This window comes from Microtus oregoni, unplaced genomic scaffold (assembly GCF_018167655.1).
Source record: "Microtus oregoni isolate MIOR12 unplaced genomic scaffold, Mior012 000040F_ref0000088, whole genome shotgun sequence".
Taxonomy (NCBI): domain Eukaryota; kingdom Metazoa; phylum Chordata; class Mammalia; order Rodentia; family Cricetidae; genus Microtus; species Microtus oregoni.
Window position 1 is genome coordinate 12,618,773 of NW_024543207.1, and position 288,358 is coordinate 12,907,130.

The 288,358-nt window shown below is 45.4% G+C and overlaps 2 protein-coding genes and 2 pseudogenes across 3 annotated transcripts; 2 read left to right on the plus strand and 2 right to left on the minus strand.

The window, feature by feature from the left end:
• Positions 1–12,556: 12,556 nt before the first annotated feature.
• LOC121433621 lies at positions 12,557–13,941 on the minus strand (annotated as a pseudogene).
• An 815-nt stretch (positions 13,942–14,756) lies between these two features.
• Positions 14,757–16,086, plus strand: LOC121433695 (annotated as a pseudogene).
• Positions 16,087–92,856: 76,770 nt separating this feature from the next.
• Ankh (ANKH inorganic pyrophosphate transport regulator) lies at positions 92,857–229,852 on the plus strand. Its single transcript, XM_041632101.1, has 12 exons — positions 92,857–93,268; positions 172,114–172,330; positions 183,277–183,395; positions 186,703–186,786; positions 194,162–194,332; positions 196,123–196,257; positions 198,525–198,617; positions 202,272–202,367; positions 224,100–224,229; positions 225,671–225,794; positions 226,300–226,399; positions 227,964–229,852. The coding sequence occupies exons 1-12, from the start codon at positions 93,173–93,175 to the stop codon at positions 228,075–228,077; spliced, it is 1,479 nt and encodes a 492-aa protein (XP_041488035.1). The 5' UTR covers positions 92,857–93,172; the 3' UTR covers positions 228,078–229,852.
• Positions 229,853–242,194: 12,342 nt separating this feature from the next.
• On the minus strand, positions 242,195–265,767 carry Otulin (OTU deubiquitinase with linear linkage specificity). 2 transcript variants are annotated; one of them, XM_041632196.1, is made up of 7 exons: positions 265,519–265,767; positions 257,930–258,006; positions 254,485–254,579; positions 251,509–251,652; positions 247,966–248,091; positions 245,172–245,441; positions 242,195–242,731 (listed from the first exon to the last, which is right to left on the minus strand). In XM_041632196.1, the coding sequence occupies exons 1-7, from the start codon at positions 265,668–265,670 to the stop codon at positions 242,537–242,539; spliced, it is 1,059 nt and encodes a 352-aa protein (XP_041488130.1). In that variant the 5' UTR covers positions 265,671–265,767; the 3' UTR covers positions 242,195–242,536. The 2 variants fall into 2 exon arrangements, with proteins under 2 accessions (XP_041488130.1, XP_041488129.1); XM_041632195.1 differs by having other exon boundaries at positions 254,485–254,582.
• Between the last annotated feature and the right edge of the window lie 22,591 nt (positions 265,768–288,358).

The following is a 288,358-nucleotide window of genomic DNA, read 5'->3' on the forward strand; positions in this document are numbered from 1 at the left end:
CTGCTAAGAGTAATCAAGTCTCCATACTTTGTAGTTTCCCTCTAAAGCAATGGTCGTATCATAAAGTCACTTCATAGAGTATCAGAACTGATTGGTGAGTATGACTTAGTGACTGCAGAATAGTCTAGCGTGCTCTTCCATTGGCTACTCATTGTGACCGATGGCCCTCACTGTCCTTCATGTGACTTGCCTTTGCTTCAGATGCCGTGTAACACCAAAAGTCAAGATAGAAAGAGAGTGGTGTGGGAGATCCTTCTATGTGTTGCTTTTATTGATTAATACATAAAGAAACTGACTTGGCCTAATGGGGGTAGAGCAGAACTAGGCAGGGAAAACTAAGCAAAATGCTGGAAGAAAGGAGGCAGAGGCAGAGAGACAGATGCCGAAACTTTACCCGGTAAGCCACAGCCACGTGGCCATATATAGATTAATAGAAATGGGTTAAATTAATATGTAAGAGTTAGCCGATAAGAAGCTAGAACTAATGGGCCAAGCAGTGATTTAATCAATACAGCTTAAGCGGCCGGGAGCCAACAAGCAGCTCTCTCCTCCCTACAAGTCTGTGAACTGCACAATAGCCCTGGCAATGCAAAGGCAAATAGCTCCGCCATCATTTTCTCAACACATACTCCATACCTGCATTAGAACAGAAACTATGTCACAATAAAGAGTCAGCTATGGCTCCACGGTTAAGAGCAAACTGTTTCAGAGGGTACAGGATGGATTCCTAGCACCCACATAGGGTAGCTCACAACTTCCTGTAATACCAGTTTCAGGGGCTGAACACACTCTTCTGGACTCAGGGGTTACCTGAATTCATATGCACATATTAATACATAGACATACAGAGGTAACAAATAAAAAATAAGGGGGCTGATCAGTTGCTCAGTGGTTAAGAACCTGTGTGTGCTTACAGGGGACCTAAGCTTGATTCCCAGCACCCACATCAGGCCGCTCACAATTTTCCATAACTGGATCTTCAAGGGATCCAATACCCTCTAACCATTTTAGGGGGTATGCATATACATGCACAAACACATATGTAAATCATGATAAAGATATCTTTTAAAAATAAATGAATCTTTAATAAAAGAATCTGTTACGACCCTTGCCCTCAAGGCTTAATAAACTTCAAGTGCTAGTGAATGACTACAGAGCTGGGAGAGCATAGAGAAGTGCCTCTCCCTATACAGAGAAGACCAGATCAAGAGAGTCAAGGCAACTTCAAAGAGAAGAGCCAGCATTTACTGCTTTTAACAGACTACCCCAAACTCAGTAGCTTAAGACAATATTGACGTTTATTTTGCTCCTGAGTCTGTAATTCACTGAGAGCTCAACAGGGATGATTTGTCTCTGCCCCCTTTCATTGGCTTCACTGCCTGCTGAAAGGCATGGCACTAGAGCCACTCACTCAGCTGGAGACTGGTGCCCAGTGCCTGCAAGAGAGAAATGTATCTCCACCACAGCTGCATGGCAATCAAAGTCCATAGGATCGTGAACTGTGAATCTCCACTCATTGAAAGAAACGTGTGCTAAGCAGATTTTTACTTATTTCCCTATATGGCAAGATATGAGACTCTAAAAACTATTAGCATATAATCTAGACATAGACTCATTAGTAATTTCCTGTTTGGAAAACAGGTGATGAAAATTAAAGAGTGAATACCCCAGCCAAAAGCATCAGCGCACCAAGATCTTCGCGGATTGTTGAATAAGTGAGAGAACCCATCATTAAGTATTAGTAAGACACATAAAGACATTACAAACATAAATGATATTAAATAAGCCTCACATTTTGATGACATAAATGTGTACACTAGCAAATTTAACCGCTTACATCAGGCTTCCTGTGTCTTACCCAACACATCCCTTCTCCTTCAACAACCAACTCACGACTGCTTCTCAATACACTTTGAATATCAGCCATGTTCCTCTCTTAGGTCCTTATTCTGGTAGGAAGAAAAGCTTGTCAGGCAGAGGTAACAGCTAGAATTTCTTAGTAGAGTTCACAGCACAGGGAGTTTATCTACTCACAAGAACATCTACAGTATGGAGCTGATTTACTTGATTTACAAAATGCAGGACCCAAAACACTGCCCAAGACAAAACAGCAATCTTCATGGGAGAGTGGTGGACCAATAAAGGGCTCTGAACCTAAAATCTTATCAGTAGATGAAATGAATCTCAGTTTTGTTTCCTAACAAAAACAGAATGAGAAACAGCAAGGTAGCTCGATGGGTAAGATGCCTACCTTCAAGACTAACAATCTTGAGTTTGATTCTTAGAACCCACAAGATGGAAGAAGAGAACCCACTCCCACAAGTTAATCTTCTGACCTCCACACATGTGCATGGTTCCTAGGTATACACACTAACATACAAGATAGATGATAGATAGGTGATTAGATAGATAGATAGGTAGATAGATAGATAGATAGATAGATAGATAGATAGATAGATAACAGATAGATAGATGATAGATAGATAGATAGATGATAGGTAACAGATAGGTAGATAGATAACAGATAGATGGATAGATGGATAATTTTTTTATTTTTATTTTTTTATTGAGAAAAGGAAAAAAAGTTTCCCCCTCCTCCCAGCCTCCCATTTCCCTCCCCTAGATAGATAATTTTTGAGGTTTATTTTAGCTTTATGTCTGTGGGTGTCTTACCTGCATGTCTGTCTCTGCACCACAGGTGTACAGTAGCCAAAAGAGGGAGGTGGATTCCCTGGGACTGGAATTGTAGACCATTTTAAGCTATGTTGGTCCTGAGAATTAAACCCAAGTCCTGTGAAAGAGCCATCCATGCTCCGAACTGCTCAGCCAACTCTCCAGACCAAATAAGTATGTTTTTAAAGAAAACACAATGTCTCATTTTATTCTTTTCGTTTTTTTGAGGCAGGGTCTTTCTATGTAGCCCTGGCCGGCCTGGGACCTGCTATGTACATTAGGTTGTCCTTGAACCCATAGACATCTACCTGCCACTGCCTTCTGAACGCTGGGATTCAGCTCACAATGATGTCTTCATAATCCATACATACACAAATGTCCAAGATGAGATTTACCCATCTGTATCCATATCTTTCCTACCCTAACAAGGATGCAGAACAAAACTACAAATATGTATAATCTCTAACTTTGAGTGAGGGGATTATTCACCAGTAAACATAGGAAGTACTGAGAGGACCTCAGCTCTGCTGAATAAGGATGCTCAGGGCAGAGGTGGAACTTGCTGGGTGTGGTGGTTTGGATAGAAATTGCCCCATAGACTCATATGTTTGAATGCTTGGCCCATAGGGAATGGCACTATTGGAGGTGTGGTCTTGTTGAGTCAGTGTGGTCTTATTGGAGGAAGTGTGTCACTGTAAGGATGGACCTTCGAGGTCTCATAAGCTCAAACTATGCCCAGTGTGACAACATTTAAGTCTCTTCTGCTGCCTGCAGATCAAGATATAGAACTTTCAGTTCCTTCTCCAGCACCATATCTGCCTGCATGCTCCCTGCCATGACAATAATGGACGGAACTCTGAAACTGTAGGCCAGCCTCAATTAAATGTTTTCCTTTATAAGAGTTATCGTGAGCATGGTGTCTCTTCATGACAATAGAAACCCTGACTAAGACACTGGTTAAGTCCTTAAGAACTTACGGACTAGCCCCACACTGAGTAAAACAAGCTTCCACTGGCGAACAAGGCTTTCCTTTCTGAAAACTTCTAACCTTTCCCCTCCTGAAGGAGACTGCCATGGCCTAAAGGTTTATATCCCTCTAAACCCATAGGCTAAAGCCCTAATGCCCAGTGCAATGACATATGAAAGCGAAACTTTCAGAGACTGTAAAACTTGGAGTGTGGGGCCCTAGTGAACGGCATTAGAACCCTTACAAAATGAAGCTTGAAAGGCCTCCTCTCTGTCATGTAAAGGCAGGTCAAGACGCTATCTGTGGGCTGGACATGTGTCTCACGAAGAGTGCTTCCTCAGCACAGATGAGGTCCTGGGTTTGAGCTCTAGGAAAGAGGAGAAGGAGGAAGAGGAAGGGAAAGCAGAGGTGAGATGATTTGAAAAGCAAGCGAGCCTTTGCTGAAAAATGAATCAGCCTGTGCTATGATCTTGGGCTTACCAGCTTCTATACCTATGGGGAATAAACGTCATGGAAGCATTGGTGGTTCCAGAATGACTAAAGGACTAAAACCAGTGTCATTCAAAAGCTCAAAGTAGAGGCTCAGCTCCTAAGAACTTTCCCTTAGCTCTGAGGCATTTGCGCCTCTCATTTACCTGTGTTTAGAAACCCAGTTGTTTAGAGCACAGACCAAATCAGCAGAAACAAGAGCAAGGTGTTGGAAGTCTCAAGTACAACCACGCAAGGGCAGAACAGTCCCGAGTTTAGGAACAGACTCATGCTGCCCTCCCTTCCTCCTGACTTACATACAGATCCGGCCCTTAGGCACTTCTTTTGATATCTTTCCCTCCAATAGCTCAACATTAAGGAAACAATCAATTAACTGCAAAGCCCCAGTGAGCTACGCATGTGGAAAAGATCACAAGGAATCCCAAGATTTTTCAAAAACCATTTCAAACATAAATGGAAAATTAAGTTGATTTTTTTGCCAACTTCAGACACAAAAACATAGAAGTAATTTCAACTCTAATCAGCTATTGATTTCTTTTACGCTTTCTTGCCATGATTATATAAAACTATAAAAGGGAAAAAGTGGAAGCTATCAAAATATTCAAAAACGAAATTTATCTCAGAAAATTATAATGAATGCCATCATAATAACTAACGACTGTCGAGAATGTATTTGCACCTAGAGCTACTCCGTGCGATTTGTATGCATGGCCTCAGTTTGTCTTCATAAATACCTTCATTTCACATGTGGCTGACTCATGGCATTAAGATGCGAAGTAACTTCCCTGAGACCAGGGCTCCAAACAGTCATATTTTTAAAATTACACCATGTGACACATGAACAGAATAGTCCCCTCCAGAGGGGTGTTCATAGTTCCTAGTGGTGGCAGATTTGAAAGCCATCTTTGTCTGTTGTGTTGAGGTATCAGCCTGGGTAGGGCAGACCAGGAAGTAAAGAATGAGGGGTAAAAGCGGCACTAGTTCCCTAAGAAGAAAGAGTTTCACCGTGGGTAGAAGAGGTTCCAGAAGAGAAACTCCAAAGAACCAACAAGCAAGGAAGGGCACAGCTGGAGAGACAGCGCTGTCCCAGAAGCCAAAGGGAATAGAGAGGGTGTGGTCCGGTGACCCAAAGGCTCAGGTAAGATGGAGCTCAAAGCTCCCATGGAAGTTGACATGTGGAAGTCAAAAGTAGGGGGAAACAATGTGCAAGTGGGGACAGGTCAGGCCATGAGGGAACGAGTAAGTGAAGCCACTGGATGCTTTCTTCTGATTGGTGGTTCTTACTCTGGGTCCCTGACCAGCAGCAGCACCTGGGGACTTGACAGACCTGCAAAACAAAGTCTGGGGACAAGGCCCAGCAATTTGTATTGCTAACACATTTGTAGGTGAGGTGCTACTGGAATGCCCTAAAGGCTGAAACACAGCTCTAGAGGCCGTCAGGCCTGGAAAGGACAGCTGGAGGTGGGGGCAAGTTTCCACACGCTGGCATGCATGGCAGGGGACAGAAAGCATTTTAAGAGTCTACATGTAGAGAAAAGAGGAGATCCGCAGGGCTGACTCTCGGGAAGACGAGAGAGCAGGTGATGGCCATTTGGAGACACAAAGCCAGAGAAGCAGTCCACCCATACCATGACTGGACCATCTAAGACCAGTTGCCAGCTCCTTCAAGAATTTCTGTATTTTCTTTCGTTGCATGACTAACATCTGTAGGCTTTAGGAGCATTTCAGAGGATCTGATGTCTGAAATCTAGACAGCCCCACGGCACTTCCCATTCATCGGGTCTCTTGGGAGCCCACGGAGTAACCCCTCTGTACCGTTCTGGGTATAGCACCTGTTTCCATACAGGGGAACTGAGAACACACGGGCTCTAACATGCCCTAGAACGGCTGAGAGCTGGATTCTTGGGCTGAGGAAATGACAGGATGTTCAAGGCTTCCCCAGACAACGTAGGTAGCGGACACATGGCTCAAGCAAAACTGAGGTTCCACCTTCTACGATGATTCAAAATGTCTAATACAGACTCGATTTTAATGAGGATAAAAGGCTTGTCTGGTAGGAAAAAAGGAGGCTGCAGGCTGTGACGGCCGCTGCTCATGTTTATTTTGTTTTTCCTCTGGTTGAGCTGGTCTGCAAAGACCTGGCACACCCAGGCAAGAGACAGTTACAAAACAAGTGTCTGTACCGAGACCTACAGGGAGACTCAAAGCCTTTTAACTTTCATTAACCCTGGTTTTGACTTTCTCTTAAAAACATGATGCTAAATCTTTGTGGTCGAAGCCCTCAGTTGACAGCCTCTAATAAAGAAGTCCAGACTCTGGAAACCCCAAAAATAAACAGAACTACAGACCGAGTCACCCCCTCCTTTAAAAGTTGCTTGTGAACACCCAATGGAGCAACATTAAGATGTCAAGAGAAGCCAGCTACTAATTCCTTCTCTGGGTTGTTTAGCATGTCGGCCAGAGCCGACCTGAGCACAAATGGATACCATCTCCTGCCATTACTCCAGATGACTAAGGTCTCCTCTACTGGATGCTGCTGTTTCCTACTGACTTCACTGGGGTATGAGCTCTGAATGAGCAAGTTCCTATGCTCAGAACTTTCCAGTTGTACCTGATAACGACTTCCTTCTTAACCTACCCCACATCTGAAAATTAAAAACATCAACTTTGGCACCAGGCATGCACACAATGTACACACATATTTGTGGGTATACCAGTCAAGGTTCTCTAGAGGGCAGAACTGATAGAATGAACACACACATATGCAAAGAGGATTTATTAGAGTAGCTTACAGGTTGTGGTCCAGCTAGTCCAACCATGACTGTCTGCCAACAGAAAGTCCAAGCCTTCAGTAGCTGTTCAGTCCACAAGACCAGACGTCTCAGCTGATCTCTGGTACATGTCAGAACTCTGGCTCTAACGCCAGTGAAACGATGGGTTAGCAGTGAGACCAGGGGCAAGCAGGCAAAGAGCAAAGCATCCTTCTTCCATGTCTTTTATATAAGCCACCGCTGAAGGTGTGGCTCAAATTAAAGGTGGATGTTCCCACTTTAAATGATTTAACTAAGGAAACTCCCTCTCAGGTGTGCCCAGGCACTTGGATTTTTAGTTAATTCCAGATGCTGCCAAGTTGACTACCATGAATAGCCATCACAGCAGGTAAAACAATCACACATAAAACAAAACTTTTAAATGTCATAAAGACATTATTAGAATTTTAGACAGAGAAAAAAAAATAGGATAAGGAAGGGCCAGGCATGGTGGGACATGCCTTTAATCCCAGCATTTGGAAGACAATATTATGCAGATTTTTGTAAGTCATCCTGGTCTACATAGTGAGTTCCAGGCCAGTCAAGGTTATATCATGAGACCATCTGTCTCTAAATAAAATGTGTGTGTGTGTGTGTGTGTGTGTGTGTGTGTGTGTGTGTGTGTTTCTGTGTCCATGTGTCTGTGTGAATGGAATAATACAAGATTTGATAAGATAAAGTAGCATGGTTAGGAGAGAAGAGTAGAAGATGATGTTGGAAAGGACAGGTTGTTCGGACTAAAATTGGAGAAACCAGAATAGACTAGATAAGATTAGGGAGGACACAGTTGATCCGGCTACTTTGCCTTTCTTTGCACTGGAGAGGCTGGGTTGAAGTAGAGAAGAGATCACTGGTCTGTGATATGATAGGGTTGGGTAGAGTGGAGTGGGGTAGGTTTAAAGGGACTGGACTGCACTAGGCTGAACTAGATCTGATGGGATTGGATTGGTCCCAAGGGACTGGGTAGGATAGAATAAAAAGTATTAAAAGTCATCGAGAGTTGGTTGGTAAAGCTTTTCAGTCCGGCGGGTGCGTACACACACAACTACAGATGGGTTCTAAGCCACAGTGTGAGATGGAGCTTTTATAGCCTGAAAGCTTGATATGGAAGTGAGACAGCGCCACAGGTAACTAGGGACTTCCAGTGTTTGCTCCTAAGTAGAGAACTGCTCCTGCTGGCCAGCCTCCAGGCAGCGTTCATTGAGCAGGGTTTGGAGGGACCAGAGCTTTCTTACCATCGCAGAGTAGGGTCTTCTCTAGAACCCTGAATCCCTGGGTGATGCCTCTCTGAAATATGGAAGCCAGATGACTGGGGTTGAGCACTGAGAACAGAGAAATGGTGGGACTTCTTAAGATTTTACAGAAAGAATACGTCCCAGTCAGAGCACACCTGACTCACTCCCCATGGGCAAATACCACAGCACCCAGCCATATCCCACCCAGGCATACACCAAAGAGCAGATTCCATTTCTCTACTCCAAATGATGCTTTAAGATGTGAACTATCACCCTCTAAAGAAACGGTTACAAGGCGTGCACATTCAAGCACGCCCACTCGTGTTTTTCATCCTTGGTCAAGACACACAGGTCTTGGCTTAAAGTTCTTCCATTCTGGCAGCAGGCTTTCCCATCCCAGGCTGAAAGGCTGCTGTGGTCGACCAGGGAGACACATTCATCACTCTGGAGTGGCGTTCCTTACAGTCCTGACTTAACTCACCAGATGTAACATGTGACTACCTGCTCAGGAACTCCGAGTATGAACAGTATGGGGCTTTTCTTCAGGTCAGAGAACCTCAAAGTCACCTTGTCTTATTCTTGTAGTGATCTCTCAATGTAAATTCATCATGAGAATAAAGACCAAAATGCTTAAACTCCTAGCCTATATAGTGGTCAAGTTTTGGAGACGAAAAAAAAAATGGATTTTTCAAGGAGCAGCTTGCTCAGACCTACAGCACTGGTTTCTTCTGTTGTCGCTTGTTTTTGAAAGTGTTCTGTGTGGCCCAAGCTGGCCTTGAACTAGCCAGCCTCACTGCTTTAGCCTCCCGTAGGTATGCACCACCATGCCAGGCTAAGAACATGCATTTTCAGGATACAGCTGGCAGTATTCACCCACATAAGAGAAGAGAGGTTCAAAATAGGTATGGAAGAGAAGAGTTTCTACAACCTCCTTCGACAAACCACATTCAGCAAATATTGTTCTCTTCCACCTTGTATTTTTGATAGGTCAGTATTTAGTAGCCTAGATATAGAATCTAAGCTTCAGTTCACATTGATTTCCTTTCTTATCCAATGTATATTCCGTTCGCTCGTTGCACTTATTTTATACGTTCTAAGACTATATTCAGTTAGTACTACGAAATTACTAAACAAGAAGAGATGGGAAGAGGGAGGAGGGAGAGAGAAAGAGACTCAGAGACTGGAAGAGGGGAGAGGGAATTACTGAACAAACGGAAGATGGTATATAGAGTCACATTTACTATGACCCTACCTGCAAAAGTTATAAGGCAGTAATGAGAATTTCTATAGAACAAATATTGGTTGGCCTAGTGAACTCTGCTCAGTTTTATGGCTCTATTTTTCATACATTCTCTAAGTAAATGATTCATGTTTGAAAAACTATCATTTACTTTAGTATCTATCAAATTATTCTTCAGAACCAAACCCAGGCCACACATTCCCACAGTTACTTCCTATACCTGCTCCCCAGAAGTAAAGGAAAAGAGGCCAGGCAGTGTTTGACTTGTTATTCATTCTGTGTATCTTCATTAAAAATATAAGGACATTCTACACTTGAGTCTAGTGTCCTGAGATCAGATTGTTACTAAAATATTAAGGACTGGAGAAGTGGGGGGCATCAGGGAATATGTCCTGGACTTTCTTTTGCTTCCCAAGGACCCCGGGATGGAGTGAAAGCAACTATCAGGGCAGGCCAGGCCTTCCAGGCTGAATCCACTGAAGGGCACTGCAGGATGATTTTCTTCCATTCAAATGAAGGTTTTTCCATGACCAGTGATGATGGTTCGTCTTTAGTGTCAACTTGGCAAGGCTCTGGTACCCTGTAATCAGCACCAACTCAAAGGTGTTTCCGAGTGGTTTGTTATCTACAGGCGGTGGCCTCTAGAGAGAAGAGACTATCCCCATCAGCTGGGACTGCTTCATCCGATCCACTGAAGGCCTTAGGCAAAGCTGAAGCCTCGCCAGGGGATAGAGAAATCAAACTGGTGTCTCCATTCTGGCCTGATGTATTTCTGAGGACTCTCTACTTGACACACCCCCATGCCCTGTTCCAGGGAGGACATACAGAGTACCCCCCCCCAGTTGCTGTGTCTAACAAAACAATTTGATCCTGATATTAGACTAAAATCATCTGCACACATAAAGTACCTCCTCACAGACTAAATTTTAGTCAGTTTCTAAGTCTCCAAACAATGGCATTTAATCCTTAGGACACAAAGCAGCACAGCTTTTATTTGACTTATCTCCTTATCCTTAGAGGCCATGTAGTTGGGATCTAGTAAGAATGTACTCTCTATTGTACAGTCGGTTGGCCCTAGTTCCTATTAAATTTAAAATATGCTTGAAATCGACATTTGTGCCATGGGTTTCTCTTGTTAAGTAAATGGCTACTCTTTCAAGGCAAAAAGGAGTACATATGGATTATGGTCTGTGAAATGTCACCAAAACCAAAGCTGTCTAAAATAAGCCCAACCTTTCAAAAGTATAACAAAACATGAAAACAGGTTCACTCCATTCCCAAACTGCAGCTCTTCTGAGAATTCTACCTTCCCTACTTACTCCTGTCAACGGCCTCCTGGAGAGCTTCCCCTGCCTCCATCTAAGAAATTTTCCTCTTAGACTTCGCTCACAAACTATCTCTGATGAGCCTAAACTATCCTTTCCTTACCACGAAAGATGGAGTTTTTCTTCCGGCTACATTCCTTTTTGACCAAAATGGGCCCTTATTGCTGGATGGTTTTATTTTATTCCATCATATTTAATATAAGCTTGTCATGAAAAGAGACAGCAGTGACAGTTAAATGAGAAGTGGTACCAATTAATGTATTTATAGAATGCCATACACAAATAGACAACAGATGGAGAATATTTATACACCAAGCTCCAGCAGTAAGGGATGCTTCGGAAGAGCTGCGCTCTTGAAAGGCTAGGAAGAGACGACCCCAGAGAATAAAGGGGTATAAAATGTAGTCCTTATCCCTACCACCCAACTTCCCCCAATCCAATATTGGTGCCTTGGTGGTGGCGGTGGAGGGAAGAAGTCAATGGAAAACTTTATTGGTTAACACTGTAGTTATCTCTCCATTGACTAACTCTGTAGTTATCTGTTCACACATCTGTACAGACTCCTGCTCCATATGGGGAAAGAGGCCCAGAGAACCTGGGCCCTGCTGCAAAGAAAGCATCAACCGCCCGGACTCTAGACACAGCTGAGGTAAGGTCTTCATGTGGAGAAGAGTACTTTTCCCTTTTCTGCTTCTGTCTTCCTATCATAGCATGCCTCTCCCAGCAAGCCACCTCTGCGCCTATAGATAAACCTAATGTCATTCACCAAAGCCACTGTCACTCGAGGATCTCAGAGTCTTGAAACTTGCAAGCTTCAAGCTGTGGAGATCATTCCTCGGGAAAGAGTTTCTGGCTCGGTATAATGCCGGGAAAGGACACATATATGTCATATGGCTGGAGGCCCCTCCTAGAGTCCTAAACACTCGGTGGTCTCCACCATATTGCTTGCATCAGTCTAGAGCTACAATGGTTGAGATAAAAGCAAACTACGCCCTCTCACACTTTACAACTAACTTAGACAGTCTGAAGTTGGCAGGACCTTCATCCTTCTGCTACTTCTTCCCAGAGATAGACTCCTGCTTAGATGACCGAAGGCTTCCCACATGCCAATGAATATTTGCTGAAACTCATAACTGTGGGACTTTTTGTTCTGGTTATGATGGAATAGTCTTAAAATATGAAAAAGAAATATTAAAGCTTAGAAAGCCTTTAAAAACTCATTATAAGACTCTTTCTAAGATGCGAAAAGATGTGTAGTCACCGACAAGCAGGCACAAACATCAAGAGAAATGATTCTACTCAAGATTAGCTTGGCAAAGCATTGAGTTTATTGAGGTTAGGGAACCACACATGACTCAAAAAGGTAGCAACATCAGGGGAAATCCCAACACGGCAATGCAGCATTGACTCCCAAAGACTGCATGCCTGAAGCCCTTCCCTCAACCTCTTCTCCAGCAACTGATTACCACTTATGCAACCTGTGTTGGTTTGTTTGAGAATGGTCCCCATTGGCTCATATATTGTAATGCTTGGTTCTTAGTTGCTGTGGCTGTTTAAGAAGACTTCCCAATTCTACAACTATGAATAAAAGTTTTTTGATAAGCAAAAAAAAAAAAAAATTAAAAAAAAAAAACTTGATCCTGTCTGGCACAGCTGCTCCGTAAGATCTCGTCCCCTTCACCAACCTGCGGGGTGCACGACCTGACCAGCCATGGTTAATCCCCTGTCCCAACTGAAGGAAAATGTGAAGCAGCTGGAGAAACTTGCCAAGGCAGAAACAAACTCCAAGGCTGAGCAGGCCAAGGTGAAGAAGACCCTTACAGCAGAAAAATCTGGAGCGTGCCCCCGGGTATGCCGAAAACGCAGTCCACAAGAATGAAGGTGTAAACTGGCCCCCTGAGGAATTAGAGGTTGGATGTCAGTTCTGTGAGCTGGGGAAGGGAGCTGAAAGACAGAAAGCCCAGGCCAACTCAGCCAGCGGGCAGTGGCAGCCAAAGAACAAACTCAGCCCTGGGAAGATGGAGGAGAGGAACCACCTTGTAAAGGCCCCAGCCAGTGCTGGTGGCACCGGACATCTCTCGTACACAAAAGTCCACAGGAACCTACTCGAGGCTGTCACACAACAGGATTTCCTGTCTGCAGAGGTCGGGGAGAGGCTCCTAGGGGCTGCCTGGCAAAGTTGTGGCTCTTGCCTTCACTGGCCACAGCAAGCAGCAGGTATGTGTTCACTAGAAATTGAAAGCCCCGAAGCACTGGGCAGAAGTCCACACGGGGTCAAACCCTGTCAACTCCACATCGGCAGAGGACAACACAGAACTTGCCATCTTCCAGCTGTGGCCCACAGAGTCACACGAGTCACCCACACATTTGTGCAAAAGTCAGTATGCAGAACAGAAAGAAACACACACAGCAAATCCAGGTGAAGTATTCAAGCTTGCGTGTAACCCTGCAGGACAGAGGCCCACTGCCCAACCTCACGCTCAGTTTTAAGGCACCCAGCCTGACAGGTAGGAAAAGAGCCAAGGCAGCTATGAGGCTGGACAAAGTTGAGCGCAGAGTGAGACAGAAGCCTCCAGTATGTCATAGAAGGGAGGCAACACCTGCCGAGGACCTGCTCATTCCTCAGGGCCACCAACCTCAGAGACAATCTGGTCGTCCTGGCTGCACACAGAGCTTTTGCCCACAGCACAGGCACCTCTGGAAGCTGGCTGAGCTGGTCTAAGACCTCCAGGCCATTTTCCTCAGCAATCTGCACGGATAAGGTGTCGACCTGCTCCCTGAGGTGTGGTCCGCTTGGTGGCAGAGCTCATGGAACCCTCCGTTACCTGTGTGTGCACTTCCAGGTTCTGCGCCTGCTGCTCAGACCTGTCCATCACTGCAGACACCTTCTGAGGATCCATGGCACTCAGCACCTTGTCCAGAGCTTTGGTCACCTGTGCCATATTCTTGGTCACCCCCTTCATGGTCACAGCTATCTGCACCTTGGAGGATACTGCATCCACACGGGTCGCCATCCGGAGACAGTTTTCATCTTCAATCTTCTCGCCGACGGCGTTTTCAGCATACCCGCGGGCACACGCCACGTTTTCCTGCAGAAGGGCCTTCTTCATCTTGGCCTGCTCAGCCTTGGAGCTTCTCTGCCTTCTTGGCCAGTCTCTCTAGCTTCTTCACTGAACTTCAACTGGAAGAGGGTATGGTCCATAGCCAGCCAGGTAGTGCACCCCTCGAGGCGGCAAAGGGGACGAGATATTACGGACCAGCTGTGCCCAAGAGATGCTTACCCTTCCTCAGCAGCTGCCTCTGGAAGGGCTTAGAGCCACTTGGGCTGCGTGGTCTGCGTGATGGCGCCAGGCCTCCAGTGTTACAGCCTTTCAGGCCTTTTGAAGCGTCTCACTCTTGACTCTTCTGTCCTTTTAGATACAGGCCGCTGCCCTTCTGCCTTCTCCAGGGAAAAGTCAGGGTAGCTATCAAAGGAAACCGGGACAGTCATCTTTGGCTGCGGTCGGCTCTTTTACACCCTTTTGTAGTGGAAAGCTGGCAGGGAGCAGGCAATGAGACTGCCTAAGGTGGCCTGAAGGCTGTGTGTGCAGGATGCTGCTGTATTTTCTGTCCCCTGAAGTTTACTCATGTTCTTAACACTCCTGGTGGTTTTGTTCTTCTGCCTAAGTGGAAAGTACACAGCAGATGAGGGGTGTACCAAGTACACAGCAGATGAGGGGTGTACCAAGTACACAGCAGATGAGGGGTGTACCAAGTACACAGCAGATGAGGGGTGTACCAAGTACACAGCAGATGACGGGTATACCAAGTACACAGCAGATGAGGGGTGTACCAAGCAAAGCAAAACAGGATGATGAGAAAGGATGGCAGCTAGAAAAATCAAACAGCTGCCATCAAAAATGCAAAGAGAAACTCAGCTCCCAGGTCACACGCACGTCTCTCCTGAACGCTCTCCAGGGTGTGTGCAGGAACCTCTGTGCTCTTCCTCTGCGGCACGCCGACTGCCATAAACAAGCCATGTCTATTCTCAAGGTCCACACCCGAGAGATCTTTGACTCCCGTGGGAATCCCACTGTTGAGGTTGATCTCTACACCTCAAAAGGTCTCTTCCGAGCTGCCATGCCTAGCGGTGCCTCCACTGGCATCTCTGAGGCCCTGGAACTCCGTGACAATGATAAGACCCGCTACTTGGGGAAGGGTGTCTCAAAGGCTGTTGAGCACATCAATAAAACTATCGCACCTGCTCTGGTTAGCAAGAAACTGAATGTGGTGGAGCAGGAGAAGATCGACAAGCTGATGATCGAGATGGACGGCACCGAGAATAAATCCAAATTCGGTGCCAATGCCATCCTGGGAGTGTCCCTGGCTGTCTGCAAAGCTGGTGCTGCAGAAAAGGGGGTGCCCCTCTACCGCCACATCGCTGACTTGGCTGGCAACGCTGAAGTCATCCTGCCAGTCCCAGCTTTCAATGTGATCAACGGCGGGTCTCACGCTGGCAACAAGCTCGCCATGCAGGAGTTCATGATCCTCCCTGTGGGGCGTCCAGTTTCCGCGAAGCCATGCACATTGAGACAGAGGTTTATCACAACCTGAAGAATGTCATCAAGGAGAAATATGAGAAGGATGCCACCAATGTGGGTGACGAGGGCGGGTTTGTGCCTAACATCCTGGAGAACAAAGAAGCTCTGGAGCTGCTGAAGAACACAATTGGAAAGGCTGGCTACACTGAACAGGTTGTCAACAGCATGGACGTGGCCGCCTCTGAGTTCTACAGGTCCGGGAAGTACTACCTGGACTTCAAGTCTCCTGATGACGCCAGCAGGTACATCACCCCTGACCAGCTGGCTGACCTGTACAAGTCCTTCATCTGGGAGTATCCAGTGGTGTCCATCGAGGACCCCTTTGACCAGGATGACTGGGAAGCCTGGAAGAAGTTCACAGCTAGCTCAGGCATCCAGGTGGTTGGGGACGATCTCACAGTGACCAACCCTAAGAGGATTGCCAAGGCTGTCAGTGAGAAGGCCTGCAACTGCCTCCTGCTCAAAGTGAACCAGATTGGCTCCGTGACCGAGTCTCTGCAGGCGTGTAAGCTGGCCCAGTCCAATGGTTGGGGCGTCATGATGTCCCATTGCTCTGGGGAGACCTGGTAGTGGGGCTCTGCACTGGGCAGATCAAGACTGGTGCCCCTTGCCGATCCAAGTGCCTGGCCAAGTACAACCAGATTCTTAGAATCGAGGAAGAGCTGGGCAGCAAGGCCAAGTTTGCCGGCAGGTGCTTCAGGAACCCCCTGGCCAAGTAAAGTGGATGCAGATCCCTGGAGCCACCAGCTGCTTACACCCCATCCCTGACGTCGTCAAGGCGACTCAAGGCCGGCCCAATGCTTGCCCCTCCCATGCCACTGCTTCCTTAGATAGATGTCTTCAGTCCGCCCGACCACCTGGAGCCCTGCGGGGAACCCCAGCTTTGTAATCATGTGACTGGTCCGAATCATTGTCACCTCACTTCCAAGCTAGTGTCTGGAGTCCAGTGTAATCTCTAGGGTGGCCACAGGAAAGACCCCTGCCCCGGCGGTTCTACATGCAGAATAAAAGCCTCAGTGACCCGTAAGCACTGCCTGTGAGTGGATGGAGAAAAAAAAAAATGCAATGAGAAACTGAGGCAGGAAAAGAACACCAATGTGGCAACAGGGGAAACAAAGAAATTGACAAGATGGTATTTGATGCTGTTTTTGTTTTTGTTTTTTCCAGATTGGAGAATCCCGTTACACTGTTCTCAGGACTTTCTTTTGAACATGGTTCTCAGATTTGGAACGCTTATGTCTGCCCACAAAGCTGTGTCTGAGAGCAAGGCTAAAAGGGCCGTCTAAAACAAAGGACATCCCTGGAGCAGCCCGATCTGCAGGGCAACAAGAATGAGCACGTTGAGAAGATATCCTTAGAAGCGAAGCATGGGCAGCAGGGTAGACGATGCTCTATGTCCTGGAAACAAGAGACATGAACCATGGTGTAAGTAAAAAAAAAAAATCTCAAGATGGAAGGCTTTCCTACTGAAATAATGAGTTTGCCTCTTCCTGCTGGTGGACTGCAGGTGATAATACTAACCAAAAGCAGGGAAAAGGCAATGTCAGATGTGGAAGGAATAGAACTAAATTTGAAATTCTGAAGTTGCTTCCCCGAATGTGGTGGTGAGCAGGCCCGAGAAAGACACCCTGTCACACAGAATAACGCCTCCCAAGAAGCAGCTAGAAGGTCCCAGGCTGAGGCTGAGTAGAGCCCAGCACTCCTTGCTATGTAACATACACTCAGATACTGTCCTCGGAACTAAGGGCAAGTCAGCTGCCAAAAGCAAGTTGAAGATAAGCTCAGTTAAGTCTACGTTAGAGGGCTCTCATTTAGGTGCACGTCTGTGACGACGGCACCGAGGAGGCAAAGGCAGGCAAGATCCGAGTTCCAAGCCAGTCGGAGCTACAAACTGAGACACCGTCTCAAAAAACAAAAACATTAAAAATTCTTATATGCTCATTGGAGAATTCTTAAAATCGTAATGGCATTAATTGTGGTTTTCTTTTTTTTTTTTTTTTTTTTTTTTTTTTTGGTTTTTTCGAGTCAGGGTTTCTCTGTGGTTTTGGAGCCTGTCCTGGAACTAGCTCTTGTAGACCAGGCTGGTCTCGAACTCACAGAGATCCGCCTGCCTCTGCCTCCCAAGTGCTGGGATTAAAGGCGTGCGCCACCACCGCCCGGCTTTTTTTTTTTTTTAAAGATTTATTTATTTATTTATTTATTATGTATACAACATTCTGCCTCCATGTATGCCCACACACCAGAGGAGGGTGCCAGATCTCATTACAGATGGTTGTGAACCACCATGTGGTTGCTGGGAATTGAACTCAGGACCTCTGGAAGAGCAGACAGTGCTCTTAACCACTGAGCCATCTCTCCAGCCAATTGTGGTTTTCTTGCATTGTGTTTCCCAGACCTTGTGTTGCCCAGGCCTTGTGTTGCCCAGGCTGGTCTCAAACTCATACTTAAGCTGTTCCCATGACTCAGCCTCATGAAGAGCTGGGAACAGTGAGTGCCTTGGCCACCATGGTCTAGTGGTTTGCCAGCAGTAGAGCGTGAGGCCTAGCATGCACAGATCCTGGCCACTCCGATTCCAACACTGCCAGAAGACAAATCACACAGCAAAAATCACCGAATTTTGCATTCAGTATTTGTCTTAGGCAGAAAGCTTTTCCTGGGGTTCAGTCACTTCTGTTAAGACCCCCTGCAACACGTAAGCATCTCAATAAGATTTTCCTGGACTGCTCCAACTAACGTCACTCAATGCCTACTCTTACTGCCGCCTCCCATCTGACATCAATATTTGCTGATTTGCTTTCTCAGCCTTCATGGTTGTATGGATCCCAAAAGCTAGAAATGTGGCAGGGACATGGTAGTGACTCCATCCTGTTAAAGATGTGAGACTTACCTTCGTAACTTGACAAAATGTCACACTGTTTCCCACCTAACATACTTCATCCTATCTCCAAACCTTCATTTGCTGTTGTATTTAGAGGCCCCAGAAATGAATTGCACCCCTACTCTATGCTTCTTTCTGATCTGCCCTAAGTCACCACTACTTTTCCTATCAATAAATCACTATGTTTACACCCAATTTTATGTTTAAAATAGAATTACAAACTTTGAGGAAGAAAAAAGGTACAATGTTATTTTACTAACAATTATGTATACCACAATGATACCTTGATCTGTTCTATCTGATCTTTGGATAAAAAGCCTTTAAACAGTCCAGGAAAGAAAAAAAGATCAAAAAAAAAAAAAAAACACTGGCAAGTTTATTCCATGTCTCAGTTTAAAATTAAAATTCATCCCTAATAATTTATGTCATAAAGATACTTGGTAAGTATTTTTTAGTTCCAGGGTTAAAGAAATTATATCTCTATTTCAAGTTAAAATCTTATGTTCACCATCTCTAGCTTGATAGCTGCACTCCTCTGGTCTGGTGGGGAGGAGGCATGGCAGCTCGGTGCACAGCCATTTGGACGTTCCTGGTTTGGCTTTCTCTCATCCTTTTGATGGGTCAGATTTGCTGTTCTGTTTCTATTCATCACTCAGAGCCGTATTCACTGACCCTAAGAAAAGATGGGTGTCAAAACAGTCTATAAAGGATTCTATACAAAATAATGCATCAAAGTTCTAAAAGCATATTTTTGTCTAACTTCATCTGGTAAGGGTTGCTTTTAATTGTGTATGGTTAATTTCCCAACATAAGTTATTTCAAGCTCTAAGCACTTTGAAAATTGTATTCACTGTGTACGCCTTCCTTTGCTCAATTAAAAAAGAATTGGCATATTGATTACTTCAAGCAGAAATCACTCAAAAAACTTTAGAAAGGGCCATTTGGTCTGCCTTTTTCCGCATTGAACAAGACTTAAGAATTCTTTAGGCATCTTTTGACTTACGCCTATATAGTCTATCACTTGAGAGGCTGAGACAAGAGGAAAGCAGGTTCTTGGCCAGGTTTGGCTATAAGGCAAATGCCAGGACTGACAAGAGCTGTCCTTGAGACCTGGTCTCTTAAAACCAAAAGGTTCTTTGGCGAGTTGGGACTGTAATTCAGTGGTGAAACATTTATTTCACTGTCTAGAGTGACTGAGGTCCTGAGTTCAATCCCCAACACCTTGCAAATTAAGTAATAAAAGCAAAACCATTCTTTTGGGAGGGATGTCTCTCATGTACAAAGCCCAAGATGATAGATAGCCTTCCTCAAGGGGCAGCCAGGATCTGAATAAACCCGCTCTTCCATGAGTTTTACTCCCTAGCTCAGTGTTTTAGTAACATTAGAATAGTAACATCCCTGGGACTTACTATCTTGTTCTGTCCTCCTTCACAAGCTCATTGGTCTTTGGTATGAGAAGTGTTATACCTTGGTCATTTTTTGGATTTCATTGTCTTTATGAAGACATGCCCCTCCATGTCCCTTACTTTTCCGTGAAATGGCTCATGCATTAAGTTAGGTTGTTAGGCTCAGCCTAAGTCCAAATAAGAAGTGGTCCTTCAATGGGCTCTTTTTCTTCTTTCAAGTTTCATTTATTTCTAACCTCCATGTTTTCTATAGCGTAGAAATTACATCTAAGGGTTTTATTAGACTCAAGTTCAATCTTTGAGGCAAGAATGTGTCTTAGATGATACCCCTATTCTCTTTTGAACCCATTCCTATCTGGCTTCCCCCTGCTCCCATTTGTGAGCCAGAGTCTCACTATATAGCCCTGCTGGCCTTGAACATGCCTCAGCAACCTGAGTATTAACTGGGATTAAAGGCATGAGCCACCACATCGGGCCCCTCAGTTATGTTTTTGCCATCTCTCCTTACATTCCTAACAGGCATCATAACTTCAACATGTCCAGCAACACATTGTATTTATGCATATATACACATACAAATAATATATATATATATATGTAACAATAGTAAAAGCAAAAGAGACTATCAAATTGGGAATGGGGTAGGAGGGATTGGAGGGACAGTACCTAAGGGCTAAAGGGAGGGGAAAGTGTAATTATATTTCCATTTAAAATGTAGTTTTAAAAAGAAGGAAAATTAAAATTTAACATAAAAAAGCCACAATGAAATGATATCACATACCTACTAAAACATCAACATCAGGAGAGGCTACCTAGTGATTAGATTTTTCAAAGACTAGTGGTAATATAAATTAGCACAATGCATTGAGAACGGTGTGGCCATATAATTAACACTAACCACGGGCTTCCCCTGTGGTCATCACACTCTACTCCAGACCATATCCACAAAAGCAGGCGAGTCCATACACGGACCAAAAGACATGCCCCAGAGTGCTAAGAGAATCAAGTTTCCCCATAACGAACAACTGAAAGCAAAGGACTAGACTCAGGGGTCCATACGCAGTCCAGGGACAAATAGGGATTCATTGGTTAAGTAGAATTTCCAGGTAACCCTGCGCGCCAACAAGCCAGCGAGCTCCCTGTAACAGCGTACACGAACACATCGGCTGAGCCACATTGCATGCTGACAAGTACGTGGGTGCGGATAGTTCATTTGAACAACATCCGGGTTTACGCGACCAGCAGGGATGTAGTCCGGATACCGCTTTACTCGGGATGCGAGACTGGAGTCACTGAGCAGGTGCCAACTAAAGCGACGTCCCGAGCTCACAGCAGTGCTCTGTGTCTTGGCTTCGGCGGCCTTTATAACTTCATTCATCTTGTGAAACTCCATCACCTGCTTTTCTCTACTTTGTCATGCTGTAATGAATGTTCTGCTAGCTAGTTATCTGTGCTGGAAATTAAATCTAAGGCCTTGTGCATGACGACCACACAGTCTAGTACAAAGCCACATCCCAGCCTCAAAAAGTCAGTTTCTGCTTTTGCTTTTTGTTGCTGCTGTTTCGAGACAGGATCACACTATGTCGCCTAAACAAGCCTTAAGTTTACTGCCTCAGCCTCCTGAGTGCTCGGACTATTGGTCTACACCATCAATGCTTGTCGTGCTTAATTTTAAGTGTCCCCAAAATGTCCGTTAGCTATTGTGTAAAAACAGTTGAGTGTGTAAGGAAAAACGTTCTTTCTTTGGGGATATGTAAATGGGCACCATGAAGGAAGGTGTTGACGTTACCTGGCATTTAAATTAGGAATCTTGGAACTAGTGGGCTCTACAAATGTTCCCACTACCCACAAAGACATAACACACTTCTCTGCATTTATGGAGACCATCACTTGCCTTATTTCTCGTTCCACTCATTTTTTCCTAAATGCCCTAAAGAAATCTCCAGAACACAATAGCCAGCTTGCTCTTGGTTCCTGGCTCACTGGCACTACTTTAAGACCTGAGCAAAGACCTGAGCAAAGATTATTACACTGTTAAACCCAAGTCTCCCTCTCCTGATGGTGCCGGTGATGCCTGAAGCACCACACTGGCCCAGAATGGAAACGTGATTCCTGGCCATTTCTAAGGCTCATGGCAAAGGCTCCCTGTGGGACTGAAAAGGTCAGGTTCTCAGGGCAAAGTTCCTTAGCAGGAAGGATTAAGTCTGTCTTATCCTGGCTGTTCTAACACAGCCTGTGTTGATCCCCCTGTAGATGTGAGCGCTCATTAGTTAACGTCCGGAGAAGAGGGTCATGAAGACATTGGTATTGAGGATCTGAGACAATGCACCGAATTTAAACTCTGGTGGGTTCTCTTGCCGCTGTTTTGTTCTTGTTTCTCCCCTAGCTGGATCAGAGTCTCTGGTCACTTAATGCCTTTACCACCCAAAGGGGACATTTGACTAGAAGGTCACCGAGCTGGAGCTTTGTGTATGGTGAGTCGGTTTTAAATTTTCCTTTAGTACCTGGTAACTAACCACAGTCTCTAAAGCAGATCGAAGGACAGTACCACCTTTGGTAGGACATGGCAATGCTTTGCCACAGTATGTAATCTTAACTAGTTGTGCTGAGGAGTTACCATTCTTCACGTGCTCCCTGCCAGGGATCTTGTGTTTGGAGACCGACCCTCTTATTCCCTTGGTGCTACACTTACTCAACCAGGCAACTGTGCTGCTTAAGCCTAGAATTTCTGGTTTTATTTTTTCACACAGTACTGAATATAGCAGTGCATACTAACAAACAGTATTCTTTCATGGTGCCAAAAAACACCCGAAAAATTCTTTTCATCCAACTGGTCAGATGGTTGTTAAACAGGAAAGAAAATTGTGTCTATTTTCTCAAATGTTTGGACAGGATGTGGTTTCCAATCAGAAGCGTTTTAAAATGTTCTGGGCAGAGTATGAAATCCGTGTCTAATTAACATGATACAAAAATGGAAATCTCCCAGCTTACTTCCTCCTACTATATGGACACATTAGACATCTCCCAACATCAATTGCCCTAAGCGTGATATGACCAATGACAATGAAAGTTCCTAGTCACTCAGAAGCAGGAATAGCTGTGTACTCTGCCCTCCCTGACCTTGCTCCACACTGCATACTTCAAAAACCAATGTTATCAACTTCCTTGAACTTCTTGGAAACAGCCTGAGGGCAAATGGCAGAGTCACTGCGAGCTTTTGTGTGCCAAATGTTATTCTAAGCACAGGATATATAATAGAAAGCTAAGACAGACACAACTGTTGACTTCATGGAAATTACCCTCCAGAAGTAGCTTTAAGAGAACAACAAGAAGTTGACTAAGGCCCTATGTACAGTTTTTTAGAAGACCTCGTTAGTATTGTACATGAAGTTTTATTCTGGTTTGGTTTTTGTTTTATTTTTCTTCAAGGCAGGGTTTCTCTGTATAACAGCTCTGGCTATCCTGGAACTTGCTTTGTAGACTAGACTGACCTTGAACTCAGATGCACCTGCCTCTGCCTCCAGAGTGCTGGGGTGGACACAGAGTTTGAAGAGAGAAAGGCAGTTCTCAAGGTTTTATTTATTAGTATCAGCATTTAATTTTGCTTCTATATTAAGTGTCTTCTGTCCAATGTTTAAAGGATATCGATTTTAAAAAAAGCACATTATGCAAAGGAAACATCTTCAGGCATGAAGAACGGATAACCTCCATTTGGCTGTGACAGAGAAATATCATAAACTTTAATGTCTTTCCTGGAGAAAGCAAAAAGAGATGCAGATAGAAAATAATTCCATGTCACCTCCTTGGGTGAGGGAAACATGAGAAGTGGGGGTGCGGGAAGAAATCTGTGGCAGTTAACAAATCTAAGGCTTTGAGCACAGCAGAATTCAGATTAGACGAGATGGGCTCACTTGAATCTTTTATTTGGTCTTGTTCATAGACAAAGATTAGCTTCATTCAGGAAGCAGCTTGCTATGTTTTGTTTTGCCTATACAGTACAGAGGTGGCCAAAGGTGTCAGTTTGTTCCTGGGCTCATGAGTAGTTAACACAAGTGGTCGAGAATTTAGGGCAAAGCTGAATGAGGCCCAGGTGAGTGAAGATGGAATGAGGAACTGGGTAAGGCAAACAGATGAAAGCCCTCATTACAGAACCGTTGTTCATTCCTTTGTGTGGCAGGAAAACCCTCTGAAGAGAATTCCAAAGATGCTCTAATATTTGAAGTATATAGCCTACTTTGAGGCTGGGGCCTATGTGATAAGAACTTGCTTAAATCCCATAATGTAATCAATAGAGTCTAATAATAAAACATGGGGAGGGGTAGCATAACTGAAAACAGTCAGATACAAATACTGGCTTTGAGTGGGACACAAAGCCTCTCATTGGAGACACGGGATCATCTGCAAGGCTACACACAAAGCCAACCATCATTACGTCCAGCGGAAATGTTTACTGTAGTTTGTCTTATTGGTGAGACAAGATTTTACCATGTAGCCGAAGCTGATCATAAACTCCTAATCCTACTGCTTCAGCCCCCTAATGCTAAGATTACAGGGGCCTGTGTCGTTTGCTTCGGATGAAACAACTGTCTAATAGCAAATCAAAAGAGTCCGTGTGAATCACAGGAAAGTTTTGCATATAGGTTGGCTAATCTTGACTGTCACCTTGACATACCTAGGATGAGGAAACTCAGTGAGAAATTGCTTCCATCAGAGTGGCCTGTGGGTATCAGGGTCCCACATTGGGGCAGCATCGCTCATGGTTCAGCCTCTACAGGTTTGTGTGTTCCAGGGTAGGTGCACATGGATTAGAAAGGTTAGGCAGGAAAAAAAAAAGATACACAAAAGAAATAGAGATACAGAATAGAGTTTGGAGGGCAGCCCAGTGAATACTGAATCTGCCTGCATTTACTTTTCATAAGCTTTATATACACTAATCCAAGGGTGGGGGAGAAGGCAAGACTTCTTTACCATGATACAAACAGTAATTACCTCTTCAATACATGAAACATCAATTAACTATAGCCCGAGTTAAATATTCTGTAGTTTAGGCAGGGCGTGCTGTGACCACACCTTAGGCCAAGAATCCAGTAGGCAGCCACATCCTGGGCCAAACCTCCTGCCATAACCTTGAAGGAGCAATGGGCCTGAACTCTAACCTTTGGTCAAGGTGGAACAAATTACATCCATGGGCTCTGGCACGTGGGCACGCCTATAGGACATTTTCTTAATTACCAATTGATGTAGGAACGCCCAGCCCACTGCAGGTGGCACAATCCCAAGGCAGATGGGCCTGTAGAAGAAAGGCAGCTGACTTGAGCCTGGGGGCAAGCCATTAAACCGTTCCTCTGTGTTTTCTGCTTGAAGCACCTGTCTTGTGCTTCTGCTTTGGCTTTCCTCAACGATGAACAATAAACTGAGGTAAAAAGAAAAACAATGCCTGTCTTCTCCAAATTACTTTTGGTCATGGTGTTTGTCACAGAAGGCAAACAGAGACAGTATGCCATCAAGTCAGAGCTTCCAGCCGCAGCTGCTTGAGAACCCAGGAGCTAAAAAATTTTCCTCAGTAAAGTTCTTTTTACTTGGGCATAGTGGCACTAATCTGTAATCCTAGGACTCTTGCAGGTTTAGGTAGGAAGGTCACAAGTACAAGCCCAGCCTGAGCAACATGGCGTAGCCTTGCCACTTGCTCAAAAAACAAGAGGCAGTGAGAGAAGGGGCAGGGGAAGATAGAGGACAAGATCCTTCATTCTGTCCTGACATAGCTGGTAATTTGGTGCATTGCTGAGATGGGGAGGTAAGAATTTTGAGCCGTGTTTGACTCTGACTCTAAACATTTTATATGATAGGATTTAACCAATGCTTATGTCTAAGGTGGTAATGCTTCTGTTGGGGTGCCATTCAGTTGCTTGAAGGAAGCGTCATTCTTATGACAGTATGACTGTCGTATTTATGGGATCTCTCTCACACCATTATTTCAAAGCACAAGAGACTGAAGGCAAAACCTTTCTTCTTTAAATATGCATTCCCCAGGGGGGAGAGAGAGAGAGAGAGAGAGAGAGAGAGAGAGAGAGAGAGAGAGTTGGTGAATACTCACCCAAGTACTAAACAAAAGTTAGTTATCATCATTCTTACTCAACTTTGGGACAGTATTAACTAATGTGATCTTGTCATCTCTCCCACGCCCTGTATGAGACTTGATAAATGTCACACTGGTGAGCAAGGTGAAGAAAGCAGGCTATATTTAACTTGATAGATGTAAGAAGATGTCAGGCTGGGGACTTGAAGGCAGGTAATTCTTCAGTCACTGCCTCCTTTGAGTACTTACGGATCATACAGTTCTCTGGAGATCACAATATTAGGAAGAAAAGCCTCTGTGTCAGGGCCCTTTGATCTATACTGTCAAACAGATCAGGTCATCAGTTTGACTTAACTGTTATTAGCTTTATATTATTGCCTAATGGAACTAAACCCGAGTAAGGGTATACCAACTGACCTTATTCCCAAATGCTGCTCGCTAAATAAGAGGACGCTAACAAACCCAGAAGGTCATTGTTAAATCAAGCTGATGATGTCATTTCCAACCTGCTGAGGACTCACTGATACTGAGAAATGAAAGATAAGTCGGGAAAATGTCGAAGATAAAAGGTGCATTTGATTTTAGAAGATAGGTTTGTTTTCACAAAGAAAATGAAGGAAGTGCCCTTTGTAACTCTAGGTCCCCTGGTCTCTGAGCACAGGAGGTGGCATTCTGTTAAATGTGGTCTTTTCGTTCATGCAGAGGGCCTGGGGAGACAGAAGGCGAGAGGGTACCTATTCCCGGATATTACAGCAGGTGCTTCACGTCCTCGGACCTTCAAGCCAGAGCACACTGCAACAAATTAATTTTCCCTTGGAAGCTGAATGGAAGCTCAGTGAAAGAAAGGCCTGCTGCTGTTATCTTTTTAAATTCTGAATCATAATCACAGGCTAGTGGCCATCAGAGATCTCCACCTTATCTATATTAAACTGAGAAAGAAGGAGGTGGGTACATGGTGGCACACCTGTCTGGAATCTGAGCGTGCAGAAGGCTGAGGTAGAAGATGGTAAGTTTTAGGCCAGCCTGGGCTACAGTGTAAGACCCAATCTTAAAAACTACATAAATAAAAGTGGAAAGAGAAATGGAAGGGGAAGGAGAAGATAAAAAGAACATTCTTTTTAAAGGTAGGTAGCTGGATTTGTAGCTTGGAAGTGGAGTATTGCCTATACCTGTTGAGGCCCTGAATTCAGTCCCAGCACAAGAACAAAGGAGGGGAAAGTTCCCATCCGTTACTGCTAAGAAATGCTGCGTGCTTATTCCTGTGGTCCTCTCAGTCACTGCCCTTTGTTCCACTTAGATAACTCTCAGTCATGGTTCATGGTTAAATGACCAGTAGATATTTCTCTAGACAATTTTTCTGCTTTGTCATAAGCACAATGAGTTGTTCTTGCCACCACATTAAAGGTTCACTCGGCTGGAAAAACTAGTGAAGCCCAAATCCCTGATTCTAAACTGGACTGAAAAAGCAAATTCCAACTGTGCTCAGAGAGAGGCAAGTTATAGGACAATTTAGACAGGCTGCCCCACACCAGGAACTTTCTAGAAGATTGGCTCAGCAGAAGGAAAAGGCTTGAGGTCTCAAAATACTTTCAGGAGATTGAACACACTGGAAATGCTTCTTCATCCTGGCCTGGCTAAAGCTACGAAGACTGAACAGCTGTGCTGTAACTGAATTTGTAGGTGAAGACACAAACACCGGTCTTCATCAAGAAATCACTTTCGACGGCATCCACACAGACAGCGTCCCACTGGAGCGCTTTTCTATCAGATGAACGTTTCCTTTTTTTTTAATTTAAAAATATTTCTTTATTTATTATGTATATAGTGTTCTTGTTCTGCCTACAAGCCAGAAGAGGGTCCCAGATCTCATCATAGATGGTACACACCAAAAAAAAAAAAAAAAAAAAGAGTAGCAAATGTTCCTAAAAGCTGAGCCAACTGGGGCTGGAGAGATGGCTCAGAGGTTAACAGCACTGGCTGCTCTTTCAGAGGTCCTGAGTTTAATTTCTAACGTTTCCTTTTTTTAAGGAACAGATAGGAAAGCTCCCTGCATGGTCAGGTGTCCTGTGACACTGGGTATCACTGTCCCAGTCTGAAGCTACAAACCGAGTTAAAGCTAAAACCGCCCACAAACACCCACGGAAAGTAGTGTTGCTTCTGAGACAGCGTTTCTTGCTTGTCAAGTTTCCCAGGCGCACTCTTTTCTGCCCGCTTTCTATAAGGTATATCCAGACTGGTCTTGAACACTCCCCCAGGGGGCTACCCACATTCATCAACATCAACTAAACTGAGTCAACAATTTCAGTTGAAAGTCAGAGAATCAGCAAAAGTCTACTACTGTGGATGGCACTTATCCGCACATCAAAACACTGGTTCCACCTTGTTGCCAGTTCCCATTTCCCAGAAAGCTACGGAGAGTTCATGAAAGACCATTAATGGACATATGTTTCCACTCTTTGCCCCTACTACATCACAACATAAAGACTTACGGTATCACACATGCAGCGTTTTTGCTTGGTGCTGTGTTCCCACTGATGCCGGTGATGGTAAGCGTGGTCTTTAAATGACCGCGTTCTATATGCTAGTCACTGATTAAATGCATTGCATGTGTTATCTAAGAATCCTCACCATAACCTAGAGGATGGCATGAGTAGACTGATGCACAGACTCAGGAACTTATGTTCATTCAGCTTACTTGTGAGCAGCAGGACTTTAACTCAGACTATACAGTAGTTCTCAACCTTCCTAAAGCTACACTTTACACAGCTCTCATGTTGTGGGGACCTCAATATTGAAATTTTCATTGCCACTTCATAACCAAGTTTGCTTCGAGGTTCCAGGATGCCAACCTGAACGAGCCCATGCTAATGCCTAGGAATGTGTTAAGAGTTTCTAGTACATTTCCAGAGATGAAGAACCGCCCCAAGAGACCTACCTGGAAACTTAGGTAACAGTGGACAGAAATTAATGAATTTGTATTAGGCTTGGAACTCCAGCTGAAGAAAATGGAGATGACAACCCATCCTTCCTGTCCCTCCCCACAAAAAAATCTACAGTGAAATCTCAAAAATGAGTTTTAAAAAAATCTAGCAGAACAGGAAACAGAATATAAGTTTCTCCGTGTCTATGACTAACCCACCTGAGGGGCAAAAAGTCTGAAATGGCAGGTATACAAAGGGGCATAGAAGCAGCGAGCTTCAGCAGCAGTTCTGTTGCGAGGTTTTGTCTATCCCTCCAGTCTGCTTTACTGGACGAGGCTTTGGTTATCGATTCCTCAAGACACATTCTGCCCTGGGTGGTTAACCATGTTTCCTTATCAGCTTTGTGTGACTGCAAAATACCACAGGAAATTTCCTGTGGAAAGAAGGACCCCTCAAGCTCATAGTCCTGCTGGTTCAAGGTTAACATTAGGCAGCTCACAGTTTGGGGGTTTTGGACATCGGTAAGGACAAGAGACAACAATGACAAGGTACATGTATTCAAGTAAACCACTCACACCTGCAGGGAGCAAAAAGAGAAGTGGATCTGGGGTGGGGGAGGACGGGAGGGAGGGAGGACACACAGGGACTCCCAGTGTCCTGAGGCATGAAAGGAAACCCCTGGCTGAGTGAGGGGACTGTCCTCCTCCTCCTCCCACCATTCGCACTTCTAAGAGCAAGAAGAGACTTCTAAAAAGGCAGAGAAAATCTTTCCTAGAAGACGCAAGTGTACTGAATCTAATAACTTTTCACACTGTAAAAACGTGTGCTCAAAGTGATTTCAGATGCGTCTAATTTCCACCTGCCTCCTGGCGTTCAGCTAGGACCTGTGCGTGCTACAGTCTCAAACAAGCAAATAGACTGAGTCAGAGCGATCACAGGACTTAAGTCCTGTGATTTATGTCTCAATGACCCTCCAGTATCTATAACATTGATGTATTGAGGTCAGTAGAGCAGTGGCAAAGGTACAGCCTTTTAATTCCAGTCCTGCATCCAACTACTGTAGACTAAGCAAGCACATTACCTTAGGTAACTTCTGCTTCGTGTGAGACGGCTGCACAGAGGTGACCTTTGTTGCAATAATTTCCCTTTGCGTAAGGAGAATATGTCTTAGACCCACAGTGGTGCCTGAAATGGCAGGTGGTACCAAAATCCAAGCACATATGTACCCGTGATAAAGGTTAATTTTATATAAAATGCCACTAAAAATAGAACTGTCGTATGACCCAGCTATACCACTCAAGCGTATGCCGTAAAGACTCTTAAGTGATGAAACCGTGTTCCTTGCAGCTGTATTCACAAAAGCCAGCACGTGGGATTAGTCCAAGGGGTCATCAACAGGTGCATGAATTAAGAAATGTGTTACATATATTCAAAGGAATTTTCTCCACTCATAAGAAACGAAGTCACAACATTTTTAGAAAAGTGCATGCAACTGGAAATCACCATGTTGATGAAATAAGGCACTCAGACAAATACCGACATTTCCACTTGTCTATAGGACCTATCTTTAAAATTATAAGTATATGCCAGGAGGCAGTGGCACACACCTTTAATCCCAGCACTCAGGAGGCAAAGCAGGCAGATCTCTGAGTCTGAGGCAAGCCTGATCTACAGAGCAAGTTCCAGGACAGGCTCCAAAGGCTACAGAAAAACCCTGTCTCAAGAAACCAAAAATAAATTAAATCAAATTATAAGGACCTGTATGTACAGAAGATTGTTTATAAAGCAGGCAGGCACAGTAAGAAAAACAAGGAATACAGTGGAACACTCATAATACATAGAATAGACATGAATATGCATGCATACTTCACCACCACCACATTCTCTCTTTCTCTCTCTCTCTCTCTCTCTCTCTCTCTCTCTCTCTCTCTCTCACACACACACACACACACACACACACACACATCTTTGTTTGTCTCATAAAGGAACACTGTACCAGGCTTTTTCTTTTAGGCCACCAACCAGCTCCCAAATCATGACATGGAGACTTATTGGTTTTGAATGCTCGGCTAGCTCTTTTAAGCCATTTCACTTTTCCTTTTGTCTTGGGATTACTACCTTCTTACTTCTGTATATCACTGCTTTTCCACGTCCAGCTGCAGACTGCCTGGTTTCTGGTCACTGGTGTACCCCTTGGTCTCTCTTCTCACTCTTTCCCCTCTCCCGAGCCTAGATTCCTCCCCCTTTTTGTTTTCTCTGCCTAACAGCTGCACCTCTCCTTCTCCTGCCCAGCTATCGGCTGTTCAGCTCTTTATTAGACCAATCAGGTGCCTTAGGCAAGCAAGGTGAAATAAATGCAGCACATCTTTTCATAACTAAACAAATTCAGCATAAAGAAAAGCAACACACCTTTACACAGTTAAATATCCTTCAGTGTAAACAAATGTAACACATCTTTGCCCATTTAATATTCCCCAACAGAACACTTCATGGCAATGGTTCTCAACTGTCATAACACTGCCACTCTTTAATACAGTTCCTTATGTTGTGGTGATCCCAACCATAAAATTATTTCATTGCTACTTCAAACCTGTAATTTGCTGCTGTTATGAATCATAATGTAAATATCTGATATGCAAACCCCAACGTGTTCAAAGCCCACAGGTTGAGAACCACTGCTTTATGGCTTGTCTTCAGTGTATCAAAATTGTCCATATTGCTTTCGTGCTTTGGGGTCATCATGGAAACTCAGGGTTTCTTGAGCACAAGCAAGCCCTGCCATACCTGGACAATTGGTCGGCTAAAGGACTGGCAGATGACATACACAGTGTGGCTGCAGACACCAAATATCAGGGGAGTCAACATATTACCCACGATGACCCACAGTTAAACTTAAAAGAGTTGTTTGTCTCTTTATAGTTTTTCATGCAGTATTTTCAGATCACTGTTGACATCAGTAAATGAAGCCACAGAACCCAAAACTATCTATAAAGAGGACTGTACTTCTGTCATTGTCCCAACAGCCATCCTTAGTCACAGTGGCTTCACTACAGTGATTATCATTCTCCCAGTCTTAGATTGGAAAGTGGTAATTAGCTGGGCGGTGGTGGTGCACGCCTTTAATCCCAGCACTCGGGAGGCAGAGGCAGGCGGATCTCTGTGAGTTCGAGACCAGCCTGGTCTACAGAGCTAGTTCCAGGACAGGCTCCAAAGCCACAGAGAAACCCTGTCTCGAAAAACAAACAAACAAAAAAAAAAGAAAGTGGTAATTAATGAGAAATCAGACAAGGAATCTTTGGGACACTCAACTAAACTAAGTAATATTTCACTTTGAATCATTACCTTTCACTCTTCCATTGATTGTTTAGCTGTGAAATTGAGGTAAGCCATCCTGATGAGAAATATTCTTCCCTGCTCCTCCAAGCCCAGTGACAGGAAGAGCCAGGACTGTCCCGTACTTTGTGAGCTCTGGTGAGGCAGGTGAACCCAGGGAAAATGGAAAAGCAGAGACAGAAGATCCATACAGAAAAACAAATGGCCCTGAATATCCAAAACAACACTGAAAGACGAGAACAGATTTAGAGGATGCATTTCCTAGATTCAAAACTTCATACAAAGGTCACAATAGTACTCAGCTGAGGGGGTAGCTCAGGCGTGGAACGTTTGCCTGAAGTGTGGGAACCTGAATTCAATCGTCAGCACCACAGAAATATTTATTTAAAAGATTATGCTACCAACATACAGGTATCCGAATAAACCAGTAATGCAGAATTAATAGCACAGACATAAACTAAACAATGATCTATAGCCAGTTGCTTTTGGCAAGGTGTGGTGGTTTGAAGGGAAATGATCCCCAAAGGGAGTGGTGCAAACCATGTGTTAAGGGCATAGTATCGAGAAGCTGATACTACGATAATGTGAACAAGGAACATATGCCACAAAACAGGATCAGAAGAGAGAGAGAAGAGAACCAAGCAAATGGGCAAAGGCCCTGAAGATGTGACTCAGGGGCTCGGAACTTCCCAAGCATGTGTAAGACCGTGAGTTCTAGGCCTGAGTATAATCTCTCGGTTGATCAGGGCAAAGAGTTTAAACTGGTCTATAATCTCAGAACTTGAGCGGTGAGTTCAAGAAGATTATGAGATCAAGGCCAACCTATCTACACAGTGAAAATCTGGGAGAAAGGGAGGGAGGGAGGGAACAAATGAATTCATGAACTTAAGTAATCGTTTCTCAAAGATGTACAGAGGACTTAGAGGCTCATAAAAAGGACTTTTCCGTTACTGGTTGTAGCTGAAGGTGCCCTTGAACTTCTGGTCTTCCTGCCTCCATCCCCCACAGGACAGAATTACAGGTGTGTACCACCTGTGGGTTTTAGGCTGTATTAGAAATTGAACTCAGGACTTTAGGCATGCTAGGCCGCTTATTTTCACCCTTTTTAAACTTTTTTCTGCTATCTATTTATTGGTATTTGTTTTCATTTTTTGTTTTGAGACAGGGTCTCATCCTGTATCCCAGTCTGGCCTTGAACCTGCCTTCTTCCCGCCTCACTCTTCCAAGAGCTGGAATTATATGCATGTGCCACTATGTCCAGACTTCAAACAGAACACTTCTTACTGGGATACAATGTATCTAGTGACTATTTCTCAGAAGTAGGTTACCTCAACCTAAGGAAGAAGCAAAATTCCATCCACTCCAAGTCTCACAACATCAATGAAAGATCCTTACATCTCCCTGGAACCCTGTATATGTCAACGGCTGAAACACTCCCGAAATCCCAGCACCTAGGAATCTGGGACAGAAGGATCTGGAGTTCAGACCCAGTTTAGGTTTCAATTAAACAATTAAAATAACAATAACAGTATAAAACACTTTAATAGGGGCTAAAGGTAAAATATTAACTGGAGTTACTTCAAGAAATAACCCCCACAGGCTGGGGAAATAGCTCACTCTTAGGAGCATCTGGTGATCCTGCAGACCTGGGTTCAATTCCCACATAATGGCTACCAATCATTTCTAATCTAGATCACACTTGTGGTACTTGTTGCGCTCTCTTGAAAACATTCATTCACATAAAGTAAAATAAATCTAAAAATATGACTCCAAACATTTTAGTAAGCAAAAAGTGCTTTGATAAATTGGGATTTGAAATTTTTAATATGCAGTTAGAAGGGAGAATGATGTCAGTTGGCCCAATTCTGACATAAGATAAATAATACCAAATAACTAATAAGAAATAATTCACCTAGCCCATTATTACGACACATTCCTATAATCCTAGCACTCAGGTAATGAAGGCAGGAGGATCAGGAGTTCAAGGCTACCCTCGACTACAAGGCAAGCTTGAACCCAGGCTGGGCTGCAGAAAAAACCTCCTCAGCACTGAATTTACCACGTAGCCGACACTGCACTGAGCAGCCTTCCACATCGCCCTCAGAATAATCCTTTGAGGTCTCTGCTCCTGACGGTTTCTCACTGTGTGGATAAGAAATCAAAAGCCCAGAGAGGCTGGATAACTTGTTCAAAGTGAGAGCGCGCAGTTGGGGTTTGACTTTGAACTAATTTTTCACACCGAATCCCAGGATCTCAGAAACCACACAGACTCGAGTTCTCCTTTTGGCTTCATTGCCATGCCTCAGCGTGAGTGCTGTGTCACAACCATGCAGATTCATTAAAAAAAAAAAAAAAACCCAGGCTGTTTAGGAATATAGTACTCAGTCTGAATAAAATTCAGACTGTGGTTAATTAAAGAGTATGATTAATGTTATTTTGAATGGACTCCTATTTGGGATTATTTACTATAGACACAGTCTGGTTGCCACAGTATCTCCCTTTATGTCCAGCCTTCCTGTGTCAGTCTAGATCTTGAAAAGCAGGTTTGTGCTTACTAAGTGGGTGAAATATCATGACTAACATATACTGTAGCAAAGGCCACTGCACAGACCAGTGTTCTTCAAAGAGAAAGAGAGAGAGAGCACTCACGTCAATCTGACAGCAAGATGGTAAAAGCTCTCTTGAGGTTAACGAAGAATGGAGTCTCATATTGTTAAATAGACTTCTCATGTATATTTTTTCCAGAAAGAATTTAGGGTGGAAAAATCCATGAGTAGCATTTTCCTTGTTACAAAATAACTCATAGAACCCAACTCTGATCACCTTAAGTCACCTGAGTGAAGGCTCATTGGAAAGCTGTTCACTAGTCCCTCCAGGAGCAGGTGCCACCAAGAAGCCCTGTTGGGAGCTGTGAACCCCCTGAATTTCTGGTAAACAACTTGTAATGCTTGCAGCTGCTCTGAGCACGAGACCCTCAGGAGTTCCTGATGGCAGGAGGGTGGTTTCTGGTGGTTTAGCTCAGGTGTGGCTATCTCTATATAATCTGCCCCTGGACACAATAAAGGGCGGAGGGGGGGGGGGGCTTTCCGCTTTCCTGTTTCAAGGATGACCCATGTCTCTGTGTGTGTCTTTGTGGATTTTAATCTCCAGCCCCTTGCCTGGTTCACAAACTGCATGGAGTGCAGATGGGCGTGGTGCCCTACAGAGCCCTACTGAGAAGGGAACAAGCGTGCCATCCACAGTGAAGGTCTGCTTCCCTCTTTCTTCCTTTACCTGTGTGGTGCTGGAGATCAAACCTAGGGCCTAACTCAGCAAGCATTGAACCACTGAACTGGAGCCCCAGTTCAGCGTTGTTGACTTTGTTGTTGTTTTTATATCCAACCACAGTTTTTGTTTCCTCTCCCTTCTCCCCCTCCCCAATCCACGCCTCCTCTTGTTTCTCTTCAGAAAAGGGCAGGCCTCCCATGGATATCAACCAGCCATGGTATATCAAGTTGCGATGAGATTAGGCACCTCTCCGATTAAGACTAGATAAGGCAACCCAGTAGGAGGAAAGGGTCCCAAAAGCAGGCAACGGAATCAGAGACAGCCCCTGCTCCCACTCTTAGGGATCTCATAAGGCCAAGCTACAGAACCATAACATAATGCAGAGGGCCCAGGTCATTTCCATGCAGGCTCCCTGGTTGTCAGTTCAGTCTCCGGGAGCCCAGTTAAGTTGGTTCTGTGAGTTTTCTTGTGATATTTTTGAACCCTCCAGCTCTCTCTACAAGCATTCCTGCCCCCCTTCCACAGGAATCCCCAAGCTCCACCTAATGTTTGGCTGTGGGTCTCTTCATCTTTTCCATCAGTTGCTGGTGGAAGCCTCTCTGAGGCCAGTTGGACTAGACACCAATCTATGAGTATAGCAGAATATCATTAGAAATCATTTTACTTTTTTTTTCTTCTATCCTAGGTCTCTGGGTTATCCTGCCTCTGGGTCCCAGCCCTCCAGGCAGTGTCAAATTTGGCTTCCTCCCATGGTATGGGTCTCTAGCTGGACCAGTCATTGGTTGGCCACTCCCAGAAATTCTGCATCACCTTTACCCCTGCACATCTTATAAGCAGGACAAATTGTTGGTTGAAGGTTTTGTGGCTGGGTTGGTGTCCCAATCCATCCAGGGCAAGTCTTTGAAAGAGAGTGTCTCGTGTATCCTGGGCTGGCCTCAAACTCACGAAGTAGTTAATGCTAACCTTGAATACCTGATCCTCCTGCCTCACCTGAGCACTTGAAAACAGTTGTGCACTGCCACACCTGGATCTCCTTTATTTAAACTTAATTTAAAAAAAAAATACATAAGGAAGCCATTTTGTCAGTTCAGAATTTATTTATATGGAGAAATAAATCCTGAAGTTGGCGCATTTTGACATCATCTAGAATTAAAAATTAGCCTTCCTTATTGGGGTAATTAAAATAGTGTGAGAAAGGGAGCTGGCGGGAGCAGAGGAGCAAACACAGCTGGAGGACTCCAGGGCCCAAAAGCACCAATAGTAATATTTTGCCTCCATATGACAAAGAAACCCAAAGCTGGCTGTGGTTACAGACACAACTGTCCCCTAAATGCTCTTGGTATGCACAGAGTAGGACCACAAGCAGTGAGGGGTAATTATGGGAGCCATGGATGGGAAAATTTGGGTAGGAGAGTCACAGAAGGAGCAGTGGTACAGATAAAGGAAACCTTCCACTTTCTCTTTCATTCCTTTCCAGGCTCCCAGTGATCCACCATAGTGGAGCAGGCCAGGACCTCATGCCTAGAGGAAATGTTGTCAGGCCAACTCGATAGCTTGGCAGATAAAGGTATTTACTTGCTAAAGAGCCCAAAACCTGAGTTTTGAGAGAACCAACTCCACAAAACACTTTTTTGACCTCTACATATATGTCGTGGTGTACACACACACACAAAATAATAATGAATGCAAAATTCCAAAAGAACAAACATGTATCTATGTGATCTCTTTCCTACTCCTTCCAATGCTACCAGGATTTGATCCCAGGTCTCCACACTGATTACCTAAGCTAATGATTTTCCCCAGGTGTCTTTTCTAAATACGATAGTGAAATCAAGTTTCTGATCTCGTTATACCGTTAACTTAAGCCCTTGGAGGATGCAATACCGGAACATAAGTGGGGACAATCACATTGAAGCAGGGCAGTGTGTGTCTACTCCCCGTCAATGGGGCTCTGCTTGGATATAATTCCAAGATTCGAAAGGTTTGGCCTCTAGACAGGACAATCACAGACCATCGGTGGGAAGAATCTAGCTGGGTAGAGAGGACACATCTGAAAAACAGGAAATCTATACCCACTTGGACTCGACCACAAGACATTTCTCCCTAGGTCTTAAATGTCATCATCAACCAAGCCCAGGAAGAAGTGGGGGTGGCCAGGAAACTCTCTCCTTCCAGCTCTGGGAGACCCCAAGAAACCTGTGGAGTTTTCCAGTACTGGAGAGGCAGGGGGCTGGTTCTGCCTGTTAAACAAACAGTGCAGAGACAGGGACTATGACTAGGTAGCAAGCACGGGCTGAGTCAGCCGGAGGTTGGGGAGAGCCAGCCGGAACTCAGCCCACACTGGCTAGGGATGAGTGGGTGGAGGAGAGTGTTCCCTCACACCAAACCTCTCGCCACAGCTGTCTGGGCTTCACCTTCCTCGCCGTCCTTAGAGATGAGCTTCCATGAGCAGAAAAACATTCAGAGAGCAAAGGAGGTGACTCAGCGCTGTAATTGCGAAGGGCTGTGTGCCTCTCTCCACACCGTTAGCTTTGCCAGGGCTGCGGAGACTTGCGAGTCTCTTGGCAGCGTGTTAAGAACGGCACGGTTTCTATCCGGAGTTGAATGGCCGCACAGACAGCTGTGGACGGTCTCTGATTTTACTTCCTGCTCTAAAGCAGGTCGATTTCTCTTTTAAATCAGCCTCAACCATCATGCACTACATATTCCTTCACGGCTAAAGAATCCCCTTAACACTAGCAAACCTCTGTGCCCTTGTGCTTGGTTTTTAAACTTCAACTTGGGAGAAAAGTTTTTACTATGTCTTTGTTTCTAACAGCCAAAAGTTCATGAGAGTGGATGAGTGTGTTTCACAGTTTGCAATGGAAGTCACAGTCAGTCATTAAAGCAAATATAACAAGCTAACAGACTTCTTCCTGTGATTAAAATGATAAGGGGAAGTGACTTGTTATCTGTTACCAGATTAGCTCAGCTGAACAAGAAGGACTTTTCTCACGCTTGGCTAGTATGAAAACGTGTGTGTGTGTGTGTGTATTACTACTTTAAAGGGTGTGTGTATATATATATATTTCCTACTTTAAAGTGTGTTGTGTAGATATGTGTGTAGACTGGGGATATGTCTCATTGGTATCACCTGGTATACACTTACACTTTAGGCTGGGGCTACATCTCTTGCAGAGTGCCCACCTTGCTTACCCAAGGTCCTGAGTCCATTCACCGATACTGGAGTGGGGGAGTATTATCTAATTCATTCTCAACCAACAATGTTAAAAAGCCCAAAAGGTTGAAAAAATTAAACGAAAGTTTCAATATGTACACACACACACACACACACACACACACACACATATATATATATATATATATATATATATATATATATATATATCTCACATGTATCTTTTTAAAATTTTGAGTTGAGTTATCTCCGTTAGTGATCAGTGGTCTGGAACTCCTGTCCTTTGGAACAAGCTAATTGTTTAGGAGAATGTGGGGACTCTGATGATAAGATACTAATGCGTTTTATTAACATCTAAAATGTAAATATGGACAAATACAGTACTGTGAAACACTTAATGCAACCACCGCCACAAAAATTTTAATAATACCATAAAATACTATTGCCTTCAGAAGATTAATCCTATCTTCTCACAATTGATTACTTCAAATAGATTTCTCCGTCTTCCTGATTTGGGTCCATTTTTAGCACATCCGTGGAAAACAGTGTAGGTTCTAATAAAGATTTTTATAATGAACCACTAATGTGAAGTTTGTATTTAGTAGACACTCTAAAGTATTTCTTGAATTATTACCCATAATACCATTCACATTAACCAAAAAATATTACCCGTAAGATAAAGAATCAGATTTAAAGTTAGCCCCCAAAATTCTAGCATCTGGAAGGCCAAATATGATGGGGGTTTTTTTTGTTTTTTTGTTTTTGTTTTTTTGTGTTAACTTGGCCCATCCTAGAATCACCTGCAAAGACAGTCTTACTAAGAGATATCCTACATCAGGTTGGTCTGTAGGCATGTCTCAAAGTGGGGAGAAAAGATTTTCTTAATTAAAATAATAATCGGGGCCTGGCACCTTAAATCCCAGCAGTTGGGAGGTAGAGGCAGGTAGATCTCTATGAGTTAAAGGCCAACCTGGTCTACAGAGCAAGTTGAAGGACAGTCAAGACTACACAGAGAAACCCTGTTGTGAAAAAATAATAATGATAATATGTAGGAAGACCTAGTTTATGGTGGGCAGCACCATTCCTTAGACAGGGACCCCGGAGTGGAGAAACAGCTCAGCAGAGGCAGTCTAGTGAGCACACATGTGTGCGCTGCTCTTTGCTGAGTTCCTTCCTTGACTTCCCCACAATGACAGGCAGCAGCTGCAATTATAAGCTGAAAGGAATATTCTCACTCTTAAGTTACTAAGGACTTAGTAACTTACCACACCATCACATGGATACATACACGCGGTCAATTAAAGAAATTCTAATGAGCCAGCAAGGTGGCTCAGAGAATAAAGGTGTGGTGTCGCTGCTGCCCCCCGCTCTGAGAGGGAGCAACCTGCAAGACCACCCCACCTCCAAACTCAAAACATAAGGCTGGGGCCAATGCCCTTGCTCTCAGTACTGTCTACTTCCCAGCATGCTCCCTCCTCCAGATCCTTTCCCAGAGAGATGTCACCAACACCACCCATCCTCCTTCCCTTCATTGGATCTTTCTCTGAGAAATGGGGATGGGTTTGGCAAAATCCTCTCTAGACAAAACTTTGCTTTCATCTTACATCTTGGCAGCACATGCCTGATTTAAATGTCAAACACTCATTTGGCTTTTGGAAAATTTCTTTTGGCATTTCTGTTATGGGGACAGGTTGCCATTCACTTATCGCAAGGCCATACCTCAGATGAAGATAGGCAAGGCGGGAGCCAAAGAACACCAATGCAGAGCACATAAAACATCCTTTTCACAGCCCCTGGTTTTGCAGCTGTTGCTGGCATTAACCTTCTTCAAACCTGCTCATGTTCCTATCATAACCTATCTGTTGATCACGCTGTTCAGTGATTTAAGATGAGAAGTAACCTCTGCCCTACAAATAAAAAAAAAGGAAGAAAGGAGGGAGGTGAAATAGAATTCATAGAAAATGAGAAATGTCTTGCCTATGATGTAAGGCTTAGCCACTCTTTTAGCTCACACAGGCCTATTTGTAGACTGCCAAACACCATGCCACCTCAAGACACAAAGCATCTCAGAGCAGGACCAAAGAGGGAAATATAGACACAATCAGGTCTCAGGTCCCCACACCAGAGAGCACAGAAGAGTTTCCAACTCCTTGGGGTTAGGTGAGAAGATGTCACTCAGGGATGCAGCCTAGGCAGAACATGGGTTTCCTAAGACCAGAAGCCAAGACAGAAGCCCAGGTAAAACAGGAAGGCAAATGAGAAATAAACTCAGCAGGGGCTACTGTGTCCACAGGAAGCAGGTCCTCGGGGAGGGCATGAAATCACTCGCTGGAAGCTGACTGGCAGTTGTCTCCCCTCTGACACATGTCAAGGGTCTTTCTTGGTATGAGCAGACAATATGGCAGATTCAACACCCAGCGCTGGAACAGGCCCTGAGGCTGCTACCCAGGGGAGCCAATATCTAGATGTGCTTCCTGGTTCTAGCAAATGAGGCAGCTGGCGAGGGAAAACTGGGAAGAAGTGGGCATTTGCTTTAGAGCCACTCAGCTCTCTGACACAGGATAATTGCTGTCACCACCAAGGCTGCAGACGCCTGCAATCCTATGGACAAAGTAGGTCATTAATACAGGTTACAAGAGCTTCCAGGCTACTAAAGTCTGCCCTTGCTGGCACTATCATCAAAGTTATAGGGCAGTCAGCTCTTGTAATTCATAGGGCCATTTATAGCTGAGATAGAGGGGAGAGAGAAATAGAGAGAGAGGAGGGTGTTAGAGTTGCTGTAATGCCAGATTGATGGGGAAATGTACAGCGACTTCCTAGAGGCAAAAATCCTGAATTAAACACCATTTCAGTAGGTCTCAGTTAAGTACGGAAAGAAACACACTGTGGAACCAAACAGATGGTGCCGAGAAATTAAAAACAATGAATATAGTGGCCATTCTATAAAAGCCAGTTCCTAGCAATGGCTGGTAGCTGTCCAACATTCTCAGCTGGAAACTATAAACTCACTTTATTTGGGGACAGCTAAGGCCTCGAGGCAGGATATGATGAGTCCAGTAAGTGTTGACATCCTCCCAACAAGTATTTCCAGAACACACCACCTCCAAGCCTCTCTCAGCACCTGCGCTTGTACCAAGCTCCCCCCAGCTCTCACCTGAATCGCTGAAACAATCCTTCCACTTGCAGGGCCAAACTCACTTTTCTGCCCACACCGTGCCCTTCCCGGAAATGAGCTAAGAGCCACTTTGACCCACAGAAGTAGTGTGTGGCTATGCCGAGGGTTCGCTTTGCTTATGTACCATCAAAGCCCTCCTGTGGGTCCTGAATGGGTAGAGACAATGTCCATACATTGGCCCTAGTCTAGCTTCAGGGCCCATAGCCAGTCTCAGGATAAGGGGCGCTTGTGCCCCACTCCTCCATAGACAGAAAGTATCTCCAGGTACACCAGCTGTGTCTTAGAGCTTTTCTTCCCAAGAGTAAGGGGGAAAGCTTCAAACTGGTCCAGGTTTCATTTATACTCTTAGTTCTCTCATTGTTGTGTGCCCTTAGACAAGTAGATCACTCTGAGCCTCTGAAAAGTGAAAATTGTGGGAAGAGTCGTGAACACACGGCCTATGCTGTTCTCTATGCCTTATGAGCATTACCCGATGCAAAGCAAAAGGCTTCCCCAAGCCCTGGGCTTGCTCTTATTATACAAGAAAACTGAGGCACATGCTGGCAAGTTCCAGGGTCAGGCTAGGAACCCAGGCAGCCTCTCTGTAGAACACAGACTCTAACTGCATTCACCTGGCTGGCTTGCCAACAGCAGCCCATAAGGTCAAATGTAAGGAGGTACCCCATCTTCGTCTTTAGGTGCCATCCTCCCCCATGTTCTCCCTAAGGAACTAAATGAATTCTTCGTGACTGGGCCACTGTTGAGGATCTAACAATCACTCAGAAGGATATCTGAGAAGTATTAAATGTTAAAAAAAAAAAACAAGCTTTTGTTTTACCTTCTTGTACAAAAGCTTGTTTTATCCACGGGACATGAAAACACAAGCTGGTCTTCCGCCTGCTGGGAGTATCGATTTGAAAGCAGGTCTTCGAGAGTGGATCAAAGTTTCTGCTTTCATTGTAAGTGGTCCCCGTCTACTCTAGGCTCCATGATCTACCTCATAGCATGGTAGGTGATCTCCTGAAATGATGGTGTCCCGCAACTTCCCCAGGTGGTTCTAGGACTTCGTTCACGGTAACTGCCAGCCATTACCCTTAAGGGATTGCCTCGCTGCCTAATATCAGTGTGCTGTGCCACTGCAGCTGGAATGACACTTGACAATGCCTAAGGGAGTCCCACCTAGGAGGAAGCACAAAAGAGGAGCCCTGGCTGCTGTCACGAGCCAGGATGGACCTCTTGCCGATGGCTCAGGCCATGCCAGGTCAGAACAGGCAACACATTGTGAGTTCTTGGATTCTCTCCCAATGGGACTTGAGACAGCAGGAGTTTATGGACACAGGAAGGACTTCTGAAGTCACCTCCAGTCAGAGTTTTATCCCTTATCAACAGTGTTGGCCCAGTTGTCACCCCCTTATTTAAAAAAGAGATAAAACAAAAGCCCACTCAGTTGGATTGTTCTGAGGCCCAGGGAGGCAAGATTTTGGTCATCCAAAGATGACAGGCAATATGGTAAGCAGACCAGAATAGTGTCTGAACTGCAGAAGATGGCCAACAAATACCTCTGAGTTTATTTTAAAAGTACAAACCTTCCAGGGCCATCAACTTCCGCTGTCTTTTCTTTACTAATGACTTCGTAGCAATCATCACAGTTCACAGAATTTCTGTCCTGACAGGTCGAATACTCTGCTGCTTTCTGGTGTCCCATTCATCAGCCTATCCACACAGCATCACACAGTTATAGTTGTGAGTCACGATCATGACCTGGAGACATGGCTGTCTACCAGAGCGGTCTTCTGACTCACTGGGAAACAGAGTGGTTGGTGTTTTCAATGGCGTGTTTTCAAGAGCGGGCTATCATGCTGTTTGTTGGGTGTCCATTTTCTGGGGAAGAGACTCTTCCTTCTGTTTGAAGATATAGTGAAATGCCCTCCTGCTCTTGTTCATCTCCAATGAGATGGGAATAGGAGGGAATGACTCTAACAAGCATTTACGAACCCACCCTGCTCACTCACTCGCTGAAGGTTAAAGAAAGCACACACCTCCCAAGAAAGCTCTTAACCAGTCAGAGTCCTGGCAAGAAATGGCTGGCACACAGTTCAAGAGTATTATTGCTAAAGTATTGGTAGTACAATCACCCACCCTACAGTCTCCTTTTTATGCCAGACATTGGCTGGGCCCAACAAGAAACCCTACAACAAGTGAGTCTCCATTGATGTAGCCAGACTTGCAGGTCACAGAACATATTGGAAAAGGAGGATGGACCCAGGAGGTCCTAAATTACACAGCATAATCATTTTATAAAACTCCGCAGGAGTTTCCCTCTTGCTGTGGAGAAAGACTGGAGGTGTGGTTCTTTGTGTCCTTGTTTGATCTCCATTACTGTTATAAAACGCCATGACCAAAAGCAGTCTGGTTCACAGGCTGCCGTGGATCACCAGCGGAAGATGCCCTGAGGCAGGAATTGAAGCAGAGACCACGGAAGAGCACTGTTTATTCGTTTGTTTCTCCAGGACTTGTTCAGCTTGCTTTCTTCTACAACGCAAAACCGCTTATCCAGGGGTGGCACTGCCCACGGTGAGCTGGCCCCTCCCACAATCATTAATCAATCATTAACCAAGTAAATACCCCACAGGCTAGTCTTATGGGACATTTTCTCAATTGAAGCTTCATCTTCCAAGGTGACTCTGACTTGTGTCAAGGTGAAAAAAAAAAAAACTAACCAGCACAGTTGGTTTGTTCATTTGGAGTTTTCGTAGAATAGTCTGGACTTCACCTTACCATGTAGCTGACCTTAAACTCCTGGTCTTAGTCAGGGTTTCTACTGCTGTGATGAAACACCATGACCAAAAAGCAAGTTGGGGAGGAAAGGGTTTATTCAGCTTACATTTCCACAGCACTGTTCATCACTGAAGGAACTCAAACAGGGCAGGAACCTGGAGGGAGGAGCTGATGCAGAGGTCATGGGAAGGATGCTGCTTACTGTCTTGCTTCCCATGGCTTGCTCAGCCCACCTTGTAATAGAACATTGGACCATTTGCCCAGGGATGGCACCACCCACCATGGGCTGGGCCTTCCTCCACTGGTCACTAGATGAGAAAATGCAGTCCTGCTGGATGTCATAAAGGCATTTCCTCAACTGGTCCTCCTTCCTCTCTGATGACTCTAGCTGGTATCATAGTGACACCTAAAACCAGCCAGCCAGCACATTCCTGATCCTCCCACAACCATGTCCACATCCCGAGGATTGGGATTACAGGCGTGTCTGTCACACCTGACTTAGAAAGATTGAGTTCTTAAAACCTGATATAAAAAGGTAAACTAATAATCATACAATCATCTGGATGCCATTCTCTGCATCCCTAGAGATATTTTCTGCTGTATCTTTCCTTCCTATGGGGCTCTGTACCGCATCTGCTCAGGATGCTAGCATTTCTGCTACATTACAGCTGTATCCCAAACACACCTGACGTTGTCAAAAATCATGCATGAAAATTACAGTCTTTATGAGAAAAACAATAGAATCCAAACTCATGCAACTTTGTAAGTGGAGTCGTCAAACAGTAATTTGTTCCTGAGAGATAGCTGGAGTGGACCAGCAGGCAATCCAGCCTGACTAGAAGCTTCCGCTGTCCACTGATGATGCACAGAGACAACAGGGTAAAATAGAAACAGCTAGAGTTGGCAGTGGTCAGACAGACGAGGGTGCTCTCGGAGCTGTCCCGAGGCCTCCAATCCGATCTGGACACGGCTCTGACTTCTATGCTTTTACAATGTAGTCAATGGCTCCTGCTGGTGGCTCAGGGCTGAGTGGAAGACTCTGCCCTTTTCTAATAAAGTATTAAGTCTCCCACGAGCCAACTTGACTTCCATGTTTTTATACTGGCATTGCTTCCCTAGAAAACAAGAGCTACAACAAAGCCTACAGGGTATTGGAGCAGTTGCAGAAGTGAGGGGCGAGGTGAACGAAAAAGAAGAGGGGTCAAAGTTAATGTTGTAGGTTGCCAAGAGCTATGGCTTCTTCCCAAATACCCCCAGACTCTGGGTTAAGTGGACCATCTCCAGAAAGGCCACAGGAAGTCACAATTCAGAAAAGGCAGGAGAGGAGAGAAGTGGGCAATCTATCAACCAGTGTCTTGTCTCCTGTCCTACCTGTCCCAAATTCTACCTGTCAGTTATATCGAAGAAGCAGTTGTGGAAACCAGAGGCCCTGAGGATTCAACTAGGCAGACAGTATTCCACCCATCAGTGCCCTTAAGCACTAGACCGTCTCTGTTGTAGCCAGAGGAAACTGAGGCAGCCATCTCTGTGATAGTGGCAGCACTTGCTGTCATGGAGGCCTCTGGGGACAGGGGGTGGAAAAGGGTCTGATTCAGAAAAATGCAAACTGAATTTGACAGTTTGGGAAAGGTTGGGCCCTTAAAGCAAGACATGCTGTGCAGCTCGTGTCTGTGGAACCCTAGAGCTGTGCTCTCTTGTTCAGTGTATGAGACGGGAGGCAAACCTGGACTCCCACACCCTTGGACACAAATCTATGCCTCAGTGGGCATCAGAGTGTTTCAATGCGTAGCCATTCACGCCCCCCCCATCCTAAAAGGCATCAGAACTTCTCCAGATTTCACAGTGGGAGAATGCTATGCAATAAAATTTAGTACTTTCTTAGTTACCTGACAAAGCTGGTTGCTTTTTAAAGAAGAAAATATAATTTCAGATCACAGTCCGTCACTCCAGGGAAATCAAGGCAGGAACTCAAGCAACTGATTATGTCATATCGACAGTCAAAAACAGGGAGGGGGAATACATACTTTCGCTTGCCTACTTGCCTGTGCTAGCTCTCCCTTCTTTGAGTGTTTTGGATATCCTGCCTAGGAAATGTTGCCGCCCACAGTTAATGGGGTCTTCCTTTCTCAGTTATCAATACAGCCCTCCCCAAACTTGCCTATAGGACCCTAGATAGTTCCTCATTAACATACTTCTTCCAGATGATTCTAGCTTGTGTCAAGTTGACAGCTAAAACCAACCAGCATGTGCACACAACTCACCTCCTGAGAGGTGTCCCTTTCAAAGGCATCTTTTCCAAATCAAAACAGTCAGCCGCTGTCAACTCCTTGATTGGCCACTCTCTACTCCTTCTGTTCCCTGCCTACCTGACTCTCTGCAATGCCCACTTCTGTCATCCAAGACCAGGGAAAAGGACTGCGGGGCCTGTGTGGTGGGGGAGGTAGGCCACAGATTGCCCTCGGGAGGAGGCAGCTACTGCTTCAGCAGGATCCTTATCTGTGGGTTGACCGTATGGACTTAGCACTTGTTTGCCGACTGAGCTATGCAACTTTCCATGACTCACCTCACATTGCCACACAGTTGACTATAGGCCTCATCAAGTTTCCATTATGATAAATGAGATGTTTCATTGGGGGGTTTTCTTGCAATAAAAAAAAATATGTATCTGAAGCCTGTGCATGTACAAAAGGAAAAACAGAGGCTGTCTCAATCCGCTTTCTTTTACTATATAGTTAAGTGCATGAATGTGAGGAACTCATAAAGAGCTTTGTTTGGATTCACGGTTCTGGTCCTGAGCTCAAGAGACTGTGTCTGGTTACGGCCTTGTTTTTAGCAGAGTCTCAGGTAGTGTAGAGAGTCACATGAGAGGCAGGATTCTGTGTGTCTGCCTGCCTGTGGGTCTCTGTGTCTGCGTGCTTCTGTGTGAGTTTCTGTGTCTGTGTGATTCTGTGTCTGTATGTCCCTGTGCTTGTGTGTCCCTGTACTTGTATGTCTGTCTGTCTGTGTGTCTCTGGGTTTGTGTGTCTATGTGTCTTGTGTCTGTGTGTCTCTGTGTGATTGTGTGTCTGTGTGTCTGTCTGTATGTCTCTGTGCTTCTGTGTCTACGTGTTAATGTAAAGTTTTCTGGAGACTGCTGTGGGCTCCACACTTGACCCCACCAGCGGCCATCCCATCGGGGACTCTGCAGAGACCAATCCTGTAGCAAATGTCTAGGCTTTCTGGGTTTCCCCTTGAAGTCCAGGTGGAGTTACCATGGCACTAGCTATGTTTACACATTGGAATCACAGCTGCATCCCTAATGCCTCACCCACTGGAGCTGGAGAGAGACGTTCCAAGCCCTTGGACCCTGCCCTGAGCTGGGTCCCTGATATCTCCTTCTTGCAAGTTCTGCAAGCCTGGGGTGGGGGAAGTAAGGTATTTAGAAGCACCCTGGAACACTTTTACCTGTTCTCCCCAAGGCCAACACTTCTATTTATCTCTTAGCAAGTAGCTATGTGACTAGATTTTCCTGTTGTTTTCTTTCACTTCGACGTCTCTCTATGACTCCTCCTGCAAACAGTCAAGGATCCGCTTGTCCCAGACTCAGGACTTTGCTGTTTTGAGATCTCCAGCAGATAAATCAGCCCATCATTGTTAGAGTTAGCCTTCCAGAAAGCCTCAGGACTCTCACATCAACGTACCAAGGCCTCTGTCTTGTAAGACGGACCTTTCCACTTTCCCCCACATTCCTCATTTCCAAGATCAGCCCCTCATCTGGTTTTCCAAATCCTCCCTGTTTCCACTTGTAACCCTTGGCATAGAGCATTCTTGTCTGGTTCTTCCAGAGTCTTCCAACCAATTCCAAAGCTGTTAGCACAATCTGGGACATTTTTTTAAATTAGCAACAGCCCCACTTCTTAGTACCAATTTTCTGTCTTTGTTCATTTTACATCATTATTGTGACATACCTGAGGCTGGGTGTGTTATAAGAAAAGAGGTTTATTTGGGCATGTGGTTCTGGAGGCTCAAGGCTGGTGGTGTAGATCTGTGGATGGCCTTCTCCAAGAGTCCCAAAGTGATTCAGGGCAAGATGATAAGCACACACACACACACACACACACACACACACACACACACACACCTGTCCTGGCTCTCCTCCCTTTCATTGCAGACACCAGGATTCGGTCATAGAAACTCTACCCTAACTTAGTCACCTGTAACAGGACCGACCTCCAAACACTAAGTTCCTCAAAATGGGGACCAGCTGTAAATACATGAACCCTTGGGGAACACGTACTCAGATTATCCTTTCAACTTACGATCTCTTTTTCTCTCCTCTCTCTCTCTCTCTCTCTCTCTCTCTCTCTCTCTCATTATGGGGACTCAGTCTGGGGCTTTGTGCACACCAGGCAATCATGCACAACTGAACTTCACCCCAGTCTATTTCTGTGTCCTGGTCATCTGTTTATTTTGTGTTGGACCCTGAGACCCTGAAGCACCCCTGTGGCTCACACCAGCCTTGCTGAGCATGCACTTCCACCTAGGGGATGATCTACAGGAAATGAAAAGGTGGGGACCACCTTCTCTCTGTTCAACAGGGTTTCTAATCAGGAAATGAGGCCAAAACAGCAACAGGATCACATCCAGCTGTCTTGGGTACTCTCTGTGCATCTTCCTCCATCTCGTCTAGACATGTCTGTGCCGCCCATCCTTTGGCACCAGGCTTTAGCCACCATTAAACGATAAACGGTAAGCATCAAACACACCAAGGAGATGATACCACCTGGGCTTCTAGCTTCTGTTAATCAAGCTGCTATCATCAGTTTCATCTCCAAATTAGTCAGTTGCTTAAATGTGCCTGATTGTACTCTCCTCTCGGCACTGGTATCAGGGAGGAAACCATATTATATTAAGTTTTATCGAGAAGCTTCTATGAGCAAGTAAATTTGTGACAGCCCAGGTTACATACATAGAAAAAGATATCCTCATCACAGAACTTCTCGGGGTCTTTATGTTCGTATATATTAAGATTCACCTCCCACAGAGGAGTATAATATACAGTGTCTCTCTCTACCCTCTTCTTCCTAATGACTAACCAGTTAATTTTATGTGCCAATTTAGCGGGTATTTTGAGTTGAGATGAATATTTAAATCGTTGAACTTTGAGTGAGGCAATTGCACTGCAGGCTGTAAATGACCCCCACACCACAAGCAGCCAATGAATGGAGTGACTGGGCCCTCAACAGAAGGAGTTCTCCGGCAGACTGTGGGCACCATCATTGCCAGTGACTCTTCTGTCTCGATCCCACTGGCACAAAACACAGATTTTGAACGTGACAGGCTCCATAATCATGTGAACTATGTCCCTATAATGAATTTCTTCCTTCATCTGCATATAAAGTCCATAACATACTACAAATTTTGCTTCTTGGAAGAACACGGGCTAATACAGACAGTTCACTGAGTGTGTCCTTTTAGTTCCATGAAAAAAAAACATACTGACATTTTTGATACAATAGAATTCCAAGGAGAAGAACCATCCGAAGGCCTAGCAGGCTAAAAGATCTGTTGTCTTGCAAACACAGAATATTTTTAAGGAAAAGATCTGAAAATAAAAATGCAGATGCCTTAGCAATTATTTATCACCACTGTTCTTAAGCATTAATCTTACTGGTTTCCTTCACAGGAGAGATTTTATAGTACTGGGTAGTCACTATCCCTCACATTTAATTTTTTTTTTTTTTTTTTTTTTTTGATTTTCGAGACAGGGTTTCTCCGTAGCTTTTTGGTCCCTGTCCTGGAACTAGCTCTTGTAGACCAGGCTGGCCTCGAACTCACAGAGATCCGCCTGCCTCTGCCTCCCGAGTGCTGGGATTAAAGGCATGCACCACCACCGCCTGGCCCTCACATTTAATTTAAAAAAAAATGATTACAGATGTTGGCGGAGGTTTTTGTCCTACCCAGTCCCACAGTAAACACATAGAAACTATATTATTTGCAATACAGTTTGGGGAGTAGCTTAAGCATATTTCTGGCTAACTCTTCTAACTCAAATTAACCCATTTCTATTAATTTGTGTATCACCACGTTGCTGTGGCTATCCAGCAAGGTTCTGATGGGTTATGGCAAAAGTGTCTATCCTGCGGGCAGCTACATGGCCTCTCCTAACTCTGTCTTCTTTCTCCCAGAATTCAGTTTAGTTTTTCCACCTAGCTTTACTCTGTTAAGCCATTGGCCAAAAGCAGCTTCTTTATTAACCAATGGCAATAAAACATATTCACAGCATGCAGAGGGGAATCCCATATCATACAGAGGCCAAAGAGGCATCTCAGTCTGTAAATGTTCTCTGTACAAGCCTGACCATCCAAGTTCAGTTCCCAGAACCCATGTAAAAACCCTGGCTATGGTGACACACGGTTGTAGCCCCACCTCTTGGAGAGGTGAAGACCGTGTCTATGATGCATCAGTGCTGACTGATTTTTCCTGCAGGGGCCCGGATCTGTTGTGATTCACCCAGCAACTGGAAACCTCACGCCCACCTCTCCGTGTGCTGAAAGACACTTGCTGAGGAATTGTTAGCCACCTTCCTCCATATCCACTACCAGCACATCAGCCCCTCCTCAGGCTGAAGCACATGTCACCAGCAGCGATACTGAATCAAAAAATCCTTTGCTTGTAAAAGAAAATATGGCACTGTGAGGTGGCCCCAGCACTTAGGAGGTAGAGGTAGGAGAATCAGGGAAACAGGCCAGCCTCCACTAGGATTTCTGGCCTAGCCTAGGCTATATCAAACTGCATAAAGTCCTAAGTTCAAAAACAGAACTTTAAAATAAAAGTGCTGATGAAATCATAAGTTCCCTGAGGGGTTTCCAAGGCAGGGTTTCTCCGTGGCTTTGGAGCTTATGCCGGAGCTAGGTCTTGTAGCCCAGGCTGGCCTCAAACTCACAGAGATCCACCTTCCTCTGCCTCCTGAGTGTGTGCCACCACCACCCAGCTTATACTAGTAATTCTTTATAACTACTTAGCTGACGTTCGCCTACCAGCTTCCTCTCTGTATAGATGACAGTAAAGGATTACCTACTGCATGGCAATGTCAGATACTTCAAGTTGTTCAGGTACGCTTGGGTATTGTTTTGAATGTTGGTCTTTGCATTTTAGCCAGGCTGGAGTGGGATTCAAAGCCAAGGACATCCTAAGCCCTCTAGTCATCACCCAGGGTTAGCAGCTCCAAGACACAGCAGAGATCCTTCAAAGTGGGGCTCTGGCATTGAAAGGAAGAGAGTTCTCAATAGCCAGCATCATTTATGTTTAAAAAAAAAAAAAGAAAGAAACGAAATGAAAAGGCACACGGTAACCGTGGCTTGCCCCACAAAGCCAGCCTGCAGGAGGAGCGCCTTTGAGATCAGAGAGAAAGCTTGCTCATCCTTTCTCAGGGTCATCAGGCAGTGCGAGAAGCTCTTTGAATAATGGTTCTGCTGCTGAGATTCCAGCCAGACCGACCACTCGGCATTTCTAAAAGACACTGGGCTGCTACTGAGACAAAGGATCCTCTTGTCTTCTGAGGGCTGGGTTTGATTAATACACCAGCAAGGTGTAAAAACAGTCTCCATCGCTCTACATGAAAGTCCCGTGGAGAAAAAAAAAATGGTTCTTGAAAGAGAGTTTAGAATATTTTTCAAGTATGTTGGGCTCCCACCATGAAGGCAACAACATAATTGGAAGTGAGTGACTTCAGCTGAGTCTTTTATAGAAAAGCATTGGGTCTGGGGGAAAAACTGAAAGGCAAATAACTTTATTCTGACAAGAATCGTGAGGCTCAGAAAGATCTGAAGAACGAGATTTCTTGCTGAATAAGGTCTGCAAAATCTGGTGAGAGCTCACCACTTGATGGCTTCTATTCGTCTGCTTAAAATAGCACAAGAAAAATTAGACTCTTTGATGAGAGACTTGAAAACCATCTACTGTTCAGTGATGGTTTGAGCCGTGCCAAGCACTTGGGTCACAGGAGAAAGATGACAATGCAATTTGTTCACTGGAAAAAGACATTCGGGGCTACGGATGCAACTCAGCTGGTGGGGTGCTGGATATTCATGAAACCCTACATTCAATGCTCAGGACTCTATTAGCCAAGCCTGGTGGCACCTGATTGTGTTCTCTCGCTTGGGAGGTGGGGGTAGGAGGAGCAGAAGTTCAAGGTCATTCTCTGCTACACTATAGCCTTAGGCCAGCCTGAGTCCTGAGGGACCCAAAAGAACAAAGAAGTGGACAAAAGAGAGGGGTTGGTAGTTAAAAGTACTACCACTCTTGCCGAGGGTGGTGGTTTGGTTCCCAGCCTCCACGTGGCCGCTCACAACCATCTGTAACTCCAGTTCCAGGGGATCTGATGCCCTCTTCCGGCCTCTGTGGGCATCAGACACAAATACGGTGCACACACGTGCCTGCAGACAAGCTCACACAGAAAATAAAAGTAAATCTTAGCAGTGGGAGGGAGAGTTTTGTGGTGGCTAATCATTGCCAGCTTGGTTGGATTAAGGCACACTTTGGTGATTCCATGAGGGTATTTCTAGAGAGAATTAACTAAGGCAGGAGAGCCTGCCTTCAAAGCCCACCCCCAGCGATGTACATCCCACACACAGAGCCCACCCCCAGCGATGTACTTCCCCCACACAAAGCCCACCCCCAGTGATGTCCTTCCCCACAAGACCGTCACACTTCCTAGAGCGCTGAACCACCAGATGAAAACCCAATGTTCTAATGCCCAAATTTACTGGGGACATTTCCCATTCAAACCGTGACAGCTAGGGAACGGAAACAGGGCCTGACTGGGGAGACACTCTATACCAGACAAACTTGGGGAGCTGACAGCCTCGTCTACACGTTGTGAGGACCACAAATTACGCAGCTCCCTACCTTTGACAAAGCACCTGTGCAGAAATCTGGGGAACTGACGTGAGTATTCCAGGAGGGAACCAAATGGCTACAACGTCATAGTCCCTGTTCCTGTGTGTGGCATGGGATTGAATTGGCTCTAGCGGAGAATGTTGGAAGGGACTGAGTTGGGAAGCAATGGCAAAGCAAAAAGTAATGAAGGCCTGGGCCAGGTAATAGCTCTGGAACCGGGAACACCCAGCAGTGGCCTCTTAGGATAAACATGTGCCCATGATAGTCCCTGAAAACACAGAAAGGACAATAACATCCTGACCACAACAGACAAGCAGCGAACATAGGCCCACAAAACAGGGCCTTCTCCACCCTTGAGTGTTTAGCCAAGGAGCCAGGGAGCCCCACCCTGGTCCCCTTCACTGCTACCCTCCCCTGCAGGAGGTGACCCCCTTCCCCCAGCCCCAGCTTTGCTCTTCACAGCTGTGTGTGCTCTGCATTCACCAGATCTTTTGGTTGAGGGTAGAGAACAAACCCATCGAGAAGATGTCAGGCTGGACACAGGCGAACCCTTTCAAAGTGAGGTGGCAGTGTTAACAGTGGTGAAGGTTTGGGGACATCAGACATGTAGTAAACAATCCATGCATGGCTTCGAATATTCAGAGTCATCTTTTATTTACAGTACTGGGGACTAAACCCAGAGCCTCATAACACAGGCAAGTGCTCTTCTGAGCTACACAACCAGCCCTTTTCATTTTTTAAGACAGGGTCTACGAAGCCTAAGTTGACCTTGAACTGGTGATCCTCCTGCCTCAGCTTACAATCTGCTAGGATTCAGTAAGTAAGAAGCTCTTACTTGACTGGGGAAGACAGTTGCTCATAAAACAGTAGTTCTTATGGCTTACTTATAAATCGTCCATCGCAGGCTCTTATCTTTGGTACTTTCTTGCCAGCTAATGGATTTTGGGGAAGTGCTGGATGCTGACAGCTCTCTGATCTAATCTGTGGACTAAGGCATTTAGCAGGCAGTCATGCCCAAGTGAGTGAGAAACAGCAGGCCCTCCCTTGATGGCACTTACACACCAATGAGAGACCAACATCAAACATGAATGGCCCGGATAAACATAGCCTCACAAACTACAGAGTCTCTCAAACCACAAGATACTCTGATAGCATAAATCAGAAGCCACACACCGTCCATCTGGGGCACTGCGGAAAGCCTTTCCCGAAGATGTGACATTTGAGTTCCATTTAACAATCCCAAATAAAACTGGAGGAAAGAGAGAGCTGGCATAGGGGCTGCTGAGACGGGAACCATGTTCAGGAGGAAACAGTCTCTCTTAGGCAAAACTATTAGAATGTGCAAAGGCCCAGACGCCAGGGAGAGTATGCTGGGTTTTTGATCTAGAGAGGGGGTGTCAAGGAGACCTGAAGAAGAGAGATACCTGGAATGAAACCATGGTGAAGAAGTGATTTATCTCGAGAGCCAAGGGAAACTGCTTCTTTGTGAGTTTTAAATGCCTAGTGAAGAGAAATCTAAGGCGACTGTGGGGAGTGTGAGAAACCCCCACTCTAGGTCAGTGTACCCCTAAAAGCATTGCAGGAACACAGCATGCAACGCTCTTTCAGAAGAGTTGGGGCTCAGGCTGGCGGCCAGAGATCTGGAGTTCAGTTCCCAGCAACTACAGCAAACAAATCACCTGCAGCTCAAACTCCAGGGTGTCCGACGCCTCCAGCATCTTTGGGCACCTACCCTCATGTATGCATACATACATGCATGCATGCATACAGAGAGAGACACAGATAGAGAGATACAGGAAGGGGGAGACAATGTTGGGGCTTGTTTCTACCCATACCCTAGAAGTAAATACGTAGACTATAAAGGCTGATTTCAATTGTCACCTCATGGGTGTAGCAGTGAGATGCCTGCTGAGGAGCTTAACTAGAAAGAGAAGACCCCATAGACAACACTGCCCCATGAGCCAAGGTCCTTTATTGAATAAACAGGGGGGAAGGGGAAAGGGGCATTGAGCACTGGCACCCGTCTTGCTCTTAGCACGGTGCCTTCCCTACTGTGATAGACTATACTCCCTCAAGCTGCAAGTCAGCCCAAATAAAACTTTTTGTTGCTGTTGTTGTTGTTGCTGTTGTTGTTGCTTTGTTTGTTTGTTTTTTCAAGACTGAGTTTCTCTGTAGCTTTGGAGCCTGTCCTGGAACTCACTCTGTAGACCAGGCTGGGCTCGAACTCACAGAGATCTGCCTGCCTCTGTTTCCTGAGTGTGGGTTTAAATGCCTGCACCAACACCACCCAGCTCCAAATAAACTTTTCCTTATGTACTTTCTATCAGACATTTCATCACATCGATGGGAAAAGTAACTAAGCCGTGGGCTATAAGCAATATCTGAGCTATAATGAACACCCATCACATGTATACCAATAGGACTGACTGACTATACCATAAGCTCATCACTTAGCCACTGAGACTTCCCACAAAGCCTCTTGAGACTCCCTCGTTGCCCCTTCATCTGAATCAGTTTCAGAGCATGGAAACATGCTCCCTTTAGAAGGGTTTCCGGCTGAGTATAGTGAACCTCGGGGTCACATTCTAGCATTTAAAGGGTGACAGCCACTTAGGATGGATATGTGTTTTTACTGAGAATATTGTTCCTGGCCTCCTATTGCTAGAAGGCAGCCACAGCTACAAAATAACAGGCTGTCCTTTCTCTGTGAATAAAGATTGTGTCCGTGTGTTAGCCTCAGCGTAGGAGGTGCTGAGAAACTCAGACCTTCCTTCCCCTAATGACTGGAAGTGACTGAGTGCAGCCCAGGGAGGGGGCAGGCTCTGTGGTTCCCACAGGAGCAAATATTAGGGAAGTCGCCCACCAAGCCTTCCTCCAACCAAAAAACATTCCTTTCCTAAATTTTGAGCCTGCTAAAGGAAATCCAAAAGAAAACAGGCTCGGAGGACCTGGAGAAACAAATTGTGACAGAAACAGGGTGAATTTAGGAGTCTTGATATCCAATTTAAAACAGGGACAATGCAGCATGCCTGTAACCCTGTGTCTCAGAAGTCTAAGGCAGGAGGACCACAGAGAATTCAAGGCCACTGGTGGGAGTGTCCTGTGGTCTAACCTTTCAGGAAACAATTTAGCAGTCTATAACAATGGGTTTACAGATGTATATACATTTACTATCTATAATTCTCTTCCTAGAAATTCATCATAAGAAATAGTCAGAAACAGACAACACCACAAATCCCATTACACACAGTGACCAAAGCTGGAAAGTTTGTGCAGCCAGCCAGACAACTGAGAGAATGAATGTTAGTGCTGGCAGAAGATGAATTAAAGCCACTGATCACGATCTTTTCTGTTGTTTAAATGTATTTTACTTCAGACAGTCCACCTGAGTTTGTTTTTTCCTTAAGAAATAATGCCTCCATTCCAAATATATTATCAAATTGCACAGAGAGCTCAAAATAACATCAGGGCAACGTGCCTTAAGTCCCAGCATCCTGTGGCTGGCAGGTCACGCCTGGTATGACAACAGGCAATAGATCCAAAGCAAGTGCCAAATTCGTTTATGTGTTTCTATTTCTAACCCATCCTTAAGTGAAACCATAAAGGCCGGTGCCTGGAAAGCTGAGGCAGGAGTACTCTGAGTTCAAAGTCAGCCTAGGATACAGTGTGGGACCCTGTCCTTAAAAACCAAACAAACAGATGAATGAACAAGTGGGGATAGAGAGGGAGAGAGGCGAGTTGGTCCCGCGGACCTCACAGTCATCCGTGGAGCAGATATCATCTGACTTATACTTTCCCCCACAAAGATAATAAAGATGGTAAAGTTTGGTTTTCTTTTCTTTTTTATTGTCTCTTTGCTTGTCTGGGATAGTGTCTGGCTATGTAGCTTGGGATGGCCTTCCCTGTGCGGTCCTTCTGCCTTCCCCCCCCCCCCCCCCCCGGGTTTACAGACGTGCGTCAATACACCCGGCTTAGACCTTGTGGCTTTGTAGATTAGCAAGAACGTACACGGCTCGCCAACAGTTCTTCATAGGACTGCCCTTGCCTTCTTGGTGTACGTTCAGGGGTCTTGCGGGGCACTTGCTGTGTTTCACAGTGCTGGCAGTCAAAAGCAGGAGCTCACAGATGCTAGGCAAATGGTTTGGTGACAATTCAACACTCCAGCTCTCACTTCTCCTCAGAACAATCTTCAGTACAACAAATTCAAGGCCAAACTTGTCTAGCTTCCCTCCAGCTCTAGAACATTAAGAATTTGCATATACAGTTACATCACCCCTCCTCCACTGCCGCCACCCCATCCCACCCCCATCTGAGGTACCCCAGGCTGGCCTTGAACTCCACAAAGTCAAAGATGACCTTGCAAGTTTGATCCTCTTGCCTTTACCTCCTAGATGCTATTATTAAGAGTACTTGCCACTAAATCAAATTTATGAGGTCCTGGGACTTCATGCAAGTATTCTGCCAACTGAGATCCACCCCCTACCCTTGTGTTTTTGGGGTTTTTGGGGGGGGTTGTTTTTGTTTTGTGCTTGGGTTGGTTCATTGGTTTTTGAGGGTCTCATTACTTCATTGGTTGCCCAGGCTGACCTTGAACTCCTGGCTGTCCTACTTCAGCCTCTGTGATAGCTGAGGCTGTGGATGTACACTGCAGCTCCAGGCAGGAATTCAGTTTCACATAAATTCACGACGTGACCGTCTCAATACCAGAGCTGATCACTCTTTGTCTTGGTCCTTCCACTCAGGCACTCCCCCAAAGAGTGAGCCGTGGCCTGCTGGCTGGAGGCCCTGCGGATCCTCTTTCTCTCCTCCTCTAGGCATAGCCTAGGGCAAACATCTCCTGTAAAGTGACGTAAATAAACCCTGGCAGCTTAGTGTCAAGGCAGGAACTACCATGTGAACAGGAAAAAAGATGGTGAGAGATACAGCTTTCCTAGAGAAGGGAACATTTCCCAGGCTGGAGTAAGGGAGGGTATCCACCTGCCTGGGACTCTCGGACGCTCTGCTCTGTTCTGAAGGTTACTGATAGGCACCGTCAGAGTAGAGCCTATACCTTCACGCTGACGATATACCTTCACGCTGACAACTTCAACAGCCGCATAGGTGCTTAGAGGTCGTCCACCTTGCATCTCCTCGAAGCAAGAGCTTGAATACTGTTCGGAACACGACCATGGCATTTGATCTGTTTCATCATCTCGAGCACCTCATGCACCATCACAGTTCCCATTTGTTCAGCTGGGGGATGGGGCACAGAGAGGTTGAAGAAATTGTTCAGAGTCACACAGCTAGTAAGGGATGGAGGCAGATTTAAATCCAGGCAGCATGACTCCAAAGTCCACATTCTTAACATCTGTACTGCCTTCCATAATTTTCCACTGGCCCAATCTTTATCTCATTTCTCTTTTACAGCCTTGCCCCTCCCCTGCTTCAAGGGAAAGGAACGAGGTTGCCCAAGGTCTGAACTCTGCCTGGTAAGTGTAGCTACCCACCACTCTGGACTCTTACCTACCACTACCTACCATCCCCCAAAGGAAGGTTTGTATTTGCAAGCCAAATCTCACAGCAACTGTGTATTCCTGCATACACTCTGATCCCCTCTGTCTGGCCTCTTTCTCCCTCTTAAGATGCAAGTATCATGTCAACAAAAGCAAAAATAGGGAAAATGGGGAGCTTGCAAGTTATGTCTACTGACTCTACAAAAATCCACATAAAATCACTATAAAAAATCTTCTGGAAATAATATGTATAAACCTGCCAACTTTTGGGAAGACTTGGGGTGCCAGGCACATCTGTGGGCCAATAGGATAGCATGATTCTTTTGTAATTGTTGAACTCATTGCTCTCTCTGTGTTGGTGACAATAAATTGGGAAATGGCAGCTGTCAAATCACCTCTCCTATTTTCTATGCCTACTGCGTTTGCTTTGTGGCTGGCTCAATCTGTTCCCTGCTGAGAAAGCTGTGTTGGGAACAGCCGCAGCTCAGGTATGGTTTGCTTATGTCTCCTTGCAGTCATGCCAAGTCTCTTGCCGCGCCGCGTTGTTTAAAGCCGTCTTATCAGCTGTCTACAATTTAGGATTGCCCTGTGATCCTTTCGAATAGCCTTTCTTAACCTGCTTGGCAGGGCTTACTTCAAAGTCTACTCGATCTGGTAGCCATGCAGCCACACAGCCCTGTTCGTTCTCGGTGTGTTTAAAACGTCTCTCACAGACCACACTTGGGTTGCTCCCCCTCCAGCCTGACAAATCTCGTCTCGCACCTGCGTTCTTCACATCTTGAATCCCTGGACTGTTATAGTGAATGACCCCAAACCCAGTGCCGGGAATTGACAGACTCTGTTCCTCAGAGGTCTGGGTGCTCGAAGTACAAAATCAAGGTGCTGTGACCACACGGCTTAAAACCCAGAACCGCACTGCAATTCCTTGGCATCTGTCTCAAATGCTTTCGGAGTTCGTCTCCTCACGGCTCGATGGTCTCCTCCATGGTTTCATAGTACCTAAAAAGAGGAGCGCAGGGTACAGCTCTGCAAATCTCAGGCACTGTGGTCATTTCACAGGGAGAGCAGAAGAAGAAAGGCAGCATTTGGTACAAATCCACTGTGACTTTTTAATGTGTTTGACACATGACATAAAAAAAAAAAAAAAACGGAGGGGAGCAGAGAAAAATGTAGAGCTCAATAAAAAAAAAAAAAAACCTCTCAGGCAGCAGATTAATGAAGATTCCTTGCTTTTGCATATTTTCTTGAGTTGTGAGGCCTTAGCAACTGTGCATAGCACTTTTCCGGCCAAGGAAACATGCCAATTCACACATGAAACAGAAAGCCTGGAACTTAGTGAGAGCTTTCCCGCCAGACAGGCAGAGAGGGCAGAGAAAGAGTCGTTTCTCCTGAGTCTTATTGTTCATTGTCACTCCCATCAGGAAGAGCTCCCAGAGGGCTCTGTCCAGGTTCTTAGCCAGGTGTCCTTAACATGTTTCAAGCACCAGGCCTTTACCAGCCTAACACTTGAGGCACGAGTTTTCTCCTAGGCTCTGGAAGTGCTCCTAAGAGACATCTCATGCTACCTGCTCAGCACCAACCATTAGCTGGATTATGCAGAACTTTCCAGAACACTGCTGCAGAATTAATACTCATCTAACTACATCCACTCTTGCTGTCATTTAAAAAAAGGAAGGAAGAGAGGTCGCTTAGTGGATAAAACACGCTCGCCTGCCATGCAAACCTGATGACCTGAATCTGGATCCCAAGAGCCCATGGGGAAAAGCTGGGCACTGCATGTACAAGCATCTGTGACCTCAGTGCATCCCCATGGAGGCGAGAGGTCACGACAGAAATTTTAGAAGCTCCTGAGTCAGCTAGCGTGAGTTATACAACGATGAAGAGACTTGGTCTTAAGAATAAACTGTAACAGTTACAACTGAACACCCAAAGGTGGTCCTCTAACTTCTACACTCACACACTGTGGGATGCACGAACACAGACACACACATGCACACGAGCATCAAATAGACATGTTATGCGCCTATTCAGTATGGAGTTTCTAAGGGCTTTGTGTTTCTTGGACTGCAACGGACATTGTTACAGATAGAGGAAGCTGCATTTGCAGAGGCCTTGAACTGTGAAAAGGTAAACACAAAAGGTTGGGTTGTAGCCACTGGCAAGCGAAAAAGTCTTTCGTGGGGGTAGCTCAAGCGGGAAAAGAAGAGGAGAAAGCTGTTGGTACAGGGTGAAAAAGGAGCCCTGTGGCGCCCAGCCAGCCAGCAGTGCAACCCAGGCCATAACCGGTGCTTTTTCCCATAAAGGATCCACTCTGGAAGGGCACTGTCACCTAGATACCACCCCCTGAAGGCAGGACCCAGCAACTGGGTGGTCCAGGCTCCCTGTTGTTCACTTGCAGACCCACGTGGACGTAGCAGGTCCCCCAATATCTCATAAATTTAAGTGATGCTTTCATATGTGGAAAAAAGGAAGAGGGGCCTGTGATTGCCTTAGCTCTGTTGCTCCTTCTGCAGACTCACCATGGAACGGTGATGCTATTTGAAGCCCTTGAGTCAGTCACCTTTCTTGTTACAGTGGCATGTATAAGGTTCTAGAAGGATAAATTCTTTAAAAAAAAAAAAAACTGTAGTTAAAAGCTACCTAATGACACTTAAGGAGGGAAAGATTCTCTTGAGCTCACAGTTTGAGGGGCTACGTTGTGTCTATAATGGTAAAAAAAAAAAAAAAAAAAAAGCATCCAGGCAGAAGTTTGCCCACAGGTGGATAGATCAGGAAGTAGATAAAGGAGTATGTTGATGACCCTGCTTTCTCTTTCCCACCTTGGATTCAGTCTGGAACCCCAGACCTTGGGGACAGTCCTGCCCGCGTTGAGAATACAACCTCTACCTCTATTCTCTGTTAACTTGCACATTCACCACAAGGCCAAGGCGAGCTTCACTAAAGCCTTAGGTGTGTCTTAAACCCAAACAAGACCCTGCCACAACCCACTGGCCTCGGCCAGGCGTGCCGAGTGTTGGGGATTTTAGGTGTGTACCACCACGACCCAGTCCTCTGGAATCTTAGCCACCTGATTCCTGAAGGACAAGAAAGGACTTCAACACACAGCTGAGAGTGCTGTGAGCAGCCAGGGGTGATGGCACTGCTGTAAACTTAACACTGAAAGCTGGAGATGAAGGAGCGGCTGCAGCTCCAGGCCAGCCTGGCCTATGCGGCAAAACCCTATCTCCAAAAGTAAAAAGCACCAGAGATATCTCCCTGGGGTTGCTGCAGGAAGTGGGATGATGCTGTAAATGAAAACATCCCAAGTAAATGGCTCCTGGACCTTCTCAGAGCCCAGGGCTGACTGCACCAGCTGCGCAGGTGCACTTAATCCATAATAGCCCTCTATCCAGGGCTGGAAATTCAGCTGCTGCCTGCTTAGCAGGCATGGACAAGGCCTTTGGTTCAATCCACAGCATGAGAGGGAGAGACAGGAGAGAGTGTCGTGAGCTGTCCATCAGAGAAGACTACTTGGGCACAGTTTTAAACGAACAGAAAGTCTTTCTTAGCTGGCTGATAACTACACTGTGTGCTCGGGATCCCACTGAAGCCTTTAGCCTTTCTCAGGTGAATTTTTCATCACAGAAACTACATTCTGGGTTGACACACTTCAGTCAGCAAGAGCAGGTAGCCAGAAATAGAGCCACAGAAGCAATGCCAGTCCATTTAGAGACCTTCCCAGAACTCTGGACCTTGACAGATCAGCTCTGTTTACATGTCGGCAGGTGGTGCTGAGTTCTGTGGTCTGGATGGTAGCTTCCATTATGGCATCAGTTGTGCTAAGGCCTGGAGTCTGTTACAAGAGAAAGAGGAAGGGAGGGAGGCAAACAAGGGCTGAGAAGTAGTACAGTTGATAAAAATACGTGCTATCCATATAAGCATGCAGACCTGAATTTAACCCTCAGAATCCACAGTTAAAAAGCTGGGCACAGTGGCACACGTTTGTAATGTCAGTGCTAGGGAAGCAAAGACAAGCGAATCTCTGGCACTGGCTGACCACCTAGAGACCCTCTCTTAAAAATCAAGGTGGTTGGTACCTGGGGAATGACACCTAAGTTTCTAGACCCTGCCTGTCATACCTGTACCCACAACCCACATATAAACATGCACAGGCGTGTATACACATGTAACTACATCCACACATAAACATGTACAGGCGTGTATACACATGTACCCACATCCACAGATAAACATGCACAGGCGTGTATACACATGTACCCACACATAAACATGCACAGGCGTGGATACACATGTAACTACATCCACACCCACACATAAACATGCACAGGCGTGCATACACATGTAACTACACCCACACATAAACATGCACAGGCATGTATACACATGTAGCCACACATAAACATGCACAGGCATGTATACACATGTAACTACACCCACACATAAACATGCACAGGCGTGTATACACATGTAACTATATCCACATATAAACGTGCACAGGCATGTATACACATGTAACTACATCCACACATAAACATGCACAGGCATGTATACACATGTATCCACATCCACAGATAAACATGCATGAAGTAATAAGGGCGGCGGTGGGGCTGCGTCCCCAACACCCCGGCCGCCTGCCCGGCTAGCTTATGCCCCAAAATAATTACACAGACACTGTATTCTTTTAAGCATTGCTTGGCCCTTTAGCTCTAGCACTTACAGGCTAATTCTCACATCCCGATCAACCCATCTCTAATAATCTGTGGGAACCGGTCTTACCGGGAAGATTCTAGCCTAGTCCATCCTGGGTTGGAGCTTCATGCCGGGAGCGGGGCATGGCTCATCCCTGGAGCAGGTCATGGCGTCTCTCTCAGGCGTCTGCTCCCGAGAGGAGAGCTGTCGAGACTCTGACCTCACTTCCTCTTCCTCCCAGCGTTCTGTCCTGTTTTCTCCTCCCACCTATCCTCTAACCAATAAAATGGGCCAGGGCAGTGCCTTTATTAGCCAATGACCTTTCTCCATCACATGCACAGGCGTGTATACACATGTATCCACATCCACAGATAAACATGCACAGGCATGTATACACATGTACCCACACATAAACATGCACAGGCGTGCATACACATGTAACTACATCCACATCCACAGATAAACATGCACAGGCATGTATACACATGTAACTACACCCACACATAAACATGCACAGGCGTGTATACACATGTACCTACATCCACAGATAAACATGCACAGGCGTGTATACACATGTACCCACATATAAACATGCACAGGCGTGTATACACATGTACCCACATCCACAGATAAACATGCACAGGCGTGTATACACATGTAACTACATCCACACATAAACATGCACAGGTGTGTATACACATGTACCCACATATAAACATGCACAGGCGTGTGTACACATGTAACTACATCCACATCCACAGATAAACATGCACAGGTGTGTATACACATGTAACTACATCCACATATAAACATGCACAGGCGTGTATACACATGTACCCACATCCACATATAAACATGCCCAGGCGTGCATACACATGTAACTACACCCACATATAAACATGCACAGGCGTGTATACACAAGGAAATGTAGCCAAACACTGCTCCCGTTTCCTCATTTCTAATGTTTCTACTATGTATGCGATCAAATGAAGTGTGTAATTATTTTAAGATCCAGGAAGGAAGGTACTTTCCAAATGAAGTATTGTTTTGGATTTTTTTTTTAACCAATAAACTGTTATTTTAACAAAAAGAAAAAATGTCAACAAGGCCACACCTTCCTCCTAGGCCCTAAGGAGGAGCCCATCTTGGCTCTTCCTAGATTCAGATGATCCTGACATTCCTGGGCTTCTTGCATCACAACACTGCCCATTGGCCTGTGGCTGTCTTCCCTCTGCACAGGGTCTAAAATTTCCTTTCTTCTAAGGACCACAGATGTAAGGAACCTACCCTGTTCCAATATGTCTTCATCTGAACTTGAATATATCTGGGAAGGCCTTCTTCCAAAACAGGTCTTACCCAGAGGCACTGAGGGTGACCTCTACAGTCCTGTTACAGACAGCACGACTACAGATGCTGTTGGTGATGAGCTCCTAAGACCGTGGGTGGAGGCACAGTGTACACCTTCAGGTGGTCGTTATGGACAACAGCTATGGAAAAGAAACACCAGCGTTCAATTCTTACTTCAGTAGTTAAGGTAAGCTGTCCATCAGAAAGCATCAAATCCTTTGTTGTCATTTTTTTCTTAATCTTAACCATTTTGTATAGTCTAAATAGTAATCCTTTGTCAGATACTGAGCTGGCAAAGATTTTTTTCCTACTCTTGGGTTTGGTTGCTTTACAGATACTTTTAGTTTGATGAGGCCCCATGTGTTGATTGTTGGTATTGATTTCTAAGCAGGCAGAGTCCTGTTTAGAAGCTCACGTGTGCCTGTGTGGTAAAGTGTGCTATCCGACTCAATGTCAGCGTCTCGGGAATCACATTGAGGTGGCTGGTCTGTTTGGAGGTGATTCTTGTGTGGGAAGAGATAAAGATCCAATTTCAGTCTCTATGCATATATTCTGTTTTCCCGGCACCATTTATTGAAGATGTTGTCTTTTCCTAGAAGTGGTTTTTTTTTTTGTTTTGTTTTGTTTGTTTGTTTGATGGTTTTGGTTTTGGTTTTGGTTTTGGTTTGGCTTGGCTTGGTTTGGTTTTTTTTTTTTTTTGGCATCTTTGTGGAAAACTGGCTATAATTACAGGGATTTGTGTCTGGATCCAGTGATATATATGCCTACTTTTGTTATTTTTATTCCATTGTTCTGTAGTATAACTTGATATCAGGGATGGTAATCCCACCAGCATCATTCTGTTTATTCAGGGTTGCTTGAGCTCTCCACGGTCTTCTCTGCTGCCACATGAATTCTCTTTTCTCTATTTCTGTGAAGAACACATGGGGATTTTGATTGGATTACACTGAATATATATATTCAGTATACTGATACTTTGCTGGAAGTGCTGGAGGTTTTCAGGTGGAAATAATTTGGGATCTCTTATGGATGGTGTCCTATCATCTGCAAATGGATAATTTGACATCTCCCTTTCCTATCTGTATCTTTTTATTTATGCCTTGCCTTGTTGCTCTATATATGGACAGAAGTGGAGGCAGTGGACAGTCTTGTCTTGTCCCCAATTTTTATGGGATTGCTAGCATTCAGGATGATGTGAGCAAATATATATATTTGGTAGGATGGTTATTTTCACAACATTAACATAATCATGGTAGTTCTTTCCATCATTTAGTGATTTTCTTAATTTCTTTGGAGATTTGAAGCTTTTGTTATAGGGAACTTGCTCTGCCTTGGTTGGGTCTTCTTCATCGTTATTTATTTATGAATCTATTGTAAAAGGTATCGTTTCTTTCACTCCTTTCTCAATGCACTTGTTATTGGTATATAGAGAGGGCACTGATTTTTTTTTATAAGTTTTGTATCCTGATACTTTTCTGGAAGTGCTGGAGGTTTTCAGGTGGAAATAATTTGGGATCTCTTATGGATGGTGTCCTATCATCTGCAAATGGATAATTTGAAATCTCCCTTTCCTATCTGTATCTTTTTATTTATGCCTTGCTTGCCTTGTTGCTCTAGCTAGGACTCACAGCCCTGTATTGGACAGGAGTGGAGGCAATGGACAGTCTTGTCTTGTCCCCAATTTTTATGGGATTGCTAGCATTCAGGATGATGTGAGCAATGGACTTGTCATAGTTTCTTTTATGTTGAGGTGTATTCTTTCTAGTCTTATTCTCTATAAGATTTTTATCATGAAGGAATGTTGGGTTTTATCAAGGGTCTATTCTGCCTCTATTGAAATGATTACATGGTTTTTGTATTTAATCCATTTTAAACGATTTATCAAATTGCACATTTTGAACCTTACCTAAATCTCTGGATAAAGCCAACTTGATTGAAGCACGATTAATAAGAACTCAGAGACACCTAAAGATCAGAAAAGCAAAGGAGCCACTGGCTCTTACCTCTACTTCAGACCCCAGTCAGAAAATGGCAATCCTGCCTCCAGGAATCTTTTTTTTTTTTTTTTTGGTTTTTCGAGGCAGGGTTTCTATGTGGTTTTGGAGCCTGTCCTGGAACTAGCTCTTGTAGACCAGGCTGGCCTCGAACTCATAGAGATCTGCCTGCCTCTGCCTCCCGAGTGCTGGGATTAAAGGCGTGTGCCACCACAGCCCGGCTGCCTCCAGGAATCTTGGAATGAGACCGTGTCTGAATCCCATCTCCTCCCATTTTATATTCCTCTCTAAGGCTGGGATTAAAGGCATGCACCACTCGATTTCTATGACAACTAGTGTGGCTACTGGGATTAACGGTGTGTGTTACTGTGCCTGGTCTGTAAGGCTGACCAGTGAAGCTGTTTTACTCTCTGATCTTCAGGCAAGCTTTATTTATTAAAATACAAATGAAATACCATTATACTTGATCATGGTGGAGGATCTTTGTCAGTGTGCAAGTATTTTGTTGGGAAGTTTTAAATCTATGTTCATTAGGAATATTGGTATATAGGTCTTGTCTGAGTTAGGGTTTTCTACTGCTATAAAGAGACACCACAACCACGGCAACTCTTATAAATGGAACATTTAGCTAAGGGGGCTTTCTTACAATTTCAGAGGTTCAGTCCATTATCATGATGGAGAACATGGTGGTGTGCAGGCAGATGTGGCTGAGAGTCCCACATCTTGCAGGCAACAGGAAGTCAACTGTCACACTGAGGGAAGCTTAAGCAAAAGAGATTTCAAAGCCTGCCCCCTCAGTGACGCACTTCCTCCAACAAGGCCACACCTCTTAATAGTGCCACTTGCTTTGGGGGCCATATTCTTTCAAACCACCACAGGTTTCTTTGTTGTTGTACTTTTTATCTTGTTTTTGTCCTAGAGTAACGTTGCAAGGAGTTCAAACTGCTGCTGGCCTGGAAGCTTCCTCCCTGTTAGTGCTAGGAGAGAAGTCACCAATAATTTTACCTAGTTCTGAACCATATCAGCTAGAGTTACAATAGGCCTGGCAAAATGTATTCATTGGTGCTATAGTGGTATAAATGTCATGTCATTAACCAAAGGCTTTCTAACTGAGCTTAGGATCTACTCCATAAAAAATAATCCAGGTTTGGTGCTGTAAACCTTGCAAAAGACCTTGCCTTGAGAGGTCATAGGCCCTAAAGTAGAACCAGCAACTATGAGGAGGAGGAGGAGAAGGAGGAGGAGGAGGAGGAGGAGGAGGAGGAGGAGGGGAGGAGGAGGGAAAAAAGCAGGAGGAAGGAGAAGGAAGGAGGAGGAGGGGGGAGGAGAAGGGGGAGGAGGAGGAGAGGGAGAAGAAGGAGAAAGGAGGAGGAAGAGGAGGAGGAGGAGGAGAAGAAGAAAGGAGAGGAGGAGGAGGAAGAAGGGAGGAAAGTAGAAACAAACTTAAAAAAAGGTGCAGGGAGTGAAGTTCCAGAAAGAACTGGGGGCAGTAGGAAGTGGATACAACCAAAATACATTGTATTTAGGTATGAAATTACCAACGTGGTGGGCAAGTCAGCAGGGAGAAGTGTTTCATACTTGTAATCACAGCACTGGGAAGGTGGAGGAGGCAAGAAGATCAAAAGTTCAAGGTCATTTTTAGCTATACAGTAAGTGAAGAGTCAACACAGGGTGCTAGAGATCCCATATCAAACAGAGAGTGCGAGAGGAGAGAGAGAGAGAGAGAGAGAGAGAGAGAGAGAGAGAGAAACACCAAGGAGTATAAGGCATTAATTCCAGAAGTTCCAGACTAGCCTTTAAGGTTACCTTATAAACTGGAAGCCTTGGAGGCGAATGACAGTTACAGAGTGAAACCTTGTTTCAAGGGAGAAAAAAATTAATGTATGAATCTTATACCCTTCTACTCATCAATCAATAAAAGTATTAGTATAAGGGCTGGAGAGATGGCTCAGTGGTTAAGAGCATTGCCTGCTCTTCCAAAGGTCCTGAGTTCAATTCCCAGCAACCACATGGTGGCTCACAACCATCTGTAATGAGATCTGGCGCCCTCTTCTGGCCTGCAGGCACACATGGAGGCAGAATATTGTATACATAATAAATAAATAAATATTTTTTTAAAAAAAAGTATTAGTATAAGCTTGGACTCACTCCTTAGGTCCCACCGGTCAGAGTAAAGAAATACCCCTGCAGATCCTTGTCTCCTTACTGTGACTGACGACTTGGCTGATGGGAAATGTTACTAGATTTGAGACTGAACCATTGCTAATTTCAACATTATCTGGCTGGGGTGCTATTAAGCAGCAGATGTAATAAATCCATTACCTAGCAAGGTAGTTCTAGTGGCTTTAATCCCACAATCTTTCTCATGTTACCCTGAGGCCTTTGATGGTAATACCTAATGTCAAGAGTTTACTGAATGCAATGACTCACCTGGGGACAATAAAGAGGAGGTCAGTCCCACACAGAGCCCTTCCTAAGGTTCCTGCATCTTTGGTGCTTTCTCTAATAGTCTGCTGCCTTATACAAGGATACAATACAATCCCAAGAATCTGGTTGATTCTGGTGTGCAAAGACCAGGTGTTGACTGAGGGTTTTCTGTGCCACCAGATCCCACATATGTTTAGTCCCAAAGAAACACACAGAGATCTACATTAATTAAAAACTGACTGGTCTGTTAGCTCAGGCTTCTTATTAACTCTTATAACTTATATTAGCCTATAATTCTTGTATGTGTTAGCCATATAACTTGGTGCCTTTTTTGGTGAGGTAGTCACATTTTGTTTCCTCTGTGGCTGGGTGATGACTGTCATGTGGGATTCCCCTGTGTATGCTATGAATATCACTGATTAATTAAGGAACTGCTCTGAGCCTATAGCAGAGCTATAGGGGAACAGAGCTAGGTGGGGAAAACTAAACAGAATTCTGGGAGAAAGGAGGTAGAGTCAGAGAGAAGCCATGTAGCCCCCACAGGAAACAAATGCTGGAACTTTAGCCAGTAAGCCACAGCCATGTGGTGATACACAGATTAATGGAAATGGGTTAAATTAATATGTGGGAGTTAACCAGTGAGAGGCTAGAGCTAATGGGCCAAGAAGTGTCTTGACTGATACAGTTTCTGTGCGATTATTTTGGGGCTAAGGGCCCCGGGAACTAATTAGCAACCTCAAACTAACTAGCGGCCTCCTTACTACAGACTGCAGACTGAAACTTTCCTTTTCCCATAATTCTCATTGCCATGTGTCTACTTCCTGCCTGGTCACCTTCATCCCACCTATAACCAGGAGATGTTTCTTTCACAGGTGTGGAGCCTGATCATGGTGTGAAAGTGTGGAAAAGGAAACGGTTGTGACTTCTGCATGTATTCTGCCAGTCATTCTGATCACATGGTAATCCTATGAGCGTGGTGAGAAAGACAACCCATTTGAGTCTATACTTCCACAATTTGAGAAGGTGAGGACTGCAACAGCTGACCTGCACTCTCAGAACGTGGTCTGTTCCTGATGACATCAGGGGGATTTGGGAGGTGTGTGTGTCTCTGTGTGTATTTTGGTTCATGTTTGTCTGGGTGGATTACTAAGTGGTGTGTTCCTTTCTCTTCCTGCCTTCTCTTTGCTAAGCTCAACTCTAGGCACCTCCACTGGTTCAGACCCGCTCTTGCTGGTCCTGTCGTCTCAGTCACATCCCCTTTGGAAATTCTGACCATCTTGCTCTAAGTCCCTAGGAACCAACGCTTCCTAAGCAGAGAGTCTTGGATGTTTTCAGAAAGAATCCGGTAGTTGTCTGCTATGGCCTGGATGTTTATATTCCCCCAAACTTCTCGTGTAAAAACCCTGACATCCAAAGTAACAGCGTTAGGAAAACGATGGGGTCAGGAGGGCTCCACTCTTGTGAATGGAGTCACGTTCTTAATAAAGAAGCTCCTGAGAGCTAGCTTCATTCCAGCACGTGAGATATCATGAGATATCTCTGCAGAAGAGAAAGACCCTTCACCCAACCTTGACTCTTATCAGGGCCCTGCTCTCAGATTTCTGGGTCTCCAGAACAGTGAGCAAAAAGCTGTCCTGCTCTAAATTCCATTATGACACCAGTCAGGGTGACTGAGGCTGCTGTGCTGGCAGAGAAAGGCAAACACCCAGAGCCCTACCCACTCCCACCCAGCCCCACAGGGTGCCTATTGGAGCAGATTGTTGTTTTTTTCTTTTTTTTTTTAAGAAAAGTCCCTGGTCCATAGATCCAAGTAACATTTCATAAATATGGGGGTCCAGAAAATTTCAGAAAACACTGGGTGTGGTGGGAGGAGCATGGGTTTTTACTGTAGTTTCAGAAACACCCATTAAATTCACCTGTCTACTTGCTGTCAAACAAAAGCTCCCCTATTCATTGCCTTCCGAAGCCTCTAGAGCCGACATGCATTCCTAAGCACTGGTGCTTCAAAGGCCCTTACAAGGAAATGATTCCAATTTAGGATGCTCAGTCTGTTTTGTTAAGGGAAAATGCTAAAAACATCCAATACAATTGCTATTATATGAGTCCGTGAAAGGAAGGTCATAACTGTCAACAAAGACTGGCTAAGGCTAAGGAGAGGGGGCAGTCAGCAAAAGGCTTGCCATAAAAGCATGAGTTCAAATTCCCATCACCCAGGTAAAAACCCAAGTGTGGAAAGCACACCTGTAATCCTAGTGCTGGGAAGTGAGATAGGAGGGTCCCTGGAGATCACTACATCCAGTCTTGAGGAAATGGTGTGCTCACGTTCGCTTGAGTTTCATTGAGCTCAGAAAGAAGGTAAAAAGGGTCAGGGAAATGGCTCCGTAGTTAAGAACACTTACTCTTTTTTCTTTTTTTAAACTTTTTATGGTTTTTCAAGACAGGGTTTCTCAGTAGCTATGGAGTAAATCCTGGAACTAGACCAGGCTGGCCTCAAACTCACAGAGATCCACCTGCCTCTGCCTCCCAAGTGCTAGGATTAAGAACGTGAACCACCACCGCCTAGCAAGAACACTTACTCTTCCTGAGGAGGGCCTAGGTTCAATTCCTAGCAACCACCTGACCGCTCACAACCTTCTGTAACTCCGGCTCCAAAGGATCCTATACCCTCTTCTCTCTTTAATGGGCTTCTGTACACATGCGCTACAGAAAAGAATAAGAAAGTACTCAAGTCCACTTCTGACCTTCACATGTCTGCGCAGGCGGGCACTTGCGTGTGCACACACACACACACAAAAATGACCAGGGCCAAGCATGGTGGCTCACTCATGCAATCTCAGCATGCAGAAGGGTAAGGCAGTGAGTTTACCAAAAACTCAGGGCTAGCCTGGGCTAGTCAGTGAGTTCCAGGTCAGCCTTGATGGTGAGATCCTATCTCAAAAACAGGAAAACTGAATATGTTTATCTTATCAATGGACACTGTTATTCTTTATTAAAAACACAGGGACTCAGCTCCCCTATGTAACAACTCAGTGATTTTGAGCAAGCTCCTTAACCTCTCTGTGTGCTCTTGGGGGCACATCTGCAGAATAAGGAGTCAACAAAACTCGAGTGGTTTTTAAGGATTAAATGGGGATTAGCGATAAATCTTTGCTTCAACTAACCTGTAATTTATTATAGAACTGTTGTTACTTTGGTTACTAGAACTGTAATCTGCAACTGTAACTATTCCTGGGCAAGCTGTATGTGCCCCAGATTTTGTGAGTCCCCCTAACCCCAAGACTGAGTCAAAATCTCCCCATTTTCCTTCAAAGAGAGACATGGGAAGAAAGGGAACTAGGAGGCCCCTCGAGTCTCAGGGGATATGAATGCATATAAGATCTTTGGAAAGGAATAAAGTAGGCTGTTAGATGGGAACTAGACTGTGACAGTTCCGTGTCTAGCACATGCGGGTTAAAGTCTGGAAGCCTGAACCATCACCCCGGTCAGCCTGTTTATTGATTGAAGAGCCGGCTTTCATCAAAGCAGACGGTTCTTTTTGCTGTTCCACCTCCATTAGTAAGGGCAACCCTAGAGAAAAATCTCTCCAAGTGCTGACCCTGACCTGAAGGAGACATGCTTCCGGTGGCAGGGAATGGGGAAGAGACATTGCAGTTGACAGCTTTCGGTAGACCCTGCACAGAGCTGTTGAGGACATCATAGTGTCCATGTGGCAGGGTCCTGGTTGAGCCTCTTATCACTGTGTTAGGTCCTCTGATGAACACCTTGGATCACCAGGAAATCTGGATGCAGCCCAGGGGCTGATGACAGGACTGTATTTTAACAAGTTCCCCCGGGCAGTGGTAAGAAAACACACAAAGATGTGAGAAGCTTTACCTTGATCCAACTCTGTAAATAAAAGACTAGTACACCAGGGATAATGAGCCTCAAAACACTCCACACAGCTGGGCAGTGGGGGTGTGTGCCTTTAATCCCAGCATGTGGGAGGCAGAGGCAGGTGAATGGATCTCTGTGAGTTCAAGGCCAGCCTTGTCTACAAAGAGAGTTCCAGGACAGCCAAGAAGAAACCCTGTCTTGAAAAACCATTAAAAACAAACAAGCCGGGCGATGGTGGCACACGCCTTTAATCCCAGCACTCGGGAGGCAGAGGCAGGCAGATCTCTGTGAGTTTGAGACCAGCCTGGTCTACAGAGCTAGTTCCAGGACAGGCTCCAAAGCCACAGAGAAACCCTGTCTAGAAAAAAACCAAAAAAAAAAAAAAAACCCACCATGATGTCTTGAATTCCTAGCACCCACCTTCATGTGATCACACTTATTGCTCATCTGTGTATCAAGGATAACAGCTGCCCACAGACAGAAGGGCTCTTCCCTAGAGTCTTACAGCTACCCTATGATGTTGCTTGCAAAAGAACCCACTGAGCCACCAAAACTTCTGACTTTTTGCTGTTCATGCTTTTATAGGAGAGCTCAGAGACCTTAGATGGGTTGCCTGGATCACTCAGGTTCAGGTTCAGAACTCCCTTAGAATGTCCCAAAGACCATGTCGTGACCTGCCACATCTGAGGAGAGGATCCCCTATAAGCCATTCAAATTCCTGGTCACCCAGGGTCACCAGATTAACAGGTCACCCAGGAACAGTTCAGCACAAGAGCTGTTTCTCGCTCCAGGGCTTTAATGTCTACCCACAGCTCCTCCAGCCACAACAACCCATTCAGTCCAGAAATTCTACAACAGGTCTACTTTTCACAACCTTCGGTTCTCTGCACCTTAAATCCAGTTTACACACACCAACCGGAAGGCCAGCTCTAGAGTTGATTCATCACCTGGCTCACAGGCATTTAAGTCATTAGCTGGGATATTGTCTTAAGGGTGGGGACTAAGCCTATTCCAGGTCTCCTGGAGCTGAGCGGAGTTGCCAAGGCTGTAAAGTCCCAGAGGTTTCTAACAAGCAGGTGAGGACCGGCACTACCGTGCAAGAGGCACAAGCAGCCAGAGACTGGGTGGAATGAACATGGAAGTATCCTTGGGGAGCAGGGGCTTTGGATGCCTGGCTCCCAGGGGTGAGAAGTAGGAGCAGGGCCAGCTCCTCTGTAGTTGCGGAGATCCCAGGGCAGGCTGTCACTGAAAGCAGGATTGCATCAGAAAGAGAATGTAGGCATCTGGCTCTACCTGGGCAGAAGGGACAGTGACATTTCTCAGATCACCTGATCAGTGTGCTAGAGTCATTATGGTCGGCACCCCATGGTTTCCCAGTGACATTCCCATGTCCGTGTATGCCTCAGAGGCTGCCCATGAAGAGACTGAGGCTGGGCTGGGGAAAATTGTCCAAGCCATAGAGCCAGTTGTTGGCAATCACTTCCCAGCCAAGAATGTCTGATCCCTGGCAAACTTCTCTGCTGGGAGACCCAGAGACCCACAGGGTGGGAGCAAATAGTGAGAGGCATCAGCCACTATATCTGAGATGTTTCTGTAAGCCTCTCCAAATGTTTGTGGTTGGAATCTGAACTCCAACAGTGTGTGCCTGCATCTCTGTATGCATACCATTGCATACTCATAAAGTGTGCCTGTGGAGGATGTTGACATCAGTATTGTCTTCAAGGGATCTCCACTTTATACTTTGAGACAGGGTCTCTCACAGAACCTGAAAGCCACTGATTTGTCTGGATTGACTGGCCAGCAAGCTCCAGGGATCCTGACTCTGCCTTCCCAGGACTGGCATTTTTTATGACTGGCTTCTTTATGTGAGTTCTGGGGACTGAATTTGGGTCCTGGTGTTTGCCCACCAAGCACTTATGAACTGAGCAATTTCCTCAGCCTTCCAGAACCTTCTGAATACTGAGATGATATAACACAGTGCTCAACAAGTTTCTAATTTTGAGCTGAGTGTGTTGGTAACACCTTGTCATCTCAGCATTTGAGGGTGGGGAAGGGGAGGAGAAGCAGAAGGACCAGTAATTCAAGTCCAGCCTCATCTACATAAGTGAGTTTAAAGGCAGCCTGAGCTATACAAGATCCTGGTTTCCTGATTTTTGTTTCCTTTTTTTTTTTTTTAAGTTTTTTAATTTTGGAGTTAAACACAGTGACACACACTTAGAATCCCAGTACTTAGGAGGATAAGACAGAAGGATTACAAGTTTGAGATCATTCTCAACTACATAGTAAGTCTACATAGAAAAAAGGGAAAAAGTGGAGGCAGCAAACTGGAGTAGATTCTACAGGGCTAGGAGTGGAGTTTGGTGGTCCCTCATGCTTCCTGAACTTGAGGTCCAGCACCAAAAAACAACTTTGACTTTAAGGAGCATTTCAGTTTGGGTGTTCAGAAATGCTCAACCGGTAAAATCCATGCAGTTTTCCAAAACCCAGGAAATACACAAATCAGGAACACTCTGATCCCAGGAATTTTGGATTAGGGATGCTCAACATACATGTTTGTGAAGGTGGTGGTATGCACAAACGGGAAGTGGACATCTTAGGACATCAAACTTAAAGCCCCAGTTCCCTCCCCACTGCTTTCCTCTGGACCATAGCACAGTGAAGTGGACCATGGCTCCCCAAATGGGACAATCAAGTCCTCTGCATCCAGCAGTGAGTGCAACCATGATTTTATTTAACTGCAGGATATCTGTGTAGTATTGGTTGTACCAAAGCTTGATATATAGACCACACTGGCTGCAAACTCACAGAGGGCCTCCAGTCTCTGCTGCCCAAGAGCCCGGGGATTAAAGGAGTGAGCTACCACACCCAGCTGTGACCAGTAGAACTAAAAAGAAAGGCTTGCAAACAATGAAGCTAGGCTCTAGAGATAAGAGTATCCAGGAAGCTGGATTTAGGCTGCTTCAAAAGTGTCCTTCCCAGAGAACGGGAGGGTTTAACAGGGAGGATTTAACAGACATCTAGCCAAAGGCCTGTGAAGACAAGCAGAGACTGGTCTCTGCAGCCAACTCTGAGGAGACCTCTGGCCACAGCAAGTTGAAAGAGGCAGGCTACAGTTTTCACGGAAGCCCTCAGAGAGCTTGTGAGTATGTGGCCATTGCTTTATACTTCAGATCTCCCAAACTGTGAGAGAATAAAATCCTGCTGGTTTAAGTCACTGAATTTTCAGTTATTCGTCCTGAAGAAATAAATTTAAACTGAAATAAACTCATTCGTGTTTTAAATATGACCTTAAAAAAATCTATCTGCTGGGCGGTGGTGGCTACCTTTAATCCCAGCACTCGGGAGGCAGAGGCAGGTGGATGTTTATGAGTTAGAGGCCAGTCTGGTCTACAGAGAAAGTTCCAAGACTGACTCCATAGCTACTGAGAAACTCTTGTGTCAAAAAAAAAAAAAAAAAAAAAAAAAGAAAGAAAGAAAAAGAAAACTTTATCTATACTAATTGTAATGATCTGTTCTGTCTCTTTAAGAGACAAGCCATGCCCACTCCCCACCCCTCCTCCACTGAGGCAGGCAGATCTTCCTTCCTGCTTGCAGCCTGCCTCTCTTCCTTTTTCGGCTCCCTCTGGATAGGCAGCTTCTGTCCCCCCACCCCTCTCTCTCTCTGCCTCTCTGTTCTTCTCCCCTGCTCCCTTCCCCCTCCATAACCCACTAAATACAGGTTAAACCTCACTCTGCATGGCATGCCTACCCATGTCTCTGTCTCTCGCCCGCCGGCCACAGTGTGTCTCCCTGCCTGAGAGACCTGCAGCACTGGTTTTGTAGCATGCCCATCCGTCTGTCTCTCCTCGTGGCTGCAGCCACTCGGGGGAACTGTGCTGTCCCTGCCTGGGACTGGCTGCTCTCGGACCCACTGCCTGCTGCCACTCAGGGACCTGCAGCAGTTCTGCAGCTGCATCCGCTGGGGATCCTGCAGCATTTTTTTATTTAATCCATTTCACTAATAGCCTGTACAATTTATTCTACCCACTCAGCTTTGATTTGCAAAACCCCAGATTTGAACATCTATGTTCAGAATTTTGAGTAATTTTAAGAACACACAGCCTAAATATGGTATCTATGAAGCAGGGGCGTGTCTTAGCTACTTTGTTCTCAAGGAAGAAAACACCTCCCATGCAGAATAGTTTATGAGGACTCCATAATGTGCTGTGGGGATTAGGGTTATTTATGTAACCCGAGAGTATTCTAGGCAGTGTTTTTTAAAAACTGTGCACTAAGCATGAAAGAGAAAGGGGGAGAAAGAACTAAACACAAAGAGCTGAGATTTCACCCCCATTCCGTACTGCAGCCTGCAATCTGTGAGAGGGGCCTCAAATTCTAGCCTGCAGTTTCAGGTGTAAATACTTTTATTTTGAGCCATTTCCCTGTCTCATGCTAATGGGAAGGTTTTCAAGCCATCGTGAGCTGAAATGGAATCTAAGTGGTAAAGAAGCCCCAGCTAAGCACAGAGCTTTACGCTTTCCTCGGCTCCGTTCCCAGTCACTCTCAGAACGTTTGCAGAGATTGGCCATCCTCCGAGTGAGGAAATCCTGCCAGTTTTCACAGCAGTTGGGGTAAAGGGCCCTGGACTCACCAACTGGGTCTAGGAAGGGCACTGTGAGCCCAGGGGTCTAGGTCAAACAGCAGGGAGCCTCGGGGGGGGGGCCCACCCCGGAGAACCGCATGTGAGTCCTGGCCACGTCATTCCACATGTGACAAAAGCAAGGAGCACGGTCGGGGGTAAAGCACTTGCTTAGTGTGTGTAAGCCCTGGAGTCCATCCCCAACACTGCAAAAGAAAATTTTGAAATTGTTTCTAAGGGATCAGTGCTAACAGCACTTGCTACCCTTGAGGAGAATCCAGGTTTGATTCCCAACTCCCACCCTGTAACTCTAACCTCAAGGTTTCAACCACCTGTAATGGACGCCCTCTTCTGCCCTCCACAGACAGCTTCATGCATGTAGTAAGCTCACAGACAAGTAGGCACACACATATAAGCATAAATACAAAGTTTTAAGAATGTTCTAAATTCTTTTTTTTTATTGAGAAAAGAAAAAAAAAACAAATTTCCTCCTCCTCCCAGCCTCCCATTTCCCTCCCCCTCCTCCCACCCTTCTCCCCCTCCCCCCACTCCTCTCCCCCTCCCTCTCCAGCCCAAAGAGCAGTCAGATTTCCCTGCCCTGTGGTAAGTCCTAGGTCCTCCCCCCTCCGTGCATTTCTAGGAAGGTGAACATCCAAACTGGCTAGGCTCCCACAAAGCCAGCACATTACGTAGGTTCAAAACCCCATGCCATTGTCCTTGGGTTCTCATCAGCCCTCATTGTTCGCCATGCTCAGAGAGTCCAGTTTTATCCCATGCTTTTTCCGTCACAGTTCAGCTGGCCTTGGTGAGATCCCAATAGATCAGCTCCACTGTCTCAGTGGGTGGGTGCTCCCCTCGTGGTCCCGACTTCTTTGCTCATGTTCTCCCTCCTTCTGCTCCTCATCGGGACCTTGGGAGCTCAGTCCAGTGCTCCAGTGTGGGTCTCTGTCTCTGTCTCCATCCATCACCAGATGAAGGTTCTATGATGATATGCAAGATATTCGTCATTATTGCTCTAGGATAGGGTCAATTCAGGTTCCCCATCCTCAGCTGCCCAAGGAACTAACTGGGGACCTCGGCTTGGGTATCTGGGAGCCACTCTAGGTTCAAGTCTCTTGCCAACCCTAAGGTGGCTCCCTTAACTAAGAATTGTGGTTCCGTGCTCCCCTATCCACCCTTCCTTTATCCCAATCCTCCTATTTCCCCAAGCTCCCCCCATTCTCCCCCTCTCCCCCCTCTCTCCCCATCTCCCCTTACCCCCATCCCACCCCACCCCCAAGATCTCAATTTTCTCCCCGGCAATTTTGTCTACTTCCCATAGCCAAGAGGGCAACTATATGCTTTTCCTTTGGTTCACCTTCTTACTTAGCTTCTTTGGGATCACCAAGTGTAGACTCCGTGACCCTTGTTTATGGCTAGAAACCAATTATGAGTGAGTACATCCCATGTTCATGTTTTTGGGTCTGGGATACCTCACTCAGGATAGTGTTTTCTATTTCCATCCATTTGCATGCAAAATTTGAGAAGTCATTGTTTTTTAACGCAGCATAGTACTCTAATGTGTAGATATTCCACACTTTCTTCATCCATTCTTCCATTGAAGGGCATCTAGGTTGTTTCCAGGTTCTGGCTATTACAAATAATACTGCTATGAACATAGTTGAACAAATGCTCTTGTCATGTGATAGGGCATCTCACTTAAGGTCATGCACAACCTCCTTAGCAATCAGGGAAATGCAAATCAAAACAACTTTGAGATATCATCTTACACCTGTCAGAATGGCTAAAATAAAAAACTCCAATGATAGCCTTTGCTGGAGAGGCTGTGGAGGAAGGGGAACACTCATCCATTGCTGGTGGGAATGCAATCTTGTGCAACCACTTTGGAAATCGGTGTTTCGGTTTCTCAGGAAATTCGGGATCAACTTACCCCTGGACCCAGCAATACCACTCCTGGGAATATACCCAAGAGATGCCCTATCACATGACAAGAATGTTCTAAATTCTGTGTTTAGCTCCTGGCATGGAGCTACATATCTATAATGCCGGCACTTGGGAAGCTGAGTCAGGAGGATTGTTAGCTATTGAAAGGCCAGAACATACAATATTCCATTCTGTTCGTTCACATTTCCCTTAGTCAGGCATCAGCTGATCGATGGCCTGTCCCTTTTGTATCCCTGCTGCTGTGCACAGAGCTGCGGAGAACACAGGAGTGTTCACGTCTCTCCGTCACACTGACTTTACACGCTCTGTACACTGGCCAGTTCTGGCGCTGGAAGCTCATATGACTTTAATTTTTGAGGAACCCCCACACTGATTCCCATCCAGGCAAGTACCTCAGCCTCTTTGAGTCTCAGCTTCCTTATTTCTGAGATGAGAACAACAGCCTTGCTGGCTACGGAAATCCGCATCAACATCAGCTCTCAGTCCTTCCTTCTCTGGCTTGTTAGTGTTTTTAATCACTCCATCTGCTGTCAGAGCAAGCAACCCTAAGCAGGGTGTAGTAGTATACAAACTCAGCCTCAGTGTTGGGGAGGTTGATGAAGGGGGACTGAGAGTTTGAGACATGCCAAGGCTACAAGTTAAACTGTCTCAAGAGAAAGAAGAATTCTCTCTCATTTTTCTCCTACCTTCTTGAACTCCTCAGAGCAGCTGTCCTCTTTCCTATGTTTTTTGGGGCAGAGTATTTGATTCTTGTTCCTTAAACCTCATCACTCTCTTATGACTTTCTTTATCACCTTCCTGCTGAGGACCCCAAAATCAAAGCCCAGTCCTCTTTCACTCTCAGATCCTGAAATGTAGCTTTTCTTTTTTGGGGGGACAGGAGGGTAATGGGGTGGGGCTAGAGTGAGGATAAAAAGTAGAGGCTCATCCATAGGAGGTGAGCACTCTACAGTGAAGCTATGGCTTTATTGTAGCCAACTCTTTATGTATTTAATTTGTTTTTAAGATATTGCTTTGCTATTTAGCCTTGGCTCACCTTGAATTCTCTTGGTAGTCCAGGCTGATTTCAAACTCGAGTTTCGGCCGGGCGGTGGTGGCGCACACCTTTAATCCCAGCACTCGGGAGGCAGAGGCAGGTGAATCTCTGTGAGTTCGAGACCAGCCTGGTCTACAAGAGCTAGTTCCAGGACAGGCTCCAAAACCACAGAGAAACCCTGTCTCGAAAAACAAAAACAAAAAAACAATCAAACTCGAGTTTCCCACCTTGACTGAGATTATAGCCATGAATTCCCATTCTTGACCGAAATGTTGTCTACTATTTGTTTTAGAAAAACATAGTCAACCTTACCTTAAAGATTATTATGTTGATTTGGGAGCTATATAAGCTGCGATGTACAAAATTTTGATAGAGAAAGTTAAGTAAACTCTGGGAAAGCAACAGAAACTGGACTAGAACTCCAGTGACTCGTCTACCCCTTTCTTGTTGTTTTTGTTTTTTTATTTTTTGTTTGGGTTTTTTTGCCACATGATCTGGCAAACACACCTTAAAGTACTTAGCAGAGTCCTTGCCAGACACAGGAGTGAAGCAGCGTTCTTGTCTTTACCTCCTGGCTGGGGCTGTCAGCAGTCAGTTCTCTAGGCAGGTAGGTGACCAGCTGCTGTCAGCAAGTTCACGGGTACCTGCTGCGTGCAAACAGCTCTGACTACTGGGGCTGATCAGTTGAGTGTCAAGTTCAAACTCAATGCCCAACTGTGGACCCAATGCCGGGAAAGACCTGGAAAGTTACTACACCAAGGACCAGAGTAACTGGAACCAATCCAGAGCTAGTGGCAGTCCCATCGTCTCAGAGGGCAGAACACTCTTGGAGACAAATTGGCAGAGCCCTTAGACAGAAGGAGACCAAGTTACTGACTCAGGGAAACCAGCCCCTCTCTGGAGGGGCTGAGTCTTCAGAGCCATGACTGGAACATTCTTGGGTGGGGCATTTCACTGAAAAGCAAACAGCTTGGCACTTCATCTCTCTCCAAAACAAGTCTCCCTTCTCGTGGCCCAGCCATGGCAGCCACCTTGGGTCTGACCACACCTGAAGACTCTTCTGAGGCACTACGCTTTACAGTAGCCATGTGATCTCACTCATGTTTTTCCCAACTCCCAGCCTGCCCTAACCCTTGCCTCATCCTCATCTGGGGTCTTCATGCTGCCCCTTCCTCAGTCTACTGAGGAGTTGCCTTCCTGAGGCAGCTCTGTCTACCTCAGGCCCTGTCTAGTGGTGACCCCAGTCTGTACTCTGCAGGGATATAAGGTCAACCCCCAAGGAGCCAGGGGAACTAGCAGTACAGAGAACCAGCTTTAGGATCAGAGTCTAAAATCTTATTTCTATCAATTGCCATTACATGGACAAGCAGGGCTATCCACTGAAAAACTATGGGTACTCACTCTCCTGTGTTTCTGTATCCTGGCAGCAAGACAGTAGGACCTCATGCCTTTAATCCCAACACTCGGGAAGCAGAGGCAAACAGATCTCTGTGAGTTTTCTATAAGTCTGTTTCCTATTTCTATAATGAAAAGCTTGAGACTAGGTTGATTTCGGCTCAGAGTTCTGGTCCAAGATTGAGGACCTCTGTCTAGTTAAGGTCTTACTGTGGCAGAGTCCCAACTGGGCACATCATTGCAAGAAACAGGGAGACCACAAGGATGCAGTGGGGGCCTAAACTGATGGCCTTGTCTAATCATAATGATTTCTCAAAAGTGTCATCCAGAAACACCAAAGTTGGAGCCGGGATGTGGTGATGCATGCCTTTAATTCCAGCACTCGGGAAGAGACAGAAAGATCTCTCTGAGTTCTAAGCCAGCCTGGTCTACAGAGTGAGTTCCAGGACAGCCAGAGCTACACAGAGAAACCCTGTCTTGAAACACCCCTGCCAAAAACAAAAACAAACCCACAACGTTGGTCTTGTCTTTTCTTTTCTTTTTTTTTATTTTCACAACTGGGATTTAATACTAACATAAGTATCAGGAGAAACAACCTGTATTCAAATCATAACTATTTAAACTGAGTTCTCTTATATATGGTACCAAAAGAACCAACAAAGATACCTTCATGTAGTTTAGGACAGATGAGAACAGTTGCTATAGAGAATACATTTTAGGAGTAGGGCATGGTGGTGGTGCATGCCTTTAAAGTCAGCACTTGGGAAGCAGAGGCAGGTGGATCTCTGTGAGTTCAAGACCAGCCTGGTCTGCAGAGTGAGTTTCAGGACAGCTAGAGCTACTTAGTGAGCTACAAAATAAACAAACAAACCAGCAAATAGATGGAAAATCAAGCAAAAAGAAAAAGAAAGAAAGAAAACTACATTGCAGATTGGGTATGTGGCAATTTTAACACCTGGAAGGTGGAAGCAGAATCAGATGTTCAAGAAAAGAGTCACCTCTGGCTACACAGTAAGTTCAAGGTCAGCCTGGGCTACGAGACCCTGTGTTAAAAAAAAAAAAAAACAAAAAACAAAAAACAAAGACCCAAAATGTTCTAGTCTCCTTTCTGCTGTGATAAAACAGCGACCAAAAGCAACTTAGGGAGAGGAAAGGATTTATTTACTTATACTTCCAGGTCACAGTTCATCACAGAGGGAAATCAGAGCTGGTACTGAAGCAGGAATAAAGCAGAAATCGCGAAGGAGTGAGTGCTGCTTGCTCGCTTGCTGAACAGTTCAGCGTAACTAGCTTTCTTCTGTAGCCCAGGAAACATCTTCCCTTACCTGTGGACTGGGCCCTCCTATGGGAATGAAGACAGTCAAGACAATTGTTCACTGGCTATTCCCACAGACTAACTGGAGAAAGATCATTGTAAAACCAAGGCTCCTTTTTTTATCCCAGGTGATTCTATGTCCGGTTGACCATTCACGATAACAACTATAAAAATCAAACCCCAAATCAAACTGAAGAATCCGTCACCAATGACGCAGCACTGGGAGACGGTGATTGAGCAATCCCTGTTGAAAGCTGTCCCTGAGACCTTCCCTGTGCAATCCCTGTCTCAACTGTCCCAGAGATGGTGGTTGCGCAATCCCTGTCAAAACTCTCCCAGCCTTGTTCCAGCTGGTGGACTCGATGCCTGCAGCTTTGGCACAGTCTGACTTCTGTGTCTTCTCCCAAGACTGCTGTACAGAGCAGTCTGAATCAAACAAAAACAAAGCAAAACAGCCTTTGTAAAGTAATTCCAAACCAGCAGTTATGTATATGTATGGATGGGGTTTTGCCTTTAAGCTCTATGATCCTCAGTTCCCTTATCTGTGCAATGGAGATGATGAATGATCCCCAACCATGGGGACTTGCAAAGATTGCATGTCATTATGCACTGCACTTTTCCCAAGGAAATAAATCCATGAGTTATATCAATGATATCAATAAAACGGGCAGTGAGTAGTTTTGTCCTCGCATCTCTCCCAAGCCTCAGTGATCCTTGGCTTGTTACCGTATGAGCTCTCGATGCCTTTGTTGAGCTCTGGACCTGAGCCCAGGCTCTGCTTGCTTTCTCGCTCACCCATGCTGTTTACACCCACCCTGTGCGGCTGCAGAGCTTTGGTGCTGCAGCAGGCTGTTCCCTGCAGGTCCCTCTCCACAGAGCTGGCCCTCCAGCTCTGCCGTGGGCTTCACAAAGGGCTTAGTTCAGTGGCTCTCAATTCTCCAGACGCTGCCACCCTTCAATACAGTTCCCCATGCTGTGGTGACCCCCAGCCATAAAATTATTTTATTGCTGCTTCATACCTGTAATTTTGCTACTGTTATGAATCATAATGTACATACATCTGTGTTCTCTGATGGTCTAAGGCAACCCTGTAAAAGGGGTGTCCAACCCTGGGGGTTACAACCCACAGGTTGAGAGCCACTGGTTAGCGTTCTCTGCTACCTCTTCCCTCTGGCCTCTTCTAGCATCTCACTACATCTTCTGGTGATTTCACTGCTTTAAAGTTGGGTGTAGAGGCAGGTGATTGCAATCCCAGTAGTACTTGGGAGGCAAAAGCAGGAGGAACTTGACTTTGGGGCCAGCTGGGGTTAGTTATAAGCTTGCTACCTCAAAAACGAGAACAGAGCCAGGCGTGGCAGTTCACACCCAAACCATGGTTGACTGAGGAAGAAGGACTGCCACAAACTCAAGCACAGCCTGGGCTACATAGCAAGTTTCAGGCTACCCTGGACTACACAGTGAAATTTTCTCTCACAAAAGAAAAAGACACTGTATTTATTTTACTTTTATTATAGTTTATCTTTTTGTTTTGTTTTTTGAGACAGGGTTTCTCTGTAGCTTTGGAGCCTGCCCTAGAACTAGTTCTTGTAAATGAGGCTGGCCTCGAACTCACAGAGATCCGCCTGCCTCTGCCTCCTGAGTGCTGAGATGAAAGGCGTGTGCCACCACCACCCAGCACAATTGCTATATTTTTAAATCATGTGTCTCAGGGTTGGGGGACCACCTCACTGCGCGCCAGTTAAAACTTAGGTGTGTTTGGTTCCTCTTTGTATTAGTGCTGCATCCTACACATAAACAGTCTCATTTTCACAAGATTATATTGAGGATTGATATCGTGATGCTGTGTTCTATGGCTTTGATAAGTGCACGCATTAGTCTGACAGCTTCCTTAGAAGTTTTGGGAAATTCTGCATAAATTATCACATCATCTGCAAATAAAGAATTAGGTGTTTATTTTACAGCGGGATCTCACTGTACAACCTCCTACCTCAGTCTCCTGAGTGCCTGCGTGATAGGTATTTGCCTACCTCAAGAATTAGTTTGTTTCTTTTTTTTCCTAAATGAGTTCGTTTTAATTCTTTCACATGCCAATTGCATTGACGAGTACTATCACTGAGTTTTGGTCTGAGGAGAGGTAAGAACAAGTGGCTGGCTGCTCGGCTCCTCTGATCTTTCGGCTTTCACCCCTATATCTGACACTGTGTTTTTATTATTAAAAACAATTAGAGATCGTGTTACATGTCACAGACAGTGATGCCTCTCTGTCCCATTCTGTCCATAAAGAATTGGCAGAGCTGGAGCCAGAAGGAATTACATAAGCCCTTCCGTTTTATTTCTCCAGATGAGCAGAGCAGCAACCTATTAACTAATGGATCTTACCTTCCGTCGAAGACCAGCCTCCATGGAATTCGTACGTTCCAGGGTAAGGGTGTGAGGATTAGAATTATTAAGCAAAAGGAACAGAAATATGAGAGAAATAAGAGACAGACACCTAGAACAGCATCGGGAAGGAAGTTTAGTGAATACCGAATCGCCTGCGGTTGGTCTTCACAAACTTAATACTTCACTCCCAAAGGGGGATGGGGGATGGGGTGCAACAGACTTCATTAACATGATATAAGGAGCAGACTTGAATTCTCTGACCAGGGGGAGCGGGTCCACCTCTATACCCTAAATACTAATTAACCACACCCTAGGTCAGAATCCCCTGTTTGTAGCCACACCTGTTGTCAACAACTTTGCAAGAGCAAAAATAAGTTCCAACTCTCTGACTTTCAGTCAGGAGGGAACAGGCCCACATCTGTGGCCTCCACAACCTCCAAAATTCTCAAAGCCGTTGCCGTTGGTGGTGACATCTTGGAGCTAGAACCCTACCTAGCTCCTAGAATCTACCCCAAACTGACTTCTGCCTTCAGACCACTTTTGAAGGGCAGGAGTGAATTAATAGTCACCAGCATACAAAGCCGACAGATTGAATAACGAATCTAACAAGAGTCGTCCCAAAAGTTTTGCTGGTTAGCAAGCCCAGAGAAATACAAATACAAAAAGCCACACAAGGCAAAGAACTGAGCTTTGATTTGCCTGAAATCATTTCCTCTGGGGGAGGAAAAGAATACAGAATAAACAAGAGAAAACTTGTATGACTTTGCCTTGTATCCGTACTTCTTTTTCTTTCGGTTCTGATTTTTCAGTGTTTAAGATGGGAGGGTTTCCAAAGCCTCCCTGGGACAATATGGTTCACGTAGAGAAGCCCGCCCTCCATTCATTCCACCCTGGTCTCTTTCTTCCCCCACGTACGTTTAAACGATCTTGGGCTTATTCTGCCAGCAACAATTTGCAAATAAAAGCAGGCTCACGTGCACATAAACACTTCCCCAGCCGTAGCTCTCTCTCTTCCAAGCAGCCAAATAACCTGCCATTTTATACTTCTGCACCTTGCTTTTTCACTTAACAAATTATTCTGCAGATCACTGCATATCTGTAGGGAGAAATTGTCCCCGTTCCCTTTAAAATAGCACAGCAGTTTGAAGCATCTCTGCGGTCCCTTACATATATTAAAGAAGTGGCAACTGTAACTCATCAGGCTTCATTTGACTACCTCTGGCTTATCTACTGCAAATTTCAATTTGGGATCATTTATCCCTTACCCCCTCCCTCCATTACCTGGCACACACAGGAAGCACAATACCTACTTTTGATTACCCCCTCGGGTTAACTAGCAGGCTTTGGGCTAGAACAACACAAAGGTGGTGCCTGCGAAACTTCCAGTTGGGAAGGAGCAAACATTCTCCCTTTTGTTTCTGGGCACTAGGACCTGGACAGTCACCTTCATCAGCGGGCTGATGCTTACCTGAACACAGTGTACAGAAATCACCCCTGCTCCCACTTGAAATCAGCTATGGAGCGACTTGGCACCAGGCCCAGCTGCAGAGCTCTGACACTTGAATGTATATTTGGTCTACTCTGTTTTAGGGGGCACATGACTCATTAGAATATCAGGCATCACTCTCCAGACGAAGGCTTCCATCAGAGCAAACTGTTAATTTGGTTATGCTAATCACAGGATGCGATGTAAAGACCATGATCAATGTAGGAAACTCCGTAAGCCAAGCAAGCACAAGTCTTCACGGCATCTGCTGCCTACCCAGCGTCGTCACTACCATCCCGGTCCGATGCCACTGGACCCCTCAAGTCAAGGACATCTCGGTCACATAACCCCCGAACTTAAGCATGATGATTTATTCTGTCATGTGTGGCAAATGTGTTGAGGGACAATTTGAACTTACACATTTAAGATTAATTCAGAGAAGAAAGGTAAGTCAGACATGGATATGACATTTTTTTTTCTTTTGTAGCAAATTTTTATAAAAATTGGTACTAGAGACAGACACAATGGTACTCACAGCTCTTGGGAAAGAAGGGATCATGAGGATGAGCCCACCAAAAGCACGTAGTAAGACTATGGATTAAAAAAAAAAGAAAAGGTGGGGGCTTAATAATACCCTTATGCAACAAAGTAATATGACTAGCCATTTGTGAAACTATTTTCTCAAACAATAACTTTTTCCTCACTCAGAAAGCAATACTGCCTTACTCTTCAATGTTTTACAAAAGCCTTTGTATTTGTTATTTTCTGTTGTTGTTGGAAAACACAGTGATCTAATAAGTTGGAGAAGGAAGAGCTTATTTGGGCTCTTCCTTCCAGAGGGTTAGAGTCCATCATGGTGGGAAGGCACGGCAGCAGGCAGTCATAGTGGCCGAGCAAGAGGGGAGAACCAGGTTGTCAAAGACAACCACGAGGCAAAGAACTAACAGGAAGTGGATGGAGGCTACAAACACTCAAATCCCACCCCCAGTGATTTATCTTCTCCAGCAAAACTCTACCTCCCAACACTAACAACCTCACCAAACGGAACTACCAACTCAGGACCAAGCATTCTAATATCAATGGCACGGGGGACGTTCTCACTCAAACCTTGTATCTTGTAAAACAGTCTCTATAGATTTATGCATGCCTATTTTGTTAAACACAGAGACATGTAAAAGGTAAATAATTCTTGCTCATATTTATGCCAGGCAAATGCAGCCACTGTGGATAACTGAGCATATTCTCTTTCAGGATTTTTTTTTTCTGTTATATGACCAGTGTAGTGTCTGTACACCTTGTAAGAAATGTGGACTAAAAGTGATCAAATCTAAGGCTTTATAAATCAAAAGTAAAGTTGTACCTTTCCAAATACATTATCTTTTAAATCTAACTGATATAATGCTGGCATATTTCAGTTTCTGTGTAAGTTAGAAAACTTCCTACTTATCACCATTGTAGTGGAATATTATTTGAACTAGGTAAAAATGTGTTACATTTGTCTATGCTGCAAAATATTTCTTTAACTGTGTAAAAGTGTGTTATATTTGTTTATGCTGCGTTTGTTTAATGGTGTAAAAATGTGTTACACTTGTTTGTGCTGTGTTTGTTTAATTATGTAAAAGATGTATTTGTTTTGCCTTGTCTGCCTAAGGCACCTCTTTATTGGTCTAATAAAGAGCTGAACAGCCAATAGCTAGGCAGAGAAAGGACAGGCGGGGCTGGTAGGCAGAGAGAACAAATAGGAGGAGAAATCTAGGAAAGGGAGGAGTAAGAGGCCAGAATGAGGGAGGAAGAGAGGGATATGTCCAGGGTAAGAAGCTAGGCAACTGCCAGACAGCCAGCTTGAAAAGTAGTGAAAGTAAGATACACAGAAGTAGAGAAAAGCAAAAAGCCTTAAAGCAAAAAGTAGTTAAAGAGAAACAGGTTAATTTAAGTTAAAAGAGCTAGGCAGAAATGAACCTAAGTTAAGCTGAGCATTCAAAACTAATAATAGGTCTAGGGAGATGGCTCAGAGGTTAAGAGCACTGACAGTTCTTCCAGAGGTCCTGAGTTCAATTCCCAGCAACCACATGGTGACTCACAGCCATCTGCAATAAGATCTGGCCCCTCTTCTGGGTCATATCTTCTGCATGGATACATGTTAGCAGAACACTGTATGTTTAATTAATAAATAAATCTTAAAATAAAAAACAACCTAATAATAAGTCTCTGTGTCATGAGTTGGGAGCCCGTTGGTGCCCCAAAAGAGAAAGTTTGATACATACCATCACTTACATTTTGTGGTTATTATTGACATGACAGCTATATTTACAAGATGGGAGGAGCAAGGCTTCCTTTTAAATCTATTATCTGAATATGATTCTATTTTTTAAAAATATTCATTTTCTTTGTTAATTATGGAGGGTTGTGCACATGAGTGTAGTTGCCTGCAGCGTCCAGAAGAGGGCGCTGAAACCTAGGAAGCCGAAGTTGCAGGCAGTGGCAAGCCATCAGACTTGGTTGCTGAGGACCAAACAGTAAGCATTCTTTATACACACACACACACACACACACACACACACACACACACACACCTTATTGTTTCTAATTGAGCTAACATTTTCCCCACTCCTTTTCCTTCCTCCCATTTCCCTTTCCACCCCACCCCACCCCACCCCTCCCCATGTTCTCAATATACTCAGGAGATCTTGTCTTTTTCTCTTTCCTAGGTGGATCCATATATTTCTCTCTTAGGGTCTTCTTTTGTCTAAGGTTCTCTGAGGTTATGGACTATAGGCTGGTTATTCTTTGTTTTATGTCTAAAAGCCACTGATGACTGAGTATAAATTATATTTGTCTTTCTGGGTCTGGGTTACCTCACTCAGTATGTTTTTTTTTCCCTAGTCCCATCCATTTGCCTGCAAATTTCATGATGTCATTATTTTTTACAGCTGAGTACATGTACCACATTTTCCTTATCCATTCTTCAGTTGAGGGGCATCTAGGTTGTTTCCAAATTCTGGCTATTATAAATAATGCTGCTATGAACATGGTTGAGAAAATGCTCCTGTGGTATGACTGAACATCCTTTGACTATATGTCTAAGAGCAGTATTGCTGGTTCTTGAGGTAGATTGATTCCTAATTTTCTGAGAAATGGTCATACTGATTTCCATAGTAACTGTACAAGTTTGCACTCCCACCAGCAATGAAGGAGTGTTCCCCTTATTCCACATCCTCTCCAGCATAAATTGTCATCAGTGTTTTTGATCTTGGCCATTCTGACAGATGTAAGATGGTATCTCAGAGTTGTTTTGATTTGCATTTTCTTATGGATAAGGATGTTGAGCTTTTCCTTAAGTGTCTTTCAGCATTCTTAACTATTGGGCCATTTCTCGAGCCCTGATTGTGATTCTTTAGCATAAGAAGCAGATTAAATGTCTCGTTCCCTTTTCAAGCTGTCCTGGTGTTACTGGAATTCATATTCACTTAAAGTCCAAGAAAGTGTTCTTTGCCTTAATCAAAGATGACTCTAACTCACTCATTAAAAACACTGGAGGACAATGCCCTTTGACTGATTTCTCTCCCCATCCCCTTCAGACCATCAGTGTGTATTCGCTGCAGCAGCTGAGATGTGGCAGCCCTGGTACAGGGACCAGTGAGAGCAAACTGGCCTTCAGGAGCATCGATCGAGGACCTCATCAATTCACATCCCAGACAAAGGTCAGCACAATTAGATCACTTTAATTGAAATGAGCTTTTGCAATGCTAGACTAACAGAATGGGTAAGCCACCAGACCATATTTGCTTTAGAGCAGAAGTCTTGCTCAGTGAATTCCTTTAAATGACCCGTTCCCTTTTTGTACGGTTAACTTAATAACCGACTACACAGAAACATGCCTGCCATTCAGAAATTGCTCCTGAGGAGAGCCCTTCCTGTTTTGCTGGGAAATCTCTTTAAAGGTAGCTGTTTGACATATCAAATGCAATGAACAATGACCAAAGTTTTGTTTTAATTTTGGGTTGCATGGAGCTGAGGATAAATTGGTTTCCTACCTTTTGCGGGCCTCATTCAGAGTGTATAGAACTGAAGGGGACATAAGGCATCAATATGAAAATATTTAATACCTTTCAATATTGTTGGAAATATCTGCACCAGAAAGTTAATGTCTCAAGCTATTATTTATTTACTTCCTTGTGTATTTAGTTAATTTTCTGAGGCAAGACCTCCCTATATAGTCCTTGCAGGCTTGGAACTTATTATGCCACCCAGACTGGCCTGGTCCTTACAGCAATCCCCCTGCCTCTGCTTCAGCTTCAAGTGCAGAATTAACATGAGCCTTACAGAGAGATAACATGAGGGAATAGCTTTATTCCTAAGCACAAAGTAACTCAGAACCCAAGACCCCTTGTTCAGAAATTAATTTTAAGAGAGCAAGACCAGGGTCTGAAGAAAGAAATGGCTCAGCAGTTAAGAGCACTGGCTGCTCTTTCCGGAGGACCCTGGTTCTGTTCCTACCACCCACATGGCAGCTCACAAACTTCTGTCATCCAGGTGAGCCAACGCCCTCTTCTGGCCTCTGCAGGCACAGAACATCCATATGGGCATAGGCATACATGAAGCAAGAACATCCATGCACAAAAAATAATAAAATGTGTGTGTGTATATATATGAGCAAATTTAAAGCAGGCAAGAGCAGAGTGTCAAAGCAAGCACAGGCCCTGCTGTGAGCTGGGCTTTTTGGTGACTGTACATGTCACATGCGCATGAGGCCAGCTCCGCCCTGCTGCAAATCCTTTTTCTTTCGCTGCCTTGAACTCTTTTTTTCATGCGCTGTGTTGGGATTCCGGCTGATGTTGGCTTTGTCAAGTTGTTCAGTTTTAGGTAAGAGTCTCAGCATAGCAACTAATTTATCAGAGAATCCCTAGGTGCGTATTATAATACAGCCAAACAGATCTTCTTTTCTTTCTTTCTTGTTCTCCCCCACGCCCCGCCTAATTCAAAGGCAAATTTACCGGTTGGCTTTAAATGAATAAATAGTTGCACATTGCTAGCAAAAGCTGGAGGCCAATATGGAGCACCCCAGAACCCTAGCCCAAGAGCCTTCTAGACAGCCAGGCAGTCCCTGCCACTCGGTGCATTTTCCTCAGGGGCCACAGATCTCTGTCGTCCCTGGAAACCCCTAGGGAGATGCTCATTCTGGGAAACCTTCCTTCTGTCCCTCTGAGGCAGCGACATCCCCATCTGAAACAGCTCCCTGCACCTTCCTGACAGTTTTGAGGCCGCCCGGAGACCGGGGCCTTCCCAGCCGGGTTATCCCAGGAGCTCTGCGTCCGGTTCCCAACTCTGGAGAGCGCGCTCACGCCGCCTTCCCGGGTCCTCCAGGGACAGCGTGGGGCCGTCAGTGCCCGGTCACCCAGCCCGTGCAGCCCGGAGTCCGTGCCCTGCTCCACACTCGGCGCTCCCGGCCGTGGCAGCGCCGGCGTCCCACGCGGGCAGGAACACGAGCGTCCTGTGCGAGCGCAGCGCCCCCCGTGGCCGGGCCGCACGCAGCGGAGCTGGGAGGCGGTGCCGGGCCGGCCCCCTCCCGGGTCGCCAGCGGTGTCGCGCCTCCGCCCGCCCCTGATTTCCTCCGCTCGGCGGCGGCGGCGGCGGCGGAGGCGCCTCGTGCGCGCGGTTATTTATTTATTTCCGGGCCCAGAGCGCTTATAATGGAGCCGCTGTCAGCAGAAGCTCCTGCTGCCGCCGCCGCCGCCGCCGTCCCTGTCCCTCCTCTCTTGCTCCTCTGCAGATCTTTGTTGTGTGGGAGGGCAGCGGGGATGGACTTGAGCTTGCGGCTCTCCTGCTAGAGCTGCCGCGCTTGGAGAGGGCGCCGTCGCCGCCAGCAGCCGCCGCCCCAGGCCCCGCCGGCCGCGGCCTCCGTCCCCGCGCCGCGCTCCGTGCGCCTCCCAGCACAGTGCCCTCGCGGCGGCAGATGAGTGTGGGGTCAGCCCACGGCGGGGACTATGGTGAAATTCCCGGCGCTCACGCACTACTGGCCCCTGATCCGGTTCCTGGTGCCCCTCGGCATCACCAACATAGCCATCGACTTCGGGGAGCAGGTAAGCCCGGCCGCGCCCGGTGCGTCCCGCTCGCCCGGCCTCGGCCTTGAACGTCTGACGCTGGGGGATGCGGGAGGAGGGGAGTCACCTGCTCCGAAATCTCCTTTACCCTGGAACATTTGACATGGCTTTGCAGCTTGCCGAGGGTGACTTTTTGCAGCACCCCGCTCCCTACCTCTGCAAATATTGGAGACTTTCCCCAGCTTTCTCTGGAAAATGGCAAGCGACGGGGTGATGGGGACCATCACCTATAGAAGCGGGTTTCGTGCTCGGGATGAGTATTATGTAATTTGTGATTATGTAAACCTCGGGCCCAGAACTCCATGTAGTTTCTAGTACCATTATGAGTGCTGGCTTTTTACTTGCACTCCGTTGGTGGTATTAGTGATGGTGGGAGAATTTGCCTTACAATGTCTCCAAGTTGATTTCCCACATACTTCCAATTTTTTACGTCTTCGCTCATAGCCTAGAATAAGGTTTAGGGCTGTCCTGAAGGTGCCTTGCTTAGCGGACCACTGACTTTAAGATTTCTGTTTCCTTCCTTTCTTTCTTTTTTCTCCCCACCTTCTCGGAGCAGTAAAGAACAGGACCACATTTCTTGTGTTGTCTTCTCCTCCTTGTTCCTTTTTCATATTATCTCTGTGTGGCGTCATTGCCAATCTGGTGCTGCAGACTCTCCAGCGGCTGGGAGGCACGGGTACCCCACACTTTGTCTGTGGGAACTGTTTTTTGCAGGGCTTCCAGGCGGATGAAGTTACATCCTAAAGCCCGGGAGAGCATTTGGGGATGGGAGCTGCATCTTTTTAGAAGTCTAAGATAGACCTACTTTTGCAAATGGGCTCCTTCCCCCCCACCCCTCCACCTTGCTTCAAAGCAGAGGGATAAGCGCTCTTTTGTTGGTGATGGGGATCCCTGTGTTTGGGGATGGAGGCGGGAGAGAGGAATTGTAGACAGTTACTGGGTAGGCAGGTGTTTGTAGTCCACCTCTCTGTGGGGAGTGGTGATTCACGTGCGAAGGTGAATAGGTGATACAGACGCACACGGAAAACCAAGGATCTGCTTCTTATGCCTTGGAGTAGGAAACGCACGACGATCAAAACATGTCATCAAGACCAGGGAAAGCGTTTTAAATATTTCATGGGTAGGTTTTGTTTATAATTATAAACATCAGTGAGCGATTTCCTCAGAGACTGTGGCCAAACTTTCAGGGCAGAAATTTAGACTCCACTGAAGAGTTTGGGCACCGCACATCGCCGATCACATAGAGGACTCACACAAGGGTCTCTGAGCTTGTGTGTTGTAGGGTGCCCAGTAGGAGACCTGTAAATCTCTTCTTAGCTTCCAGATTCTCTACATGAACAGTATAGGCTTCTTTGTCATTTTATAGCTTGTGGGGGAGGCAACACAGTGCCTAATTATAAAAACTGTTCTCAGCTGGGCTTGGAGACTAAGCTGGGCCTCCCAGGACTAATGGGGCAGAGGTAGGTGGATCTCTGACAAGGCCAATCTGGGCTACAAAAAAAGGTCCAAATCAGCCAGGGCTGCAAAGTATGACTCTGTATCAAAAACAAAAATCAAAAACTCACAAACCAATTTATTATCACAGAAAAAAATTCAGTCTTGAGAAATAGAGATGTGTGGAGTTCTTCACTGAGCAAGAAATTTATGTAGAACAAAATCACTGTTTTAAAAATAATATACATAAGCCAGGTGGTAGTGGCATACTCCTTTAATCCCAGCACTTGGGAGGCAGAAACAGGTGGATCTCTGTGGGTTCCAGGCCAGCCTGGTCTACAGAGAGAGTTCCAGGACAGGCTCCAAAGCTACACAGAGAAACCCTGTCTTGAACAAAACAACAATAATTTATATGTATATATATATATGTATATATACATGAACATTATAGCAAAGCATGAAGATATATTTATTTTTACAGAAACTGATATATATATATATATATATATATATATATATATTTGTCCTTTTAGTCCCATGGTTGCTGCTTGATAGTCCGAAACATTAATCACTTTCGTCCATTAATGATCAAGCACGTGCTTAAGCTATCATGTTATATTGATGCATGTTACATTTGAGGGATGGAGGAGAGGTCTAGGTGTGGTAAATCTCATCCTCAAGAAATACACAGATAGTAAATGGTAGACCTAAATTTCAGGTCCACACCCACCTCGGCCCTTATTGGTTCTGATGGTCACCTCCTCCACTCCCGGCCACACAGTGATAATTTCTCAGGTTTCTTGGAAATTTAGAAATAAGTTCTAGCTTTCCAGATCTCGTCCTAGGCCCAGATTTAATCTTAGCTGCCATATTTCGAACCTTTAAAATTCTGTTTATTCATTCATTTATTGGTTTAGTGAGAAACACACAGAGGCACAGACACATGCACATAGAGAGACGACAGAGAAAGTGCTTCACAAAGTACCCTGTCAAAGTCAGAGAGCAACTTGTGGAAGGCTGGGCTCTCACCTTCGTCATGTGGGTTCCAGCGACTGAACTCAGGTCGTCAGGCCCGGCAGCAAGCACCTGTAGCAGCTGGGCCACCTGGCCAGCTCCCATATTTTGAACTTGAAAGTCTCCATAGATAGAGGTAAATTGTGAACAAGTGCTCCCAAGAGAGGGAAACTGCAGTTCAGACACTCACGTTAGAAGAAATGATCCCTCAGGTAATACGGTGGAAACAATATTTAGTTCTGGTAAAGTTGGCTTAGTCTTTGGCTGAGGAGAAAGAATAAGAAACAGCCAGTACCTCATAATAAAGTGATTGAAATCAGCCGTTACCACAGAACAATGTTGATTGCTAAGGAATGAAGCAAAATGCTAGGGTATTTTTAGAGTTTTATTTATTAGTAGGTGTGTGTGTGTGTGTGTGTGCGCGTGTGTGCGCACGTGCGTGCGTGCGCGTGTGTGGATACACATACATGTGAATGTATACCATGGCACACATGTGGAGGTCAAAGGACAGCTTTTGTGGAACCATTTTTCCCCCACCTCTGGGTGGGTTCCTGCTGCCAGACCTGCGAGGCAGGAGCTTCGCCCACTGAGTTGTATTGCTCATCCTAGGGTGTATTTTAAACAGCATTCCTCTTTTATGCTACCTGGGTGTCTATTTGATCATCAGGTACAGAGTCCCTGATTTTCTTGAAGCCAGGTTCACCGAATGTCTTAGTCAGGGTTTCTACTGCTGTGATGAAACACCATGACCAAACACAAGTTGGGGAGGAAAGGGTTTATTTGGCATCCACGTCCATATCATGGTCTGTCATTGAAGGATGTCTGGGCAAGAACTCAAAATGGGCAGGAACCTGGAGACAGGAACTGATGCAGAGGCCATGGAGGGGTGCTGCGCACTGGCTTGCTCATCGTGGCTTGCTCAGGCTGCTCTCTTATAGAACCCAGGACCCCCAGCACAGGGTGGCTTTCTCACAATGGGCTGGCACCTCCCACCTCAATCACTAATTAAGAAAATACCCAACGGTCTGACCTACAGTTAGATCTGATGGAGGTATTTTCTCAGTTGAGGTTCCCTTCTGTCAGATGACTATAGCTGGTGTCAAGGTTACATAAAAATCCGTTGGCACCTCGAGTTATATAGAATAAATAGCTATCTCAATAGGTTATTAATCGTACTTAAAATATTAAGGGTGACTTGAATAAAGAATCTTGCAGTTGTTCCTAAGATGAAATTTGTTCTGCCCAGCATCAGATTGTCCTCATTCTGACACTAGGTAAGATAACCCTCCCCCACCAAAGACAGGAGTTTGCTACACAGCCCAGGCTAGACTTGAACTCTTGATTCTCATGCCTCAGCCTCCTAAACTCCGAAACTAGAGGGATGTGCTCCTAGGCCAAGCAGATATTTCAGAGGGCTCTAAAGGAGTCACTGAGTTTGGTAGAATTCCATGTGGTCATCTCACAGTGTGAGTCGCCCAACATGGGTGTTAGGAACCATCCTCTGGAAGAGCAGTACACATTCTACACTGCCGATCCGTGTCCTCCGCCCCAGCCTAGCCTTTCTGAAGAAAGTCCTTTCTCATATAGAAAGCCTAGAATTGGACGTCCGAGTTAGAGGGGAGAATGAAAGGGCCAGGACAAAGTTAATGTTCTCTCTTCTAAAATATATCTTTCTTTGCAAAACAAAGTTTTCCATAAACCAAGAGGTATAGGGATAGAAAGGGTGAATATCCGTGTGGGGCAGAAGTCTCACTTAGAAAAGACCCTTCATTCAGGGTCACTGAGCCACGCAGGGGCCTCCTAGGAGGATTTCCTGATGTCATAATCAGAGTGTCTGTACCTGTGGGCACACCATCAAAGTGTTGAAAAACCCAAGTGTCCATCCCAAGCGAAGATTCTAAATGCTAGTAGGACAGACGTTCTACCACTTCAGTCTGTTTGGATTGGTGGGATACATTTTAATATGGTTCTTTTTCTAATTATAAAAGTAATATGTGGCCTGGCGCTATAGGACATGACTAGAATCCCAGCACTCAAGAAGCCTGGGCCACCTGAGACTCTGTCTCAATTCTTAAAAAGTAAAATATGCTAGTTGTTAAGTTTGATAAGAACTGAAAAGCAGGGGCTGAGAGGAAGGTATTTTTTAATTCCACTGTGAAGAGAAAATTATAATGATTTGGACATCTCTTGCCTACTAGTTTTTTGAACCTAGTTGAGAGAGAGGAGAGTGTAAGTGTCGTATATATGCATGTATAATGTTTCACTGAGTGTCGTATATATGTGTGTATAATGTTTCAGTGAGTGTCGTATATATGCATGTATAATGTTTCACTGATTGTCATATATATGCATTTATGTTTCACTGAGTGTCGTATATATATGTGTATAATGTTTCAGTGAGTGTCGTATATATGCATGTATAATGTTTCAGTGAGTGTCGTATATATGCGTGTATAATGTTTCATAGGACACAGAAACATTTTCCACAAATAGTTTTAAAGTATTTATGGGACTGGGGATGTATCTTAGGAGTAGACTGCTTGTATAGGATGCTCAAAGACCCTGGCTTCAATCCTTAGCACTACCACCCCTACCGCACCCAAACCAACCAACCAAACAAGCAAACAAATAAATGTAAGGAAACAGAAAACCCCACCCTGCTACACAAACAGAAGCCCTGCAGATGTTTAAGTGTGACTTTAAACAGTGGTGTAGTGATTTCACTTGACCTGTGAGCATGCTTTACGTCTCTTTGTTGTATGTCACCCTGTTGTTTAAACAGTGAGGTTTCTTGTTCGTTCTTTTGCAACACAAAATTTCGATGGACATCTCACTGTTAGCAAGTGCAGACTGTGCTCCGTCTAAGGCCCTGGGCTCTAGGCCTGGCTTTTGTGCCTATTTCAGTTTGTCATTCTTACATAGAAAATGAGGTCATGTGTTTTCTTAAAGTCCATATTTAGTCAAGGACAGTGTGACCTTCATAGGGCTCCCTGTCACTTCTCTCCCTTGCTTCCATTCTCCTCAGTGGTGCATCTGCACTTAAGTCCTTCTCTTTAGGTTACCCGGGAAAGCTGTTGTTTGGGGAGCCGCAAAGGTATAATCCTGTGGTTGGTTGGTCTATTTCCTTATTTACTGAGGTGGCTCAGTGAGCATCTTAAATGGTACTTTTTCACTTTGCTCCTTTCCAAGCCTGTCCCTCATGCATGCAGATCGTCTCTACACCTCTTTCTAGTAACAGAGGAGTTCTTAAAACTGATTTTTGTGGCATAGAGTGTGATGTCATTTCCAGTATGGGAGTACTTGTGAGAAGGGGGTGCACTCAGCGGGATGTTAGTGATAATTTGGTTTTCATTTCTTTCTACTCTTCCTTGTTTGGTTTGGGGTGGTGGAGGTGGTTATGGTGTAGTGGGGGTGTAGAGTGGGGTGACCAAGGTGGTCAGGGTGCAGGGGGGAGGGGAAGAGATCCTGAGTGGATATGTAACTCCTTCACTGTCTTATTAAGCTGGAGACAATAAACCCTGCGATGAGAGACCTAGGGGTATCTTCATGTTTTAAAAAAGATTTGTATTAGGTGTTCTTGTGAGTCCTGTGGCTCTGGTAGTCACCCTGGAGATTAAATAAAGGTTATTTTCTTCAGTTTTATCTGGATACAAGTGGCCCACACCAGTGAGTTTTCATAACAAGTAAAGCTTGTCCTTTTAAGAACAAAATCTTTTCTTTTTTAAATTTAAAAGCTAATCTCATTAAACAATATCTGTCCATATTGTGTATTTCTCTACTTTATGAAATATAGTTTGCAAAACATAGTGCATCATTCTTGGCAGCCGGTGGCTATCTCTGTCTTGTGCTAGGCAATCAGGGTTGGCCATGATAGTGATGTTCAAAATATTCCACAGTGTCACACAAGCCAACAGGAATTGACTTTGCCCAGTCCTGAGCCATTTGTGGCATTATTTCTATGAGCTTTGGAGGTCCTTGGATGTGTGATAGAACTTGAGTTTTTTTTTAAAAAAAAATTAGGTCACCCATCTGATTTCATTATTTTTCACCAGAGAATTGATATCCGACATGTATGTAGCATGTCTACCCATCCTCTTTTTTCATGGTGATAAAAAGCAATTAAAATAAACAGCTTGTTGAGTTTGCCTTTAAATTTCCTGCCTTGGGTCTGGTTGGTGTCCAGGAACCAAAATTCATTATACTGCCAGGTAAAATAAAGAATAAATAACTCTGGTAGCCTCTAGTGACACGTTTTCTTTTGTTCATTTTGCTTCTCTTCTAGAAAGATCTACAGTCATTGTCAGTGACATAATTTATCTTTTTTGTCCTTTATGTTTTTTGGTTCTTTCAGAGTTTCAAACAATATATTTAATCATGCTCAATCCCTCCCTCCATGCCTCTTCCATACATCGTTCCATCTCTACCCAAACTACTTGGTGTCTTTTTTTTTTTTTAAAAAAAAAAAGTGTTTAAACCCACCAAGTGCAATTTGTGCTATTCATATACTCTGGGATGTGTGGCCTTCCACTGAAGAGTGTTCAGACTACCATGGGTCGCATTCTTAAAGAAACAGGTGTTGCGGGAGGTCCTCCCATTCCTCCAGCCTATCACCGCTGAGGTACCAGCCCACTGGGGCGTGGTTTCTCTCCCTTTAAAAAAGCGGCCACTTCCCTCTCCTCGCTCTCTTCACTTCCTGCTCCGCCTGCGACTAGACTCCTTTCCTGGTTGCGTAGAGGGCTGTTGCCTGGGACAGTGATCTGTAAGTTTTTTCCCCTTTAAATAAATACCACCCTAATAATCATAACCCCGAATTGGTGTGGCATTGTTTGTGACTTACGCCTTCAAACAGGACTTTGTCTCTCCCGGCAGCTACCAATTGCTAGTACCTCCCTTCTTCATGCTGGAGTTTTGTCTGTCCTGAGCATCCATAGGTCTTGGGCATACTGCCTTTTAACTACTTTGATAATCTTATGTGCAGTTGCCCGTTGTATCCAGAAAGAATGGCCTTAGACAGCTACACTCTTTTCTGTCCCCTCTACCTGAGCCCTGGGAGAAGGACTGTGGTATAGATACCCCGTTTAGAGCAGAGCACTCCATCTTCTGCACCCGGATCAGTTTGGGGTCTTTGTGTTCATCACCATCTACTGCCAAAGAATGCTTTTCTGATTGGGGTTGAAAGATGCACTGATCTACAGGTATACCAGTAAGTCATTAAGAGTCAGTTTAATATATGACGTAGGTTTAACAGAGTCACAGTAGTAGGTTCTCTCCTGGTGCCTATGACCTAACTCGACATTGGTTCTTAGCCTGATAATGGTGCCAGGTATGGGCTTCATCTTGTGGAATGGGACTTAAATCCAGGCTGAAAGTCACTGGTTACTCCTGTGACATTCATGCCACTCGTGCACCAGTGGGAACATCTTGTCAGGTTGGTCATCGATGCAACTCTTTGGGTTCACAACTAGATATGGTTGGTAACTTGTTTTCTCCCCCAGGATGTGACCAGCACCTTCCAGGACTGTGAAGGCTGGTCGGTAGGAGTAAAGATTCCTGGCGAGAACCAGCTTGAGTTCTCAATGACTCATGTGTCGGGTGTCTTAAGCCGTAGGGTCTTACTGTGAAGTTATGGAGGATAACAGGGGCACTGGCAATAGTCTGTGATGTTTGGGGGTTTGTGAAACCTTCCTGAACAACAACTCCAAAGGAGGCAACCATTCCCAATGCTAGACTTTTTATTTATTATTCTGTGTTGTCTAAAGGAGCACCAGTATAGGATAACGCCATTTAAACTCCACATATGTGTATATATTAGGAAACTTGTATGGTAGGTTAATGTTAGTTATCCCTCCCCGATTGCATCATCTACTCTGCCCTTCTCTCTGCCTCCCCATTAAATCTTTCTTGTACCTTTTAGTCCTTCTCAACCCTTTATACTGCTGTGCTCTATCTCCCCGTCTTGAAATCCCCCGTTGACTCCTTAGATATTTTCTGAACTTTGTGGATATTTTAAATGCTACACATATACCTAAAGATTATGAGAAGGACCCCCAAAGCACAGGTAGTAAGACCAACAGTTAATAGATGGAACCTCGGGTAGCTAAAATGATTACATACGGCAAAGGACACCATGGTTCAAGGGATGAGGCAGCTTCTAGGATGAGAAAAATATCTTTACAAGTTATGCATCTGACAGGGGTTTAGGATCTAGAATATACAAATAACTTAAAACACTGAGTCAAGAAAGCAAGCAACCCAATTTTAAAATAGGTCATAGAACTGAACAGAGTTCTCAAAACAAAATGCAAATGGCTGATAAACTTAAACAAAAAAATTTCACCATCCCTAGCTCTCAGGGAAATGTGATTAGAACTACTTTGAGATTTCATCTTGTTCCAATCAGAATGGCTAGGATCTGTGAAACAAATGGTCACCAAGGCTGGCGTGGATGTGGGAAAAGAACACTTATTCACTGCTGGTGTGGGTGTAAACTGACACAGCCACTGTGGAAATCAGCATGGAGGTTCCTCAAAAAGATAGAAGTAGATCTGTTCCATGATCCAGCTCTGCCCGCCTTGGCCATATACTCCAGAGATAACTGCTCATCCATATTCATTGCTCCACTAATCAAATCGCCATTAAATAGAAATAGCCTAGATGTCCTTCAGCTGACGAATGGATAGTGAAAGTGTGGTACACTCACAAAGCGTAGTCTTATTCGACTGTTAAGGGAACCAAAATTATGCAGTTCTCAGGTAAATGGATGGATCTGGAAGCAGTCATTCCGAGGACGATAGCCCAGACCCAGAAAGACACACATCGTGTTTTCTCTCCTTCGCCGACATCAGTCTTGAATATACACCAAGCGATCTTACAAGATAGCATTGTTTTATTTGATATAGCCCCCACCTTCAAATTGTCTAGGTCCTGTTTAAGAAAATTCAAGAGGAGCATCGAGAAGGCTCATGAGGTAAAGGTGCTGGCCACCAAGTCTGATAACATGAATTTGATCCCCTGGACCTATGGTGGAAGGGGAGAGCCAACTCCTGCAAGTTGTCCTCTGGCCTCCACATGCACAATGTGGTTTGTACACGTGCATGCATGTGTGCATGTGTGGGCATGTGTGCGCGCGCGCACACACACACACACACACACACACAAAAAATAAAATCAGTGAAAGAAAATTCATATGAAACTCCTTAGCAGCTGGAGTAGGTAGGAGAGGCTGTCTCATTGGCCGGTACAGTTTACTTCAGCTCAGGCAGCACTAGCAGCCTGGGTAACAGCAGCTGCGCAATAATCTGGTGCTGACAAAGCAATGTCAGGATGCTTGTATCTAGCTCTCATCAAGATGAGGCATCCCCTTGCCTCTTCTGTCTTCTTTCCTCTTGTCATCAAAGTTGGCAGCTCAGGTCTCCAGAGGTAAACACAGGCGGCCAGATGGGTATAGAGGGGCAGGATTCAAACCCAGCCTTGCAAACTGGTTTGGTTTGATTTGCTTTTGCTACTCCCAATGGCTCTGGGATCCTTCTGTTCCTAGTACAACCACCAAGTTGCACATTGATGCTGTGCATTTAAAAGGACAATGGCAACATTTAGGAGTTAGCTCAGTCAAATAACGCGGTTTCTGCTTTATCACTGGATGGGGTGGCTTTTTTGTGCCAAAGTGGTTTTGAAATCCATCTTGAGAAGAAAAATAACCATTTGTTAGAGCAAAGGGGGTCATTTATTCTGAGACACGGATTTGCCTTAACAACCTGTGTATTTAGATCAGGACTGGTGCAGGGTCCCTAGAGCTAGGTTGACAGTTCTGCCCCTAGAAAGAACTGTGTATCTTACATAATTTAGGTTTTAGGGCTTAGTGGTCTTTACTTGTTTTTAGATTTTTGTTTGTGTACTTTTCATTACTCTTGTTTGTTTTTTGTTTTTCGGGACAGGGTTTCTCTGTAGCTTTGGAGTCCATCCTGGAACTAGCTCTTATAGACCAGGCTGGCCTCGAACTCACAGAGATCCATCTGCCTCTGCCTCCCGAGTGCTGGGATTAAAGGCGTGCGCCACCACCGCCTGGTGACTTTTGTTGATTTGAGATGGGATTTCTGCCGTGCTGTCCTGGAACCCATATACTCCCTTCCTTGGACTCCCTGGTGCCACTACATGCAGCTCTCAGTTTGTTTTTTTTTTTATTTATGATATTTTCACGTGATTAGGTTGGTGAGATTTTCATTGGTCCTGACATCTTGGGCGGATTTCACTGTTCCACAAAGGGTGCAACTCCTTATCATAGAGCTCAGGCAAGTGAGGTTCCATCCACACCTAGCCCTTGGCGCTGCAACCACGCCCTGGCTGAGCTGGGGGGAGGGGGGGTTGGAGGCCTAAGGACGTGTTTGGGGGGTGGGAGATGTTCAGAGTGGGAATCCCGGGTTGGAAGTTCCTAAGGTAACTAGAGAAATAAACCTGGGACACTTGGGGACACTAAGTTGGAACGGCGACCAGAAACAGAAGGTCTAGTGGCAGCAGATTTTCCCTGGAAGCAAGAGGGGACTAGCATGGAGGGTGGAGCGCAGCCGTGTTATTACAGGGTTGAGAATGCGAGGCCTTGCTTATTTTCAGGGACCCTAGGAAGAGTATTTTTGGCCTGTTGTTTCAGGTTCTGGGCTCCGTGGGAGCCATTCCCTGGGAGAGCTGGCATTGGCGAGTCTTCAGCTCAAATGATAGTGCATCTGTAAGTGGCAAGTCCTCTCGAGTCCCCTGCTTTCTTTTCTAAAACAGAACAGGGAGCAGGGAAAACCTGTGAGGCTCTGGCTGGCCTTTTCTGGCTTGCCTTTGGGCTTAGGTGCAGCTGTTTTATATTCCCAAGATAAGAAATTTGCTCTTTGGTGTAAACAAACTTTGCCTGCCGGCCCCTGCAGAGGTCAGGCAGGGTGGAGGCCAATTTACTAGCAAATTGACCAAAAAAAAAAAAAAAAAAAATCTGCCTTAGGGAGTGGCTCAAATAGTTTAACTGGAAACTCACCATGACTAGGTGTGGGCTAAACTTGTCAGCAAACTTGTTACCAAGTAGAGTCCTGTAGCCATGGGCCATGGTTCATAAGAGGTGCCATCCCTCACTTCGTGGTTTCAGCCACTGCCACAGTAATAGCAGTCAGCCTGGTAAGGGCCAAGGCCTTGTTCCCTTCACTTCAGACCTCACTCACTCCACGCTTGCTGCCTTAGGTCCTTCCTTGTTCTTGCACCACCTGATACCTGTCCTTGAGCCTGACTCGCAACCAGGCGCGCCTTGTTTCTGCTCCTGGGCGGAGGTCTGCTGCTCTCCACACCACACCACCCATCAGGCTGGGCAGGTGGTGACAGACAGCGTAGGTGGTTAGCCCACGGTGTCTCTCACAGACCTTCCTAGGCACAGTGGCACTTACACAGGAAAGAGAAAGGAGCCTGGGCTGAAATTTAGGAGCACTAGAGACCCGCCCACGGTCCCCAAGTGAAACGGCAGTGCGCATCAGCAACTGAGCTGCAGAATATACTTTGTCTTTCAGAAATTCTTAGTTTGTGTTTTCTTCTATTTTCTCCTTTAGAAAGTGACACGTAGTTTACACACACATGGAATTTGCAGCTCTTAAGCATACAATTCCATGCAATTGGGCAAAGAGCAAATACATGCTTGTGTGTAATCCAAACCTATCAGGCTGCAAAACCATCCTATCGGATCATGAAATTCCCTGGTGCCCCTGTGACCACCTGTACTGGCCGCAGCTACTATTCTGATTTCAGTATTGGTCTTTGTAACTACTCATGCAAATGGCATATGTATTCAGTCCCTGAATAACTAAATTTGGAGCCACTTGTTTATGAAAGTATTTATTGTGATGCCCCAGATCACGGAGTCCTCCAAAAACCAACTAGGAGACCAAGTCCTGTATGTAAAAGCAAAGAGCCTCTATTTTTATTCAAGTTCGAACTCGGACTCTCCGTATGTCCAATGTATTGGCACAATCGGAGAGTCCCAAGCTCAGTTGGGGTTGAGTTTTTATAACAGCAGAGGTTAGGGTGAGGGATTTCTAAGGTTTGGAACCCCTGATTGGCTGACATTTGTCTAGGGGTGACCTGGTGAAAAGCGATGGGTGTGTGCTGGCAGGTGATCCTGTCTACAATGGTTGGAACATTAGGAATTTCCTTTGGATGGTCTGTTCCTGGGTGGTCCCAGTTTGTGGTCTTTCTTGGAACTAGGTATTTCCTTAGGGTAAACTATTGAGACTTAGGCCTTTATTGAGTTTATCATGGCTGGGTCCTATTTTATCATTATTTGAGTTTGAAATATATTTTAAAAATGAAAATAAAATATGATATACATATGTTTATGCATATATACACACCATAATAGACTTTCAGGCTTAACAATAAAGGAAATTTTGTGTGTTATATTGTGTTAGGTGAAATATGCCAAACAGAAAAATAACTGGATGATTTCACTAATAAAAGATAACTATCTTAGCCACAATCATAGACATAAGTTCTGGCCAGTGGAGGTGGGATTGGAACTGCTTGGTGGGTACAGTGTAGAATTTCAATATGAGGTGTTAAACTTCTGGAAATTGACCTCGGTGGTGACTGTATGATGAATTTATTCAACATCACTGATGTGTATGCTTTAATACCCTTACAAGGATAAACGTTTACATTTTTCTCAATTAAAAAATATAAATGAGCATCATAAGCTAATGGGATTGTGGTTTTTGATCCTCATCTGAAATGAGTGTGCTATTTATATTTGCCTTTCAGACAGCCTTCTTTTTATTATAGAAGAAGGAAAAGACTGGGTGTGGTGGCCGGCAGAGGCAGGGTCTCAGAGTTCTGCCTCCCCACCCTTGCTTCACACACCTCATCTACATAGGGAGTTCCATGTAACCAGGACAACACAGTAAGAACTTGTCCTCAAACCCACAGCAACAGAAGACAAACTTGAAATAGAAAGTGAAGTTTCGTGCCACTTCCCACCTGGATGTGGCCTTACCACGTCCATGTTCCCCCTCCGCTGTTGTCTGTACGTGAGCCTTAGAAAGAGAAAAGAGTTTCCCCATCTTCTATGCTCGGTGACTCCACTTGGATTAAATATTCATTGGAAGTCTGAGGCCTGGTGTTTCTAGAGTTGGGTCACATGGACATGCAGTAGTTTATCTAATCGCTCCTCTGTGGCTAGGTTGAGTCTCCTCCATCCCTGTTACTGCTGATGATATGAAAGCCTTTTTTTTTTTTTTTTAGTATGTAGAAAGCTTTGTATAAGTTGATTATTTTGTTGGTCACATGTATGTGTAATATGTGTGCCAGGACTCTTTAGATACTACACTTACTTGTGGAACATTGCCTCAGTTTCTCTTGGGGCACTGCCTTGTCCCTGGAATAGTGTTTCCTGCCTGGGAGCTGCTTCAGGGCCTGTGACTTCTGCACTGAGGTTCTGCACTTGAGTTATCAAGCCGTATGGTCTTGAATTCTGAGGTTTGTTTCATGAAAAGCACTTTAAAACACTGGTTGATTAAGGGTATCCTGTTCCTTTAAGACCAGTTCTGGATTTTCTTTCCCCATTTTGGACCTTAGGCTAGGTGTAAGTGCAGGAAAGTGGGGATTCTGTTGGTTTTCCTGACAAACTTAGAGGAGTCTGGCCTCCCTTTGGGCACTTTGGTGAGAGGGAAAAATGCAGACAGAGCCTTGGCCCTGAGTAAGGAGCATGGATCAAAGAGCATCACCTTCCCTGCCCTGGAGAGGTGTAGAGGAACAGCTGCAGCCTGTCTGACCTCTGGCTCACCTGCAGCTCCTTGGGAAAGTGCTGCAGGTGATTTTGTAGAGGAATGCAGCTGTGAGGGTCAGAGGAAATGGGAGGGGGCGTGTCCTCTTCCCTGCTGACTGTGGCTTCTTCCCTGGGTCCTGGACGATCCACTTTTGACTTCTTTTTTTTTTTTTTTTTTTTTTTTTTTTTTTTTTTTTTGGATTTTTCGAGGCAGGGTTTCTCTGTAGCTTTTGGTTCCTGTCCTGGAACTAGCTCTTGTAGACCAGGCTGGCCTCGAACTCACAGAGATCCGCCTGCCTCTGCCTCCCGAGTGCTGGGATTAAAGGCGTGCGCCACCATCGCCCGGCCACTTTTGACTTCTATAGGCTGGAAAGGAGAGGAAGGAGAGAGAGAGAGAGAGAGAGAGAGAGAGAGAGAGAGAGAGAGAGAGAACAAAAGGTTTCCAGTTAATGTAGGTTAATGTAGATGTGACTACCATCTGTCCCTGTCCTCCCCTGAGTAGTGGAACAGTCAGATCCAAACAGCAGTTGCATAGGAACAATACAGACTCCTGGGAGTCAGGATACCAGTTTTGGCTTCTGGTTCTGTACTCACTAGGTCTGTGACCTTGAACCATGAACGTAGTTTCTGTGGCTTCACCTTTCCCCACTATCAAGTGGTGGGGACAAAGCGGTGACACGGCTTGCTTTGGGGGAGTGCAGAACAGGCAAATGAATAGAGAACTGCTTCAAAAGTGTGAAGTGTATGCATAGAATACAGCGTGAAAAGTTTGAAGTGCTGTATGCATAGAATGCAACATGATTAAGTGTGAAGCACTGAATGCATAGAATGCAGCGTGAAAAGTATGAAGTGCTGGATGCATAGAAGGCAATCTTGCTGACTCTTGAGCTTCTGCTTCTGCTTATCTTTGCAAGTGATATTTTTGCCTGTGTCCATCCAGTGATTCTCATTAAGGAGATTTCTTAAACTTGATCCAGCTGGGCTGGGATACGTGGAAGCGTGCACATGCAGGTGCTTGGAGATTTGGATATTGCAGCATGGCGGGCTTGCTACTCCAGCCTTGTGGGAAAGACATTTAAGGATGGGTTCTCTCTTCTCTGTGTGCTTTAATTGTGTTACTAGAGTAATGTGATTTTTCGAGAGACTGGTTAAATTTAATTTTCTTTTCATGATAAGCTACTGTTTGACACAGGACTGGGGATGGTGGCTACCATATGCTACCAGTTCCTATTATGATCTATACATATAAATGATATTAAACATTTCTGAATTTTATCAATAATTATGACAGGAACACACCAGAGTGCTTTGAGACAATATATGGCGGCTGCTTAGTGAGCTGGAAGCTGTGATTGGCTTCTCCAGTCATGTGGTGTGTGTGTGTGTGTGTGTTCACTAAAGAACAGGGGCTCAGAAGCATAGAGGCCACGAGTGTTTCTTGGATACTCATGATGTCCCAGGCAAAGAACTAGTTATTGGTAGCAGTGAAACAGCTGCTCTGATGGTCCTAGCTAAAGTGGGGTGGGAGGGGGGGATGGGTCGGGGTGGGGATGGGGGTGGGAGCAGGAGGGAGCCTAGGAGTTCAAGGCCCGCCTGGGGATAGTGTGGATAAGCCTTGCTTCCACTAGGGGAAAAAAATGCAGGAAGAATACTGAAGAAGCCTTTGCCCTCAAGTGCCTCTGTCTAGTAGGACACCTAATCAATTGACAGAATCAGGGTTGAGATGGGCAGGGCATGGTGGGCGTGCCCTGGAACCCTGTAGAAGGAGCCTGGCTCCATCCTCAGCAGCTAGGAGGCCTTCTGTTCCTGCTGAGACCTGAAGGGAGTGGAAATTCTTTTGGAAAGCAACATTCCAACTAAGGAATGACTCCTGTTTACTGACTTTGGAGCTGGGCCTGCAGGAAGTGAGAACGGCTGGCTAAGGAAACATAGCTGGACTGGTCACGGCACGAGTTTGGGCTTCATCCAAGAGTTTGGCCTTGGTCCTGAGCGCTGTAGAACAAAAAAAAAAAAAAAAAAAAAAAAGGTTCTTTGTAGGGTACAGTGTGCTTGGAAGTGCATGTTTGACATTTTGGTTTCTGTGTAGCCAATGGATGGAGGGAACCAATTAAGAAGCCACTGTGGTGCCCACCAATTAGGTGGCTGTAGCCTCTTGGGGATTAGAGTGAGGAAGAGGCGGTACGAGAGCCTAATCTAGTATCAGATGGACTTGACCATGGCTCTCGCTTGGATGGGGTGGCAGATTGGGCCACTAGATTAAAGGGAGCTAGTGAGGGTAAGGGTTTCTGTTCTAGGACTGGTCACACAGCTCAGTGCACAGCCACTTGCTACTAAGTGATGACTCAAGATTTATCCCTGGACCCCATGGTGGAAGGAGAGAACCAACCCCAGAAAGTTATGTTCTGATCTACACGCGCGCGCGCACACACAAATAAAGCTATTTATAAAAAGGTTTCTAGTCTAGTCACAGTTAATTTATTAGATTTTGAAAATATTTTAAACTGCTTGACTGAAAGAATACAAATTATGAGTGAATGGTGGAAGCTATAAAGACGCAGGCTTGATGTCTGAATCTTGGTAGCCCTCCTCCCCCAGCACTGTACCAGATTCTTTGTAAATGGGCTCTTTTTATAATTCCTTTTCGCCTAACTGCAAATGCAATGTAAAAGTGCTTTATCACTACGCAGTCAGTTCTCAGCCGTTTGCCTTAATGAAATCACGATATGGGAGATTTGAAACCGTTGGTGAGTACTTGGCGTTGGGCTGTATCAGGACTCCGGAGCTTGGTAACAGCTGAGAGGTGCCATCTGGAATTAAATTCAGCGTAGCTCCTTATCCATCTTCCTGTACTCTAGATGCTTGTGTAAGCAGCGGCAGGTGGACCAGCCTTGGAGGGTGTCCTTTTATATTTGCACTGGTTGGAATCATGAAAGTCATGCAGACCACATTTTTCCCCCCTGTCAAAAATGACATTATAAATTGTGGCTAGTCTTTGCTTCTTTCTTTTCTTTTGGAAACAGAGCCTCCTTGTGTAGCTTTGCCTGGCCTGGACTCACAGAGTTCCACCTGGGATGAAAGGGGCCTGCCACCATGCCTATCTGTGTGACTGAGTTTCTAAGCCACTCTGCCACTGCTGTGTATTCTGACTGTTACGGTAGCGCGTGTCTGTGATTCCAGCACCAAGGAAGCTGATACGCGAGATTCAAGTGCTAGTCCAGCCTATTGGCCCTGTCTCAGAAATAAATATTTTTGCCATGAGCAACAGTAGTGAAGCCATACTGTCATAATAATTGTTATCAAAGGAAACTGTATTACTGAAAAAGAAATGTTTGTTTTCTCCTTCTGAATCTGAACAACTAGTTTGATCATAGTAAGAGGGTAGTGTGGACAATCTGGGGAACCGGTTGGTGCCCAGGGCCGCAGAGATACTATTAATTTAAAATCAAAAAATGTCTTCTTGATGACGGGCCTCACAGTTGTGACTATAATTGTTTCAAAGACTTAGGAGTGAGACAGTGGAGGCCGCCTGACTTGGAAGCCAGGAGGATTCTGTGAAATGGACCTCCCCTGGGTGGAGCTGAGTAGGAGCCTGGGCTACACTATCCTGGGTGAGCTCTGGCCTCTGCAGAAGGCTGCAGAACTGCTCCCCTGGGCCATCTGGCTTGGGTTGCTGGGGTGAGGAGGGAGTGGGGCCAAAGGAAGGGAATGTGCCCTTTGCTCAGGGGAGGGCGTGGTTTTGGACAGGTCACAACCCACAGCCTATAAAGTCCTCTCAGTGTTTGGACGAACGTATTTTTTGCTGCTGGAGTCAGAATGAAGGCCATTCAAGAGTTTTTAAAATTAGATTTATAGATTTTATTTGATATCAGAGTATATGTCTATATGTGCACCATGTGTGTGCTTTGTGCTTGTGGGGTCAGAAAAGGCCATCGGATCTCCTGGAACTGGAGTTAATGGGTGGCCAAGAACCACCACGTCGTCGCTGAGATAGAAGCCTGGTCCTCTGCAAGAGCAACAAGTGCTCTTACCTCGAGCCACCTCTCTGCCCCACCCCCCCAATCAAAATGTTTTAACCCTGAACTTTAATCTCATTTCGTGTTGTTCTGATGACCTCTGTCAGTAGCTCCCAAGTCTTTGGCATTCATGTTCGCTGCTCTGTAATTCACTGTGACCTAGCCCTGTCCTGCTTGCCCGGCAGCTTTCCAGGACCATGTTGCTTTCATATTGTGCTGTCTTTTCGCTAGTTCGTCCTCAGGGGGCACTTGGTTCTATTTATGTTATTGCTGTGTTTTTACTGAGAGGAAGTTTAAAGTCACCCGTCTGTAACCTTTGATCTAGACTTATCCATACGTTGTGTTGATACTTCCTTGGCAAATAATGCAAATAGCATCAGAGTTATAAGGCGTTAGGAAGCCGAACAAAAGAAAGTATTTTCTGTAATTAGGACATAACCCATTTTATAAAAGAATGGTCTCTAATATATTTGTGCATATGTCTGTGTTTTTGAGAAGCAATCGTGTCTTCTATAATGTTAGACATGGTTTCAATTGCAGGCACAGAAAACAAGTGCTTGTTGCGTGTGTTGGTGAACTCCTATGGTCCCAGCATTCAAAAGGAAGATGAGAATTGCACGTTTGAGGCCAGCTTGGACTTCAGAGTGAGGTCCAGGAGATATAACTGAGATACACCACTCTTTCTGTAAAAGAAAAATAAAAAGCAAATACTTACCCTCCTCCCCGCTTCATTTCAGAAGAAATGGACAGTCTTAATTTCGTTGTTTTGTTTTCCTTGAGACAAGCTCTCACGGAGCCTAGCTAGCCTCGGACCTGCTCTATAGGCCAGGATGATTTTGAAGTCACAGTGATCCTCCTACCTCCACATTCCACGTCCTGGGATTACAGGTGTGTGCCACCACACCCAGTCTGATGATAGACAGCATTATTTCAGGACGTGACGAAACGTGCCTTGCTTCCTTACCTGACACGCACCCCATCTTTTAGACCACTTCCGGTTTGCAAAGTACCTTCTCAGTGGCCTGCGTAGGAGTAGCGTGAGGTCCCTCGCTGATGTCTGCAGAGCATGCGCTCGACCGAATTTCCCTCCTCCAAGACAGGAGTACTTCCTTTCACCCTGCATGGTCCCCCTTTGGGCTGTGGAGGATTCTGGAGACCAGTGTCATGTATGATACAGCGACCTGGCCGAGCGATGGAAGGGTTGCTTGATAGCCTGACTTCAGAGCTAGCCTCCCTTGTTCTGGGTACCTAAGTCTCCTCGTATCCCCTTCCGGGGTCATGTACTATCTATCATAATGAAGGAGGTGAGGGATGCCTCTGTCCCCACGAAGGCATGGCTCACCTGGGAGCCTAGAGGGTTCAGCATCACTGCAGGCTCCACCCCCTCCCTCTCCATCTCTAAGCATTCCCAACATGAGGCGCTGAAACATGCGGCACGGACTTGTGCCCCGTCTCTCTCTCTCCGCTAAACTACATGGGCACAGTTCCCTCTGAAACACAGTGTACCACTTTCCTAAAATGTAATCATATAGTGGGCTCTTTGGACTTTAGTTGGCAGTGCCTTCTGGCACACGGTGCAGTTCCCGCTTTTCATCACCTTTTCATAAGTTAAGTCTGTTCTGAAGATTTTCTTTTTCCCCAGCCAAGCATTCATTAGTTTCAGATTGAGTTGCCCTGGTTGCCACTGTGATGGATTCCTTTCCTCCCCTAGGCAGCCAGCTCCAGAGGAGGCGGAGAAGGAGCCGCATTGATTCGGCCCCACCCTTCTGAGAAGCCCTGCTGGGCAGTGCTGCTGTCTTGTAGGGACCATTTTGCAGTGTTTCTCCTCCATCTTCCCATGATCCCCTACGACAGGGCTGCTGTGTGACATTGCCTCTGTCTCGGTGTCCCCAGAGTTTTTCCAGAATTCTGCACACAGTAGGAGTTTCAGATAGGCTTCCGTAAGTTAAAAATAAAGAAAACTGTGGATGCCTCAGGTCCAGTGAAATTCTGTAGATACAAACATGTCCGTCTCTGTCAGACAGAGCCCACTTTTCTCTGTAAATGGAGGGTCGGTGAACCAAGTGTGTTAGATGCTTCCCTAAACACACACACACACATATACACATGTAACTGTGGTATGCACATAGCTCAGGGTATACATCAGGACAGCTGAGGGTACTTTGAGGTATAAAGCAAACCCATACAAGCAGATGAGCTACATTCAAGGAAGGAAGCCTGGGACTTGCTTGCAGGTTTGGCAGCTGCTTAAATGTACAGTGAAAAGACCGGCTTTCTGCAGCCCTTCTGCAGGATACACAAAACACACACCATCCAACTGCATAGCCCAGGTGGACCTTGAATTTGCCTCCGCCTTTTGAGAGACGGCTGGTTACAAATGAGGACACCGTACTTGGTTTGAAAACGATTTTTTTTTATTGTGTTGAATGAGAAGGTTCTTCTAGGGAGATAAAGAAAGCGTGTGTTTTGTGAGGCAGTTTCTCTTGAGGGAGCAAAGTCAGCACGGGTTGTCAGTCCCAGAGGGTCCACTGGGGAAGCACAGGTAGGAGGGGGAAGGGTATGCAGAAGGCTCACAAAAGCTCAGCTTCTCCCTCCCCCCACTATCTAATATGTCCCTTAAAAACTGCTGCTATTTTTCCATGCAGGTAATGTGAATGAGTGCGGGTCATTTTTGGACAGTCTCTGTGTGGGCGATACTGGAGGAACAAAAACCTTGTGGTGTGAGGGTTCTATTTTCTCACTGTTACACAAAGGGGTGGGGGGTGTCCAGAAATAGAGCCAGAGTGTCCTCCCTCTCCCATCTCCAAATGAGGCAACGGAAGAGAAATGTACCTGGGACTCACCTGTGTGCGGATCTGACGGAGAGGAAATCTGATCTTCTAAACCGCGACTAGGGCGCAGGTGCAAGTCGCTGGGGAAAGGGGCAGAAATAAGTGTGGGGTGTTTATATACATGACTCTGTTTTGTAAACTAATGTGTCGTGTGTCGTTCCCCCCCCCCCCCCCCCCCGCTCTCCTTTCCCCACAAGCACATTTACTACATGTTTGGGACTGTTTTCAAAGCAAATGTTTCCTTACAGAGGTTATTAAGTCATTGGTTACACAACCTTGGCAGCCTTCTGGTGGCTTTCTTTTGTTTGGGGTTGCCATTAGCCTGAACTAAAATATTTACAGGCTGGTTGGAATAGGCTAGATTATGTTAACCGAGGAATGAAGTGTGAAACTAAAACCATAGAGAGCAAAGCCTGGGTTTGCCCTGAAGGTGACAAGATAGTGAGGCTTTTAAATTGACCTATAACCCCTCTGGGAGAGAGGACGGCGGGTTGTCAGCCTTCCTTCCCGGGACTCTGAATTCCACAAAGCTGCGTATCTTTGTGGTTTCCCACACTGAGGAACAGCCCACAGATATGCTGCCCTTTTTCCTGGGAGTAGACAACATGGAGGCATGGAAACGTTTGCATTGCTCCTTCTCCTGTTTGAGGGTCTGGGGATTTGTGCTCCGACCTTCTGTGGAGCAGTGATGGAGAGGCAGGAGGGTGGGGATAAACACAACCAGTCATCCTTCAATGGACTAAAAGTGATTCGTAAGTCAGTCTTCTTCATAATACAGTGTTCTCTTCTTGGTAACTATTCCTGCTTATTACAAAAAGGAACAATAGTGACAACAATTTTCTTCTTTCTAGAACATGGTGATAAGCCCAGAAATTGAATCAAAGTCCTTGCTAGGTTTTCTGCTGTCAATTTCCTAGAGTCTCATAATGAGTGGTGGTTGTCTGAAAGCATATGTTCCTCCCATATTGAGTAGGAGAAAAATCGCTTTATCCTAAGATTGTCAGAGAGTAAAGCAGACTTCTTTTGCTAGCCCACGTGTTTTGTAAGCCCGGGCAGCAGCCTCTTGTCATTCAGCCACCGTGCTTACAGAGTTGCTGGGATCTGAAGGAACAGTTTTGCTCCAAACAAGATCAATGGTTCTGCTGCAAACAAGATCACGGAAGGACCCAGAAAGCCCCTGATGCTTGCGGTGGTCTGCCTTTGTTTGCTTTGCTCCTCTGTGAGCATGCTCCTTGCCTCTGCTTTTTGGTGGCAGGTCCCTGAGGACCCAAGGGTAGCTCCTTTCTTCTGCAGCCAGGTATCAGCTGCACATCGCTGGTCTCCACTACAAAGGAGGCTCTGTCAGAACCAGCCACAGCCTTTTCTTGCCTTATCATGACCGTGCTCTTGTTACTAGCCGCCTCCTCACTCATTTTGGGGGGCTTATGTCTTTTTTTTCCTCGGTGTGGATTCGAGCTCTGCCTTGGGTGGATAATTGGCTTTCTCTCTGTCCCCGAAAATAGCACAGTGCTGCTGAAATAAGACAGCCTGCAAGACAATAGCCAGAACCAAAGGCTTTACTTCATTCTTAGCAGGTCTTCTCATTAGATGTCAGGGTGTGTGTGTGTGTGTTTGTGTTTGCACGTGCTCTAGTGTGTGTGCACATCTGTGCTTTCTCTTTTAAGTTATTAGTGTTAGGTGACACATCTTTTGTAGAAATGCCTCAAAACAATAATCAGTTGGCTACCTGGGCCTTTCTGTTTACCCTTGAGCTGCCATCCCTTTGCCCACATAAGGAACAATAGAAAGGCTGGCTATATTGCCTAGTGGTAAAGTGCCTAGGCCCTAGGCTCATTTTGCTGCAAGGAAGGAGGGAGAGAGGATGGGAGGAAGGAGAAGTCCTTTTAAAAGTTGAGGGACTAAAAATTATATAAAACTATTAAGTCAACCCAGGTCCTTGTTGTGTCACAGTTCATTCTCTCCGTACACACGCACGGAAAGCGTGGTTGTAGAACACGATTGTTTCCCCTCCATCTTTATGGAGAGTCTCACGGCACTACTAGCATGGGAAATTCACATAGAGTTAGAAAAGCTGTCTTACACACTTGACTCAGGAATGATTTTGCACGTGTGTGTGTGTGTTGCTTTTGAGACCAGATTTTATGGCCTTCAATGACCCTGAGCTTGCTCAATAACTGAGACAGACTTGAAACTCAGTCTTCCTTCTTCAGCATGCTGGACTTACTGGAGAGCACCAACAGGCCCAGCAGGGAATAACATTCTTAGGCATTTGTATGACAGACTTTAAACTTTTAAAAAATCATAATCGTCTTCCTTAATGTTTGACATTCTGCCTTAAGCATGATTTACTGAAAGATACTCGGTTACCGTTCAGTTGTATTTAGAAAGCACAAATTTACTAGATGGCCGTAAGGAGCTGCTGTGTAGAAGGGATTCTAAGGACACAGTTGGCAGTATCCTGTAGACCTCTGTCACCTTTGCCATGGTGTAGCTAGTCCCATCTCTCCTGGTCATCCTGGTCTTCTGGTCCCCGACAGTCCTTGGAGCTCACTAGGAAGATCCTGGAGTCAGATTGGCTCCTATCAGGACCTCAGAAGATCTGCAATGTTGTAAGACTGTGTACTGAGGGCGAGTGGGCTAAAACCTCACTTATACACCCTCATGAAAGGCTTTTTCTTAACATACAACCCAAACAAGCCTGTTTTGTTTACTTTTTCCTGTCTTCACTTCATGTCCTTTCTTAGTGTTTACAACGAACCAGTTAGCCAGGTGTGCTGACGTACGTTATTAATCCCAGCACCTGGGAATCAGAGGCAGGAGGATCTCTGTGAGTTCGAGGTCAACCTGGTCCACAGAGTGAATTCCAGGACAGACAGGACTATGTAGAGAGTTCCTGTCTCAGAAAAAAAAAAAAAAATCAACTAAACAGACTGTAGCCAACAATGATGGCTTCTCCTCCTCAGCACCAGGGAGTTTGGGTTCAAGTAGATGGGGAAATAAATCTCCATACGCATTTCTGCATCTGAATTAAACTCTTCCCCATTGGCTAACTAAGTAAAAACAGAACAACACTCATTTCTGTTGGTTACCAAGGTAGCAATTGGGGAAAGTCAATGGGAGACATGTTTCTATCAATACCCTTAATCTGGATGCTAAGTGGTAAAACAGCTTGTTAAAGTATTTGAAAGTTGGGTTGCAGACAAAGGGCTTTCTTTATTGGCTGTCCTCCATCCTCCTTTCCCCTCTTTGTCTGCTTAGGTAAACAGGAGTGGAACTGCATGAAGAAATCAATAATATGATAGAATTTTCTCCTCCCGAGGGAAGTATTTTCGAGGAGAAAATCGGTGCTGAACACTCTGGCTCCCATCTTCCCTAGAATATGCTCCCAGAAACAGCTGAGGCAAAAATGAAGAGCTTGATCTAAACCAAAAAGGAGACGGGGAAGGAAGGGGTACAGCTTTCAGAGTCAGACATAAAAACTCCTTCCAGTCTGAGGCCTGTGTCAACAAACTTCCTGATAGCAAGGCCCTCCTTAAGCCACACCTGTGTCTAGGTGGGACAATTCGCAGTCATGATTGGAAATGGAGGTAACCGAAGGTTGCCTTTGAGTTCTGTTGTTTCTCGGGATCTCTGAGCTTACCCAAGACCGACAGCCGTGGTGGAGACTTCTCAAAGTGGGCCAGTCTGCAGTGTGAGCTGCCATTGAGCTGGAAAGGACAACGGCCTTCCTCCTTGTCAAAGACTTCTGAACTGAACTTCGTTTCTTTTAAGCTGATGGCCAGGAAACTGATGGGGTGTGTGTGTGTTGGGGGGTGGGGTGCACGCACTGAAATCCTGTGCAATGCTGGAAACTCACCTTTGGTCAGAAGTAAACTCAGATAAACCTGGCAATTGGAACGTAGTTCTGCTTTTTAAAAATAAGCAAGCCTGTTTTTTGTCGAGAGAGAAGAGGCTGCTGGAGAGGTACAGAAGATTCAGGGTTGTCCTAAGGTTGCCAGACTGGGTGTGTTGAAAATTTAATTTGACTTTAGGCTACCCCTGACTTCAGGGGAACTAGGGCAAAGGCTGCTTTGTAGTGTGAGGCAGATCCTGCCACACAGATAACAAAGCTATTCTCCTTCTGCAGCCAAGTCACTGCTGGGCTCTGCTGTCCTGAGAGAATTTGACTCCAGGGGTGGCCTTGGGGGTAACTCAAGCATACCTGCTCCTCCCTGCTATCTCTTTTGGACTAAAAAGAAGGCGTAGTGTCCATCCTAAAAGTTCCCATCCGCGTGTCTGGAAGAGTTCCTGTTTGTGCTTGCATTCCTTAAGTACAAGATGCCTGCCTTAGGAGTTGGCTGTCAGGGTTTCATTACTGTAACCCTTCATCTGCCCCGCCACACCCTTGTTCTTCCGTGAGTGCTTTGTTTTGGTGGGAGACAGGGCCTCATTTTGTAGCTGTGGCTGAACTAGAACTTGATCTCCATAGACCAGGTGGCCTCAGACTCTCAGAGATCTGCCTGCCTCTGCATTCCAAGTGTATGAATTAAAGGCATCGTTTTATTTTGTTTATTTCGGGGAGCAGGATTGTGCATAGCCTACCTAGGCAGACCTTCCTGCTCCCACCTCCTAGTGCTGGGATTTCAGGCATGTGTCACCACACCTTACTTTTAATGCTTCTTATATCGTTTTTCTTTAATGGTAGCCCTATCCTTCCTCACCTGAAGAGTAAGCCGTGAGCCAGGACTTACCCTTGAAGAAGTAAACAGAAGTCTGTGGGTCAGAGCAGCAGAACTTTCTTCCCTCCTTGCCCAGGCTGCCTTCTGACTCTCCTGCGCTGTGTGCCCTTGCCAAGTTTGCTTCTGCACATTCTCTCGTCTGCAGTCGTGCCCTGAGTTGTTTGGAAGGAGCACTCCTGCTGGTGTCTGGTGCATCATCTAAAATAAGAGTCCCAAAGGCTCCGCCCAGGCTCCTGGTTGAGGGATCCAAGCTACCCTGGGAGACAGGCTATATCTGCTGCAGAGCTGCTGGCAGTTCCATATCTAACAAACAACCTCTTGTGAAGGTCTCATTGCCCCAGGGCATCTGGGCACAGTTTAGCTCAAGGCTCTGGATTACTCTGTAGCTCTTGGACATCAGCAGAGCTATGGAACAGAGCATGCTGAACCCGGGCCATGACCAGGTAGAACGGGTTTTCACGTCGTCGGTCTACCTGTTCAGGACATTCTGCTCTGGGTGCTGTGACTGAAGGAGGAAGGGAAGGGTGGCCACCATCCACATGTGACATGATGTTCCTTCCAGAACCAAGCACGTGGGCTCTGATAGAAGGGACCCTTCTGAACTTATTCAGATTGGGGCTAGAAAGAAAAGTGGTACTCCCTGCTCCTGCAGGCTTTATCGCTTCCAAGCCCAGCCCACACAATTTATCTGAGTGTTTTCTCGGGCTCTTTAAACTAAAGCCTTTGATGCTCTGTAGGCCTGAATGACCAGTTCCAGCTTGAGACACAGCCAGAATCCTGTAGAAGATGGTTTTCCTCCTAGGCAGCTGATACCATAATCCCTATCCAGAACTTGCTTCGTCTTGCACAACTGAAACTCTGTACCCACTATACGCTGACATCCCTTTTCCTGCTTCCCTCAGCCCCTGCCATCTACCATGTCTTCTCTCTGTCTCTATGAAGGGGACAACAGTGAGTGCCTCACTGTAGCGCACCACACCCATCTGTGCTCTATACGCTGCCATACAGTTCGTGAATGGGGCAAGGGGCTGGAGATTGAAACACACAGAGACACACAGACAAAGACAGGGGTCATCCTTGAAACAGGAATGTCCCCTTTAGTGTGTCCAGGGGCAGCTTATATAAGGATCCTTAACTGATAGCAACGCCCCAGCCAAACCCACCAGAAACCACTCTCCTGCCATCAGAACTTCTGTAGGCTATCTCAGAGCAGAGGAGAAAACAAGTTGTTTATAAGAAATTCAGGTTCTGGGGGTTCACAGCTCCCAACACCACACATGGATGCAGGCACGTGTCATTTGTCTTCCTAAGTCTGGTTTCTTTCATTTAGTGCAATAGAGAATTCATCATTTAGCTACCTAAGTACGAACACCGGGATCAGCCCGGGCTCCATAGTAGTCATTGCACAGCTGACTCAGGCCTTCCAGGCAGTCCCTTTGGGTGTTGCTTGGTCCCCTGTGCTTGGCTTTCTGGTGTGCCAGTGTTCTGAGCCTTTGATGTGGTTCTTTCTAGCCCGAAACACTTAGGCAACCTCTAAACCTCACAAGTGTGGACATGATTGATAAGTCTCTAAGCTAAGTAAGAAGCCAGCCCTCCCTGTCTCCCCCTCCCACCACCAGGCAGCTCTTAGGTGAGTGAAACATTGTACCTAGGATGCTAATTATTTACCACCTTCACCTCAAAGTGGTCTAGGATGGTGTTTTCCATTTCCTCGCAGCAAATAGCTTCTTATGTGTCTATTCCCTAGGAATGCATCCAATCCAGCGAGGACTCTGGCCCCTTTAACCTTTTATTATCTTCTGGGGTGGTGGCGGTGAAATTGCTTCGAGTTTATTACCCCCTTTGTAAAAGACTAATCCCTTTTATTTTTTTAACACTATCTCCTCCTGCAGGTGGGTCTAACCTCTTGACATTTTGACAGTTCACCCTCAAGAGCTACACAGTCAACTTATAAGACATCAAAAATACAAATCTTAGCCGGGCAGTGGTGGCGCACGCCTTTAATCCCAGCACTCGGGAGGCAGAGGCAGGCGGATCTCTGTGAGTTCGAGGCCAGCCTGGTCTACAAGAGCTAGTTCCAGGACAGGAACCAAAGCTACAGAAAAGCCCTGTCTCGAAAAACAAAACAAACAACAACAACAACAACAAAAATACAAATCTTATGACATTTTAAGAAAGTCTTCAAATTTGTGTTGTGCCACATTCGGAGCTGCCCATCTTAGCTGTGGGTAGCCCTTGTGTGGTGCATTGGACTAGAGCTTTGGAATTGCCTGATTCTGGAGTTCTAGGATGTGGGAGTTCAGGGACCCTCTAGTGCCAGATGTTATATCATAGATCACCCTCAAAGATATGATGCTAAGTGAAAGAAACCAGACACAGGAAGACAAGTGACACGTGCCTGCATCCATGTGTGGCACTCACTGTTCCCTTCATGGAGACAGAGAGAAGACATGATGGATGCTAGGGGCTGGGGGAAGCAGAAAATCGGATGCTAGTGTACAGTGGGTACCAATATAGAAGACATGGTAGATGGCGGGGGCTGGGGGAGCAGGAAATGGGATGCTAGTGTATAGTAGGTACCAATATAGAAGACATGGTAGATGGCAGGGGATGAGGGAAGCAGGAAAAGGGATGCTAGTGTACAGTGGGTACCGAGTTTCATTTGTGCAAAATGAAATAAGTTCTGGATAGGGATTATGGTATCTGCTGCCTAAGAGAAATACACTTAGTACCACCGAGCTTCCTAACAAAAACCTGGTGGCTGTTAGGTACACTCATATGGTGACTTAAGAATAAAATTCTAAAGGGAAAATATCATCACATACATTTACTTATGTATGACTTATAATGACTTATGCAGATGTCATTGCTTTTACTTGGATTTTTTATGCAAATTGAAAAGGCATGGGTTTCTTTCTTTCTTTTTTAATAGCAAAATATTTCATGGCCATTTTATTTTCTGGATTCTACCCAATGAGTGTAAAGCCTTGTTTGGCCCTTGGTAACAGTTACTGTCATCATGCCTACTAGTCAGGTGTATCTCCCCTCAAAACATGTGGGATAGCCCCTGTCATGTGTTTTAGGGTGAAGGAGACACAGCCATGCTTAAGGGAGGGGGGGGGGTCAGTGTATGGAGTTAGAAAAAGTCAGATGGCGTGAAAAAGTTGAAAAGCCGCGAGTTCTGTCCCTGTAGCTTCATTCAGAATTCTCCTTTCCTTAGTTTCTGTCTCTTTCTGGAGATGCCCTTCGAGTCCTCTTGCAGGATCCACGTCAACTCTCTGTGGGTGTTAGAGCCTCCTGGGGGACAGAGAGTGAGTGCGGCTGTCTGGGCGTTATTAGAAAGAAGTCAGTAGAAATTTAAATCAGATCATTTTAAAATGTAGACACTCTCCACTTCTGCAAACGGTCTTATGTGGTAGATACGTAAGCACTGACCTGTCCTTCGAATGGGCCACATCACTCAACGGACCATGCGATCACCTGTTTCTGTTCACAGACGGCTCAGCTCAGAAGACTGTAGAAGCTGCAGCAGCGGCCTTATTAGTGCATTTTTGTCTTAAGCCAAAATGGAAAATGATAAGTACTTAACACCCTGTAGTGCTGACAGAATGTTCCTTCTTTAAATCTTTAATCTCAGCTGGGCAGAGGTGGTGGTGGTGCCTGCCTTTAATTCCACACTCTCTGTGAGTTCGAGGCCAGCCTGGTCTACAAGAGTTAGTTCCAGGACAGTTGGAACTATTACACAGAGAAACCCTGTCTTGAAAAAAAAAAAAACAAAAACAAAAACAAATCTTTAATCTGGATATAGTAAGACAAAAAATAAAATATTATTTTAAAAATACTGTATAGCTGGGGTTGTATCTCAAGGCTATAGCACTTGCCTGCCATGCACAAGGCCCTGAGGTCAATCCCAGGAACACCGGACTTCAGTTAGACAGCCCACTTGTTGACCTCAGAGGTCTAGGGTATCACCATGCCCATGACTGGTGTGTTGGCAAGATGTGGTTAGGATTCACGTGCTGTGTCCATCATGAACACAGCAAGAGCCCTCAGTTGAAAACGTGAAGAACTCCCTGCCCTTTTCCTTGCTTATTCTCGGGCAAATTCTGTGTCGTTCATAGAGGGCTAACCTGGGCAGTTATGGAATTCAATGAGATACTAGCCATTTTCTGTGTTTTGAATTGCTGTCAGAGAGATGTTGCTTTTTCCAGTGCATGCCATATCCCTGCCCCTGAATGTTCTTATATTTTTACATTCCTTCCCATATCAAAATAAATGTTAAGTCCTTCGTACGTCCATGACATACACAAGCTGTGTTATTATTTATGGTGCAGAATTAGAATGTTGAGGCTGGAGGGGGGAGTAGTGAGAGCCATAGCTTCCATCGTGTTCTCTGATATCCTGTAGTTTCTTCTGGGAAAGAAAGCCAGGACTTGGTGATGACCATCTTCCTCTCAGCCTGAAGGTAATCTGAGTTTGGAGACCAATCACAGCTGGCCAGCCTGGCAAATAAACCAAACAAAACCCCCTTTTTATTCTGAAGGGGGAAAGAAGATTTGAGGTTAGATCTGGCCTCAGCAAAACCATTAATAGCCCTTTCTTTAAGAAGACCAAGTAGTAGAAGGGCCTAATGGGTTGCCCCTGGGGATAAAGCGCTTGGTGTGCAAACATAAAGGCTAGAGTTCGGAGCCCCAAAACCCATGTAAAAGCTGGCAGGTGTGGTGGTTGCCTGTAATCCAATGCCTGGGAGGCAGATAGCGGGGATCTCCTGGGCAAGCTGGATAGCTAGGCTGTCCAGAATTGGTGAGCTCCAGTTCAGCAAGGGACTCGGCCTCAATAGAGTGGAGAGTAATTGAGGAAGGTAACTCATGTTTACTATGTGCCTCCACATGCATGCACATACATGCATATCCCTCCATACATACACACAAGTATGCTTACATGTGTGTCTATGTACGATGCTAAGCCATATTCATGTGCCGGTCAGTCATGTGCCTAGCTGTAAGTTTGAAGGTATTGGTGCTAACGTCTTTATTTGTCTTCTCTTGACATTGGAGGACAAAAATAGAACAATCTTTCCTTGCTGGAAATGAGAGCTCATCCTGAATGTTTCTGAACCGAGCACTTGGGTTTCAGTGCAAAGATTCAAATCAGTGAAAATTACCAATGGATTTCCTAGGTTCCAAGGTTCCAGATGTATTGCCCCTTCGTGAATACTCGGCTCCTGCATGCACTTTATGCTTCGGTTTTCTGGTCTTTGTTGCTTCTCTATGAACATGAGAGGCTCCATTTGCTAAAAGTGAGAGCCCACTTGGGATATCTGTTAGGATAACTGGGTCAAAACCTACTCAAGGGTCACTGCTAGGGTTTTACTAGCTTGGCTTTATTTGGGTTATTGTTTAAAAAGAGTGTAGTATTTTCAAAAACCCAGTTGTTTGGTGCTTGGGTGTGGGATACTCTTTACCTCATGTGGAACCTCATTTGTTCCGTGACCAACACATCTCAACTCTTGCCACAGGGAGGGACTTAGCCAGCTTTAGGCCACACCTGCAGCTTGTGTATACAGGTAGAAAAATTCACACCGTGGAGTGCTTTGTCAGGCTCATTTAGTGACTTACTAGAAACGTATACATTGTTTCTAAAATTCCCTTTGTCAGAAAATGTGCCAAGACTCAGATGCCCAGTGAAATAACCCCTTTGGAATTGAGCAAAAATACCTCAAAGTCTGTCTGTCTGTGTTGTTGCATTTTCCACGTCCCTTGGGGTTGCCTGTGAGTGGCATGGGGCAGCTTGTCCCTAGGAACAGCGAGGCTCGACAGGGCATGACTTTCTGGAGCTGAGAGGACTGTTGATGAGGATGATGCTGGCAGGAGACAAAGTGAGTGGCTGCTTAAGCAGAAAGACAAACAGGAAAATAATTAATAGCCAGGAGAGACATCTGCCAGAACCCGAACATCCAAACACACGGAATGCACAACCAGATACCAATTAAGGGAAAGTGTGGGGTTTGTGCTCTTCTGACCGCCTAACACACAAAGATGCCAATGAGGATTAATGACCCAGCTGTAAAAATGATCTTCCAGTCGATAGTGCTGGACCCGAGAAGCATTTTAGCATGCACCAGCTGGCTGCGGGTGTAGACCACCGGGGTTTTCAAAAGGTGCCCTTTACAACGGGGCACATTCTGCCAAGACACAAATTATTCTAGCAACTAAGCAGAGGTACAGCATTCATGGCTACTGGCAACATTCATCTCCTGTAGTCTCAACAGAATTAAAAATATATGGAGAAGCTTGTTAAAATTTAACAAAAGTCTGTTCCAATCCAGATTAAAAAAATTTATAGCCATACCAATGAATGACTGTAGGGGTATTTGAAATAGTGATGGGTTCTGCTTGACAGATGAGTGTCAGTGGCATTGCGAAACAACAACAGCAAAGACACTGCCTTTTCTTTCCCTTCTGGCTGTGTCTTTAAGAACCCTGTTTCCTCTGCCCTGACAGCAGAGGACCTTGTGATGACCGCACTAACCCCTCAGCAACCTTGTCCCCATCCTGGCTCTCCACGAGGATCCCAGTGCACAGAAAGAAGAGCTGGTTTGCCTTGCTGCAGACTACATACCGCATCTTTATGTTTTTTTTAAGAATTTCAGAATTCCCCGCAAAGCCCTGGAACAGATGAGTTTCTCTTTCCCAGCACGGCAGTGTCCTTTTCCCACTCCCTGCCATGTTTGTAGCCTGTGAGGGGTCCTCGTGATTATCTCCCTTTCCCAGGTGGGGAGGCGGAGGTCAACGGTGCCGGATAAGTTGTCTAGAGTTGGAGGGCAGTTCTTATCTGTGCCCCACAGGCCGACAGCACACACGTTGCACCCCGTTCTGTTAGTTCCTCTTCGCGTTTTGTATAAGATCCGTCTAGCCCGCCTTTGTTCCTTACGGATGCCTGTGAGGTTCATGGGAGGTGAGCACATTTGGAATACAGGCAGGATTGATGATACCCAGAGAGGTGCCCTTCGTTGTGACGGCAAATGATCGTGAAGGTTTCCTTTGATTTCCCAGTTCCCTCCTGCCGCTGGAAAGAGTTTTCAGACAAGAGAGAAGATGGAGTAAGGCTGATAGAGGCCCGGCTCTGCCTTTGTTCACCAGTACTTACTTTCTAGAAGGGGCTGCCGGGATGCGTGACACAGTTCCCACTTCACACTCGGTCATAGGCTCTGTGGGGCCTAGAGGTCACTTTGACCCATCCTTGGAGTCAGCATAGGCCAGTCAGGCCATGCAGGGGACATCGTAGACCTGGAAAGGTCTCTGCGTATGTCACATTTGCCTTCGAGGTTGTGTGGTAGAAATGTTCACTAAAATTCTTGATTATTTCACTTCTTTTTTTTTTCTAAATTTATTTTTTAAAAACCCTATCTTTTCTCATTTTACATGCCAAATCCAGTTCCCACTCCCTCTCCTCTACCTTCCCTCCCCCATCCTACCCCTAAAGCTTCCCATGGGGAGTCAACAAAGTCTAGCACATTGCTTTGAGGCAGGACCAAGGCCCTCCCCACTATATCTAGCAAGGTATCCCTCCAGAGAGAATAACAACCTAGATGCTCCTCAACTGAAGAATGGATAAAGAAAATGTGGTACATTTACACAATGGAGTACTGCTCAGCCGTAAAAAAAAAAAAAAAAAAAAAAAAAAAAAAAAAAAAAAAAAAAGTGACATCTTGAAATTTGCATGCAAATGGATGGAACTAGAGAAAGCCATCCTGAGTGAGTTAACCCAGACCAAGAAGAGAATGGTATGTACCCACTCATAGGTGAATACTGTAAAGCAAAGGATAAGGAGCCTATAATCCATCACCCCAGAGAAGTTAGGTAATAAAGAAAACCCTAAAAGAAACATATATAGATCCCCCTGAGAAGGGGAAATCGACTAGATCTCCTGAGAAAATTGAGAGCGTGGGGTTAAGGGAGAGAAGGGAACGGGGGAGGAGAACTTGAGGGAACAGGCTAGTCGAGATGGGGGAAGGACAGAGGCAGAGAGCAAGGAAAAGAGATATCTTGATTGAGGGAGCCATTATGGGACTAGCAGGAAACCTGGCATTAGAGAAATTCCCAGGAATCCACAAAGATTATTTCACTTCTAAATCTATCCTGGGTCTCATCCCCACAGGAGAAAAACACATCCCCCCATGTATGTATGTATGTATATATATATATATATATATATATATGTGTGTGTGTGTGTGTGTGTGTGTGTGTGTGTGTGTGTGTGTGTCTTCCTATTCTAATATAGCAGAAGGTTGTTTTTCTCTACAGCCCACTGAGCTCTGAGAAGTGATAGCGCCTTTTACTAGCCCGCCCATTACCACAGAGAGCTAACAGCCTTCATGTGAATGCTGTCTTCAGAGCTGAGCATTCCAGGGCAAGGTGCTCAGCTGACAGGACATGTATCTCATCATTCTTAATGAACGTGGCAAGCTGATTCTTTTTAGTGTTAAGTCTCTGTTCAAGTTTCCAAAACATGTGCCACAACCTGAACGGAACGGAACGGGATTTACTGGTACCTGGACATCTGCATGGGATCCCTCACAGGCATTAAAATAAGCAGGAGATGAGCCATTGTCTGTGTGTTAACCAGGGATCCAGCTGAGACAACAGGAAAAACCGGCATCGTCACCGGAGCTACCCCACAGGGTAGGCTTGTCAAGCTCAGGGCCACCAAGTCAGCCCTGGGTCCCCCAGCTAAATCAGAGAACCTGTTAAATCCATGAAGCTGTCACTCACCTGCCTTTTCTTTGGCAACTGAAAGGTAGCCTGGGAATGATCATTGCAAACTACATTTCGAAATGCTCATTGCTTTCCCTGCACCAGATGTCTTCATCCTCCTCTTGAACCTGGCGTCAGCCAGCATGCTCCAGAAGTTCTGACAAGCGCTGTTTCCAACAGCCTAGAGAGCCATGCAGGCAGCAGAGGAGAGCTGGAGAACTGGGAAAGCAAAGCAATTGAAAGTTCTTTGGATGCTTGCCTGATCCAACCTGATCCTCGGCATTTTAATAATTATCTACGAGAGAATTTCTGTAATTTTTTTTCCAGTTGGCCTGATGATTCTAGCTGTTGAATATGCCCGGTTTATACTTCATTTCTGCCCTGTGTGTAGCTACCCTTGGTCCCAGTAGTCAATAATTTGATAATCAACTTCAGTTTAAGTGTTAGAATGGTCTGTAATCTTGGAATGTTTCTCCCTCATTGAAAGTGTGTTGGGAGCTTCTCACAAATCACAGTAGTGTAGATGATACTTATTTGCACCTGGAAAGATGTCGGAATTTCCATGGAAACAATAAGATTTATGCTCGCAGCAGCACCTTTTAGTACTTTTAAAGTATTTTTGTTATGTTTTTAGCTTTTTTTTTTTAATTTTTTTTTTTTTTTGTTTTTAGCTTTTGAATTATGCTCAATCTTGGAAGGAGCTCTGCTGAATTCCCAGGCCAGAACATATTTTTAAAACCCTCTATTTGGAGATCATTGATCTAGGAGTTGCTGTTCTTGGAAAGGGGCTGCCATGAGTAGAGCTGGCACTCCTAGAAGTATGAACTGGTTGAGAAATATAAAGCTGGGTATTTCGTTGGGCAAAGATTCTCCCCTCCTTTCCAAAATCGGAAAGTTTTAAAAGTAAAATATCTCTTGTAAATAATTGATCTTCTCTCTGATCCTTAAGCTCCCTAAGTCCCTGGATCTTGTCTACTGAATATTTATGTTTATATCCACAGACCTGAGTTGCTATCAGCCGAGGTAATGAAACTCCTTTTGCTGAGGACAGGGTCAGTTATGAGAATACAAGTGGTCAGGCCATCAGTGACTGTTGAGGATGTCTCTAGGTGGGGCATCTTTATCAACCTTCCTGTCAACACCCAGGGAGCATCGCAGAAGAGGAGGCAGAAAGAGCTGGAGGATGCTGAGAAGCATTGTCTCTGGACACCGCATGGCTATTGCGTTCGAACTCAGTTGTGGTTACCTATGTAAGACCTGTGGAGGATCAGGCTAGCCCAAATTCCAGGGTGGATGGGGAGGAGCTCATAAAGTCCCATCCCTAACTGAAGAACTATAGGCAGTTGACAGCTACTGGAAGAGAGAATCATTCCCAGCATGGGAGTGGCCACCAGTAAGTTGTCCACACTCCAGTGTATGACCCCATCCTCATGTACAAATGGACAATACTAATTGAGGTTAGTGGGCCATTTGTTTTTTCAAGAAGCCATGCAGTAAAGTAGATGCGATCATATTTCATTGGATACACATATGGAATTCTCAAATAAATAATACATTTTGAAAATAATTTAATTGGGCGATGAGAGCGAGAGTCATCTATGGAAGTGACAGCTTTTCCTCGGTTATTGGAACTCGCAAAGGTTTTTATTCTGTGGCTGTCTTAGATGAGCATGTCCCCCTACTTGCACTGTTAGCAGAGTAAGGCTTCAGTCAAAACTGCATCCTGTAATCAGGTGAGTTAGGGCTGGGTGAGGCTGCCTGCATTTGGCGGCTTCCTACCCTGCAGCCTTGGCGGGGGCAGGGTGGTCATGGCTGTACCACACTCAGCTGTAAGCAGTCCTTGCTGGGGAAACATTTCAGTCAGTTGTAACTGTGGGTATAGCACTGGTCCCTTGAGATTATAGTGTACAGTGGCATTGCTGTCATTTTATTTTTGTCTATTTTACATTTGTTTGTGTGTGTGTCTGTATACATGTTCTTATATATGTGCATGAGTTTGTTGAGGCCAGTGATTGACACTGGGTGTCTTCATCTGTTCCTGTTCATCTTCTATTTTCATACAAGCTTTTCACTGAGCCTGATTCAGCTAGGTTGGCTGGCCAGAAAGCACTTGGGGTCCACCTGTCTCTACCTCCTCAGTGCTTGCTTTCATGCATGTGCGACTGCACCCAGATTTTTACATGGGTGCTGGGGATTGAACTCATGACCTCATAATTGCCTAGCAAGTTCTTTACTAACTAAGCCATCTCCCCCACACCTCCTCCCCTCCCTCATTTTGAGATAAAGTCTTTCTATATAGCCCAGGCTGGCCTCTAGTTTTCCATACCCCTGCCTCTCCTACTGAGATGACAGACGTGCACCGCCACTTCTGAATGTAGTCATATAAACTATGAGAGTACGCCTTTGATGTTCACACAATGACCAAATTGCCCAGTGATACAATTCTCAGAATATAGCCCCATCGTTAAGTGATATAAAACTACATATCTTAGTTTCTCTCCACAGCCCCATGAGCCAGTATTATATAATTGTGTGTGTGTGTGTGAGTGTGTGTGTGTGAGTGTGTACATATATAGAGGGAAATACAGATATAGATAAAGAAGGTAACAGAGTTTAAGGAAATCTAGAGTACACAGCCAAGGGAAGTTGAAACCCTATATGTAAACAGTAGACTTGTGCTACTGACCAATGGACTAGACCAACTTGAGTTTCAGTAACCACACAGTTGGGATTATGCATGTTTGATCCAGGCAGAGAGAAGAGCGGATTTGTGTCTGCAAAGGACCCCTTCAAAGCACCTGCTCACAGCCTACCCACTTCTTTTGAGAATCAGTCATTTCACCAGGAAGCCGGCAACAGCATTTGTCAGAATTTCCATTGGCTTGCAGGAGCTCCCATTTAAAGGGTGCTGCCCAGATGGCATTAATGCTGGCAACCCTACCCCTTTTCCTTCTACCCTCCTCCCTTTCTTTTTTGTCTCCCTTTTCTTCAATACGGGATTTTATTACAGAGCCCAAACTGGGCTCAAATCTGTGATCCTCCTGCCTCAGCCTCTCAAGCATTGGGGTTATGGGTGCACTCCTAGGCTTCCCTTTCTTGTATCTTGCTTCAGACAACAGCCGCTGCTTTAGTTTAAACACTGCTTATGCTGGGTTCCTACGCAGGGACAGCCGATAACTTGATAACTGGGTACACTCGCGGTTTTCCTTCCTTAAATTACCTGGTCTTTCAGCAGAGACCTTCTTTGGGTCACACGGCCATATTCTTGAAATGGTAATTGGATTGCCGGTAATTCCCAAGGAAGAGGCGAGGCCATGTCTTTTTGGATTCAGATCATACGAGGTGGCCCTCTGTGTCCACACTTACAGGGTAAAACATGCTGCCTTCTTTCCAGGTGGTTGCTACCACACCTGATCTCATTGTGTCTTTTTCTTCTGCGGTCTTGGGGCTGGAACCCAGACCCTCAAGTCCTGGACCAGTGCTCTGCCTCTGAGCCACAGCTTCAGTCCTTCCTTAAACTACCACCTACTCTACGCTATTCTTAATTAATAGCACAAATAAGAACAAATGCAATTCATTGTGAATACTTCAGCTAGGTTCCTGGCACATGCGTTATCCAGTGAGACACAGCCCTGTGGATACCATCTCCTGGGACACTCACTGTTAGAATGCCGTTCTTCAGACTTCAGGCCCTGGAATCAAACCCTCAGCAAAGAGCAAAGTACTCACAAGAATGTGGCATGGTCCAGATGCTAGGCACACTGTTGGAGAATACAGCTATTCCAACAGCGTACATACAGCTCCGTGCTCTACATCCAGAGCAGAGCTCCTCTCCTGGGGCCACTGTGCATTTCTTACGGGCTTCTTCGGGCAGATCTTACCTGGTTGCCACCCAGAAGATGCCCTTTTCATGCACAGACCTTGGGGGCACTTTTAATTCACTCATGCTTCTTTAAAAACGTTTGTTTTTGTGTGCGTGTGTGTGTGTGTGTTGTTTTTTTTGTTTTTGTTTTTGTTTTTGTTTTTCGAGACAGGGTTTCTCTGTAGCTTTGGAGCCTGTCCTGGAATTAGCTCTTGTAGTCCAGGCTGGTCTTGAACTCACAGAGATTCACCTGCCCCTGCCTCCCAAGTCCTGGGATTAAAGGCATACGCCACTACCGCCCGGCTAAAAAAAAATTTAATTGCATCCATTTATTTATTTTGGCAAGGGGAGGATGGACAGTGCACGCCACAGAGTGAATGTGGAGGTAAGAGGTCAGTTTACCGGTTCTTTTGTAATGTGTGTCCCAGGGATTGAAATCAGGTCTCCAAGGTCAGTGGCCAGTACTTGAGCCTACTCGCCAGCCTTCCCTGCTGACTCATATTGTCAGCTACAGTGAGGAGGACAAGAGAATCCAAACCGACTTATCCAATTCTAGCTAAGCACAGTGCTTGCATGTTTAACTCCAAACCTCACAATGACTCCAGGAAAAGTTTAGGTGTCTTCTCTTGGCCATTCACTGACTGGGGAGGGGGAGGGGAGGGTTGGTAGTGGAAGTGAAGTGAGCTGCCCAAGGTCACATTATTCTCAGGCCTTGGATGCAAGATCTGCTACTTCTACCCTACACTACACTGGAATAGCCAGAAGCACTTTTTTTTTCCCCAGGAAGAGATGGCCTCTATACCTCCTTTGTTTTTCTCCAGTCTTAAGAGACTGGATTTCTAGAAATAATCCCATCAACCTACCAAAAGCTGAATATGCAATGCAGTTAGAACTGAGCTTCTACTGGAAAATGTCAAAATCCTACAAATATAATCCAGGCTCTGAGATAGGAAGGTAAAAAAGTGTCAGATCCCCGCTTTATAAATAAACCGCCAAACGCTTGGCAAGTGTGTGGCTGGGCACACGGCCTGCTCTCGTGTGCTTATCAGCAGGAGTGCGATCCTAAAACCACTTCTGCCAGGCCAGCACGACACAGCCAACACACACCACGTGTGTCTCAAAAGCCAGCCTCTGAAAAAGAACCTCTTGGCTGAATCACACTGAATTAAAAGGCTGTTGCACGCTTCCCTGTTACCCTTGGTAAGCTGAGGCAGGAGGATCAGAGGTTTGAGGCCACCTTGGATTCCACAGTGAGTCCCTGTGTGAAAATGAGGGGGAGGAGGAGGAGAGGGAAGTACAGGGAGGAAGGGGAACTGGAAAGGCTGTTGCATGTGTCTATGTTCTCGTTAGACCTGAGAATGTAAGCTGTCCTCTTGTGCACAGGATAGAGATAGGGAATTCATAAGTGAGTTGGTGTTTTTGTCAGAGTTTTCATCCTCTCTTCAGCCAGGAGCTCATCCACATACCCACTAGAGTGGGAGGTGACCAGCGTCAGAGAATCATCACTATGTGATTTCCAGTCTTTACTTTGTACCACCGAGGTTTGAGAGGGAAGGTTGGTTCATCCAACTTTGCTCTACAATGATGACCAAGATGATTTAAAGTGTTACATGGGAATCTTCCTGTGCTTTGAGGATGTCCTTCAAAGCCTTCCTCTTCTGCTAGCCTGGGTTCATAGGGCAAGAATGTTTTCCTAGTGCCAGGCCCTATCAGAACCACAATGTTGCCTGTGGCTGGCCTCCAGGGTCCTGCCACCTCCCTCTGTTTACATGCCCCTTCAGGCCAGAATAACCTGAGGTGGGCACAACAGGTCAGGAATAGGAAGGAAGGAAAGTGTGCCCACTGCCCCCTAAAAGAGGCCAATCCAAACATCTCTGCTAGGCTGTGAGGGCAGGAAGTGGCTGGAAAGATATTCCCTGATGGCTTGGGATATGCAAACATTGCGGGTTGGGATCGTGCATGTGTGCACATGTTAGAGATAAAAAGCAACTTTGCTAACATAAAAATAATTTGATTGTAACTGAAATAGACTAATAGCAATAAATCCAAGCAAGACAGCAAGAGGCCGTCCGCAGCTCAGGCCTGGAGGCCTCTTGCCCCGAGCTGCCTCCACACTGGCCACTTTCACCAGCTCTGTCCAGAGAAGAAACTGAGTGGGCACTAGTTAAGCACTGAGGTCATGCACCGCTTTGTCTATAACTTCTAGACTGTGTAGCTCTCGGAAGTCACCTGGTTTGAGGATAGCCTGGGCTAAATAGCAAAACCATCATAAAAACAAGGGGAACAAAGAAAGGGAGGGAGAGACAGAGAAAAAAAGGAAGAAAGGAAGGGAAGGAGAGAGACTCATGATGTAGTTCAAGCTGACTCAAACTCACTATGTAACCCACACGATTGGTTGTGAAAGTGTGAATGATGTGTGATGTTTCTAACCCAGCCTCCCTAGGGCTAGGATTGCAGGTTTGCTCCTCTACCCAGGAAACTCTCAGTCCCGGGCAAACTGAGTCACGTCACAGACACCTGGTGTTGAGCCCTCTTCTTGTCCATGTAGAGGTGGCCCGGTTTTCCCTTTGTTCTTAGAGAAATGACTATCTTCTCATGGAAAGAATACCATTGAAAGGAAACTGCACCTCTTCGATTATTTCCAGGGTTGTACTGTGCATTGGGTAACAAATCTAAGGGCACTGAAAGCTGACTGAACAGTCACAGGCAACCGGACCACCCATCCACTTTCAGACGCTGTGATGCGCTGTTTAGTGGCGGGTTAATAGTGTCACTGTTTTAAGCAATGCTCTTTCAGTGAGAAGTTTTACAATGTGTGCTTCAAAACAGCTGTCTCCTTCCTTGGTGTTTCCTTCTGCAGTAGGTGTCTCCAAACCCCATGGCTAACTCTAGTTAACACAGGATATGAGATGCCCCCTATAGGCGCATGGGTTTGGACACTTTGTACTCCTAAGGTGGTACTGTTTGAGATGTTGAGGAGCCTTCAGTAGAGGAGGAAGTGAGTTACTGGGGGTGAACCTTGAGGTTAGAGCCCAGTTTCTGCTTCCGGCCTGTTGAGATTTAAGCGAGCAGCCATCCCTATCATGATGGCCTGTATCCTCCAAGTATGAGCTGAGATAAATCCTCCCTCCCGTAGCTTGCTTTTATCGGATATTTTATCACAGTGATATAAGATATAGCTGACATATTTCCTAACCCCTACTGCTTTCCACCAGGCCTCAAGCCATCTTTCTCTATTCCATGAGACGTCAGATTCCCAGGCTTGGGTGACTCACCACTGCGCTCACGGTGAAAGTAAACAGTAAACCAGAGAGCCCATCAGACTTGGGGCTCTCAGAAGGATATTGTCAATTTCTTTTTTGGATTTCCGACACAGGGTTTCTCTGTAGCTTTGGAGCCTGTCTTAGAACTCGCTGTGGCCTCAAATGCCTCCCGAGTGCTGGTATTAAAGACATGTGCCACCACCACCACCGCCCAGCTATGTCTCAGGTTTTGTTTGTTTTTGAGACAGATCTCTGGCCTGGAACTACCACATATGATAGGCTGTCTGGCCAGTGATCTCCAGGCATCTCTGCCTGTCTCACCTCCCCAATACTGGGCCTATGAGGGTATGCCTCCATTACTGGGTTTATGTGTGGATCCTAGAGGCCACATTCAGGTTCTTGTGTTTGTGTGGTAAGCACTTTACCAACTGAGCAGCTATCTCTCCAGTCCAAATTAAGTATTTTTCATTTTTTTAAAGAATTTTTTGCTTTGTTTTATGTGTGTGAGCATTTTGCCTGCATGTATGTGTGTGTACCACATGTATGTCTGGCAGTGAGATGATGATACAGATGGCCGTAAGCCACCAGGAGGGTGCTGGGAGCCTAACCCAGGTCCTCTGAAAGAGCAACAAGTACTGAACCAGCTCTCCACCCCGCCCCGCCCCCATTAGTATTTAAATCCTTGCTGATTGTTTTTCAAGATCAAGAAGCAATCTCTAAAAATGCTTCCGTTCCCATGCGATCGTCCCGCCTGAATTTCAGTGCCCATATTTTGTGTGATGTGATCAAAGTGGTCAGGGTCCGTTTTTGCTGAAGGGCTCCTGATTGGCTACGGATAGAACTGGCAATGTCGTGTCCACTCAGGAGAACTTGGGTAGGTACAGGGAGCACTGAGAAAAAAGGCAAGGGCTGGGGAGATGGCTCAGCCCCGAAGAGCACTTGCCGCTCCTCCGGAGGACCTGAGTTCAGTTCCGCACCCAGGTTCAGCAGTTCACAGCTGTGACTCCAGCTCCAGAGGATCCAAAGATTCTGTGGGTACCTGAACTCATGCACACATAGCCCACATGCAGATACATACACCTACCCACAATGAAAATAATACTAAAAATAAATCTTAACAAAGGATGACAATGGCATGGAACCAGAAGTTGGCAGAGAGCCAACTGTTCGATTCCTGATTGGAGGAGTTTCGAGTTTTGTGGTATAGTCATGTGTTGTTTCACAATGGGGAGACCTTCAGAATGTGTCATTCTATGATGTGGTCACTGTGTGGACATCAGCTTGTACCTGGGCACATCTCAATAATATAGCCTACTATACAGCGAGATGTTGTACAGTCTAACTTACTATACACACAGGCCTTTTTCTTAGCTAAATGATTAGGGAGGTATCTGACCATATGGAAAACACTTAGAATATTTGGCACATGATAAAAGTATTAGGTGTTTCTCTTATTAAAATATGTTCAAGTCATATTCCATCCATATAAAGGAAGGGATGAAGACACAAGTACACCAGTAGCACACAAAAATCCATATAAAGGAAGGAATGAGCCGGGCGGTGGTGGCGCATGCCTTTAATCCCAGCACTCGGGAGGCAGAGGCAGGCGGATCTCTGTGAGTTCGAGACCAGCCTGGTCTACAAGAGCTAGTTCCAGGACAGGCTCCAAAACCATAGAGAAACCCTGTCTCGAAACACCAAAAAAAAAAAAAAAAAAAGGAAGGAATGAAGACCCAGTACAGCAGAGCACACAAAAATCTCTTTTCTCATAGCCGTGCATGTGTGCATGTGTGTCACAGCCCTGATCTACAAAGTGACAGGCTGTGTGTCTGCATCCAGGGTTCTTAATTCCCTGAAGAGTTCTGCTATATTCTGGGCCTCTGGGCTTCTCTTCAAGAGCCAGCAGGTTAGAGAAAAGCCAACTTACTTATCTTCTGGTTTCTGTATAGACGAAATCCAAGCAGACTGCATGCAGAACAGGCAGTACAGGGTGTTCATGCTGCCTGGAATAGCACCTCAGTTAGTTTGTCATGAGCGGAATGGTTTGCCAAGAAAACAGAATACTCGTGTGCGTGGAAAAACACATATTGCTGTGTACTTTATAATCTGGGTTACACTTGTTCTCTTACCAGGTTAACCGTGTGGGCATCCGGTCAAGCTGTAAAGCTGGCTTTGGTGTCTTACCCTCTGCTGATAGAATTAAGGTCCCTAACATGGACCTGCAGTTAGTATTCTGGTTGTATATGTTAAGTAGCCTGAGGACTCTGGTATTTGAAATAGAATCTTTGGGAAGAAGATAAACAAGCCTGTAAGGCCCTGAGGATGGACCATGAAGAGGTTCACTCACTTTTGAATTAGGTATTTCTTTAAAAAACCAAAAGATTCAGCACCACAGTCAATTAAGATGAGTCAGCTCTTTGCTGATGTGATGGGTTCCACAGAGTCAGGTCCTTTCTGTGGAGCTGAGGGCTGTTTGGAAAGCACCGAGAAGTGGAGATTTACCCAGAGGTCAGATGGCGGCCCCTTATGTGTCCTAACTAGTACAAAGAGCAGCGATTGACTGGAATCGCCGAGTCAGTAGAATCCCTGTGCCAGCAATCTGCTTAAGCTCTTTGACCAAGTCACAAGACTATTGAGGGTTGCCTAGTTGTTAGCAAACTCATCTGCCACAATCAATCAGAAGACTTGGCCGCCTCCATTATGGTAGCCAGACGAGGAAAGCACCTTCGTATTTGCCCTGTGGTCATGTACTTTCCATGTTGGGTTTTATAGAAACTTTAGAAACAGGCAAACGATCCCGTCTGTCTGTGACTGATAGCCATTAATGCCATGCCCTGTCCACCCTTAAAGCATTTTTCACTGTAGGCTCTTGGTTGGTTTATTTTTGAGACCGAATCTCTCTCGTAGTTCCAGCTGGCCTCCGGCTCACTATGTGGCCTTGAGCTGGTGCCCCGCCTCCACCTGTCCAGTGTGGAAACTCTGAGCGTGCTCTACCATGCCCACCGGGCATGCACCACCATGCTGGGCTTTGCGTTTGTATTCCTTATCACACTTGTTCCTCAACACAGTTTTCGCTAAATTGCAAAGGTGAGAGGACTCAGCTTTCACAGTTAGAAACTAGAGACTTGGAACACCCATCTGGGTCTTTCTCAGACTAAGCCCAAGTCAAGGGCGGGGGTGTGGACGACCAGAAGCACCCAGGGCCAGCTCTTGGGCTGGAGCAGTAATTCCGTACAGACTTTGGACTTGAGCATTTATTCTTAGGAGCCCAGGAGCCTTTTATAACATATCTATGATTACATGACCTCAAAGCTGCAGGGTTCTCCATTGTATTTATTAACTCACAGTGTTTCAGAATGACTACTAGTTTCCGTGTGATAGCGTAGTGTTCCTCATTCCATGCACTGAAATCGGGGATCTTGTTGAGTTCTCCAGCATCAAGGGCAGCTGCAGTTTGGAATGCCTGTTTGTGGACGTGCATTATCATCTCTATTTAATTCAAATGCAGTTTAATGTTAGAAATGGAATTACTTTTCATATCTCTAACGGTGGAAGGAACAGTTCAGCAACCACTGCCCTTTAGGCTTCTAGTTCACTTTTGATTGTGATTTCCAAACAGGACCAAGTTGTATGTATATAGTAGAGAAATCATGTCTAGGCTTAATGTACTTGATAATACACACCCTTTCTTCATCTCCTCCTTTTTTTTTTCTTTTTCTAATAAATCTAGAAAGGAGACAGACTCAGCATTTAAAGTGCTTATCATACGAGCATGAGGATCAGGGTTCAAATCCCCAGACCCCTGCTAAAAAGCCAACTGCTATGGCAGAGAACGGTTTGTAGATCAGGTCAGCTAGCCTGTCATAGCAATGTTCATAGCAGTGAACAAGAGACCTCGCCTCTGACAGGGTGGGAGGTAAAAGTTGATACCTGCCACTGTCCTAACCTTCACAGACAGCACACTGAACATTTATGCGTGCGTGTGTGTTGTGTGTACGTGAGCATGTACTCACGCACAGCAAACCCCATGTGCATACCTAGATTTAAAAAGTCTGGATGAGTTCCTCTTGTATCATTTCTAGTGTTTTCCTATTTGGATTTCATATGAACTCCCCTGATGGGAGGTCGTTCTGCAAACAGATGGTTTCAGCCTTTGTATTTCTGGAGGCTGTTTTGTCCCGTGCTCTGCTCCACTGTCTGAGAGCCCTGCTGGCTTTTGGTCAGGGTGAGATATTCTTGCACACCACCTACTTGTTCCGTGGGTTCCTGGCCACCCGCTGTTTATCTGGAAACACCACAGGAAGAATGTTTAAATGTGGAAGCGGCTTCTGACATGTCAGAGGCCACAGGCTCGGGTCATTTGTGAGTTGTGATCTCCAATTTGCTGGAGAATAGCTACTTATTTTCTATCAGTCTCCCAATTACAGGATTATTTGTAGAAGGTCACCCACCCAAACCCCATGCTGTATTTTTCTCCTCTGTAACATTTGCATAGCAAATTATTCATTTTATAAACAGTCCCTATGTTACACTGTTGTTGTTAGTCCTGATGTCCTAGGGATGAATGCATTGCCATTTAAATGCTTCAAAGCACTTAGACTTAATAAAGTAAACGAACGAAAGTTATTTCCCCATAATACACTACAAATACTATAGATTCAGCTGTCGGGTCTTCCCGGTATTGATTCCAGCCTGTAGCTCATACTTTGCTCTTTGCAACAAATTCAGGCAGTCTCAGGTGTGCAATTGAGTGTGAGGCATTACTTACCATTGTAAAATTATACAGTGTAGTGATTAGTATCACCAAGCCCAGATAAACTCAAATTAATTGCAGCATTAGTCCCTGTAATGGCAGGTCCATAGGGCACATGGAAAAGGTAAGCGCGGTTCTGTGTCTTTCACACGTTTAGAGATGTGTGGCCATGGGTTCTCCGAGTCGGGTCAGGTCTGATGTGGTTAGCAGGTGCTCCATGCTTCCCTCCTTGTCATGAGAAGTAAAGGCAGCTACCGTTTTAGACATGGGAGAAGGGTTTTATAATAGATGAATCCATGTCTGAGCAGATGGGCCCCAGGGAGGGTCATCATGTGTCTCTGCCGTGTGCTATTCCTGAAGTGTGAAATATTCTCTCTGCTCAGATGGCTGGGGAAAGCCACCTCCCCCACGGAAGCGTTTCATGTCAGGCTGTCCAACAGAAAGCCAGATGAGCCACATACGACAATTGAAATTTTCTCGTTGACATCGTTTTAGCATTGCGTTTTATTTAGCCTAGCATATCTAAAATACCGCCTTTCCACTGAAGTCAAAATAAATGTATCATTGGGATTACCGCTTTTATTTATTTATTTTTAACTTTGTCTTGACACCCAGTTGTGTTTTCTGCTTATAGCTTATGGAAGCTAAGCTGAGCGGCTTGTAGATGCTCAGCACCTGCACTTGGCCGCTGGTGGATGTGCTGGGCAGTGCAGGTCTGAAATTATGATAAAGTTGTTCATTGACTGACACTTCAGACTGGGGGCAGAAAGGGATCATGTGAGATGCCCATTCCTATGTAAAATAAATAAATAAAAATCACTTCTTGAGTTGGGAAATGTTGGCAGAACTTTCCAGAAAACGAAATAAATAAATAAAACTATCTCTGGTGTTTATTTGCTCAGGTTGAATGCCTTCACCCTACAGAGTTGACTGTTTTCATGGCGGTGGGAGAGGGAAGGAAAGCAGAACGGATTTAATGTTAGCGATTTCTTTAAGGAAATTAAAACTCTACATCAGAAAGCCATAGTGTGAAGGAGTCTTTTTCTTTCGGCTCTTGTATCTGGGTCTGGTGTTGCCATAGTTACATACATGGGACACAGCAGAATTAAACATTCTAGTTATCATCACAGCACTTTGGTTCTTGAATTACTTTTCAACTAAAGATGTTTCTGTTCTGTCAGGTACGCCCCTGACAAAATCAAGTTTCTCTTTGACATTTGCAGAAAGCTAATGCTATTGGTTTAAGTTTTTTCATTTATTTTTATGTAAGCACGTGTGTATGTGTCTATGAGAGTGAATGTCACATGTGTTTGTGTGCTCACGGAAGTCAGCAGGGGGTGTTGGATCCTCCAGAGCTGGAGGTGCAGGTGTTTGTGGACCTCTGGACTTGGGTATAGAAACCAAACTCGGGTCCTCTGGGAGAGAAGCGAGTGTTCTAAACCACTGTGCCGTCTCTCCAGACCCAAAGGTTAATGTTTTGATTTAGTATGGCTGGTGATCAAATGTCACATTGATGCTATTTCTGAAGCTTCCCATCCCGCGTGCAAGTCTAAAATCACACTCACATATCAATAACCAGTGTTCATTCACAAGCACCCGATGCTGATCTGACCTTCTTACCTTGTTCTTCTCTCGAGTGTGAGCTACTTTATGCCATTCCCTTTCCCGAGAGGAGGGAGGATAACTATCAATTCTGAGTGAGGTGGCCAACAGTCTTCCTGGCTGTACGAAAATGTCAACCCTCGTTTTGACAGCTTCTGACTTCAGAGTTTCTTGCTGTTAATTATTAAGACATTTTGGTAGATTACTGACCTCAAGTGACTCGTAGCCAAGGCTGACGCTTGGAATAAACTTGAAATGTATCTATTGTCTTTACAATGTTGGCCTCTCCTGCAGGCTTGACGCAGTCTTGAAACTTAATACATTTATTGAAGGGTAGTAACTGGTAAATTATTATATAATAGTAGTAAATTCCATCCTTGATCAGATTTTGGTAAGGCTCCTCCAAGTTGTGTTCACCAGACCAACCTATCCCAGGCTCCCCTGTGGGAACAGTCAGGCAGACTTGACATGAGCATGGACCTTCAGAAAGACAATTGGAAAGACAATCAGAAGACTCCGGTCTCTAGAAAATAGCAAGGTGTTTGCAAGTGCAGAACTGTACACCCCTGTGTTTCAGGCTTTTCTGCCCTGCTTACATGGAGTGGCTTATCCCCGCTGGCTTTGCCAATGTCTAACCCAGTGGTCCTGTCCCTCCTGCATCGTCTGCTCCTGTCACTTGCCTCAGTTGCTCCCTGGTGCTAAGTCAGATTTGGGGAGAAAGCATTGTGATAGATTCATCAATGCATCTGTCTGCGGTTGTGAAGAGATTTAAACACTAACTGGTAAACTTTATTATTATTATTATTCTGTGTGTGTGTGTGTGTGTGTGTGTGCCGTGACACGAATGTGAAGGTCAGAAGACAACAGCTGGGAGTTGGTCCCTTCCTTCCACCCAACCCCACAGTCAAGCTTCAACAAAAGGTTTGTATTTTATTTATTTGCAGAGAGAGAGAGAGGAGAGAGAAAGAAAATGTGAATTCATGTGCATGTGCATGTGCCATGGCACAACAGCTTGTAGGAGGCAGTTCTTTTCTTCCACCGCATGGGCTCCAGGGGTTGCACTCAGGTCTTGGGACTTGGCCACATGGGCCTTTACCAGCTGAGCCATCTCAGCAATCTGATTATTACCATTATTTACTATTACTATTATTATTATTGCTACTTCCCCCTTCTCCTCCGTCTCATGTGTGCACATGAGTGTGGGTGCCCTTAGCTGCTATAGGAGTCGATGCCCTAGAATGGAATCACAGGCAGTTGTGAGCTTTCTGGCAGGTTCTGGCCCTTGTACTGTGATCCTCTGGAGAAGCAGTTTGCCCTCACTGCAGCATCTGGAGTTTCCCTTGCTGCTCATGTGAGGGATGCTCTGGCTATAGTAATAACGTCTTGTGCCTCTTCTAAATGTGCACGTGGTTCCAGAAGGACTTTTCCATAGTCACCTCTACTCAAAATTCCCGTTGGAAATTCAGGTGATATTTTATATGACTGATCTGCACAGTGTTGTTGCTGGAATTCTCTGTGGTTGTGCTTTTTATCTGAGGGCCTGTTTTCAGGAGCCTTTGTATCATCCTAGAATGTTCATGTGCACTGAGTGATGGGCTATACTGATAAGGACCTATGTAATCCTATACACATATGAATAGTCAGGATGATTATATGGAATAAAAAAGCACCTCAGCATTCTGCCGATTCTGCTCTTGCAGGCAGTGCCTGCTCTTGGCTTGCTAGTTAGTTCTAGGCAGAGCTCACATTGGTCTCTCACTAGTCTTTACTTGATAGACGGTCAGTTACTCAAGGATAGAATTGTACCTCATTCATTTGAGAATAAAGAAAATTTCAAGACACAATTAACTATAATGCTTTAAGGGTGAACTTACTCAGGACTATTGTGGAGGTCTAGGGTAATCCCAGTAAGATATTTAACTCAAAAGGCAAAAGAGATGTAAGGCTTCATAGTCAAAGAGTAGATGACTGGCCAGTGGCCTAGACTTTGCTGAGAGAGGACTCCATGGGCAGGAGCTGCTTGCTCACCCAACCTGGATGGTCTGAAGGCAGACCAGACGGGGTGGTTTTGTGTGTCAATTTGACACAAGCTATGGGGTCTTCAGAGGAAGGAGCCTCAGCTGAGGAAGTGCCTCCTTCAGATCCAGCTGTGTGGTGTTTTCTCATTTAGTGATCAATAGGGGAGGGCCCAGCCCATGGCTGGGTGGTGCCATCCCTGGGCTGCTGGTTCTGGATCCTAGAAGAAGGTGTGCTGAGCAAGCCAGTTAGCTGCCGCCCTCCATGGATTCTGTATCAGCTCCTACTTCTAGGTTCCTGCCCTGTTTGAGTTCCTGTCCTGACTTCCTTCAATAATGAACAACAATATGGAAGTGTAAGTCAAATCCTTTCCTCCCAACTTGCTTCTTGGTCATGGTGTTTCCTCATAGCAGTAGAAACCCTAAGACACAGACCATTGCCAGAGGGAAAAGAGGGAGGAACGTGGTCAGATGTCACAGGTACTTGGCTGTCAGCTCCTGGGATCCATTAGGAGTCTTATTACTATCAGGGTGGTCAGGCTGAAGGCTGACTGGAACACATGGGAAAGGGGGCCCGGAGGAACTTACTCAAGGTTGATCAAAGGGTCTTTGTCACCCACAAGCCTGAAGACTGCATGGTCAACTTTAAAACAACATTTGGGCAGGTCTGTCAATGCCTGCGAAGCATTTTCAGAAGAGGAAGGACCACTGGACTCTATAGTAGCAGGCAGGGACTACAAGGGAGGTGAGAGATTCAGCCTGGGCAGTGGTGAGGCTGGAGAGCCTGGTCCATTGATGAACTTTGCAGTGTCCGTCTGAGAGTACACAGTGGAACAGACCAACAGTACCTTAACCTGAGCAAAGGATGGGGGCTGGAGAAGATGGCCCCATCAGTTCTGACACTAAAGTTACTTATATCTGGGGGAGGAAAAACAAATAAGTTTCAATTTTCATTAACCCCTAAACAAAAAAAAAAAATGTCTTCCCTTGGTAATATTCTAGCTCTGTGAACTCCTTCATTTATTTTTATAGGCTCAACAGAAACAATATCTTCATGATTGCATGACTAAAATGGAATAAATGAAGGGAAGAACGAACTAAAAGCCACTATGAATGGAATTAAGAAAATACTCAACCTTGACACAGTACCCCTGGCAGGCCACAATGGTGCCATTCTCTCTCCTGTTCTCCTTAGGCCTTGAAGGATTAAGAACAGAGGGAGAATTTGAGTTAGGATGGATTATAGTTAACGTGGCTCTGATAAAAGTGAAGGTCTGTCCCAAACCCTGGGGCCTGGTCACAGAGCTGGCTTGGTGTTTAGATTTAAAACACCCAGGCATTTGCAGAATGCAGGAACTTAAGAGAAAGTAGCATAAGTCCACCTTGACTGGACCCCTGGGAAAGTGAGTGAGGTAGAGGTTTAAGGTTGGTTTCCTTTGAAGTAAAAATGTATTCATTGGATTGGAAATCAAACTTCTTTTTGTTACTTTATCACTCAGGGTTAATTGTTCACTTGTCTTTGGGGACTGTGCACAACACAATTAGAACATTGTTAAGCTGTTGTTCCAGTGGTACACTCCCACAAGGCAATTCAAAAGGCAATTGAAAAGGGTATACTGACCGAGATTTCTGTGAGCTGAAGCCAGCAATCCTTACTCCCACTCCTGATAGCAATTGCACGTGTGGAGGCTCCCTTCAGAGAGTGTGATGTGTTTAAGCGGCCAGTGGGGTTGTCAGAGGGGACCCTGGTCCCTAAGAAGACCCCAGAGCTTTCTCCTTTGCCTGCTCTGTTTTGTGTGTGCGTATGATAGGAATCGCCCGAGTTATACTGGTAGGGTTGTGACCCTTAAAAGCCAAATGTCTGTTCTGTTACCAGCCCTAGTAAAGTCTTCAGAATGCAATTCTCAGCTCAGGGCACAGGAGTGAACTCATTTAGAAGGCTGCGTAGGCTCCACCAGAGAGGTCATGGCCTGTACTTACACAAACATGATTTATCTTTTGCTTTTTATAGTCCATTTATTTCCCGCCTACTTTCTTCACCTCAAGGTGCCCTGATGAAATCATAATTCTCTGTGAAGTGGCCTTCTGTCGCCATGGTAATAGTAGTATCGAATCTACAGTTTTATGAGTGTGTGCATTGTTCTTCCCGCGAGTGTAGGTGAAGAAGAGGCAGAACACAGCGTGGTGACAATTTGAAAGGTTTTTAGCTCATCTTGAGGTTTTTGGGTTTTTTTTTTTAATTTTTTTTCTCCTGCAGAAAAGCAAATTTAAGTTTCGAGATACATGAGCATCCTGAAGGAATAAGTTAGGAAACTCCTAAGAGGAAAGTAAAGATGAAGCAGGAAGGTTTCTGTTTGTTTCACTTTTCGAATTGGGGGAAAAAAAATCCTGAATTCTGGATATAATGGGATAAATGGGCACTGTGTTCACAGTTAATGCGGGTTAGCCCTGTCTCCTGCTTGCTCTAGGTTTGCGCCCATGGAAGTTAATTCTGAATTTAGTGCCACCGTGTATGTCCCTGCTCGTCACTGCCGCATTTTGTGGGTTTTTAATAAGTTAATGATTTCGTATTTTCATAGCAGAAACTCTCTTGTCCCATGAAACTCCGAATTGCATCGTGGTTGCTCGTTCTCTGAGAGGGACATAGAAGCTGTTGGTGGTGCATAGTTCCCAGGAAGTCGGAATAACAAGCTGGGTTAGAGGTGAACACTGAGTCCACGCCTGTGGCTGGACTTCAGCTGGCATCCCTAACCAGCTTCCTGTGAAGGCTCCTTTGTGAGCAAAACTCTTGGTTTCAGATCTTAATTCTGTTTTGGCTTCGGGAGTCCGGTGCCCACTCCAGAGTCACATTGAGACTGACTCAGAGGAAGGACCCCTCCTGTTGACTCATCTCCCACTTCCTGCGGGTCCTTAGCTTCCTTGGGAGGCCTCCCATTGAAGTGGTCCCTAGTCATAGCCCGTAAGAGCTGGGAAGCTCCAAAGGATGTGAACCAGATATGTGAAGGCCATGCTTGCTCTCTGGCCCTTCGTTCCATCAGAAAGGTATCTTGCTCTCTGGCCCTTCGTTCCATCAGAAAGGTATCTTTTTACATCACGGTAGGTTGTCTTCTAGAGAAAGAGAAATGTAGAAGAAAAAAAATCACATCTTTTTAATCATGTTATATGCTTGGCTCATCAAAGTGCACCCCTGGGCTGACATGGAAACTTTGTGGGGGGGGGGGTTTAGATAGAGTCTCACTATAACGTGCAGATTTGTGTGTGTGTGTGTGTGTGTGTGTGTGTACGTGTGTGTGTACACATGCACCAACCTCAATCATTCTTCAAGTATATTTTTAAAACTTGGTTTCTCACTGACCTGCAGCCTGACAGATAGGCTTGCTGGCCAGCAAGTACTAAGGCTTGGCCTGTCTTCCAGTGCTGGGTTAGAAGCACATGATACCATAGCTGGCTTTTGTGTGTGTATTGGGGGGGGGGGGGTTCTGGAGATTGAAACTCAGGCTCCCATGCTTGCTTGAAAGGCAAGCACTTTTCTACCAAGTTATCTTCCCTGGCCTGGCATACTAACTTTGATAGAGGGACCTAGTGCCTACCTGTAGAAGTAGAGAACTTAGATGATCCCATATGTATAGCAATAACCATTAAAAAATAAAATGCCTTGAATTTGAGGTGGCGGGGGTGATGAGATGGATCCATGGGAGGAAAAAAGAAGGGGTAAAGAAAAGGGGGTTCATGATATAATTTGAATTTTTTTTAAAATAACACTATGATTGTTTTTCTAATGAGCTATATTTTCCAAAACTTTGTGATATTTGGCATTGTGCAGAATGTGAAGAATTCACTTTATGTCTAAATAAGCCATGGGCTTCCTGAAGAAAAGGGCACTATTTACCATGGTGCGTCCTCTTTTGTTACTGTGTTAGGAATCTAGCTGAGGAATTTGAGTGTCTTCTCCAGCATTTCCTCTTTTCTTTTGCAAGAGTTCACAAGAGGACAATTAAGTCGATGGTGCCCTAGGACAGCGCACATTCAATGGAAAAGCCACAGTGGCCCAGGTCCAGTAGACGAGTGTCCAAAATCAACACGGCTCACCCTGCAGTATCCCTCACTATCTAAAGTCATCCCTGCCCTCCCAAGAGGAGATGACAACCCGCTGGCTACAGCCACAGCCATAGCCATAGCCAGGGCTCCCCTGACCTCCTCAGAAGAGGGCCCACAAATGTTAAAGTAGCAAACACTCATTGGAGAGCACCGTGCTGGGATTACACCACTCAGCTGCCACAGAGCATCAAATGGTAATCCTAAAATCGGGGCAAGCTTTCCCTTTAAAAATTAAGAGTTTTTATCCTGAACAAACAGTAGGCTTCTGTAAGTTGTTTCCCCCATCTAAAGATGATATGATATGATATGATATGATATGATATGATATGATATGATATTTAGGAGCTTTAGGGGCTCAGAGAGTCACCTGTGAGGAAAAGGAGCGACATAAGAGATAATGTGTATTAACAGATCATGTTATGTTTTCCCAACGGCATTTGAGTTTTCTAAGCCATCAGCAGTATTGTGATGGCAGAAGTAAAGGAGCTGAAAATCGTGATAAGGTTTGTGCCCAACCTGTATGTTTGTAGCAGCTCTAAAGTGGCATTTACTGTGTTTGTTTTGCACTACATGAGTTTGATACATTGCCTTGCCTTCCCATCCACAGTGTAAACAAGTCAGAAATGGCCTAATGTTGTGTGTGCCTTCTCAGAATGCTTACCTGTGTGCTCGGAAATACAGGCCTCAGAAAACCACAGAGGGGAGGGAGGGAGGGAGGAAGGAAATATAGAAATACACACACACACACACACACACACACACACACACACGCTTCTGGATATGGAGCATTGCCTCATTGTGCTACTGAGTCACCTTAGGTAAGGACTGTGCTTTTGCAGTGACCTACCTTCCAGTGAGTGCTGTCCTGACATCCTGAGGCAAGGTGGGCTGAGTGTAGTAGAACCTTCTGCAGTTCTTTTACCTGCAGCGTTGATAACGCTGGCTGCTGTCTAATGAGGAAAGACGCGTGTGAAGCAAGGTCCCTGGAGCTCAGGCAAATTCCACACAAACTCGCTCCTTCAGAATGATGATCTAGACAACAGGAAGACACTTAAGCTCTGCTCACTGTAGCCACTCGGGCTGGCCTACCCAAGTCCTTTGGGAAACCCCATAACTTCACTAGGCCTAGAGCCTCCTGCAGCAGAGGAAGAGCCCGGTGCTGGGCCTCCTGGCTTTTCATTTAGTGGCCTCCATCATGTAGTAGCTCCCATCAGTGGCCCTCGTGAGTCTTCCTTTGTTCCGCAGCTCATTCATCCCCTCTAGTGTTTGCACACACTCAGCAAATGTCTATCTTATTTCAAGAAGTTACCCGCGATTCCACAAACTTTTATTCCAGTCTTTGTGTAAGGTGAGGCTCTAGCGACAGTTATCAGGCCTCTCCTGGTGATTGCATCATTTTTGCTAAGTGGACAGGGTAAGCGTGGAACATACACACATACACACACATACACACATATGTACACACACCACACACACACACATACACACATACGCGCACACACACACGCACGCATGCACACACCACACACATATGCACACACACGCACACACCACACACACCACACACACCACACACACCACACACACCACACACACACACACGCACACACCACACACACCACACACACACGCACGCACACACCACACACACACATACGCACACACACACCACACGCACCACACACACACACACGCACATACCACACACACACATACATACACACACACCACACACACACATACACACACGCAGACACCACACACACACATACACACACATACACACACACGCACACACCACACACACACACACACACGTGTGTGTGCACACACACATGCACTCACTGTGGCCAACTCTGGCCAGCTTCATGCTTGCCATTCAAGCTGGGGCTGTAAAAATCCATTCATTCTTTCTTCAAGTGTTTATTTGGAGTTGTGGGTGGCTCCAAGTGCCAGGAGCACAAACAGCAGCCCACTTATCTGCATGCCTGAAATTACAGGCATCTGGGGCGGGGAGGAGGGCACAAATCTGTTAGGAGGTGGCTTGAGAGCCCCTGTGACAGGGGAGGGAACTGGCTTGTGACTGGTTGTGCAGTGTGGCCCAGTCGGGGTAGTCATGACCTCCGTGTGTTTGGGTCTAGGGAATTCAAGAAACAATAGGATCTGCTCCATAAAGGTATTGTAGATGCAAGGTGTCTCATTTGTTACGTGCTCATCAAAAATGGTGGTCGCCGGTGGTAGTGATGGTAGTGGTGTCGAGTTTTTTACAGAACAGTTTTAGGGGGCTTGTGGGGTGAGGCTTGGGAAAGCACACTGAACTGGAACAAGGACAGATCTGATCCGATGGTGCAGTAGACGGAGACTTTGATTTCTCTGAGGTCATGAGAGTAGAGGAGATGGGACATTCAGGAAGAAAGCGAGAGAGGAAACGAAGTGGAAAAGACAGTGAGATGAGGGACTAGGAAAGATGAGGGCCAGCTGTACAGGGGGTGTTTCAAGTTCTCCATCCCTTGATGCGGTCCTAGATCTCAGGCCCCGACACTCGAACAACCGAAAAGCATTATTAGAGCTGTATGGGACCCACTGCACGAATCACATGACAGCCAGGGACTGCAGTTCACATGAAGCAAAGCAGGTTATCTGCTGTGATTGACAGGGCCTTCCTGACGTCATCCCTTTGACATCACTGAGTTTATTAGTCCAATAGTACTACTCCCAGAATGGGAAAGAATTATACTCTTCCATTCAGCTAATATTTATTACATACCTATTGTGTGCCATGTAATTCAGTAAGCCATGTGTGGTATCCCATGGCATCAAATATGTCCTGGCAGTAAGGGAGTGGGAAGAGAGCAACTGACCAAGCCTATGGACCACACGAAAGGAGACCCAGCATATACTGGTGAGGGCAAGGCAACACAAGCAAGAGTGAAGAGGCCTGAGAAGGAAGGAAAAGCCTGCAGTCTGAAAGGAGACATCTTGTCTGGTTACAGAGCTGGGGGGTGGGGTGGGGAAAGATGGATGGAGATGCTTTGGAAGCCAAGCAGAGAAGGCTAAGCTGTGGCCTAGAGAAGAAGATGAGTTAGTTGCGCAAGGAGACATACATGCAATCCCACCGCTTCAGAAGGTTCTTCCAAAGGGAAACAGAAAGCAGACTGGATGGAGCAAGAGGAGGCTGAGAGGGTGAAGCAAGTGGGCAGTAGAGTGTTGGAAAACACAGAAACAGAGCTGCTGGGCACTAGGAGGGAGAAGGAAAGGAACGGTAAACACGGCCAGATTCCAGCGCAGAGTGAATTCAGAACAGAGGAGTACAGGAGAGGGAAATGGCGGGGATTATACCTAAGACAGGAAGAAGAGGACCACAAAGAAAAGGGAAAAGAAAAAGCCTCCGGGGTATCAGGCATGATGAGTCTATCCCTGATATACTGAGGTACAGACTCCTGCCAGGCCTTGCCCTGAGAAGGCATGTGGAAGATGGTGACCCTGCATACCTGAGAGTCCCAGGAATGAGCACATCCCAGGTGTGGGCTTTGTTGATGTGAAGACAAGAATAGAAACGGTGGTAGCAGGTACCCTCCCGAGGAAATGGCCAATGCGCTTTCCAACAGCCATCCCAAGAGGAAACAGGCCCGCATCTGTGCTGTGGCCCAGGTCGCAGTCGTGCATACACATAGCTAGAGGCACGTCCCTGGCACATGGCTCAGGGGCAGGATCCATCCTGTTTATAAGAATGAAGCCACTGGTTGTGGTGTTCTAAGTCTTCTTCATGACAGATTCATGTCGCGGGGTGCGGGCTGCAAGGGATACGGGCTGAGAAGATGGTGCAGTTGGAAGCCAGACTTTGGGGTGCTGGCGTAAGCATTCAGTTTCCTTCTATTCCTGTCAGGCCTGCGTCTGCCAGCTTCACTTCAGCAAGGGCAGCAGGATGTCCCAGGAATGCTTATGTGACATGAATCTCTAAAATAGAGTTCTACAAGCAGAAAACGTGTGAGAAACTCTAACGCACTGTCAGTTCAGATTCTCAGCATGTAAGTCTCGAAGGTGTTCATTCTATAGTTTAAAACAGTTAATCCAGTGCTTATTTTATGTGAATCATGTGCACACATGTGTGTCTGCATGTTGGTATGTGTGGGTGCGAAGAAGGTGATGCTACCAGTTGAAGTCATGTGTCTTCCTCAATTGAGCTCTCCCTTATCTCTTGAGGCAGGGTCTCTCACTGCAACCCAAACTCGCTGATTCACTAGCTTGCTCTGGGGAATGCCCTGTCTGCTTCAGGGTTTGAGAACTATATACATACAGTTTGTCATGGCTACCCAGAAATTTCATCCATGCTGAGGATCCAAACTCTAGTCCTGGGATGATTTACCCACTGAGCCATCTGCTCAGGCCCCAGGAGCTTTTTCCACAGGGTACCTGTTTATATCTGGAGAAAGCGGTGTCTCTTGGGACATTTTCAGAAACATTAGCTTGTTGGTGTCTAAATCTGGGGTGTTCTGTCCAGTGACTCCAACCAAACCAAGAGAATTGCAAGTTCAAGGCCAGTGTGGGGAACTTAGTAAATGAGATGCTCTAGCTAAGAATTAAAAAAAATAAATAAAAGAAAGGAGGGAAGGGAAAGGAAAGGAAGGAAGGAAGGAGGGAGGGAGGGAGAGAGGGAAGGAAGGAAGGAGGGAGGGAAGGAAGGAGGCTGAGGTGTAGTACAGTGTTAATTAGCATGTCTAAGGCCCTGGGTTCACTCTCCAGTAACGCATAAGCAGACAGACAGACAGACATCAAGCATCAAAGAGAATGAATGAATGCTGCTGATCACCAGACCAGGTGTTGGTAGGGATTAGAAACAGTGGTGTTTGTTTTTCAGGAAGATCATAGAAAATTTCAGGATTTGATGCTTCAGAGCACCTGAGAAAGGGCTGTGTGAAGATAAGAATGAAATGAAAGAAACTGAGGAGCCCACCGTCCGCTGTGATTCTGTCAACTCCTACCCCATGCGTGTCCAGTCACATTCCTAAAAGGCGCACATATGGACTATTTTGTTAAACAACAGCAACATATCAGCTGTTCCTTTTTCTGTTGAGATAGATCCCCTCTAACATAGAAGGAATATGTGTCCACAATCATTTTAACTGTAAAAGGCTCCACAGAGCAGGACACTAACGAGCCGTCAGTTTGTAAAGGGAACACAGTGACGCAATGCCACAGGCTGGACTCACCTCAGGAGACGTGCTCTTAGGTGCTCTGCAGGCCATTACTGGTGCAGTTTCTTCTTCGAAGAGGGTCTAGCTTTGTGTAAAGAGCCTAGCATTTTCCCTGTGGTGTTTTGTTTCCTATTAATTAGCTCACATGATTTGGTGGGCATTATAGATAGAGTTTAATTACCACAGAGTATTGCTTTGAGATCTCTCTGTAGAGGTCAGTCAGCATAAAAACTGTGTGGTTTTTTTTTTTTCCCCCAAAAGCTTCCTATTGAAATGATAAGCATATAGACCATCAGGATTGGATTGTACTGCTAACACTGAAGGTGCATTTTTTTTTCTCGTACCCTCTTCTTGCTAACTGTGTTTTCATATTTGGTAATGACTTTGAGTCAGCAACCAAGTTTCGGTGGTCACTCGCCTGCCACGGGGTAAATGGAAACATTTCTGTACACAAATCCAAAGAATTCAGGAGCAGAAAAGGGCAACTGTTGGCTACGCCGCCTGCTGAGTGCAGTGCCAGGGTCAGGCTTGGTTCCACTCACACAAGTGGGATATTAGCAACACCTCACCCTACACCTGTGGACCAAATTCTAGTTCCAGAGCCTGGGGAAACACATCCAGCAAAGGAGACACAGGCGTGCCCTCCAGAGCCGGGAGGAAGCCTAGCTCTCTATTGCCTCACCTTCTACTGAAGGGAATGTAGTTCACATTTCTTCGAAGCCCTGGAACAATGTAATGATAAATAAACTTCCCATGATTCCAAGAAATTGAAACTGCTTCCTCCCAACCCTCGCTTTACAGATCTGAAGTTCATCTATTGAAAAAGAAAATAGCAAGCCTGTTCCATGACGACAGGTGGCAAGCTGTCTCATTTGATTATCGCGCCCGTCACCATTGAGGGAAAGATAACTAACTTTACTAGAGACTGCCTGTCGGGGAGCTGGCTTTTAACCACAGCGCATCTTCAGATGAGAAGAGTTAATAAATCTGGGCATGTTTATCTTTAGATTGGGATCTAACAGCGAGCAGAAGGAGACGCTATGGCAGGAGAGCTCTTAAGCAATTAGGATTGGAAGAAGAAAGAGGGGGCAAGAGAAGGCATTTTTTTTTTTTTTTTTTTTTTTTTTTTTTGGATTTTCAAGACAGGGTTTCTCTGTAGCTTTTTGGTTCCTGTCCTGGAACTAGCTCTTGTAGACCAGGCTGGCCTCAAACTCACAGAGATCCGCCTGCCTCTGCCTCCCGAGTGCTGGGATTAAAGGCGTGCGCCACCACCTCCCAGCTAAGAGAAGGCATTTAATAATCCTACAATGCCCCTTGAGTATCCTTCCTGTTATGCAGTGGCTGTCACTGGTCCATGGTCAAGGCTGCTCAGTGACCATTTTCCTGTCTCCGTGTCTCCCAACTGTCTGCCCCATGATTCTTGCCAGGGCAAGAAACAGTACCATACAATTTGAGCTGGAGAAAAATCAGCCCATAGTAGGTGTCTACTGTGACAAAACTAAGTGTCGTGTGCAGACAGGTTCTGCTGCCCCAGAATGGACTGGTGCTTGCACACACTCCTCAGTAGCGCTTTCTGGTCCTCCCCTGTTTGCACACCAGCTAGCTGTGGCTTGACAGGAGAGAGCCCTGCACCCAGATGCATTTACTCTGTCCACGTCCTTCAGAGTGGGTTCTCTGCAGTGTAAACAGATCCCAGAGATATTAATTCTGCTTACCCCAACGCAAGCCTGCTATCAGATAAGTGTTCGCTTAGCAAACACATTTACTGTGCGCCCGTGATGGCTCATTGGTTAGCATTGCTCCTTCCACTTAGAGAAACACATTTTTCCCTCAGTGGGTGGCCCCGCTCCATTCATTGTTCAACAGTCAACAGCACAGAAATGCCACGGCAGCGGATGTACAGCCAGAGGACTCGCCATTGTGGGGAGCACACAGGCTCCACCTGCCAGGGCCTAGCTCACCACGGCCGAAGGTCACACAGCTGGCAGGGTTACTAGGTGTCTCTTGCAAAGTGCCCCATTGAGGGCCAGCTTTCCCTAGAGCAGAGGAACCGAGACAAGTGGTGACAGTGAGGACAGCAGAACGCAGATGCTTCACCCTATACAGCGGCTGGGTCTGGCTGCCTATCTTATCTGCTGCCTCATCCTCTGGGTGACTCCTGGTTCCTCAGCCTTTCGCTGCAGACCCTCCTCTACCGCAGGTCTCTGATCCCTGACAGTGCTCATCCGGCTGCCTGATCTGCCCACGCCTACCCTCTTGAGTTGGGAGAATTCCCTTGAGCTACTTGGCATAGTCACCAAGACTTTTTAAGGGCCAGGTCATTAGTAGTATGATGTCCAGAAGAATTAGGGTACTGGGCACTATTGTTGTCCCTGTGTGGGGTCCCTGTTAGCTCTCGAGTGGCAGAAGTGTTTGTCATGCATGACACAGATACACGCGGCAATAGACGCAGACATAAGATGGGCTTGTCTCACATCACGTCATGTGTTAGCTCCCATCTGACTTTCTCAGCACCGGCGTGGGTGCTGGGTCTAACTCTGTTACACTATCGTCCTGTTTTTCTAGGCTGTGTATACACAGTGTCACTTGACCAACGTTCAAATACTATACATTCACCAGCTCAGCACCGTACCTTCTGCTTTTACATGGAAGCTGGACTCGCCTACCCGGGGCATAAGTCTGTCATCTAGGCCCAGACCTCGGCTGCTTGCTCCTCCTACTCCCCTCCAGCCCTCCGAGTAAGCAGAGCTCACTTGTTTAAGATCCTGCCCTGAGCACAGAGCATGCTCCTGATATCCCAGTGTGCTTTCTATGCCCCATGTCATCGCTGCTTCGTGGATGGCAGGGGCCACCTCTTAAACCTCCTGTCCAAGCTCTGTGTCCCTCATCTTGGGCAGAAACAGGCACAGCATCTGAACACATTTTTTTTATCGAGTATCTGCAGACACATCCCTTCCCAGTCGCACCTGGGTGGCTGACGTAGCCTGATGCAGAGGGGACCATGCAGGAGGACCCAGCAGAGGCTTTGGAGACTGTGTGCTTCTCACTGGAAATGGGTTTTGCTTTGGTTTAGTTTGGTTTGGGTTTTGAGACAGATTCTTGTTATCCAGCTTAGGCTGGGCTTGAATTCATTGTGCACTCCAGTCTGGCCTTGAGATTGTGTTAGTCCTCCGGTCTCAAGTTCCTGGGATTGCGGGTGTCAACCACCAGTGTTCCAGCGTGTATTGTTGCATTTCCTTTCACTGTGTCCAGTTGACGAGGGTAACCACTGAGTGATGAAGCTACATTGCTGCCCTTCTGGCTGCTCGCAGCATTTATTCACAACATGTTGTTACTCATATTAAACAAGAAAATCATGTCTAATAAGGAAATGTTTACTGTCTCTGGGGACCCCCGGTGAAGCAGCAGGATTGCTAGAAAAGGAAGTTAGAATCACTGTCTCTGCCTTCTTCACGGGAATTACAGAGCAGCCAGTCAGTTCCTCTGTTGCTGGGCTGGAATCATTGAGTCTCAGGCAGTTTAGAGTAGCATGGTCACGTCTAGAAACCCAGCTCATGGCTTACGTCCTAAACCCCAGCCACCCACCCAAGACCTCACTAAGGGTTAGACAATGCAATGCAAAATGGCCTGTGGGCAAACTGTGGCTATCAGCTTTTGCTAGTCTAAAAGGGAAGCTAATTCCAGGAGATTGATGCCAGAATTTTAGCCACAGGTCTTCATGACTACTACTCAGTCTGCCCTGAAGCAAAATAACACACTGAGTTCTGCTAGGGGCTTTGAGATTCCCTGTGTGCCTGGGCTTCGATTTGGAACTCATGCCTCAAACTTTCACATCTTTACTGTTCTTGTTTGGGAAGAACAAGGTGGATGACATATGTCTTGGTTAATTTTCAATCATTGTGACAAAACACCATGACCAAGGCAACTTATAAAAAAAAGCACTTCACTTGGGGGTTCATGGTTCCAGAGGGTAGAGGTTATGACCATCATGGTAGGAAGCCTGGCAGCAAGCAGGCATGCAGGCAGGCAGGTATGATGCTGGAGCAGTAGCTGAGAGCTTACGTCTGATCCATAAACATGAGGCAGAAAGAGAGCTAAAAGAAATGACATGGACTTTGAAAACTTTGAAGCCTGCACCCAGTACCACACCTTTTCCAGCAAGGCCTCACCTCCTAATCCTTCCCAAGTAGTTCCATCAACCAGGACCATTCAATACATTCCAATATATGAGCCATTCTCATTCAGACCACCACAGAATATGACCTCAATTAACCCAAAGCAACCCATCGTATATGAGGCAGACTTTTAGGAGTATACCTATTTGGCTGGGGACAGTTAATCTTGGGGAGGTTGAGTCACACACTTGCAACCACCCAGATTGCATCTGGGGAAAGGAAGATGTGAATCTGGTGGCTGTAGGCTGTCAGCTCACTTGGCTGAAGTTTCAATCCTGCCTCTTAGGATCTTTGCAGCCTTGGGAGAGCACTCTCCCCACTGTGTCCCCACCTTTCAGAGCAGCTAAGACTGACTACCTTGCTGGCACTTCCGAAGGATCAAATTAAAGTGGTAACTCATGAGATACACCAGCCAGACCCTAGAGCAGGCATAGGAAGGTGCTTGAGAACAGTGGCATCTCTCTACAGTTCTCTTCAGGGGTGAATGTGAATGTGTTTAGAGTTCTACTTAGCAGTTCCTTTTAAATACAATTTACAAAGAGATAGAAAAGAGCCAGCGAGGAGGTGATTTGGTCTTGTTCCAGGAGTATTTTAAGGCTCTATCCTTTTTGCAAAGTTGACAGCCAATGTCAACAAGTACTTGGTTTGTCTACTCTTTCTGTGGTTTGCATAGTAGGTAGATTGGATGGTTTTCAAAGTTGGGACTTCCTGTTTTTCTTCATCCTTGTTTTTCCTCTTTGACTTCTTAAATTTTTTGTACCAGTCAAATAAACATTCAATACAGTCATATGGGACAAATCTCACGTTCCATATATTTTTGTGAGGATTAAAACTAGGTGACAAAACATAGTTTGTTGTATTCTGTTTATTGTACTTCTGTCTTTGAACGGAAGCAATTATCTATGGAGAGACAGTTCTGTATTTTTTTTTTTTAAGGAAGACTATTGGAGAATCTGAGTGCATCTGTGCTTGGGACAATCTGCTGTGTCCTATTCTGTGGAACTGAAAATGGCCAATGGTGGTTCACACTGGTTATCCCTGTGCTAAGGAGGCAGCTGCTTCTGGGATTCACTGGCCAGACACTCTAGTTGAAATGGTGATGCCCAGGGGTACTATGAGACCCTGTCCCAAAAGTACAGGAGAGTGACAGAGGAAGACACATGAAGTCACTCCCCTCCTCTACATGCATAGGCACAAGCAAACACGCTCCCCCACAACAAATATCCACCTGCCCACCACACAAATATTTAAAAGGTGAGCAGTGCTTAAGTAATTGTACCTACAGTTGACCACTGGCTTCTTTATGCCCTTGTACACATATCTGCAGATATGAATACACATGTACCTGAACATGTTACAACACACAAAACACACACGCACACACTATACATGTAGAAATTTGTGAATACCAAAAAGCGGGTACATAGCTTAGAAAGGGGGCTTGGTTTTTCAGTCCCCAGGACTCTGGAAGTACAGCATGAGTCTGAGTAATTGCTCTGAATCTGAATGTCATCAGAAGTTCTTAACTTTCCTTTACAGACTACATTTAAGCCATCAAAGGCTCTAGACCAATCCTAATTAAAACCATATCAACTCTGAGTTGGGATGCTTCTTGCATTTAGAATAAACACTACTCTCTTTCGCTATCTCTATCTATATAATGCTGGATGAACTGAGATGTGGCCATTCCTGTGCAGCCCCAGCAACCCCTTAATGCATGAAACGTGTTTTCCTTCCTGTATAGCTGCACTGGGCACATTCCATAGACCTTTGTTCTGAAGGCTTACCCTCCCCGTTTTGGTCCGTTAGAGTTACAGTCCTAACTGTGGGCCTCGGCTAGCTATCCTGCCCTTGTCTGACTATTGGCCCAGTCCTTGTCCCTCTTGCATATTTCTCTCTGCCCTTCCCTGGCTCCTCATCTTCAGATCATTGAGTCTGTCCACTTTAGGGTCTTACAAACATGCTCTCTCTAATCCTAAGTCAGTGTGCCCCCGTTCTAACGTTTGCTAGGTCTAAAAGAAACATGCAGGACTGAGCTGAGTTGTGCCTGCAAGACCAGCACTCCTGAGGTAGCAGCAGAAGGGTCAGGGATTCAAGGTCACCTTTGACTGCAAAGGGAGTTCGAGGCCAGCTTGGGAGAGTATCTCAAAACACCAACCAGCCAAGCAACAAACCAAAGAACTATGGGCATCCATTTGACACATACAATACATCTTCCTAGCTCCTAAATCATGTGTGTCCCACTGGCTGTAGAAAGTCAGGATGTCCACGGTCTGTAGCAAGCATGATGCTAGACAGATAGGCCTAATCAGTAAGCATAGCTGAACAAGCCAAGTATTTCTATAAGTAATTAAAAAGTGCCGACAGTTGCTGTGCCAGGATCAGTCATGGGGCACCCTCTGTTGCCCTGCGGGCTGCCTTATGCTCTAGAGACTCCATTGTAACTGTTTTACCTGTTTTAGAGACAAATCGTAGATTAGGTGCTGAACTCAGAAAGAGAAGGAACAGGGCCTGAGGAACCGCAGGCTTTGGGGCAGCACACAGCTCCTAACATTTAGCCTGTGATGTCAGAAATCACAATGCTTTCCCAGCAAGTTAAACAGGGAGGATTCTACACAGAGATGGCATCCCAGGTGAACACTGAGAGCTGTTGACAGTGCACCAACATTTGCTTGAGGGAGGGTGGTGTTTATATTTGCGCACCAGAAAGTACAGCACCTTATTGATTTTGTGTGCCTTGATAAGGCTCTTTATTTCTTCCTGGTTAAGCCAGTGAAAATACCCTCTGGTCTTTGAATAAGTAATGCAGATATGTGCCTTAACTTTGCCTTTCTCCTAAAATAGCCAGTATTCACAGCTAGCTATCTGTCACTCTCGATTTCTCTCTGCTCATATGCATACCCTTGCTTACTTCTGTTTTCTCTTGCTGCTGGCTCAGTATATTGGGCTTTTGTCCCTTCCTGCTTCATGACTGTTGTTCCCCTATGTGGAGATGCCACATCCTTTAGTGTTTTCCTATCAGCGGATAGTCATATTGTTGTTAGCTGTCCGCTGTTGCAGACTGCTGATACACACTCTTGTGTGATGCTGTTCTGCTGGAGTGCGTTGGTTTGTTTGCATCCATTTCTGAAGGGGGATTACCAGATCAGGAGGTTAATATACTTTTAATTTTGTTCCTCTTTTCTGTGTTCTCATTTTTTGACACAGTGTCCCACCCTGTAGGACAAGCTGCTTCAAAGTCCCACACCTCCTGCCCCAGTAGGCGCCAGGATTCCGGGAGGATTTCATCAGTTGTTTTCCATTTTTAATGTGATGGTGGTGGTGTGGCTGTTTCGTTTTCCCAACTCCCACTGAGGTGTGGCATCTTGTTCCTGGTCGGGCCTCAGTGGCCTCCGTTCTTGAGCCTCCTGCTCTGTAGTCATTGTGTATTCCTAGCCATTTTCTCCTAAAGGAAGTGAAAAATCATCCTTAGGTCCAAGTGAAAACCCAGATTGCTAGATTACAACTCAGACTCCATTACAGATAAATCCAGCAAAGTCTTTCATACGTTTCTGTTGTTTTCTCATCAAGAAACAGTGTGACTCTCCAGTTTCTTGTATCTTATTGTCTCTCCTTGAAGAACCAAATGCTACGGTTTTTTTTTTTTTTTTTTTTTTATTAAGAATACTTGTTCTAAGGACTGGCGCCCTGGCTCGGCAGGTAAAGGTGCTTGCTGCTGAGCCTGATGACCTGAGTTTGATACTGAGACCTACCTCCTGGAAGGAGAGCACCAGCTCCCTTGCGCTGTCCTCTGCCTTCCATGCATCTCTGAGACTTACGAATACATGTGGTCACACGGTCAACCAATGGGAGAGATTTAGAGAATCCTGTTTGAAGTGTTCCCAGAATTTTGTTATTTTTGACACATGAGGGATATTTCACGAGTCTGACACAGCTTTAATAAGCTTACTAGTCTAATAAAACACGAGTGCGTGCCCATCAGACACAGAGAAAGAATATATACTCTCAGTGCTCTTGTTTTCCCTGACACTGATTCCTTTTAAATAATAGCTATACAGTAGGGAGTGTTATTAAAGACGATTGAGAGCCTTATTCTCCTAGCGTACAGTTATATTGCTAATGTCCTAAGTGGTACTCTAATTTCCATTTTACCTGGGATGATTAACTTCCACATGTGGGTTCATTTTTCTTTGGGGTCCACTCTGAGTGGCAATGACACAGGGCCCATAAAGACAGCAGTAACCCCATTTGGGCAGTGGGAAACCTTCCAGGGAACTGTTCTCCAGCTGCCAGAAAGATGAAGTGAAAGTAAGGAACCCCGAAACACACCACCTGTGGAAGATTTCGTAGGGTGTGAGCTGCTGCAAGGGCACTGGGCATAACCCACAGGCCACCCTGTAGGCAGGGGATGCCAGGCCAATGTCCTACTACCACGGGAACATCAGAGTCTTCCTCTGTTTGGAGTCAGTGAGGCCTTGACTGGGGTTGTGCTAACTTCCGTGAATGCCTTTTCCAGGGACCATCATCCCCTTTCCTTCGCAGGAGCCAGCACTGAAGTTCTGTCCTTTCTGCCTAAGAGCTCCCAGGGAACGATAGTCTAGGAGAGTTGTTGATCTGTTGCTTGTGTGGGCCCCTTCTGTGCCCAGTCTTCCTGGGTTTTGTCTTCCTGACTCAAAATCAAGTAGAGAGAGATTGAAAAGTATATCTGATGTTGACCCATGCGCTCCACATACATACATGTACACACATATGGACAGGAGCACTTCCTCCAGATACACACACACACACACACACACACACACACACACACAATAAAATCAGAAACAGCTCCACAAACAATCTTTTGAAATAGATGATTAACCTTAGGCTTTGACTCACAGAATTCTGAGCCAAGACATCTTAGAACAGGGTCTCCCACAGCAGGTGCTGGCTACTCAGCTACTTTCATCATTGTTGTTATTATAGCCCCTGGGTTTCAGAGGGGCCAAGTGCAAATCGTTTGCTACTTAGTGTAAATACATTTACAGAATTCACGGAAGGCCACAGACAGCATCAAGTAGCACTACTTACTTAAGTCAGAGACTAGCACAGCAGGGGGGTGTAGAGATTCTGAGGTGACAGAGTGATCAGGAAAAGTCTGGCCAGCAGGGACAGAGCAAGTATGGAAAGTTCTAGCAGTGCTTAGCCTTCTGTTTACCTGAGTCCCTTTGCAAATGCAAGAGCATGCATATGGAGGCCAGAGGCTGACACAACCTGTCTGTCTCTCCGTCATTTTTAATAGAATATCTTTTTTTTTGTTACTGTTTTTGTTTTTAGAGATAGGATTTTTTTGTGTGTGTGTAGTACTGGTTGTACTAGAATTCGCTCTGTAGACCAGGCTGGCCTCAAACTCAGAGATCCGTCTACCTCTGCCTCCCAAGTGCTGGGATTAAAGACGTACTTCACCACCTGTCTAATAAAATATCTCTTATTTATTCTTCAGCAACATCATACATATAAACAGTATGTATTTTGATCATATCCACCCCCCGACTCTCCTGGGTCACCACCCGCAAGACCCTTCATCTTGTCCTCTTCTTTTTTTTAAAATAGGTTTATTTGTTTTGTTTTATGTGTATGAGTGTTTTGTCTGTATGTATGTGTGTATATATGTGCACCACGCATGATTCTCGTGTCCTTGAAGATCAGAAGAAGCATCATATCCCCTTGAACTAGAGTTATAGACAGTTGTGAACCACCATGTGCGTGCTATGACCTGAACCTGGGTCCTCTGGAAGAGCAACCAGTGCTACTAACCACTAAGCCATCTTTCCAGACCTGATCTGCTCTTCTGTTTGTCTTTGTTTGTTTTGGTTTTGGTTTCTTGATTTTTTTTTTTAATCCACTTAGTACTGCCTGCTAGAATGTTTGTTTTGATCTGATGGGATCCTGTGCAGGAAGCCGTAGCTACAGTGGGTTCGAGAGTAAGATGGCCATGTTGTATCTGGTGACATCATTTCACAGTACAGCGCCCCATCCTCCAACTCTTCCATCCCTCTCTGTCCCCTCTTCCATAATGCACCTCCAGGCGTGTGGAGGGAATGGGTATAGATACCCCGCTTAGGGCTGAGTATTCAGTAGTCACTCCTTCTCAACACTTTGAAGACCATCAATGGCTGACTGATGCAGAGGGAAAGTCCTCTGGCGAGGCTGAAGGCAGCACTCATGTGTCTGAACAAATACTTATCCTTAGAAAGCACCTTGACAACATGAAATAGCAATTGGTTCTCCCATGGACCTCTCACCTCCCGTGCCATGGACCTTCGAGCAAGCTTTGAATACTGACTGCGGATTCAGTACCAACCTCTGGAGCAGGTCTCCAAATCCAATCTAAAGCCTTGGGTTATCCCTGTGACTTTTATACTAGTGCATCACTGGGCTCCATACGAGGGCTTTCTTTCAAGGACCCCGGAGCTCACCAGTTATTAGGCTGGACTGACTGACTGGCAATCCCCAAAGCCCTCCTCTCCCTTCCTCCTCAGCCTGAAGTACAGGCACGTGTTCCACTGGCAGATTTTTGCTTAGATGTTAGTGGTCTGAAGGAGGTCTCCATGGTGGCATGGCAGACGCTTCACCAACTCAGCCATGACCCCATCCCCTCCTGTTGTTTTTAAACTCAGGTCTGACATGAACAGGTATCAAGTTGACACATTCACCAAGAAATATTTGAGGACCATGTATAAGTATAAAAAGCTACTAGGAAATAAGATGGTTCAGTAAAAATGTGACATCATGGTGAAAAATGAGAGGCTTTTTTTTGTTTTTGTTTTTTTTTTTAAGAGCACAGGAAGCCTCTAGTGTTTTTCAAAAGGACACTAGAATTTTCATTTTTTTTCTTGTATTTTTTTTTTTTTTTAGATAAGCATGTAGCCCAAGAATGACCTTACACTCCTCCTTCTGCCTCCCACCTCTCAAGTGCTGGGATTTTAGTCATGCAAGCAGCTACCAGCAGAATTTTCTTAGTAATAGTCCTTTTTTGTCAAACCCTCCCCAGGTAAATTTGGTGGTTCATATCTAAATAAAGGAGAGTCGAGGATTCTGTGACACTAAACTATGTCCTTTCATGATGCAGTCAGTTTTCGAATTAAAACAGTAATTTTAAGAAAGGCTTTTTAGTACCACAGATCTATGAAGACACTGAGAGAAACACACTGAACACTTCATTACACCTTTCCTGGTGATTGGCTTCATTCATTCATTCATTTATCCATTTGTTGAGATAGGGTCTCACTGTGTAGCCCTGGCTGACCTTGAACTCACTCGCCTTTGCCTCCCAAATTGCGCTCTCTCTCTCTCTCTCTCTTTCTCTCTCTCATAAACTCTCATTCATGTATCACAGATGGCAGCCAACATCAGTGTCATCTTTTGGCTGGACCAGGTCACCTCAGAGTTCTCAGCAAACGGCTAAATATGGACCTACATCACAGAGCCGTATTTGACTTCTAAAGAGACCAAACTCATTTGCCTGCTGTTCCCGTCAAACCACAGGCTCACATGTGGGTGTCGAGCTCTTGGCTGGAGCTCCAGCTAGACAGAGCTGTATAGACCCTTGAGAAAACAAAACGGAGCTGGAAAACCACCAGGAAGACAAATGATCCAATTTAACTCAAACCACTTTTTAAAATACAGACACATAGAACAATAACAGTGGAAAATTACAGGAACCCAGAATCCTGAGGAGGACTGACATCCAAAAGATGGCTGACCACCCCAATCCTTAGAAGAAGCTGACCCCACAGGTGGCTGGGTCTAACCACGCCCTTCTAATTCCCACAGCTCCACAAATGTCACCTTCCTGAAGAGGTTGAATTCAGGAAAGATTTGTAAACTACCCTGTGACTGTTTCAGGATGTACTGGGTGTGACAGGCACCCTGCAGCTTTAGAGGGAACAGTCAGCTTTTATCAAAAGGCTCAGAAAACATCCTGGACCCTCTCCACAAAAAAACAAATGACTGTCTAGCCTGTAAATCTCACGGTTTCTTTAATCCAAGATGAGACGAATGAAGGAGATATCTTACTAAAATAAAAAAAAAATGGGCTTTTCTCATTGACTATCAAATGCCAACTGGAAACCTGGTAGACAAATTTGATAAGCCATTCTGAATGAACAGCAAGCCGCTTCCCGTGATATTGCCCTGGTCTCTAGGTAGCATCTGAACCCCAGGCTCTAAACGATTCCTGGATTGTGTAGCCACCCCTCTTGCCCTCACAGTCCCTGTCTTCAGAACTTGGGGATCCACAACGGCACACTCGCCCTCTATTATGTTTGCCACTCTGCGGGTTGAACCTGAGGGCTAATCAAGGTCCCGTGTGTAGCAGGTGAGCATTGTATGAACTCCAGGCCAGGCAGGCTACCAGCCCCACTACTCAGCTTTCCCATGGTTCTCTCATTTTCTCTAGGTCTTATCCTTTAAGTTTGACTTGCTTCTTAAGCAACTCAGTTCCTCAGCGTGGCTTGACTCTGTCAGCGAATGGTTTGCCCTGTTTTCCAGAACCTTCCAAAGCAAATGATAGGGGGGAGTTGAAAAAAAAAAAAAACACTTATGTCTAAGCTTGACACTCCCAAGGCTAATCATGTGACCCAATGCTGCATTCTATTTGTGTTCCTGTTGCTATGGTTAAGAGACAACAGGGTGTCCAGTTGTGCGGGGGCGAGAGTGTGACAGACCAGATGTATCAGGTGACACCCTGCCTGTCTGCTCAGCCAATGTTAGAACCACATGGATGGGTGTCCCTGTCATCACTTTGTATATTTTAAGTCCATAAAAGATCTATGAAGGATTATAATTTTTTTGCAACCTATAAAACCACGCCCCAAACTAGGATTTTACCCATTAATGATCATCCGTAAGTCAGAACACTCGACTTTGTTCCTGTGTTGAATTCAGGTATTCATGGTGCTAAATAAATGCAAAGAAACTGGTAGCAACGAGGTCTAGGCACTCACCCTCAGGGTGACCAGAACGCACGTCGCACATTGTATTGCAGTTAGCGGGGCCTGGGGTGTGCACAGGGTGGTGCAGAGCAGGAGAGAGACGGGGAGAAAAGAGTTAGGGCTACTACAGAGGCAAGAGGCTTCCTCTCGAGTGGACGAGGTGTGTGCTATGTAAACCCTGATAGGAGGAAGCCAGCTCAAACAGGGGAAGAGAGCCAGATCAAACAGGAGTGGATACAAGCAAGGCCCCACATAACTTTAACAGACATCCCTTGATCTACCTGATCAGACTGGCCTTTCCATTATAACAGGAGAAGGTGAGCAAAGGCCTGGGACACAGGTGTTTTTTCAGTCTTCTTGTGTTAAGGAACAAACAAACAGGAATTTAATCTCTCCTGATGTCCTCACTACAGGAGAAGTGGCAGGCCAGGTTCTTCTAAGAGGGAGCCAGGACTCCCATAAGGGTGACTCAAAACAGCCAAGCTGCTGTGAGCCTATGGAGACTGTCAGAGAAGTAGGTTCTGTCTGTTCTGTCCTAGATTCCAGGGCTTCTCCAAGCTTGCAGGCACAGGTAAAAGACCAGGTAACTAAGTATTGAGCCCAGAGGTATTTGAAGACCTGACTTGTGGGTGTTGATGAAGGTGGCTCACAGTAACTGCTTGAGCTCCATGGGTCTGGGATGACAGCAGCCTTGGGGGAACGCGTGATGGATGACGTGTCCTAAAGAATCTCAGTCTGCAGCTTAGCAGGTTTGTCTGGCCTCCATGTCCCAAGTTAAAAATACTGGGAGTTGCCTGTTGGTGATGGTGCACGCCTTTAATCCCTGGGGAGACAGAGGCAGGTGGATCTCTGTGAGTTTAAGGCCAGCCTCATCTACAGAGCAAGTTCCAAGGCTACACACAGAGAAACCCTGTCTCGGAAAACAAAGAGTGTTGGACATTTAGGATTTCCTGTCCTGAACAGTTCTTCCTGGGGAGGTCAGGTTAAACCTATGAGTTTCATAGTCATTTCCCTAGAGGGCATAGTTTTTATTTTTTAACAAATGTCCTGTGCTTTGGTGAACTTGTATCAAATCATAAGAGCAGATAGGACAGGAGACACAGATGTGCTTGTGACCCCTCGGTGTTTCTGGAAAGTTGTGAGCCGTGCCCTGCACTGCTGCTGGTCTTGGTGTGGATCTGAAGTGAGAGGAGATACCAGTGCTGTTCCCTGGACTTGGACCGGATCGTGAGCAAGGGGTAGTAGCATCATCTTTAGCATTGTCATGCGTTGGGGTACTTAGGAGCTCTGGCTGGTCCTCCTCCCCAGCCACAGCAGCCTCTGCTGGACTTGGCATAAGATGCAGCTGGGTTTCAAGTAGCATTGCCCGGAGGCCTCTGACCTACTCAGTTAGCTTTGCAACACAGCCTAGTCACCTGCCAGCAGGACTGGGCCTGTGTGCCCTTGACAGGCTGGATTTATCCCCCAGAGACCTACATGGAGGATTCTCGGCTTTCTCATCCTTTTTATCTATAGCCTTCCCAGAGATCTCTCACAGGCCACCAGCTTTAAATGCTGTCCCATGCTGGTGACCACAAAGGAGGCCCACAGGCAGGGCTCACCTGCATGCCACACACCCGTGGTGGTGCCGCCCCCTCTCCTTCTCCACTGTCCCTATCTTAGTGAACACCACACCGCTCAACAGCTGCTCAAACCACGAACCTCGGCTGTCATCCGTCTGCCCCTTCACCTCACACCTACCATGAAGACCATCTTCTGCTCTAGTTACCTTCTGGTTCTGTCTGTCTGCACTACCCTGTGTTTCCATGCCACCACCTCTGGTCAGGATTTCCCCAGAGCTCTCGATCGCCTCCTGCTCGTGCCCTTTCTCAGCTGGCCACAGAACTATATTGTTTGCCCTACCTGCTATGATCCGCTGTTTCAAACTCTCCTCGTCTGCTCTTTTACTCCTTAGACTCCGCCTCCCACAGGGCTCGGGCTTCTTGTGGCTCTTTATCCAGCTGGCTCCTCATCCGTCAAGGGTCAGCTCCAGGGCTATCTTCTGGAGGGAGGTTCCTTTGTCTCTCTGCGCGAGCTCTCCTAGGACGGCCAGCTTGTGTGTCCTTCAGGACACATCACAGTGGGTGTCGTTCTCCAGTCTGACCATCCTTCGGTCCTACATGGGCTACCCTTGCCAGCCTGTGGTTCTGGGGACAAAGCAATGAAATGCAGTCTCGGCTCCCTGGAGCTTGTACTCAGAGGCGACAGAGATCTGGGATGACAAGTGAATATACACTATGCCAGGAGGCGAGGGCGCTGTGAACAAAAGCGGGGGATAGATGGTACAAACAACAGGTGGCGAAGGACGTGTCAGAACCTAACAGATGGGAAGAAGTCATCACAAATAAATGGAAGACGGATGGTTTGTCCCGCGTGCAGTTTTGAAGAAATGTAAGCTGTTTGGAGGTAGTTAGGTTTGATCCATCTATCAAAAGTGCCTGGAAGGTGAGGTAAAAAGTTAAGTGTGTAAACAAAGCCATAAAGTGAAACAAAATAATCTTATTACAGGTGGGTAAATAGCAAAGGCTAAAGACTCGTGCCATGAATTCAGGGGAATGGTCAGTGGAGCTTCACCATAACAATATTCCGATATGAAGAAAATCATAAAATTAATAATTTGGTCAGCTTGCCAGAAATGGCTATTAATGACAATAAAAGAACTAAAACATTAACACAGCACATACAAATTCTGAAGCGTTTCATACATTTCAATGCCAAAGTCAGGATAAGTTTTTTTGTAAGTGAAGTGTGCATTTATCAACGTCACCGCAGACGTTCGATCAGTGGAATGTCTTACGGGCCATAGCATCTCGTAACTAAACATCCTCCTCTCAGTGTCCTTCCTAGTCTAGTAACTGCTGCTCTGAGCACAGCCCGGCCAAATCTCTTCCCGGGTCGTTTGACCCACTCAGCAGTTAACGATAGGAGCCGATTCAGGCTGAAGTCTGCCTGTGTGAATCCGTGCTCTTTCCTCAAATTGCCGCAATTGCTGGACTCCCGAAACTTCTCAACCTTGCCAACAGCTGTCATTAGCTATGCCCGTCTTCCCACCTCCCTCAGCTCTAGGTTTAGGACTCAAATCCGGAAATAGCAAGTACAGCCGGGACTGATGGATGGTTGTGGTTGTTTGTTTTTCTAACAAAACCCATCAGTTTGTCAAGAACACATGGAAACACATAGGTATGGTACTAAGTGTATATGAAACTTGTGCTAAATAATGCCATTTAAATTTCAACACACTCTTATGGACTACAAAGAAATAGTTCACTGGCTGGTGAGACGGCTCAGCAGGACAGGGTGCTTGTCACCAAGCCTGGCAACTCGAGTTCAGTCCCTGGAACCTACATGGTGAAAGAAGGGACCCCACTTCTACAAGTTGCCCTCTGACCTCCACATACATGCTCTGGCACATTTACACAGGCACATGCATGTGGGTACACACACATACACACACTAAATAATAAATGTTAAAAATACATTTAAAATTCAAAATCATAGACTTTAGGGAAGATGGGGGATTAATCTATGCCAGCTCTAAGAGACTGAGAAGGGGTTTTATGGTGTAATGTTGGCACTGCAGGTTGTACAGGTTCTGGGCAGCCAAGAAGGAATTCCATGGTGTAATGTTGGCACTGTGTATTCTATGGGTTCGGAGCAGCTGAGAAGAGATTCCATGGTGTAACGTTTGCCCTGTGGATGCTACGGGGTCTGGGAGACTGAGAAGTTAGCAATTAGAAACTGTTCTCAGTTGACTCTTAGTGGAGTAAGTCCTGAGGAGAATAGATTCTTGTGCATTGTAAATTAATGAGCAAGCAGGAGAGGGAGCAAGGATTGGTGTCTGCTGAAGTCTACTTCCAGGTCCCACAGGCAGCTGTAGCGAAGTGGCCCACATGGAAGCAGGGAGCTTGTCCTCCTGACTCAGGACCATCAGTTCTTGGCATCCTGCCACTTGGGGATCTGTGAGCTGTGATGGGCACCTCTGGCATCCATCACTGGTTCATAGTGGACTAGTCAGGCTTTTTCGGGGGCTTCCAGTTCATGATAAAACAACATAGAGACTTAGATTAATTATGAAAGCTCAGCTTTCACTTAGGTTTGTTTCTAACTAGCTCTTATAACTTAAATTAACCCATTTCTATTCATTTTCTTTCTGCCTCATGGCATCTGTACTGCCCTTCCTGCTTGCTCTGAGTCTCCTGGCCTCTCCACCTTCTTCCCAGCATCCTCTCTGCCTGGAAATCCTGCCTAGCTATTAACCATTCAGCTTTTTATTAAACCAATCAGAGCGACACATCTTCATAGTGTACAAAAAGATTATTCCACAACAGGGCCCTCCTGTCAAACATAGGATTTATTACCTGGGGATTTCTTAGTTTTCAGTTTGCACTATGGTGTTAAGTTATTTGATCTGCTTTGATAGAAGGAAAAATTTGCTTCTTAAAGAAAACGAACAAATAAAAACAAAGAGTTATCACTGCTCTACAAACACTAAGAAGGTTCTTGTGGATAATTTCAAGTTATTACAGGGGAAAAGAAAATAAATTCGAGATATATTTGAAAAAACTTGTCAAAAACTAGCATTGCGATTCCCAACTTTGTCAGCAAAAGAGCGAATTCTTCAGCTGTCATCCATTTTTGTTCTGGGCTTTTCTAAAATTGTTGCACACAGGGGTATTCCCCCTACAAATGCTTCTTCCACTTCCCAGTAGTCCCTGCATAGCATGCTCGGCTTTGGATGTGTTCACTGACTCAGCAGCGTCTCTAGGAAAGATAGAAACCAAGTGTCGGTGAGGAATTGAAGCCCCTGAGTTTTGTAAAGCCTGCACTGGACAGTGTGTTATATTAAAGACGAGGCCTTCAGAATAATTTTCAGTAGAACATGAAATACACACACACACAGACGCTTGCACGTGTACACATGCACTGACATAATAGCATGTTTATGGTCTGAATACATTTTATAAGCACTTGACATTCAATTGTAACTGGAAGGGTTTCATCCCTACTTAATGGTACATTACCTAAATAACATACTCTACATCTGACAGCCTTGGAGCCAGTGGAACGTAGGATGAATTTGCTTTGCTAAGATTTATAGCGATGGTTCTTAAGCATCGTACGTCTGAAGAGCCACTGCGGGTTTGTCTGTGGAGTCCAGCTTTTCTTCTCTCACAAACGCCTCAGCTCACTTAGCGTTCAGCACGTCATCTTTAAAGAGGATTGCAAAGTGGCGCTTAGGCTGTGCCACAGATGTTTGTAGAGAAAACGGTGAACTACTGTCTGCTCAGTAGGAATGGGGCAGACAGGGGAACAGTGTTTCCGCTTGGAGTTAGCGTACGAACACAGCTTTTATGAACGTGGTGTGCGTCTGGCGGAAGGGCGAGCAGCGAGTACCACAGGTGAAGGCTTTAGGGTGTCATTGTTTTAAAGGCTGCCTCTGTGGTGGTGGAAACGTGTCATTAGACTTTAGTAAATGCTGCTACAATATAGGGCACAAAGAATGAGTCTCCTGTTGACAACAGATGAGATATGGCAATGTGTTGATATAGGTTCATCACTTATAGCCAGGCTCGTGGGGGAGGTGCTGTGTCTTCGGGGAGGGGACAAGAGAGAATTGCCATATCGTCACTCACTTTTTCCAAGAACTTAAAACGACTCTTTACAAGTCTGTTATAGACAGCATATAACTGCTGTGTGAAGGGAGGGGACGGTCTAAAGGGAGAGGGCGGGTGGAGGACGAGCAGGAGGGTCATTGGGAGAAGGACAACGTACTGCATGTTTCTCTTACATGGATCTAGATTAACAACATACACACGCGTGTGACATGAGAGCACAGTGGGGACTCCTTCAGGAGGAAAAGTGGGGGGCAGAGAAAAGGGGTCAGGTGAAGGTGGGGAGGGGGGCAGAGAATATGAGCCAAGTAGCCCTCTCTGGACTAGAACTCAAGAACCTCAAGCTGGGATCACAGGCGTGAGTTACCATAAGTTAGGAGTTTTAAAACACCAGCTTTTAGGTAGTACTCTTAAAACTGCCTTTTGATCCTCAGAAATACTCAGGTTTGTTACTTTTTCCAGTGGACAGGTATCTCACCCCCAAAAGGTACTCAAACTGATGCTAATATGGGCAAAAAAGAAAAAGGAAAAGAAAAACCGGTATTTTCTACGAACTCAGGAGTAGACTCACCCTACACACTGTGCGTCGTCTAGCCCAGAAAGTGCATCTGCCAACTTCCATGTGGGAGGTGGGATTCTGCAGAGACGTGGCACTGTTTCTCATGCTGGCCTTGGCTCTTCTCTCCCTTGCAGGCCTTGAACCGGGGCATTGCTGCAGTCAAGGAAGATGCCGTGGAGATGCTGGCCAGCTATGGGCTGGCGTATTCTCTGATGAAGTTCTTCACGGGGCCCATGAGTGACTTCAAAAATGTGGGCCTGGTGTTTGTGAACAGCAAGAGAGATAGGACCAAAGCCGTCCTGTGTATGGTGGTGGCCGGTGCCATCGCTGCCGTCTTCCACACCCTGATAGGTAAGGCTCCTGCCACCAGTGAGCTTTTCATTTTGGTCGTTTCTTTCTCTCCTCAATGCTTGAAATATAGTTGCAGGCTAAGTGGCTTCTTTAGCGATTATTGAACCTTTCTCATAAAAAATTTCGGAGGATAGAAGGATTGAAGTTTGTGCTCTCCTAAATCAGTAAAATTTTAAAACAGTTTTTTTTCCCCTAAATCTAGTTTTGTGCCTCTGATTTCCAAAGTCAGAGAGTGAGTGGTTTCATCCATAGGCGAAATCTAAATAGTATTAGTACCTAATGGTATTTAGCTTAGCCATAGTACCTAATAATAGCATTCCAGGAGGTGGACAAAAGAGCAGACACACCCTCATTATTGCAACTCAAGAATAGAAGTATGGTGGCTGTTCCTTTGAATTTGTCCTTATCACCATTGAGAACCAATCAATGACAGGTTGTTTCATTGAGATTAATTTTCTCCAGGGCTCCTGGATGCTACTTTACTCAAAAGCATGCCTGAATACCTTTGCAAGGCTGTTCCTGCAACAAGAAAGCTAGACCCCAGCTACAGCATGCCTGAATACCCTTGCAGGACTGTCCCTGAAACAAGAAAGCTAGATCCTAGCCACAGCATGCCTGAATACCCTTGCAGGACTGTCCCTGAAATAAGAAAGCTAGATCCCAGCCACAGCATGCCTGAATACCCTTGCAGGACTGTCCCTGAAACAAGAAAGCTGGATCCCAGCTACAGCATGCCTGAATACCCCTGCAGGGCCGTCCCTGCAACAAGAAAGCTAGATCCCAGCCACAGCAGCTATGTACATGCTCCTGAAGACTCAAAAAAGCATGTAGTGTCAGGGCTAGGCTTGCTCCTTCTGCCTTCTTGGTGGCACTAGAACCCATGGGGGTGTGGTTTCAGAATATCTTGGCTTTAAAACAACTCTGTCTACCTGGTGTAAAACTGGCAGGGCACATCTGTTGAGAGCAGTTGCCTAAAGCACTTTGAATGGTACTTCATGAGCCCGCTGTGTACCTTAAGTGTGGCTGGTGGTATGAGAAGCATGAATGCCAGGAAGTAGAGGAGCCGAAGGGTTAGCCTAAACCACTTACCGGCTGTTCATTCATAGAAAGCCAGTGTTTACTCACAATTGTGAGTAATTATGCCGTTGTGAGTCGGAGAGTAAATAGGAAAAGGGCCTTCGTGGTTTTCTTTTCTTCTATGGCATAGAGCAGCAGACAGGAGAGGAAGTCTGCTGGTGGGTGTATTCAGCGGAGCGCTGATAGCCATCACTTCATTTGCACTTAGGAGCTCAGGGAGTGGGCAGGCAGAGCTGGGTGCCTTTCTTTCTATCACTGATGCCCGAATGAGGGTTTGGACACAATTCCTGCGGCTACATTGCATTCGTCATTTCCAAAGTCAGCGTATGTATTGAGAAAATGTCATTTTAAAATAAGGGTCTTGCCTAAATAAGTAAATTAATTCATTTTTGCTATTTTATTTGGACCCTAAATACATCCAACGTCCCCTATTTTAGCCACAGTTATATGAGACTTTGGGATGATAGCTCATGACTGTCTGTCAACTACCAATAAAGAGAAAGACTGAACAAACTGTACTATTGACCGCCATGAGGAAAATATTAACTCTAAGCTTTACCATCTTATCGTACGGTATTGTCTTATGAATCCAAGGCACCTTAGACATGTCCTATAGCTCAGATTGACCCTGAACTTCTGACTTCCCTGTCTTACCCTTCAGAGCTCTGGTTACAGGCATGCACCTCCACGCTCAGGTCACGGAGCAATGGGGATGCACCACAGGGCTACATAACATAAACACAACAGGCAAACATTTTCCCTGCTGAAATATAGCCCGAGCCAATTGTTTTTCCATTTTAAAAATGGAAAATTTAAAACGATAAGATCTTAGATTTAAATAAAACATTCTTTTATCTCACTTATGCTAAATAAATATTTTTGCTACTCTTGACTTTTTTTTTACAGCTAATACTTCTATTCCTTTTACTTCTCTCTTAGAAGTACACAGCAGTTGATTTTGAACCCCCACTGCTAGACTCTTTGTTCCCTGTGCGACATCTCTGGCAACCCCATGGGTGAATCTCTCCCCTTTTTGCTCTTTTGTACCAGGCATCTTTGCACACATTCTTCTCTGCTTCTCCTCGCCGGCATTTGTAATATCTTTCCTGGTCTTCTGTATTCTGTACCGCAGCTCTCCCTCCTCCCAGACCCTGCACCTACCTCCTTTCCTTCCTATTTTCTCATATCAGCAAACGTTTCCCCATAGTGCAGTTTCCTGCTCTAGCTACATTTCACCTGTGTACACCGAAACCCATTTTCACCTCTTAGCGAGGGTGCAGACAGTCGGCTCCTAGCTAGGCTTGTAGCAAGGGACACTGACTCAGCTGTGAAAACCCACATATACTCACCTCTGCTTGAGTTGAGAAGCCATGGGGTGAGCCCTGTGCCATCATCTACGTCAGGGGCTGAGACGAGTGGGCAGCAATTCTTATCATGTACGCCCTGCCTGGTCAGGACATGCCAGCAGGAAAACCATAAGCAGAAACGCACAGAGCTTTGTAATGCCAGAATAGAAATATGCAACAGAGAAATCTGGGCATAAGCTGAGCTTCTCTGTATTCTTTTCTCAGACAAAACTAGACTGATTTTCACCACTTTGACGAACTCGACTCTTCCTCAAATCCTTGTGTGTGTTGTATGTGTGTACATGAGCATATACATGTAGGTGTATGTGCACGTATGTACATGGAGCCAGAGGTCAACATGAATTGTCTTCTTTAGCCCCCACCCCTAACCCCAACACCAACACCATTTTGTCCTGTTTGTTTCGAGACAGGGTCTATTCCTGTACCTTGGCTCACCAATCTGTCTAGTCTGGCAGGCCAGCAAGCTCCACGAATGTTTTTGACTCCCCCTCCCAACACTGGTGCTGTCAATGTGCCCAGCCACATAGCTTTTTACATGTCACAGGCAATCCCAACATGGGCCCTCATGTTTGTGAAGCAGACACTGCGCCATCTCCCTGGCGCAGCTTTACATGGCATTTATAAGGACACCCAAGAGCACAGAGCAAGAGGGCGCCTTTTTTTGAAGGTTGGGCCTGGATGTTCACACAGACTGGCTCTGAAGGGGCTATTATATTAGAATAGGACCTCTTCAAAGTTTTTCTTAGTCATCTATCTAATTCAGTCAAGAATTTGACCGTCTTCTCTATCAGTTTGCCAATGCTGCAGTTTAAAGCTAAAGTGGGGGAGCATTTGCTGAGCGTGGGTGTGGCCCCGAGTTCAGTGCCTCATACTACCAAAGGTGTGTGTGTGGGCGTGTATCTGTGTGTGTGTGTGTGCACATGCATGTCTGTGTTTGTGTGCATGCATGCATGTGTGTCTGCCTGTTCGTCTGTATCTAAGTCTCCAGTGCTCACTTCTCTCATCTATTAATATAATCTACTATTTCTATCTAGCATTTGATTTACAGTTAAGCACTGCCATATATTTTCAGTGGTTTCTTTCAGTTCGTGGCCAATTTTATGGTCCCTTTTCACTTCGCTCTTTGCTTCCCCTGTTGGTTTCACTCTTTGAGATATTAGTTACTGTCCCCAGTGCGAGGCCTTCTTCACATTTGGTAAACGTTCTCATGCACAGAGTTCATCTACGTTTCTGTGAAATGATGTTAAGAAGGATGTGGACCGCTTCACCTGTGCAAACGCACCATCTGTATAATTGGTATCTGTCTTCCTCTTTAGTCCATAATTCGCCCTCCTGGGGACTGCAGAAGAATGGGAGTTAGAATTAACATTGTTTCCCTCCCTTCAGATGGCTCAGCCTCCACCTCTCAGTGTTCAACAAAATGTGTGCTGAACCTCAAGGAACTAGAAGTGAAATATGTGCAAAACACAATGACCAACTACACGCCTCTCCCCAAGTACATGTAGCCAGTGGTAAAGTGTGTGTGTTCTTCAGTGTCCATTTCTAGAGCTCTAGCATGAGCTGATTTCTGCCAGTGAGAGCTTTGAGAGACAGCGGAGTAAACCAAAGGCAAAGAAGAGGACCTTTCGCACCCCAGACTTGAGAGGGCTTAGGGCCTGGTAGTAATAAAACAAAGGACAAGCCCTTGGAAATGAAGAGAAGGTGGACATAGCCATGTGTTTATAACACAGAGGAAAGGGGACAAAGAAAATGAGTCTGGACCTGAATTTAACAGGTATGGGATGACTGCCATGTGCTGGAGCCAGAGTCAGGTAGCCAGCCAGAGCTTAGAGCCTGAGCCCAGGAAGAGATCTGCTGGACACAGGGAAACCAAAGAGCATCAGGGAGGGAAAGGGTGAGGCAGTGAGGAAGAGCAGCGTAGAGCTAGGAAGTCAGGAAGGGAAGTGTGATGGGCGCCTAATATAGATGCCTTTTATATGCCTTTGCCACCCGTGGGCACGCTTGTGATGCCTCAGGGGTATCCACATGGAATAAGGCAGATTTACGCTGTGTTCACATATGTTAGATTAACCAGTAGAGATCGCTATGCTCTTACTGTGCATCTTTAAACCCCATGGCCTCTAAAAATCTTATTTCACATTTAGAAAAATGAGCTGTTTTCTAGCTGTGCTTTATGTCCACAGCGTAAATGGATGCCTCGTTTAGCTAGGTCTCTAAGATTATTTTGTAAATACTGTGTGTCATTCCGTGATGTTTCCAAAGACTGCAGAAACACTAACAATGAGCATGAATTTTAAGAAAGTGACTAACGTGCCCAGTCTTTTTAGTATTGATGCTAATGGTTACTGACCTCCTGGGGGGGGGTCATCTCCACTCAGAGGGGCTTCAAGTTGAACCGTGTCCATATCTGAAAAATTGACTACAGACTTGGCACCTTAGGTTCATCAAGCTGGTGTCATTTCTGGGCACCACTTAGTGCCTACAAGACTGATGATGTCATCTTTGTGCACCAGTTAGTGCCTATAAGAGTGCTGATGTCATCTCTGTGTGCCAGCTAGTGCCCACAAGACTGCTGATGTCATCTCTGTACACTAGTAGGGCCTACAAGACTGCTGATTTCATCTCTGTGCGCCAGTTAGTGGCTACAAGACTGCTGAGCTGATCTCTGTGCGCCAGTTAGTGGCTACAAGAGTGCTGACATCATCTCTGTGCGCCAGCTAGTGCCCACAAGACTTTTAACATCATCTCTGTGCGCTAGCTAGGGCCTACAAGACTGCTGAGCTCATCTCTGTGCGCCAGTTAGTGGCTACAAGACTGCTGATGTCATCTCTGTGCGCCAGTTAGTGGCTACAAGACTGCTCACTGGATGCTCTTTGTTGTATCATCTGTTGTTATTGCTCTTGTCTCAGGAAAGGAAAGAACCTGCTGTGGGTCCTTCTCGTTGCCCGGGCAGTAGCTAATGTCGTCTTCTTCCTTCAGGCTTGTTTTCTGACTTTCCTTTCACTTTTCACCACTGGAGAGTGAGGCAGGCATTCTCTCATCCCTGACAGTTCTGCACATGGGTGTTGGTTTCCAGACATAGCTGATAGCTGGCGCAGATTCCACATAGGCTTTTCCTCTAAGAAAGCTTGGTGGAACTCATGAGGGAAAGATGGTCCCAGCTCTTACTTAGCAACACCCCACCGACCACATGCCATGGAGCAGATGCGTAGACAGCTGGAGCTGTGCTGGATTTGGAAGACTTTACATCTCGAAGTCTCTGTAGCTGTAAAGCCCCTGTCAGCCCCCTGCACACCCACAGCCTGTCTCTAGCTAGCTGAACCACACAAGCTTTGAATGTATGTGTTGGGTGGCTGCCACTCAGCGTCCCCTTGGAGTTTAGTCATAGCTGGAACTTCTTCCTGGAGTCACAGACTGCAGCGACAGGGTTTGCCACCACCACATTTGAATTAAGCCTGGCAGTCATGCGGCAGGTAATATCCCATTGCTTGCTCTTAGCGAACCTGTAGTGAGGACAGGTCACTGACCTGATATTGTAGGTAGTTTTGGTTGAGCCCAGATTACTGTCATCCATTGTGAGTCTTTCTGGCTTCCTTGTTCATGCAGATGGAGGAGCTGCTGAGTGCCTTTAGCTTTCTTTACATTTGTTCCCAGTGGGGAGCAGCTTCACCCTCTGAGGGAACCTAGGGAGCCAGCAGGGGAATTGAACACACACAGGCTCTTATTGTGGGTAACTAAAATAATTTCTAGTAATTTGTAGAATGTTCCTTCTATCTGGTTTAGCTTTTCAGATTTCCCACTTACTCATGAATCACAGACCAGCCCTAGGAAAGGTGGGTGGGTGCCAATCAGAGTATTAGGAATAAGCCATTTCGTTTATTATCTGACAACTCACCATGGGGTCAGGGGATGTTGCTCAGAAAGTGGAATATTTGCCAAGCTCCATATGTGAGCCCCAGTGTGGTGCTGCACACCTGTAATCCTAGCACCTGGGAGGTAGAAGCAGGGGGACCAGAAGATCCGTTACATCCTCATTACAGCATGAGTTTGAGCCCTGCCTGGACTTCATCAGACTTTGACTCGAAATAACAAACAATAAAGAGAAAACAAAAGCCATCCAGGACTTGGTAGCTTAAAAGGCAAATGCTCACTTTTGTTCTACCAATCATGGCTGTCCGGGGGATTCTTCTGGACTTTACTGGACTCGCACCCCTGTGGGCAGTTAAAGATCAGGGTGTGACTTAACCAATATTGAGGGTGCTCTCTGGGGATGGCCCTGTGACCTCTGCTGAGCTCCTTTCCTTCCTAGTCTAGTAGCATTGTCTGGGCTTCTTTGGATGGATGTGGCTGGGCTCCAGCTGTCAGGGTGAAGGCAAGAACATTCTGAAGTCAGAAATCAGAGACACTATAACACTACTGGCTGACCAAAGCACATTGCTGGTCAGCCTCAGGTCAAGGGTGGGCACATAAACTATACAGCATGTGGCAAAAGGAGCCAAAAAGTCATAAAGAACGTTGCTATAAAGGGGCGGGAAGATCTGAGAACACTTTTACAATCCCTTCTTTTGGGCATGATGGATTTATCAATGTTTTCAACCCATAGTTATCAAAACCCAGGTTACATCCTGGTTTTTCACTCAGGAATAGACATACCCTCCAGTGAGAAGCCAATACCCATAGTAATTTACACTGATCCCCACTTTGCCAAGTGTTATACCAGTGAGTCTTTGACTCCCGTACTATAATCTTATATTTAATTGCTTACCATTATACATGGTCCCAGGGTATTGCTCCAAGGACTTAGCCTTATGTGCATCTCCCATCCCTATGCTTTCTGGGCAAACGCTGCCCGGGACAGAATGTAGTTGAGTTTGTTATATATCAGTGTCCCAGTCGTGTGCAGAAAGCTGCCTCCTTCACGGCTGGGTGATTGGCACAGCGCCTCATCTGAATAAGTCATTCAACGCATATTTGTTGAGGCGATTTAAATGTGGTTTATCAGCCATGTAAACACAAACTCTTTGGAAGCAACACATACATTAGAGACCCAAGATGAACGTGTAGGCTCCTACAAAAACCCTCCTAAGTAGGACTCAATGGGTCAGTAAATGGTCCTGGAGAGACTTTTACCCATTGATACCTTAGAAATTTGAATTAGAACAGGCGTTATGCCTGTTGTGAATTTTACATCTTGGAATTGAATATATTATAATGTTGCTGAAATTGATGGGGTCTCAGTTCCCAGAAGATATTCTTTATTAGACTATTTTTCATTAATATGAATATTTCACAGTTTGCTATAAGAGCTGGTAACTACTAGTCCTGCAAGTTTGAGAACCACTGATTGCAAAGGGGATGTTCTCAGTTGGCTGAGATCATTTAAAGGGCCTTCCTCTCTTTGTTTGGTCTAGTTCTGAGCCTCCTACCAGTCCATAGGTCAAGTCAGTGTCGTCCTCCTGCTGTTTGCAGTCATAAAGCCTGTGCCATCTGCTCAGAGGCTCTGTTTAATTTGTTTTATAGCTCTCTCCTCTTCAGGAGGAAGACTAGTTTGCAAAGCAGTCTTGGTAAGGCAGTTGTTAGGAGCTGAAGCCTAGTAAATAGTCATTAGGGACTATGCAAAGCATTTTACACAAATCACCCCAGCCACCAGCTTTGGCTGAGCTGGAACTAGCTCAAAGGCTGGCCCAGGAGGGTGGAGCTGGGGACAGAAGAGATGAGGTGGAAACAGGTCCTGGGATTTTATACACACAGTATCCAGGTGGGAAAAGCCACGAGTTACAATCAGGTTCTTCTCCCACAGAAAGAGTAAGTAAAAAATCTGAGAAAAAAAAATACTGTCTCTGGCCTCCAGGTTTCCCCTTTAGTAGCTGAAAGAGGAAGAAGGAAGGGTCTAAAGCAGAAAGAAGCAAAATAGCCCTTGTGCCCATGAGTCCCAGATGCTCTGAAGCTAGGCCCATGGAGCCAGGCAGGCCCTGGGAGCTGGAAGAACAAGTGTGGTAACTTACATTCCCGAGACAGTGCCGAGAGAAAGGTTCAAGAACCCCACTGTCCTTAAGCTGCCATTAACCCAGATATCTTACACAAAGTCCCCATCTTGATGCTACAGTTAAAATACATTACTGCCAGAGTCAGGGTGCTCGCTTACATTGTTTTCCCTATTCGCAGGTAACAGGTACAGATCACATGTCTTTCTGTCAGCCACACACATTCGCTGCCCATCTTTCCTTGCTGCCACACCTTCCTCGGAACCCAGCTGTAGTCATTAGTTGGGCTGCTGTGTCCAAACACTACAGACCGTGTAGCTTCAGCGACAGAAGTGTGCAGTCTTACAGCTCTGCAGACAGCAAGTCTGAGGTCAAAGTATAGACAGGGCGGATTCCTTCCGAGCACTTTGAGGGACAGCTGCCCTCTGCTTGTCCTTTGGTTTTGAGACTTTCCTGGCAGCCTTTGGCATGAGACTGCATTGCCCAGTCTCTACCCTCACAAGGATTTTTTTCCCTGTGCATAGCTGTCTTTGTATCCAATCTCTCCCTTTTCACAAGGTCACTGGTCATATTGGGTTGAACACCCACTCCAGTATGACCTCATCTTATTATATCTGCCATAGTCCTGTAGCTACATTAAGGTCACATTCTGAGGTCCGGAGGTTGGGACTTTGATGTTTGAACTTCAGGGAGACATGGTTTGCCCATGTCACTATCGTTCTGGCCCTCAGCCCTTCCCATGGTCCCCAGCGTCGGCCTTGTAGTCAAGTCTTGTCCGCTGGCTTGCTCCATGGACTGTAACCTTTATCAGGGGATTTTCGCTCGCCAGCTATTCATAGCAGGCCCCATGCTCTTGCCTGTGGCATCGCTGACCTTTCCGTTCCAGTGGTTTCTGCCAGAATAGGGACGCTTGTATGGGTAGGTCAAGACTCTCCTCGCAAGACCCTGCACAAGTGAGCATTTGCCGATGACATAAAAGCACACACAGAGATAAATAGCAGCAATGATAAAGAGAAAATGTCCACGGCTCTGCCCCCAGAGTAGATTGTGTGTGGGATGCAGGATTCTTACTTCCTGGCTTTGTGTTTCCATCAGCTGACCGCCGGGCTGGTTGTACCGCACTGCAGACCAGACTAAAGCTCTCCAGCTGCCTCCCAGGGTCAACTCGGGCCTCCTGTCTGCGCCTCATCTCTGTCAGCTTCTGATCCAGATGGCAGATCCAAGCATAGCTGTCCCCTCCCCGCCCCTTGCTGTGACAGTCTCATGTTCCCCGAGCTCCTCTTTTGCTTCAGGGTGTCTTCTCCCTGGGCTTCTCTTCTGGCTCCTCGGTGGCCTTGATAGACTCACCGCTCTCCTCACCCAACACCCTTGCTCACCTTTGCCGCTGTCACCTCAGACCTGACTTGTTCTCTGGACATCAGAACCATCTTTGCTCCTTCAGCTGCGTGCCCACTGTAACCTCTGCAATTCCCAGTGATACATTTCAGGTTCCTAAAAGTCATTTTTTTTAAGGTCACATTACTACAAAATCCCGTGTGACTCAAGACCAACCCTGACAAAGGAGCGTTGTCTCCATTGACTGGCTTGTGTGGTGATAAGTCACCCCCCAAACTCCAACATGGGGGTCTTATTTTTCCCCTGGCTCCGTTGTGAATTCAGAGTTGCGTCTAGGTGTCACATGCATGCACGGCCGTAGTTGTGAGAGCGGGATGTGTGTGGTAGAGCCCCTGTAAAGCTTTGAAGAACATCGGCAAAAAGCCTTGAAGAACATCGGCACATTTTTGTCTTAACCGCATCTGTGAGCTCAAGCCTGCAGTCTTTGCTGGTGGCATCTGTCGGGATCCTCCATGCCTCCATCTTTACCTCTTATCTGTTGGGCTTGAATATGCCCTGTCTATATGTTGGGGTCCCTCTGTGCTTCACTTCCACACCATTACCAGTCTGGATGCAGGAGGACTCCCCAGATACCCTCTGGACATCTCTTTCTATTACACAGACAATTTCCAGTACCGGACACCCTCCTCCCAAAGCAGTGGCATTGCGCACTGTCAGGTGTCAAAACTTGTGCTGAAAACAAATGCTAAGTTCCAGAAATTTTCTCTTTGTAAATACCTAATAAATTTAAATATTTAGCTTTGGCTATTTCCACCGAGCAGTCAAATGATACCACAGATGCACAATAGGAAATCGGGTAAATCAACTCACTGAGAGTCGTTCAGTGAGTGGGAAGACACCATTCAGAGTTGCTCTGGTTTAGAAGGGAGTGGGCAGTCTGACCTCCTTAGGTATGCGTGTTGAAACTCACATGCTTACCAACATACCAGTAAAAGTACTGGGTAGCCGGCAGCTCTGCCCACCCACCGGCAGAAGAACGAGATTCTGTGTGGGTCTCTGATGGTGTTTTTTTGACTTCTCTACAACAAGCAGATGTGACATTTAAAATTGTGTTAAGTGTTTTCAGCAAAAATCATGTAAACTAGCTTTTTCTAAACACCATGTCTGTTTCGGTCCCTTGTAGCCTACAGTGACTTAGGGTACTACATCATCAACAAGCTACATCATGTGGACGAGTCCGTGGGGAGCAAAACACGAAGAGCCTTCCTGTATCTCGCTGCCTTCCCTTTTATGGACGCTATGGTAAGCAGAGAAACCATGTGCTTTCCTTTTTCTTAACAGCTGAATATGTTCATCATAGAATTCCCTGTTTTGGGCATTTTTTATGTGTCTGGTTCAGTGGCAGAAGAGCATTCGTGTTTCTGTGCAAGTGAGCGTCTTTATGTCGCATATTATAGCTGTTCCCATTAAACAGAAATTCCACCTCGCCACACCCTCTCCCAGAAACCATGCGCTACCTCCCGTGTCTATGAATGGGACTATATTAAGACCCCACTCACGGGGACCCAAACTGTGTTCATTCTCTCATGAGCGGCTGATTTTATTATAGATAGCATCAGTGTTCTCTCTGTGCTACAGAAATTGTCAGGATTTCATCCCTTTATGAAGCAGAATGATATTTCCTTGTCTAGATAAAATTCATTTTGCCTATGTGTTCATTTATATCCTTCTCCATGTTGGCTACTGTGAGTAAAACCACGGATGTGAGTGTACAAATATCCTTTGAGCCCCTGCTTTCAGGTCTTTGGGGTCCACGTCCAGAAGTGGGATTGTTAGATTGTCTGGTAGTTACATATTTTTTGAATTTTTGAGGCGCCGTCGAGCTCATTCCCACGGCAGCTGACCATTGTCACTTAGACTGTAGGTGGGTTCCAACGGACCCTTGAGCTTTAACCAGTGTCTCATCAATTTATCATAATTATATATATATATTTATATAATAATTATATATATATATTTATATCATAATATTATATATATATATCTGCCACAAAGCCTAGCAGGCTGCAAGAAAGCACAATTGGAAGTTTTGATTCATTTGTTTATTCTGGTTGGTTCAGTAGCAGGAGATGAGGCTAGCTTTCTCATACACTGGCTGCCCATGTGATGCAAACCTGCGGGTTTCACAACTTTGCTTCTCCTGAACATTCTGGTGAGCTGTCATCACTTAGTCACCAGGCTTACGACACAAAGAAAGAGCTGTCATGAATCCTATTGTCAATGATCGTGAAGACAAGGCTTTGTTCTTTTCTCTTAGAAATAGCTATAAAGAGACAATACAAAATTAATATTTAATACCTAGCAATAAATTCTTCCATTGGCTCCTCTGTAAATTACCGTCAGTGGGAAAATTGAGTCGCCTGTGACCACCTGCGCCTGAATTTTCCTCTTATGACTTTGGCCAGCTGTGCTGCCTCTGGTAGCTGATGCAGGTGAACCCAAAGATAGTTCACAGGGGCCATGTAGTCCCCATACCCACACTTTTACACCAGAACCCGGTGCATGTAGATGGCTTCATCAGATATCAGAATCAAGTCTTGATGCTGAAAAAGTTAAGATGGAACTGGATAGACTGAACCTATGATGTCACTCTGTCCACCCAGTGAACTGGAAGTGGGGATCTAAACAGAGAGCTGTAATTATACAGTGAATTCTGGGAACTCATGACTTTTCATAGAAGGGAGTCGCAGACTCTTAGATGCTCTGCCTTCTGTCCCTGCCAGCTGTTTTTCTTTGCCACAGCACCATTTTTAAAGCTCAGTACAGGCTGAGTTTCCCTCATCCCAAATCCCAGATGCTGACTTCTCAAAACCTAAAGCTTGCTTAGTGTCGCCACATGTGGGAAACCGTACATTCATGTGTGAGACTCTAGTTCATGTCCCACATGTGGGAATCCGTACATTCATGTGTGAGACTCTAATTCACGTGCGAAAGTCTCTTAAATGCTGTATAAATTTACTGTCAGTCTCTTTGTATAAGAAATACAAATTTTGTGTTTAGATCTTGGTCTCAATTCCTGGTTATCTGTCTGTCTGTCTCTCTATCTATATCTATTTGTCTATGTATATGTACACACACACACACACACACACACACACACACACGAAACAAAGTCTGGAAGAATTTAAAATCTGTAACAACTCTAGTCCCAAGTAATTTGGAAAGTCAACAACACAATATTGGAGTATCTGTCTTGATGAGTTTCTCCTTCATGTTTTACTCATAAATTCTTCTGAAGGCCCCAGTAGAACAATGAAACACTGCTAATAAAAGACAAAATGCCGAGCATTTGTCAAAAGCAATCATCTCACCTCTGCACAAATCTGCACACGTGGGCATGCACACGTACACACCTGTAGCACCATCGTTACAGTTTGGTTGGGGAGATAATTGTTAGAGGTTAAGAAGTTCCCCCGCCCCCCATGGCATTAAGACAACAAGGCCACCTACGAGGTGCTATTCACAAATGTTATCTACGCATCTTTTAGACATTTGACACCTTGGGACTCCAGAGCCGGGGAAGGAAGTAGATGAAGCCACTGTGTTCCAAATTCTTGTCCCAGACCCAAGGACTTGCCATTGCATTCAGCTCAGACTCCAAGTCATTTGTCTCTGTTCTAGTTCGCTCTCTATTGCTGGGATTAAGGCCATGGCCGGAAGCTGGGGGAGGAAAGGGTTTGTTCCTCTGACAACTGCCAGTTGCAGTCTGCTGCTGAGGAAGCCAAGGCAGGAACCAAGCAAGCAGAGACCACGCAGGAACACTGCTTACTGCGCCACTTCCTAAGGCTTTTTCAGCCTGCTTTCTTGCACAGCCTAGGCCTGCTGGCCAAGGAGTGGCTCTGTCCATAGTGGGCTGAGCCTTTCCATTATCAACTCTCAATCAGAAAACTCCCCCCAGACGTGACCTGCGTTCCATTCTGTTAGAGGCATTTTCACCGTTGAGGTCTCCTCTTCTGTGATGACCCTAGCTTGTGTCAAGCTGACAAAAATCTAACCAATACAGTCTGTTGGTCCAAATTGGCCGTTTAAGAGGTAAGATGTGAAGTTCTTACCCAGATCCTGCTGTGAGCATCCATCTCCACACCTGCTACCCAATGACTTCCTTCAGCCTCCCTCAAACACATGCAGCCAAGTTCAGATCCTGCAGTCAGTATCACCACATAGTTGATGTCAGTTTCTCAGAACCACCTTAGGACCCTTGCTCTAATGTACTTTCTGGAAGGACAGGCCGTTTGGGGATCACGACTCCAGGAGATCTTGTGTCTCCACTCTTGGTGGTTTCTCTGCTCCCAGCAGTGGTGACCAACCCATCCGTTCGGCATACCTCCTGGTTAGTGCTACTGAATGATTGTGCACAGTGACTCATTCCACTCAGAACCCAGCGTGGAGCTAGCCAGCCACTGGATGAAGTTATTTTACCAGTGAAAGGCTAATCAAACCGCTGCTATGATTTTTGGAGTGTATTTCAGGACTACCTACTACGCCATAAGGTAAGACACACCATAATCCCAGCTGTGCCTCTCACTGAAAATTCTGTTCTTTCTGGCAGGCCTGGACCCACGCTGGCATACTCCTAAAACACAAATACAGTTTCCTGGTGGGATGTGCCTCCATCTCAGATGTCATAGCTCAGGTAACAGTGGTCCCTGTGCCTGTCACAGCTGCTGGGAGTGGCCGTCTGGCGAATGACTGGACCTGAGATGTCAAAACCGTATTTACAGTGTGTGGGGGTGGTGCCTCCCAGTGTGCAGCTCCCATCAGATATGGCTTCTGATAGTGGCTGGATGAGTGAGGAAACGTAGCATCCTGTACTCAAAGTCCAATCTCGTACGGTCTCGCTGGGATGAGGGTGGTACAGCTTTAAAGGAAGTGCCTGGGAGTTGAACCATTGTCTTTAAAGTGTGTGAGTGGGAAGTGATTAGTAAGGGCGCTGGCGAGGTGGTGCAGTCCATGAAGGGCCAGCTATGCAAACATGAGGGCCAGAGGGCAGTGCCCAGCACTGGGTGTTTGTCTGTAACCCCGGCCCTGCGGAGGGGAGACAGCAGGATCCGGAGGCTTGCTGGCCAGCCATTCTGTGAAGCAGCGAGCTCCAGGTTCAGCCCAGGTTCTCTGGCCTCCACATGTGCACGCATGTGTAACTCACACACACACAACGATAACAGAGTAACACCGGGTATGTTTACGGCCAGTCATATATGGTCCCTTTGCCCTTGCCTGCATGCTCTTTATCGGATATAATGCAATCTCTCACTGGGTTCCTGAATCAGCACTCGGCACTCATGGAATTATTCTTTTTTCCTTCTTCTTTATAACTTTATTTCTTTTTTAAATTTTTTATTTAAAAGTTTTTTCATTTTGCATATCAACCACAGTTTCCCCTCCCTCCTATCCTCCCCCCACACCTTCCCGCCACCAAAAAAAACTTTCTTTCTTTCTTTTTTTCTTTCCTTCTTTTTTTCTTTCTTTCTTTCTTTCTTTCTTTCTTTTTTTTGGTTTTTCGAGACAGGGTTTTTCTGTGGTTTTGGAGCCTGTCCTGGAACTAGCTCTTGTAGACCAGGCTGGTCTCGCACTCACAGAGATCCGCCTGCCTCTGCCTCCCGAGTGCCGGGATTAAAGATGTGCGCCACCACCGCCCGGCGAAACTTTATTTCTTATTATGAGTGAGGCACACGTAATAGGCACACGTGTGGGGGATCATAGGACAGCATTGTTCAGTCATCTCTCCTCCTTCTGCCTGTGCCTACTTCCGGGAATTGAACTTAGGTTGCCAGACTTGAGCAGCACGCACTTTATCTGCTGAGCCATCTTATCAACCGGGGTTTTCTGTTCTTGTTGCTTCTGTTTATTTATTTCTTATGAGATTCTCTCTCTCCCTCTCTCTCTCTCTCTCTCTCTCTCTCTCTCTCTCTCTCTCTCTCTCTCTCTCTAGGCTGACTTTGAACACTCTGATCCTCCAACTCCAAAGCCCTGGGATTATTTTTAAGCATGGTTTCTTGTGTGGGTGCCATGTTCTGTCCCCCACACATCATCCCCACTGTCTTACTTGGGGTTACCATTGCTGTGGTTAAGCACCACAACCAAAGCAAATTGGGGAAGAAAGGACTTTCTTGGCTTACACTTCTACATCTTAGTCCTTCATTAAAGGAAGTCAGGACAGGAACTCAAAGAGGGCAGGAATCTGGAGGCAGGAAGTGATGCAGAGGCCATGGCAGGGTGTGCTTACTGACTTGCTCAGCCTGCTTTCTTATAGAAACCAGAACCACCAGCCCAGGGAGGTACCACTCACAATGGGCTGTGCCTTCACCCGTCAACCACTAGTTAAGAAAGCGTCTTACAGGCTTGCGTACAGCCTGATCTTATGGAGGCATTTTCTTAATTGAGGTTCCCTCCTCTCGGTTGAGTTTAGCGTGTGTCAAGTTGCCATAAAACTAGCCAGCACACCTACATTTTAAAATGAAAGAGGAAGTTGGTTCCTCTGTCTGACCACAGTGTCTGAGAGGAGGGCTTTGGCTTCCCTTCGTTCTCAGGCACGAGCCCTGGCACGCCTTGCCTCTTTTTTTCTTCCCTTCAAGGATAGGACAGGGAAGACTTCTGGGGAAGAATATGTAGTCCCTACAGTGTGTCAGTCTGAGCAGGACTCAGTCGTGCCGGTGGGGTGGGGTTTGAGAAGAGTGGTTTGTCAGTCCCACCTCCAGTCGGCGCCTCCGTTTTTCTTAATTGTGCACCCTCATCTATAAACCATGGTTTGGAAATAATCTACAGTTAAACTGTTAGGTTTACCTCCCTGAAGACCGAGGATTAAATTTCCAAATTAATTGCATTTATTCCATGGGAAAGTAATTGAAAATAACTCTTGCTAACATGTATGCGTGGGCCCGAGTGCCAGCTAGCATCATCCTTTGATCTAGCTTGTTAATTTTCCTGTACAGCTATTAGAGCTCTGTCCCAGCGTTACCTTCAGTATCCTCCGAGAGCTGGATTAAGCTGCCTGGTTCATTCGCTGTTTAATTTGAAGTGAAAAGAAACATCTCGCCTTTCAAACAGCAGCAGCAGCAGCTCAGGGGGAGTTTGCAGATGTGTGCCAATACAAAGGCAGAAGACAAAAGCGAGCCGGGAGGGAGAAGGAGGCATTTAGCTCTGCCCAGGATAGACGTAGTCTACATCTAGGGACAGAAAGGAAAAAAAAACAAAACAAACCACGCTTATGGAAAATACTTTGCCATACGCCCACAGCCATTTTCCTCCTTCATTTTCAACCCGATCCTGGTCCCTGCTTAGTGGAATAAATAGATCTGGTTTGGAGAAGCAAGGGAGGCTGAGTTCAGGTGCCTTCTGCCCCCGGGCTGTTCCCGGTCTAGAAGTTATTTTAGACCTTGTTTGAGTTCCTGACACAGTTTGGTTGGGGTGATAAATACCATTTTCATCTGTAACTCTTCTGTCCTAGCCCCCCCCCCCACTTCCCTAACCACCACTCCCCCAACACCCTCCCACCCCTCTTCATTCTCATTGCCTGAAAGCACCCAGGATGCCTAATCTGATCATTTGTCGCTAGGTGCAGTGCAGAGCACTTGGAACTATCTCCCTTGCCATTTGTCAATGCAGAAACATAACTATTAGCTCCAAAGGGAGAAGAGATGAAGCTGAACATGGGCACCCAGGTCCCAGGAATACAGATTTAGGTTACCTCAGATTCCAATGCTGGTGTGGTAATAGTTTGAAGAAATTTTTATACTAACAGAACAAAAAAAAAAAATCATCGATCAGACACTTCTAAAAGTGCATTGGTAGAAATGGTATGTAGGCCGGTTACAGCAAGGCAAAGCGGAGATCTGCAGCTCCAAACTGCAGAGCCCACAGACTGGTGGGAACTGGGGCTTTTGTTTATACAGTCCGAAAGGCTCACCTGCTAGTCTCAGGATGTCGGTTCAGACAGTGGTGGACAAGGAATGGCTGTTTGCAAGGCTAGAGGGAGCCCGGGATAAATTTTAACGAGGCCATGGAGCTGCAACATTCCAGCGTCTCCAGGGCCACCGCAGTTCGAATCTCCCAATCAGCCTTGGCGCAGGTTCAATGGACGGTGCAGTTCTTTCCCGGAGCTTTCATGGCCCGAATGAATGAGTGAGAAAACATCAATGACAGTGGCTAGTTATGCTCAGAGTTCTAGCAGCAGCTCCACTTAAAAACATCGCCCAGAGTTTCTCGGTTTCATACATCAGCACAAGCTGAGGCGTGTGACCTGTTCTCCTCCATATTGAACTGTACTTTCAATTGTCCCAGTCAGTGACACCACCATGCACTTTCTGAAATGGTATTGGTTTGATTTATTCCACAATCATCTAGACTTTCTTTGCTTGTTCAGCATCAAACTGAGAATTCCCCTGATGCAGTTTGTCCTGGCCCCTCCCAGACCCTGCCGTCTGCTGAAACCTACCCATCCTTGACTTCAGAGGTCAGCTGGGAACCCTCTCTGCATTATGGCTTTTTCACCTCAGCCTTTGGCAAGACCCTAGCCTTAAGGGACCCTTGTTGAGGCTGCCTCACCTGCCCCCAGCAGCAAATGCTTCTGCAGAAACTGCAAGTCACCTCAGCTGCTGCAGAAGGTCACTGTCCTGCCACACTTCCCAGGAGATGACCTCGGTTCCCACTTCACAGAGAAAAGTGAAGCAACCACATTCTTGTCCCGTGGCCACCATCCTGCGAGCTGAGCTTGCAGCCTTCACATTCCCTCACTTGGAGAGGTGATATCTCTCTTTCAGGGCCACCTCCTCTACCTGTTCCTCGGGTCCCGATCTGGCCTGCTTTCTCGGGAACCTTATTAATTAGTTTTTAGTGACCCTTCGGGCTCCATGGATGAGCGTCTGGGCATGCGCACGTCCTCACATAGAAAACACCGGGGCCGCAGGCAGCCTTCTTTGGATCCTTATATATCTTGTCAGCTACCGCTCCGTGTTTCTCTGTATTACTTCTCGGTCACACTTCTCAGAAGGACAGTTGCCACTCGCTGCCGCCTCTTTTCCTACTTCCTTTTCAGTGTGTTCCCTGCATCGATCTGGTTTCCCCTCTGTCAGTTCTTCTTGCTGCTTCTTACTAAGAACCCTGTGCCTTTATACCCAGGAGGCAGTTCCCATTGGCTCGTAAGCCGCTCAGCAGCTCTTACTATAGACTCCTCTTTCTCTAGGAAACACTCCTCCTACTGGCCTCTGTCTGCGAGAACTCCAACTCATGCCTGTGATGGTTTGGGATGTGGTTTGCTCGCCCTTCCATGATGGTTTGAATGTGGTTTGCCTGCCCTCCCATGTCCTGATTTCACGCCTAGGAGGTGTGGGCCTGACATCATTGAGGGCTGCCCCTGGAAGGGTGGTGGGACTCCAGTTTCTCTGGAATCCTTTCCTTTCACACGCACTCCCACCGTGGCCATCAGCCATGAAGCCACACAGCCAAGGTTGGTGGAGGGGTCCCACCAAGGCCTGCACCATGCTAGCCAGGATGCCTAGCCTCTAAGTCTGCATTAAATAGGCCCTCTTATAATAACAAGAAGACAGAATCATATTGTTTCCTAGGTGTATAGCATCTATAACACGGCTGTGATTCCCCCATTAAATATCCGTAGCTGCCCCTTCTTAGAGATCCAGGAAGAGCTACTAACGGGCCCCTGTGACTCCCACTCAGGTCTTTGAGAGATACTCAGAACCTGAACTGAAGATCTTCTGCAGCGAGCTCTTTGCTGAGTAAATTGGAAAGTGCGATCATCTGGTTAGAAACTTAGCAGCCACCTGGGAGCGTGTCCCTTTGTCATGAAGGGTTATGCTCTGATCCTAGCATCGCTTCCCCTTGCTGTGCTCCTCTCTGCTGCTGTCACTCATTCTGATGGAACCACCCCTTCCTACCCACAGTGCTGAGCAGCCTCCTCACCCACCCCCACCCAGTTGCCCTGGCTCTCTCCTGTTCCTATTGCTGCCACGGTTGGTTATCCTATCCATTGAACTCCTGACCACCTCAGCCTCCGATTAAAGGCATGCCTGAAACTCTCATTCCTAATGCTGGCCAAGGAGGGGCTGTAGGCCACAAACCCTACTGCCTCTGGGGCCCCAGCACGGCTCTCTTCCCGCCTTGCTCTCTGGTCCACAGTCCACCTACCACAGATCCAACTTGGAAGAATACCCTGCCTCAGTTTTCCTCCTCCTTTCTGCTCCTCCCACCTCTGTTCAGTCTCAGCTCAGCTCAGGCAGAGCCCAGCAGAGCTGCCTCCCTGCCTCCCCTGGCGGCTCTGCATGACAGACAGTGGGTGCTCGCTGGCCCATTGTTTGATTCGTGTATCTGTCCCCTCCGCTAGAATGTCAGCCCCGAGAGGTCAGTCTGGGACTGATTCTATCCCTGAGTACCAGGGACCATCCTTTCTCTGGGGACACCCTTATCACTGACACAGCAGGCTCCTTTCTCATATAGTCTGACATGCTTTCGGTGGCCATGACAGACTCAGAATTGTGATTCTGGACTGGAAGGCAAAGTGCACAAGTATTGCTTTGAGTTGGTAAGTGATGTCTGCTGTGAAGATGGAAGGCCGGTGGCGAGTGCTGGACCGCACGCATCAGTCGGGTAGAATTTGAGGGGGAGACTGACAGCATCTCCACCTTGGCCTTGGGGTCTCCCCTACCAAGCCCACACGCCCGTCACCCTTCCGTCGTGTGGGTGCTATCTTGTCACCCCTCTCTACTCTTTGGTCTATGTCTTTCTTCTCCTCGTTCAGGTCCTCTCCACAGTCCTGCTCCTCAGGCTTCCGTCTTGCAGAACTGTCTTGACAGCTGAGGAATTACAGGACACCCTGATTCTCCCGTTCTCACTTTTTATGCATCCAGGTTTTAGACTCTACATACCAGCACTCTGGTTTACAGTGAAGATGGCAAAAATGGGTAGCTTGCCATGGCTGTGTTGCTCCACACCTGCATAAAAGGGTATCCTAGGAGCTCTGACTCGTTAACTGAGTATGGGCCTCGTGTCCACAGCCTCAAAGGCCCAAGCTTCTGGCCCGTTCAGTGTGTCCTAGCATGGCTTCTTCCTGCCGGCCTTCATATCTTTCAGTTCACTGCCTTCGGTCCAGGCGGAAGGCACATGGGAACAGATGTGGGCATCCTTACTTCTGTCGCTGCCCAGTGTGTCCTCCTGGCCTGACAAATATGTGTGAGACCGAGTGAATGAGATAGCGAGAGTGAGCATGTCCCCAGCTCGTGTCTGCTCGAGTCGCCTGCGTTCTCGGCTGCCTGCTCATAGCCACACATCCGTGTAGCGCCTGTCCCCTGTGCCCTGAGGACCCAATGGTGAGGTTGGCCACGTTCCCGGCAGCTGCAGGATGAGGAGGTTAATACATCATAAACGCTGCTTTCGAGACTGAGCCATCCGAGAGGGATTAGCACTTCATCATGGCTTCAGTCTCTCCTGACTATGGTCACTTCTACCAACCACACAGCCACTAAATACACCACTGTGGTTTGGAGCGTCAGTTTCGCAGATGGTAAACATGAAGCCTGCTACTTCCACGTATAAGACATCCGGGTCTCTAACTTCAGTAAACAAATGGGCACTGCAGTCACATTGTAGTTAATATTTGAATACATTTCCAAGCTTATAATTCCATCATCATTTCTAGTGGTGTTTGGAGCAGCATTTTCAGTGAATTTTAGCCTGTCACTGTCCCCGCCCTGTATATCACTGCTGTCACAGCCTTTTCCTCGGGTATGGAATAAGCCTCCAGTAGCCACTAGTGAGGCAGCTAAGAAGCCAAAGTTTCTAGGTATTTCTAGTTGGTCATTTTAACCAGAAGTACAATTGCCTTAAAAGATGCTCAGTGGTGGAGCTAGCAAAATCATGGCTGTGATCCTCCAGTGCACCCCAGGCATCTGCCTCTGGGTCCCAGGAGGTCAGACTAGAGTCTACTGAGCTCAGGAGGGCAGCCCGGCCTCTCGGACCAGCTCCCCTCATTCGGCTGACCTGGCCTGTTTTCCCTTCCACAGGTTGTTTTCGTAGCCATTTTGCTTCACAGTCACCTGGAATGCCGGGAGCCACTGCTCATCCCCATCCTGTCTCTGTACATGGGTGCGCTGGTGCGCTGTACCACACTGTGCCTGGGCTACTACCGGAACATCCATGACATCATCCCCGACAGGAGCGGCCCAGAGCTGGGGGTGAGTGCACCGATTGACTTTTTCGGATATTAACACACACTAGTTGTACAAACCAACAGGATGTACTGTCTGGTTTTCACACGCATGTCATATGTTGTCATCCTTGTCCATATTGAGTCTTTTCCCTCCCCACTCCCCTCTCCCTCTCACCCTAACCCCCAGGGCAGTCTTTACCTGCTCAACCACAGTCTGCCCAAGATGCAGAGACTGTGAAATGAGAACTCAGTGTGCTAAGCCCAGAGGCCAAGTGTTAGGGCTTTTCTGAGGGTAGGCCATCAGAGAATCATGAACTCTAAAGCTGAAAATGATCTTAGTAGAAGTGACCGAATGAGGAGACCATGTGTCGTGTCAAGTCATGGGTGACACAGCCCATGCATGACCTCCTGTACTCATGTACCACAGCAACCTCTTTCATGGTCCAGAAAGTTTTAGGATCTATGGAACCTTCGTGTTCATTTTTTAACATTATAGCACAGCCCCAGGCTCTGTTGATATTCTGCACTGGCTAGTCCCAATATCCTAATCTGGCTCCTCCTAGGGACTCAGCAAAGCTTTAGGTACCATAGCGTGATACGGAAGACCAACATAGAAGCAACATAGAAAACAAAACAAAACACTAGATGAGTCCAAAACAGCATCTCTACTGCAAGGAATCCAGAGGCCTCCAGTTTTAGTCACATGGTGTAGGATGTCTCTGAGGAGAACATTGCGTTTGTCCTGGGCTTTAGACGTCAAGTGAGAATCCAGTTAAGAGTAGTATAGCCAACTGTCACAGGAGGCCAAAGTATTCTGTTCATCTCGTTAAGAACAGGATTGGGTTTGTGTGCGTGCTTGCTTCTCTTCATGTGCAGTAGGCATCATTTCTCTTGCTACAAGGCAGATAGAAGTGACCGTGTCTAACCCTGACCACACCCCCCCCAGTCCCCAGCTTAACCACACAATGCTTTCATCATGTCATGACAATAATTGTGTGGATCACGAACCTCATCCCAGGTCAAGCTACCATTGACTCCCTACCTGGGTATTTCCACTTGGTCACCACAATTATCTTGATACAACCCACCTCTCTCTCAATGCTCAGCCTCCAGCAGAGAGAAAGAAATCAAAGTGCCTGAGATGGTTCCATGATGTAACACTTGCCCTCTTAAGAAACGAAACCAAAATTATGTAACAGGAGCCACGCTTGGAAGATAGCACAAAGATAGCACACACCTTGGCCGTAGATGTCTTGAGACACGGCTAGCCCCTTACTGAGCTTCACCTACGGCTCTGCTCAGTGTGTGTGACTCCTGTGAAGGCGTTGACGGTGGGAGTCTCTGCAGCTGGGCTGAAGAGTCCTGCAGCAATTAGACACACTTATATATATTGACTGATTCCAAAGTAGATTATAATAGCGTTCTGTTGCTCAGAGTTAACTCCTACTGACATGGCTTGTCGCCAGTCACTGTGATGACATAAACAGAGACTCATTTGAAACCTGCCTCTCGGGTCCTGGGAGGACCTCGTGTGGAGGTTGGTTCCGCATATGGGAAACAGTAGTTGGAATCCATCGAGCTCCAGTGTGTACTTTGATTTCTCAGTAGCTTGCCAGGTGTCTGAATTAATTTCTAATACGACTGTACACTTAATTTTAATTAAGCTTGGCCTGTCTACAGAGGCTTTTCTATACATTGTTATTCAGCGCAATGAAGGGCTGTTGATTGGCATAAGAAGCCAAGCTTTGATTTTAGGCTGTGTTCCGGTCTACTTCCGGAACCCGAATGAGCTTTGACCTCTGTTTCTCCACACAGGGCGATGCAACCATAAGGAAGATGCTGAGCTTCTGGTGGCCTCTGGCTCTGATCCTGGCCACACAGCGAATCAGTCGGCCCATTGTCAACCTCTTTGTGTCCCGGGACCTCGGCGGCAGCTCTGCCGCTACAGAGGTAGGACACTTTGTGGGCATGCGGGCACACGCTGAGGGATGGAAATGATTCAGATTTATTTCCACATCACCTCCAGAGCCCAAGCGGTTCTAAAATGCTAAATTACACGAGACAGTGACAGAGGAAGCCATGGCTGGGTGACTTTTGAAATTTCACATTTGTGCAGCTATGGCAAACATCTGTGTCATCCTTCTTACCACACGAGGAACTGAGGCATAGGAGAGAAAGGCACAGACAGACCCTGCTAGAAGCTGGGATAGTGAGAATCTTCTAGCTTTCTGACCTCCTTGCCAAGGTCCTCCATTTCTCTATAATGTCGTCGTATAGCTTCTTCACTGTTGTTGCAAAGGATCATGGGACATGCCTTGTAGGAAATCCGGCATTGCCCAGAGCCTCTGGTGACCCCGCCTAGCCTCCCCTCCCCTGTGCCAGTGTCATTCATACCATGCCATCTATGGCCTTTTTGGCAATCATCCCCCCCTCCACCATGAGGGTCTCCTGTGTGCTCACTGAGAGCTCCAGAAATGGATGTGGAAACTGGTTGCCGTGTCACAGAAAGGCTTGACTCATCTGTACCTTCTCTCGAGCTGAGGGTGAACAAACAGAGTGACTTCATCTGTTTCCTCCTCCATCGCCTTCTGGAGAATTAATTCTGTTGCTGGCACCGCTGGTCCTTTAGGAAGGCTGGCGAGTTCTCGTAAAGGCCTCCTGTTTATACCTGGCCTTGCATGTGCTGTCAGCAGCTCCCCGGCCCAGAGCACCCTGCCAGTTTCCATGGCCTAACAAGAGCTCCTGCTGGCCGGGGAAGACGCCTATAAATCAAAAGCAGAATGCTTTCTCTGGCTCCCGAGTGTCCCTGGATTTTGGTATCCGAGTCACAGACACCATCCTGGGCGGCTGTTGTAGGACAGCAGCTTTGTCAGTCAAATACTGATTTTCCAGGTACGGAGCCCCCGTCGCTTATGTGCTAGAATTCCACCTCCTCATAATCAAAACAAAAGACGGCAGAGTTTGTATTAGGCATTTCCAAGTTGCCAGCCACGGCATAGAAGCTCCACACGTGGGAAGTAAAGCCAGTGGTATCTGGACGGTGTGCTTATGTCTCAAGCATTTGTGTGCATTTGACTCATTTTCCATCAGCCCTGTGTGATTAACATTACCAATGCATTTCTGTGGAGAAGCAGGGATGGGAGTCAACAGAGAGAGCGTTCCCATCTCACACGGGAAGAGGGGAGTTTGGCCAGGTCTGCCTCATCACGATGCTCTCTTGTGCCACGCCACACCACACCACCACACCACACCGCGTTATACCGTACCAAAGTTCCCTCACATAACTGTGGACGGCATCATTCCCTTGTGTGCTGCGCACAGTTGCTCTGTCCGTGGAAACAAATGAAGCCAGACTCCTCTTTCACCAGCGGCTTAACACACTAACTGCCAGAGTGTGGCCGTCGATGCCCAGTTTTCTTCTTTCTCCCTTTCATTCATGCAAGAAAAGAAAATGCTTTTCGTGGAAACCTTTCAGGCGTCTTTCCTGTATGGGATATTATTTGATTTTGCTAAATTAAAATTTTGAGTTGGGGCCCCGGGGACCGAGTGGCCTGAAATGGGCTGAGTTGGAAAGACAAAGGGCTCCACCACTCTGAGGGACAGCAGGCAGGCGGAGAAGTGCAGCCGACCTGAGACTCTGCTCCTAGGGTTGCTTTGGGACCCGTATTGGGCTTGAGGGACTAGCTCAGTGTGGACCAGAGTCCGGATGACCTGCATCCGCCTGTGACCCAGAGCACGGCAAGGTGAGATGCCGGGTGCTCTGAGAAGACTGGCTAGACTCACTGGATGAATGAGCTCTAGGTTCACGGGAGAGACTCTCCCTCAGGATGTAAGGTAGGGAGAAATTGAGGAAGATACAGTGTCATACACACGTCACACATATGTGTGGACACCCACGTGCATACGATGCACACATGCAAAACACCACAGGAGATCGTGATTGACTTGGAAGCTTAGTTAGGCCCAATGGAAAGAACCAAGATCCTGGAGCCTGAGGAAACTGGATTGAGATACTGGCATTTTAAGCAGGGGATCTTGCCTGATCCTCATCCGGTTCATGTGAACTACTTCCCTGGTATCACCTCTACTGTTTGAGACCATCTTGTGGCTAGTGACTACACAGACAAATGTGCCCCTAGCCTACTCACCTGGCCCGGCAGATCCCGGAGGGCTTCCTGCCGATGCCCACACTAACAGCGTCCACTCTTCTCTTGCAGGCAGTGGCAATTCTGACAGCTACCTACCCCGTGGGTCACATGCCATATGGCTGGTTGACAGAAATCCGTGCTGTCTATCCAGCTTTTGACAAGGTGAGACTTCTGTGGCATGGTGTCAGAAACACACTTCATAGCATTGCCACTTGATGGACAGGGGTCTCCGTGGAGAAACCTTGGACCTTTTCCTCCGAGAATAGCAGAGGAAAGTGAAGTTTGCCTTAGTGCAGATTCTGTGATGCTTTTCCAAATTGCTACTCCTGGGGTCACATTGTTCCTCGTGCGTGAGTATTTTCAGTCAATAATCCCCACGCCAAGTTAGGTTGATGGGCTTTGTTCCTGTGATTATTATTGTCTAGTCAATGCCGAGCCTTGTGGGTCCTGTTGCAGATGTCCAGGCTCTGGGGGTGTGAGACTGGGGCTTGAGCTCACAGGCTCGTGGCTGTTGTTCTGTGGCAGGTAGATAGGCACAAACAGTATCGGTGTGGCAAGATTCGTTTCCTGTCTGTTTAGGGGTTTTCTCTTAAGGTGTATGTATATATTTGTGTGTGTGTGTGTGTGTGTGTGTGTGTGTGTGTACCTTATGAGTTTATGTGCAGGAGATGCATGCAGGTATGCAGGTGACCTCAGAGGCCAGAGGACATCAGTTCCCCTGGAATTGGAATTATAGGTGATTGTGAGCCACCCAGTGAGGGTGCTGGGAGCCATCACTCCAGCTCCAGACCTCACCTTTCTAATTCAGCCAAAGAAACCTCAGTGGCCAGCCGCTCTGCCCTCCCGCAACTGCTGGCCCCTCGAAGGGAGGCCTCCAACCCTGTTGACCTCATCTTTGGCCTGGTGGGAACTGTCCTGCCTGTCATTTAGTAAATGTCTATTTCACCACGCCTCTCTTGTTTAAACCTACAGCCCTTTTCTCGGAAGCAGATAGCTAGCAAGGCATACTATTCATGTATAGTGGCATGTCATGTTCTAAGAGAAAAATGGAAGAGGGACGAAGAGCCTGCCACTCGCTATGGGTTTTGCCTTCGTGTTTCTTAGCAGTGACTCACGGCCCTTGCTGCCCCTATTTTCTGTTAGCCAAGGGGAGCCCAGTGAGTTTGGGGAGAAACACCCAGGGCCAGGGTCTTCCACCCATCAAAATGGTCAGCTGAGCTCTGGTTCTTAACTGTCTCTATACCGGCTCCCTCATCCCCCACCCCCAGCCCTCACTCTAGCTTCCTGTGGGCACAAAAGTCCCATGAAGTCATGCAAACAAGGCCAGGCCAGAGGTTTGAAACTTTCCCATTTCAATCAGCATCCCAGCTCTGCAAGGTCTCCTTGGACTGTCGATTAGGAAGGCCAGACTAGTAGAATATAAGTTCCAGGAGAGGTAGGTACCCAACTCCTTCCTCCCCACGTCACTCCCTAAGCCCAGGGTATTCCCCAAGTCTAGACAAAGTCCACCCTCAGTCCACCACCCTACACACACACACGCACGCACACGCACACACACACACATACACACACGTACACACACACGCGCACACACACACACACGCGCACACGCACACACACACACACACACACACACACACACACGCACTGTTGTCACCTCCCATGACAGCAGCATCCTTCCATACTGCCCAGCCTCCTGCTGGTCTTCCATTTCCCTTCCCCTCCTTTTCTCAGGTACACACACTCATCATACAGTCTGCCTCTCCTCTCAACTGCAGGGGTCCCTCCCCGGTACCCTGGCGTGCGATGGGCTAGTGACCATGCTGGTATGGCCCTCCCTAGCAGTCCATTGACTCCCACCCATCACCAGTTACAGGCATTTGGATGCAGCACCAGCCTGAAGAGCTTCTCCTGAGTAGTACTTTTGGTTGATTCCTACAGACAGACCACTGAGACTGCACAAGTGTTCTGGGTCGCTTTAAGAGAGAGGCCTTCTGTTTAGTGAGTTGATGCCAGCTATACATAGAATCACTGCTTTCATTTCAAGGAACACGTGTAGCAAGTCCTAGAAAACCAATACAGATGTCAGTCTTTGCTAATTTCAGTTTTCCCTTTGGTAAGTGAGATTATACAGTGCGTCTCTGAAGACAAAGGCGGTGCTGAAATGGGCGAGCTCTTGGCTGGACTGTCCCATCTGGAATTGGTTTTGGCTACCTTATAATAATAAAACTTAACAATCCCACGCTGTGTGTCTTCAGCAGAACCACCCAAGGGAAATATTGTTTTAAAACTCTTAATCACAGTTTAGAAGCTAAGAGAGTTTCCGTTTAATGAGCCTACCTCTGGCCAGAACCTGGAGTTGCTTGGGATCCTTTTCAAACCTCCCATTGTTTTCCCACATTCCACTGAGTAATCCCAAGCCATGTTTGGGAATGCCATCTGGCCACCAATATCTTAGACCCCTTGAATGGGCTTCTAGCATTCCCTGCCTTGACTGGGGGCGTCTTGGATGTCTTTGTGGGTTCTAGAAGAAGAGCATTAACATTGTAGCACTTCTGACTAAATATGAACCTCATGGGTAGATTTTTGTTTAGGTTGTTGCCTGTCAGAGAGCTCATCAGGCAAGGAAGATGGAACTGTTTCTCTAATGCTGGGGTGCCAGTTCATTTCAACCGCACCTGCAGAGGGGTGTGTGCGTGCGCGCGCATGCTTTCTTAAAGTGGCCTGCAGGAGTCCTCACAATGGCCACCAGCATGGACTAAGCGTATTTGGGTGTGGTTACCTGATTTTTATACTGCACCTCCTTCCCCCACCCCATAAGCTAATGTGGTGTCAGGTATCCCACATAGTTTTGTTCCCCAACTCTGGAGCTAAGTTGATCTAGAACGAAGCAGGGCTCTTCTCTGATTTCCTTGGAGTGAGGCCTGATCCTCATGTCTGCTAGGAGCGTGCTTGGTAGCGGGCTATGGCAGCCTCAGCAGGCCTCCTCTGCAGTCTTTGGTGCCCAGTGAGAGAATACGTAAACTACCTGCTTACAGGATTTGCTTACAGCTTGGTGTAGCCAGTGCTCTTTGAGAGCCTCGTCTGTTTAAGGAGGACGGTAAAGTGCTTCGAGGCCAGAGAGTGGGCAAGACAGGCAGTATTTAATCTTAGAGGTGTGTAGGGCACATTGTCCACCCAAACAGCTCCAGTATCCTCAGGAGTGAGGCCAAGAAACTGCAAGTCAACAGTTACAGAGAGGCTTTCCCCAGCAGATGGGCTGGCAATGGGTGGGTTTTTGGGAGAGGGGGTCTTTTGAAATCCAACAAAGGGAAGAAAGATAGATGCATGAATGTGGGAGAAGAGTGAGCCCTGTTTGGGATAGAGGGGAAGAAATAATTGTGGGATGATGTATCTGGGGCCCAAGGAGGGCTCAGGGGAAGCTTTAGTCCTTCGGTAGAGAGGAAAGGACCCCAGAGGTCAGTGAGCCATGGCATTTAAGGAGACACGAGTCCTGGTGGCCAGGCTCAGGGACTGCCGAAGCCAAAAGGGGACACATGAGTCAGAAAGCAGGCTTCAGAGCCAAGGCCCTTCGGGGTGAGCTGGCAGCCTGGTGCCAAGGGCAGAGGACTGCATGAGCCCAGAGTTCCTTCTGGTTAATGTTTCTGGGCAGGAACCTGACAGCTGTTTCAGAGACCCGATGTGACAGCCATCTTCCAAGCTGTCACTTGAAGTCCGTACTTGAGGCACGTCAAATAAAACAAGGTGCTCTTTGTGACCCTGGGGCTCAGCCAAGGATAACCCAGCCTTGTCATCCCTACCATTCTGTCTTCCCAGAATAACCCCAGCAACAAGCTGGCGAACACGAGCAGCACGGTCACCTCGGCCCACATCAAAAAGTTCACCTTTGTCTGCATGGCTCTGTCGCTGACGGTAAGGAGAGAGGGGATGTGGGGAGGGTGCATGCTCTCGCTTTCTCAGTATGAGTGGGTGTATTCGCAAAGAGAGAGACTGCCATCTTAAAGGAAGGACTCCTGTATTCTGTGCTGTGGTACCTGGCTGTCTTAATTAACGACTGTGTTGTTGAAGACCGTTGACTCTAGGAAGCAAAGTGTTTCCATTGCTTCTCAGGCCCACAGACATGACCAAGAAAGGCAGCTTTAATTCGAATAAAACTCTTTTCTCTGTCTCTGTCTCTCTCTGTCTCTGTCTCTCTCTCTGTCTCTCTCTGTGTGTGTGTGTGTGTGTGTGTGTGTGTGTGAACAGCCCCTTCCTGAGTCCCTTTCTATTTTATTTACTTCCCTCTCCTTTAGCCCCGACCTTGATGGTTCAACTAGTGTGACTAACCAGCTTGCCTCAAGGGAGCCTCTGCTTCCATCTCCCAAGTGCTGGGATGATAGACGACGCTGTTATTACCCTTCTAGTTTTCAGGCATTGTGTGTTTCTAGGGATTGAACCTAGGGCATTGCATTTGCTGCATAAGCTCCCTGTCTTGGAGCCATACCCCCAACCCGGTATTCTTCTCTTGCTACATCATTTCCCATTGATCTTTTAAACTTCCAGTCAACCTTGTAAACAAACACCACTGCCCTGTTTCAAATGTAGTAGTATTATTTTATTTTCTCTAGTAGAAATTCCTTTCCTAATGATACTGTACTGATTGATAATAGCTGACTTACTTGGTGATATTATAGGGGCCTCTCCTGTGTTCCAAAAGTCTGTATAATACAGAGGATACTGTTGTGAATAAGAGCCGACAACACCCAGCCATTAGTTTCTGGGTACACAATCATTTTTTTTTTAAAGTGGAGTCTCACTATGTATATAGCCCTGACTGACCTAGAACTCACTATATAGACCAGGCTAGCCTAGAATTCACTGAGATTTGCCTGCCTCTACCTCCCAGGAGCTGGGTGTTAAGTTCTTAAGTAAACATATCTTTACCAAGCTCACCTGTAGAAGATGATTTCAGAAAACACAAGGGAAAGGGCTCAGGCTGTAAAAGCCAAAAGACATACTATACAAATTAAGATTGATAGTTTAAACATTTACTAAAGGCAGGGAAAAGCAAACCAATTTACACGGTAGCTGGGCTGTGTGATTGCTAAGGGATTAAAGAATATGGCGCCTTTGAACTTAGCTTGGTTTTCCTTTGTTCCTGTGGCTGTACTACTCCTAAAATCCTGTGGAACTTAATTTCCATTTACGCCTACTATATAACTATCGCACAGCCGTCACTAACAACCAGTATAGAGGGCAAAGGGCTGAGACTAGGAAGGCAGTAACTGCCACCTTCACCATGGCCCTGAGAACCTTTTAGCTGGATGAGCAGTGTTGATTGTCTTTGAAAAGCAGGCCCAGAATGTGTTTCCTTCCTCCAAATTCCACTCAAAATCTAGAGCTTATGTGGTCCAACACCTCTATAGTGTGTGACAGGGACAACACAAGACATACAATCACAAAAAGCCTTTGCACCCACTAAGTCATAATGCCATATCCTGAGCACCCATCACCACCACCACTCCCCCTCCAGCCACCTGTCCCCATGAGATGGGGTGGCACACACTGGACCCAAGGCTTATAGCTAGGAGGGAATTTCTGATCACATCTGTGGTTGGAGTTGACCAGTGACCCCAGGCGACCTGTTCCCCTGTTGGCGTTTTTTTCCCCCTTTCTTCCTATGGTGTGCCAGTTTTTCCATAGTTCCCTAAAATGTTAGCAAAACACTGAACAACTTTGAAACTGCTCAAAAGGGTATTTTAGGAAAAAAAACCAGAGAAGTTTCTGTTCCAGGAACAGGCCTCAGCTTTTGGAGACTGTTAATGACTTGGAGTCAAGAGTTGACTTGAAGCCAGGTCTTGGGACAGCCTCATCTGTGTGGAGAGCTGTCAGTTCGGGGCTGTCGTTGGCTCAGCTGCCAGTGTTTCCAGGCTGTCCTCTCTCACATGGATGTACCTTCTTGTAGCTGGAGTTGAGTGAAGGAGAACATGGCCACCCTGGGTGTGAAGACAGGCCTTTCTCAAGGTGATCATGGCCAATAATTTGAATCTCTGCAAAACGGATCTTCAGCAGGTTTAAAACAATGACAGGGTCTGGAAAAATACTTACTCTCCCAGGCAGATGCCGATGTCTTATTTTAATCCCAGATCGAGGAAACACGCAAGTAAAACTGGCTCGGTATGAGTCTACCTTAGAAATGGACGCGGAAGCCCTTGTTGGGAGGAGATTTGGAAATGGACAGTTAAAAACCTTTAGTTTTCAGCAAAAGAAACAACTTAGAATAAGCGATCTGTCCACATGCCCAGCAATGGAATAGAGCTCAGCCACCTGGAACTCTGTCCAGTTAACTTCTCCCACATCTCCAGACAGGAGCATTGGCTCTGCTTGAGGGAACTGTTTCTTCAATGTTTAAAGCTACAGTATTTGAATCTGTGGCTCAGTTGTCCATATAACAGTTCAGTGTGTTGATCTAACATCTTGGCTAGAGGAACTGTCCCTAAAAGGCACATAGAACATGAGTTTTTCTAAACTGAACCTTTAACTGTCAGTGCGTGTGTACCTTTTAAAATCACATGACTCGTTAATTCTCGCACCTCTACTGTGCCCTAGTCTCTGATGTTCACAGAGCGGGTCTGTGATGTAGTCCCTAGGGCCACATAACCCATCCGTGATAACCCGGGAGTCAACCAAGTTGTCATTCCTTGTGTCTGTGGCTCCTGCTCTCTGTGAAGTCGTGAATTTGGGGGCACATAAAGAGCAGAAAAGCAATATTTGCTCTTGTGACTCATTCGCATCTTGCTGCTCACCCTTGGATCACAATTCACACACCAGTGTGGTCTGGAAATTGCCTGATCCATTGAGATAAGGGAGAGGTTCAGGAGCCTTAGTGGATCTAAAAGATCCAGTTCAGATGAGTAGATTGTCAGATAAAAGCAGGGGGGGCACGGGTAGGCTAGGGCTATCAAGCTGCAGTCTAAGGAAAAGAGAACAGAGATACGCTCTAGAGATCATCTCAAAGGATGACTTCCCTGCAGGCCTGCTGTATTGTAGCCATACAGGAGAGGCTGTATTGCAGACCGGTGATCCACATAAGAAGCCAACCTCAAAGAACAGGTGCCCATGTGTGCAGTGCCCACTTTGCCAGGACCTTCCTTCAGAGCCATGTAGAGCCCTGTTGCTTTGGCTTTTGTGTTTATCCTGGGGCAACTAGTGTGTCCCCGAAGTCTGTTTGTCTGGATGTGAGGGGAGGAAACTGTGGAGTAGGCAGTGAGGAAGACGTCCCTTGGGGAAGGAGCTGGCTACCTGAGCTAGAAATCCCTACCACATATACAACCATGAAGGACTCTAGATTTGGGGCTGAGGTAAAAACTGCTGACAGAGTGGCCCATATCTCCCCAATAGCACTGTTGGCAGGGATAACTATCCCCGAAAGGTGACAGACCACCTGTTCCCAGGACCCAGGCCACTCAGTGAAAGCCAAGAATCAGGCTGTGCAATTTACTGGATTCACCTGTTAACCCAAAACAAACTGATAATCAGGGGAGCCCTAACAGCTTCGGCTGCTCACAGTGGCTCAGCTTCCGACTGACTTCACAAATGTCCTTTGAAGAGCACTGGGTTTTTCTCTTCTTGAATTTCCCATTGCTTTAGCTTTGGGGAGCTGGTGCCAAGAATGGGGCCCCTTTGCTCCAGGAGAAGTAGAAAAGAATCTATGCAAAACACAGACTCGGGTGCCTTGGAGGACTTCCCAAGCCCCTTTGTACGCAGTAGGCACGGGCAGTGATCCAGATGGACCTTGGCAAGTAGAGCCTGTGGAGCACTTTTGTGTAGTGGACGGCCTACCCAGCCATCCCAACACCGTCTAATGCTAGATCCATGAAAGTCAGAGAAGCACAGGGCAAGGATCACAGAGAGGCAATAAACGGTCAGACAGATGAAGAGGGCATGACAGTGGGAGGGAGGAGTCAGCTCATCAGAAAAAGAAACATATTGACAGCATGACAGAGGGAAGGGGGCACTCAAAACAGGGGAGTGAGGAGCCCCAAACCCTGGAGCTCTGGGAGTCTTTCTGGTGATTGTGGACTTCAGAAGTATTTATAGAGACACGCAATTTAGAAACCAGGAAATTGCTCATAATGTTGTTGGCTAAGCTGGGTTTTGGTGAGCTGACCTGTGTTAAGAATGCAGGCATGAGCCGGGCAGTGGTGGCAGGCAGAGCCAGGCAGATCTCTGCTAGTTCAAGGCCAGCTTGGTTTACAAAGCAAGTTCCAGGACAGCGAGAACTACATAGAGAAATCATGTCTGGGAAAACCAAAGAATGCAGGTGTGGTGAAGGCGTAAGTCACAAACAATGCCACACCAATTCGGGGTTATGATTATTAGGGTGGTATTTATTTAAAGGGGAAAAAACTTACAGATCACTGTCCCAGGCAACAGCCCTCTACGCAACCAGGAAAGGAGTCTAGTCGCAGGCGGAGCAGGAAGTGAAGAGAGAGAGGAGAGGGAAGTGGCCGCTTTTTTAAAGGGAGAGAGACCACGCCCCATGGGCTGGTATCTCAGCGGTGATAGGCTGGAGGAGTGGGAGGACCTCCCGCAACACCTCCCCCTTTTGTTTAAATAAGAGAGTTCTAAACCTACTATGAAAATATATACAATAAGTACAAATATCCTATTCTAACTAGCTTAGGTCTTCTATAATAAATAACTTGGCCAAGTCATGAGAGAAAGTAACTACATTTATATAGTCTTCAACCCCATCAAAGATCTGAGAAGGGAAATAATGTTACCTGGGTAATTAGGAAGTTCAGTAAAACAACTTCCAAAACATGCAACAAATCACAGAGACAACTGGCTACCTGGGCAATCACCCAAAATCACGTTAGCAGCGTTGAAGCAACCAACTTTGGCTAAGGCCTAACATAACTGACATACCATTTTCTAAGGCAAGCAACTTTTCAAAACTATCTTACCCTGTCTTGGCAGGATATGACAGCCCTGTTTTATCCATTGATGCACGCTCTGTATCTTTGTCAGTCGTTGAGGTATGGGCATTTCTTTGCCCCAAGGCCAGTTCTGCCAAAAAGAAGGCTCCAGGTGGAGTGTCTTTGGTGCTCAACATTCTCTCGGGAATAGAGTGGTGTTGCCAAGAGCAATTGTGTCTCACTACCACAAAACTCTGAGTTAGATTAAAGGCCATTTTCTACAGCTCTTTGAAGAAGTTGAAGATTATCTATCTATACTGAGTATAATCTCTATATATCTAAAGAACCTGATTAGTCTATTATAAATGACAAACTTAGATGACTATTAGTCTATATAATTCTCAATATCTATCTAACTTAAAGACTAAGACAATAAACGACTGTGAAACAAATGAGGACAATGACCTCCAAATATAAACAATGTACAAATATACATTGCAGTAGGTAAATATATATCAATACACAAACATTATATAAGTATCTTAATCAGAGGTAGAAATGTACACTGCAATATGGTAAATATATACAATATATATATATCAATACAATATATGTCAATACATAAAAAATGTTTTAAACAGAGGTAGAAACATGCATGCATACAATAGTCAATATAATTTAACTTTGTATCAATATACAAGAATCTATACCAATATATTTGTCTAAAGACAGTAACTCACAATTACAAATCTATTATCCCATCATCCCTCGTTTTTTTTTTTCAAAATGATCCCTGAGCTTATAAAATTCCTCCCCCAACCCTCAATCACATACTAATTATAATCAACCCCTAAATGATGTCCCTAAACCCAAGGGCAAACTTTACTGGGAGAGGGGACGTCGTCCTCTAGAATTACTTCCAGCTGTCATGGGGGCGACGTTCTTTCTGAGGGATCCTGTGAAAGTGAAATGATGGTTAAATTTCAAGATCAATGTCTTTTAAGATTGCCAATAGTCTCTGAATATTTTGTGCAGGTCTGGCCAAAATGTTGTATAAGATGTGCACCATTTCAGCTAACCAAGTTGGAACTGTCTTGTGCAACTGGTACCCAAAGCAGGTCTTGTAGTAGTGCTATCAGTATCATGACGTCATATCAACCAGTTGGAGTTGTTGTTATGGGGCCCCATCTTCTTCCTGGAAACTTCAAATCTCACTTCAGGAAAAACTCATTGTTCATTATGAAAAACTTAAACATTAATCATATAGACATATATATATATATTCAATGAAAGACATGATAGATATATTCAATGAAAAGTATGATAGATATGAAGAAAAGCAAAGATGTTTTCTAAACTCATATTTCTTTCTGTCCCACATCATGGCTCTTGACATGAGACAGAAACTCCAGAAACTCTGGGTTTTTCTCTTACTAACAGGCTTGGAATTGGAGAGGGACTGAGCCAGAGTCCAACTTCAAAACCAGCTTTATAAATTTAGAAATATGGTTTAATTTTACTTACACAACCCATTCAGTTGTCTTGATATTTCCTATTGGGCAGGTATTTTTCCATCTGTCAGTATCCAAACATCCAGGGTCCCTTGAATTTCTCAAAGATGAGTGTTTTCCTGTGGAGATAAGAACAGAACCCTGCCCCCATTCTATATGTTTTTCTTACCACCTGTATGAATATCATCGTTGTGGATGAGTTGTCATTTCTCCTTTCCAAGAGGTTTCTCCTCTTCAAATCGAAACTTTATTAATTTTGATGGTATCCACAATTTTTCTTCTCCTGTGGAAACAAGAGCAAAACCCCTTCCCCAACGTAGTACATCTCCTGGCTTCCATTGAGAGGTCAGCACATCTTTGAAATAAATCGGTTGATTTAGTTCAGCAGACTTTTCCATTATCCAATGTCTCTCTGCTGCTGTCGTTCCTTTCTCATTAGCGTTAAGAAAATTCAAGGTTAATAAAGCATTATGTAATCTATTTCTGGGGGTATTTTCGGTCCCTTTCTGTTTGTTCAGCATATCCTTTATAGTACGATTTGATCTTTCTATAACTGCCTGACCTGTAGGATTATTTGGTATACCTGTAATGTGTTTTATATTATAATAATCAAAAAAGCGTTTCATTTTCTTAAATACATATGCTGGACCATTATCTGTCTTTATTTGTGCAGGTATACCCATGATGGCCATAACTTCCAATAAATGTGTGATTACTGAATCAGCCTTTTCTGAGCTCAGGGCAGTAGCCCATTGAAAACCTGAATACATGTCTATGGTATGGTGTACATATTTTAATTTACCAAATTCCATAAAGTGGAACACATCCATCTGCCAGATTTCATTCCTTTGAGTACCCTTTGGGTTACTCCCTGCAGGCAACAGTGTTTGATTATAGAAAGAACAAGTAGAACATCTCTTTATAATGTCCTTAGCTTGTTGCCATGTAATGGAAAACTCTTTCTTTAAGCCTTTACTATTGACGTGATCTTTTTATGAAATTCTGAGGCCTGTAACACATTTCCAGTCAATAATTGATCAATCTCAGCGTTACCTTGTGCTAGAGGACCTGGCAGACCCATATGGGATTGTATGCTGAATCCATTCATCCATAGGTGCTGATCTAGACCTTAAAGGCCCAATTATCTTTTTACATTCTATGTTTGCATTTTCAAAAGCTAGATATTCAAGAAGTATTCGTCTAGCTTCTGGGTCTGTTACCCCTATGTTCAGAGCCTTAATTAATCTTTGCAAAAAGTCAGTAAAGGGTTCTCTCTGTCCCTGCCTAATCCTGGTATATGATTTGACCCTTTTCGCTGGATCTTGTATCTTATTCCAAGCATTTAAGGCTGCTTTGTGACATAATGACAATACTTCTTCATCATAAAGAGCTTGGACCTGTGGATCTGCATATGCTCCTACACCAAGAATTTGATCTTGGGAAACCTCCATACCTTTTGCTCTACCTTGCTGTTCCATATGTTTGGATTCTTCTCTGAAATAAATTCCAAACATCAAGGAAGGTCCACCATCTAAAACAGCAGACACTAACTGAAAGAAATCATGAGGGGTAGCTCTGACATTAGAAGCCCAAGTCCTTATCATTACCTTAACAAATGCAGAGTGCAAGCCATAATTAATGACAGCTTGCTTAATTTCTTTTAGATCATTCATTTCTACTGGCGTCCATCTAGCTTCTTTGACTCCCTTTGAGCCTTTAGAAGTTGACACTTTGTCAGAATAAATTACCCTGGGTAAGCCAGTTCTAATAGCTGGTAGTGGCATTGTATCCTGTCCTTGTGCCTCCTTATTCTGTTCACCAGCTCCAATAATTTCTTCAATCATTTCAAATCTTTTTATCATTGTCTCTCTTAAATCCTGAATCTCCTGACCTGCATGTGTTTCTAGTGATTTCACTAAGGTATCAATTTTTTGCTCCCCATTCTGCACCTGTGATTCCAAAGCTTTAATTTTTTCCTTAAAAGATAACATGTCCTCCTTAAACTTTTCTTGTATATCATGTAGATTCCCATCTTGGAGGTACATTCTGTCTGTTACCTTATCAAAACTTTGTGATAACATCTGAACATCAAATTCAACAGCCTGAACCCTTTCAGGTAATTTCATAGTACCCTTGGATATGGAGTCAATTTTGTCTATCATAGTATCCACTTGTTCAGATAACCTCTGATTTTCAATTATTTTAATCCTGTCAATTAGTTGTTCATTATTAGTTCGTAAAGATTCTATCATTCTTAGGAGTGCCATATTCTTCTGTTCATTATTAGTTTGTAAAGATTCTATCGTTTTTAGGAGTGCCATATTCTTCTGTTCATTATTAGTACGTAAAGATTCAATCGTTCTTAGGAGTGCCATATTCTTCTGTTCCTTATTAGTACGTAATGATTCAATCGTTCTTAGGAGTGCCATATTCTTCCTTAATGATAGAATATGGAAAAGAAAACTGAGGCCTAGTAACAAGCAAATTAAGGTATCCCCATAATCATATAAACCTTGTATGATGTAATTCATTGTATTAGTAAATAAGTGTACTAATCCATTGTATTAGTGAAAACAAAGCAGTAAAATTTGCGTTAGAAACGAAAACTGCCATATTACCTATTATCCAGCAGGTGGCGCTGTTGCAGAGTCGCGGTGAAAACATGGTCCTGTTTCAGTGCCTTAGTAGATGTTAAAAACTGGAAAATGCAAGTTTCTCAACAAAGTAAATGTAATTAAATCAATTCCTGAGACGGAACCAGAAACCCAGAATCCAGGGGTAGAGAAGAGCAACCTGGAAGCAGCTTATGCCTCCACATGACAGAGTCACCCTGAGGGGTTGCAGCTTTCAGAAACCGTGTGCTCTGGTTCGTGCCACTTAAGAGCTGTACTTGCAAGGGAGATTTAAAAATGACTCAGAAAAGAGTAAACCACGCGGGCAGAGACTATGCGGGCCTGTGGAGTTTAAATCCACGTGGGGAGTCCAAGGCCGCCGCTGCAAGGCACAGGCGGCGGCTGAGGAAGGGAGGGCTCCGGCCTAGCCAAACTCGCTGCTGCCAAGCCCGACTCGCGGCCGCCAAGCCGAACTTGTGGCCGCCAAGCCGAACTTGCGGCTGCGAGCGGGGAAAGGAGAGGTTCTGAAACCAAACGTTGGGTGCCAAAATGAAGGTGTAAGTCACAAACAATGCCACACCAATTCGGGGTTATGATTATTAGGGTGGTATTTATTTAAAGGGGAAAAAACTTACAGATCACTGTCCCAGGCAACAGCCCTCTACGCAACCAGGAAAGGAGTTTAGTTGCAGGCGGAGCAGGAAGTGAAGAGAGAGAGAGGAGAGGGAAGTGGCCGCTTTTTTAAAGGGAGAGAGACCACGCCCCATGGGCTGGTATCTCAGCGATGATAGGCTGGAGGAGTGGGAGGACCTCCCGCAACAGTGTGGAATGCAGCTCTCAGAAGGGTTTGAACAGGGCACTTGGGGCATGCCAAGCTCAGGAGACTGCATCTCACTGTTCACAGAAGAACCAAACCCTCAGCTTCAACTAGTCAGAGCTGCACAGGGGAAGGTCAGACATGTGATCAGTAGGTGTCACTGCCACCTAAGGCAAAGAGAAGTGTGGCCTCCAGTAGGAGAGTACAGGGGTTCCTAGCTCAGGACCTGTTGGTATTTAAGGATCTGGTTCTTGAAGGGAAGAAGTTAAAATAGGAGCTAGGAAGGTGGTTCTGCAGGTAAAGGACATGTCCCATGGGTATGAAGAGCCAACCTTGATCTCACCCACCTGAAAGCCATGCACAGCAGCTCCTGTGGGGGTGGGGGAGGGGAGACAGAGGAACATCCCTGGGGCTTGCTGGCCAGCCTGTCTACCCAAATGTGCCTGCTCTGGTTCAGAGAAGGAAGAAAAGTAAGGTCGAGAGAGATTGAGAAACACCCTTGGTCAACCTCTGACTTGTGTGTCTTCCTACACACAAAAGCAAAAAGAAGTGTCTTAGCCTCGGTGAAGTCAAGGACCTGAAGCAGGAAGCAGTATTTGATTTAGGTTCCCTTGCCAGGTTTTAAACTTTGTATTCACTTTTGCAGTAAATAAAAAGGGAGGGAGGCCATGAACCTACCTGGAATTTTCCATTCTGTTTGTCATGGGTTGGATGGTGTCTTGTCTGTACATTACAGCATTAACCCCAGCACCAAAAAGGCAACCTTATTTGGAAATGGAGTCTAGGTTCCAATAGGCAAACTTGGCTCCAAATCTGTCCCCTGAGGTTCTTATAAAAGGAGACATTTGGACACAGACGTGGGAAGCCTGTAGTGTCATCATGGGTCTTGCTGCTGTAGAGAGGCCTGGCGTCACCCATACTGATTTCAGCTCACAGGTAGGGGACTGTCCGTCCCCTCCTATTGCTCTGAAATGCCCACCTGTAGATCTCCGGTCACTGTAGCCCTGACAACCTAACCTGCTGGTGCTCCTATGAGAAAGGAGTCTTTTCTCAGGTTGATTCATCAGACTTTATTGTTCCACTCTCCATCTCTTTAGTGACCTAAGACATCTCGGGTATCTTGTTCCAAGTCTTCTGCAAGCAGAGCATATGCTGAGAAGCACTTAGGTTGCCGGTAGCGCTGTACCTGCCTTTAGAGTCCACTGAGAAACATTCGGCATACAGGTGGCGCTCTGGCTGCCCTTGGGAGCTTCGCTGTGTCTTTGCCAGTAGTTTGGGGGAATCTGAGAGAAACAGTCACCAATATTCGGTTCAGGTAACTCTGCTTGGCGTTGTTCTTTCTGTTAACTGAATAATTCAGGGCACATCCACTGAGTCCCTGTAAAACCTCTATCTCCTTTCCATACCCCATGTGTCCTGCTGCTGGTGACGTGGTCCACAATTTAATAAGTCTTAGTGAAAGGAGATTTTGTCAAGGTTCTCAAATATTTATGCATGGGTCTGGTCTTCCTCCAACCAGGGTCCCGTCTAACTGTAATAACCTCCATGAGGCCCCACCTGACCAGTCAGACTATATATCCACCCATTTAACACTCCCCAGTAGGGATTACATTCCAATATATCACCCCCTGAGACTTGGCACTACCAAGTCCTACCACACAGGCTCTCTTCCATCCTCAATTTAGCACTGGAGAGCAGGGAAGTCCTAGAGAGAAGTGGCTGGACCAGGAACCATTTGGCTTGTCACAGAGCAGGGAAGCAGAAAGATAATTAGCAGACTTTCAGGAAGCATGCCTGAAGATGTTCTGTAACCATGGGAAAAATGGCGTTTACTAGATCAACTTAAACACAGAAACCAAACCCACCCTGGGACACCGATGGGAGTAGCGTTTAGGAAGCAGCTCTCAGCTCCAACACAGCCCGGTCCAACCCCACTGATAACCCCCAAGAAATGTCAGAGAAACTGTGGGGTCGGCTGCCTGGCTTGTCTTTTGTCAAGGCTTTCAGGTTAGAGGTTGCTCCTGTGAGATCTTTTCCTCTTGAGATCCTGAAACAGATCAATTGCCTTGTATGGAGCAGGCAGGGACCCAACAAAACTGAAAGTATCTCAACTCTTTGGAATATTATCCTGCTGGGCATGGTGGTGTAGAGACAGGCAGAACTCCACAAGCTTGAGGCCAGCCCTTTTCATATAGAAACTTACCACGAAATATAGGGCTAGAGATATGGCCACTTGGTAGGATGCTTGCCCAACCATACAAAGCCCCACCTTTGATACCCAGCACTACATAAACCAGGCACGGTGACATATGCGTATAATTCCAGCACTCCAGAGTCAGAGAAGGTCAGAAGTTCAGGTCTTCCTCAGTTATATAATGAGCCCAAGGCCAGCCTGTATTATATTAGACTTCAAAGAGATAAACAAAAGAATTATCTCAAAAAATTCTAAATAAGCGTAGGGTGAAACCAGCCCAATAAAGATCCAGAGCAATCTGGTCCAGATGCTAATTTGCCACAGGGACCCTTTCCCAAAGTGAGAGATCATTTGGCTCAGGAATGATCTGAAGCAGTCAGCACCCTCTTGGGTCAGCAGAAGGGGTGTCCGGCTTGCTCTGCCAGGGCCTCAGCATGACCACGCGTAGCTACTCTTAGAATCCAGGCCGGAGAGGGAAGTTCCCCTGGGCTTTGTTCCATGAGTTTGTTTCAAGAGCTCTGGATCAGATAGATCGCCTGTCCAGTGCCATGCAATTGTTCTCGGGGATCTCCTGAGGCCCCAAGGAACCACTGTATTGAAAAACGGCATATGTGACTAGTGACAAGAAAACCTGCTTGACGGTCACTTAGAGCAGCCAGAACCTCTCTCTGTTTTAGAGGGGGGATCTTAACCAATGGGCTGAAGAATGCATTGACCCTCAGCAAGAAAAAGCATTTGGGACCCACTAGGATGGTCTCATTTCAGACTCCTTCATCTAATCACACATGTTAGCAGAGAACATATATTTAGTAGTGGGGATTAGGGCACGGATATTATTTCTGGGTGGTCCTTACACCTCCAACTCCAGGTACTAACAGGTACTTGAGAGAAAAATAAAACACAGTCGTCCATCCTTACCCACAGATTTTTTTTTCCTCCTGTGGTCAACCACAGCCCCAAAATACCATATGGAAAATTCCAGAAAGTCTATAACTACAATTCTGAGTAGCATAATGAAATCCCATGCCTCTTGTTCATTCTTGCCTAGGACGCGAATCTACCCTTTGTCCAGGGTCACCACTCTGCATGCGCATTACAGGCCTGTTAGTCACTGTCAAGTTCACCCTTGTCAGCTGTGGGAGCTTGAGAAACACCTGGGTGGTTGTTAAAGCACACCTCTGGGTGTGTCTGAGAGCGTTTCTCCCACGGAGAAGGGAGGGGCAAAAACCTGTCCTGAGTTTAGGCTGCATGTGACCTGGGCTGGGACCCCAGGTGGAATAAAAGGGAGAACTCCCCACGCGTGAGTCCCCCCCCCCCTCTGTTTCCTGGTCACTGGAATGGGAGCTGTTCTTCCTGCCACACCTCCCCAGCTGTGACAGACTGAAACCTCTGGAGCTGTGGCCAAAATACGTCTTCCCTCCGTTTGGGTTGTATCCCTCTGGTATTAGATTGTAGCAACTGGATGATCACTTAGTCGTGGTCATTTCACGTGTGAGGTTGAGCGCCATTGACAGAGTGGCATTCCATGCCACATTGCAGTGATTTTGTACAAGCCACATTCTTGCGTTATCCTAGCACTGTGTCGCAAGGCCTGTGTCATTCTCCTCCATTGATCTTACCCCATCGCTATCATCCCACATTGTCACAGGAGAGCTGAGCACAGTATAGTGGAATGCTTTGAGAATTGTCACGATATACTATAATACTGTGTTATTAGTTGTTAATCTCCAGCTTTTTTATTTATAAATTGAACTCTTTGTTAGGTATATAGGCACAAGGAAAATCGGTGTATATAGGATTTAGTGCTACATACGGTTTTGCATCCACAAAGGGTCCTGGGGTGTGTCCCTTGAGGATAAAGAGGAACTGGAAAAGATGAAGCTCAGGGTCACAGAGGAGCAACCACTCCAATAGCAACATCTGGACAAGGCAAACTTTACTCTTGGTCAAGAGGGTATGCGCAGGAAGAGCCCACACACACCAAGACAGAAAGTTCATCTGGTTTTTATTCAGACTCAGGTGATGGCTGAGCCCCTTCCTCCGTTGGCTGGGGGCGGCGTCCAGCCTCAGGGTCTTACTCTGTCGGCTAGTTTGGAAAGACTTGGTGCCCAGGCAATGAAGGAGGAATAGGAAAGGGGTCCCTGCTCCAGGCCATCAAATTCCTCTAGTGAAGCAGTGGGATTTGTATATACAAAGGTTGTACTGGGTGAGGAGGATTAGAAATTTGCATAAAAGTCTTACAAGATGAGGTTTTTAAAATAACTGAGTTCCTGTCCTAAACACAAATGTTATAGTATTTGATGCTATAAACCATCAAAGACTCAGACTGTTTCTCACAGTTTGTTGTTCAGGATGCCATGGAGGACTGTCCTGAGGACCGTGTACATGGCAATAGGATGTGCAAGAGCCTATTCACCTATCAGCCCATGACAGTTTTCCTCCGACCTGGCTAAGTCACCTTTGACTTTTAGACCGCAGGTCTTAATTAGTCATGGGGCACCAGAATAAGCCCAAGCCTGGTAAGGTCCAGGCAGCCGTATTATTTTGGCAGTCCAGAACTGGCCCCTCCTGGAATCTTCCTTTGGGATCCTAGTGGGCTCCAGCTCTGGGCATCTCCTGAAGTCACTGTCACTTGGGAGTCTCTCTCCAAGCCGACAGCATGATCTGAGCCTCTGAGTGTTATTATTCCAGAATGCTCCACATCCCTCCTGTCTGGCCTTCAGATCCCTTCAGGTTGTGTGTGAGCCCTTTCTGACTTTAAGTCTGTTCTGTGCCCAGTCTGGTGTGCACGGTTACTGCAGGGTGCCACGGCCTGAATAGTTTATAGAGAACACATTGCAGCCCCGGAGAGGAGAGGGCAGCCATGTACCTACTAGAGGCCCCTCCAAGCCTGTACTCATTCCATAGCTAGTTGGCCTGTAAAGCCTCGATGCCAGAAGGCACCTGAGGAGGATGGCATTTGGTACTGTGAAGATTTTAGTCCAAAAAGCTTTAGAATTTCAGGCTTCAGAGAGATGTGCCCAGGGAGAAAAGACAGAACCACAGGAGCAACTTGAAAATCTGCACTATCAGCTCTCCCTATGACACGCGATCCCTCTTCATGAGTCACGGATTGCCTCCAGTGCTGATTGGTGTGGTCTAGTACTGGGGGGTTCTGTGGATTCAAAGGCGTAGGAGCTCTGCCTCTGCACCCCCAATTTACCTACAAGGCAGCAAGGTCACCTACATGCTGATATCCATGGTGGCCGATTCCCTGGGAGAGTCAGGCAGCCACCTGCGCCTCATGTCTGCCTGAATGTCTGAGTCACACACCACTGGTAGATACAGAAGCACAGGGGGAAAAACACCCAGTTTAGGCATCAGAAGCTGGGATCAGGGTCAACACAGCATCTTATATGTTCAGGATTCGTGTCTCAGAGCTGTTTGCCATAATTCAAGGGCTGTCTGACTCCCCATTTTGTCAGCTGCTTTTGCTCATCAGGTAGAGTCTTCCATATGATGCTGGCCACATCAGGACCACCTCATGCCTCCTAGCATCTATTTAGTAAAGCTTGTTTCTTCTGAGGCCTCATAAACTAGGAAATGGCAACACCCAAGTCATTAAAGCTTAAAATCCACTGCCAGTGGTTTTGTTTTGGTAGCCTCTTTGTCCAGATTAGCAGCTGAGTGCCTATTCATGACCCAGTCTTACCTCTCTGTGGCTACACCCACCACCCTCCTGTGCAGCTGTCACTCAGCCATCCTGGTCGATGCTGGGGCCTGTCCCAGCCTTGGTACCATGCTGACCCTTTGTCTAGAACAAAGGCTGCCTGTGTCAGCCTTTGTTTCTGCCGTCCGCCCCTCCCCCGCACCATGAGGTGGAGACTGCTGCCTCATTGTTCCCATTATCCCGCCAGAGAAAATGACTCCCTTGTGCACGGGGAAGGAACGAACGGGGCAGAAGGTAAATGAACAGAGGTTGCAGCTTTCTCATACAGGATGGGGCTTTTTCCCGTGCCGTAGGGCATCCTGAAAAGAGAGAGAGGGGTCCGAGTCCCCATTGGAGAGGAGACTTGACAGAAGCACTGTTCCAGAATTGTATGGGGACTATGACATAGCATGGACAGCTCTTGGCCTGAGGTGACCGGGCAGAGTTTGTTCTCACAGAACCGTTTTCCTCCCTACATGCTGCTCTCTGGAAGCTGGCAGGCTCTGGCTTTTTAACTCAGCACCCCTTGTAGATATGGGAGCTTGATTTGCTGGAGACTCAGAAACATTTAAACAATTAAAACTGGCCCCTAAGCCCTGTGTATGACAGACTGCGCAGATCCACAGTTCTATGGAAAGACAGATGGCCAAGCATATTATGCTGCTATGGGACAGGTGCCATTTTTTTGAACATTTTTTCCTTTTTCTCAATTTGTTGGATTTGATGTCTATGTATTATGTGTGTTTGTATGTGCGGGAGCACAGGTGTCTGCAGATATGTGTTTGTATGTGTGTATGTGTGTCTGCAGATATGTGTATGTGTGTCTGCAGCTATGTGTGTATGTGTGTGTGTATGTGTGTCTGCAGATGTGTGTGTGTGTATGTGTCTGCAGATATGTGTATGTGTGTATGTGTTTGTGTATGTGTGTCTGCAGATGTGTGTGTGTTTGTATGTGTGTGTATGTGTGTCTGCAGATGTGTGTGTGTGTTTGTGTGTGTGTGTATGTGTGTCTGCAGATATGTGTGTTTGTGTGGAGTTTGCCATTAAATGTCTTGCTCGATTATTCTCTATATTTTTAGGTAATTTTATTTTAATATTATGTGTATTAGTTTGCCTGAATGTATGGCTGGGCCCACATGCTTGCAGTGTCCTCAAGGACAGAGGAGGGCTTTGGATCCCTTGGCACTGAACTTGCAGATGGTTTCAAGCAACCATGTGGGTGCTGGAAATTGAACTTGGCTCCGCTGGAAGAGCAGCCACTGTTTTTAACCGTTCAGTCAACTCTCCAGCTCCAAAGGTTTTTTGTTTGTTTACTTTTTGAGATTGGGTCTCATTACATAGCCCTGGTTGTCCTGGAACTTACTCTGTAGTCCACGCTGGCCTCAAACTCACAGAAATCCACCTGCCTCTGCCTCCCGAGTGCTAGCCAGCATTGATTATTGCTGCCCAGCAGGTTCCTTTACTTCTTGAGGCAGTATCTCTTGCTGAGCCTGGAGCTAGCCAGTTCCAGCTGGTCTAGTCAGACAGCTTTAACCAGAGATCCCCCGTCTTTGCCTCCCAAGGGCTGAGATTCCAGGTAGCCAGCAGGCATCCCCAGCTCTGCAGGTGGGGGCCGGTTATGTAACTCTGGTCCCCAGTTTGGACAGCAGGAGCTCTGTCCACTGACCCATCTCCCCAGCCCCTAAGACAATATCCTAGTTGTGATAAACTACGCGGAATCTAAATTACTACCCTATCTACTCTGATGCCACAGTGAGGTACATTCCTGTGGTTGGACCACACACCCCCTTCCGTATTCTGGCTGAAATGAATCAGCATGCACTATGCCCCTCTCCCTCAGCCTCAAATTCTGAGTTTATTTAAGTCGGCAAGGAAAAGCTATGAGGAAGCTAGGGTGTGGAGCTTTCTAGACATCCTTCAGATCTGGTAAGAACTGGACTCAAACGTTCTGTAGCTGCAGCCTGTGTAGCCTGCAGGCACATGGTAGACACCCTATACCCTCTTTGTGTTTGGTGCGTGGCACCCCCTGCTGTTTGAAATGTCATCTTTCTTCCAAGTAGGATTTTGTGACTTAAGCAAGAATTTGGGGTCGTCTTAGATCTCAGGAAATATGTGGTTTTGACCAATTCATCAAACCTCAGAGGAATGATTTTTTTTCATCTTACTAAAAGACAAATGGTACTTACAAAGCTATATCTGAGATGCTTATTTTTACCAGAATACACTTTAAAAAGGAAATAGTAGTATCAAATTCCTTACCGTTTATTCATGATAGATATGTAATAGCTGTGATTGGCAGCAGGCCAGATGGAGACTGTCAGGTACAACATCAGCATCTTCCCATATGCTTTTTCTAGTTCTCTAGCATAGAAAACCAAGGTGTTTTCTTCATACTATATACTAACTATGTACTAACCGGCTACTGTATTCAGCAGGGCGGCCTTTTGCCAGCCTGACCTTACATAAGTCTTACCTCTCCACACTGTATCTGTTGTCGGTCATCCTTCCTCCGAGGGTTTTCCCACTTACGTCCTCTCTTTCCCAGTGGAGTGCCTGTACCAAAGCCGCCTTCTCCTACTGTCCTTTTCAAGTGCTGTCTCTTGTGGTCTTTTAATGAAGTCACCCTTTAGTGGGTGGCTTAGCAGTTCTGTAGGATGTGGCTGTCACTAGCCTTGCTCCCTGTCATTCAGCAGTGCTGATTGCCACAAGTTGGTTGTTCTGGTTACTTTCGCACACTACCGTTACTAAGCATTACTTGCCACTACCTGGCAAGACAGCATGGCTTTCTCCTCCAGAACTGAGATGTGTGCACAAGACACTGGCTGTTGAAGCTGAACCCTCAGCTTCCTTGTGAGTCTCTCGCCGCTCCCAAACATGACCTCTCATGTCCCTGATAAAATATACATGAAGACTCATTTTCCTGCAAAGATAGAAACAGGGTTTTATTTAAAATCAGAATCCCTGTTTCTGATTGGGTGGGGGGATACCAACGTGTCTCTGAACTTGAGTGCATGTCTCTTTGCTTGTGTTGTGTATAGTTTGAGGAGTGAGGATCCTGGAAGCTCAGTGGCCACCGATGCCACCCTGGCTTCTTGTCCTGTGAATTTGAGCAATGAAATTCCCAGGCCACAGTGGGGTGATTTCTGGAAGAACATTTACTTTAACGGGCTTAAAGGAGGAAAAGGCGGCGGCAGCAGCGCTGTGCAGGAGGACCCCGAGGAGGGGAGGGCCCTTAGCCACACAGCTGTGGCCTAATAAGGCTTCACTGACAGAGAGGAGGGAGGAGCTGGTCAGTCCCATTCCTCACGCCTTGCCACAGCCTTAGTGTGCTTTAGTGCTAAGGGAACAGACCCCTTACTGCCTTCTCAAACCTGTGTCCATGACAGAACCAGAGACATTTTTGGCTTAGATATTCCTTTCCTGGCATCTCTGGGCTCCAGCAAGGAGGCTAAGAAAGAAACTGGGCACTTTTCTTTAGAGGGCTTTTTTCCCCTTATCTGCCTAGCCAAATTCTACTATCTTTTCTCTTCATTATTCCTTGTGTAAACTGTGGGCAAATACAAACAGGGAAATGAAATCAGTCCTGATCTCACCATATCTAGATGTTTCTGGACTCCCAGGAAGTGACTTGGACAGTAGAAGCAGACAGTTATGAATCAAGCCAATCAAGCCCCACAGAAGTGCAGTGACCATAGCTAAACTTTCTCATTGAAGGAAGCTGGCATTGATTTCCTTCCAGGGTTAAACCTAGTGTGGCCCAGTCCCCAACTCAGCACACAGGTCCTCTAAGGACGTTGGTGCTCACAGGCATCCTGGAAGGGATGGGATGGGTACCATCCCATCCAGAAGATGAAGATGTTGGGGCATACTTGCCTGGAAACAGAATACTCAGAAACAGTGGCTGGAATTCACTCCGGGCGGCCAGGACTCAGTACCAGTTATTGCTAACACCTCCTGAACTGAACTCCTGCTCTGTATCTTTAAACACTGGCCCCAGTGGGGGATTTCAACCCAATTGCACATCTGTTCTTTCTAGTAAATATTCTAAATAACAATGATGCCCTGGACCAGGTATTTAATTCAGGACAGCTGTGTGCATTTTTCTTTTTTCCTAATTTCAGGAGATCAGAATTTCTCCTTGGCTGCTAGTTCCAGTTGTTAGGCCATGGAGAAAACTTGGTGAATTCCTCACCTGTGGAACCATCAGCTTAAGGAAACTCAAAAACCAGATCAGTGTGCAATGCGAGCTGTAGAGCAGAGGGCTCAGGACACCCAACCATGGACATACCTCTCCCTTCCCCCACAGTGGCTTTGTGTGTTCTGAATTGAAATGCCAGTAGGGAACAACCGGCTTCTCAAATCCTATTAACCATACTTGACCTTGACTTTGATCAGGTGACCCAGTATGATGTTTGGCAGCGCTCTCCCTGTCTGCAGTGACATTTGTCCTTTGTCAGCCCACAGGAATGGCCTGGAAGGTGTATTCTGTCCCCTTTGTCTCCTTTCATCTCTATCAGTGTGGGCTTTTGGATGCTGGTTTTATGCCTGGGGTTATTATCAAAGCTGTTTTATTGTGTTGCTCATATTCCTATCTTGGCTGTTGGGAATTCCAGTGGCTCTGATGGCCACGTGACATGTCCTGTTGCCTTGCTTTCTGGGCACTTTGTTGCTTCCTGGCACTACAGATCTTCCTGATGGTGATAGTCTCGCACGCTCCCAGCTCTAGTCCTAGATTGGGTCATTTCCCTAAGGAGCTCTGGGTCCTTTGGTTGACTGGTAAACAGAGAACCCAAGATCTGGGCACAAGTTGGGCTGTTCTGTTTGGAAGGCTCCTTCCTAATGAGGCGACACTGACAGCAAACTCTACGGCAGAAAATCTAACCCTGTAGCTCCCCTGGGGCACAAACCATGCCATTGTCAGTAGGTTGTTAGGTTCCCACTCTGGTTTGGAAAAGTCAATGTCACTGGCCTCTGCAAATATTTGAAGAACACAGCATGTCATGGTCAACTGGGGAGCAAGTTCAGAATTAACACTACACTAGGGAAAAGGTGAACTCAGTAGGGTAACACTTCCTAAAACACCCCTTGCAGAGTGAGCTCCCAAGGCTTGTTTTCTGAAACACCTGCTCCAATTATCAGGCTAGAACATGACCTGCACGTAGGTGTTGTTTCTGAGTTGCTTGCATGCTGTTTTCTAGAGAGCCCAGCAAATATTCTCTTGTGGAGTCCCCAGCACTGTGTCTGTCCTCAGCCATGTGAAGTACCATTTCTCCTTACCCAGAGACTAATCTGCTCTTAACAGTCCCAAGCCATCCAGACGGGCAGTGTGTACTGCTTACAGCTGATGTTAGCCAGCCTCCTGTGGACCATGCTTCCCCACCTCCTAATCTGAGGGGAAGGGAAGTGGGAAGTGAGCTCTGCATTTCTGTCAGATTAAGGTTCCATTTTCTGGAGTCTGCTGAACTTTCATACTTGCCCATCTGCTTTCCCAAACTTGCATATTTTGTGGTGGTTGCTACTTCCCTTACCCTCGTAACATTAACAGAAGGCAGGCTACAGATGACTTTACATGTCAGTATGACAGATACCATCCAAAGGCCATGAAAGATCCTGGCTGAGCCTCAGTGCAAGCTCCTTTCCTTGTCCAGTCACCCATTCAATTCAGGTGTCACCTATAGTGGAAGTGCCACACTGGCCATCTCTATGGGGCAAGTGCAGCAAATGGACCAGCGCCCCCTGCTGGCAGGTGAGAACAAGGCAGGAATGTGTCGCTGTAAGCATAGGGTGCCAAGTAGATGCCCACTGAGCATGTTCACCACCTTCCAGAACACTTGGGGACCATGTCGCACCTGACCTTTTCATTTCGCTGTACACGCCTTTTCCTCATGACGTTGCTCCGTGTTGTCCTGTTCCACCCCCCAGCTCTGTTTCATAATGTTCTGGACCCCCAACGTCTCTGAAAAGATTCTGATAGACATCATTGGGGTAGACTTCGCCTTTGCTGAGCTCTGCGTCATTCCTCTGCGCATCTTCTCCTTCTTCCCAGTACCAGGTAAGGAGCAGAGGATGAGCACTTCCTGCTCATCCTCCTGCCCAGGGGAATCATGTCGCCAGCAACAGTGTAAGTACTTCACTCTGTGCTGGAGAAAGGCGAAGCCACAAGCCAGCCGGATATCCTATGAACACATCAGACAGCACAGCTTACTTTTTCTGAGATCCAAACACAGTTGAAGGAAGTAGAACCAAGGGGGCAGTGGGTAGAATTTGTGGAAAACAGCCAACCTGTCCTCTCCCTTGACTGGGGTTCCTCAAATCTGTGCATGAATTACAGTGCATAGAACGCGCACCAGAAAGTCAGTTTTATAGTGGGATAATTTTCAGAGTTAAATGGAAAAACAAAAATAGAGTGAGCTTACTTGCTAAAACCTGAAGATGAACTAAGAAAGAAAGAGACATTGAGAAAAGAAGACAAGGCTATCTTTGTCCTAGAGAAGAAAATGAGCCTCATCTATAGTTCAGTTACCCCTGGGGAAGGCAGAATACACTGTTAGACCAAGAAGACAAAGGAGTTGTGAATGAAGCTTAGTGGTAGAATACTTGCCTAGCATGTTGAGTCCCTGGGTTCAGCCCTCAGCACTACGAGAGGGAAAAATAAAAATAACATGACAGGTTCTTCATCAGACAGACCAGTCCTGGAAGCAAGTGTTACCCAACAACAGTAAGCAACAGTAAAAGCGTATCAGGAGACTTTACTGGCATTTCCCAGAATGGGTCAGGGTGCTTCTTACCAACCACTGCAAAGGCCTATGCTCTGCACAGCTGCACCTCTGTGCATGGGCTGCCACCACTTCTTCCTTTACATTCAGTCTGGATGCCCAAGAGTAGGCGTGGGAAATGGGTGCAATCGTTGTGCAGTAGCAACAGATTGGATGAGCGGTGGCACCATGACCAGAGGGAGGAAGGAAAACAGCTATGGATGGGGTGGCCCAAGAAGGCCCAGTGAGAGATGGGGACAAGGTCATCTTCGTTTCACTGTTCCCATCCCCTCTGCTCTCAGACAACAAAAAGGTGGCAGCTTCTGGTCCCAGCTCTTCTGCTCAGCCAGCATAAGCACTGTCTCTTTTCCTGGAGCTTTCCCTGCTAGAGGAGGGTGGTCAGAGCTAATCTGCAGGGAGAGCAGCAGGAGTGCACAAGGCCATCCTAGGACTAGCTGGGCCACCACAACAGCGGTGATCCCAGTGGAGCAAGGCAGCTGCCTACAGCTGGCCACCTAGACACAGGACTGAGAAGGCCAGAAGATCCCAGCTAGGCTTTAAAGTTAGAGATCGGCGACCAAAGGAAGACAGAGGACCAGCCCCAAGTCCCCGCAGCTAGGCTGGGAGTTTGCACTAGCCGTTGGTTTCTAAGAGTTGCTATCCTGGGCCCACAGCAGAGGGTGGGATGAAGCAGGGTGGAAGCAAGCCACACCCCTGACAAGTCTTCTTCCTTGGCAGTGACCGTGAGGGCCCATCTCACTGGATGGCTGATGACACTGAAGAAAACCTTCGTCCTGGCGCCCAGCTCCGTCCTGCGGATCATCGTCCTCATCACCAGCCTCGTGGTCCTGCCTTACCTGGGGTATGTGTTTGTGGCATCTGTCTGAGAATCCTTTGCCACTGAAGCGTTCTGTCTAGAGGATTAAAATCTGCATAACCAACTGAAATCCCCCAGCATGTTAGAGCTAGAGACTCAGGACATGCTTGTCCGCCCGCACCAGGGAGACTAGAGAGCCACACTAGCCTGGACTCAGGCGATGCGACTCAGGGCTCACTTCCTATGGTGAGGAACGTGTACACCAGAGAGGGAGAAAGGCCCTGCCCTCAGAACTCCTGATCTCTAGTGAGGGGGACACGGGCTGGTCACTAGGGCTGTGGTACCAATGGAACAGGAGCCGGACGGCTCAGCCCTGAGTCACACAGGTCTACTGCAAAGGTGGGTGGATGTTAGGTCCTGTCCTGAGCCCAGTGGATGAAGGATACCATTGTTCTGGACCTCACTGGTCTGTCATATTCCTGGTTTTAAGCAATATCCATTGAGTTTGTCACCAACTTGTTTATGTCATTCCTTGTGTTCTCATTTCCAGGGTGCATGGAGCCACACTAGGTGTGGGCTCCCTTCTAGCAGGGTTTGTGGGAGAATCTACCATGGTTGCCATTGCAGCGTGCTACGTCTACCGGAAACAGGTGAGAAACTATGGTTACAGCTTTGGGGTCATTGGGACCTCTCTCTGCCTTCACAAATAATTTCTCTAGTTCAGGAAGTCTGTTCTAATCCTGCTGGGCTACCTCACCCCTTCCACACCACACCTACTCTGGTAATAAACTCTCAGCCTGAGAGCAGAGAGTTAGTCTGACCTGAAGGCGGGGTATTCCAACTACATGTTCCGCACCTAGATGAGATTAACCAGGGAGTGGATATAGACAGAGATGAAGGGAGCCCAAGACATGATCCCAGCATGTCTACGCTTTCAGGCTGGGGTTACAGAGGAAGCAACAAAGCTGGCAAGGAGAGCCCAAGGAAGCAAAAAAAAGAGCGTTGAAGATTCTGTGTACAGACAACTCTTAGGAGCTGTTTTGCTCTGGAGAGGAGAGGGCTATAAACGTGAATTTCAGAAAACCACTTAAGATTGGGTGAAGTCAGTGAAGTACTTGCTTTGGGGACTGACCCAATGAAATGGGATCCTAGTGGGAGAAAGGACAGCAACGCCCATCAGCCAAGTGCACACCAAAGGGGTGGGCAGCTGAGATGGGGGGAGGGGCAGTCATGGGAGCTCTTCTGGTTGCTTTTGCTTGGGTCAGTTAAGTAAAAAACTAAGTTGCCCCTGACAGACAGCCATGATGAAGACTGGAAGACAGAGAAGGGCCTGTGAAAGCCTGAGCTCCCTAGGAGAGTAGAGAGAGAAGGTCTGGGAAGGCCCTGCCACAGAGGGCAGCTCCCTACAGTGGGCACCGCAGCACAGGACTTCTTATAGGCCTCCAGCCACATTGGCATTCCCAGCTGAGATTGGGAGATTGGAGTCTGAGGTCAGGGTTTTATCTGGCAACTAGGACTCAAAGAAAGCAAGATAGAATGTGGTTGTAATCACTGAGCGTCCCATTCAAACCAAAGGGAGGGTAGAGGACACAGAAGGCCGAGCCACAGGAGTGGCATGGGCAGAGCAGGGATGAGAGCCGGGTTCTGAGAAGAAAGTGCTGGAAGAGGCCGGGGGGAAGCCAGTTTTCTCACTCCGATCTGTTGCTCAGAGCGCTGAGCACACAAGGTCTGCATGGACTCAGGAAGGACAGAGTAGCGACTGACTGCTAAGAAGGTACTTTCTGCAAGGATAAAACAGGATACAGTGAGGCCACCAGGAATTAGGGTGCACAATGGGCAGGACAGAGTGAACCCAGAGCTGTCACAGGGGACACACCGACCAATGACAGATGAGAGGACTAGTCCAGAACATAAAGGTTCAAAGCTTGGGGTTTTAGCAGGACGTGGGAGAAGCCTCCATTTGAAAGGCTGTAGGGAGCTGTCGTCTAAGGCTACACCCCAAAGAATGACAGCAAGGATATGAGGGACAGGGTCCCCGAGAGTACCTAGCACTGTGTACCAGACACACATCAGGTACGTGAACAGCCACAGTGCAAGGAATACATTGACTAGATTCGTCCTGGACCAGGCTGCCTCACACCTTAAACCCTCCTCGCGGTACTGCTGTGGATGTCCTGGCCACATCCCCACTCTCATGTGTCTTCTTTCATCTAGAAAAAGAAGATGGAGAATGAGTCAGGCACCGAGGGGGAAGACTCAGCAATGACCGACATGCCTCCAGCAGAGGAGGTGACAGACATCGTTGAAATGAGGGAGGAAAATGAATGAGCACAGGCCCAGGGGCACTGCAGGGACAGTCACGACAACAGCATCATCTCGTTCCTCCTCCTCCCGTCGAGCTGTTTTCTGATTTTTAATTTTTACTTTTGGTAATGAAAGAGGCCTTGATTTAAAGGTTTCATATAAATTCTCTAGCATACTGGGTATGCTCATAGATGTGGGGACCTAGAGAAAGGTCTTTACTGTCACTTTGTAAACACAGAACCGCTGACTTCATGCCCCTGCTCCATAAAAACCCAAAAGATAGAGCCACCTCCTGGTCGACGTTTCTACTCCCTTGGACAATCTCCACTTTGGAACCAAAGGACTTGGGCTGTGCCATTGCCTCTTGGGCCAGACTCTTTTCCTGTCGTCCATGTTTGCCTCTTAAGAATCAACAGGTCACAGCTCAGCCTCTTTTGACTTGCTCCCCAATCCTGTGGCTGTAACAGAGATGTGACCTGGTGCCCACCACACCCCCTCCCACGTTGGAGTCATGAACTCTCAACCACACACATCAGTGGGCCACAGGCTGCAGCCCAGAAGCCCCCTGCTCCCAGAGGAAGAGCTGGGGGGCGGGGGTCATACCGGGCCAAAGGAATGGAAATGTAATCTCCTGTAGAAATCAGATCAGTCACAAACCGACTTGATCATCAGCATCTCGCTGAGTTGCCACAACCCGCAGTGTATATACACAAGCTGACTTTGCAGAGTTGTCCCAGAAGCGCCACTCCAAACGTCAGCATCCTTCCGCATGACTTTCCCTGAAGGCTTGCTTTTCACTCGCCTTCCCTGAAGAGGGCGCTAGAGCGAGAGAAGTGGAGTGTCCTAACTGTCCATTTTGTTTCCACAGTGAGCAGAGCTTTAAGTCGTAATCCGTTCTAATGCCAGGTTCCTGTCTCATAACTTCTGATGTAGGTGTGTTACCTGTTTCTGCCGTTCTTAGTCACAGCTCTGGGGACAGGTAACTGAGTGTACTATGGTACTCCCTTCCACACCATAAAGCAAGACATTTTATAAACAAGTATCAGAGTCACTGTGTGATACCCCTGAAACAATGCATTGTAACTCCATTTAGTGCAGTATATTTTTCTAAGTTTTGGAAAGCGGGTTTTTTCCTTTAAAAAAAAATTATGGATACAGTTCACTAAATTCCTGATTTAGTCAAAATAACTAGACTGAAAGAACCTAAACAAAACAAATATTTTAAAGATATAAATATATGCTGTATATGTTATGTAATTTATTTTAGGCTATAATACATTTCCTATTTTCGCATTTTCAATAAAATGTCTCTAATATAATTCAGTGATTGCTACGTGCTCCGCATACCTACAAGCTCATTCACGTTGTACCAGTGACTGTTGTACGTTACAGAGTCCTTTGTGTATGAATGTCAGGGCCTGTAGATGCCAAGAAAACAATGTTTCCTGATGGGCAGCCTACAGAGAAAATGGGCCACTTGTGCAGAAAAGTAAAGGTTGGAAGGGCAAAGGCAAAAAAAGGAGAAAAAGGCAGGCCTCTTGCGTTTCTTTTTTCCATGTTGTGTAATCCTCATGTTAAGACTGTAAGGGCAAAGGTTGGCTGTCGGCTACACAGGCTTGTTTCCATTTCCGGATACTCAATGTCCTTCATATGTGCCCACCATGGGAACATGGCCTAAGTGCTGCCGTAGCTGCTTGTCGGTGATTTCAGGGGCAGATCTGAAAAGATAACTTAAGTCTTAATTGTATTGGCTTTTTAAAGTACATGACTAGAAAATTAAACAGCAGTATTTTTTAACATGTGTGGCTATTTTCATGCTTCTGGGGTTGGAGGTTCAGTATCAAATGGCAAAGATGAAATTTTCCCCCCTAGATGTAAGAAAGAACAGCTAAGCAACTCTCCATTGTGCAATTAGGATGCATGCTTCAAGTCCAGAGCCACCTCCCTTGGTGAAGATGAAGAAAGCTGGTTAGAATTCCTGAGAACCTGGGATGTCCTGCCTTCCCGGGCCTCAGCAGTGGAGCTGCAGTTCTGCAGGATTTGTTCAGACCCTCACTTGCAGGGCAGGCGTCTCCACACGTCCCGCTCCCTTCTTTGGGCCTGTGTTGTCACTTGACACCCTAAGGCAGAACTCTGAGCTGTCATACTGTTATGTTCAAACCAAAAATTCCATCGTCTGGACTTGGGCAGGGGTCACTTTCTCTACTTTCCAAAGGCATTAGGACAGCCTGCTTCACCGGCCTAGTGTTATTTTTAAACGTTTTGCGCAACTAACAACAGAAAAGGACCCTGCCTTGGAAATCCTCTTGTCAAGGACTGCGGGAAGACCAAGTAGGACTTTCTGAGGGTTAAGCAACTGTAGATAAATACAAACTAAAGTTGCAAGGCCATGGGGAGGGTTTTCATCCACGCTGGTGGCCCCAATGAAGCCTTTCTAGAGTGAGGCTTTCCTCTGAGCAGCAGGGAGGGCTGTTTTTTTTTCTGAGGGGCAACAGGGGGTCATTCTAAGTGCACGCCTGCCATTTGCCCTGCCCTTGTTTACTGGGTCCTGGTACACAGGGCATCTCTAGGGCACCGGGAACTCAGTAAACAGAGGATCGCTGTGACTCACGGATGAGCAAAGCCTACACATTGCAGGGCTTGCGGCTGGCAGGACACTCACCCTGGAGGACACAGTCACTGGAGAGGTCACTTCTTTGCCGGTCAGTCACCCCTTGCTACCTGTGTTGGGCTTCTCTTGCAGCAAAGGTACTCCTCTCCCATTGGAGGCCATCTGTTTCTTGGCATTCGCTGATGGTTTGACTTGGAAATGTCCGTAGAGAGCCTCAGAAATGAAAACCCTTAATACCGGTTTAAGGTGTATCTCAGGAGGAGTCAGTGTGGACGGCAGTAGTGTCAGCTTCCGCAGACTCGAGCTGCATCCTTGCAACGCGGCCCCTTCTGGACCTGGCGGGACTGAGACGATTACACACCTCGATCATGGGACGGGGTTACTAAAGAATTAAACCACTCCCTTAGTGCAGGATGCCCGTGGGTGTATGTCTGCTCTGGAGATGAAACGGGGGGCTAGGCAGACACCCCCTCCACTGAGCTACACTCTAGCTCCCAGCTTCCCCACCCTGCTAACTATTCTGTTTGGGGATAGTCTCTTCTGAAATAGGCAGAGGGAAAGGAACTCTTTTCTAGATTCAACAACTTTCTCCCCAAACCGTAATGAGAGTGAAATCTGTGTTAGGAAATAGGAAATACCAATGTTCTTGTAATTATTTTTAGGGTATTGTGGGGTTTTGTTTTGTTTTTGTTTGAGACAGTGTTTCTCTACATAGCCCTGGCTGTCCTGGAACTCACTACATAGACCAAGCTGTCCTTGAACTCACAGAGATCCTCTGGCCTCTGCTTCCTGAATTCTGGGATTAAAGGGGTGCGCCACCACCTCTGACCTCTTGTAATTAAATTATGTTTCCTTGAGAAATGTTTGTCTTATTTTTATTTCGAGACGGGGTTTCTTTGTAGCTTTGGAGCCTGTCTCGGAACTAGCTGGTCAGAGGTTGGCCTTGAACTCAGAGATCCACCTGCTTCTGCCTCCTGAGTGCTGGGATTAAAGGTGTGCACCCAGGGAGAAATGTTTTCTGTACTGATTTTTTCTTGCTTCAGTAAAGCCTTAAATAGGGTGTGATAAGAACATTATGTGCTGGTGTGTGGTGACCAGCCAGGTGTAGGCCTAGGGTATTGCAAGAGAGCTAGCTGCCAAACTTAAAATGGAACCTTCTGAGCCGCATCAGGAGAGGGCTCCTCTTGTTCTCAGTGCTACCCCACACTTCTATAACAGATATAATACTGTCTCTGGTAGGGCCTGGGAGGGTGAGATGACTTCGGGGTTATCTGTGCAAACCCAGTGGTTTCTGTCTGCCTTTACACACAACCCCTACACAAGGCTCTTTTATAAAAAGCATCCGAAGCATCAAAAAGCAATGTGTTTGGAAACCATGAGAGCTACTTCTCTGTGTGGTTACTCTGAGCCTCTATTTCTGTCATTTGAAGAAGCAAAACATCAGGTGATTTATCAGCTGACCTAACCGCACATGAAACAGGATGTAGTGGAAATCTGAAGAGAAATGTAAGCCAGCCTGGGTTGCCTGCTCGCTCACCCAAAGGCTGGCAACTAAAATGAACACAGAGAAGCGAGCAGGAGAGAAACAGGCCTGTCATCAAAACAACCCAAACTCCGCTTAGAAGGCAGCAAACACAACTAATTGCAGAGTTTACAGACTGATCTCAAAAGGGAAAATAATGAGAAGACAAAGAGTCTTTTAAACTTTTTTCCTTCACAAGATGGAAGGTCCATTGTTAGCTCTGCTGCTGTGGCCCCCTGCTGGGAAAGGCACCTAGATCAAAGGAAACAAATTCTCCACCAAGTACAAGTGGTTCCAGAATTGTAACTAGCGCCTTCCAAGCTTTCAGGAATACAGTTTTAAGATTTCTATTTAGTGCCTGTCTTTGTGCATGTACACTTTAGTGTGGGTGTTCTCACAACTGTGCACAACACGGAGCCTGTCTTTGTGCATGTATGCTTTAGTGTGGGTGTTCACACAACTGCACACAAAATACAGAGTCCAGAATCACTGTCTTATTTCCTTGGAAATGGGGTCCCTTTGTTAACCTGGGGCTCACAATCTGTTGCCCAAGCTGGAAGCCATCAAGACCCATCAATCTTGGCTCTGACCCCCAGTTTAAGTGGATGCAGGGATCTGAACTCTGCCCTCATGATTCCAGGCAAGCACTCTTAACCACCAAGCTATCTCTCCAGTCCAATGATAATTTTTTTTTCTCCTTCATTTGCAATCAATCAACCAGAATCTCTCAAAACCTAGCGAGGAGAGATGCACTTTTAAAGATAGCTGTCAGATACACATGCATGGATTTAGTCAATGTTTTCATATAGTACCTCTTCAGTGAGGCCATGTAGCTCCAAGTGCACCTCACCAGCAAGACTTGACCTCCACTTCTGCAGAAACAAACATCAACCAATACATAACGAAACAACACACAAAATGGGGATTGTTTCTACATGAGAAATAGGAGTTCCTTGGTGTACACGAGGACAGACCAGGTAAAACTGGTTCTAACACAGCAGCGGTAAAGTTCCACTAAAAGAAAGCTGTTCCTTCTGGTCAAGAGGATAAAATCTCTGGCCTGGGCAGAGGCCTAACATCTAAGTTACCCAACATGTAAGAGTGCCAACCACCTGGCCGTGGGAGCATGCCGGGAAGGTGGAGCACCCACGGGAAGGCAGACGCACCAGACTCCAGGCAGAAGAGATAAGCAGAATAAATTCCTCTAATTAGATACTGTACTTTTACTTCCCAGGATCCCAACCTCTAGCACAGTCCCTCTAACCTGCCTTAGGGTTCAGCTGGGTTCTCACTCTAAAAGGTACAACTCGTTTTTTCTGTCTCCTTTAAAATACTGGCAGAAGCTGGACTGGGTCTGAAAAAGCATGAGATAAAACCGGACTCACTGAACATAGTTGACAATGAGGACTGCTGAGAAGTCAAGAACAATGGCACTGGGTTTTGATCCTAATGCACGTACTGGCTTTGTGGGAGCCTAGGCTGTTTGGATGTTCACCTCACTAGACCTGGAAGGAGGTGGGAGGTCCTTGGACTCCCCACAGGGTCTGCTCTTCAGGCTAATGAGAGAGGGGGAGTTGACTGGGGGAGGGGGAGGGATATGGGAGGCGGTGGCGGGGAAGAGACAGAAATCTTTAATAAATTAATTAAAATAAAATACTGGCAGAAAGCTAAATATGCTTTTTTTCTTCCAGTACTTTGGGATTCTGTGCTTTTTTTCCCAAAACCTCTCCCCACCATATGGCTGCCTGCTGAAGTACAGCATGGATTTTTTCCTTCTCTTCTCCTCTCCCCTCTGGGTAGATACTTAGATTTACAGCTGGCTTGCTCTGGGAGTTCTCTTTTAAACACTTATAAAATTGTCCTCGAGCTTCCATTTGATCCATTTTAATAAAACCCTCATTAACGAGACTAAGAACCCCAGGAGGCTACTACTCAGGTCCTTTCACTTTGAGCAAACCTTGATTTTTGACTTTCAAACTCTCCTGCCAAACTCTTTAATCAGCAGAAAAAATGAACCCGTTCCTACACCCTAGACAGTATGGTTGCCGTACAGTATACAACTTCATGGAAATTCCACATCGTGCACAGTGGTAGTTGCTATAAACTATGCCAGAAACGTATTTCCAACCGTGGGTTCAGGAAAGGCAGCTTTTGGAGCTGCAGAACATTAGGCCAGGGGAACTCTGGTTCCTGTGGTATAAGGCTGTGAAATTTAAGACCCATATTTGCCCAAACCAGCTTCTGAATGAAGGCTGTAGCACCTCTGTGTCAGAGCAGATTCAGGGTGTACTTCACAGAAGTTAGCACCACACAGTCAGCCATGCCACCACAAAGCAGGTTCATTACCCCAGGGGTGCCACATCTGTAGGGTTTTGGAGGCATGACCTGTTCCTTGTACTCAACGACACGTTTTGCTTTGCTCTGCAGTGCCATACTAAAATGACTGTCTACAGCTGGTATGACTAAAGAATCAGACACACAGGAGATTCTGCCCAACACTGGCACACTCTCTCACTGAAGGAAAGCTTTCAACCTAGAGGACTGGAGCCCACAGCAAGGCCTTCCACACTTCTCTGGCCTCTGATCATCTGCCCACTCACAGTCTGGGCTCCTTCCTGCCCCAGCATTTCATGTCTGATCCAGGTTTAGAACATAGTATGCACTTTGACAATGGGAAGATGGCCTTATTCCTGAGGTCAGAACAAACAGCAAATCCACATTCCCCTGCTCTAATGAAATTAAGTCCATTCCTCCCCACGTGCTCAACTTACAGGCTTTCAGCTCAGGCAAACTGCAGATGAAAAGCCGCTGCATCATCTAGCTTCTTTGCAGTTTCTTGGTTTTCTTATCCTAATCACTCGCCTTTTTACTCACCAGTCACTTGATTTCCTAATCTTAACTCTGGTTTCCTCATTTTCCAAATTTACATACTAAGTTTAGCCCTTTGCCTCAGTAGCTAAAATCTCCCAGCAGATCCCCCCTCCCACTTCCTGTCATAGTTAAATATGACCCACCTTCCCTCTGGTATTTTTTCTGCACTATGGTTTTATTTCCCAGCACTTTAGGCATACAGGCAGTCCTCTCTTAACCTCCTCCAGGTTTTTCTCTGCCCCAATGCTGGTGAGGTCTGAGAAAACCTGCCTGCTCTTGTCACCTGAAGTCTTGGCCAGTCTTTGGAGAAAACGCCCTATAACAGCGTAACTCAAGAGATGACTTTTTCACATTCTTTATCTGCATTTTCATATCCCCATAATCCCTATGGTTATAAGTTTCCTAATTTCCTTAAGGCTGGAAGTTTCCTTCTTCACTGTTCATCTTTTAATTACATCTTCTATTCTGCTTATACTGTGAGTTTGCTTTGCTTTGTTGTTTTGCTTTTTGAAATAGTCTTGTTAACTCACATAGGATGGCCTGGAACTCATAATCCTCCTGCTTCAGCTTCTCAGATGCTGACTATAGACAAGTCATCATGCCAATTGCATTTTTGAAATACTACGAGGTCATATTCTTTGCTTCCACCAAGGAACTAGGACATACGTATCTTCCTATCTGGCTAGAGTCAAGGTGAGCTGAGAGTCTGCCTCTCCTACAGACAGACTGAAGATGTACTGGCCCAAGTAGCAGTAGCTAACCTCCTGGAAGAACAACACCACCATACACAGGGCAGGTCTGCACTGCTCTATTTCTGTGGCATCCTGTCCAGATGAGTCTTAGGCATCACAATCAAGGTCTCACTATAACCCTGTCCTACCTCCTAATAACTCCCATTTCTTCCCTTCCTGTGTGGCTTAGCCTAGGACCCATGGGGAGCAAAGCACCCTCTTGACTTCTCCTTTCTGATGTTATCAGAGCAGTACAGCCAGAGGAAGGCAGACACTTGTGCATTTCATCCCAGGATTCTCATTTTGAAAATGTATTAATTTTCAACTTTTGGGGGGTCACCAAAAAGCACCCCAAGAGCAAGAGACCTGGTCAGTTGTCCTCACCAACTTAACATCATGAATCCCAAAATAAGGACAAGTTCAACAGAACCACCATATACGGGCTGCCCATGCCTGCGTTAGCATTGCCAGGACATAAATTTCATGTCACCAAAGGACAACCTGCAGGAGTCAGTTGTCTCCTTCCACCATGAGGGTCACCAGGCCAGGTGTGGGCTAGACAGCAGATGTGCCTCTGGTGCTGTGGGATAATGCTCTTATACACTCTAAAGATCTGTCACATGTATTGGTTTAATAAAACACTGGTTGGCCAGTAGCCAGGCAGGAAGTATAGGTGGGGCAACAGGACTAGGAAAATTCTGGGAAGAGGAAAGTCAGAGATGCAGTCGCCATCCAGAAGCACAGAAAGCAAGATGAGAATGGCTTACTGAGAAAAGGTACCAAGCCACGTGGCTAAACATAGATAAGAATTACGGGTTAATTTAAGTTGTAAGAGCTAGTTAATAATAAACCTGAGCCCACAGGCCAGTTTATAATTAATATAAGCCTCTGTGTGTTTATTTGGGACTGAATGGCTGTGGAACCCAGCGGGATGGAAACTTCCATCAAAGTTCTAGAACAGTTTTTCTCCAGCTCATGTGTCCTCAGGACCAGAATGTTACCACCTGGTATTTTGAGTCCTCCACCCTGCACAATCATTAGTGGCACGCGCGTGCGCACACACACACACACACACACACAGCTTTACATCACATACCACAGAGAAAGTTCTGGAATCTATTAGACTGACGAGTATGTTTTTCTGGACTGGCCCTTCTCCTCCAGGCATTGGGTATCTATCTACAAAGCTTGAACAGACACTTCCTGTCCATGTGGGCACAAAATGCCACAAGAGAATCCATGGAGATGGTACCTTCATGTCGGTGCGCTGTCCAGCCTGGTGGGGCCAAGCATGATGGGCTAAGCAGCAACAGTGTTCATTGGCTCAGAGCTGGCCATGTCAATAACAAGGCTAGCTGGAGACAAAGGGGCATCTTCAGGCTGCTCCATGTCAGACTGCAGGATTGTCACTGGATTCTGAGCTTACAAGGAGAAAGTGTTGGCACATCAAGGCAGCTGTCAATGAAAAGCTCTGAACTGGGGAATAGGTGGAGGACAGAAGGGTCCCTGAATATACCCCAAGAGTAGAGAATGTGAGCTAAGCCTTGGCCAGGCCCAGGGGGGGTGAGGCTGGCTTAGAGCAGTACTAGTCCTAAAATCTTAGCTCTGCCTCTTGCCTCCTTCCTCAGATTCAACTTTAGAGAGCCCCAATTGTCAACAATGAGTTGGAGCACTGACTTATTTAAGACAGAAAGGGTTTCTGTCATTCTTTTTTGTTTTGATTTCTGTTAGTGACACAACACTGCTCTCTGAGGACTACAAAACCTATTAGTGGCCCGACTAAGCGAGAGCTCTGTTCCCCGGTTTCCATTACCTTTTTCTGTGACAGTCCCCACACGAGCTCTTGCTATCCCACTTACAGGTGCATTTTCAGCAACTAGAATGGTCAACACAGATGAAAGGAGCTCTGTGCGTAGTAGCCTTTGCCCAGCAAACACGTGACAAGGACTATTATTGTTGGAGATCTGTTTTGCAGGCTGAGGGCATCTTTCTCCACCACCACCTCAGACAGGTTGTGCACGGTTAAGATAAAGATTTAGGGAGGATTGGTAACTTACCCAAGTCATGCTCATCTTACTTAGAGTAGGCAGTGGAACTGTTGTTCGGCCCAGATCTACAGTCAAACTGCATACCTTCAGACACTGTGCTGATCACAGAATATCTTCTACCTTCAGCACTGCCTAATAACAAACACCAAATCTTATTTTACTTTATGTGCTTTGGTGTTTTGCCATGGTGTCAGGCCCCCTGGAGTTACAGAACATTATGAGCTGCTATGTGGATGCTGGGAATTAAACCAGAGTACTCTGGAAGAGCAGCCAGTACTCTTTAACTACTGAGCCATCTCTCCAGCTCCCCACACACCAAATCTTAATCCCTCTGCCCACAAAGGCGGTGAGATGTCAGAGCTGACTTCAGCACAGGTCCCAGTCTGCCATGGTCCTTAAAAGCAGATACTTAACCACAGCACCAGAACAGGCTTCAGAGTTTACTAAGTTTATTTTGAGCTGTTTTCACAATCCTTGGCATCTGAGTGTATTAAAGGAATCAAAAGCAAAGACCGAGAGGAAGCTCAATCTTGAACAGTGAAGACAAGAGACACTACAAATGACAGGAAACTTCCACCCCATGGGCCAGGCACCTGAGATCAGTCCCCAGCTTAGGAGTATGGCTTTTAGGGCAGTGGACGACTGAGCAGCATTGCCATGCCAGCGTACCAAGAGCAGACTTTGCTAATCAAGGTGGCAAGAGCACAGCAAGCTTCATACGTGCATCTCATGATGATCCCCAGAGGAAACCATGCCCTCCCCCAGGCAGAATCTCCGAGTGGGCTGCCAACCTCCTCGAGCTGCTACAATACAGGGAACAAAGCCAGTCCTTTCACAGACAGAATGGAAATGAAAGGGCATTCACTACTCACATTCATCTGGCCTACTCTGAAGTCACAACACTACAGTGGCTGCTGCGTTCTCGTAAGGGCTACCATATTTTTAGCACCATTTATGTTATTGTAGATCAAGGCAATTTTCAATAGATAAATGAAAACTAAAATTAATCACAAATTTACTTAGAGGTTTAAAATTAAGACTGAAGCACTGGTTACTGGAGAATGATGACCGAGGCTATCTACGTGCTGTGCTCCGTGTCCCTTTCTTGTACTGATTATGTGTTACTGACCTGGGGAAAGCAGCCAAGGGTACAGAAGCAGTTGACCCTGGTGCTATCCATGGCATGAATGTCCTCACTCACACCTTTATTCAAGGGCTGCATGGCTAAGCACCAGATCCCCTATCCTCTGAAGAGAGGATCTTAAAAGAAAGGACTTAAATTTGGGGAGGAGTCAATGGAATATATTTATTCATTAACTCTTCAAATTCATTCAGAGTTTTATTCTCTTATAATTTAAGCATAGTCTGTTGAGCATCTACTGCTTTTGTTTTTATACAGTGTGGCAGTTAGTGTTAATTGCCAACTTAACAGAATCTAGACTTCCATGGGTGATGAACCTCTTGGGCATGCCTGCAGATGACCATGACCGCCTTCACTGAGGTGAGAGCATCCATTCACCTTGGTGACACCATGCCCTGGCTGGCACCGTGGGCTACATAAATGCAGAAAGGAACTGGGCAGCAGCATGCATTCACTGCTTTGGGTTCCTGCCTGGGCATGTCATGTGACTAGCTATTTCAAGGTCCTGCCACCTGACTTCCCTGTCATGATGGACCCCTTGAACAGTGAGCTAAAATAAAACCTTCTCTCCTTAAGTTGCCTTTGTCAGAGCTTTTTATTAGAGCAACAGGTCTTTTGAAACTAAGACCTGCATCGTTTTAAAGTGCATTCTGAAGCCAGTTCGTCCTTCAGCTCCCCTCTTAGTTCCTCAGACCTTCCTAAAACTGTAAATTGACATTGCTCTCCACCTTTGCCAAACTGGGCTCTGGCGTTTCTCTCAGATGAAAAGCACAACTGAAGGCTTTCTACTTCTAGTGCCGTTATTGCTTTTTTAAGGAACATCAGAGCTTAACGCAAAGCTGTCTGTTTTATGTACACCGACAAGCAAGAGTCTCCTCAATGGTTTACGCTCCCAAAAATACGCTCCAGCTTTCAGCAGGCAACACCTGCAAAGTAATGCTAAGAAAAAAAGATAAGAAACTGATCAAACTAAATTTTTATATCAAAGGAAGACATGGCAGGAAGTGTACGTCAGTCCTGCTCATACAGTCACCATCAGAGGTTCATCGTGGGTAATACATCACCTCAAAAAACATCTACAAGACCTTCACAAAAACAAGACCACTGTTTCTTAGGTAAAGAGCACATGTGGGTGAAAAGGAGGGGACGGGAAGAACAGCACAGAGCCACTTCAACACATAAGACCTCACAAATGTACTACTATGGTGGCAATCCCTACGTTCATAGCTCTCAGGAGTTGAAAACCTGAGAATGATTATGTCTCAGAAAGTCAAAATCAACCAAATAAATTAACAACAAAACAAAAAAACCTGTTCTTCCAACAGAAGTTTTATCAATTCATATGGTATGCAATTTTCCTTAGTAAGTCCTAAAATTGGAAGGAAAAAATACACAAAAGGACATGCAATGTCATTTTTCTTCAAGAAAAAGCTCATCAGACACGACTGAATATTCTGTAGTATAATCAAAGAGTTGGCAGCTAGATAGGAAAACAAGATGAAGCCTCCTCTATGCATTGAGAATATTTCCTTATGCATACAGGAGGAAATGCAACTATCTCATATCCAACTCACTAGAGGCACTAAATGCTGCCACCATGACCACAAGCATGACTCAACCAACAGGTGTTGCACATCCACAACCAACACAGGTGAGCAAGAAAATCTGAAAACATTCTGAAAAGGCAACATTAACTTCATGGGACATAATATAGGGAAACTGTATCTAACAATATCACAAACAAGAAGGAAGTATCAAATATAAAGAGGTTTCCTAGAAGTCCAGTTCAAGCTCACTAAGATTAGCTTGTCTTTAAAATGCAGGTAAGCATGAGTATTACCAAGAGCACTGCTAAAATTCAATAGTGACTAAGCCTCATGGACAGTTTTGAGGTCCCCAAACAGCACAAATGACTCCTACTAGGAATTATCTAAGCATTTCAAGTTCTGGTTTCAAAACTCTTCAAAACACGAATGGCAGGCATTTCCTACTATTTAATTACAAACAAAATAAAATGTCAAAGTCAACAGTAAGCCGCTATTATTACTTTAACTTGGATGGTAGGTACCTCCTCTCTCAAGGGTACCATAGCATTTCACAGTGAAAACACAGACTCTCTACCATAGTTACACACAGCACAGCACTGAACAGTTAACCAAAGGTTGTGATTTCTCACAAGGGAACAGAAGAACTACTACTGAATGATTTGTATATCCTGAGTTTTCCTACCTAAGACAATATTTTTTAAGACTTAATTTTTAATTAAATGACAATTTATATTTTAAAGGGTTATCCTGCCTCCCAAAACAAGGTGCTCATCATCTGTATGAACTGGATTAAATTAAAGGTTTTAACTATGAAAAAATAAATTCAACTCATCAAGATAACGGCACCAACAAATGCTGAACCGACTGGGGTGATACAAATGGAATCCTAAAGAGGGGTGTGTCTGGTTGCCATGAACAAAGACCATGGGCTATGGCCCTCAAGGGAAACAAAGGACCCAAGGTACCCCATGCTTAGCAGGTCTCCAAGTCAGGGCCATGGCTTGTGCCATGCACACAGACCTATCATAGCTAGCACGGTTGCCTCCTTCTAGCTGCCCAAGCAGCTATGCACTTTTGCATTGCTTACCATATGCTTCTGCTTTACTTGCCTATCAGACATCCTGGATAGTTGGCTGTCTCTCATCCTATCACATATGGGTTTGGCAGTTCGTGAGATCTTCAAGAGCATGAAAGGGGCAAAGGAGAACATGTCAACTTCAGAGACAGTTTTCATTTCCACTTCTGTAAACAGGTGGATATAAACTTGGTTCTGAGGGTAGAATCGTGACCATTGGAACTTATCGTAATCCACAACCCCAACACTAGGGCACATGTGCCAACAGGATCTCTCAATGCCAGGGCACCAAGCCTCAGAAATCAGTGTCTAGACTCCTCCCTGTGCTCTCCTTTATCTTTTCCATGCTTCAAAAAAATCTACTCTGAGACCCAATTCTTAATCCTCTAAGAGACAATCTACTTAAAATAGTATTAACTGGGATATAAATATAAATTCACTGGTCATCCCTCCAAAAGCAGGTGAAGCTAACAAAAGATACTGTAACTATCCACTCCAGGATATTACCACTTAAGCATATCTCATAGGAAGACCACTAATGGGACCAATCACCATGAACTCCAAAAGAATAAAAGTCAAAAACAAAACTACTGTCTTAAAAAGTAACACCAGTTTACCATCAGAACTTTCATTGGACATGTTTCTTTGCAAACAATTTCCTCTGACACAAAAACATCTGCTGTACTGAGAAGTTGTTTGTACCTCCCAAAGGCACATGCTGAAGCCCCCAGTGAGACACACTGTGTAACAGATAGAACAATGACTTGGCTACTTCTTGTTATCAACAGTTAGTCTTCAGAGCATCACAGCTCCCGTTGGTTCCAGGGGCCCAAGGGTTCTCCCGGATTGTCCCTGGAGAGCTGCAGCCCCGAGGCCCCAGAGAAGGAGCTGCGTGTGCACCTGTGCTGCCTCTCACAGCTGGCCACATGGGTGTCTCTCACAGACTTGTCTCCTCACACACTCTGACAGGGATGTTATAGTGCCGATCATCCTCAGCTATGAGGGTCACCACTGGCCAGTCCTTGGGGGGATCAGTGGGATAGACTGTGATGAACTCTTCAGTGTTATACTTGGACAACCGGTACACCTGGATGGTGTGGCGAACAGCATATGCAAGAAGGAACATTTCAACCTGAGAAGGAAAAGCAAGTGAGTGTTCTGAGGGGAGCCACAGATGGGGCCTAACACCAAGCTGTACCCATTATCCCAGACAATGAGAGGCATTGGCTTCACTGCAACCTTCCTCCTCCCCTCTGAACCTAGTCAAGGGAGGGGCTATAAAGAATGGAGTGCATTATCTGATAAGGAACTTATACTTGGAATATATTAAGAATGCTCCCAAATCAATGATTAATAAAACAATTTAAAACTGAATGAAGAACTTGGAAGACGTTTCTCCAAAGAAGATACATGAATGGCCAATAACCACATTAAATCATAAGCCCTTAGAGAAAAGCAAACCAAAGCCATAAGGAGATAGTACTTTATACCCATAAAAACTTAAATATAATCAAAAAGACAGATGACTGCCCCATGAATAGTGTTTTCTTTGGGACTGATAAAAACATATGGGGACTGAAAATGTACTGTCAATTAATCAGACATTAAATGGTTAATTTATATTCTGTGAACTTCATCTCAATTTTTAAAAGGCAGTGAAAACATAATTAAGATACAGAAAAATGGAACACAAACTGCTGCTGGGATGTAAAACAGGGCAGGTGCTTCTCTTTTTCTTCTTTAGCAATGCTAGGGATCAAAGTCAGGGCCCCATGCATGGTACACAAGTGTTCTGGGCCCCATGCATGGTACGCAAGTGTTCTGGGCCCCATGCATGGTACGCAGGTGTTCTGGGCCCCATGCATGGTACGCAGGTGTTCTGGGCCCCATGCATGGTATGCACGTGTTCTGGGCCCCATGCATGGTATGCACGTGTTCTGGGCCCCATGCATGGTATGCACGTGTTCTGGGCCCCATGCATGGTATGCACGTGTTCTGGGCCCCAAGCATGGTATGCACATGTTCTAGCACTAAGCGACATTCCTTAAAATGTCACAACATTACCATCTGCCCACAGCAACTCTGCTCTTGGACATATACCCAAGAGAAACACATGTACACACATACAGTCAATAAATATTCACAGCAATTAGAAGAAACTACCCAAATACTCATCAAGCTGATGAATGAGTAAAATATGATATTGCCATACAATGTCCTATTATCTGATTAGAAGGAATAAAGTACCAATGCATTCTAAAACATGATGCATCTTAAGACATGCTAAATGAAAAACCCAGTCACAAAATATCACACAGTGTATGACTCTACTGCTAAGGACATCCAGAATAAGCAGCTCTATAGCCAGAAAGAAGATTATGACTACTTAAGGTTGGAGGAAAAGAAGCCTGAATGGGTTTTGGGTTACTTTATGGAGCTCCAACATGGCCCGAGATTAAACTCCACTGCTGATTAGAATGCTTTAAAAGGAAGAATTAATGGTGCTTAAGTTATATTTCAAAAGGGACAATATTTAAAGAGGATGCAGCATTGTAGCAGAGCTTGCTGGGTCTTTGAAAGGACTAACTTAAGCCTAGCATGTAGACCAAGTCCTACTGGAGTGTTTGCCACACACGGTCTTTGCTTCAGTTCAGGGGCATTCTGAGCACAAACAGCTATTTTAAGTAATCATAAATATTGCTGGCCTAGCAATAACCACCAGTCTTTTACTCTTTCTTACTCCTTAAGCAAAACAACAGAATAGGTTTCATAGATGTCTACCTGCCAGAAAGACTCAGAGAAACTCAACTTGACTATTTCTGGAAGCATCAGTCCTGATACTTTGGTCTTTTCAGGAAAAATCATGCACAGGAGTCCAAGAAAGGTAGCAAGTTAAATTCAGCCTTAGTGTTACTTTAGTGGTTAGCCAATTGCGCGCACATACACACACATATGCATACACAGTATTAATATTTTTTAGAGAAATGACATAAAAAGCAAAACACGATAAGGTGACTTGACTTTTGGCTTAGAGAAGCTGCACAATACTCTAAATTTAGCTTCTACAGAAGACCAGAGCTGAGAGGCTAGGCTTTTCTGATACAGCAGCCAAGACTAAACAAGCACCTCAGATGGCTCTACCTGGTGCTTTACGAAGTATTTTAGCCTGCCAGAGTCAAGAGAACTACATCACTTTGCAGAAGCAATCCTAGGACTGTGTAAGGGTCAGGACTAACCTCATTTCCTTGAGTAAGGAATGTATTTAGTGACTAGCTTCTAATAAACAGAAAGTGGGATAAGTGAGACTGTATCATCCTAGCCCTACAGAGAATGGCCCGTATGGTGAGGAATACTCCCCTTCTGGCTACCAATGAAGAACTGAGGTTTTCTGACAAAAGTCATGCATGTAAGACATGCAAGTAAAATGTCCAGCCCCAATCGAGACTGAAGCCTATAGCTCAAGAGATGCTGGACCAGAAGCACCTAGGTAAGCTGTTCCTGAAATGACCTACAAACTGTGAGATCCCATTTGGTGCTAACAGAGATAAAATACTCTCAAAGGCACAACTCACCTGCTCAAGGCCACCAGTGTGTCCCACCTGGTTTAGGTGGTTCCTCAGTAGCTGTCCAGGGTCACTTGATGTGTCTCGAGCAAATAAGAGCACAGAAAAAAACGGGACTTCCTTTCCCTTCTCTTTATCATCATAGAGTTCGATGGCTCTGTTTAGCATTAGGAATTTCACAGCTTCATAGAGGCTGTACTCCTCGTCTTCATTTGTGAACAGTTCATCACAAGCTACCTGCCGTGCTTCAGCAGTCTTCATTTCTGCCAGGCGCGCCCACTACAATAAAAGTTGTCACAATTAGAGTTTTGTTCTGAAAATCCCTGGCATACTTCTGTACCATGTGTAATGCTTTTCAAAAGTAGGGGACCATAAGACATATACATGCCAATGTAACGAGGTTCAAGTTCTCACTTCTCACAAGGGTATTCAGGCGATATGAGCCCCTTAGCTTCTCCCCTTGTAAATGTGAAACAGAAGTGCAACCCAGTACGAGGAAGCATGGGATGTGAGGTGGAAGTGTGAACTCCATTAACTTCCCAAGCAACAAGAACAACACAACAATCAGAGGCGTCTGGAAGAACAGTGTGTGAGAGTGATGAAGACAGCTATGGCTTTTACACCTGGAAGGGGTTTCAGAACCTTACCCCCAGAAATACGCACAGAAGTCTCTGAAATGGAAGACTACAGGAAGACTGTGGGATCTCCTGAATACTGGTTTATTAAACTTACCCCAATAATGTCTTAAAAATATACATGTGTCTAATGAACAAGTCCAATCAGAAACTCTTGATTCTTAATTAAAAGTTCAGATAATAGGCAAACTCTTAAAATGAACAAGAAAACATTGTAAATATGTGTACTGCTAAGATACCATGAAAGAAAAAGATGTCACTATAAATACCAGTCTTTACGAATAAGCATTAATTAGCACTGCTTTCAAACACCAATCCAGACTTTAAAACTGAGAGAATTGTTAATGGCCATGACCATTTGGAACCCTCTGATCTTCACAGCTGGAATACATTGTCCACATCTCCCACTTTCTAGAAGTAGACCATGCTTCTGGCTAGGAGCAAGATTCTAGAGTCAGAAAGTCATGATATAATTAAGATTGGCTATGCAGGGTGGCTTTATCGACTTCCAGGCTGTGGATCCTCATCTTTAGAACAGGATGACCACAGCCATCTGACTTTTTGGTAGTAAAGGTAGAGCATCCCAAGTAACTTTTAGTGCCAAGTATGACAAAAAGAAGCGTGACAGCTGCTGGCACAGATTATTAAAGAGCAATTTTAATGTTACTGAAAATTGGGATCACATACACATTTCCCCAAAGAAGGGTCCAGTTACAGTCAACATACACAATAAAACAAAACTAACAGTTTCACCAGACCCTAAAAAATATGATTTGCAAAAAAAAAAAAAAAAAAAAATAGATTTGCAACCTCTAGCTAAGCTGACAAACTTTCCACTCCCTCCGCCACAGTGCTGCAGTCTGCCCTCACCGCTCCCCTATGACAGCAGCTGAGTAAGTAGGTGCAGGCTCCTAGCCCCTAAACACTGCACACTACACTCTAATAGACAAGAATAACCATGCTCTTATAGTGCACTCTACCACAGAAAGGTAGAACTATATACACCAGAGCAGGGGAAGTAAGCGTACCAAGTCCATACAACTCTTGGGACGGTTTCAAAAGACAATTCACTAAACTGATTTACCAAAAAAGAGTTTTGAACATGCTAGGCGGTGGTGGCACACGCCTTTAGTCTAGCACTTGGGAGGCAAAGTCAGGCAGATCTCTACGAGTCAAGCCTAACCTGGTCTACAAGAGCTAGTTCCAGGACAGTGAGGGCTGTTACACAGAGAAACCTTGTCTCAAAATACAAAAACACAAACAAAAAAACAACAAAAAAGACTTTTAAACACATATGGGCAGACTCCTAAAATAACTGGAAAGAACTTCATGAACACACAGTGGCCACTGAGAACAGGAATGCACGCCAAAGGGCTGGAGAGACAGCTCACAGTAAGGAGCACTTGCCGCTCTTGCAGAGGGTGTCATGCTCACAATCACCTCTAACTCCAGTTTGAGAAATCTAACATCCTCTTCTGGTCACCATGGGTACCCATATGCACAAACACTCACATGAAATAAATCAAAGAAAGAAATATAGGCTAAATGATAACCCTGAAACTTAAAAAACATGACTTAGAATAAAAATTATATTTATTAAGGTTTCTTCTGAAGAAAATTAAGTGTTATCTGACATACTTGTATACAGCACCACCTCTAAGAAAACAGAACGTCGGTGCTTCTCATTTTACCAAAGACTTTATGGAAAGAATTTATGCTCTTTCAAAGTTTTCTTTTTCAATGTGCATGCAAGTGTATGTGTGCACATGTGTAAGGGTACAAATGTGTGTGCATGCACGTGGAGATTAGGGTCTCTCACTGACTCATTGGTCAGTGAGCTTCAGGGTCCTCCTGTGCCCTTCTCTACAATGCTGAGATTACAACCATGTGCCACCCTACCTGGCCTTCGTATGTGACTTCTGAGGACCAAACTCAGTTTCTGGTCATGCATTTTACTGATCACACGATTCCCTCAGCCCCAAATTATTTTGTCTGAAACCAGCAAATTCTGGCTTCTAAAGAGAATCAAGAGCCAAAATGAACCTTCTTTCTTTATAAACTTAAAGAAGAACTATGAATAAATAAATAAGCCTAGAGCATAGAATCTTCTGGGGAACAAAAGAGGAAGCTTTACATGCATCTGAGACAGAGAATCACACGGGTCAGACCTTCGTCCTCAGCAGGGCAAGTGACTCCGTAATTTTTTCAACCAGGTCCTCATTCTTCCCATCAAACTTCAGTCCAAGTTTCCATTGCTTGATCCAGCTATACTTGTTTATCAGCTTTTCTGGTAACTGGAATATCAAGAAACAGAGATAAACAGATGTCAGCATTGCAAGACATCTATGATGCAACCTGAAAGGGAGGACAGCACAAAGCCTTTATACAAAACCCACCTTAATTTCCAGAATTAATTCCTGCAATTGTCATATGGGTTCAGGATGGAGAATCTGAACCCGGAAGTCACAAGATCAGCAAGTATTGCCATGCGGATGGCTGCTAGACTGAATGCTTTTGATTCAGATCGACAGGAGTGCAGCCTGCAGGACACCACCCACAGGACATAACAGGCAAACAGGAAGCTAAACTACGGAAGTCCCCATACTGGGTCTTCACAATAGCCACCTTGGCAGGCAGCCTTACCGCTCATCAGTTCTCAGCGAGGTAACTGTGAGCACAGAGGCCTATGGTCAAGTCAAAGCCTGTCCCTGGTGAGACAGCAAAGCCTAATTTCTGATACCAAAAACACAAGATCTGTCTGTTAAGCAATGTTAACACACATATTTAATCAACACCAAAATACGGAAAAGATGAGTGAGATTCAGCAGCAATGGGCGGGTAAGGGAGCTGTACCTTCCCTACTTATCGACAGAAGGACAAGTACTATTGTGGTCCTCATTTTTTGTTCTTGTTCCTGGACTATTTCATTTTTCCCTGCACATCAACAGAATTTGAACTCTGAAAGTCATAATTTGATCAATGAGATCATGGGACACTATATTTTCCCAACAGTCCTGGGTGTGTCAGAATGAAAACCATAGACTTGGGCTGGGTATGGGCATGTCACTACACTGCTAAGACTTCACCTCTGTGGTCCAGTGAGATGGCTCAACAGGAGAGGCAGGCATACATGTGCACACACAAATGTCATTAAAATTTTATAAGTACAGAGAAAGTGAGATTTTACCCCTGGAGTAAAGAAAAAAGAATCACATCCCCAATGTCTTATGTGGAACTTGTTTAACAGTAATAAACAGCTTAAATGAGACGTGTGTTCAGTGCCACTGGGACCTAAGACTCACAGACTCTTTCATGAACAGTAATTCTGATTGTGCTTTCTCAGTCTGGCACAATCGTGTGCAACTAAGATGGTTTTGTCTCTATAAAAATGGAAACCTCAGTAGCAGTGCTCCGCATCACTCAAGGGGAAAGCCATGCAGTCACTATCGTCTTACTCAGAATTGAACATGCCCTCAAGTGGCAATACAGTGAAATTACAACTCAGCTCCAAGAACTACAATCAGACAAAAAATACCTGTTCCAAAGACGTGTGAGGTGGAAAAGGAGAGGAAGGGCAGCCCAGAGCAGCTAAGGATGCTGTACCATGGGCAGTCACCTAAAGCGCAGGAACAACAATCAGCTCAGTTACCTTTGGGGGAAAACACCTAATTTCCTCACTTCAGTCACTCACCAGTCAATCTGCCAATCAAATGTTAACCAAGTCCAGGTGTACACTTCCTGACGCAGGAATCTTGGAGAAAAGTCCACAAAATAAAACAGAAAAGAAACTAGCAGGTTAGCAGGCCAACAAGACAGTTCAGCAGGGAAAAAGCTCTGGCCATATAAACCTGCTGTCCTGAGTTCAGTCTCAGTAAATGTAGAAGGTGAGCAAATCCACAAAGTTGTCCTCTGATCCCTACACACTCACATGTGTATGGAAGCTTGCACGCCCACGCGCGTGCGCACACACACACACACACTTTCTAAGGAACTATTATGAGAGAACAATGGAGTTGGATTTATTAGGAAAAAGTAAATATAACTTGAAATGCTTTCATGAATCACAACTGGGTTCCACATAAATCACCATTCCTTTCTAGTAAACACACAGGTCAGCTTTCTGTTGGAGTAGGAGATGTAAGAAACAGACTGGCCAAGTGGTGGCGCACATCTTTAATCCCAGCAGAGACAGTTGGAGTTTGGGGCCAATCTAGCCAACAAAGTGAGTTACAGGACAGCCAGGGCTACACAGAGATTCTGTCTCAAAGAATCAAAGAAAGAAAGAAAAAGACACCGACGCAAGAAATGATGACAGTAAGAGTTTAAGAATCACTCGGTAGCTTAAGCACAACACAGCCTGTTTTCTCTAACATATAACTCTAGTCTCGATGACATGACAACCGCAAGTGTCAAAAGCATCATCCCAAAATGAAAGACTTTAGTGTCTTTCTCAAGCAAATGATGTCACAGGTTTCACCCATCCAGACATCTTTAAAATACAGTATACTTAAAAACTAAAAAGCTTTGTCCACCCTTAATCTCCAGGTTGGGACCTGACCTGCTTCAAGTGTGGCATTTAGGACATTATGTGCACCACAAGCTCTTAGAAAGTATAAAAACTTAGATTCAGTGTCAAATAAGCCCAGAAATCTAAAAAGCCCCACAGAGGTAAAGATACAAAAGAATCAATATGATTTAATAATAATTTTCAAAGTACTCTCTTTTGTTTTTTAGAAGTACTGTGGGCAAAGTCTCTCCTCTTGGAATAACACCATTCTAAGAAGGAATCTGTATCTACTACGTTACAGAACACATTCATTACGTTTACTGGTTATGTTGAAAGCACACGGTCCATGCCTCTGTAAGAAGCCCAGTGTGACAGGACAAGTCAGCCCGCACATATTCACTCATCCACTACGCCGGCAGTTTAACTGTTCCTCCTGGGAAATCCTCACTGGTAAGGGCTAGAGCACACAGAAGTAACATCTTTGCCATGTTCTAATCAGCTAGGCCTGCTGGCTCACATCTGTCACACCACAGGCAACAGACTGAAGCAGCAGGGTTACAAGTTTGAGGCCAGCCTGGGCTACAGAGTTAAAACTCTGTCCACCCCCACACTCCAAAAAGTCTTCATCTCACATGTAAATAAAAACCAAATGTGAACTAGTGCCAGGATTTACAGAACTTCCTTTTATAATGCACCGCACAAAATGTCGGCATGTGCCCTTCTTTGTATCGGGACACCTGGAGGCACAGATCCCAAGGACTCTCTACCTCGTGGCAGATTTAAAGCACTAAAGACAACCAGCCCAGGAAATGTCTCTCTACATCAACACCAACATTTCACCTTGGAAAGAGGATACGTTTTTGATCTGCGTCTAAAACCCTGGCTGGACCCCAATAATCAATTGTACACCCTATTTCACAGAAATAAAATAAAGTTGTTTCTATGTGCTTTTTGATGAATTCTAAACATCTGGACTCTAATTCAGCTTAATTGTTTGTATTAACTTTCACCGGTTTTTCTCTTCTGGAAAACATTGGTTATTTCTGGTCAATTTTTAATATATAAAATCATCTTAGATGTACAAAATTGAACAAGTCTGAAATCACACTGCATATTACACCATCACACAGGATGAGCAGAAAAGAGATGTCTTCTCACAAGAGCTTCCTGAAACGTGGGGATTCAGATCCATGCAGCAACATACCAGCATGAGGTCCGGGTTCTGCAGCCAGAGGGGCAGTTCTGTGAGCTGGCTCATGGCCTGGAACAGCGTGGCCCTCAGCGCACAGTAATTATCACCACGAACTCGCCTTATAGATGTGAACTTCTGAGAAACTTCCTCGTAGCCCTTGGGAGAAAACAAAGAGTTCAGATGGTGATTCCTAGCTTAAGAGAGCAAGGAACGTTCCATTCCTACAGAAAAAAAGAAACTGTCCTAAATCATTGGGAAGTGGGAAACAAGAATAGTTCAGCCTTTCTTGTTAGACATTCAAATCTCTAATTATAATTCCATTTACTTTAAAATATTGATGCTGTATGAAATCTCAGCATCTGTAACAGTGGTTCTTAACCGTCCTAATGCTGTGACCCTTTAATACAGTTCATGTTGTGGTGACCCCAACCATAAAATTCTTTGTTGCTGCATAATTTGTTGCTATAATTTTGCTATTTTTTGACTCATGATGTAAATATCTGATATGCAGGATATCTGATATGGCACCCCAAAGGGGTTGACCCACAGGCTGAGAACCGCTGATCTATATCAAATGCAACAGAGACGACATACAAACTAATCATCCAGCACTAGCCATTCTCCAAGCCCTCCCTAAGCAACTGAGGGAGCACTCGTCATTCACTGGTGACACTCAGAAAAGTTTCATCTGTGGTTAATTAATCCCAAATGCTTTAATAAAGAGAACAGGAAAATGAGGAGAGGCATGCACCATTTCTATCTCCAGATTTAAAAATAAACAAAATCCTGAGTTTCGTGTGTGTGTGTACATTCAGGCATATGTCACTTAGTGATGGTAATACATTCTGAGAATAAGTCACTAGGCAATGTCACCACTGGGACACAGTACCCTTGCACAAACCTAGCTGGTATATCCTACTATATACTTGGGCTGGATAGGCTCTTACTGAGTATTAGCAGGGCAATTGGGCTAACAAGACACAATGAACAAAAGAGATTAAAGTCAAGCAATACAGTCAAGAGATACAGTGAACATGAGATGTATGAAGTTGCTGCTGGCATCAGGGCACACTGTTCTACACAGAAGAGTGACACAGTCAGCTAACAAGTGCTGTGACTGCATGATTGGCAGTCCAGGCTTGTTTAAAACAGCATCGTGACAAACTCGGCAGTAATGCACCACAATCTGACACCACAGCTACATCATCGGGTGACAGAAAAGGTTCAGATCCACAGCATCTTACAGGTCTGAACCTGAACATAGTCATTTCAGAGATGGATCTAACTCTTTTAAAAAATTAATCTGGATTCATAAACACTTCCAAAAGAGTATGCAAAACTAAATACAAGTAATTAAGCAAATAGGGACTAACATAAAGTCAAGAATTGAAGTTAGTAGATGACGGCCACCTTCCACCACCACTCTCAGAGCTGCACCTCTATGTGGGTGCTTTGATTGGATTACTGACTGGTCACATCTTTCCCTGAAACCAACCCCAGAGAGGAATGATTCTCCCATACGTTTTCAATATGGTATATATGGGTAACGTGAGTATCTTCAGTACTGAACTTTAATATGCCAATGGTTAAACCAGATCTTTGGAAAAGATTGTGGCAACAGAATAAATTACTAGTCAGTGAAGGCATTTCTGGGCAGGTGAGAAAATAGACTCATGGTCCAACTCAGTTTTCTGGGCAAGTTGGGAACCTGAATACCTGATAGCATGGTCAGCAGGCCTCTAAAAGGTGAGTCTTTCACCTTCAGCAGGCATTAAAGTTCAGTTCATATACAAGAGCCTAGGATGCAGATTTACAAGAATTAGGGCTGAGACTGGCATTCTCTCTCAGACTTCCAAGAGATAAAAAGCGTTTGGGGACCTGAGGTGAACCCTAAAAGATGAATAATATTTTCTTAAAAAAAAAAAAAGCCATGAGAAAAACTAAATTTTGAAAAAGTTAAAACCCTAAGCAAAAAAATTAAACTATTTTTCTACCAAATATGATTTTATCAAATATGGGCTAGAGAAATGATTCAGTGGTTAAGAGCACTAGCTGCTCTTCCAGAGGACCTGGGTTCAAACTTAAGCACCCATGTGGCAGCTCACGATCATCAGTAACTAAAATTCCAGAGTCTCTCTGGCCTCTGAAGTCATTGCACACATCTAATATAGACAAACATGGTAGGTAGCAAAACACCCGTACACATAAATATAAATAATAAAAAAAATCAAAAAGATTGGTAAGTATTTCTAAAACACAAGAAGTATGTTAAAATTCAAAATGCAAATAATCCAAGAAAAAAAGTAACAAAAGATAGAACCTTAAGTACTAGGTAGGAGTCTGCCCTGCCAGTTCTGTAGCTCAAGAATGGTCTAACAGAGGCAGTTTCACATGGTTTACCCTCCGAATAAGCAATGCTGAATGCAGATACATTCTATAGGTAGAACCTAGAGGGTACGCTGCAATTCCACTACCACGCTGTCTCGCAAACTCCGTTAATGTTGCCAGTCTACGCAGTGGATCCAAGTGAAGGTAGCTCCTGGCACACCTTAAATGAGGGAAGTGGTTCAAGATTCCTCTGCAAGGAGAGTACAGGAGAATTCTGTACCCTAGGGTTTAGACAGCATGTGTCCAAGCACAGGAGGTGTAGAGTCACCCCTGCCTGTCCTTCAGGCTTTTACAAGATCAAGTTAAGGAGGGCATTCCCAAAGGTCTCAAAGAGAACCACCACTGGCCGGCTCAATTCTCAACACACAGCTATGTGTTATCCAAAGACAGTTCCTGAAGAACTGATGTTGCTTCTATATTAATACTCTGACTTCAAACAAGACCTTATCTTTGCAGTTTGTTTCCTCATCTCTAAAATTAGAACTCTAATATTTACAGCATTGTCTTATTATAGCAGTTGTCTTAACCAACGTCAAAAAACATAATATGATATGTAACTTATGACAAACAGTTTGAAGAACTCGTGCACCTTGGCCGTACCTTTTTCATGCACGTGGCTTTCTGAGTATTTCCCCTCCATTCTTTCTTGCAGTAGTCCATGATATCCATCTCAGGAGCCACACTTAACCTGGGTTCTGCTGAAGAATGAAAATAGCAACAATCAACAAACAAGTAATGCGCCAGAGTATGGACATAAAGGCACTCGGGGAATCCACCCTTTACTCCTTACTATCTCTAGTCTAAAATTTCCTGAATCCCACCACTGCCCATGCCTTTAGCCACAGCCACCACCACATCACCTCCAGCAGCCAGAGTGGTCTCTCTATGGAACCCCTTGTCACCACACCCTCCAGACAATTCTCCACGCAGCAGCTAGTCAAGCCTGTGTGGAGACTTAAATCCTGAGTCAGGCAGTAGCCCTTCTGTGTGTGCTCAAGAGCGCTGCAGCAGCCTCCCAGCTCACACTCATCTGATCCACGGGTATCTATGAACACTTTTATAATCAGAATCAAGTATACGAACCATAAGAAAATACTTCCACCATCTGTAATTTTTCATATCTATTAGACAGAGATAATACCTAACAAAAAATATATTTGTATTTACCTAAAAGACTATAGTTAACAAGCCAAAAAGTAACAGAGCGCTTGCTGTTGGCTAATCCACAGACTTCTTTGATGTCTCCCAAAACTAGTACACCTCAAGTTTAAACAAATGCTACCATTTGTCTCTTCTCCCCTAAGACCCTTCGTGTGTGTGTGTACTGAGGATTAAATCAAGGGCCTTAAGTAAGATTTTCTTATTTAACCGACGAGGTTTGATGTATTGATACACACCTATGACTAGGTGCATGTTTGTTTTGACAGTCTGTTACTTCAAAAGGAAAATGGGCAAATTCTTGGGTTCATCTTGGTTTTAAAAAAAAAACTGTTAAGAACATAGATATTAAAAAATGTTTTAGGAGATGAATTTAGAAGTACTTCAGAACACAGCAAGCCTGAGTATCTAGTACATGAAATAAGTGTTTCATTCAATTCAACATATATTCACTGAGTTCTAACCGTGTTGAACACTGTGTCAGAGCTGGGAATGTAAGATAGTGAGCACAAAGATCCCACCCTGAATGGACTTCTTCAGGAGGAGAAAAGACCAGTGGAAGCCAGATTGACCAAGGAGCACCAAAGCCTCCCTACAGTTTTGGAAAGAAATTTGTTTTTAAAGTATATTATAAAAAACTGCCTATTCAAAAAGAACAAAAAACAAAAATCCCTCACTGTTCATCATTTCTTAAAGAAAAATCATTGTTTTACAAAAGGGGGAAATAATCCCTGCACAAATAACACAGGCGTATTTCTGCATGGAATACATCAGGGATAACCTAGAAGTGAGAGAGACCACAAATCACTGTTGCACAACCAACCCTCAAATAAAGACCTTTCATCTCTGAAATTCAAGAAATAATTTTTAAGAGGCCGCTCAGAATAAGGAAGTGCTCCCACACACAGGAAGAACGGCTAATGCGCAGTCAGGACCCTTTCTGGGCCATAAGGTCTTGCCAGACAGGGGTGTGAACCTGGTGAGAACACACTCTACCAGCAGAGGAAAGGCTTCCAGACATGAAGGCTCCTTCCAGCCATCCTCTTTTCTGACCCCTGGGCAGGGCTGGGGAATCCTACTATCTCAGGTCACAGGGCTGGCCCAGGGCTCTTATAAAGGCAAGACGCCAAGGCAGAAGGCTAGTCCTGTCCTGATTCAGAGTCTGCATGAGCTGGGAGGCTAGGGGAAATGACATACTTGCACAGCTACAGCTACCGTAGCTGGGAGGACACCAGCAGTCCCCACAGGCTGACTAGACTAGGAGATGGAGGCACAGGACGAGGCAGCTTTGACCTCATCAGCTCACTGAGTACAATACCCTCCTCTGACTGTAAACTATACAGGCTCCTACTGCTGCTTCCAGGAAGACGACTACTTCTACAGCCAAAACCAGAAAGAGAGAAAGAAAGAAAGAAAGAAAGAAAGAAAGAAAGAAAGAAAGAAGTAAAAACCCAAAAGTGGTAAGAAGGCACTCAAGGAAGCAAGGTCTGGACCTTATGCATCACACAAGTGATGAATATAATAATCATACCTCAAAGGGTAAGAACAAAACTGGGACTCCTCCAGGAAGCTGGGACTCTCGGAAGACAGACTAGGATCAGAATCTCAAAATTCTTCTGCAATGGGTCTGGTAGGAAATAACCTGGGTTTTAGGAGCAAACAGTTTCTGTCCCAACTACTGAGCATGCATAAAAGCTGCCAAGGACAAACGTTAAACCTAAAAGGTCCAATAGATCTTTGTTTATAAAGCTGTATAGAAGGTCAAGGCCTGGAAGGCCTTTCTTTATGGAGCGATGTTAGATGAGATATCTTTTCACCAACAAAGACCAACAACTTGGTCTTGGTCCGAGCTCTGCAGTGCAGGAGGTGGTGCTGCTACAGGACACTAAGGAAGAGTGAGAGCTCAGCAGGACTGAGCTATAAGGAGCGCTGTCAAACTGAAGCTGCACGTCACAAGACCCACTGAAAAGTCTGGATGCCTGTGTGCGGAACAACGCTGGACAGAAAGGAATCACAACAGAGCCCAGAAAGTGGAAGAGAAGCAGGAGGTTCTATAGCGTTAGCACACGATGGGCAAACACACAGGAGCACGATGCCCCAACAGTATTCTGTGCCCTGAGTGATTTGTAGCAACACGCTGGAGGTTGAGCATCCTGTGAAGTCCTAGGGAGGACCACTATGACATGTCTCTGCCACACTGGGAAGTTGACCAGCTCTAGAGTAAGACTCAAAACATCAAAACCTTATATATCTAATCACAATAAAGCTTTTGTTAGCTGTCAGTGAAACAGAAGCCAGTTCTTAGAAACAGCAGACATGTGACGACACAGCAATGAGGAGATGTAACAGTCACACGCACTCTGGAGCTCTCCTCAGTCTCTGCAAAGGCCAGCCTGCAATGGAAGGACACACTTCACCTCAGCCTGGGAGCCAGGAGGAGCACCAAGCCTACACCAGGAGCACTGATGGGAGTGAGAAGAGCAAGTCTGACAGAGCAGCACCCTGTGTACAGTCACAAAATGACTGGCGCTATCAGGCACATGGCCATTTTGCTGTAGTCAATCAGATTACAAGGCCTTCTTCAGACAAAGATATGTGTATAGTTAACTTCTCAAAACATCTTGCAATTGAAAATGAAAAGGGTGTTCACATCCAAACGGTTGTAAGGATGTAAACAAATAAACTGAGAGAAGGGAGAGTCAACAGATGCAGGGAAAAGTCTTCCCTAAATCCATGTCAGCCAGGTGGGTGATTCATATGAAGACACTGCATGTAGGAGAGGACCTCCTAGGAAATACAGGCCACATTTCATGAAAGCAGATATGCTAATCTAACTGAATTTTCTATAAACAAAAAAAGTCTACAAACAAAACAATTCCAAACATACCTGATATCCCTCTTTCATGTATTAGCAATTCTTTCTCCTTTTCTATTTCATCTGCAGCACGGTACATGTCCTCCTCGCTGAAATCACACCAAAGTAGATATTTTCAAACTCTGTTCACTGACATTTCCCAATGTGTGATAACATATAGCTGCTATGAAATGCTTACGACACAGAAATATAACTGTTTTCCCATATAGGATGCCACAGTAATAAAATATGGGTCCTAGAATGCTAGTGTCTCTCCCTCAACACTTTCTTCTGCTTCAGAACCGCTTCCTTTAAATGAGACCATTCATACAGCAAAGGACTCCAAGGCCAAATCAACTAAAATCGACTAGCATGCATCTTAATCTGGTAACGCTCCTGAAATGATTCCACCAAGTTCCAAAAGCAGAAATAGTGCTAATAATTTACACAGGAATGTCAACTTTTCTAATGTTACAAGCAATTCTGACAGCAGCAACTCTAAAAACATGAAAAGAGGGAATTATAATAAGCCCCCTAAGCTAAAAAACCCTCAATGAGGCTTCTCCTGTTCCCTAGCCAGAAATGCTGTTATGTTCCCACAAGTTTTAATTGCTATCACTATTCTTAAAGAATATAATCACTTCTGGTAACATACTAAATATTAGGAAGGGGAAAAATTCTAGACAAATATAATGAATGGGGCTTCCACTTTGAAAATACCTCCCTTTCCTTGAATATTTAGAGGCCTGGCTAGAGCTGCCTAGCATGTTCCAGCTTTAGGATTAATCCCAACGCCTCAAAAATACTATTATCCCCAAATAACAATAAAGGGAACAGAACACAGCGATCTGCTGAAAGTGGAGATATGGATGTGAAAAACTGGGGGGAGGCAGAGAGGCAAACTGTGCAGGCAGGGAAGCCCAAAGCTGCTGGAGGGGCAGCTAGGCAAGGCAAACAAAGAAGTAAGCCAGGAGGAATTCGAAGGCTCAGGAACTGGAAGAAGTAAGTCCATCTGAAGGAACAGCAACACACTGAGCTTAAAAATCAGGAGATTCCACATAAGGAGCGTGCAGACCTCCAACTCCCCATATTTCCCATGACAGTGCCCCGTGCGCACAGCAGCCTGGGGAGAGAGGAGCTTCAAACACAACAGAATCCAGGAAGGAAGAGGTGCCAGGCTCAAAGAGAAGGAGCCAAGTGAATGAGTATGGTACTTCTGCTTCTGATCCCGTTATCTGTGGGCATGGCCTGGCAGGCAGAGCTGGGAGACAGAACAGCAGACCAGGATGGACAGACGAAGAAGGGTGCTAGAGAGTGGACTGCAGTGGGAATCATCCAGTGTCTCCCAAGTGTGAGAGAACAGATGTCTAAATCTACACCGTGTAGACGTGGTGGTACATGCTTATACTCCCAGTACTCGAGAAGGTGTGACAGATCTTGATGTCCAGACTGGAGTATACAAAGACCTTGTCATTCATATATATGAATACTCATACACATGAGTTATATATGTGTGTGAAATATATATAAATTATATATCCACCACTTCCCTCCAGCATGGATTTGATAATTGAACTCAGCCCAAAAAGTCACAACTGCTTTGTACTCTTACACCTGCGACTTCCTACAGGTGTTCTCTCATCCCAACAGGTTTGGAATCCTGTCTCTATCCTACCACACCCTGACACATGCTGTGTGGGCCCACCCTCTACAGAGAGCAACACTTGCTATGGGCATTCAAGTCAGGCTGGCAGAGGTTAGCTACCATTTACCCAGCCCTTATTACCTCTACACAGAGCAGTTACGTCACAGGACTACTGTTGAGAAAGACATACTTAATGAGTACTCAAAAAGGTTAATGCTGTTAATTTTCATTTACCCACTGATATGTACTAATAAACAATTTGCCCAGTAACCATTTCTTATCCTTGTTTTCCCTAGCGTGTATGTATGTACACATAGCAGTATGATGGTAAGAGAACAAGTATATGTCCCAGTGACATTTCAGGCAAAAGGCATGATGTCACCTACAGAGCTTGCGCCAAAGTTAAAAGCAAACAGATGCATGGGAACAACAGATCAAAGGCCAAAAATAAAATATGACCACATGTTTTCATTCTTTTCTCATAAATTTAACAACATCTTTCTGTCAAACCCCCATCAGAAAAATTCTGATTCTCTAAAACAAGTCATTAAAACAAATCACTTTCTTAATATATTTAAATTCTCAGAAGCTGTCTTTGGACAACACTTCCCCAATCTTGCCCTTCGCTTTCTCAGCTTCAATGAGAAGGCTGGTAAGAGCTGTATGGTCTGCGGTTCCTCTTCCAGCTAAGTTCTAACCGCCTATCAGATATTTGCATTTCAGGCAAATTCTGTGGCCAGCCTGTATGAACATTTGTCTCCCCTCTGGTCCTCTGTTCTTAGTTTACAAAATAACCAAAATCATAATCACAACCCCAGTGCCCAGAAGAGGCAATCCAAAAAAGCATTTTACAACTACAAATTCCTAGAAGGGCCAACAGGAAGATTAAACAGCGGAACAGGAGAGGTGAGTACAAAGGGAAGGCCAAACAGCACAGGAATGGTGGCAGTAGAAGGCAGTGTTCAGGACACAGTTCTTACAAGAGGAGCAAAGCACAAGCTGGGGACAAGCCCACAGCATCCACAAGCTACTTAAGCAACGGGACAGTTCACCCAGATCCTTCAGCAGCATTTGCTAATTTCCTTGGCCACCAAAGGCGAGCTGTAGATAGAACCCAAAGCTGTTTCCTTGGAGAACAGGAAAATGTTAATTTTAAGGAATGGAGATCAACACAGCCAGAAAGGAAAGCATGTGACAGCCAGGATGAAATATCCCCCCATCTAAGGGTGACCAGGAAGAAACAGCACTTGCCTAGCAGGCCCCATTCCCTGGAGCTCACTCTCTAGAAGAGTAAAGAATGAAATAAAATGGTTCCATTTAAACTCTGTCTTGGGGCTTTATTCCCCAACACCAGAACAAAACAAAACCGTGGTCTAGATGTTTTAAGAGTCAACATATTACACTGAAAACAACTACAAAAGGAAATAATATTTAAAGCTGGGAATGTGAAGCAGGTAGAGATCTGTTTTTTGTTTTTTATGGGAAGGGAAGATAACGAAACAATGCGAGGAAAAGGAATATTAAGATAAAGTCACCGATGCTGACAGCTCGAAAAGGGTGGCAACCATTACTGGTAAAGACGTGTCCACTCTGGCTAAGAACAGAGGCCACAAACCCCACAGGCTCAGAAGAGCACAACAGAAACATCTCTCCTAGAAACACAACAGCTATAAAACAGTAAAGAGAAAAACGACCAATGTCCAGACATGCTAGTTACTTTTAAACTGTGCAGATAATAGAATGATAATGAATCCCAACAAGAAATAACTAGTGTAGCCCCATGGCATTATTTGGAAGAATATGTTTTCAAGTTCCATAAATTACTACTTAACCTATTTTCTCGTGAGCTAAACTAGTTTACTCTGAGAGCAACACACCAAATTGAGTAAGCTAATAGCTAGTACCTATTACTCAGAAAGGTTTCTAGATCAAGAAATTTTCAAGGTGTGTGTGTGTGTGTGTGTGTCTCCACCTTCAGAGTACTGGCATTACAGGACCAGACCATTAAATGCAGCTAAGACTTGTTTGTAAAACCAGGCTATGGTGGCACACACCTTTAATCCCGGCACTTGGAAGGCAGAGGCAGGAGAATCTCTGAGTTTGAAGCCAGTCTGGTCTAGTTCCAGGACAGGCTCCAAAGTTACAGAAAAACCCTGTCTTGAAAAAACAAAGAGACTTGTTTGTAAATGCTCACTAGTACAGACAAAATCATATTTCCAAGAAAATGGCAAATTAAAGGCAGAGCTCAATGAAGCCGTATTTTCAATTTCTGATTCAAGTCATGAAAACAATTCTAATTTATATACACAGCTTACAAGACAATGTTTTTGCTTTAAAAAGATGTATTTAAAATGTTTTCTTCATAAGAAAAAAGATGTATTTATTTTGATTTTACTGTTTTATGTGAATGCGTGTTTCCCTGAATGCATGTCTGTATGCCATGTGTGTGCCTGGTACCTGAGGCCAAAAGAGGGTGCTGGGGACCTAAACCAGGTCCTATACAAGAGCAGCAAGTACTTAACTACTAGCCATTTTTCCAACCCCCAAATAGTATCTTAATCACTCACCAATAAGAATGTTTGACCAAGGCACCCTTAGTTATCTAAGAAAAAGAACAGAGTATGGAGTTCTGTTCAGGTCTGAACTGGAGCCCTGCAGTTCATACACATAACTTGGTCTGTCCCTAGAAGACCAATGGCTCAGGCAGTATTGCTGAGACAGTCAACCAGTGTGACGCCAACATGTCTTCCTTCCCCCCCACACACAGGAAAAGTAAAGACCACTCAACCTAGCCTTTTTCCACTGTTCAGTGACTGCAGATAGGGGTAAACAACGCAGCAAATGCAGGAAAGTACCAGCACCTAGGCCAAAATCCCACCCACTTCTGCAAGTGGACTTTCCATGTGACTTCCACAATGAGGTCTGCAGACCTCCTGGATGATTCCTGACGTAGGTTCTTCCTCGGCTGAGGAAAGGAGCCGGGCTCCACTACTACCCCACCACTACCCTATTCTCACCTGCTCCCTCAGAAGGAGACTAGGCAAGGGCAGAAAACACATAGCACAACAATGGCTCTGGCAGTCCCTGAAAACAGCTTAATACTTGGAGGACAGGGGGTGCTCACAGGCCCTTTAAGAATCCCTACTGTAGCGTGGAAACAAGCTTGCCCTCAGTTTCACAGGGCTTCACAGACTACTGGTATTGTTCCCCGCATTGCCCACCCACCATGAATCCCAAATTCAACTCCAGTTCCATCCTCAAACAGACTGAGCGTGGATGGGGGCTGACCACGTCTAGTGTGGTGTAACTGTCTAAGGGTACTCCACAGATGGAGCAGAAACCAAACATGAAAGGATTCGAGCCCAGGGCTAGGGTGGTGAGAAGGTAGAGTGATGGAGAACTGTAACATGAGTGGCCAGGGAGCTTGCAGAAAGGCAACTCCGTCTGGTCTTCAAAGGGGACCCTACCCCAGGTTTTCCTGTGAGCCATCCATGAGGCTTGTTCAGCAAGCAGGGTATACATGTGGTTTATGGTCCCTCTTCCCCAGGCTTGCCCTTGTGAAATGCAGTGAGCTTACAGGACAGAAATCAGAGCAGCCTGTGACACTACAGCCAGCCAGCGTACCCTTCGGAGTCACAGCCCAGACACATAATTCAGCTGCAGGAGATTGGCTATCATTTGGATTCATAATTAATTCCCCCTCAAATGCAGTAAAAAGTGACTCCATAGAATATCTCAAAATATATCTAGTCTTGCTGTGTTCCCTATTTTAAGGTGCAAACATTTTCAATGATTGTGAGTGGAAAGGAAGATCTGGCCTTGAGTTCAAAACAGATTTCTAAAGCACATTTTAAACAGTATTAATCTAAATTTACACTCATCTATTAAGCTGCATGTATTACATATGCAGCTATTATACTGTGAACTATGTAATGTTTCTATGATGAATGATCCTAAGAACACCTCACAAAGAAAAATCGCCCAATTAACTATCATATAGTGCTGATTCAGACAGAGGAGGGGCCGGTGGTACGATGTTGAAATAGCAACATTTTTAAGTTACACTTAAGCCCCATTTCTGCACCTGATGAAGAGTCAAAGGAGAATGAGATAATTAAAGGCAACACAGGCAGTGAGAAAGAAATTAAGCTAATAAAAGCACAAATTACCAACATGGAGGTGGTAAAGTCTGCTGTCCATATAAATTATGCCTCTGTTGCTAAGGAGGTCAAGAAGTAATGGGGGGGGGGAAGGTCACTTCTCACCCAAGCATTCAGAAACTTGGTCTTGAAATCCCCTACCTGTGTCTCCCTGGACAAACTGTGCCTGCAGAACGTGCAACTGTTTCCTCAGTGTCAGGTGACAAACGTAGGCTTTCAGCTTTAGGACTACTAACAGGACTATGCTGACTCCTTCCTCCGGGATTTATTCTCCCAGGTGCTCGTGAGAACAACAGAAAAAACTATCGAACAACTATGTGTACTTCTGGGAATGTGGTTCTGGCCCCAAATGTTCAGGGGTCATTCAAGCCATGTGAATGACTTGACTGCTAAGACAAGGCTGAGTTGCCGGGCATCTAGGGAAGGGCTCAGGACAGGAGGAAGGCAGGCAGTAGGAGCAGCTGGGAACCAAGTTGGGCCCAGAGGAAGAGCAGAGACATCCTCAGTCTTGAACCTATATAGTCCCTACATGGCAGCCACAGATTAGAACAAGTCACACACACCTGTATATGGAATTCAATAAAGAAAAATAAGTGTCCCTATTTAGGAATCAGGACATTTCATGCAAAAGCCAAGATATATAAATTCATTAACTACAGAAGACCCAGCAACTATGCCCGGAGCTCAGAGAATGCTGACCCAGATAAAGAGCTAACAGCTCTCCAAGTCCCAAAGCTAACTGCCAATGTCACTAAGTCTTCAATTGCCAGCCTAGCTCAGGGAGAAAGTTAAGGCCTCCTACCCTAAATCTTTCTGCAGTCACCATTAACTCATTACACGAATAATTACTACCACACTTGGGTGCTCGGTAAATAAAAGCGATCAATGCCCACCCCAGTGAACCGCGCAAACGAGCTATTATATCACATCTTCATTAACAAGGCTTCAAAAGACTCTTTTAGGAGATTAAAAGAGCTCGGGGGGGGGGGGGGGTCCATTTAGATACACCTTACAACTTAAATTTTGGGTCGATAAGAAAACTTGTTGGAGGCAAGAGAGATGGCTCAGGGGTTCGGTTCCCAGAACTCACCTGGTGACTCACAACCATCTGCAACTCCAGTCCCTGGGGTTCAACACCCACCTCTAACCTCCTCAGGCACCAGGCACTTATGCTGTACACTGACATGCAGGCAAAACACTCTTACACATAAAAATCGAAAAGAAAAATTTTTTAAAAAAAGAAAAGAAAATCAGTCAAACTGGCTGGCTGAGCTTTTAATTTTCTAAGCCCAGATGCATATGCAACCGTGCCACGAACTCTGAAGTGCAGACACCTCCAGCTCACGCAAAAAGGAAACGCTCTGACTTAGGCCAGTAAGTCAACACGGATTTTTGTGTGGATTTAAAAGCGATGGGTGGAAGGGACGCCCTGCCAGGCTCGGACGGGGTAAAGCGGAGAAGGCCAGCCTGTGGGCAAAGTCTGTCCAACAGGTACGACTCTCTTCGAGTGGCGACGGGTCTTCCCGGGGAGAAGACGTCGAGAGGCGGTTCTGGGGCTGTGACAGGGGCGACCTCACTTCCTCAGAGCTAGGCTGGAGGAAAGGGCTCCGGGGAGTGGGTCGCTCATTAACTAAGACTCCCTTCGGAGCTCTTCCCCGAATTCCTGGAGCTTTCCCTCACTGTAGGGATGGACAGCTGTCACAGCGTGAGTGGGGCGGCCCGGGTGACCCGGCTGTGACAGGCTCGGCACCCCGACTCCGTCCAGCTCGCCTCCCGCCCACGGCAGCCCCGCACCCTCGCCCGCCCCGCTCACTCACTGCTCGGCCGGGCACCGCATCGCGGCCCGGGGCAGCGCGCCGATCGTCACCTTCCCGCCCTCCCTCGCTGCGGCCCCCGCCTCGCGGGCCGGCGTCTCCGCGCAGCTCGCCCCGGGCCACGCTCCGGGCTGAGGCATGGTTCCCCGACTCATGGGCGGCCACACCGGGCCCTGCGGTCCGGCCGACTGGAGCCGTGGCTGCGCTGCCCCACGCCTCGCGAGGTCCGCACGGCGCTTCCGGGAGCGTCACATGGGCCGCCCCCGCGACCTTTGACCCCCAGCAAGGGGGCGTGGCAGGAGGCGAGGCGTCCGGATCACGGATACGCCTGCGCAGAAGGACCGGAGCCGCGGAGCCGGGAACAGCCCGCGCCTGACGTCCACTGCGCACGTTCAGGTCCTGCTAGCTGAAGCAACGCCTCATCCCGGAGTGCCCAGGCGGGAGTAGTGGGTGTGGGACGCTCGGCAGGACCCCGGCGAGGTGGTGTGGAGATGGAAGGCCCTGGTAGTGAAGGGTCCCAGGGAGTTAGAGACGTCCCCATAAAACTCCCGTTGGCACTGGTTCCTGAGTGACAGACTCCAGCCCGCGTGGCCTTGGGAGCGGCTGGGGGTCACAGTGAAGCAAGAGCTGTCCTGTGTGTCATCTTGAATATATTGTTTTGTACGGTAGTTTTTACTTCAGAAGAGCAAAAGTCTGATGTTAGCAAGCTTCCAGGAGCTGACATGAAACTTGAGTTGTCTCCGAGACAGTGGAGGCGCAGACGCCACGGTGAGTAGGTGAGCGGGTAGGCTTAGCTCCAGCCTCAAGCTGGAGGAATACGTGGCAGGGACTATTGGGAAGCATGCAAGAAGTTCAGGGGCAGAGAGCAGGTAGGTAGCGGTGGGTCTTCTGGAACGTCAAATCATAAAGAGCCAAGTCACACTGATAAGCTTGGACTTGGTCTTCGTTGAGTGCTTTTGGTGAGGTCACTTTGGAAGATCCCTTTTGCCTGCAGTTAAACATTAAAGGATGGGGCTAAACTGATGTCCGGGGAACACATCCCCCGGACATCCTACAAGGATGTTAAACATCCTACAAGGCCAATTAAAACTTCCCTGAATATGGAGAGCTAGAATGTTACAGGTTAGGAGCAAGCTGTTTGGGCTATCCTCAGCTCCCCTTAATAGCCAATTTATTGCCAGCCACTATACTGAGGTAACTTCATTGTGGCTACTGGGTAAATATTTATGGAATGTACAGGCTATTAACTTTTATCAACCCAAGAGTGGAGAATATGATCAGATAGCCCCTGAGATCTATAACAAGCATTTCTACCATCTACTTGATTTTCCAACCAAAGTACTTTTAAAAATACCTCTACCTTACTATTTTATCCATTCTGTTATCAAAAAACAGCAACGACAAAAACAAACAAGCAAATAATGAAACTGTTCTACTGGAACATATTTGAGATAACTGTAGGGTAAAAAGGCCAGCCAAAGAAATCCACCCTGACTCTGAAACCACAGCCAGGGAAAGAAACACTAATTCCTGAACCCAGACCCAAAGAAATGCACCCTGATCCTGAAACCAGTGCCAAAGAAACACACACACCTTGTCCCTAGAATCAGAGTCACTGAAAGAAATATGCCCTGGCCCCAAAACTAGAGCCAAAAAGCTTAGAAAAGCCAGTGAAAGCACAGTTTGGCTCCGAAATCAGCTATCTCTGCCCCTGACCAACTAAACTAACCAATCCCTGTCTCCTTAGGAAAACTCTGCCCCTAAGAAGCCCTATAGAAGCCCTGTGCCTGTCCAGTTTACAACTACTCATCTACCTTGGTAGAGGCAGCCACTCTCCTGGATTCTTCCCTCCCAGTAAATCTCTTGAGCTGGTGAAGCCTTCCTTCCCTTAATAGTCAGTTGTTACAACTTCGTGGAGGAAGTCAGAAGCCGAGCAAAGCAGGATTGTAACTTGTAACACTTTCACTGGGGTACCCTTCCCCTGGCCTCCAGGAGTTGTTACAACTCTGGAGTGCCAGAGCGGAGTTGTAACAACTTAGCTCGGGGAAGCCCTCTTCTGCCAGAACAGAACTGTTACATTGGGGAAATCTTCCGAGGGCAGGGCTGTAAACTGCTATGCTTACTGTGGCCTGTGCTATTCCCTGGCTCCCAACTGCCAGGGCACTCTTCCACCCCAGCTCTAACACTGAATATCTCGACTCCCGACTGCCAGGATCCCTCTCCGTCTGAGCTGTGACACAGTAACCCATGTCTGCATTCCTGGACTGTGGTGCCTCATATTGATTTGGCTCCAGAATAAACTGTTGCTTACTCTTTTGGGTGGAAACTGCTCTTTGTATAGACAAGTGGGCGATAAACTTAAGGAGGTGGGGACATCAGAGAGTAAACTATAGAAAGAATGTCTTTTGAGACAAAGAACTCTGAGGTGTTCTTTTGTTCTTGAAAAGGTAAGAAACACACATGCTAGAAATTCAACGCCATACATTTACAGGCCTACCCGACCTAGACAGCCCCTCACTGAGACCCTTGTCCTGGCGATTCTAGGTTGTGTCAGCTTGACAAAATGAGCAATCACATTAGATAAAAGGATTAAAAAGGTAAAAAACCAGAACAAACCAAGACCCCCAAACGTTTTTGACATACCTGGCCTCCAGCCTGGACAGAGCTACTGAAAGAATAGTCCCAGCTTCTGGTCAAGACTGAACTGCTTGCCAAGAATGAGAAGCAGAGATGCCCGTTTCTAGGTCCCGTCTTTAAACTGCCTGACCAATCTCTTCCTCCTGTTTTGGTCAGTAACAGTCACTCTGTATCTGTCGGTAAGGCTTCAATGTCTGCAGCACCCAACGCCTGTCTGAGCTCTATGCGCTACCATACAGTTCGCGAGCTTCAGGCAAGGGGCTGGAGGTTGAAACACATAAACACACACAAAGACAGAGACACGGACCTCTAGTCACTGGTAAGAAGCCCCCTCTTCAATAGCACCCTGGAGGCTTATATACCCAACAGTCAGGTGGGCCAATAGGTGAAAACCTTATCCTCTGATCCTCAAGGCAAGGCAGCACGTGCTCGTGAAGCAGAGCTGGTAAACAACTTTGACACAGCCTTTAGTAACTCAAATCAGAAGGAAAGTAAAGATCTCTAGCAGGGAAGAGCAGCTGGAGGCCAGGATTCCAAATGGTCCCAACAAATGTCATGGTTGTGGAATATCTCCCCCAAATCCTATTTCAGTGAAATTTTAGGATGTCAGGAAGTCATCCTCTAAGATAAAAGGTAAATTGCTATATCTGGCCCTTCCTACAGAAAGTGAGGCATGGGGTAGCAGGCTCTGTGCCCAGGGGGAGAAGAGCCATCTCTCCTGCAGGTCCAGACTAGTAAGCAAGTCACCATGCCACCCAGGCCATATGAGCCTGCAAATCCAGTTGTGCTTGACGTGGCACTGGCAGATTTAGAGGCCGTCTCACCCTTGGCAGGCACATAGAGGTGAATCACAATACAAACTCAGCACTTGGAATTGAGCCCTGCTTTCTCTGTGGAAAACTACTCTGTTTTTAGTTTGATGCTGGTTGTTGGTCAGAACTGAACACTTAGATGCCACTTTACCATGTGGTCTGAACTTAGTGACGAATCGTGTTGCCAGTAACTAATGTCACAGTGATCTGACTGCACTTCTGTGGTGTTCTTCCTCAAGCCCACAGTCCCAGAATAAGGGGCGAAGGGAGCATTCAGAGAGCTATTAGATGAAGGGCATCCCACAAAATATCTGACTAGGCTGGAGAGTGGCTCAATGTTAAGAACACCTGCTGTTCTTGCAGAAGCCCTGGGTTTGCTTCCCCGCACCCACCACGCTGCCTCACAAGTGTTACCTGTGGCTCTAATTCCAAAAGATCTAAGCCCTCTTCAGACTTCCTTGGGCACCACATCACGTAATAGACTTACACACATGCAGACGATCAGTCATAACATAAAAGTAAGATAAAATGAATCTTAAAACAGAATTCTCCTGAACTGTCAAGATCTTCCAAAGGGAACAATTTGAGAAACTATTATGGCCAGAAGTAGTGTAAGGGCACAGCAACTAAATATGCAATGCTATCCCTATACCACAAAAAGACTTTTCAGTTATACAAGGGAAGTCCAAATAAACAATGATGTTTTCGGTAAATACTGGTTCATTAATGATAGCAAACACACCATGCTAGCATGAACGTTTTAGTGAGGACAAACTGGATGGGAAGTATATGATAACTATATGAACTATATTTCTGTAAATAAAACTGCTCTAAAATCTGTTGTATAACTAAAATCTTAACTTTTATTTATTGTGTGTGTGTGTGTGTGTATGCATATGTAGTCTGTACAGGGACACCCAAGCATGTGGAGATAAAAGGACAACTTCATGGAGTCCATTCTCTCAACTTTCATGTGGATCTCTCAGGACCGAACTCAGGTTTCCAGGCTTCTGTGGCAGGCATTTTTTGTTAACTACGGAGCCATCTTGCTGGCCCAAATCTGTTGCATTTTCAAAAATCAAACTCAAATCACCACGTCATAAAATGTGAAAACCAAAACTCTCCAAAATAGTGAAGCATATCCACCTGCATTGTCCTTGTACACCTCATTGAAATTTCTTATTTATTTTTGGCTGTTTTGAGACAGGGCTTTTTGGAGCCCCATCTGGGCCCAAATTCATGGTGTAGATCAAGGGTGCCCTGGAACTGAATGTCCTGCCTCCACCTCCCAAGTGCTAGAATTGCAAGTGTTTGCCAAGACACTCAGGTCAGAACTTAAATATCAGTTGTTTCAACTGTATATGTCTCCTAAAATTTCTCTCTCTGTGTTTTGCACTGCTACTCAAACATACGTGTAGAAGCATGGATGTGATTCTTTAGCATGACTGTGGAGGACTATGTAGCATGACTGATGTTATAGAACTTAGTTGTGTGTGTGTTTGACTAAAAAGTCAAAAGCTAAGTTTTTAGAGTTCACCATAAGGAGAAAGACCAGGGCCAGCAACGTGGCTCAGCAGGTAAGGACACTTACCACCAAATGAATGGCCTGATTCTACCCCTCGGGCCCATAGGATGGAAGGAGACAACAACTCCCACAATTTGTCCTCCATGTATGCTCCCACCTGCATATTTTCACACACATGTAATAAGTGTAATTTTAAAGTATTTTAAAATTGCATAAATTGTGATAAGAACTAGCCTACTCTTTTGCCAAAGTGAATAAGTAACAATATAAAAATACTGTGATCTTAAGTAAACGTCTATAACACCACTGCGAGAGATGACCCCAATTTCAGTATTCCCTTCGAATTGCATTAACTGTTAAGTAATGCGATTGTGCTTGACAGCTGATACTTGCAATTGCCCTCAATCAATGCAGCTACTTGTTGGGGGGGGGGGGGGGGACTTGCTTAGACTAGCTAGTGTGTAAAAGATCTTAAGTTCTTTTTCATTGAAGTTTCTGACCCTTAGTTAAAATTACCGCTCACAAAGACTACGGCTGGGCTATTACACTGTTCTCATGGTTGGCTTTCAATTCTCTTTAACTATCTTAGTGAAAGTTGGATACATAACCCCCCCACACACACCTTTTCAACATCATAAACTCTTACAGCAAAGTTCAAGCTCTGTGTAGTCTACGGACTTCCCCTAACCCACAGCAATGAAAAAATAGATCTAAAGTGTATTCTGTACATTGGTGTCTAAAGCATTGAGAAGAAAGGTACTTTTTTAGTTTATTCTTGTTTCACAGGTTGATGTACAATACTCAACCCCAACAGGAAGCACTGTTGGTTTCAGTCAGAAATCAACCACCACAGGAATACCCACTTGTTAAGTTGAAAGAGCCCCTCCGTCTTTAGCACTGTAAAATGTTCCTCTAAAAAAATATTAAAAAAAAAACAGGACCAGATGACCAAACAAAAACCTGTGTCTTTGCATTGCTGAGGCTGAAATAAATCATACAAGAAAAAAAGTAAGAAGAAATTGTCAAATTATAAAAAAAAAAAAAACACCTTGCAATAAATAGTACTGGTTCACCTGGAAACCCCAAAACTTCCCCAAGAGTCTTCACTTGGGTCATAATGAAGTTTGTTTTATTGTGAAAATGAAACTTTCATCCATATAGAGAAGAGAGAGAATGATAATTATAATCCACACTCTTGGGGTTCTAGAAATATTAAACCAGTCTCCTTAAACAGGATTTTGTCCTAGAAATTATCCAGGTAGAAGATGATCTTGATTTATGTGCCATGGATGGCACTGTGTCTCCCCCAATTCATATGCTAAAGTCCTGACCCTTGATGTGACTGCTGAGACTAAGCAGACTGTGAGGTAGTGGTGGAGGTGACGGAGTGTGGCTAAGGTTAGAAAGTATGGGAGTATAGGGGCGCTAACACGGCAAGGCTGAGGCTATTACAAGAGACAAAGACACCAGAGTTTGCTCTATCAAGGGAGGACACAGCAAAGTGGCAGCCACTTGAAAGCCAAGAAAAAAGTCCCTACCAGAAACTGTCAACTTGGTCACAGTTCCAGGCCACAGAACGGAAGACTGTTACAGCAACTCAAGCCAGTTAAAATTGTATCATGATGTAGTTCCTTGCACTTACCTCTTAAGGCAAGATGCATGTTTCCTGTGGCTAGGAAGGTCATGATTCATACTGTGCAGTACAACTCTGAAGAAGCTAGAGGTGCGAATCATAGACATTTCCTAAGAAAACACAAGTCAAGAGATTTGTGTTGCTTACAGGAACCTTAACCTCAAGAGGCTTTGGATTAGGTCATATGAACCAATTCCACCACCTACTATCCCAACATCTTTACTGATGGCAAGGTGTCAACCTTAGCTCTTAAAAAAATTATACCAAGCTATTTCTGACAAAGTAACACAAGCATTGTGGGTGGATCTTACACTAATTTTTCCCATAATTTACTCCCTTCTTGGTCCAGAATGATATCTGATTGAGTTTTTTTCCCCCAAAAGAAAAGTGTAGGCCCATATTTCTACATAGTATGGTGGCCAGAATCTCAGGCCATAGTTTGCACCTGCCACATAGGAGGTGGTCACCTTCCTAACAGAGGGTCAAGATGTTGTTCTGCTCCTTCCTTGTAATTTGGAGGATGCCCGAAAAGAGATGTTAATTCAGCATACGTGACATGACAGAGCAGACATAGGTAGATGGGAACGTGACCACAACCATTCACCTGGTTACCTGGGAAACAGAATGCTCATGAATTTCCCCCTCAGTTTACATTTATGGTATAAAAGCTGTTTGGAGAATAAACGGGAGGAATTTTCAGGATGTGAACTCAAGATGTCATGAGGTATCACTGAGAATCTCTCTCCCGATAAAGCCATGTGAGTTGTGTCTTTATTCCCATGCCTCCCCTCTGGTCCGGAGAAATAATTTAGGGTCTGGGCTGGCACAGGACCCCAACAGAAGACTATATAGTTGTATCTCATAGCATTATTTTCAACGTCACTGACAGCTAGAATCTAACAGGCACAAAATCCTAGCCTTCAGACTTGGGTTTTTCTGCTCTTAGATGTGGGTATTTTGGTGTTTACATGAACTATTTTGACTAATATGCGTAGACAGAGACTGTACTTCCATTTCCTGGCCACCTAGACCCAAATACTCACACAGAAACTATATTAATTATAACACTGTTTGGCCAATGGCTCAGGGCATATTTCTAGCTAGCTCTCATATCTTAAATTAACCCATTTCTATTAATCTGTGTATTTCCTCAAGGCTGTGTCTTACAGGTAAGGTTCTGGCATCTTTCACCTCTGGCAGCTACATGCCGTCTCCTTGACTCCACCTACTCTTTTTCTATATCTCTGTTTGAATTTCCTACCTGGCTGTACTCTGTCCTGACATAGGTCAGTGCAGCTTCTTTAGTAACCAATGGTAATAAAACATATTCACAGCATGCAAAGGGAAATCCCACATCTAATATGTCTATTAAATGTACTTTAGAATGGGACAGTAAAGATAATGTGTAGCAGAGATAGAACTGTATGACTTGGGTGAACAATTTAACCTATTAGCTTCCAATTTTCCGCCTTTAATTTTACTCACACATGGCTGTGGAACAAACCACAATGGAAAGTAAGAGACACCGAGGGCATCTTAATCACCTGGTGGCAGACACATGACCAGGCTGTGTGTCTTCCTAGTACTCTCCGTGAACTGAAGATTGACAGTACACGGTTATCTTAAGACACTTCCCAGAAGTGGGCATGAGTGATTCTAAAACTGAACTTCTTTGCAAGGATGGCTGCTGATTCCTTGCTTTCAACAAATTTGAAGAATCTAAAATTATTAAAATAGTATGATGAGGGCTGGAGAGATGGCTCAGAGGTTAAGAGCACTGGCTGCTCTTCCAAAGGTCCTGAGTTCAATTCCCAGCAACCACATGGTGGCTCACAGCCATCTGTACTGAGATCTGGCACCCTGCTCTGGCGTGTGGGCAGACATCGAGGCAGAAAGTTGTATACATAATAAATAAATCTTTAAAAAAAATAGTATGATGATAGATTCCTATGATATTGTGTGAAAATAAGGTGTGTGTGTGTGTGCACGTGTGAGCAGTGTGCATCCCTGTGTGTATCTACAGAAGCCAGAGGTTTAAATCAAAAGTCTTCCTTTAACATTGCTCACCTTACCTTTTGAAGCCAGGACTTTTCACTGAACCCAGGGCTCACTAATTAGCTTGTACGGTGGTTTGAATGATAATGCCCGGGAGTGGGCTTTGAGCTTTCAAAAGCCATTCAATTCCTAGTTAGCTCTCTCTGCCTCCTCACAGATCAGGATGTAAGTTCTCAGCTACTGCTCCAGCATTATTCCTGCCTGCTGGATGCTGCCCACCGTAGTGGCCATAAACTCTAACCTTTGAACTATGAGCCTCAAATTAAACCCCTCCTTTTATACATTGCCTTTATCACGGTATTTTGTCGTGGTAATAGAAAAGTAACTAACACAGCTAGACTGGCTAGCCAGTGAGTCCCTGGGACCCTCCTGTTTCTGCCCCCCAGAACTGGGATTGCAGGTACACAGCACCATGCTTGGTCACAATTTTTTTTTTAATATTTATTTATTTATTATGTATACAATATTCTGTCTGTATGGCTGAAGGCCAGATGAGGGCGCCAGACGTCTTTACAGATGGTTGTGAGCCACCATGTGGTTGCTGGGAATTGAACTCAGGACCTTTGGAAGAGCAGTCAATGCTCTTAACCACTGAGCCATCTCTCCAGCCCTCACAATTTTTTTTTAATGCTTGTTTTTGCCTGCTTGTATGTCTGTACCAAATCTGTGTCTGGTGCCATCTGGAGGCCAGAAGGGAACATTGCATTCCCTGGAACTGGGCTTACAAATGGCCTTGGGCCTCCTTGTTGGCTCTAGGAATCAACCAATTCTCTGAGGGAGCAGCCAGTGATCTTCTCTAGCCCTGCCTAGTTTTTTTTTATCTGGATGCTGAAGCTCTGAACCTAGGTCTTCATGATTGTGCAGTTAGCGCTTTACCCAATAAACCATCTTCCTGCCCCCAACTGTTGTATTTTTGGGGTGGAATTTGGACATTCAAAGAACTGATTTTGTTAAAACAAGCCTCCATATGCAACTGTTTCTGAATTTCTTAGTACTTCTGTCTCTCAATCTCTCAAATAGGGATAGAGTTGTAATTAAATCCCATCTGCTTCTAACAATAACTACCATTCATCAACAATTTTTCAGAAAAATATATTCAATAAAAGTTATTATGTATATATAACAATTTTCAAAATTTGCAATGTATTGTTTTGGTTAAATTTTCACTAATTGTTATAATAAGTAAAACGTTTAAGTAATTTTAATTAATAAAAGATTCCCAAACAAAAATACCAATATTTATTTATAATGCCATATAAATTACATGTCTTAAAATTAAGATCTAAGGATATCTGTAGAATTTTTAGTAGACAATATTCTGTCTGCAGGCCAGAAGAGGGCACCAGACCTCATTACAGATGGTTGTGAGCCACCATGTGGTTGCTGGGATTTGAACTCAGGACCTTTGGAAGAACAGGCAATGCTCTTAACCACTGAGCCATCTCTCCAGCCCTACCAGTTATTAGTGATAGACTAGACTTGTAGAACCAGGATTCTATAGATTTTGTGAGCATAACAAAATTTTAATTCTTATTTTAGAATCACAAAGGGAAACAATCTAGTAGGGATATTTTGTAATATTGCCCACCTATTCACTGGTAAAAACATGCCCATTGCTCTGTATGAATGAGAAGTGTTCCAGGCACTTGAACACTTGGTCCCGAGGTGGTAGTATTCTTGGGGGAGGTTTAGGTAGAGCAGCCTTGCTGCGACCTGGGGCAAGTCTATGGTAAAAGCAGGTTTTAGATTAAAGGCCTCCTGCCACTTCCAGTTCCTTCTCTCTGCTTTCTGCCTGTTGTTGACAATAGGAGCTTCCTGCCCATGCCCCTATGCCTGCTGCTTCCTGCTAGTCAGAACTATAAACCAAAACAGACTTATCTGTAAGTCGCCTTGATCACCAAGCTTTCTCTCAGCAACCAGAAGTAAGCCAACATTTATGATATTTTTCCAGGCCCAGCTAACTGTACCATGGGCCTCTTTTGTACCTCCTCTTCCTCTCCATGTCTGCTGGCATCTCCTGTGTGCTTAGATTCCTCCTCCTCTTTCTCTCCAGACATCCCGACTATACTTCCTGTCTAACTATTGGCCATTCAGCTTTTTATTGCACCAATCACAGCAAATACATCTTCACATAGTGTACTAATACCCCACAACACATACTGAAGGCTCATTGGCAACATGGGCTCTTGAGTTGTATAGTTGTTTGGGTTACACTTGTCTTCCTTTTTGAAATGGCATGTTCTCTATACCTCCTATTTTTGAACATGAGCCCCGTTTAAAGCCATGGTCTTCTTTATTATATTCAGCAGACTGACTCTGCCCTAAAACTCCTAGCCCACTTCCTGTATCTCCAGAGAAGCCTTTTTGGCTCAGACATTTGGCCAATTGTGGGGCTTTGAGTAAGGACATCCCTCGTAGGTTCATGTATTTGAACAGTTCCAGCTGGTGGCGCTGTTTGGAGGAGTTTAAGGATGTGCATCTTTGATGGAGGAAGTATGACCTGGGGGTGGGCTTTGGGAGGTTAAGAACTCACACCATTTCTAATCAACTCTCTCTGTGCTTGTGCTTCAAGATGTGAGCTGTTGTCAGCTTCCTCCTCCAGCCTCCATGTCTCTACTCTGCCATTATGGACTCTTACCCTTTGGAATGGTAAATCAAAATAAACTCACCCCTCTGTAAGTTGCCTTGGTCATAGTGTTCTATCACAGAAACAGAAAAGTAACTAAAAAAAACAATTTTCATTAAAAACACATTTATATTGTCATTGGAGACTTTTTTTTAAATGATTCGAGTAAATCTTTGGGTATCTCAAACAAAAAATAGTAGAGTCCAGGTAGGCAGAAATATGAACATACCACAGAACTTTCCAGAACCTTTCCTTTGTTGTATCTTAACACTTTAAATACCAACTGCAGGCAGTATGGTAATCCAACTGGTTAAACAAACCTATTTAATATTCTTCCCTTTTTCTTAGCAAGAAAGAGTGTGGTTGTTTTGGGCACTGAGTTTAGATTTAAAGAGAGTTACCACCAGGTAGAAATCCTTTTGGAAGATTTAAAGTAGGTTTCTGCCCACATAATAGCTGGCTTCTTTCCAAATTGTACTTAGTAAGAATTTTGCAATGGTACTGAAAAGGATGAGCACATACCTTTAATCCCAGCACCCGGGAGGCAAAGGAAGGTAGGTCTGTGAGTTCAGCTCAGCTTGGTCTACAGAGCAAGTTCCAGGACAGACAGACAGAGAAACCCTGTCTCAAAATTAATTAATAATTAAAATAAAAAAGAAACAGAGCACGAAGGCATGCTTTATACAAGGCAGGCAGTCTTTGTAACCGACACCCGTGACAAACATGACTGATGAGAGGGTATAATGCCATCATCCTCAAGTCAGATCTGTATGATTTCTGTCATTTAGGAAAATGTACTAAAGCTAATTCTAAACATCTAAGATAATTTTAGACTATCTAAATACAAATATAATAGTGGGGGAATTATTAGAATGTCAGGTTTTGAGTTCAGTTAACCAGAGTACTCAGTGGTCAATGTTCTAACTGAAGGGTTGCCATCTGGCATTTCTCAAGTCCACACGAGTCTATCCTCAGAAATTAATACAACGTTACGACGAGGAATTTGAATCCAAAATTTTGTCTCTTGAAGTCCTGTCACAGAGAAGTGACTAGAAGTTCTTGATAGGGTCCTTTCCATCCAAGGGGAAGAGTCCTCAGTGCAATGTCTTTTTTAATTGACAAAATGACCCAGTTACAATTTAGAAATAATAGCGTCGAAGTAAAGTGGTTAGAAATCTGAGTTCACTTGGTTCTCTGATTTCTGGGAGTTAACTATGGAAGGATTCTTCATCCTATTCTGAATTTTTCATTAACATTTAAAAACTTTCCCTTTTTATAATATTTCCCTTCAGCACAATGGCTCCTATGGATCTCTGTTTTCCTAGAATCCCCAGAAATTATACAGAGATAACTGGTGTTTTCCAAGAGAGATAGAGCTTAGATTTAGAAAGCTCAGAGAAGTGTAACTGAAGGGGCTGGAGAGATGGCTCAGTGGTTAAGAGCACTGACTGCTCTTCCAGAGGTCCTGAGTTCAATTCCCGGCAACCACATGGTGGCTCACAGTCATCTATAATGAGACCTGGCACCCCCTTCTGGCTTGTGGGGCACACATGGAAGGAATGCTGTACACATAATAAATAAAAAAAAATATTTAAAAAAAAAGTGTAACTGAAGAAGCTCTCTCTGTGTGGGTGTGTGTGAAGTATACCATTGTTCAATTAATCACCAGTCCAAACTAAATGAAGGTCAGGGACACAGTGAAAATTCTACACAATAGGACAGATGCTAACAAGTAGATTCAAATATCTATCTATTATAATTGTCCACTATTACTGTGGAATTTATCAGGAATTCCCCAAGGAGGCATACTTCTTTCTAATAGAAATTTTTCTACTGCTAAGAAGTGGCTTTGATAAGGGAAGATTTCAATCTAATGGGAGGATATAAAACACACATCACTTGAATAAAATCTAATCACCAAGTCAAACAGATCATTTAGTACAGGGATGAAAAAGAATCCCTGTTCCCTAAGCCAGTTTTTATTATTGTTGTTGTTGAAATATAAGCACCCAGTGTTGTAAGTAGGAAGTGTGCTGGCTACTTTTATGTAGACTTGACATAAGTTAGAGTCATCGGAAAGGAGGGAGCCTCAACGGAGAAACACCTTAACATCTGACAGTTGGCAAGCCTGTTGAGCATTTTCCTAATTAGTGATTGATGTGGGAGGGCCCAGCCCATTGTGGGTGTGCTACCACACCCTGGGCAATGGTACTGGTTCCATAAGAAAGACTGAGGAAGCCATGATGAGCAAACAGTAAGTAGCTCTCCTCCATGGCTTCTGCGTCAGCTCCTGCCTCCATGTTTCAGTCCTGCGCGAGTTCCTGTTCTAACTTCTTCCGATAATGGACTATGATGTGGGAGTGTAAGCCAAATAAACCCTTCCTTCCCCACCTTGCTCTTGGTCACGGTGTTTCATCACAGCAATAGTAACCCTAAGAGAGGAAGTTCAGTTTTAGTTTGATGTTAATGTTTAATTTTTATCTAAGTAATTTCTAATAACTTTCATTATGCCAGGTTTTATAAAAATACATATATACATATGTACAAGATACTGAGAATAAAGTCTCACTATGCAGCCCTGGCTGTCCTAGACCTGGCTTGTAAATCAGGCTGGCCTCAGGCTCCCAGGTTCTGCCTGTGTCTTCCCGAGTGTCAGGATCAGAGGTGTGTGCCGCCACAAACAGCTAGGCAGACACTCTGCTGACGTCTTACCTTCCACAGCCTTATAAAATACTTTGTCTTCCAGTTCTGCCCTCACATTTCATTTTCCATTTGTAAAAATCCTTTAGAACAAAATCTCATTTTTTCTCATAAAAGCATTTGCCTTTAAGCTCTTTTACCAAAAGCATATTCAGTGCTGATGATGTCATATATCTGCTTTATGCTTCATGTCTCCTTTCTGCCTTTATTTTCTTTTTTTAAAAAAAAATATGAATTTTGAAAAATCACCTTCTAACCAAGGTGAAATAACTTTTTGTTTTAGTGAAATCCCAGGAACTTGTGTCTGGAACACAGGCAGAATGCTGCCAGTTCTGAACATTTTCTCTTACTAGCATATTGAGATGAGCTACTCGTTAAAGGTTTATGTCTTTCCACCAGGGGCAGCTGGAAGCAAAGGAACCAAAGCCTGGCACTTCTGCCTTCATCCTGTGCAGGGGACCTTGTGCTAGGTCAGCTTCCACTTGCATTGGAGTGTGGGTTGCTCAGTGTCTGTCAATCCAGCCCATTTAATCCCAATCCAAAGAGGAAGGCTCACATCTTTGGACTCAAACCTGAAGTCACTTTAGATTCTTGGGAGAGTAGAGTTTCCCAACACAAACCATCCCCCTTGCACAGCCAATTATCCACAAGAGCAGCTATGCTCAGCAACAATGATCTCCTGAGAACCAGTTTTATCCCCTTAAACAATAATGGCTTCTTAAGATAGCCCTGCAACACCAGAACTAAGAGTCATCAAGGGGACTACGCCTAGCTTAATTATGTGTGTCTCTTGTACCTCCTCTCAACCCCTTTTCTGGTTAGATTCAAAGCTCCCGCAGTACCTGAAGACAGACAGGTTATTAGACTCTTCCATATGTCCCCTCACCCCAGGGTCACACTGACCTTGGTTACTCACTATTCCTCACCTCTTGAGTGTGCATAATAGCAATGGTGGTTGAGCCAGTTCTGTTGGAGTTGCCAGAGCCAAGATGCTGGCCCATCTTAAATATGGGCTGAGTGTTGAGACTGAACGAACGAGAAAGGAGCAGAAATGTCATATGAGTGTGTGGTTTACCTTCTCTGCTTCCTGGTCTACCCGCAGGCGAGGGTTCACGGCTGCATCCTCGTGCGGGTGATTAAACAGTTCTGATAAGGGTGTGATTGGCTGACTGCAGCCCCCTCTGGTTTTCTAGGTTGGTCTGAGAAGTCCTGATCACTTCACTATCAGGAAATTGGGAAGTTCAATCTGGTCCTCAGGAGATAGCCACTTCTGCTTCAGGATGCAGCTTTACCCTCCTAAATCATTGCTTTCATCCATGTAAGACTCTTTCTGGGACTTTTACAGTGCCTGTAATCTAGGGTCACTGAAGAGGAAGGGTTAGGACAATGACATGTCTGAGGTTTCAGCCGAAGTAAAGCAGACAGACATAAAATAAAACCAAAGCTCTGACTTCCATCTTGCTTTTAGTTACCTGTGGGTCTAAGTGGGAGCAGATGCTTTTTAGGAGAAGCGGCTCCTCCAAGCCAGTTCTGTCCCCTCCCCTAGATAAAAATAAATGACACACAGTTGCTTTTTGTTAATTGCACATGCTGGGTTGGACTTCCTTCCTCTTACTTCAGTGACACAGCAACACTGTATAAGAAGTCTGCACCAGTATTTGTAAAATAGTAACTGTACCTAACACTAGTGTGGAATGTTACAATTCAGGAAGCATCTTTAATACATGTTTCATTGTATTCAAACCTGAACTTGTGAACTTGTCCGACGCCCTGGAAGTCTCCTACATAAGCCTACTTGTCTCTCCCATTTATCTTCATAATTATGCAGTGTTAAAGAATGTGTTGGGTTTAACATAACCCACGACTTCACCCATCACTGCAATTTCCTTAAATAAATTATTCTTCAGAGTGCAGATGGCCTCTTTGTGGGTAAGTCCAATCATGGACGCTAGGTGGCACCATAAGTCCCTCTCGTGGGCTGATTTCTAAAAATCCAGCAGTTTTCCATGTACAGCCTGAAGCTTTTAGTAGAGTCCAGGGTGAAGAAACACGGACAAGGTTTCTCTTTCTGTATAGAAAGAACCTAGAAGAAGTTTGTTTTTTAGCTACTGTGAATCAATTGGTAGAGGAACAAAAATCCTTCACAAGTTAAGAGCCTCAATTGGAGCCCCAGAGCTGTCATTTTTTAGCAGCTGGTTTTCTTGAAGAAAGTCTATTGGCTGTCCTCTGTACACCTCACCAGACTGCTGGGATAACCAAGTGAAGCAACTTGCGAGGACGGCCAACTAAAACCCAAAGTTCCTTGGTGATAAAAGTACCTGGACAAACAACTTAAGGAAGGGTTTACGTTGGCTTTCAGTTCCAGGGTACAATTCATCATGGCAGGGAAGTCATAACCACAGGAGGCAGCTGGTTACATGGTATCTACAACCAAGAAGGAGGGAGTAACGGATGTGTGCACTCAACTACTTGCTTCCCCTTTATACAGTCAAGGATGTCTTCCTACCTCATAAACCAATCAAGATAATTACTCATGGGCATGCCTAGAGGCACACCTCCCAGGTGATCCTAGATCCCTTCAAGTTAATCACTGTCTTAGTTGTGGCTTCAATTGCTGCAATGAAACACCATGACCAAAAAGTAAGTTGTAGAGTGTGGTAGTTTGAATGGCCCCGATAAACTCAGAGAATAGCACTATCAGGAGGTGTGGTTTTGTTGGAATAGGGATGGCCTTGTTGGAGGAAGTGTGTCACTGTGGGAGCTGACTTTGAGGTCTCCTATGCTCAAGATACCACCCAGTGCCACAGTCAACTTCCTGTTGCCTCCTGATCAAGATGGAGCCAGCACCATGTCTGCCTGCATGCTGCTGTGGTCCTCACCTTGAGGATTATGGACTGAACTCTGAACTTTAAGCTGCCACCTTAGTTAAACGTTTTCCTTAATAAGAATTGCCATGGTCATGGTGTCTCTTCACAGCAATAGAAACCCTAAGACAGGGAGGAAAGGGTTTATTCCACTTATACTTCCACATTGTTGCCCATCTTTAAAGAAAGTAAAGATAGGAATTCAAACAGGGCAGGATCCTAGAGGCAAGAGCTGATGCAGAGGCCATGGAGGGCTGTTGCTTACTGGTTTGCTTCCCATGTCTTGCTCAGTCTGCTTTCTTATAGAACCCAGGACCTCCAGTCCAGGGATAGCACCACCCACCATGAGCAAGGCCCTCTCCCGTTGATCACTAATAGAGAAAATGCCTTACAGCTGGATCTCAAAGAGGCATTTCCTCACCTAAGGTTCCTTTCCTCTCTGGTAACCCTTGCTTGTGTGAAGTTGACACGCAAAACCAGCCCGCACAACCATTAAGGTCTCTCTGCCCCTGCTGTTTCTCCTCAATTTCGATTCCCCATGCTTCCATCTGTCAGTCTTCCAAAGTCAAAAGACCATGCTGCTTTGTTGTTACTGATGTGATGTTCTGTGCTCTTCACACTGGGCTCCATTCTACATGATAAGCTACAACTTCTACCACACTGTCGAAAAATCAATAATATAAAAATAATTATTTAAAAATCAACCAAAAGTAATTTCTACATATTGATTTACAGCAGAGACCAATAAAAAAATTGCTTTATCAGTATTGGTTTTCCATTAGTCTCTCTGCTAACATGTGGCACCCAGATAAGGAGTGTATCATTCAGTTGCCAGACCTAGCCTTGTTCCTACAGTAACACTATCCGTTTCTTCATTAGAAATCAATTAAAGCTATTGAAATTTATCTTTCTATTTTTTCTTTAATTAACAGTTATGACTGTTACCTTACCAGACATCCAGAACCACCAGGGCTATAGCCCTCAGATCACATAGCAATTGTAGTGAATCCCTCCCCAGTATTTGGAAACTTCAGGCAAATGTGTTTCTGAGTGAATGAAAGATGTTTTTGATAAGAAGGAGACCATTCCCTGGCACACAGTGGGAACTGCAAATAGGAGAATATGTCTTCAGCACAGATCTGTGAGAGTTGGAAGAGTCTTTTCTCAACTTGATGTAAGTGCTGGATAAATACACTTGGAACTCTGAAGGGAAAACACTAACCTTTGTTCACTCATTAGATATTTTTATTTATTGGGCCATGCACTAAGGGGAACAAAACTCTCCTCTACTCTTCTCTCATACAATACATTCTGACCACAGATTCCTCCCCTCCACCCCTCCCAGTTTCCCATCCACCTCCCCCCTCCCACAGTTTCAATCCTTTCCCCGTCTCCCCCCAGAAAAGAGCAGGCCTCTCAAGGACATCAACAGAACATGGCACAACAAGATACAATAAAAACAGGCACAAACCTTCACTTCAAGGCTGGGTGAGGCAAACCACTAGGAGGAAAGGGGCCTCAAGAGCAGGCAAAAAAGGCAGAGACACCCCAACTCCCACTGCCAGGAGTTCCACAAAAATGCCAAGCCAGGAGCCATAACAGATGCAGAAGACCTAGTGCAGACCCATGGAGCCTCCATGACTGCTGCTTCAGTCTCTGTGAACCCCATGATCCCTGCTTAATTGCTCCCTTGGGCCATAATTTCCTGGTGTTCTTGAATCCTCTCGTTTCCACAATTCCTCCTACCTCTCTTCCATGGGGCTCCCTAAACTTCAGGGGAGGGACCTGATGGAGACCTCCAACCTGGGTTCCCTTTTCCTGCCTCATGTTTGGCTATGGGTTTTCGGCATCTGCTGCCATCTGCTGCCTGAGGAAGCCTCTCTGATGACAACTGGACAAGGCATCCATCTATGAGTACAGCAGAATGTTATTAGGAATCATTTCATTGATTGATTTTTTTATTATCTTTGTTTTTGTGGTCAGTCATGTTTGGTTCCACCCTAGGTCTCTGGGATATCCAGCCTCCAGTTCCTGGTCATCCAGACAATGTTGGGTGTGGGCTCCCTCTTGTGACACAGGTCTCAAATTAGACAGTCATTGATTGGCCACTCCCACAAGCTCTGTGCCATCATTAAGGCAACCATCTTGCAGGCAGGACAGTTTGTAGGTCTAAGGTTTTGTGGCAGGGTTGTTGTCCCTGTCTCACCGCTGGAAGCCTTGCCTGGTTACAGAAGACGGACAGTTCAGGCTCTGTATCCCCATTACTAGGGTCACCCTCATAGAGTCCACGGAGTTTCCACATTAGCCCCCAAATGTCCTCCAGTTCCAATTGTCTTTCTCTCTCCATGCTGCCTTCCCAACCTGATTGATATAGAAATATACTTTAAGTTGGTATGGATTTTGGTTTATTGATACAAATTTAAGGTATATTTTGTTATACTATATGTACATTTCTACTCTTGCTTAAGGTATGTTTATACAGTTCAGTTAAAATAGCAAATAATCCAATTAAAAAATGGGGTACGGCCGGGCGATGGTGGCGCACGCCTTTAATCCCAGCACTCGAGAGGCAGAGGCAGGCAGATCTCTGTGTGAGTTCCAGGACAGGCTCCAAAGCCACAGAGAAACCCTGTCTCGAAAAACAAAAACAAAAAATGGGGTACAGATTGAAACAACAGATCTGTTAACTAAAAGTAGTAAAGCACTGGTTCATATTAATGAAATCACACCCCCTGAAACTTGATTTGTGAAAGAAATCAGTCATGAAAGGCTACGCTGAATGATTCCAGAATAGACAGATGTACATGGAGAGGAGGTAGATCTATGCTTGCCAGAGGATAAGGGATGCAGAATATTGAGTTATCACTCCTAGATATATGATTACTTTTTGTGGTAGTAAAAGTTTTCTAAAATTAGATCGGAATGTCAGTTCAAAAGTTTTATGAATTCCCTAAAATCTACAGAGTTGTATATATCACAAAAATGAACCTATCATATGCAAACTAACACTAAGGCTGTTATTCTTAAATCCCTTCCAATTTTTAAGTAGGAAACAATATCAAGAAGATAATAATTTGTATCTGTACTACTGTCACCACAAACAGAAGCCTAGAAGAAAACACGTACCACAAGTTTAGAGCATCCTTGAACATCTGTGTCTTACCACTTTCAGCACCGCGGACAAGTCCCCAACTCCCGCCATGTTCTTGGAACAAGCAAGGGAATGGCTAACCAAAGACTGTCAAATCTTTTATCCTCTGGAATTTGGAGCCATAAGGAACTTTAGCAACCAAGCTGTAGACTCCACTCCCTTACACATAATTCTCTATGATCATTCCTAGCCACAAAATTTAACAGGTATGCTGATTCCACCCCCATTTTATACTCTGCAAGTGTATTTTTATATTCTGCAAGATTTACCACTTCAAAATGAGAAATTGTATATAAGGCAAATGGTGAGATACCTCAACAGTTAAATGTGTTCTCTGAGCTTTCTCCTCTTGCATAGGACTTAAGATAATATCCCACCACCTAAAATGAGCAGCTCACTGTTGTGAGCCTATAACACTTGTCCCAGAGTATCTAATGCCCTTTTCTGGTTGCCACTGGCACCTTGTATGCAAGTACACACACACACACACACACACACACACACACACACACTACAACAAAGAAAATCTTTAGAAAGGAAGAAAGACATTGTATATTAAAGTTCCATAAAGAGAAGAAAATTGTGTGAAATTATGTAATGTCTCTGATCTTCAAAATCCCATCTATGTAGTTAGGTAGAGAAGTGAACAAGAAAATCTTCAGAAACTTAAGTTAGTGTTTATGATCATCTGCCTCTGAGGTGGTTTGAATAGGTATGACCCTCATAGACTCATGTGTTTGAATGCTTAGCCCGTAGGGAGTGACACTATTAGGAGCTGTGACCTTGTTGGAGTAGGTGTGGCCTTGCTGGGGGAAGTGTGTCACTGTAGGAGTGGGTTTTGAAGTCTCAATCAGTTCTCTTCTTGCTACCTATAGATCAAGATGTAGAACTCTCAGCTCTTTCTCCTGTACCACGTCTGTGTGAATGCCACCATGTTTCCTACCATGATGATATTGGACTAAACCTCTGAAACTATAAGCTTTATGGAAATGTCTGCTGGATAGCATGGGCCTGAAGGCTGAAGATGGATGCCCCAATGGTACAGAGGAACTTTGGGTGACTGTCCAGGCAGCCCCGCTGCCCTTATTACTACAAGTCCCAATTAAATATTCCCTTTATAAGAGTTGCTTCAATTGTGGTGTCTCTTCACAGCAAGAATACCTAAAGACAGAAGTCTGTGCCAGGGACTTGGTATTGCTGTGATAGGTCTGACCATGCTTTTGTTTGGAGGAATGTGGACTTGGAAGTTTGGATTAGAAAAGCAGTTCAACCCTTTAAATGGGGCTTAATGGGTCATCCTAGAAGGAATAGGGAAGACAGTAATGCTGAGAGCGACTTGAAACATGGGGAGCTGGGGAGCTAGCTCAAGAGGTTTCAGAAGACAAGTGGCCTAGAGACTATTCTTGTGATAGTTTGGTGAAGAATGTGGCTGCTTTAAGCCCTTGTCTGGAAAAAAATCTGCCAGAGGCTAAATCGAAGAGTTTTGGATTCAGTTGGCAGAGGAAATTTCCAAACAGTATAATATTGACTTTGTTATGTGGTTATTAGTGCTCACGCTGATACAGATTTATAAAGAAAAAGAGCAAGTTGAGTTGGGAGAAATATGAAAGGCACAGTTCAAGGAGAAAGAGGGCACTGGGAAGTGGAATGGAGCTAAATCCTGTGTTCTGAGAGATAAAGAGATGAAAGAGAAGCCCCCTCTTAAAAAGGAATAAAGGAAATGGTGACCTCAGGACAAAATCCAACTTTTGAAAAGAATTAAAGAAAAGCTCAGAACCAGGTGTGGTAGTGCATGCCTTTAATTCCATCCCTTCAGAGGCAGAGGCAGTCAGTTCTGAGTTCAAGGCTAACCTGGACTACAGAGAGAGTTCTAGGATAGCCAACATTAGGCAGTGAAGGAAACCATCTAAAACAGAAAGTTAGTGAAGATGTGATTGAATGAGGGAGCCATGCTGCAGCCCCAGCAATCATCAGAACTTGGCAGCTTTGGCCATATGGTTCTGGCTTTAGAGTCAAGGACAGAAGAAAGGGGTTATGGAATCTCCCTCTGCAATGAAGGAAAATTGTTCAGGTCAGGCACGTGTCAGGGATGTCCCTACAGAGAGGCCTAGAGAGGCCGCTGTGTGAAGCCATGAAGGTGAAGCCTGGATTGCTGTGGATAATCCAAAATGTCGGAGATGCCAGAGCTGCCAGATACCTGCTGGGCAGAGCTAAGGGAGCGGAACCAGTGGAAGAGAAAGAAGCGTGTTGCAGTCAACAAAGCTGAAAGGAGTTAGAGATCTGAAGAGTGCTTTGACATCAGACAGGAGATGCAGAGTTTGGAGTTTGCCCAGCTGGTTTTTAGTCTTGCTTTGGTCCAATATCTCCTCACTATGCTCCCTTTTGGAATTGTAATGTATGTCCCATGCAATTGTATGTTAGAAGTATGGGCAACCTGCTTTTTCATTTTGATTTTTACAGGGGATTAATGTTAGGAGACTGCATGAATCTCAGAAGAGACTTTGGACTTTTAAACAAGTTTGAGACTGTTACAGGCTGTGGGGGCTTTTGAAGTTGAACTGAGTACATTTTTGCATTCTATAAAGCTACAAACCTGCAGAGGCCTGTAGTTGTTATTTACTCTTCACTCTATTGAGGGGCCTGCCATCCAGCTCCCAACTAATTCACACGAGGACTTATTATTTCTTATGAATGCCTGGCCTTAGCTTGGCTTGTTTCTAGCCAGATTTTCTTAATTTAAATTATCCATCTATCTTTTGCCTCTGGACTTCTTCCTTTTCTTACTTCTGTATGTCTGACTTTCACTCTGACTCCATGGCTGGCTGTGTGGCTTGGTGGCA

Bases quoted from the DNA above. Each gene is read 5' to 3' on its own strand.
- Ankh (XM_041632101.1), top strand. From the start codon at position 93,173: ATGGTGAAATTCCCGGCGCTCACGCACTACTGGCCCCTGATCCGGTTC. The intron at 183,396-186,702 runs GTAAGCAGAGAA...TCTTTCTGGCAG, and splicing joins TCCCTTTTATGGACGCTATG to GCCTGGACCCACGCTGGCAT. The intron at 224,230-225,670 runs GTAAGGAGCAGA...CTTCCTTGGCAG, and splicing joins CTCCTTCTTCCCAGTACCAG to TGACCGTGAGGGCCCATCTC.
- Otulin (XM_041632195.1), bottom strand. From the start codon at position 265,670: ATGAGTCGGGGAACCATGCCTCAGCCCGGAGCGTGGCCCGGGGCGAGC. The intron at 258,007-265,518 runs GTGAGTGAGCGG...GTGTGATTTCAG, and splicing joins ATGCGGTGCCCGGCCGAGCA to CGAGGAGGACATGTACCGTG. The intron at 245,442-247,965 runs GTCTGACCCGTG...CTTTTATTGTAG, and splicing joins TTGCCCTGCTGAGGACGAAG to TGGGCGCGCCTGGCAGAAAT.